The sequence below is a fragment of the Rhineura floridana genome, chromosome 8 (assembly GCF_030035675.1).
Source record: "Rhineura floridana isolate rRhiFlo1 chromosome 8, rRhiFlo1.hap2, whole genome shotgun sequence".
NCBI classification, from domain to species: domain Eukaryota; kingdom Metazoa; phylum Chordata; class Lepidosauria; order Squamata; family Rhineuridae; genus Rhineura; species Rhineura floridana.
The window spans coordinates 60,069,434-60,357,791 of record NC_084487.1 but is presented as its reverse complement, the minus strand read 5'-3'; the positions used below and the strand labels follow the sequence as shown (position 1 = coordinate 60,357,791).

Genomic DNA, 288,358 nt, shown 5'->3' with positions numbered 1-288,358 from the left:
TAACCTACGTGCCTGCTCAGTCTGTTGTCCAGCTGCTAACCACTGATGGGTAAATTCAAGGCCCCAGCTACTCTCTCTTCTTATACTTCTTTATCTAAAAAGTAGGCTTGGAATGGGCAGCTCTTCAAATTAAAGCCTGCCCTCTGTAAAGTAGGAAACAAGGCTGCCCAAAAGAAGTTTTACCCACTGGTTGCACATTTCACCTGCACACAATCAAACCTTCTCTGAAAATAAACTCTTCCTGACATTAGGTGTGAGTCTTAAGAAGTTGTTTCAAAGAATGTCACAGGATATGCTGAAGCCTTTCTGGAATATTATGTCTCAAGACACCTACGTTTTAAGTTTTAAATCAAAACCAGCAATTTCAAATGTGCCCAGAATATAACAAAGAACTTATGCAAGATGAAGCATTGGGCTCCTAATGACCTACCCTGACCAGTAATGGGAAGCTGCATTCTGCACTCTGAAGCTTATCAACAATTTTCAAGGGCTCACAAAGTGTTCATCTAAGCCATTCTGGTAAATTTGGTTGGAGTCTAACCTGTATCTTTCCATATTAATGAAAGAGGCAATTGATTGGAATAGTACTAGCCCTTAGTGTAAAGCAATGTTGGCATGATAAATAATAATTAATGCCAGTCACATGATCTTCCCTCCTCCCAACGTTACTAGAGGGTTGTGGAGTAGGCAGGCTGCAGCTGCTACCACACCACTGCTGATAATGTATGCATCAAGCCCAAATGACCATGTGTGTATTACATTACCCTAAGATGAAACAAATATTATTCAAGAGCCTCTTATTATCAGGGGCATTCCCGCTTTGATTTTTTCTCTCTCTCCAGTTTGAAGGATCAGGTAGCAGAATGATGTGGAAGGGCTCTTCCAGAAACTCTAGAGTCTACTGATTCTACTCTGCTCAGACCTACAATCATGTTTCCTTCGCAGATTTTAATTCATAACTGTAAAGTTTTCCCTTATAATGAGAACCCTCAGAACCCCAGAGCATGTTCTTGCTTCACAGTGCATCTGATGGATCCCGAAGCTTTTGAGAAAGGGCAGGGTCTCAACACAAGATATTTCTTGTTGGCTCTTCAAACAGCCCAGTTAATCCCAAGCTACACACAACACTTTCTGCCCAGCCCTCCTCCCCTTTTATACAACTCTCTCCATCTTTCTTTCTGTTCTTTAGCCTTATCTAAGATTTCCTCCCACTTCCCTTACACTTGCATTCCTTTTATCTGTCCTTATATCTGCAGTTCTGCTTCGATCCCAGCAACAATCATGCCGTTGCTCCTGACAGCTTTCTTTTATGTCAGCACAGTACATGCCAGAACATCTCCCTTGATTCACCTTTGCCTCAGCACTTCCCTTCTGGCCTGCCTGCACTTAAAATCAAGTCAGCTGCAAGAGGGATGCCAAGGCAATCAAAAGCAGCTGACCTTGCTTGCCTTCCTCCCTTCCTCTCAATTGTTTTTACTGATTCTGCTGTTTTTGTTGCTATTTTGTACACTGTTGGTTCTGGTCGTACTTAGTTTTTATAACACAACATTTATATTAAAAATGGTAGTTATTGTTATTTTATCATTTTATGTGAGCCTGTAGGAGTTTTTAAAACAACAAAACAAAACCTGAAGGGTAGCAAATAAATATCTGAAACAAATGCTAAATAAATAAAATAAGAATTTCAGGGTGTCCAGTTCATAATGAAAAACAAGCACTGTGGAAGTAAAATTAATGTCATTGGTCCATTTTTTCAGATGTCATCAGCATCACTGACTAGAAGAAAGCATAGTAGGAACTCTTTTATAATTTGTAACGCTCAGCACTGTCACCTGCCAGTTCCATGACTAACTTTCCAGTATTTGGAAGCCATGTTAAAATTCTTTATAGATTAGTTTGGAGTTGAATGTATTCAACTGCTTTGTGATATTCTCACTGTTTTCACCACATACATCATTCATAATTATTTTTGCCAGTTTTTGAACAAGCCACTGCAGTTCTGCCTTCAACAGCAGCTATATCTGCAGAAGGTGAAAAGAGGTTCACCTCCTGATTTATGCAGATTGCTGGTGGGCATAAAAGCAGGCCAGGCCATTTGACCATGCTATACATATACACTTCATAACTCATTTGTCCTCTGTTTATTAAAGGTCAAAATGCTTGTTTGCTTTCCATAAAAAAAACCCCCTACCTTGAGAACTTTTGGGGTGAACAGACCTATAGAAAAGCAGTCAAGCTCTGAACAGACATGGATAATAATCTTTCCTTTTTCATTCCACAGACTAAGCTTATTTGGCAATGTAAAGGGAATTCATTCTGCTCTTAACAGTGCCCAACCTTTACAATGATATGCCTCAGCTAGCAAGCCAACATTTTTATAATTAAAACCTTAATATTACACATTATCACAATGTAATATTTCTCGCACTGAATTACAAAGATGCTGAGAAGTTAGTAATTGCAAACCTCCACACTTCTGACTGAAAAAAAGCCCTGAGTACTGTCCTCCCCCCCCCCCATTTAACAAGAATTATGCACAAGACTTTTTGGAATTAAAAATTTAAATTGCTTTGGGCTGTCAAAGATGTGAAATATGGCTATATGGTTATGTGGCCTAGAAATTCAGATGTACAGCATCCAGTTAGGGAGGAGGGGAAAAACTATTTCAACAATGTACTGCTGTGTTTGAATGCAAAAATATGATCCCTTCCATTTTTCACATTTTGCTATAGGCTCAGAGCTGGCATAGATTTTGTGCCTCTTCTGTCTTTCCAGAGATTGGTATTCTTCATGCATACAGAACTGTTTGCATGACTTTGTGGGGGGAAGGTGGAAGTACAAAGCAAGTCAGAATGCATAGCTTTCAAAAGAATTCTGAAAAAGGATGAGAAGCAGAGATGCGTCTATATGAATGGGCTGATCTAAATACAAATGAAACAAGATAATGGGTTTAAGTTTCCAGGGACCTTTTAAGGCAGCAGAGAAGTAGAGACTAACACCACAATCCTTTCTATTCCTGACTTCCAGCTGCTGGGTGGAACAGGAGTAAATAATCCTAAACCCCCTTGTACTAGGCTTAGCACATTGCTATAATGGCAATTTCCTGATTGGCTTTTTGCAAATCCTGTTTCTTGTGTGTGCTCTCTCTCTCTCTCAGTAGAGCTTGAAATATGTTGATTGGTCTTGAACACAAGGTGTGGGTGGCTGCCACTTTGTCCAATTCTGGATTCCCTTATTAAAGGCCAGAACTCTGGTTTTCCAGGAGATTCAGTTAGACATTGTTGTGCTCTGTCACCATAGCCAGATGGAGCATGCGTCTGAAAACCAGTTGCTGGTAGCTGCAGGAGGGGAGAGTGCTCTTGCATTCAGGTCCTGCTTGTGGGCTTCCCATGGGCATCTGGTTGGCCACTGTGAAAACAGGATGCTGAACTAGAGGGCCACTGGCTTAATCCAGCAGGCTATTCTTATGGGGTAAATTTCTCTTGGAAATCATGATTCTATGGGAAATGAAGCCTACTGCCTGGATATGTCTAAGCTGAGTTCTTAGAACTCTGTAACATAAGCAAATACATACTCTACTACCATAGGTACACAGGGTTTTTACAAGAAATATCTTTGCTTTATTTTTTGAATTCCAAGTGATCAGAATTCCTAATGATAAATCTATTTTTATTACACTAACTTGCCTCTGGATTTGAACATTCTGCACCTTTCTATGCACTTAAATGCTCTGTTGTGCAATATGCTATGGCCATTTTGGATTTATAGGAGGGACCACCAGAGGCCTGGAGGGCAAAACAAAAGGTGTAAATTGTTTAGTATTAAGTGCCCATTTGGAGTGGTGATAGCTAGTTTGGTCATTTACATTAAAACAACAACAGGGAACCGCCTGAGGATGCTAGACTTAGAATTTGGTAAACTTACCTTCTTAATTTCCAAATTCTCATAATGACATCAGATCAGATCTTACTCTGGTTTTAATTTGCTATACTTTTAAAAAAATAGTTTTAATGTATAAACATATATGTTTGGAAAATAGCCCTGGAATCACATATATGATAAAGGGCAGAAGAGAAATCATAGACAGACAGATAGATAGACAGACACAGATGAGTGAACCCTGGTAGAACCAAACTGGCACATTATTTACCAATCAGAAGAAATAAAGTGGCAGGCAAAGGGAGGTTAAACTGGGTGCAACTTTGTCGCCATCTTTCTTTGTATGTAGGATTGCAGTCCTATTGTCTTGGAAAGGCCCCAAAGCAACAAAACCTTAAAAGCAAAAAGTGCAGTTCTGGAGAATAGCAGCTATTGTCAGGCCCAGGATGTGACTCAGGAACCAGACCAACAATTGTAGTTAATTCGTGTTTTATTAGGGTAATGTCCAAACAAAGACTGCGTTTTCTCATGAATCAATACAGGGATACAGGTCCTGCGGCATTGGGAGAAAGTTGACAGAGCAAGGGACTTCTTTCCGCCTGTTCTTTAAGAAGGGGCCAAACGGGCGCACAATCTTTCGCTCCTCCTTAACTGCCCCTCAGGTACTGCCCGCCTTACCCCCCTTCTCTCCTGTCTTTTCAGCTGTCTGCGTGTGCGCGGTGAGGGGGGAAGCATCGCCCCCTCCTCTTCTGAAGTTTCCGATTCCAGGATGGGGGATAGGGGAGGGGCTGATGGTAAACTGCCTCCCCGCTTTTCGGCTGTGAGCAGCCCTCCCTCTTCCCCCTCTTGCTCTGAGCCTGAAAGAGGGGGAGGCGTGAGAATGTCCAGGGAGGGCTCAGGCTCCCCGTTGCTAAGCGACCTTATCACTGGCAGTTCCTCTGTTTTGTCTTCGCTCCAAAGGGGGGAAGTTCCTCCCCCTTCCCTCTGCCATCCATCTGAATACTCTTCTCCCAACTCTCCGGGATCCAGCTCCCCGGGATTGGGACCCCAGCTCTGCCTTCCGACACCATCCCCCCTCCCAGGCTGTGCCCCCCTCCCCTTGTCTGGCTTGGGACGGTGGGGAAAACGTTGATGGAAAAGTTTTACCAATTCTGGAGCATGCACATCAGCTGCATCTTCCCATGATCTGTCAGCCACCCCATAGCCTTTCCAGTGAATCAAGTACTGCAGCTTGTGGCGTCTGATCCTGGAATCTAAGATCTCCTCAACTTCAAACTCAAGCTGCTCATTTCCCAGGAGTGGAGCTCCGGGAGGTTCCTCCGGCCGTAACTCACTGGGAGGGGCGGCTTTCGTTAAGAGGGATCGATGGAACACAGGATGTATTTTAAACGTGTCAGGCAGCTTCAGTCGGTACGCCACGGGATTGATTTGAGTTTCTATTTCGAAAGGACCCACCCTCTTGTCTTGTAATTTTCTACATTTGCCCGGCATCTGGAGGAAGCGGGTGGACAGCCATACCTGGTCTCCCGGTTGAAGGGGGGGCCCTCCTTCCTGTGCAGGTCAGCAACTCGCTTGTACTCCGTTTTGGCTTCGTTTAACTGCTGTTTCAGTGTCTGTTGCGCCGCTTGCAATTCCTTAAGGAAGTTCTCAGCTGCCGGTACCAGCATTCCTTCTGAGCTGCTTGGAAAGACTTTAGGATGGAATCCATAATTAGCGAAGAACGGGGTTTGTTGAGTGCTGGAGTGCAGAGAATTGTTGTAGGCGAACTCTGCAAAATGCAAATATGATACCCAGTCAGTCTGTTGATAGGACACATAACTTCGTAAATATCTTTCCAAAACGGCGTTCAAGCGTTCCGTCTGCCCATCTGTCTGGGGGTGATGGGTGGAGGAGAGTTTTAATTCCGTCTGCAACTGTTTCCACATTGCTCTCCAAAATTTGGCTGTGAACTGAGTTCCTCGGTCTGAGACTACGCTGTTTGGCAATCCATGCAGCCGGTAGACTTCTTTTATGAATAACTTGGCCGTTTCTTTAGCCTCTAAGGCCCCTGCACAAGGAAGAAAGTGTGCCATTTTGGTAAGTAGATCCACCACTACTAAGATGGCTGTCATTCCTTGGGACTTGGGTAGATCAGTTATAAAATCCATGGAGAGGTCCTTCCAGGGTTCGTGTGGGACAGGCAACGGTTGTAACAGTCCTGCTGGTGTCCCTGTTTGTGTTTTTGTCCGCAGACAGACAAAGCAGGACTTTACATAACTCTCAATATCCCGACGCATTTTAGGCCACCAGAAGTCCTTGGCCACGTTCTGAATGGTCTTGTAAATCCCAAAGTGTCCCACTGTGATGGAATCATGACACTGGCGTAGGATTCTGAGCCTTAATTCCCCTTCTGGCACATATCTGGCGGTTTTGAACCATAACAGTCCATTTCTCCAGTGAAAGGTTACTTCTGAGTCTTGACCTTGTCCCGTCTCCTGCTGATATTTTAGCATGTCTGCATCTTCTTCTTGTGCCTTTTTGAGTTCCTCTTCCCATGAAGGCTGGCATACTCCCAACGTTAATTTCTCTGGCGGGATTACGTACTGAGGCTGGTCCTCGGATTCACTTTCTTTGTATTGTGGCTGTCTGGATAAGGCATCCGCTCTCTGGTTTTTGGCTTGGGCATGGTAAGTAATCTGGAAGTTAAACCTGGTGAAGAACTGGGACCATCTTATCTGTCTCTGGTTCAGCTTTCTGGCTGTTTGGAGGCTTTCAAGATTCTTGTGGTCGGAGCGCACTTCAATTCAATGAGAGGTCCCCTCTAGGTATTGTCTCCAGTTTTCAAAAGAGTCCTTGATGGCCAGCAGCTCCTTCTCCCAAACTGTGTAGTTCTTCTCTGCAGGCTTTAACTTCCGAGAGAAGTATGCACAGGGGTGCAGCTCCTTCCCTTCTTGGTCTAATTGTAGCAGGACCCCCCCGATGGCAAAATCTGAAGCATCTGCTTCCACTACAAAAGGGCGGTTCGGATCAGCAAAGCGCAGAATGGGCTCAGTAGCAAACCTTCTCTTCAGCTCCTCAAAGGCCTCGGTGGCATTCTCTGTCCATTGAAACTTCTTCTTCCCCCTTAAACAGTCAGTCAGAGGAGCTGTTAATTTGGAAAACCCTGGAATGAACTTTCTGTAATAATTGGCAAACCCCAAAAACCGTTGTACATCCTTTTTGGTGACAGGTTGGCCCCTGTCCAATATGCAGCTTACTTTCCCTGGGTCCATCTCCACGCCTTCCGCTGAGATTCAGTATCCAAGGAAGTCTAGAGACTTGAGGTCAAATCCACATTTCTCTAATTTAGCATACAGGTGATTTTCTCTCAGTCTCTTCAACACCGTCTTCACATGCTGGTCGTGGTCTTCCTGGTTCTTTGAGAACACCAGGATATCATCTAAGTAACAGATTACATACGTGTCCAACAAGTCTCTAAACACGTCGTTCATGAATTTTTGAAAAATTCCTGGACTTCCACAAAGCCCGAACAGCATGACCAGGTATTCATACTGTCCGTAAGCGGTCAAGAATCCTGTTTTCCATTCATCTCCCTCCTTCATTCTGATCAGATTGTACGCTCCTCTCAAATCCAACTTCGTGAAGATTTTTGCAGAGCGCAGTCGGTCCAACAACTCTGAGATCAGGGGCAGCGGGTAGCTGTTGGGGATGGTGATCTGGTTCAATGCGCGATAGTCGTTACAGGGTCTGAGTTCCCCCCCTTCTTTTTCACAAACAATAGTGGCGCTCCAGCAGGGGATTGTGAGGGGCGTATGAATCCTCGCCTCAGGTTTTTATCCAAGAATTCCTTCAGGGCCTCCCTCTCATTCTCTGTGAGAGAGTAGATTCTCCCTGATGGGATGCTGGCTCCTGGCACTAGATCAATTGCACAGTCATAAGGGCGGTGGGGGGGTAAAGTCTCTGCCTCCTTTTCATCAAACACATCTTTGAATTCTTCATACTTTGGCGGCAGGGTCACTTGCTCGATCTCTTGCACTGCCCCCGCTAAGGTGTTCTTGATTCCTTCAGGTTGACAGTTCTCCTGGCAATACTGTGAGGTGAACCACACCACCGCCTCCTTCCAACTTATTTTGGGTTCATGCTTTGCTAGCCAGGGCATTCCCAGAATCACCTCAAAGTTCGAGAGATCTGATAGCGAAATGAACTCTTCGTGCCCAGGGATTTGAAGTTTCACTTCCTCCGTGGCTTGTGTCACCCCTCCTAACTTCAGGGGTCTCCCATCGATAGTCTCCACAGCTAGGGGAGCGTCCAGTTTCCACCGGGAAATTCCATGACGCTTGACTAACTTTGCATCAATAAAATTTGTGGAGGCTCCACTGTCAATTAAGGCAGTGGAATTAAACACCACTCCTCTGGAAGTTGTAATCCGAATAGGCAAGACCAACACCCCCTTTGAGGGAGGTTGGATCGTTGGGGGGCCTTTATACAACGCTGCCCCCAGTCCACCGGCCTGCACGTGGACTGGGTGTTCTAGTTTCCCGACGGCTCGGCTTTCCCCCCTTTCAGTCCACAGTCTCTGGCCACATGGCCCGGCTTTGAACAATAAAAGCATAAACGTTCCCGGCGTCGTCTTTCCTTTTCTTCTTCCGACAGTCTTGGCCTAGCCCCTCCCTGTCCCTCAGTTGCATTACCTGCCATCCCTGTAGTGGGAAGGGTCTTGTTGCGGGATGCCGAGGCTGAGTATCTCGGGACCTCCTGCTTCCTTTCCAGGCGCCTTCCTTCCATCCGGTGATCTATCTGTAGGCATAGCCGGATGAGCCCTGGTAGGTCAGCGGGGGGGGAGGTCCTGGCCAACTCATCCAGGATTTCAGCATTTAATCCACTCCGGTACATAAACATCAGGGCGGCGTCATTGTAACCAGTTTCCTGGGACAGAATTTTAAAAGCGTTAGTGTACTCGGAAACAGTCCCTTTAGCTTGCTTCAGAGCGCCTAGTTGCCGCACTACTGTTTCAGCCCTTTGCGGGTCTTGAAACATCTCGGTCATCTCCTGTATAAATCCTCTGTACCTTCCTAAGACAGTATCCTTTCTCACGAGATACGGAGTCACCCATTTTGCAGCTTCTCCCTCCAGGAGGCTAATCACGAAAGCTACTTTAGCCCCATCGTCTGGAAATTCCGTGTGCCTGACATCCAGATATAACTCACATTGAGCCACGAAGGTTGCCAACTGATCACTTTGTCCCACGTATTTTGGGGGCAATCCAATGGGAACCTTTACTACGGCAGCTGGAGGGGCTGTTCGCATCTGGTCTATCGTGGCCTTCAAGGTTTGATTATCCGTCTTCAGCGCCTTGACTGCTGCTAGCAGGGCTTGAACATCCGTCTGCAAATCAGCTACCTTAGTCCTCAGGAGTTCCACTTCTTCCGTCTCAGAAGTGGGGTTCGTCCCCCCCGCTGCTCCCTTTGACATCTTGTCCCAGTCAAGTGAAGAGAGCATTGAGGGTGATTTAGGTGGCTCTGTCAAGCTGTCAGGCCCAGGATGTGACTCAGGAACCAGACCAACAATTGTAGTTAATTCGTGTTTTATTAGGGTAATGTCCAAACAAAGACTGCGTTTTCTCATGAATCAATACAGGGATACAGGTCCTGCGGCATTGGGAGAAAGTTTACAGAGCAAGGGACTTCTTCCCGCCTGTTCTTTAAGAAGGGGCCAAACGGGTGCGCAATCTTTCGCTCCTCCTTAACTGCCCCTCAGGTACTGCCCGCCTTCCCCCCCTTCTCTCCTGTCTTTTCAGCTGTCTGCGTGTGCGCGGTGAGGGGGGAAGCATCACCCCCTCCTCTTCTGAAGTTTCCGATTCCAGGATGGGGGATAGGGGAGGGGCTGATGGTAAACTGCCTCCCCGCTTTTCGGCTGTGAGCAGCCCTCCCTCTTCCCCCTCTTGCTCTGAGCCTGAAAGAGGGGGAGGCGTGAGAATGTCCAGGGAGGGCTCAGGCTCCCCGTTGCTAAGCGACCTTATCACTGGCAGTTCCTCTGTTTCGTCTTCGCTCCAAAGGGGGGAAGTTCCTCCCCCTTCCCTCTGCCATCCATCTGAATACTCTTCTCCCAACTCTCCGGGATCCAGCTCCCTGAGATTGGGACCCCAGCTCTGCCTTCCGACAGCTATGAATGCAGAGGCAAAGAATAAGGAATAAGGTGCAGCACAACCATTCACAAAAATGCTGCCCGGGGCTCATGCTCGGAGGGAGGGATATAAATCAAACAATAAATAAATAAATAAATAAAAATTCATCCACATGCAAACTAGATTCATAAACAGCTTTTTAAAATTCCTATGCACACATTTTGTTTGATATATTTAAAGGCAATCAAACTCTGAATTAAGAAAAGTTAAGAGTTCATCGTTTTCAAGTTTCTCCTCTCTCTTGACTAAAGATCAGAAGAGCAAAATTTACTGAAGCTTAGTGGAAGTCCAACACAGGAATTGGACTCAGATACTTTAATGTTTATTCGTTAATTCATACATTCTTGCCCCAGTGGCAAATTTGGGTGGCATGACTACTAAGTAAAAATGACTGCATTAATAAAGAGTTGCACACTAACTCTTATAGAGCTTTAACTTAATCACAGAACCTTCCAATCCTCAGAATTTTAGCCACTTATGTCCATATTGTTCAGAAAATCATTGAATAAGCTTTGAGAGAATTAGACAGGTTGAATCATGGTCTCGCAGAACACAGAAAAGCAGCAGCTTGCGCAATCATTGATAAATCACAACACTGCCAGTATTTCAGCATTAGAGAAAAGGGGGAATCATGTGTCTTTCAAAATCTACCACATGATCAATACTATTAAAATCCTGCTGGCACCATATTCCAGGAGGTGGGGAAGGGTCTTCTAAACATCTGTTCTTTGGAGAGGCTAGACCAGATATTGACTATATGATACTGTTAAGTATCTGAAACAGTAAAGCTGTAAAACAATATTAAAACTTCAGTAGCAAAAGGACTCATTTAGACATATGTGCCTTGTTTACATATTTTAATACGTATGTTTTAGCAGCTCTGTACTTGCTGCTTTTTGTGTGTTAAATTTTGTCACCTTTGAATCTGCAGTTTAATTCCTTGCTAACCATATCATTTGGATTTTCTTTTTTTCCCCTCTTTTGATGGTAGGAATAGCAGAATTTCACTTCTTTTTTCACCCTCTCCTCTCCTTCAAATCTGCTTCCATTTTATCTGCTTCCATTTCTTCTGGGCTCTGAAATTAAGATACACATAGGTTTTAAAACATATGCACACAAAATGTAAAGAGTGTTCCACAAGAAAGAAGCTGTAAAGTAAATCAATGTCCTTGATAATATATAGAACCAGGACCAGAATTGCTAGTACATCACATACCTGAGAAGGGGCCTCAAGAAGATCAAGAATGGCAATAATCAATCTAACTAGGTTATCAGTGATTAACGGTCCCTCAGTCAGCATGCTAGGCAGCAAACCAATGCACACTAACTGTGCACACTATACTGTGGTCCTATGGTATGGCCTAAATGCACAGGAAGCCATCACCTTACCGAAGCTAAGCCAGATCAGGGGCTGCTCGGTGCTTGGATAGGTGATTGCACACGAACCACATGCATATTTTCTTGGGTTCCTTAAAGGAAGAAGGGCATAGAAAAATAAGAAAATAAATAAAATAGATAATACTTGGGAACAAACCTCACTGAAAAAGAACTTCAAAGTTCCTTGAACTAGAAGATATATTCCAGTGTGTGTCGGTATTTCAGCAGAAAACTATAATTCACGAAAAGAATCCTGCTGTATCAATATAGTCCATGCTTTTGTTCAAAATGCTTCTAGACGGTTCTTCATCTATTACTACTCCTGCTGCTCCTCTTGCTGCTGCTGAATAAATTTCTATCCTGCCCTTCCTCCCTAAGGACCCCAGGACAGCAAACAACAACCCAGCAAAACAATACAAAACAATACATTGGGACCAGAATACCTGATGGAACACCTCTTCCAACATGAACCCACCCATACACTATGCTCAACATCAAAGGCCCTCCTCCAGGTGCCTACGCTGAGGGAAGCTTGGAGAATGGCAACAAGGGAAAGGGTCTTCTCAGTGGTGGCCCCCAAATTATGGAATGATTTTTCTGACGAGGTGTGCTTGGCGCCAACACTGTTATCTTTTCGGTGCCAGCTCAAGACTTTCCTCTTCTCCCAGGCATTTTAGCATGTGTTTTAAAATTGCTTTTTAAAATGTGTTTTTAAATGTGTATATTTGTTTTTAATGTTTTTAATTGTTGTAAACCACCCAGCCCCCTTTAGGATGCACACCTTAATGTGGTGAGGGAGTTTGAGAGTGTTGAAGAAGCTCAGAGCAATGCCATCAGGAGTCTAGACAAAGAGGCTAGACTCCTAGCAGGGGCACCCAAGGTAGAATGGTCAAAACTGAGACACCAGACTAAGATGCAACCAAACTCAGAGGAAGGCAATGGTAAACCACCTCTGAATACCTCTTACCACAAAAAACCTATGAACAGAGTATCCAAAATGCAACACGAGATAGTGCAGGTCAGAAGGCACTCACCGACCTACTGGGGAAGAACAAAGGACAAGTACGAGTAGTGCTGTGACTAACGATGCAGCTGGGTCACAGTTGAAAGGAAGCTCAGAGGCTGATGTGCACAGATGCTAAAGGAGAGTCTGGAGTTGTACGACACACACAATAGGAACATGGAATGTGAGAAGCATGAACCAAGGAAAGTTAGAAATTGTCAAGCAAGAAATGGAGCATATCAACATTACAATACTTAGTGTGAGTGAATTAAAATGGACAGGAATGTGACATTTTCAATCAGGCAACTACAAAATATTTTATGCAGAAAATGAGAAATCAAGAAGAAATGGGGTTGCTTTATAAGTGAGAAGTGATGTAGCAAAAGCAATTAGGAGCTACAATGCAAGGTCTGAGCGAGTGATATCAATGAGATTAAACAGGAAATCTATTAACATAACCATCATCCAAGTCTACACTCCAACGTCAAATGCAGAAGAAGAAGAACTGGAGAGATATTACACAGAAGTACAGGAGGAAATTGATCACACACCGAAACAAGATATGATGATAATCATGGGGGACTGGAATGCAAAAGTAGGGAACAGAGAAGAACTAGGAATTGTGGGAAAATGGGGCTTAGGAGACAGAAATGAAGCAGGAGAAATTGAATTCTGTGAAGCCAATAATTTGTTTCTTGCCAACACATGTTTTCAGCAACCAAAAAGATGACTGTAGACGTGGACATCACCAGATGGTCAATATAGGAATCAAATTGATTATATAATTGGAAACAGAAGATGGAAAAGTTCCATACTTTCTGCAAAAACAAGACCAGGAGCAGACTACGGTACAGATCATGAACTGCTCGTATCGGAAATCAGAGTAAAGCTAGAGAACAACAATAAAGCAATGATAATGCCAAAATACAATTTAAATAACATCCCAGAAGAATATAAAGGTCAAACAAGAAACAGATTTGAGGCTTTAAACTTAGTTGACAAAGAACCAGAAGAATTATGGAGTGAAGTCAGAGACATTATCAGGGAAGAATGCAAAAAGACAATACCTCTAGTTAAAAAGAGAGAAAGACCTCAACGGATGACTGAAGAAACTCTTAAAATGTTTAGAGAGAGAAGGAAAGCAAAAGCAAAAGGAGATAGAAACATGGTTAGAACCCTAAATGCAACTATACAACGACTAGTACGTAGCGACAAAGAAAACTATTACAGTAGTTATTGTATAGAAATAGAAAAGGACAACAAAATGGGAAGAACAAGAGCCCTATTCCAAAAGATTAGAGAAATATAAGGGAAATTCACCAGGAACAGATGGCATACCAATAGAGTTGCTACAAGCTACTGAGACTGAATCTGTCCAGATTTTGACAATAAATTGTCAAGAAATATGGAAAACTAAACAATGGCCTACAGACTGGAAGCCTTCAATATATATCCCAATTCCAAAGAAAGGAGATCCCAGAGAATGCAGTAATTATCGAACTACTGCCTTAATATCCCATGCAAGTAAAGTAATGCTCCAGATTCTACAACAAAGGCTCTTACCATATATGGAGCGAGAAATGCCAGACCTCCAAGCTGGATTTAGAAAGGGAAGAGGCACCAGAGATCATACTGCAAACATACGTTGAAACGAATGCTGATAAAAGCTAAAGAGGAAAGCACAAAAGCAGGACTACAGCTGAACGTCAAAAAGACTAAAGTAATGACAACAGAAGATTTATGTAACTTTAAAGTTGACAATGGGAACATTGAACTTGTCAAGGATTATCAATACCTCGGCACAGTCATTAACCAAAATGGAGACAATAGTCAAGAAATTAGAAGAAGGCTAGGACTGGGGAGGGTAGCTATGAGAGAACTAGAAAAGGTCCTCAAATACAAAGATGTATCACTGAACACTAAAGTCAGGATCATTCAGACCATGGTATTCCCGATCTCTATGTATGGATGTGAAAGTTGGACAGTGAAAAAAGCAGATAAGAGAAAAATCAACTCATTTGAAATGTAGTGTTGGAGGAGAGTTTTGTGCATACCATGGACTGAAAAAAAGGCAAATAATTGGATGTTAGAACAAATCAAACCAGAACTGTCACTAGAAGCTAAAATGATGAAACTGAGGTTATCATACTTTGGACACATCATGAGAAGACAGGATTCACTAGAAAAGACCATAATGCTGGGAAAAACAGAAGGGAGTAGAAAAAGAGGAAGGCCAAAGAAGAGATGGATTGATTCCATAAAGGAAGCCACAGACCTGAAATTTCAAGATCTGACCAGGGTGGTTCATGACAGATGCTCTTGGAGGTCCCTGATTCATAGATTCACCATAAGTCGTAATCGACTTGAAGGCCCATAACAACAACAACAACAACAAACCGCCCAGAGAGCTTCAGCGATCGGGCGGTATATAAATGCAATAGATAACAATAATAACAATACAATTAAAAATAAAAAACAAAATTTAAACATGTAAATACAATAAGCACATCAAAAAACATTTAAAAACAGTCATATATCCTTCCAACTAATAATTTCAAGATTGGCAGGAACAGCACTTTTCAGCCATCAAATGGCTAGCTAAACAAACATTTTTAAAAATTCCTCCTAATGTTAAGAATTATACCAGGGAGGTATACAAAGACTATAATGTGACTGTAACATTGGTGCCACTCATATCCCTATAGGAAGAGAATTCCACAGACAGGGTAGCACCACAAAGAAAGTTGCCACATAACAGTTGCCACATTTAAATTTCACATAACCAAATTTCACCTGGCAAAAGCACACAAAGAAGAACCTTATCTTGAGATCTTAAGACATGAGCATTCAATTATCAGACATTCTTCTAGCTACAGCTGGAAGTGCCACCTTAGACCTATCCAGTGGTTGTGGATTCCAACTCCTATCCTATCCAACTCCAGCAAGGCCAGTGTCTGGAATGATGAGAGTTGTAGCCTACAACATTTGGAGGACACCATGTTGGTTTCCCTGAGCTAGTATTAAACAAAAAGTAGAGCATATCATCAAGTTATTATTTTGTGTTACATCTGACTATACAGCCATGAGAGTGGCTGTATACTCTAGTCAGCATGGATTTTTCGCATTCCGCAATGTTTAAATTGAAAATACCCCATGCCATTCTGACGCTTCCCATAAGCTCATTTCAAAACAAAACCTTATAAAAATTATAGTCCTGAACTCAGAAAAGCTTGCTTAGGAACCCTCTAAATTTTCATGGTGATACATAATACAGTCAGAGAGAATCAAGAGTTCAAAGTGTAAAAAGAGAGAGAAAAAAAACAGATCCCTTTTGAGTTCTCATAATTTGTTGAAATTAATTAAAAACTAGCCATGTTCATACAGTACCTGTAATCTTATTACTGGCCTTGCCCCATACTCTGATCTTCATCTTCTGCAGTTTAACAGTTAAACAAATGCCTGGCTGATTTTTAATTAATTTAAGAACCTTTGCATTGTACTCAGTGATAAGGCTGGGCATGCTCAGTAAGAACTAACTGTCATTGCTCTAAACGCCAGACTCACAGCTTCTGGGCTTGCCTAATCAGGGGGTCACACCCACAACAGACCTTTATTTCACTTTAGATGTTCCCTCAAAGAATCCTGGGAAGTGTAGTTTGTGAAGGGTGCTGCGAGGAGACTCCTATCCCCCTGACAGAGTGGTTTAACAGTCAGCCGCTGTGATTGAAGCTCTGTGAGGGAAACAGGGCATCTCCTAGCACCCTTCACTCACTACATTTCTTTCAGAGAAGCCATGACTGTCTAAAGTGAAATAAAGGTCTGGTGTGGATGTGGCCAGTGACAGCATTGGTTTAAATTTGGGTGGGAGGCTACATGTGCCTGCTGTAGAATAAAAAAGTGGGGAAACTCTGAAAAAGAGTGATACTGTCTGAGTATATGGTGAGTAGTGGCAACACTTGCAATCAACCCAAATAACAGAAACAAGCCATGTGCTGTGCTGATCTTGTTTTAGCAGGGAGGAAGCAACAATATTAAGATACAGTTGATATAGTTCAGATAGTCACTTTAAATATGTTTGATTTACTTTGCAATTTTAGTGAAGTTTCCTACAGTAAATCATTTTGTTTTGCTTCTGGGACTCCACTGGCTCCCAATTTGTTTCTGGGCCCAATTCATAGTGCTAGTTCTGACATTTAAAGCCCTAAACGGCCTTGGACCAATGTACCTGAGGGACCGCTTACACCCATATGTACCTCTGCCTCTGGTCTCCTCTGCGTGCCTGGAGTGAAAGATGTTAGATTGACAGGCACGCAGGAGAGAGCTTTTTCAGCTGTGGCCCCCAAGCTTTACAATACTCTACTCCAAGAAGTTCGCCCTGCTCCCTCCCTGTTGGTTTTCCGGAGACTTCTGAAAACGATTTTGTTCCGGAGTGACTTTGGGAGGGATTGAAGGTGTGTGTGTGTGTGTGTGTGTGTGTGTATACACAGAGAGAGAGAGAGAGAGAGACAGACAGACAGACAGACAGATAGAGAGTATTTTATGTATTTTAATTGTATTTTATGTATTTTAAATTTATTTTAATGTTTTTGTGATTTTAATGTTTACAATTTTATTATGTACATGTTTGATTTTATTTTTGTAAGCCGCCCTGAGTGCCCTATTATAGGGTAGAAGGGCAGGATAGAAATATTTTAAATAAATAAATGAATGAATATGCGAAGTACAACAACACTTTGCACTAAAAAATAAGTTCCAAAAACAATTGTGGAATAATGGCACTGACTGTTCTGCAGAATAGTTTCCAATGGACATCAGAAGTGTCTCAGTTTGCACAAGATAAAACAGTTGGAGGTGAAATATACTCTAGCAAAATTCTAGCTGTGCTCTATGTTTTTAATTGACCATGCCCACCTTTCGTTAAGTGGAGTAGTTTAAGTATAGCAGGCTGAAAACATGCATCTTGGGCAGGCCAAGCTTGCTTCTTCCAATGGCTAGAGCCATTGCTTAAGTAGCAACATATGGTAATCTGTCTGATTTTACATCAAACTGCACTTTCAGATCCAACTGTTAATGTGCCCAAAATAGAAATAGAGCATAACCTCCAGTTTGAAACACAAAAGGCTGTCTTCACCATCATATGACACTGACCAATAAAAAGGCTTTGAAATTAATAAATATAAATTTGACACAGATTTCTAGGCTGAATAATGTGAGAAATATAATTTTCTAGTTTAGATTCTCTGTAGAAACAGTAGTAACACAGAAAAGAAGCGAAGTAAGAACATCATCAACAAACATACAAAAATGTAATTTTTAAAAATATAATTCTCCATCTTTTGAGATGGCAGTTGTTGCCACCACTCACCATATGCTCTTCCAAGCTACACAGGAAGTGGACTGGACTGTGAAAAACCAACCCAAATAATGTTTGCATTTTTACAAATTTGTAGGGCAGTACAATATCTCAGACAGGAGGTCAGGTTTCCTGCTCCCCTGGTGCATTCACTATAGCTGCCCAATTTCCCTGCTTTTTAAAGTTTGATAGAAGTATCTATTGGCTATAGGTACGTTCTTAAACCACAAGTTTTTTTGCCGATTAGTGGAAATTATTACACTTTCTACCTCTTGAGGTTCTGATACATTGGTTCAACTTATCTCATTCCTTCCAAGCCAGACATCAGTCCTGCATATCTCATTATTATTTCCCTGTAGGTTGTATGCCAGACTGGGAACAAAGGGTTGAGGATGGCACAGTCAATGGAAATGTGTGCAAAACTCCAGCTAATATGAAGAGAAAACCGAAAAACCCAGGACATCATTCTAGAAGAAATAGGTGAAGCTTCCGAGGAGCCCAAACACGTGAGGGAAGGAGGCTACCCTGGGAAAGGGAGTCAGTGGAATAAAAAGGGCCTGCAAACTACAGTAGGAGGAGCTATGAATGGAATCTCTGTAAGCTCTTTCATAGAAAAATACTGTATAATCATGGTCTTTCAGAGTTCTGTATTATCTAGCCAAGGAGAAAAATGGGTCAGATCATGGAACCCATTCAGGCACCACTCAAATGGAGAGAAAGAATGGACATCTGTTTCCAAGCTCAGTTACTATAGGTGAACAACAACTGAGAAAAACAATAATGGATCTCCTTAGCTTAGCCAGTATGTTAAAATAATGGCAGTTTACAGAACAAAATCTCAGGTATGGATATTTTCCCTCCTTATCCAGCAGTCTCTGGAGCACAAATGCATATGCTCTAATACTAAACATGTTTTGTTAGTTCTCCCCTCCTATCCATTAGCAATAAACAAAAAAGTTATTTATATAAAAACTTTAGAAACATCCTCCATATTCTAATTTTCTTTCATTTTCAACACATTAAAATACTTTAGAGTCAGAACTATAAATACCTGAATGCATTTTGTCCGCTTTGGTATATACTTTAGTATGCAGGCTTCTTTTTCTCCAAGCTGGTATATTATATGCTGAACTGCACCTCTCTGTAAAGAAAAATACAGCTTTTACATTTTCAACAATAATTCCCATAATAGATTCTGCCATTCTAGTTACACACACACACACACACACACACACTGCTATTACCTGACATCACATCAAATACAAATCACTTTGAAAAAATGTAATAACTTCAAAGGAAAATGAATTCCATGTTCAACCTGAGGACATGGACAAGATCCTTGGAGAGATGAAGCCTACTACATATGCCCATGCTGGCTGGCTGCTTAGAATGACTAGATTAGGCCTGACTGACTGAATGGTAAGATTAAAGCCACATTCACACCATACATTTATTTCACTATTATTCCACTTTAAACAGTCATGACTTCCCCCAAAGAATCCTGGGAACTGTAGTTTGTGAAGGGTGCTCAGAGCTGTTAGCCCTGTTCCATTTACAGAGCTGTAGTTTCCATCCAGTCCCTCTTCTGAGAGAACTGTGGATATTGTAGTTCTGTGAGGAGAACAGGGGTCTCCTATCAACTTCTCCTAACTTGCAGCATCCTTAACAAACTACACTTCCCATGATTCTTTGGGTGAAGCCATGAGTTTAAAATGGAATAGTAGTGGAATAAATGTATGGTGTGAATGTGACCTAGTAAATACCTCCTTAAAATAAGGCATGATTCCATTTGCTCTTAAGGAAGTAACTAGTCTGTTTTGAAAAGGCTCACACTCCCCTTAAAAATCAAGTTTTTTGAGTGGGGACTCTCCTGGACCTAGGTGTAATCCTGAATGGCAAAGTAGCAGCAGTGGCAAAGAGTGACTTTTACCAGCTTCAGCACATGCTAGCTTAAGAACATAAGAACTCTGCTATATCAGGCCAACGTCCCATGTAGTCTGTTCTCACAGTGGCCAACCAGATGCCTATGGGAAACCTGAAAGCAGGACCTAAGTGCAACAATAACTTTTTCTTGAGAAGCCAGATTTTACCGCCTTTACCCCTACTCCCATCTGTGTTAGATTACTGTAAAACAACACTCTGCGTGGACCTGCTCAGAGCTTGGAAGTAACTAGTCACAAGTAATGAATTACTTGTAATTCATTACTTTTTTGAGTAATGAGTGGGTAATTCCTTTACATCTTGATTGTAATAGTACTAGAAGTAATTTTACTACTTTTGTGGAGTAATTGTAACGTTTCCAGAATTACTTTTGGGCATTACTTGGGGGGGAGCAGGGGAAGTCTTCTGTTCCTCTGATTTGTGGATGAAAATCATGTGCCTCAAACTGGGCTTCTGTGCAGTGTTGCTCTTTCCTTATGCTCTGTGAATGGGCAGGTGACGACGAGGGAGGAGGCGGAGAGTGAGACAGGGTGGAGTGGAGAAAACAATTATTTAAAAAAAGTGTAGTGGTGGTGAAGAATGGAGTGGAGGGGGAAAGGATCTGGAGGTCAAGAAGGATAAAGGAGGAGAAGGAGGCAGCAGTAGAATGGAGATAAAGAACTGTGGAGGTGAAAGATGACAACACGTGTGTGTGTGTGTGTGTGTGTGTGTGCGCGCGCGCGTGTGTGTGAATACTGTGTTTGCACTTGGCACACAAAGTGGCCTTCACCACCCTCTCTGGCTACTGTGCTGCATTTGCAGTATTTTAACTTTTTTGCATCTCAGGGGAAAATGTTTGCTTGGGTGAGTGTCCCTTAGTTGGTGGCAGGGCAGGAACTGGGAGGTTGTTAAGTGAGAGAAATTATGCTGGCTGGCTGAGTGGGGGGGGTTGCACTTGGTTTGACGTGCAAAGATCTGAATAGTGGCCTCAGCCTCCCTCCCCACCACCCTTACCAGCGGAGAGACCACCACTGCTATCTTATGAATAAAAATAATTACTCTACTACCTCTGTATGTGTTTATTTTTAATGTTGTTTTTGGCTATTTAGATGTGCAGCAGCCAAGGCCAGCACCTTGTAGGTGTTTTTTTTTTAAGTAACTGAAATGTAATTGTACTGATTACTTTGGAGGAAATGTAAAGTAATCAGTTACATTCAGAGCAATTGTAATTGTACCGGTAATTACTACTTTTGGGGGCCATGTAACTGTAACAGTAATTTATTACTATTTAAAAGTAATCTTCCAAGCTCTGGACCTGCTTTTCACAACAGTTCTGAGTAGCGTTGCCAAGTCAGAAGCAACCCAAAACCTGAGATTTGAGGGGTGGGCCCTAATGATGTCACGGGGCAGGCCCTAGTGATGTCATGGCGCGGGCCCAAGTGATGTCATTAAGCATGATACATTAAGCATCAATCACAGTTGCTTGGAGCATACAATTAAAAAAAATCTGATTGGAAATTAAGATAGAAATCTTAGCTAAAAGATGGAGCCTAGGTAGCGAACATTTAATCTAGCCTACTTGCTTTCAGCAAGAAGCGTTAAGTGCCTTCAAGCCAGGCCAGTCACCAGAAAGTCACTGTAGGGACAAAGGACCTTAGTGTTGTGGAGATGTTAGAGGGGAGTTTTGGGGAGTAAAGATGGATGCTCCTGAAGGCTGCAATTCTAAACACACTTACTAAGGGATTAAGCCCCATAGAACTCAACAAGACTGACTTCTAGTAGATATAGTTTGGATTGTGCTGTTGGTAAAGCTTGACTAGGGCTCCTCTACAAAGACATCCATATCCAAGCAGGGTTGGCAACCCCCTGCCTGGAATGCCCTGCCCTTATCATTTAACATGGCTGCTCCAAACTTCTTTACAGATTTGACCCTTCACTTCAGAAAGAGGTCTGAGAAATGAGTAAGAGTAAGAAGTATCTTTTAAAATTGTTCTTTTCAATTCACTCTTGAATGCACATCATACCTAGGGCAGATCCACACCATTCCTTTAAAGCACATTCAACACCCATTTGAAGCACATGAATCCCACCACAGAATCATGGGAACTGCAGTTTGTTAAGAGTGGTGAGAACTATAACTGTGAGGGGGAAACGACACTTCCCAGGATTCTTTAGGGGACGTCGTGTGCTTTAAATGCGAGTTGGATGTGCTTTAAACTTATTGTGTGAATCCACTTAATAAATTTTGCCTGCATGTAAATTGTTTTAATTAATTTTTCAAAATGGAAATGAGTTATAAACTGTAGTGGGTGACCATGGGCTACTCACCATCTCTCAGCCTATCTGCCCCTCAGGATGAAAACAATGGAGAACCATGACCACCCCAAGGCATACTTTAAATGTAAAGGAAGTATTGTACAACCATAGTGTGAAATCGGATACTTATTGGGACACAGTATGACAAAATATTTATATAAGCATGACTATCAAATATGTTTATTATTTATACAACCTGTAAAGACATTTATAGTGCAATCCTATGTTTGTTTACTCAGAAGCAAGTCCCAATGTATTCAATGGGGCTTACTTAACCAGGGAAAACTGTACCCTGAAGTGATAAGGAACTTGTTCTTTTAACAAGCCTTTTAAGTTGAGACCTTATCCCAGTCTGTGTCTGTGTTAGAATTGCTTTTTAATATGTTTTTAAACCTTTTCTTAAAATAATGTTTTTAAAGCTTTTAAAAATGTTTTTAAAGATGTTTTGTTTTAATATATTTTAAAGTCTGTTTTTATTATTTTTAAAGTGTTTTTAGTGCTTTTCTTTGCCCCCCTGAGCAACTACTGGGAGGAAGGGCGGGATATAAATCAAATAATAAATAAATAAAAATAAATAAATAAACTTCATTCACACAACCCAAAATTCAGAATCATGCCACTTTAAGCTGTTTTGCAACTGTTTATACTTGTTTTATGGTTATTGGTTTTTAAAGTGATTTATTTCTTATTGTGAGCTGCCTTGGTTTCCAATCACCAACCCTACCTCACAGGATTGTTGGAAAGGACACACACACAGAGAGAGAGGTGTAAAAATATACCCCATATAGTCCTAACCATGTCTACTCAAAAGCAGAGCTTGGAAAAGTTACTTTTTTGAACTACAACTCCCATCAGCCCAACCAAGTGGCCATGCTGGCTGGGGCTGATGGGAATTGTAGTTCAAAAAAGTAACTTTTCCAAGCTCTGCTCAAAAGTAAGTCCTAATGGAGTATTGGATTAAATACTTTCATATTTAATAGCCCAGGGTCTGACTCTTGCACAGAAGAGGAAAAAAAAACTTTAAGCCATGTTAGTTACACAAACTGCAATATCTGAAAACCTCAATTTTCTGACGTTGAAATTAAGCTTAGGCATGCCTGGATCAAGAAGTCACAACCTGGCTTCATTTATTGGCTACAATCCTGAAAGGACGGTGTTAGAGCCAGAGCTTGAACAAGTTACTTTTTTAAACTACAACTCCCATCAGCCCCAACCAGCATGACCACTGGATTGGGCTGATGGGAGTTGTAGTTAGAGCTAGGAGCTGTTATAAACATCTGTAAAACAGATTTAACAGTCATGTGGGGGGGCGGCTGACATTTTGGTGTATATCTCGGGAACCAGACCACCTAGAAACTTAATTTTTTTTTAATTGAAGCTGAGAGTCCGGAGATTAAGGGGTGCTAGCTGGAGAGCTGGAGGGGCCCCCAAAAAACCAGAGACTCCGGCCAAAAACCGGAGACCTGGTAACCCTAGTTCTGAGTCTTCATGTGCTTCAGAATGTGGTTGCCAAGAAGCTAACTGATAGATCAAGGCATATAAGTTTTATATCACAAAGTCTCACTGCAAATTATATTATACAGTATTACCTCAATTCAGTTCTTGACCTTTAAAGCCTTAAGTAGTCTGAGACTATTTAGAATCACCTCCACTCGTATGAAGCTACCAGATTCTTAAGGACATCTGCTGAGGCCTTGTTCCATGTCCCCATGCCCATCACAAGTATGATGTGTAGGCTTGACATCCTTTTCTATGGTGGTGTCAGTGCAATGTGGAGCATCCTACCTAACACAGCAATCCAACTGCTGGAAAGCCGGTGGGAGGGGCGGTGGAGGAGCTGGTGGAAAGCTCCACAGGAACCTCCTCGTTCTTGGGACCCACTGGCCCAGTTGAACACAGGCTCCATTGGGAGCCGCACACATGAACTGGCCAGGAAGCACTGGCTCCGGCAAACAGGCTTCTAGGGAGTAAGCACTCCCTGCAGGATGCAATGGGGCATATTTAAAATTATTTTACACCACTGGCCTTTTGGCAGGTGGAGTTTGAAGGGGGCTCAGGACCTGAGGGAAGGGTCTCCCAGGTCATAGTCTAACACTCTAACCACTACGCCACACTGGCTTTCTAGCAAAATTCTAGCAGTGTTATATTCTTGAGTAAAAATATGTTTTAAAATAATTAAAATGTCTAACACTTCTTTTTTAAAGGGCAGCTAGTAAACATACTTTCCAGATAGCATGTAATAATGGGAACAGCAATTGTTAAAATTCATATTATGCTCCCTAGAAATATTGCTATTTTCGTGGAAAGACACGGTTCACATATGTTTTCTTGTCCCTATGAAAAAGGCATGACTTTAAAAGGTGCACACTTTAGATTAGCCTTCCCCCCCCATTACATCTTTTGGGTATTGATTCTCTCTCACATTAAAAACAGAAGTTGTGATTTTGTTAATAGTCACAAAACATGAACATCTGAATGTGGGGGGAGGGTCAACATGGCATAATAAGGCAGAAGTGGCAAGGGCAAAAGGGTAACCCAGAGGGTTATTATTGAGGGTTTTCAATAATATTTTTGCCTCACAGTCACAGATGACAGCTAATAAAATATCCTTTGCTTCACCTACAAGAATTCAACTGGTCAACCCTCATCTCTGCCCTCTATATTCCATTCTATATTTCTCACTATTATTTATGGCCAATTCATTGACTATGGTTCTAACCTGAACTTCTTAAGCTTCCTCAGAAGTACCTATACCCCACTCTCCCTTCAGTTCTAATGCAGATTGGCACAGACTATGCACTTCTGCTTCTTGCCTATAGCCCCACATTTTTACTGTCACTCTGGATTTGACAGCTGGACCATACTTTTAAGTTTGATTTCCTCAGCCTTGCCTGATCCTTCATTATTGAGTTTTGTCTTGATCCTGAGTCTTGTTTGGCCCTGGGGACTTTCCCAAATTCTGGCCAGATATTCTATATACCTTCAGGTAGATTTGTACCTAATCCTGCAAGAAAAATACTGCACTTTGGAAAAATTGCCAACCATAATTACTCCCAACATATCCCAGCCTGGCCCAAAGATGATACAAGGGCATTCGCTGATGTGTGGCATGCTAACTAAGTATGGATAGAGATGGATTTCACTATAACCAGAAGTGGAATCAGAGTTGATTCCATAAGCTAAGACGGGACTTCAAGAAAATCACAAATGGCAACAACAAACCAAATCATAGTTGTCACCCAGAGCCTGTACTCATTACTAAACATATTCCAATGAGGTTGTGAACAACTTAAGCAGCAGAGGCTACCACAATAAGTTCTAAGTCATTTTTATAGAAAATTCACATATTCTATTTTTTTTAAAATGTTCATGTATATTTTTTGCTTTATTTGACCTGATAAGCTCCAGATATTAGGTGGGCTATAACTCCAAACAAATAAATATATTTTCCATACATAACAAGTTTTCATCATGGATAGAGCCACCCAAAGCCTTAATCTGCTGTGCTGGAGGGAGCTTGGATGGGATAGGGAGAGGACAGAACCAGCACAGATTCCGCTGGATACTTAAGTTGGCTCTTATGCTGTCATGTGGTCAAATGTAGGCAGCCTGGAGCAATGAAGGGCATTTTTTCCACCTTTCACCCTGACCAGTGCCAAGTGCTGTAGCTGTGGATGCACCAGTGGCTATGCTGCTCCTTCAAGCTCTACTACTGCCAGCTAGGAGTTTGGATTTCAGCCTTTACTACCAAACTACTAATCTTTGTAAGCCGCTATGGGAGACTTTTTGCCTAAAGAGCAGCATAAAAAAACCCTTCAAATAAATAAAATAATTACAGACAGAGACATTAGAAAGATCTTTCCAAGAATGTATTTGTTTATTTAAAACATTTTTATACTGCCCTTTATTTTAAAAAAACCACCTCCACAGAGTTTACAAGGTCAAAAAAATAAAATACTTATGCATAACTCCACAAATAAAAATTGAGACCAGTAGATAAAAGAACAGTCAACAATACTTTACAGTACATAAAGACATGTTAAATCTTGAGAAGATGAACAAAAACTTTTCCTCAATGCCTAAAAGAGACCAATGTTGGTAACCAGGGAGAGCATTCCATAACAGGAGCACATGGAGCACCACAGTTGAAAAAGCTCTCTCTGTAAGACAATCTTATGATGTTATTTTTATTTCAGTTTGGTCTAACACAAACTCACTAACAAAAGCAAACCTCAATGCCAGAAAGCAGGTCTACAACATGAGGTGCTCACCTGTAGGTAAATTCATCTTGGATTCTTTGGTTGCCCCAACTTTACCAAAGGTCAGATTTGGTGACCTTCCAGCCACTGGAGAACTCAAGGAAATGCTTCTCCCGTTGGCTCTCTGAGAAGGAACATAAGAAGTATTCTCAGCATTCTTGCTTTGATCATTTTGTTGGTAATTCCCTTTACCTTTAGGGTTTGAAGTATGAACTGCTGTAAGAAATAATACAATAATCAATATTTTCCCCAAACGTGTAAGAAGCTACTCATTGCTGCTCAACATACAGGGGAATGAATGGGACATTAGCAGGGCCGGATTATCCATTAGGCTTAGTAGGCTGAAGCCTAGGGGCCCGGAGCTCTTGGAGGCCTGCGGGGCACTGGCCAAGGGCCCCTGCAGCTACAGGGGGCCCTCCGCTCTCCTTCCGTGACCCACGGAAACATCCGCAGACCACCATCCCCCCACTATCCCCCCACTTTACCTACCTTTCTGTTTTTTGTGGCACACAGATTTGTCATCAATAAAGATGGTGGCCGAGGTTCCCTTAAGGGACTGAAGCCTCTGCCACCATCTTGGCTGATGGCACACATGCGTGCTACATGCGCGTGTTGCTGCCATCAACCAAGATGGCGGCAGAGGCTTCAGCTCCTTAGGGAAACTTCTGCCGCCATCTTGATTGATGGCAAACCTGCGCGCTCCGCAAAAAACAATGGAAAGGTAGGTGAAGCTAGGGGACAGGGGGCCCCAAACACCAATCAGCCTAGGGGCCCTCCTCAGCTTAATCCAGCCCTGGACATTAGATACAAATACAGAGCTCTTCCTTTTAATAGATTGCCTCTGATGTTGAAATATAACCAGGTGAATTGATTCCTAATGTGACTTTTTTAACCTACTAAAAATGGTTTCTCAAAATACCTTTTGCTGTCAATGGGATAGGAAGGTTTTTGGGTTCCTCTGATATCCATTTCTTTTTCTTCACTCCTTTAAAATGATGCTTCTTTATATTTTCAGCGTGGCTTGCAGCTTAAGAAAACAAAAATGAAAGGATTCTGCTGCTTCGTTCTAGGGCAATGAGAAGTAAGGAGGACTCATAGGATTCATGGAGAATCCAGTATAGGTGGCATGGTAACCACAACCCTTGCTGCATCAGTTAACTATTATGTGATCCAAGAACTACATGCAGATAGCCTTATATGCATAAGTATGGTTCTAAGAATCCTCTTCCCTGTCCCCTTCCATTTTTCTGCAGTGTAAATTGGCCATGTGTGAATAATACTCATTATCACCTGATTTACCTGGAATAGTCCATGTGAACCAGCCCACAGATGCAGTAATGCAATACATTATTACAGGAAGTGAATTGGTTGAAAAGAGTTGTTCTCCCAGACAGAGAGGGACATTGCAAAGAATAATTGCACAGTTGAAAATGAGATAGTGTGTCCTAAACTTTATGCAACTAGAAACCAGTTGTGCTGGCCAATGCCCAGTCACTTATGGTGTTCTTCCACAGGCACACAATAGCATCAGAGGCTGGCATCATGTGGGCATCTGAAGACCATGCCCCAACAGAGAGTGCAGTGTTGACTGTCTGATTCTGCAGCTGCCACTGTTTGGTGTTATTGGCTGTTTTGTTCTGCCCCCTCCAAGCGAGTGAGAAGTGACAGGGCAGACAAGAAGGAGCAGCACCTTCTACTCACCTAGTCCTCTCTCTCTCTCTAGACAGTGGTGAACATTGTGTTCAGAGGGACAGGGCAACTGAATAAGTAACATCAATGAAGAGGTGAGGCTGCTCAGAGAAGGGGATCCACTGATCTTGCCTAAGCCACTCCCCTTCCCCCAAAACAAATTGCTGACACCACTTGCAGGACTCCTCAAACTATTCTTGAATGATTGAACTTGAGGGAATATCATGCTGTCAAACATGGCTATATTTAGATTAACACAGAAGCCTCTTGGGTAGGTATGGTTATGATATATGGCACTATGCAAAAAGTCTAGCTGATGACTTCAGACATTTAAATATGCTATGAACCTGAGCCTGCTATGTAAAACAGAGCTCATCTGATGAACTTCTCAACACAATCCATTTTTAAATTCTTGGGAAGTTGAAATGGTTCAGTGCATCACAGGACAGTAAAAATTATCACAGACATTCACTGGTTGATCCTGCTGAACCCAGACTCAGTAGCAAGCTTATGTTGGCACCAGAGAGAATGGAATGAGCCATAGCTGGGAGTGGGGAAAGGAACTGAGTGCTAACTTTGATAAGAAAATGAAATTAACCACCAGTAAAGTTGAAGTCCCTGGCACAAATTATAGACAAATCACGCTGACAGCTTGCAAAAATGCATTTACAAATTGTTTATAAAGAAACAAATGTATATCTTTTCAACTTTTTTTTAAGAGGAGACATGAGCTCTAAATACCTTTAACGTTTGAACACTTCAGCATGGTAAATTCTTTTTCTCCACTGAATGCTTTGCTTTGTATCCCTGCAACAAATATACTTCTTTGTGGCAAATAACAATCACCTCCTATAAAAAGACCAATATATATATATATCAAAGAACACAAATCATAATCATTACATAAGAAAGAGGTAAACAGTGGGGTGCTTCAAAATCTATACAAAATATGTTCTTTTAAATATCTTTATTAAACTGGGTAAGGGAACAAACAACCAAATTACAAAATATGTAGGTGAAGCAATTATTCAAAATAGGAAAATAAAAAATGTCCCCATCTTTTGAACCTGTGCATCAAGACAGCAGCTGATAGGATCCACCATAAAGTCCAAATGCTAACGTACATAACTTTCATATGCCTGGTTGTGTTACTCTGCAGACACAGAGGCACAGTGTCTTTTTGTCCCCTTCTACAGCTTCTATTGCCCTATACATTGTCTGTGTGTGTGTGTGTGTGTGTGTGTGTGTGTGTGTGTGTATACACTCACATATAATGTCTGTGTGTCTGTGTGTTTACAAAACACATGCCAGTTCTAAGTGAAAGGAAGAAGGTGAAGATGTGTTGGCTCTAGCAAGGAGACAGAGTTCAGTGGATTGGTTGTTTTGTCTGGGATACAAACAAGTAGTTTCACAAGTCCATTGATTGAGCTGTCATTCAATTGATGTACTCTAGTAGAAAGCATGTGGGTAACAGAAACAGAAAAAAAGGGCTAGTGGTTTTTTTAGGCATTTAATAGGGAATTGAATGCCACTGATAGGGAATTGAATACCCAAAGCATTCTAGGTAAAGAAGCATTCTCTAACAGATCATTCAAAAAATGTATTATTCTTTAATAAATCATTTGAGAAAACCTTTGGTTTTTCCTTTTTTCCTATGGCCTTTGCTGTTTCATGGATGCCTTTTTTTCTTAGGTTCCCTTCCCGCTCCCATTACTGGTAACACTATGTGAGACCTTACAATACAACATTGTGCCAGTGCTAATTCTCAGGTTGGCTTGGGCCCAATTTTTGCTAGAACACTATTAATTTTGCTGCACTAGTGGAGACACATTTGTGTGTATCCAATCTTATATGAAGCTTCTTCTCTTAGAGTAGCTAAATTCTGTGCAATGGTAAAATTAGTCAAGAATTAATTTTAGCCATCCTATAATCTTCCCTTTTGAAGTTTGTGATATGAACAAAATTTCTGTAATATTTTTATGCAAATGCATATAACTTATTTTATTCTATGTCAAATTATCACACTTTATTTTACTTTATGTATTTGGTTAATATAATCCTATGCTATTTTTAATTTTTTTTATGCTGGTCACTGACTGTAATAAAGACCGACTGATATGTACAGTTAAGTGTGTTCAACATTTTCTGCAGTTTCACCATGCAAAAGTGGGATTGAGTATCGGGAACAACAGTTGGCATCCTGAAAAATCCTAATGCACATTTTCTTTACTTCAAGAAAGCAAGCTACCAAAATAAGACAGATGAGCAATGCTTGGTGAAATCTGAGAAGGCTAAACTGGACTTCCACAGGTGAGATGTTAATACCTAGGCCAGGTTTGGGGAGCCTTTGGCCCTTCAGATGCTGCTGAACAACATCTCCCATCACCTCTGGCCATGCTTGCTAGGGCTGATAGCTGATGTAGTTCAGCAACATCTGGAGGTCCAAAGGTTCTGCACACCTGACCTAAGCAAAACTGAGTATTGTATCATTTGAAAAATTGTGTGTGTGAGAAAGGTCACTGGATTACCATGGTGCAAAACTTGTATTTTTAAAAAACTCAGTGTTCTTGTTTATCAGCTTTCACTGTCATGTCTATCTAATCTAACTATATAATATTTTTGTGAGTGTCACACTGCAGCTCAGTTGGCCATAGACAGGTGGCACTGCAAAGTACAGCATGATGTCTATGTTGCAAGGCCTCCCTTCCCTCCAGTCGTGTGGTGGTGAGGGCAAGCGGGCGAGACCAGGTGGAGAGTGGGAGAGCAAGCAGGCAGTGGGGTGAGCCACAGAGCCAGTTCATGGCAGGCCTTGTCATTGCTACCATGAGTCCTCCCTTTCCTCCAGGTTGTGAGGGGGCACGTGGAGACCAGGACAGCGGGAGTGCAAGTGAGCACGTGGTGGTGGGTGGCAGGCAGCCTGTGGCTTGTGTGAACTGGACAGCCGGTTCATGGGAAGCCATGAGGGGAGGGGAAGGAAGGAGGACGAGCAAGAAATGGAGCAGCCAGTGGTGACGGGCTGTGGCCTGGGTGAGCTGTGGAGCAAAAAGCCAGGACAGATCCTCAGCAATCATCCTGCTTTGCTACTGCTGCTTCCTCCACCACCTACCTCACCAAAGAAAGGCGAGGAGGAGGGAAGGGGCAAGAGAGCAGGACAGCTGCTGCAGAACTGCCCAGGACTGTGCTGCATGTACTTCCTATGTGGCTCGCCTCCACTGTCTGCCTCCCCCCTCTGCTTCCCTTCTCTTCCACAGGTGAAGGTCTGGGGAGGAGGTGCCTTGATGACCTAGGGGAGGGGAGGGGAGGGGAAAGGTGCCTTGGTGACCTGAGGGAGGGGACCAATGTGAGGAGAGTTAGGCAGTGGCAGCCACACAGCAACACCTGGAGCCACTGGGCAGTTTGGCATATTGGGTGCCTGGGGTTCCCATTCCTGGCGTTAGGTTATGACGCTGGTGCACAAAGCTTGCAAGGGCAGAGCCCCTAAATTAAAATCATTTAGATATTCAAAGTAACTTTGAAGTAATTACCTCCATTTTCAAAGGCACTAAGTTCAGATCTAGAGCTACTGTCCAATGATGCCGTTATCTCTGTTTGCCTTTCTATGATATTAAATTTGGATGGAACTGCAACACCATCACCTGGAAAGATAAAAGATAGAATCAATGAACATTAAACTGTATTTAACAGAGGGAAATTTTCATAGCACAGGTATTACCATAGCATTAGTCACGCTGCTATTCTATTAGGTTCAGTTCCCCATCTGCAATAAGGGGATCAAATTTTATAGGACTCTCATCTTACAGATTATAAGCATTACTGAAATAATCTTTGTAAAGTGCTTTGAGTACTTGAAAGATGCTATAGACCATCCTTGTAAATAAGACACAAATGTTATTAACCTTATTATTACAGTCATCATTACCATCATCATCATTTTACTAAATTGTATTTCCCTGCTGGCCACAGAGGGGCTCCTCCTCTGTGACTAGTATGTATGAAAACACATATTCCTATTATTTAGCAGGCTTTTTAAAATGATCTTCTATCAAATGGATTTGTAGAAGATGGGCAAAGCAATCAATTTCCCCCTCCAGCAATCCATTCACTTTCCTGCATGGAATTTCTAGTCATCTATGGTAACCAGACCAAATGTAGCAGTGGCTTCAACTGACAATGATAAGCTGAAGCAGCATCAACATGGGTTGTTTCATTTCCTCTTTTTCTGCCTTTCTGTTTCACTGCAAACTCCTCCCTGCTCATCTCTTCCTTAGGAGCAGATGTCACACCGCACAATTATGCCTTCTTCCATTCTCAATCCCTCCTTATACTTTCTCTCCCTTTCCTGGGGAGCTATCACTAGTTAAAGATTTCATTGTTATTCTGTTATACTTTCCCAATAAAAACGTCATTTTTGGCAAACGTTCTGACATAGTCTCCATCGCTCAGTTCAGCACTTTACACTTTAGATGGACAGTCCGCTGCCTTGACTAAATAGTCCAAGTTATATGCTTGGCACCTAGTGCAAATCTGGGCCAGGCTTATCCAACAACAAGACCTTGTCCTCCGTAATACAGCAAATTGGGAAATTGTTCCCTTACCATCACATTTGAACTAAATTCCCCAGTCATTTGTGTTCCAGCAGGCTTATTACCTGAAAATGAAAATGTTGTTTACAGATGTGTTTAGAGACTTGTGTCGAGTAAACTTGGTAACAGATCTTTCCCTCTTCCACTTCCTTAGAAACCAAAGTTCACTGTGTAAGCACACCTCAGCCCCTCCTCCTCTGTCCTGCTCCCTCCCTAAGTGGGAAGTCTTCAATAGTTAGCCATGGGCAGCACAATCCAAATGACGGTGAGCTGGTGGGAGGGGGGGCTGCAGGGGTGGAGCTCACAGAAAGCTCACTGGCATCCACTCCATGTTCAGGAGTGGGTGGCCTGGCTAAGTGTTGGCTTAGTAGGGAACTGCACACAGGAGCTGGCAGGGAAGAGCCTGCTCCCATGAACAGGCCTAGTGGGGAGTAAGCAGTCCCCATAGGCTGCCATGGGAATATTTTTACTGTGCCAGCCTATTAGCCAGCAGAATTCTCATGGGGATTGGGACCTACAGGAGTGCTCCAAGGGGGACTTGGATGTCACGTAATTCCCCCCCCCCCGCAGCTCCTTCCCTGGCAAGGCCCCTAGAACACTCCATTTTCAGGGCTACCATTGGCTTCTGTCGGCTCTCCATTTGCCAGGCTGGCTGTCCCCGGAGGACCCCCGGTGGCACCAGCAGAGTCCTGGTGGTGGTGCAGCTCAGCTGGGACAGGGGGCTTCTGCTGGTGGAGCAGCTCAGCTATGAGGTCCACCACATCCAATTACCCCCAGCCCAGCACATATAGGACTTAGATTGCACCCTAAATTGATGTTTTGTTATACAATCCCTTGAACATGAAATAGTCTGAAGATGTGTTTAGCGGCATCTATCCAGTAAGTAAATACTGTCATCTCTATAGTATCTATTAAAAGGAAATAATCTAAAAAAATACATATTTCTAAATTACTAGCCAAAATACTTTTCTTCACTAGCATTGTCTACTTTTATTTAAACCATTTTTATATTATTCTTCATTAAAAATTCCAGGGCGGTTTACAATGTAATAAAAACAGACCATTAAGTTCCAGTACAGTAGGAACTGTAACAGCCAAAATAACTGGCCAATTCTCAGTAGCACTTGTATCAATTTCCAATGTTTATATATTTTTAAAGTTAATTCAGTTGATTTTGATATGATAGCAGCAGATTCTGATAGTTCACCTCCACAGTGACCAGGCTTCTCACTTTTAAAATAACAAGAACACTCCTTAATTATATTAGCATCCTGAAACATTCAGGACATAAATTACCCACCACTCGGACCTGAGAATTTGGTACACATAACACATCTGTCTTCAGCCTCAATTTACTAGCCCACACTCAGCCCATCACTACCTCCAAGCACCAGTCCAGCAGGTGAACTGCTTCTCTTGAGTCAGACTGTACAGAGCAACAAAGCTTGGTGTTAACCTCACATTGATGACACCTCACTCTAAATTCCCTGATGATAGCTCCCCAGGTTTCATATAGATGTTACAGAGTGTGGACAAGATGAATCCCTGCGGGGCGCCACATGATAACTCCAATGGCACCAAATAATACCCCCCTCCCCATGACTACTCTTTGGAAATGACCTGCAGACAGGAGTGGAACCACTATAATACAGTGCCGTCTATTTCCACCTCATGGAGCCACTTCAGCAAGGTACCATGGTCAGTAGTTTCAAAAGCCACAGAGAGGTCAAGGAGAATGAGCAGGGTTGCACTCCCTCATTTCTTTCCTGATAAGTGTCATCAACAGAGTGACACTGGCAGCTTTGGTGCTGTGCTCAGCCCTGAAGCCACACTAAAATGAGCCACCCCCACCCCCTTGAGTATTGCACCCAGAAAGGGGTTATTTGCTACTGAGCTATTGTTAAACACAGGATACACAGAGGTTCTGTTGAGGAGCAGGCACAGCACCAACTCATTAAAAGCAGGTGGCAGTAGTACATCCTCCAATAAGGCACTGACCACTCCCTGGACCCATCTAGTCATCATTTCCCTTCAGCTAGCTCTATTAAGTTAAGATAGGCAAGGGTGAAGAGGGCAAGAGGTCGGCCACACTCCTATAAGCAGTTTGTGCATATCCTCAGGCCAGAGCAATTGAAACTGATCCAGTACAGCTTGACCAGCCTGTCTGGATGTGTCCACTGGATTTGCTGTAACTGTGGCATCTATTTTTGGCTGGTTTCACACATATGGCTTATTGTGTCAAATTTGCAGATTAAAATGGTAGCTCTTCGGTTCCAATTTCTCAAATTCCTTTCATACTGCAGTACCTGCTGCATTAAGGAACTGTGGCTTTTTCAGCCCATACACCAGCATTTTGCATAAATGTCTTTCACACTGCTGCAATGAACCATGTCTTACTTTAATCCCTCACCCATTATACACATGCTCATTGTAGTTCCCCCATAATTCACTGCACTCCCAGATAACAAATTGTGGGCAACTGCCCTTTTGAACTTGAGTGTCATGCATTTTGTTACTGATCTGCAGTTATGAGCAGACCTGTTATGGTCCCTTTTTATCATTTCTCTTGAAATGTCTTCAAATGTATCAGTATTCTGTGACAGCTCCTTAACTGAAGCTGAAATTTTTCCTCACCCCATATGTGTAGAAGGTCTAAGATCTCATCTCATTGTCATGTGACTCCTCTCCCTTTAGCATCTGACATTATTTTTGCGGGGTGTCTGGATACAGGTGTGAGTGTGGGAAAGGAGGAAGGAGAAGTTGCTACCTAGTACAATTTTTGTCAGGCAAAACACAAAAAACAACAACCCAAAAACGCACACCTAAAGGTTGGGAATGTATTGCATGCCAGGATGCCTGTCACACAAAACTGCCATAATTTTCTGGGTTCCCAAGCTTGCACACCGATTATTTCTGGAATCAGTTATCACAGAAATGAGTGCTCAACTTCCACTATATTCCCAGAACTAGATTTCACGTCATGTGAAAGATCAAATAAAATGTGCAGATTACCAGGTAAGAAATTGTTGGAATAATGGAATAGAGTGCATTGTGAATCCAAGTGATTTTATCCCTAAAGTCCCTAGGAAATTGTTCCAGCAGCTTCCGAGGTTGTCAGAAAAGTGCCCTCTGACAGATGACAAAAGCCCATTCAAAATCAGCTACAATTCCCAGAAGTTTGGGGGGGGGGGAATGTGCTTTAAATATATGGGTATTATGAAACCTTATGCAACTTTAGACAGCTTTACTCCCCATTTGAGACTGTAGAAGTCTTTCTTCTAAATGAACTTAATTTTTTTATTTTACAACTACCATATATCCATCAAAATCGGCAGATGTGTTATCCCTTCTTTCTCTCCTACATGGCCTGTCTCATGGGCTGTCACTATCTCTGCTTGCTCAACTCCAGTCCATGTTTCTTGCGGCTGAGTGTGAGCAGGGGTCCTCTCAGGCAGCAGCGGGAGCTCCAGAAACCAGCCCTCTGAGGGTTCCTTTTCCAAAATAGAGAGTCCAGCCCAAGGAGTTGTTGAGGGCAGGTGGGTCAGTGTGACTTCTCTGCTTTTAGCCTATGTTAAATATGTTATCAGCATAATGTGCAGCACAATCCTGTGCATGTTTATGTAGAAGTAAGTCGCCTTGTGCTCAGTGAGACTTACTCACACCTAAATATGAATAAGATTTCATCCCAAAAGACAGAAGCTTGATACTGCCATTTTTCACATACACAAGAAGCTGCCTGATACCTAAAGTCCTAGGAGAAAAGGTTATTTGGTATGTTTAACCTAGAAAAGAGATGATATGACAGCCATCTGCAAATATTTGAAGGGCTGTCACACATATGACAAACCCAATGTGTTTTCTGTTGCTCCGCAGTGCAGGACTTGAACCAATTGGTTCAAAGCACAAGAAAGACTATTTTTTTAAAAAAGGAAGAACTTCCTGATGGTGTGAGCTACTCAGCTTTGAACAGATTGCCTTCGAAGGTGGTACACTCTCCTTCGTTAGAGGTTTTTAAACACAGGCTGGATGGTCACCTTGCAGGGATGCTGTAGCTGTGGATTTCCACACCGACAGGGGTTGAACTAGACCTTTGAGGTCCCTTCCAAATCTCTGTGATTCTAAAAGTTAGACTAATTATGCAAACTTTTCTGGCAGCAGCTCTCCAGGGTTTCAGGCAAAGGTCTTTCTTGTGTTCCTTTCAATTGGAGATGCCACAGATTGTCCCTAGGTCCTTCTACATGCAAAGCATGTGCTCTACCACTGAGCTATATGATAATCAAGATTTTTTGAATAAGCATTAGATTTTAAAAATCTCTTAAGTCTTTGAATTTAAATGTTATATTTCTCAAGTCCTTGCCTTCTTGTAAATCTCTGCGAGATTCCATGGTTTTCAAGAGCATGTTCTCCAGCACCAAAGGTATGTTTTTTGTTGAGTGGTTTTCCTGAGATGTCTGAATTCTGTAGTATTCTCCTGATTCATCCCAAGGAAGAGAAAAGGGGGGAAATTATCATAGTGATATTAGCGAAACAGAAAGAGAAAAGAATGAGAAATAAAATCCTTACCAGATTTATAACACATCTCCTTTATTGCCTTTTCTTCTTCTATGTCTTCTGGTGTCTTAGACAATAAATAAGATGCATCTATAAGAAACATTTTTAAAAAGAGCTTTCTAAGTAAAGACCTTTCCAGGGATCTACCTGTACCATGCAAAGGAAAGCAAACTGGACTGCAATTGCATTTATAGTACAAAATATAAGTTTCACTGGTGTAGTTCCTCAACAGGGCTGTTTTACTTGATTTCATTCATTTTCTGGACAATGCCAGGTCTCCATTTTTAATATTCTGACTGCAATAACATTTTTGCTGAACATTCTAGGCTTTTATTACTAAAAGTCTGGCTCCACAATCCATCTGTAATTTATTTTAGGGAATAATATAAACTCCAGAGGCCAACATCTTCTATTATCAAACAGGATTGCTAATTTATGCAGTTCTTATAACTCTACTTCTGGATGCGTATATGTAGGTGAGGACTAAAATATTTTTGTTTGTTTTTAACTGATAAATTCACAATGCTTTGGAGGGCAGCTTTAAAATACTAGTGCAGTGATCACAGGAAGGCTTAGAAAACAGCATGTAATGTTAGAAGAGATCCCTATGTTTAAGGCAACTTTTTCTTACTAGCAACATTGAGTAGGCAAATAAGAATGTCTGGCAAAGTATTTACATTTCTCCTCCTGTTCTTCCTCTTCTTCATCCTCAAGGTTGATGGTAATAATCAGTGGAGGATGAATGGGTCTTAATGTGTTTTCTTGACCTTTTGTGGAATCTTGATTTTGGGCAGGATGTAAAATCCTTTCCTGAACTTCCCTTTGCAATGTAGAATCTATAGAAAGGAACTTTATAAGTTCAGTATAAAGCTTTGAGTAAAACTTTGAAGTCCTCATCATATTTAACTCACTCATAAAAGGCAATACAGTGGTTTTGTTTTCAGACAAAGTTATATGTAGAAGAGCAACAGATATTACAACTAGTACCATCAACCAATTAAATAAATCATAGCTGATGAATTGTGTAAGTTTCACAGAGAAATCCTTTATCTGTCTACTAAGTAGTAAGTTCTGTTGTGCTCAGTGCGGCTTACTCCCAGGTAAGTGGACAGAGGATTGCAGCCTGTTAATTGATTAATTAAGATTGCAATCCTACACACATCTACCTGGGACCAAGCCCAATTGAACTCAATGGGGCTTACTTCTGATTAGAGATTTATTTATTATTTCAATTTCTAGACCACCCTTCATCACTCAAGATCCCATGGTGGGATACAACATAAAAACTCAATACCATCAAAACACCAACAAAAGCACACATCACAATTAAAACCTCAAATACAGATGTACAACTTTAGCAATACAGCAGGTGCACACTCTTAATTTCACAGCTGAACACATCAACTCACCCCTGTACAAAGGCCTGGGTGAAGAGTGCATCTTTAATAGGCAATGAAAGGTATACAACAACAGGGCCAACATACTCATGTTAACCTTTTCCTTTGCTACCCTTGCCAATCTAGATGATCCTATGCCATTATCACAGCTTTATGGGGGTGGGGGGTTAGCCACCTTTCCCCCTACTACTTTCCTCTCCAGTCAGAGTTAGTTCAGAGGAGATATATTTCTTCTAAGTAGGACTGCATGTGGAATCCGTGAAGCATGGGGTTGGGGGGGGGGAGAGGAATGCACATACATTTTGCCCGAAATATATATGGCAGTATTTCATCAGTGAATCTTTTCTGCAGTACCCAAGTTGATTTTTCGCCATTCTGACACAATACTTGCCACATGTATTATCCCATAAACTCAAAAGACATTCTATTGGAACCAAATTCTTGTTTTTTGAATATAAAACATAACATTCCTCTTTTGATTATATATGTACGTTTACACTTTTAAAAAATGTAAACGGAAGATCCCAAACTTTACTGTATATAAGTTAATCATATTGTTTCTCATTTCCTCTTTTCTGACTACAGAGTACAGACAGTCATGTCCCCAAATCAGTATCGGTATCTTGGAATCCTGAAAATTGTACTCTCCCCCCCTCTGCCCAATCCTTTTTACAACTCTGCCAGATGAAGCAAGCTTGATTTAAGTCCTGACCCTGGCTGATGAATGTTAATGGGAAGTGGAATGTGAAGACTTACATTCATTACTAAAAACATCTAATGAGAATTCCCAGCCATTTCAGTAATATTTAATACACATAAACGGGTTCAGGATTTGAATGTCAGGTGCAGAAGGTCATAAGCAAGTGTGTAGTCAATCACATGAAACAAAATCAAAGGGACTTAAGTTTGCTTCACTGAGTTCTGAATTGCAGTCTAAATCTGTATCATATTGGCTTGTATTGTAAAAATCCTAGTCTGAGGGCTTTTGAAGATGTAGCCCAGGCCACAATACCAAAAATCAGAATAATTGCACAGAGGACACAAGACAGAACCATGTTTGATGAGTGGCTTCCACATGGAGCAATGTTAAATGACTTAACAGTAATCTCATGAGTCCTGAGTCCTGACCACAGAATTTGTTCCCTGCTGGAAAGGTGGGGGATCATTTCCATTGAAAAGAACCATACTATTAGCCCACATCCAAGCCTAACATCAGCACATGGCATACTCAGCTCCATACACCCTGGCAGAACTCACACTTTAGCAGGGGCTCCTGCCGCCATCCCCTCAGCACTGCTGTCACTTTGTTCACCAACACTTCACCTCTTCAGTGGCATAGATGCTGCCCCTGGCACCGCTGCAACTGCCAGCCACCTCTCCCCCTCCTTCCGATCTTACCCCTGGTGATGCTGTAATGGGCTGGCTGGAAACTGAGTGGCTGCTCAGCTCTGATCGTCACCAAGTGATCACCATGGTTTCTCTCCCATAATGCAATGCCTGGCTGCCAAGTTCAGCACCTGTATCTATGTGATGATGGGAGGTGATGGTAGCAATGCCAGAGAGATGTCATGGGGGGCCAGCAGTTCTAATCAATGTTTGGAGGTGGCACTATGCTGAGAGTCCACTCAGCCTGGTGCCTGCCCTGTTCCACCTGTATAGTTCAGCCATTTAAATATTACCCCAACCACATGGGAGTCGCTTATGAAAAGTGAACTCCTACATGTCTATTCACCAATACCCTGGAACCTGGATTATGGGGAATCTTGGTTAATGTTAATAAACTGCTTAACAGTGTTTAAGAGATGGAAATGTGCAGATCATATATTCCTAAGCCTGGTTTTTAGCCTGTTAGCAGAATTAAACAGGAAGCCAGTGTTATCTATGCAGTGGCTCCATGATAATTAGCAATTATTTACTAATTTTGACCTCAAAACATATTTGCTACCATTTACATATGCTGCCTTTTTTCAATAACATTAATCTTAAAAACACTGATCTTATTCTAATCAGTTAGGTGACAGCCACATGTGTTTTGATCTGTAAAAGACAGCTTTCTTGTACAATGTTGTTCCTTAATGGAATCTGGAAAGTGTTTAAGCATTTCTATTTCAGTTCCCATGATATGGAGAAAATATTTATACTCACCACTACTAGGTGGCAAAAAAAGTCCATTTATGTTACGAGGTTTCCGGTGATGGAAGACACAACTGATCCTCACACAGCCTAAAGGCTGTGTTTCCCAGAAACACGAGATGCTGTTGTACTTTTGCTATGGAAGAAAACCACAGATTGTTCCATATTTAATTATTATAAATCACACAAGGTCCTGGCTGGAACACTGGAATCCATAAATCTAAACAATGAAGAGAAATAGCTGACAGAATTCAGAAGTCAGAGAAGGCTCTGTCTCTAATATTTTGCAATGGAAAACTGCAGATATATCAGTATAGATCAAAAAAATGTGGTCTTACTGAAAACATTTTAGCTGCCTTCCCCACTGATTTTGGCATAGACAGAGGTTCACCCATTAGGCTACAAACCTGCTATCGCAAAAGAACCAAACTTCTAGTTATTTATAGGTTACACATTTGCTGCACATAGTGGATTGGATCCAAAGGTGCCCTTCCAATCATGAAAGATGTTCTGTGAGAAAAGTAAAACTCAGTCCAAAGATGTTCTTGTGTGCATAGTGCAAGTTCTTGAGCATTTGCATTACAACGTAGTGTGACCTCTTCAGCATTTGCAAGACACTGCTAGTGGCAATTTTCCTTCTGCCCATGTTTCTTTGGATCCAACCCATATGCGGTATCTGGGGGAGGGGGATGCCACCCCAGTTCCCTTTTAATAATCTTGAAGCCCCAAACCATGTTGCAACTAAATTTAATAAGACTGAAGATTTGAATAAATATGCTCATTTTTCTCCGTTGTATTCACTGCAATATAAAAATGTTCTATTATCACAGTGCAAAGAAAAGGGTTAGGGAAACAAAGTTAAAATAAAGTACAGATAAAGGAATCCTTAAAATTCAGCGAATTCGTACAGCTTTTCAAACGTGGTAGAAGGTATAAACCAGTTTTGTCTTTAAGTGATAAAATGGTATGTGACTACTTTCAAAGCTGATACCTAGGTGCCACAAGGATATTGCGCTCCTTAAATGTGAAACTAAGAAGTCACATTTGCAGTAGCAGAAGTGAACAGCCAATAAATGCTTATAATTACTTCAAGAGAGGACACTTCAAAGAACTTGTCATTTCTACCTGTATTTCCATATGTCTAAATTTGCAAAGTTGATGGGAACATCTCCCCTCTCTCCATAATGAGCACACGGTGTCACTGCCAATGGCTTTTTCACAGTGACGGAATCGGCACTTTGATCCCTGAATAGGGAAGAAAGAGAGGTTTGAAAAATTTGACCAGGCAACATTTTAAACGCTCTTTAGGCTGCACTTGCATTTTCAAAATTCCCAGAATGGCTCACATTTAAAATTAAACAATTAAAAATACAATAAAACTGTAGTCAGCAACAGCAGAACTGGCAGAAACACAGCAGTGCAACTAATCAAATATTATTTTATTAGCAGAACTAATAAAATCAGGTTATATGACATGCTGGAACTCCTGGACAAATGAAAAGGTCTTTGGCACTAGAAACACATCAGTTGTGGTGTCAAGTGAGCCTCTATGGGGAGGGCATTCCAAAAACAAGGTGAAAGCCCACTCTCTGATCACATCCACCTCACTTCAGATGACAAGGGGCAATGGATGATGATTATAGAGTTTGAGCAGGATCATGCTAAAGAAGGCAGCCTTTTAGGTATTCATGTCCCAAACTATTAAGCATATATTAGTCCACTGCCTTTGCAATCTGGTATTTTTATTTTTAAAGTCTTAGGACTACATTTGCCCTTGAAGCACAATATTACTATGGTGGCTTATTCCAAGTATAAGGCTTGAAATCGTCATCACACTAATAAAATTCTAATAGAAATCCCAAGGAAGCTACAAATGTGCAATTGAGGAGAATCAACTTTAAATGAAACTTGGTTGTTAACAACAGTGGGAGCATACCACCAAGCATGGCAACTTTGCAATCTCCATTCAATTAAACTGGAAAACTTGTAATCTAGTGGATACAATGAACATTAGCTGGAGATGCCTTGTTGCCTGCTATGTATGTGGCTTTCCCAGCTCCAGGACTAGAAGATACATCCTGACACCCTCTCCTGCCACAAACATAGAGCTGCTGAGGGGAACAGGAGATTAGCCCTGACTGAAAAAAGGTGCAAGATCAGGGACCAGTGGATGGCCTGGGTCCATTTTTTTTTTTTACAGCTATTCTAAAAAGCACCACTCATCTCAAATGGGCTCCAGTCCAGTTTTTACTCCTGCTATACACATGAGCTGAACTGACTAAACAATTCCGGCAAGTTTCTGCAGGCTTTCCTCTCTCTATAATACTAGCATCTTCCCTTCACTACGGGTGGAATTCTAAGCTATCCCAGCTTTGCACTCAGCATTTAGACTACATCATATGCTGGGGCACTTCTAAGCATGGCGGTAGGGTATAGGTTCATGACACAAATTTGGTAAAATTTGAATATGCTAATTTATATGTATAGATGCAAATTTAGGTCTCTGAGCACATTAAAGCACTTGGTAGCTGGTGTCTCACTGGCACTGCCCTATGCAAGCATGCCTAGCAGCCCTGCCAGCAAAATAAAACAAACAAACAAAAAGGGGGAAGTGGTAGGAGAATTGTGGCCTAGTGCAAAAGATTAAGGGTTCTGCCCCCCTAGGCCACCCACAAACAATGTCCCATCTCATGTAGCTCAACAGTCATAAGAACATAAGAAGTAGAAGGTAAAGGTGTCCCCGCACTTACAGTGTGAGTCGTTTCCGACTCTTAGGGTGACATCTTGCGACGTTTACTAGGCAGACCATATATATGGGGTGGGATTGCCAGTTCCGTCCCTGGCCTTTCTTTACCCCCCAGCATATGCCGGGTACTCATTTTACCGACCACGGATGGATGGAAGGCTGAGTGGACCTCGACCCCTTTTACAGGAGATTTGACTTCCTCCTTCGGTTGGAATTGAACTCCGGCCGTGAGCAGAGCTTCGGCTGTGTTACCACCGCTTACCACTCTGCGCCACGGAGGATCTATAACATCAGAAGAGCTTACTAGATTAGACCAAAGGCCCATCTAGTTCTCACAGTGACCAACCAGACCAACATGGGAAACCTGCAAGAGGACCTGAGTGCAACAGCACTCTCCCCACCTGTAATGCCCAGCAACTTGTATGCAGGCTGGGAATAATGCTTCTGACAGTAGCCACTGGAAGGCACTTCCTCTGTAAAGAAGGAATACATAATTGCTAACACCTGCTAATAGCCATGGATGGTGAAATGATGTTTCATCAATGAAAACTGATGACAAGAGATAGTCTCTAGATGGCTGGGGATATCTCTCAAGTGTTTTGAGTGAGATACCCATCACAGCTTGGAAAAATGGCACTGCTCCAGCTGAGGACAAGGGGCAGAGAAACAGCAAAAAAACTGTTGACGTTTTTTGAAATAAAGATATAGATTGATAGCTCAGGGTTGCTATCTGGAGTTAGCTGGATCTGGAGTCCAGCTCTGGGGGAGGCTATGAGTTGTGCCCTGAGAATCTTCTGCCTGCTGTAGAAGTGCCTGTTTATTTCCTCTGTGCTTTGCTTGTATATTTGTAAAGAAAGCATATATTACAAAGATATCATAAATCTCCAGTGCTCTCTCATCTGAAGGAAATTAAACCCTGTGGTGATACCCTGAAACTTTGTAAGTTCTTATTGCTGGAAAGTAGGAACTGAGAGGCATGTAACACTGTTGTCAGATGTAGAATACTGTTTTCCTTGGGGAGGAACTGAGTTGGTGGACGAGCCAAGGTGAAGCAAATAATTGCACTCCTGCAATCGGAACATTGCTGCAGTGGTTTCAAAAGACTTCATAGCAAGCCTGAAGGAGTTCAGTGAGGACCCTAGAACAATCATAAGGGAAAATCTGGAGGTGGCACACGATAGTGTTAGGTCCAAAGTAGCCTTGCTGGAGCAGTAGCTACATAGGAGTCAAACCTGATGCACAAAGTCAGCTACAGAGCATCCAGTTAGGGGTGATTAAGGAGGTCTATGATGGACGAGGCAGGTTTGTGCTGTTGAGTATTGCACTCAGCAGATGATCAAAGGGCTGTGTATATCCAGGATCCTGTTAGCAGTGAAGGGGGTGAAAAGTTGGAGAAAAAGACACCTGGAATAGAAAAGATGTTGGGAAAAGAATCTGCAGGAGTAAAAGTATCCTGCACTGGATGTGGGCTAGAAGGATACCAGACACAACCTGTAGTCATGAATGAGAAATAACTTCTTATAGACTTCTTTACTCCATCTGTACCCCATGAAGAGCTTAGTGGATAGGATCAGCCCATTGCAGCTGGTGGGCTGCAGAGGCAGACCTCAACAGTGGGAGTAATCCAGCACTGAGTTATGGGAGTTTATCTGCCTTGGTTTGACATCCTGCCCAATATAAACATCTGGACTGATAGACAGAAAGGGTGGATTATTGGCAGCCAACTTCATTGGTTCAGCCCTGCTGGCCCAGCAACATTTCCCCTTAGGACAGTGGTGAGGAACCTCCAGTCTGTGGGCCTAGTTTTGCCCACCAGGCTTCCTCATTTGGCCCATGAGGTCTTTTTAGCCAAGCCATGACTTCCTACCCTACTCCTGACATCATATTTGATATCGGGGCAGGGCAGGTAAAAATGTGGCTGAGGCAAAAGGGGCTTTACAGGCACCATCAATCACCTGGTTGTGGTGCCTGCAAAGCCCTATGCAAATGGTTTCAGAAACACTATCAGCTGATCGACAGATCTTGTGAATTCCAGTGCATGGTGCTCTGCAAAACCTGACAATCAGGGGATTATCAGTGCTTTGCAGGCTGTGTTTCCCTGTGTGGACAAAAATGTGTCATCTGACAGATTGGCAGCCCTGCTCTGTCAAACCTAGCTCACTGCAGGTGAGGGAGAAAACTATCCAGCCTGCCAGCAGAATCCAGTACCTCATCCCTGCCATAGGACAAATACTTGTTGCAGGTTATGGTTCAGCAATTTGGATCCAGGCATGTTGCTTAGGCAATATGGGCCAGAAACAGTATAGGAGCAGAAGGAAGAGATACCCTTTCAACAACTTGCACAGATTCAAATGGTTGGTGTAGCATATTGAGATATCTGCAAGGCAAGATGGGCAACCCTGGCAAAGCACCATTTCACTTCTGTTTGATCTTCCTGGAAATGTGCCTACCATGAATCTCTATAGGCGTGGGAATCTCACTCAGTCCCAGGGATAAGGGAAGCAGAGCTCATCAGAGAAAATGTATATAGTTGTTGTTTTTAGGAGTTTCTGATCAGTTTCTTAAAGGAGGTGTCAGAATGATTTGGGTGGACTAGAATTTTATTTCTAGGATGCAGTTTTGATTGCATGGTGAAAAATCCCTTGTATCTTTGCCCTACCCATGCCAGTAAAACTTGTTCATCTTAGAAAACTGGTGATGTATAGGGTCTGGAGGGTGAGGAGAAGGGGTAGTCTCTAAGTTAAGGGACTTCCCACTAGTGTTTGCGAGTAGTGGGGAGGGAGAAAGTTGGGAGCCTGAATGTTGTCACCACTCTTTTAAGCCAATTTTCAACTGAAGGCAAGTCACTAGCAGAAGGCTGCAGGCACTCTTTAGTATTCTGAACAAAATACCCATTTGAACTGGGAGAAAGTGAACGCTTCTGCTGCTGAGGAAGGGGAGAGCAGATGAACAGCAAAAAGTAGTTTGCAGGGTTGTTGTTTTTTTAATGGAAAAGACAGGTGAACATTTCTTCAGCTGAGAACAGGGGGAAAGAAACACCAAATGTGGTTGGCATTTTTGAAATGGCAAAAACACAAAGAGGTGGATCAAGTGAGAGTTTCAAGGCAGCATTAATTGGAACAGGATATGTGTACTCTCTGGGGAACCTTCTGCCCATTGTAGGAATGCTTTTTTTTGCTTCTGCTATGCAATAAAACAACAATTACAAAGACACCATAAGCCTAAAGTGCTGTCTTTTACCCAAGGAAATATGACTGCAATTTTCTACACATACCTGGGATTAGGCTCCAGTGAACATAATGGGGCTTACTTCTATGTAAAATGCACAGGATAGCTCTCTAAATCCTTTCGCACTATCACTGAAATGCCTCACACTTTGGAGGGGGGCACATAATACTACAGCAGATGCAAGCCATTATAAATTGTGCAGTATTTACCTTTATACAGGTTGAATGAAAATAGAAATAGCAGTCATCCCCAACTTCTGCCATTGCCACCTCTTGTGCTTCTACTCCACTGCCTTTAGAAAGGTCTCAATACAAATGTAAGAACTATCAACGTGTAAGGAAAGAACATTCCCTTTGTTCTGAATACAGCTGTATTCAGGCTCTAAGTTCTATTTCCTCTTAAAGGGAGACCTCCTGTTGACACTTTTATTCAAAAGGTTACTTATACTAATTGTAAAACAGACGGTACCTTCTCCAGGTTTGTTGAAGTGCTCACAAATTGAAAGTGGTTGCTAGACAGTGCGCAAATTCAAACTTCCAGAATTTCTTTCATTGTTACCTTGGTTCTTATGACATCATCACAAAGGCCATCATACGACCCCTCAAACTGGGAGTGTTCGCTTATTTTCATTGCTCCTGTGTTTCAAATAAGAAGACAGCAATTTCCATGTAGTCTGTTCATTCCATTGTACCACTTATTAGCTTACCAAGTCATTAGAATTCAATTAAGAGAACGGCTGTAACTCATATGATTAACAGAAGTAAAGAGATAGGAGTAGGAGCAAGTGAGGACATCAGCTCCTGCCCACTCCAATAAACCAGGCCTTGATGTTTAAATATATTTGGATCCTTGATTGCTGCTGTGCTGACTGACATCTCTCTCCTACAGACTGCAGTTATCCAGGAACATGTACCTGGAAAAGGTCTGGGAATACCAATGGTGCTGCTGGTAGATGTTGCCAGAGGGGAATAACAAAAAGTGACAAATTTACAGGGATGCTTGCATTAGAACACTGCAAGGATATGCATTGCTGCTTGGTGTTGTTGTTTTTTGCTCTCTCCTAGTCAGTCTATTGTCGTTTATGGGTTGTATTCAACTAAGTCCTACTCAGAATAGATACACTGAAATTAATGAACTTAAGTTAGTTGCATATTAATTTCAATGGGTCTACTCTGAGTAGGACTAGCATTGAATATCACCCTTAGAATTGAATATCACCCTTAGAATTGATCCCAGTCCTTTTCTTGCTTGTTAGGCTGTGAGCACACTAGTCGCCTACAGCAAAGTGTTTCCGTGAGCCACACCTGGAGGGGGAACTGGTTGATCTGCTGATCAGTTGCAAAATGTATTTGAAGCTGATTTTTTATCCCACCAGGTTTTATAGCAAAAAGGGGCAGGGTTTGACTGGCATGTGCTCCTGTTTTCAGAAGAGAGAGGTGGAGAAACACTGGAACTGGCAGAACTGTGTGTGTGTGTCTACACAGTTTTGGAGGTTGTTTAACAAGAGGTCTTGAAAAGGTCATTGGTGAGGGATAGTGTGGGGTTAGGCTTCAGTGACAGGCTCTGAGAAAACAGTGTATATGTAGGATATGATCACAGCTTTTTGAGGGAGGTAGATGAGAGGGACACAAGTTTCTAAAGGCTAGGATTGCATTTGAGATGATGTGGTAAAGTAGAACTTGGAGTGAATTACTTCTGGGATTCATGTGCACATAACTGGGTGGGGAGAAGTGGGGATGCTAAAACTGGCACTTCATTGGGAAGATGGAGGTATGACAAGAATAGGTCAGGGAATGGGGGTCAGGCTGCTAATGACAGTCTCCTGTGCTGATTTCTGAGCCTATTACTAAACAACAGAGACAGGGATTTAATAACATTTGACACTTTTTCAGGTGCTGTGGATCATGTAAATGTCCAAGAAGACACTTATTCCAGGATTTAATCCTGGAGGAGGAAGCCAACCTGTCATGTGTTAAACTGACAGATGAGATAGCTGATCCTATTCTCTCCCAAATATGTCTAGCCAGTTTCTCTGTATAGCATCAGTAAAGAATAGAGGAGGATTATCATATTTTGTAAGAATTCTGTTTCTCTGTCCAGGTTCCCAATCCATCAGACTGCTTATCTTGAATGCATACACCTGGTATTATATCCAGGGACAAAATAGGTATTCTCCTAGTGGGCCACCTGGTTCCTGCTTAGAAGACCCCATTATTGACCTAACAGAAATGGTCCAGAGCCATGGAGACCCATTTGTACTTGGGGACTGAAATGTTCAAACTGAGGTCTTTTTACAGGGAGCAGCCCAGGACTTCATGGCTGCCATCATAATCATGAGCTGTGCCTGTATATAGCTGAGCTGACACATAGCTCAAGTTATTTTCTCAGGCTGGGGTTCTGCTTGGATTGGTTTAGGACTGGTGTGCTGAAGGAGGAATTTAAAAACTATTCTGTTGTCATGATCTGGCCACTACCTGGAGAAGTTCAGGATTCCCTATTGGATTTTTTATATATATCGCAGCAGAGTGCAATATAACTAGTCTGTTAAGGTTGGTAGATGAAAGAATAAAGAAACTTAAAATTTATTACTAGAAAGAAACAAAGTCATACATGCTGTTACTGCCATGAGGCTTGCATTCACAGGCACTATCTCTGACTAATTGGACAGGAACAGAAGGGAGGAAGGACAGGAGTACAGCCTGCAAAAACAGCAAACATTTTAGAAGAGGAATCAGTGGAGGGAATAATAGATTGTCTTTCTGTCTATTGTTCCTCACTGGTTCAGGTTACTTGTTACAGGTGTTGGTGCTTAGCTCCCAACATCCCTGTGATCCCTGCACGAGCAAAGTACCTGTTCAGATAATCAGAACTCAGTAACTGATGGATTCTCTTGATTTCCAGAATTCTCTTCGGGATTCTTTGGTTGGCATTTCTGGTGACTGTCACTAATGGGGAGTGCACATGGGTGATCAACACAGTCACTCAAAAGAACCCCCTCAAACCAGTTAAGAGTCTTTGGTACAAAGGAAAGCAGCAGACAGTGAAATGAGTAGCATGCCAGTTGGGGGAGAGAAAGCTCGAATACGACAGGTTAGAGCCTGTCCTGGATCCCAAACAGAAAAGCAGATGCAGGACACGGGAGACTGGGTTTTTCTGCATAGAGCTTTATTCCAGAAATCAGAACAGAGATCTAGCATCTCATGCCAGGCTTAAACCAGGATTCAAACAGGAATAGGCATAACTAGACATTGGAAGCAACAGCTTATCAATGAGACATGGTGTCTGCACACTACAGGTTAATTCAAGCACCTTCTGGCCTCTATCAGGCAAGGGCTTAATTCTAGAAGCAGAAAGAAAACTGCCTAAATAACAGCATCTCTTTTCCAGCCAGCAGCCTTGGCCAGAGTGTTATCACTTCCTCTGATAAAACATACTTTTGTTTTCAACTCTGAAAAAACTCCCTCCTGTCAGTTGTAGATAAGGGCGGAGTGTGTGGGCTTTGCTTGACAGAAGTACTATCAGGCTTTCTGAGCATGAAATCACCCAAGGCTTCTGAAAGCATAGTCCCCAGGATTACCCCAGCCCCTTTCCAACCATCTGTAATGAATGGGATTTCCCCAATCCTGCCAAAGGGTCTCCATGGGGCCCATGACAGAACCCTTCCTAGAGTCTACTCTGTGGCAATGACAACCATGAAGCACAACCACATTGCATCCACTCATTGTTTTACAGCAGAATTGATCCACATAGAATGCAGCTTCATTAGTTAGGTCTCCATCTGACTGTGCTGAATATTTGATTGTCTTCTGCAATGTGATTGCTCAACAACACTTTGCAAATAAAATGTCTATATTTAGTCTGATCTGGACTCCCTGTTGCTGAGAGTATTTATATTTGAGGAGTCATTGTCTCAGTTTCATTGCTTTTTATTGAATGAATTTCAGTCGTGGTGGCTTAAGGACAAATACTTTGGAGAGATTCAGCCAACCATCTGTCATTTGTATCCCAGTTGATGGGAAAGAGTGGCTGAAGCCATTAGGTTGGTTATACCTCTCTGAGGAAGGAGTGGATCCTGGTTGTCATAAGGATACTATAGCATGGAAATCCCTAAAAATAAGTCCCTGGATCTTCTGGATACAGAAAGTTACTCACCAATATACCTTTTGAGGGCAAAATGAAAGAGTGGGCAGTGGCAGATCAGCTCCAGGTTCTTTCTGGTAAAAATTATTTTCTGGTCTATTTCAGTTGGTGTCATGAGCCCCTTGGTGAACATGTGGCAGGATTGGGAGAATGAGGTCGCAGATGTCTGAGAAGGGTCTGGCGAGACCACAGAGGAAATGCTTCCCAAAACCCATCAGCCCTCCACCTAGTGGTCCTGTTAGTGTTTCTGCTGAAGAAGGTCTCAGCAGCTCCTCCCCACCTGTGGCAGAGAGTGAAGAATGTAATCTGCTTTTCAGCAGTCAGACCTGAATGAATCTGCTGGACAATTCCAGAGAGATAAGGAGGGAAAACTTCTCACAGAGTCAGAACTGACAGTTCCCCTAAGGTCACACAGATGTTACAACTTGAGAAATTATCTTCTTTTCTTAAGAGGAGCCCCCATCTTGTTTCAAAGGCTGGAAAGTGCTAGATTCAGCTCATGCAAGTGGACTGTCCACACCCCCTCTCTTTCATTTGAAGTGTCTTGGGGTGAGAACTTTGTTACAACAACTTTCCATTGCTTCCACAGTCTACTTTCACCTGCTGGTGTTCTGTATCCTGATTCATGCCTAGTATGTTTTGATGCTATGCTCCTGTGCTGACCTCTAGAATAAAGCTCTGTGTAAAACCCAGTCTTCGAGTCCCGAGTCTGCTTCTCTGGTTAGGAGCCAGGAGAGTTTGATATCAGGCCTGGTCTTGGGTCAGAAACTTCCTTGATCACACTGATGAATAACTCACTGGGAGACAGATAGGGGGAAAGTGTTCTTGTTGATTCTTCTGTTATCAGCAGTTTTTGATACCATCAACCATAGCATCCTTCTAGGTCACCTGACAAGGTTGCCAATGGGTGGCCATGTTTGGCAGTGATTTTGTACATTTTGGGGGAAATGCCTGTTCTGCCTCTTGGAAATTATCCTGGCAAACCCTACAGAGTTCTATTTTGTCATCAAATGAAGAGATTATCAGAGGATTTGGAGTTCAGTGTCATAAGTATGCAGGCAAGACAAATATATCTTTGCTTTTCTTCATACACTAGAGAGACAATGGAATCCCTGAATCATTACATAGAATCAGTAACAGGCTGGATCAGGACCAAAAATCCAGGACAGAGATTATGGTAGTTACTAAGAATCTGATTGTGTGATGAATGAATGGTCTACTCAATCAAGATAGGGTCCCACTCTTCCTGAAGGAACAAGTTTATGACTTCTTCTGGATCCAGCCTGATTACCGGAGTCTCAGGTGGTAGATGGAATCAGCAGTACCTTCTTCTAACTTAGCCTGGTACAATAGCTACACTTTCCCTTGATGATATCAGTATGCTTTGTAATGGCTATGTTGGATTACTATGGCTAATGTAATGCGCTCTACATTGTGCTGTTTTAAAGACAGTTCAGAACCTTCAATTGGTCCAAAATTCAGTGGCTAGAATTTTAACTGGTGTCAACCACAGGGACCATATAACATCAGTTTGAAAGGATCTACAGAAGCTACAAACATATTTCAGGGCTCAATTCAAATTTCAATCCTTCTTGTCTAGAGAAATATCTGCTCCCATTCCTATTACCATCACCACACACTGAGATGACAAAAGGAAGCTCTTCCATGATATGCCCTTTTATAGCAATGCTTCAGTTATGCATCTTCCTATTTAGGAAGACTTGCTTAGCATCCTCCGATTTGGACATTAGGAGCTTTTATTTCAGGAACTTTTAAAGATTGTTGGGAACTTTTCTGATAAATATTTTTATAGACCAGTAGAAGTTTAATAAACAAATATAATTCAAATTTTAAGCATTGAAAATTTTGGAAAAATGCCATAGTTATGCTATTCTATTAAGCAAAGTGACTTACTGCTATATTAGGGCTTTGTCTTTTACGGCACATTCTAAAAGGCCATTGAGCTACCCTGGAAAGTATAGCTGTGGGGACAGGGACAAGTCTGCATGGCAAAAATTATGCAAATTTGAGGTTGCATTTAGGGTGGGAATGGATATAGGCAAGTCTAATCTTAAGCTTTTTGGCAGAAAAATACATGCGTGGCACAAATAGGGGCCTAAATGTTGCTTACAAGGACCTTAGGATGGCCTTTGACTCAGTCCCAAGAGATCTACTTTGGGCAAAACTAAATGCGACCTCAATGGATAAAAGACTGCTACTCCTGATAAGACAACTATATAATTGTACTTCATTAAGGGTGAGATATGGAATAAACCGAAATCTAACTAAATCTATTCCTGTAAACATAGGGGTTCGCCAAGGCTGTGTTTTGGCTCCCTCTTTATTCAATCTCTTTCTCAATGATTTGTAATGAATGCCATAATGAAAACCTGCATTCTCCTAAAATAGCAGGAGTGAGTTGCCCCATGCTTCTCTATGCAGACAACACGGTACTGATGTCTTTTTCCGAAATCGGTCTCAAGCGCCTCCTTCGAATTTTTATAAATTATTGTGATAAAAATTATCTCTCTATTAACTTTAACAAATCTAAGGTAATGGTTTTCTCCAAAAAGAGACCGAATACACAATGGAAAATAAAGGACAAAATGTTTGAACAGGTCAAAAAGTATAAATACCTTGGAATTATATTTTGCTCTACACTTTCCTGGACCTCCCATATCCGGGCTGCAATACAAGCTGCTTATAACACCATTAGAGTTACAATCAGATTTTTTCATACCAAAGGTGGCCGTTTTATTCCCGCTGCACTAACAATTTTTAAAACCAAAATCCTCTCACAATTGTTATATGGTATCCCAATTTGGATTTTAAATTTCCACAATAAAATAGAAACATTACTCTCAAGCTTCCTCCGTTCTATTTTTGGACTTCCAAAATGTGCCTCTCCTGCTGGCCTTCGCCTAGAGGCCGGAATCTCCTCAATAGAATGTACAGCCTGGATACAGGCCTATAGGTTTTGGCTTAAAATAGCTTATTCTGAGCCCCATTTAGGGCTCTTGCACCTAATTTGGAAAGATCCCTTCGAAAGTACATGGACCAAAACCTTTACTGGGAAGCTAAAATACCTAGGCCTGTCTCTTGAACTATTATCATCTTGGAACCTAGCGATGGCTAAGTCTACCATCATCCAACGATTAAAGGATATTGACCAACAATATCTAATCTCAAAGGCCCACACATCGTGCTCCCCAATGCACTTTAATTTAAGTTTCCATTTTCCGTCTTCAGCAATATATCTGGAAGAGTTAACCTCCTCACACGATAGATTTCTGTTCTCTCGTGCCAGATTCAACTGTCTACCATCAGCTCTCTTAACGGGTCGTTATCAAGGTATCCCGCTAGAAAGACGCTACTGTATTTGTAATCAGAATTTACCAGAAACCCTGGAACATGTCCTACTTAACTGTGAGATATACAATGTTCCAAGAGTTAAATTAATTCTACCATCCATTTCTACCTTTTCTGATAGAACACCAGAATGGATTGTTCACTTTCTTTTGTCCGATAAAGACAAAACTCTAAGAGAACTAGTTGCCAAATTTCTCTATGTATCATAATCCATACGTAAGAACCAGGTTCGAATTATGCACTCTTGATTTAATGACTTATTTTAATTCTCTGTTCTTGACAAATTGCTAGACAAAGAATTTTGCCTGTTAGCTTAAAACTGAACTTTGGCTTATTTCTATCTTGTTTTACTTTTAATTCTATTACTGTTAAATGTACTTACCTGTATACTTAAATTGTATATAACCAGCTCGGGTCTATGACCGTAATAAATAAATAAATAAAATAGATATAGGCAAGCTTTCAGGCTGATATTTGGGGATGATGTTTCTTGAAAGCTATGACTACAGAGGTCACATGCAAAAGAGAGCAGACTTTTGCACCTTCAAGGGTTGTGTAGAACAGGGAATACCATCAAATATAGGCTGTATACCTGCTGAAATTCTGTCGTCCATGCAACTGTTAAAGGTATAAAAATCCAGCCATCTTTTGCATCTGGATATCCTATCTGTTAATTCTTATTTGTGAATGCTCTCTTGTATGCCCAAGTTATTCCTGCTCTACACTTTTGAATAAATAGAGCATCAGAAATACCCCATAAGAAATGGACCATATAAAAAGCTGGTCCTGAACTTCTTGCTATTAAAGGGAGAGCAAAGAACAGCACCAACTACAACTGTTCAGACTGCTTATGCAACCCTTTAAGGCGTGTTTACCCTAATGGCTCTTGTAGTTCAATGGCACCAGCTGTTCCTTCCATAAATGAAACCATGAAGATGTCACCTGAAAGAGAAAACAAATTGATTTAGCTTTATTTTAAAATCTACTAGTATTTGTGGCTGCTGTCATTTCTGCATATTTTAATAACCTAACACGGCTAATCCCATAATTCTATAGTCAGAAGTAAGTTCCACCGTTATCAATGGGGCTTCCTCCCACCTAAGTGCGTATAGGATTGCAACTAGCGATGGGTTAGAATTTTGATTCAGTTTGCATTTCAAGCAGAATTTATCAAACTAACACTTTCTGAAACAATTTAGACCCTTCGGAGGCCCACTGTAAATTGTTTGCTAGGCACTTGGAGGGTAAAGCTGCTCGCCTCCATAGCAGTCTTGATGCCCCATCCACATCTACTGTAGTCCCCAATGAGGTGTCCAGTGCAATGTCTGCTGAAACCTCCTGGGAACAGTTTTATTTAATGTGGCCTGATGATGTAGACAAGGTGCTTGCGATTATGCAGCCAGCAACATGTCCTCTTGACCCTTGCCCTTCTTGGCTTATTAAAGCTTGCTGAAGGGGTTTGACCGAGTGGATCCAGGATGTGATCAATGCATCATTGCGGGAGGGAGTGGTTCCAGTTGCCCTAAAAAAAGGCGGTGATCTGACCATTCCTGAAAAAGCCCACCCTGAACCCATTGGTCTGCAACAATTACTGACCAGTCACAAATACCCTCTTCGTAGGTAAGGTGATTGAGAGGGCTGTGGTGCAGCAACTGCAAGTACTCTTGAATGAAACAGACTATCTTGACCCATTCAAGTCTGGGTTCAGGCCTGGTTATGGGACTGAATTGGCCTTGGTCGCCCTGATGGATGACTTTTATTGGGAGAAGGACAGGGGGAGTGAGACCCTGTTACTCTTACTTGATCTCTCAGCGGCTTTTGATACCATTAACCATGGTATCCTTTTGGGTCGACTTGGTGAGATGGGTATCAGAGGCACTGTTTTACAGTGGTTCCAATCCTATCTCCAATGTCATTTTCAGAGCATTGGGTGATTGTCTTTCGGCCCCCTGCCAGTCATGCTGTGGGGTGCTCTGCAGGTGAGGGCCTCCTGCAGATACCATCTTATCAGGAGGTCCATTCCACACAACATAGGAAACGGACCTTTAGCATGGCGGCACCTACCCTGTGGAATTCCCTACCCTTAAATATTAGACAGGTGCCATCTCTGTTATCTTTTCGGCAGCTATTGAATACTTTTCTCTTTCAACAAGCCTTTTAAGTTAAAACCTTATCCCAGGCTGCGTCTGTGATGGAATTGCTTTTTACTATGTTTTTAACCTTTTTTAAAAAAAGATGTCTTGAAAGCTTTTTAAAAAAAATGTTTTTAAAGATGTTTTGTTTTAATGTATTTTAAAGTCTGTTTTTAGGATGTTTTAAAGTGTTTTTAGTGCTTTTGTTTGCCGCCCTGGGCTCCTGCTGAAAGGGAGGGATATAAATCAAATGATAAATAAATATAATAATAAACAATATGAGAACTGAAAAACAGCCATCCTTCAAAATTCGCATTTATTAGAATTTTGGGATGCAGTTCGTCAACTAAACAATATTTTTAAAAATGCATATATTAGGGGAAAGTGTGCATAAAAATGAATATATGAGTGAAGTTAACATGCAAAAAGGCATGATATGATGAGAAATGGCTTGTAAAAATGTGTACCTTTGTCAAAACTGCCTACAAAAATTTGGAGAAATTCGCAGTAAAATGGTGAATTTTCATGATTTTTTTTAAAAAAATTGCAGATTGCTGCAGAAATGTAAAGAACTGAATTTAACATTAGAAAAGTGAGAAACTGAGAGAACCAAAATTGACAGATCTTTCCATCCCTAATTGCAGCCTAAAAGTACTTTAGATAACATTGATATCATTTACTCTAATGCCTGACACAGGGAAAGGGGTCCGCTTATTTTTATGATAGGTCCTAGTATAGCAATAGACAAGAGGTAAATCACTTGTGTTGGGCAGAGTGTATATCCCATAGAATATTTATAACATTTGCTTGTAAACACTTATTTCTCTACAACCCTTACATTCAGATTTCAAAGACTAGCCATAATTTTTCCAAACAAGGGAAATAACCCGAAGACATGTTTATGCAACACAGAAACTTTGCAGTTACTGAAGATAACCAGTGATGTAGGCACAGGCTATATAAAAAATGAACTAAATTGCCAATCCAAAAGTAAACTACCTATTACCAGGCAGCTGCTGCGAGGATAAACATCCAGGGGGACATAAATTTAGCCTATGTAATAACATGAACACCTCTCTGGATTATGGGAATAGGGAGAATGAACAGAGAAATTTTTTTATTACTTCAAGGTATTATGGATGAGAACATATTTCTATGTAGATCAATGGATGATTCATGAACCAAGAGTCAACCTCTCCATGTTTATGATTCTCTTTAACATTATAGAAGCCACATAGGGGCTACCAAGATATCATTCTGCATGATGGGGATTCTCTGTAAGAAATGTAACTGGCTTACCATGCAGATAGAAACTCTCTGTAAAGTTTCCAAACCAGCATTACAAATGCTAGCACTGGTATAGAAACTCAAGTATCTACATGATAGGGCCAGGAATGCACTTTGAAATATTATGGTCTCTACATACATGCTGCCATGCAGAAGCATTTCTCAGCTGCTACCATGTGACTGTGCATAGTGCATGTTAGAAATTTCATATTTCAGATAGTACAACCCAACTATTATTTTGTTTTGTTCTTTTGTTTCTTAAACTCTGACATTTATCAATGAAATCCATTTACAAATAAACGTGACAAGTGACCTACTATATCTTTAATAGCAGCTTTATCTGCAGAAACCACCATGTCAAGCTTTCCCAATGCTATCAAAATAAGCATTACCACCTGCTAATGCTGCAGCCCAAGCTGTTACTTTCATCACTGGGTAAGAGGTTGCTAGAAAAGCTGGCAACCCTTTCACAAATCTAGAAAAAAAAATCCTACCTACACAAGATTTTGTGTGTGGCTGTCCATGTTGAATGAATGAACTATATCACACACACACAATTCTAAATCCTCTTCCTATGCACAACCCACATGCCTGTATTAGAAACAAATGAAAGTACTGGCATTATCACACATACAGAATGGGGGGGAAATACATGGGTGTGACCGTTTCTGCAATGTTTCAAATTACATGTGCCCTTGCAAACGAACATGGTGCAACATTTACAAAAAGAGAAGACAAGGAGAAAATTGTTCCTTAGGGTTCCTTTAAAAATTATTTTTTTACACACGCAGTACTCCTGAGCAAGAAGAGCATGCAAATTACAAGTAGATACCATGCTTGACTATCGACAAGAAAATTATATAGTAAAAAAAAAAGTTTGAATTTTGCACCTGGCAATGCTATTGCAGAAGGAATTAGGCTTAATTACATGTGCTTGAAAGAGACAGCCCTTGCATCTTCTTATCTCTCCGGTTTGGGTATATAATTGTATTTTAAACTTTCTCTCTTTGGACTTCTGAGAATTGTGGAGATATTGGGTGTTCCCAATACATATATTTTTAAAAGAAACTTCATGAGTTTTGTTTTTAGTTTGTATCAATACAACAAATGCAGCCATAACCAAAAAAATAAGGCAAACTAAACTGAAGCAAAAGACTGGTAGAGAGGGGAGAGGGGAAGGAATATGGATCAGCATTTAGAGGTTTTGCTCATTTTGTCATGAACAAAATCAACTTCAGTTAGGCAGAGTTTGGTAGATGCTTGTCGTATAGCTTAGTAAGCATCTATTTTCTGTAATTTACAACATGTAGCTAGTTCATATATGGTTGTGTGAGGATAGGTCTTTTTCCATTATTGGATTCTTGGACTACGTTTACTTTTTCTGTTTGGAGACCAACAGAGGATAGCTAACCCATGGGGATGAGATTCTACACAACAGGAAAGGTTTTTATCAATACTGTCTGTGGATCTTAAAACTGTTTCAAGGACCAAAAGGATAATTACTTTTGTCCATAATTCAGGAACATGAGGACACAATCACATAATACAGAGTCTTCTGTATTACTGCACTGCCAGCAACTGGAGGATAATGTATTGTTGTGAGTTTGGGGGTTGGAATGGATGATTCCTGTGGGTCCCCTTCCAGCCTCTGATTTGGAATCCTATGCCTTGGGGAAGGGGCTGGCTCTGCTGGCCAGATGAGTTTCTTTTGTTAAGCTAATAGAGTGGCCAAGTTGTTAATGAGTCTATTAGGTGCCCAGCAACTGATGAATGGGCCAAGAAGATCCTTTTGTCATTGAAACTCTTCAGGAGAGTGTTTCCCCCTCCTGGCAACTAGCAGAGGTTTGCGCTTTGAGTGTGTTTTAGAGTTGTCTAGAGAAAGGCTGGGAACTGGAGGCAGGCAGAGAGGCTGTCTCTCTGCACCATGGCTTTAGGATGCCTCCTGTAACACTGATGGGAAAGCTGGATATTGGACTGCTGATGCCTTGAACCCCTCCATCCTAAGCTCAGGTTGGAATGTGTGTAAATAAATAAACCATATTTCATAAAGACACCAGTCTCCGCTGACCTTCTTCCCAAAGGAAATCAAACCCTGGAGGAGCGCAGGGACCCCTGAAATCTCACCGCTCAGGGATTGAGGCAGCGCACAACAGTATATTGCTTAAAACAGGGGTTCCTAAACTCTGGGTCCATGGACTACCAGTGGTACATGAGCTTCATTCAGATGGTCTGTGGCGTGTTTGTGGATTTGTGGTTGAAGACGGGAGATGGCACATCCATCATACTATATATTCATATTGATTTCAATGGTAATTTAATGGCTTCTTTCATTTCTTATACTGTATTTTATTGTAATACAATTTGCATTCTATGGAATACAATAAAATATAATAACTAACAAATAAAAGAAGCAATTAAAATACCATTAAAAATCACACAGCCTCTAGCACAGTGCATTACATTTTTTACAACAGGCAGAAAAAAATCATTGAGTGGTCCACCAAGATCCTCTGCATTCTTGCTTTAAATTGGTGGAAGGCTGGTGTCTGGAGAATGACTAGCACTGAGTTCTTAACAATGTGTAATAGTGCTGGGCAGCAGCAATCCTTGGTTTGAGAATTGAGCTGTTACGTGCGTGTCCCTATTTTAATCTGTAGAATAATGGAAGATAAAATCATCAAATCCAGCACTCAAACAAATGCTTTCTGTTAGAAATACATGATAAAAAAGAACACCATTTGAGTGCATGTTTCTTTACAGTGCTGTCTTTTTTTCCTGAATAACCCTACCCCACTTAGAAACGTCAGTAACTAAGCTTAAATAGGTAAGCTGGCTACCTGTGCTACTTTGGAGGACAATATAGACCTCTATCTGAAGCACTAGTCCTCTGAGTTATCCGATCCAAAACCTGTTTAAAGTGGAAGAACCACAAGAGTCCATCAACAGGGAGCACCTGGGAAGCAGAGGGAACAAGCAGGTGGACTACCTGGTCATAATCTTCCCCGCAATGCGGAGATGTATTTCTTCTTAAAGTATAATTCTTCCTGAAATCTGCAGCTACATGGATACATCCACATATACACATTTTATGCAAAGCTATGCCTCTGTTTCGGTGATGCATTAGCGGCTACCCCTACATCACAGACTTTACGTCTCTGCTAAAATTATTGGGGGGGGGGAGAATGAACTCAGCACTGCCAGACAAGTGGAAGACCCTGCCTTTTCCTTTCCATTTCCTTTTTCTCTCCCTCTTCCCCTTTCCCGCTTCTTTGCAACTGTATCAACTGAAAGAGCACCAGCTGACCAGGCCTCTCTTGCTCAACTAGTTCCTGAACTACATTTCCAGCACTCCTTTCAGCCAGGCCTTGTTGCGGCTTCTGCTGCTGCCGGTGGAGGCAGCTTTGGGCCCAGGAGTTGTTGCTAATAACTGATGTCATTGGCTGACTGCTTCCTGCTTTGTGGCGGGCGGGGGTCGCCGCTTGAGGGCCATGAGTCGCCTAGGGATGGTGCAGCAGAAAATGCCCTGCCTGTTTGTGACTCAGGTGAAAGCGGAGCCTTCGGCCAAGTGGAAGCGCCAGGTACTGCGGGATGTGGTCTGGGCTGCCTGCGGGGAGGAGACAGTGAGCCCTGGGCCGGCCAGGAGGAATGGCGTTGAACAACTGGGGGTAGCCTGGGAAAGAGTAGAGCCAATCACGGGGCTTATGCTAGGACACAGAATGCTACTTTGAGACGAGCCTTTGGTGGGAGTGACAGGCTGTGGGAGAGGAAATCGCTTGTTACGCACGACGGTCTGTTGTTTCTTTCATTCCCTGCCTGGCTCGTTTTTTACCTCACAAGCGCGAGAGAACTATTTTAACCGAGGGTCGCAGCTTTTGTTTTGCACATAACCCTTGACCAGTATGCGCAGCAGATTCTCTCTTCTACTTGGCATGTGTGAAATGGGCCTGAATGTTTTGAGACCTGACAAGCTGTTTAGGCACCTTGTCAGTCTTCTGTTCCTTGGCAGGATATGCCATTGTTTTTGGAGGGAGAATTTTCCATCAAGGACTTGCTGCAGTTTAGGCACACACCCCATTCCCATTAGTTCAGAAATTACAGGGTTGTTAGATCCCCTTGCAACAGCCTCCTTTGAATATGCAAGTCTAACACAAGAGATGTATCTCACATTTATTTTTTGTACATGGTGATAACAGCAGTGCTCCGTTTGCCGTTTACATTTATCTATCCAAGAACAATCAGTATCTGGAGCGCGCTGAATACACATCTCCCCAGAGCTTGGAAGTAACTAGTTACAAGTAACGAATTACTTGTAATTTATTACTTTTTTGAGTAATGAGTGGGTAACTTCATTACATTTTGCTGGTAATAGAACAAGTAGTAACTTCATTACTTTTGAGGAGTAATTGTAATGTTTCCAGCATTACTTTTGTGCATTACTGGGGGGGGGAGCAGGGGAAGTCTTCTGCTCCTCTGATTTGTGAATAAAAATCATGTGCTTCAAATTGGGCTTCTGTGCAGCGTTGTTCTTCCTTCATGCTCTATGGGTGCTTAGGAAGCGACGAGGGAGGAGGTGGAGAGTGAGACGGGGTGGAGAAAACAATTGTTTGAAAATTGACAGGAGTGGAAGGAGAAAAGAGCTGGAGGCAATATATATACACAAAAATATGTGCATTGGGGTATCATCATTGCTGGGAGTAAGGTGAGGGGATGTGAGATTCTGTTATACCATTCTGTTAATCTTATGGATATTTTTTTTTATTCTACTACCCTTTCTCTGTGTGTGCTTATTTTTAATGTTTTAGGCTACTTAGATGTGCAGCAGCCAAGGCCAGCACATTGTAGGCAATTTTTTTAGAAAAGTAACTAAAATGTAATTGTAGCAATTACTTTTGAATAAAAGTAATCAGTTACTTTCAGAGCAATTGTAATTGTAGCAGTAATTACTACTTTTGGGGGCCATGTAACTGTAACTGTAATTTATTACTTTTTAAAAGTAATCTTCCAAGCTCTGCATCTCCCTTTCTTTCTCTGTTGGATGTATTTTCAAATTTAGCCTACTTCATTATAATCCACAGGGAGGGTTACTTGATAACTTTTTTATATTCAGGTGCTAAGAAACAACTTAACAGTAACTATAGACTATCAGTAGTAGTTACAATACTCTTTCTACCCTTATTTTTTAATCAAAGAAAAAGATTTAAATTAAGATTAGTATGCTTTTCACAGTGTAACTGTCTTTAACGAGATTATCCCTATGGTTTTGGAGTAATAAACATAGCTACTTACCATTTTTTGTTGGTGATGTGGCTTCTAATTTCAAACTGAAGCTTTGAGAGCAACTGTTGTTTCCTTGATAAATGATGCATGGAATCTTTGTTGTCATGGATATAGAACCTTTCAAGATTCTATAGCCCTGGGCTTGATTCCTTCAAAATGGAGAGCCACACTGCATTCTCATTGTAGCATCCTCTGAAATTGACTTTTTAAAATTCAAGAGGGAACAGGGTATCTTATTTTTCTTCATTTGTGAATGGAGAGCTGTACTGTGTTGTGAAATAACCTAGTTTATAGGTGGTATTAAGAACAAAGGTTGCTAGTTTTTGGGTGGGTGGGTGGAGAATGTTAAGTTCTGCGTTGAAGGAAAAAAACAACCCTATACTTCCAAAACAGTTTATAATGCCTGTTTTCTTCTTAGCCTTTTAAAGTGTTGGCCATGAAAACAATTAATCAAAAGGCATTAGATGCAAATATATACAATGCAATCCCAACTGAAAAGGTGGGTGGAACTTGCTGCTACATAACAACATACAAAGATGATGTGAAAGAGTTGGGTTAAGGCGTTTTGTTTTATAATAACGTGGTGCATATAATTAAAAATGGGGGCTTTATCTATTTTGTATACAGGGAATGGTGCACAGCAACTAATACAAGTATTGGGATGAGCTGTTGATGGTTTGTGGCCAAGAGATAGCTAGAACTGCCTCACTCATTTACCAAGGGTGATAGGAGTGGGGGGTGAGTAGGTCAGCCCCCCAGGTTCTTCAGTCATCAGAATAGTAATAGCTTGATGTCATCATAACCAGTTTCAGCAACCAGGCTTAACAACTGGCTTACTCACCTACTTCAATTTCTCTGTAGTTCTTTCCATTGAGTGAATGAGGTCTTCCTGCCCATATCTCAATCAGCATAAGGAACCAGCTGTGCTCCTCTCCCCCATGGATGTGACTATCACCTGCAGGCATGCAGACCGAATGTTTTCTTAGGTGTAATGTATAGGAATCCTCTCCTGTATGGTCAGCTTGGAAATGCAGGCTACCATTCTCTTAGGTTAGGATAATTTTCTGTAGGTTTGTAACTTTTATGGGTTTACTTACAAACCTGCTGTAACAGGATTATACAAGCAGCAGCTCTGTGTCTTGTTATGGAATACCAGCTGGCAGTGGCTGAAAGTAGCATGGTACCAACCCAGGATCTTTTATGTTGATGGAATGATGTAGCCATATGACTTGTATCAAGGTTTTTATGTGGGTACTTAAGACAATATACGTTTCAGCCCTGTATATGGCTAGCTTTAAGTGATCTAAGTAGTGTTCTGGTCCTAATCTCTATCTGCTTTTCCTATCACAAAACTTGATTGTAGAAGCTTAATATTGCTAAAGCAGGGCCAAGATGCCTTAGGATGGTGGGTAGGTGGTAGGTTAGGGATATTCATCACCACACATCTGCAAGTGCTTGGTGATTAAGGAGTTATGATGGGGATCTCCATAGTGTTATGCTGCAGATGAAGAAGATACCAGGAGCCTGCTCATGTTCCAGCTGGAATGCCCCCCCTACTATGTACAACCAGCTGCCTTGTCAGAAAGCTCCTTATAGTTTGCTATGTTACTGCACTCTCTGGATTTTAAATGTGTATTGTTGTTACGTGTAAGCCATCTTGGAAGGATTTGTATCCTGAAAGGTGAGATGTGTATAACAAATAAATACTTGTGATATTTCAGTGATCTACCATCACTGTGCACCAGTTTTTAGGAAATGGTGCAAGCTTTAGGATTATTGGGTGGTGCCTATTGAAAATGATAACCAAGTTCTTTGTCCATTCTGAGTTAGGGGTCGATACAAGAGAAATAGACTATGAGCTGTACATCTGGAAAATATATCCTAATGAAAGGAAATGCAGGTATATAATATTGGTTCCAGCTTGATAAACAGTAGTTCTTAAATAATCAAGATTGCATTAACGCAAAGTGCACAGTCCCGGCCAAGTTATGCACTGTAATCTTACATACACTTATTTAGGGATACTTTTGAAGTTGGTGGGACTATATTATTTTTATTTATTTGTCACCTAATACAAAATGTCTAGGAGACTTGCATATGTAATTAAAAAACCATAAAGTTTAACAATAAAACAATACCTTCCGAAACTATAACCAAGAAACAGCAATCGGCTGTATTTCCATAAAATCAAGATTTTTAAGTCTCATTGATTTTAATAAGGGCTAAGCACATGTAACTCTCTCAGTGAAATCACTGGAACTCAAAGGTGTTTAATTTTCACTGGATTGTGTCCTCATATTAAAATTTTCTACGGAGTATATGAGTGTATTATATATACACACACGTGTATGCACATAATTGCATTATATAATTGTGAAGTTCATGTCTCCTTTTGAGTTTTAAACTTTCCAGAGTTAAAAGTAGTATTCAGCACTTGTTGAAAGGATTTGTCTAGTAGTTTTTCAGTAGGATGTTCCACTGTACGTTTCAATCTCATTTTGTAACTGTAGGGCAACCATACCTATGGGCCCGGCTAGATAGAAAAACAAATAAGCAAGCTGAGAAAAGGTTTAAATGATCGGTGCACTCAGCAGACAACTCAAAAGGTTGGTGATGTTTCTGGTAATTATAAGATTATGTAAGGTATATGCTGTACCAGTAAGGAGGTAGCAAAGGCTATTGGGTCAAGTGACTCTCTTGAATTACCACAGGTGCACTTATCTTCTCTACCCAGTCACCTCCTGGATGTACTCTCTCCTTCTTATTGATTGGAATAACGTTTTTAAGAGGGTGGGAAGGATGAAAAAGCAAATGCTTCTACATATGTGTTACAGACATATACATGCAAAATCAGCATTTGTAATCCTCTTATATTTCTCAGTATAGCACAGGGGTCACTAAATGTTTTAGACTGGAGGGCACATTTCAATTTTGAGAGTGCTGGGGTCACTAGTAATAAAATTGATGTCATAGGGAGTGTGGCATAACACAAAACTAGAGAGTAGTCATGGGAAAACATTTCCCTTAATTGTATTTCTACCCTTGAAAAGTCTTGACCTGTTGAATTTCTACTTGCCATACAGGCACAAAAATCCTGTTTTTCCCCAATACCAACCCTAAACCAAAAGCCTATGCTGCCATCCTGTACCCACTTACCTAGATGTAAGTCCCATTAAACACAAGGACTTACTTCTGAGTAGATGTGTATGCATTGAACTGTAAGCTAACTATACAGTGAATTCTTAATGAGTCCCTGATCTTTAGCTTCTGCAAAACAGGAAACATGCCTCAGCCTTTTGGAGGGAGAGGATTCTTTAACATTCAGATGTACTTATTGTGTATTAGTATTTGCAGAAAATAACTTCTAGGCACCATCTAATCACTGGTGAACCCAGCACAAGAAATGTGTTATGGACTCCTCCCATTTCTTATGTATTGTTTACCCCCAAAGAGCCTTCATTAGCAAGATAAATACTATTCAATAGCAGGCAAAAAACCTTGCGGTTTAATAATAATAATAATAATAATAATAAATTTTATTTTTCAGTCGCCTATCTGTCCGGGTTAGGGACACTCTAGGCGACGAACAACAAGAATAAAAACAATACATATATATATCAACATAATCAAATTGTAAGCTAAAAAACCATCCTTTAGTTCATTATAACATAAAATTAATCTGTCCCAATCTTGTAGGCCTGCCTGAACAGACAGGTCTTCAAGGCTTGGCAGCTGGACAAGGAGGGAGCATGTCTGAGATCAAAAGGGAGGGAGTTCCAGAGGGTGGGGGCCACAATAGAGAATGCCCTCTCTCTGGTCCGTACCAGCCTAGCTGTTCTCACCGGTGGGACCGAGAGAAGGTCTTGCGAGGCTGATCTCGTCAGGCGGCACAATCGGTGATTCTGGAGGCGTTCCTTCAAATATACTGGGCCGAAACCGTATAGGGTTTTAAAGGTCAATACCAACACCTTGAATTGGGCCCGGTAGACAACTGGTAACCAGTGAAGATCTAATAACACTGGGGTGATATGATCCCAGCGACGGCTATGCGTAATCAAGCGTGCTGCCGCATTCTGTACCAGCTGTAATTTCCGGACCGTTTTCAAGGGTAACCCCACATAGAGCGCATCTATAGCCAACAGATATCTCTATCAAACTTTCAAAAGCAGGGAAATTGGACAGCTATAGTGAATGCACCAGGGGAGCAGGAAATCTGACCTCCTGTCTGAGTTATTGTACTGCCCTACAAATCTGTAATAAGGCAAACACAATTTGGGTTGGTCTTTCACAGTCCAATCCACTTCCTGTGTAGCTTGGAAGAATTTAGTAACATGGGCCTCTGAGCATATGGTGAGTGGTGGCAACACCTGCCATCTCCAAAGATGGAGAACTACATTTGTATGTTTGTTGGTGTTCTTCTTACTTTTGATACTTACTACTGTTTTAATTTGTGCAAACTGAGACACTCCTCATGTCCAGTGGAGACTATTCTGCAGAATAGTCAGTGCCATTATTCCACAATTGTTTTTTGAATTTTTTTAGTGTAAATTTTGCCAAGTATGGCTGTATTTCATATTCCCAGAAATAGAAGCAAATAATTTACCAAAGAAAGTTCACTAAAATTGCAAACTCAAACATATTTAAAGTGCATATCTGAACTATATCATCTGTCTTAATATTGTTGCTTCCACCCTGCTAGAACAAGATCAGCACAGCACAGGTGTTGTTTGTGTTATTTGGACAGATTGCAGTTGTTGCCACCACTTACTATATGCTCAGAGGCACGTTACCAAATTCTTCCAAGCTACACAGGAAGTGGATTGGACTGTGAAAGACCAACTCAAATTATGTTTGCATTTTGACAGATTTGTAGGGCAGTCCAATATCTCAGAGAGGAGGTCTCCTGCTCCCCTGGTGCATTCACTATAGCTGCCCAATTTCCCTGCTCTTTAAAGTTTGACAGAAATATCAGTTGCCTGTGCGTATGTTCATGAACTGCAAGGGTTTTTTCCCCTTCCCTAATAGTGAATAACAGTCTGAGTTGTGAAATAGGGTATAGCCTTGGACACTTATATAAAAATGAGGGCTGATTGAACAGTATTTTACCAGTGCTCTTGTAGCACTGATCAAAGCAGGAAGTCTGTATCCCATCCATTCATGTCATCAGATGGTGAGAGGTATTATATGTATTTCCAACTTTTTTATAACCCTGTATCTGTAAGACTGAGCTTGGACTCACTCTTTTGCAACAGTGTAACCTATATTAATTGTATACTACAATATACCTGCTTCTGATATGTATTTCTGATTCTGATATGATAGCCAAGGCTTCCTAGAGTGCATTTAATATCTAGTGTATAACATGAATAAATAGCATATTATAAGAATATTCTGCTGTCTGACTCCCCATTTATTTTCCTGATTACTCCCAAGACCCGAGAATTCTTGGGTGGGATCTCCAACCGTTAAATCTGCCTATTCAGACAACTGCTGTGGAAAACTTGCAAGCTTAGGTGAGTCAACATCTAGCATATAAGGACTCTGAATGGACACCAATTAAAGGGGAGAAAGTAGGAACCCTTGATCCTGTGCATTCACTAGAAAGACTGTCTTGCTAGTTTCAGATGCATTCTGGTTGTTAGGGAAAAAGTAACGGCAAATCTCCAAGGACTGGGGAAAAAGTAGAAAAACTGCACTAAAAGGTAGGGCAAAACAGCAGCTCCTTAGGACCCCCAGCAATTCCTACTGCCTGAGGTCCAAACAACTCACATCAGTCACAGCTCTAACTTCACTCACTGGCTATTAACACTGACAGGCAAGAGCAGCCAGGCTGGCTCATTTCAGAGAAATTGCTTAGAAAGGTGCCTGCACATTTTGCTCTAAAACTTTCTAAGAGGGTTATAGACTTTTATTTGAAAAAAAGTAAGCTCAGATTTTGGGCTACCTGCTGAGGGCACCACTGAAGAACTTCATGGGCTCCATGGTGTCCATGGGCAACAGGTTGGCAACCCCTGATATAGCAGTCCACACTTTTTAAACCTAATAAAAGCTGTATAATCTATTGCTATTGCCATTTTTGTTTGTCCCAGATTAAGTTGTATTAATACTTGTTCAAAAGGCACGCGGTGTTAAATGGTTAGACAAGCATATTTCACATTATTCCTTCCAGCATTTACTTGGATTATCGAAGAAGACGTCAAGTCTGTCCGTGAATGTTGGATTCCCGCAAAGCAAATAGAACACTGCAATGGGAAGCCTTTTCCTGATGAAAATAGACCATTGGTCTCACCTGAAGGGTGATTTTCATAGGAGGTATGCCATCAAGCGGGTAATAGCTCCACCTATTGTCTGAAGGCAAGAATGTTTCTGAAGTCAAGACTAGGGGCATCAGGCCCCTCCCACTCTCCAGTTCATTTGCAGCGAGTCCAAAGAGAGATATCTAAAAATGCAGGAGAAAAGGCCAACGGGCCTACCAGCAAGAACATAACATAATAGCAACATTTATAATAATATGACTCTAACATAGCGAGATAACAGTAATAGCAGTCTTGACTTCACTAAGAAATGTAATAAAATAGCGTAACAGGAATAAATAAAATTCCCAAAAAATATCTAGGTATCCTCCGACTGGGAGGGTCGTGATGGCATACCTCCTATGAAAATCACCCTTCAGGTGAGACCAATGGTCCATTTTCCATAGGAGGTATGCCATCAAGCGGGATGTACCAAAGCAGCCCATAACAGGGAGGGACCACCTACATCCTAATCCTCATTAAGAACCTGTTGAAACACTCGTCTGCCAAAAGAGGCATCGGCAGAGGCATCGGCAGAGGCATCGGCAGAGGCATCGGCAGAGGCATCGGCAGAGGCATCGGCAGAGGCATAACGGTCTATTTTATAATGCCTTATAAACGAATGTGGGGTAGACCAAACAGCAGCTCTGCAAATATCGGCAACAGGAGCGTTGGTAGCGAAAGCAGCCGTAGTGGCCACTGACCTGGTGGAATGAGCTGTTATACTACCTGGAACTGGAAGCTTGAGGGACTCATATGCTAAGGTAATACATGCGCGCAACCAGTGGGATAAGGTGGAATTAGCTACATTATGCCCCATAGACCTTGGATGAAAGGATACAAACAAAGACTCGGTCCGTCGTATATCCTGAGTCCTAGACAGGTAGGTCTTGAGATCCCTCTGAACGTCCAACAAATGCCAAGCCTTCTCGAGAGGATGGGTAGGATTCGGACAAAATGAAGAACAATGTCCTGGTTGCAGTGGAAAACTGAATTGACCTTGGGACGGAAGGATCAGTTTTCAGCACAACAGAGTCCTTGTGAAAGACACAGAGGTGGCGGGCCGAAGACAATGTGCCCAGTTCTGAAACTCGTCTCGCAGAAGTGATCGCGATCAGGAACAGGACCTTGAATGACAACAGATGTAAAGGCACAGTCCTGAGGGGCTCAAACAGAGGACGTTGTAAAGCCTGCAGCACCTCTGACAAACTTCATGAGGGAAAACGGTGGGCTACAGCCGGTGAGCGTAGAGCATTGCCTATGAGGAAGCATTTGATGAACGGATGTGAGGCAATAGGGGCACCAGTGGAGGACACTGAAAGAATGGACGACAGAGTGGACGCATGTCGATGCAATGTGTTGGGTCTGAGTCCCATCATGAGGCCCCTATGAAGATATTGCAGCACTTCTTGTATTGTAGCCTGTGAAGGATCGAGGTGCTGAGTCTGACACCACCTGGAAAATGCCACCCAAGTATGTTGATATATACGGGTGGTGGATGGTCGTCTCGAGGCTAAGATAATGTCAATAACAGCTTCAGACAGTCCAGCCAACCTCAAATGTCGCTGTTCAAAAGCCACGCTGTTAGGTTGAACCAGTTGGGGTCCTGATGCCATACTGGGCCCTGGGATAAGAGGTCTGGCCTGACTGGGAGTGTCCAAGGATCCGTCACCGACATTGCAAGGAGATCCGAGAACCATGGTCGACGGGGCCAATATGGTGCTATCAGAACCAGTTTGGCCCTCTCGCACCGCGCCTTCCTCAAGGTTCTGGCTAACAGTGGTATTGGAGGGAAGGCGTACAATAGGCCATCTGGCCACGGTAGCGACAGGGCATCCACCGCTTCCGCTGACATGTCCAGGTATCGAGCGAAGTACCTGGGTAGCTGGCAATTGCGACTGGAGGCAAATAGATCAACTGAGAAGACGCCAAACCGACACTGGAGAAAGTGGAAAATGGTCGGATGAAGTTTCCATTCTCCAGGGAACACCTGTTGCCTGCTGAGCTAGTCTGCCATCACATTCAGAATTCCTCTGAGATGTTCTGCTTTTAAGGATTGCAGATGTTGCTCTGCCCAGTCGAATATGAGGGAAGCTAGGTTCTGCAGAGGAAGGGACCTGGTCCCCCCTTGTCTGTTTAAATGAGATTTGGCACACGTGTTGTCCGTTTGAATGAGAACATGGTCCAAGTGGAACAGAGACTGAAAATGAAGCAGAGCTAAGTGGACAGCCTTTAGTTCCAGCCAATTGATGCTCTGAGTTTGCTCTGCTGTTTTCCGAGCCCCGAGTTGCAGTGGGCTCCCCAGCCGAGGAGACTGGCATCTGTGGTGATTACAGTCCTGTGGGGTTCTCTGAACGGAGTGCCCTGGGTGAGATGTTGGACCCTCGTCCACCAGCGGAATGACAAACGCAGTGTGGGGCTCAAGGGAATTGCTCGATGGTTTGAGCTGGCAATGTCGTGTTGGAACGGCAGCAAGGCCCACTGTAGCTGGCGAGTATGAGCTCGAGCCCATGGAACAATATGAATGGTGGACACCAACATTCCTAGAGCCCTGGCTAGAAGCATGACGTCTGCAGATGTTTTGTGCATCAGAGATCTTGCAATGTCTGTGATAGTAGTTATGCGATCTGGGAACAGGAACACCGTCGCTTGCAGGGTGTCCAACATCGCCCCTAGATGCTGTAGACGTTGGGTTGGTTGGAGATGGCTTTTGTCGAAGTTGACTAGCCAGCCATGGGCCTGTAAGACATGCAGCGTGAGCATTAGATGGCGATGAGCCAGCTCCCTAGAACTTGCCCGTATTAAAAGATCGTCCAGATAGGGGTAGATATGGACCCCTTGAAGCCGGAGGTAAGCCACTAGTATGAGTAGCACCTTGGTAAATACTCTTGGGGCAGACGAGAGACCGAACGGCATCGCTCGATATTGAAAATGCTGGGAGCCAAAGGCAAACCGAAGAAATTTTCTGTGGGCTATGCAAATAGGCACATGGAGATACGCTTCCCTTAGGTCGATAGAAGCCAGGAAGTCTCCTTCATGCAGGCATTCTGTAATGGAGTGGAGGGATTCCATTTTGAACCTGCGATACTTTACAACACGGTTAATGAACTTGAGGTCCAATACCGCCCTCCATGACAGATCTCGTTTGGGCACAGCAAATAGGAGGGAGTACACTCCTTCCGACCTCTCTGTTGTAGGGACTGGCTCTATCGCCACTATGTCCAAGAGGTGATGTATGGCAGTCTGCATGATGCAGTGCCTGGCTGGTGCCCTGGGACAGGGGGATGGATGAAACTTGTCTGGAGGTGTTGTCCAAAATTCAATTGCATATCCATAACAAAAAAGTTCTCTGATCCAGGAGACCTGAGTCAGATGCAGCCAATGTTTGCCGAACATAAGCAATCTGCCCCCAACCGGGATTGCGCTAGTACTGTCTGCGCTGGTGAGACCCTCCCCTGTATGAGAACGTTGATGAACCTCTGCGCCCCTGGTACTGACCTCTGCCCGGGAAACGTCTGTTCCAGCCTCCCCTGGAGAAGCGGAAATCATATGTTGGGAACTCGCGGCCTCGTCCCCAGGGCCGCGTTCCTCGGAAGGGCTGAGACGTGCGGTACGAGGCGAAATGTCTGAAAGGTCTGCGCTCGACGTTTCTGACAGTGGCCAAGACAGGTTTTCGAGAGTCCTTAGGGTCAACAAGCACTGCCTTTAGGGCTTCCTCGCCAAAAAGTAATGATCCGGCATAAGGTGCCTGTGATAGATTAACTCTGGCAGTAGAGTCAGCCTGCCAGTGACGAAGCCAGAGGGTCCGTCGGGCAACAACCTGAGCCGCCATAGCGCGTGCTCCTAGCTGATTTGCGTCCAAGGTGGCATCAGCCACAAAAGCAGCTGTCTTGCGCAATTTTATCAGTGATCTCCGCAGAGAAAGAGGATCTGGATTAGGGTCCTCTAAGAGGTCGTCCAACCACATCATCGCTGCCCTGGAGAAAATAGAGGCTGATGTAGAAGCACGCATAGAAAAGGCGGTGGCCTCATGAGTCTTGCGGAAGGCAAAGTCCAGTCTCCGCTCAGTGGCATCCTTTAAATGAGAATCTCCTTCCCTTGGCAAAAGGGATCTGGAAACTAAGCTGGAAATTGGCTCGTCTATGCCAAAGACGGCCAGTCTGGTAGTAAAGTCCAGAGCCAAAGGATAAAGTCTGTCCGCAAGGTTATTAAATCGGCGTGCTTGTAAAGGGTGAGACCATTCGTCCTTGCCCAGTTTAGCGATGGGATCTGGCACAGGAAGATAGTGCTCTGCTGGCATGGGGGATTTGAACACCCTGGCCCCCTTTATAGCGGGAGTGGCAGCTGCAGTTGGCGTGGATTGAAGGCCAAGGGTATTCAACACTCTGCGCGCAAGGGGCTGGTAGTCTGAGGCATCAAAGAGACGATAAGATGTATCCTGCTCATGTTCCGAATGGTCACTCCATTCGTCTCCTTCGTCTTGCAGAGCGAATGCGGACTCCTCCTCACAAGAGACGTCATCAACAAACCTGCCCCTGGCAATGTCAAACGGATTTGGAGAGCATGATGGGTTCATCTCATTGTGTACAAAGTGGTCCCCGCTGTGTTGAGGAATAGCAGGAACTTGTGATGGTGACTGCCTCTGAGCAAAGAACGACAGCATGCCCTGAAGTTGTGAAATGAATTCATGGGACAGCTGCAGTCCCGGGGATGTAGACGGTTGCTCTTGTATAGGTGGAATTGTGGACGGCCCCACAGGCAGTGAAGAGGAGTAAGCCCCGGGTTGGCTGACCGTTGGTTGTTCAGGAAAACCAGCAAAGTCCTCCTCATCAGAGGAAACAGCAGGAGAATGAAAGAGAGTCGTTAACTGTGCATGGGTTGACCCCTCTGGAACTGGAACAGAGACATAGCGAGGCCGCTTGGTTGTGCTGTGGCTGGAAAGATGTTTAGTTTTGGCAACCACTTTGGAATGCTTATGCTTGACCGCCTTAGATGGTTTCGGCTTGGTTGCCTGGTTTGTCTCTGGCTGTTGTTTCGGCTTGGTTGCCTGGATTGTCTCTGGCTGTTCTGCCATGATATATATTTAAAGGGTATTAGTACACGGCACACGAATGGGGCAGAATGCACTGGCAGATGGCTAAGTACACGGCCACGGATAGGGCAGAATGTACACTATGAACAGTCTTAGTACACGGCCACAGATGGGGCAGAATGCACAGTCCAGATAGCTTTGCACAGTATCAACAGGTTTGGTACACGGCCACAGATGGAGCAGAATGTAATATTTGCACAGCTTTGCACAGTATCAACAGCCTTGGTACACGGCCACGGATGGGGCAGAATGTACAGTTCAAGCAGCGGTGCACAATCCCACAGTCTTAGTACATGGCCACGAGTGGGACAGAATGTGCAATTCAGACAGCCTGGTTCACAACCACAGCCTTGAGACAGTCCTGAGAATGTGTGGATTCAAGAGTTGTAGCAGTCGAACAGTTGGAACAGGAGGAGATTCTGTGTACTATAGGATTCTATCTGCAGCACACACACACACAGGGAGGACGGCGTTGAGGCTTTAATAAAACTGCTAGCCCCAGCTCTTTCAAGTGAGGCCCGCTGTTAGGATGGGATAGACCAAACAGTAAGGGCGGGAAAAAAAGGGATCAAACAAAATGGCGCCCGTGAAAAGAGCGGGAAAATTTTTAAAAATGGCAGATACGTTGTACAATAACAACGGTTGAACGAGACAGGAGCAATGGAAATTTAACTGCACAAAAGGGTCAGCCGTAAAGCCGTTCTACAGCCGTGGGGCTGAGAACTTAGTCGCAGTTGTTAAATAAGGCAAGGGAGACACTGCAGGGAGGCAGGTTGGCCAGGGAAGACCCCGTAGTAACAGAGGCAGTATAAGGGATAAAGCCGCAGCTGCAGACTGCAGGGAAATGGTCGGGGAAGGCAGAGCAGTCCGACGACTACAAACCTCTACGAGGGAAGTGAGGAGAGCCGCAGCCGCAGGCTCCTGGCCAAAGCAGTCTCCTGGGGGGGATGTGAGGCATGAAACCAAAGGCGGGGTAAAGCAGGGAGCTGCAGCCACAAACTCCTGTTTAAAAACTGTGATCGCCGCCTGAGAAAGAGAGAACCGCAGCTGCGGTCTCTCAAAAAGCCGTTAGGCTAAAAGCTGGGCACGAAAAAAGCGGCGGGGTAAAGCAGGGAGCTGCTATCGCAAGCTCCTGTTCGATCGCAGCCTGAGAGAGAGAGAGCCGCAGCTGCAGTCTCTCTAAAAAGCCGTTAGGCTAAAAGCTGGGGAGAAAAACGGCCTGGGCAAGGGCGAAAAACTCCCCCCGAGGAAATTCCCCACAATAACTAGACACACAGTGATATAGAGAAGACAGAGGGAAGGGAACAGCGAGTAGACACACAAAGGAAGACCTTCACACCCTGTCACACAAGACAAAAAACTTATCTAGACGCTAAGCGATATATCTTGCACGGACGAAGGCAAGAATGAACTGGAGAGTGGGAGGGGCCTGACGCCCCTAGTCTTGACTTCAGAAACATTCTTGCCTTCGGACGATAGGTGGAGCTATTACCCGCTTGATGGCATACCTCCTATGGAAAATGGACATATTCCAGGTTGAAAAATACAGCCTGACACCAGAAATGTCTATTCTAAGCATTATCTTTAGTCATTTAGAGAACATGATGATGTCATGTAAATAAATGTACTTGTTCAATTATAATTAACAAGCCACCCAGAGAATTTTGTTATAGGGTAGCCTATAATGTAGATAAGTCAGCAATTGTATTAGAAGTAGTACATGAATGGTGAGTTAGCCCTTATGCAGTATATTTCTTGTTCAGAAAACGTTATGGTTTATCTCGTTTATTTGATTTATTTAACAACATTTATATACCACTTGATTGTAATAAAACTTCTAAGTCGTTTACAAGAAATATTACATTATCAGCAAAATTAGTTAAAACAAGTGATTAAAACATTTAAGATAATTTTAGTTAACAATAAACTAAAAAGAGATTTAAACACGTCTACATCTACGTGTTTGGAAAGGCTTGCTTTAAAAAAAAGGGTGGAAGCAGTGCTGAAAAGAATACAGCGAAGGTGCCTTCCTGATGTGAATAGGCAATGAGTAGTTCATCTTCACACTATTATTGAGGAACTAAGGTTTAGAAATCATGGCAAAGCTTATCCCAAAACCACTATCCCAAGTCTCAACTTGATACTTGGGTTCTTCAGTTCACACTCAAGTGTAATATTAGGACAGAATTGTGCAGAGTTCCCTCTCTAGCAAGTGAAACAAACTTGGACATGTGCAGGGCCCAAATGTCAGAACAGTGATTATTTTTGAACCAGATTTTTCATACACAGGTAATATTAATGTTTGCATCACTAATCCTTTTATACATAAAAAGGCCAATCCAGCTGGGGGGAAAAACTTGCTTTGTTTTCACAGGTTGGGTGTCAGTGGAAAAAAAACAGCAAACAATATTGTTGGCATACTTCTGTTGTTGACTATGAATTTGAGTTAGCTCTCATTATGAAGAATCACACTGAGGAACCTGGTTTTCTGGAAATCAGTCTAGTCCCCTTGTCTGATCTTTCAGAACAGACACTGGAGCTTATTGGAACAAACATTAATGCAAACCTGTATGGTAAGCATATTTTATATTCATAAACTTAGATATTTTTAAAAGCTTTATATCAGGCGGTATAATTAATGCAGTGTACCATAATTATAAACAACCTTTTAGCAAATATGATACACAACAAACCTTTTAGCAAATAAAGACATGAAGGGACAGCTTACATGAAGTTTTTACTTCTTGTTATGTGCCTTCAAGTCGATTATTTTGGTGACCCTATGAATCAGCGACCTCCAGTAGCATCTGTCATGAACCACCCTGTTCAGATCTTGCAAGTTCAGGTCTGTGACTTCCTTTATGGAATCAATCCATCTCTTGTTTGGTTTTCTACTCCCTTCTGTTTTCCCCAGCATCGTCTTTTCTAGTGAATCATGTCTTCTCATGATAACCTCAGTTTCAACATTTTAGCTTGTAGTGATAGTTCTGGTTTAATTTGTTCTGACACCCAATTATTTGTCTTTTTCACGGTGCATGGTATCCGCAAAGCTCTCCTCCAACACCACATTTCAAATGAGTTGATTTTTCTCTTATCCACTTTTTTCACTGTCCAACTTTCACATCCATACATAGAGATCGGGAATATCATGGTCTGAATGATCCTGACTTTAGTGTTTAGTGATACATCTTTTCATTTGAGGACCTTTTCTAGTTCTCTCATAGCTGCCCTCCCCAGTCCAAGCCTTCTTCTGATTTCTTGACTATTGTCTCCATTTTGGTTAATGACTGTGCCGAGGTATTAATAATCCTTGACAAGTTCAATGTCCTCATTAACACAAATATGTAACATACAAAAATATCAATGAAGCCTAACACTGATTGGTTGAACTGCAACAATATCACAGAAAGGCAAGACAAGCAGAAGTGTCCTTGGCTGAGTTGCTCATATTTTAGAAACAAGGTATTTCGAAAAGTCTAGGAAAGTCAAAGAGCAATCCGTGCCAGGAAGCTGGGGGGGGGAGGTGGCAGAATGCTCTGCAGGATCCTACTACTACTTGGGATCCACCGGCCCAGCTGAACACTGGCTCTGACAAACAGGCCTCCTGGGGAGTAAGAGTTTCCCGTAGGCCTCAATGGGACTTTTATTTTTATTTTTTTACTGCACTGGCCTTTTGGCTAGCAGAGTTTGAAGGGAGATTGGGACCTGGCAAAGGGGTCTGAACATGAGGATCTTGCATTAGCCCACCCCCGCAGTTATGCCTCCAGAACACGCTGTTTTCAGGGCTTCCGCCAGCCCTCTGTCCATTGGGCTGGCCATCCATGGCAGATCCAGCAGGCTTCTGGCAAAGCCACATCTCCACTGCAGCAGAGGGCTGCTGCCTACAAAGGCCAGCACAGCCAGCAGCCTCCTGGCGCTCCATAGCATCCAACTCACCCCAGCCCAGTGGAAAGATGAGATGGATTGCGCCCTGAGGCTCAAAGTAGAATGGGCCTATAAAACAGGAGCCTAACAGCTGAAAAGGTAGTGGAATATGAGGAGTGTGGATGTTGCTTAGGAAATAAAGGGGGAACTTGGGTAAGTGGGAAGCTTCTTTAATAAAATGCATTTTGTTGTATTTGTTTAACCTTTTGAATAGGCTTAGGCGACAAGAAATACCCTATACACTTTCTTGTCCCACATGGAATGTTTCAAATTAAAAACACTCCTGCACTGAATCACGACGACTTATTGTCTTGGTTTGATGGATGCAAAGAGGGGAAAATTGAAGGAATTGTGTGGCGCTGTATTGATGGAAATTTAATTAAGGTAATTCTGAAAGTTTTATTCAGTAGCTAACATACTGAGTTTCATGTGCAAAGGAAAGTCTGTCAGTGCAGTAGCCCTGGCATGCCAAGGAGTTTATTAAAAGTCTGTTGTGGGGGGGGGGGAACTGACTTTCAGCCTATATGAAGCATTAGCTAAATTGCTTGAATGATAAATGCCTATCTGTTATGTAGATTTGCTTTTTTGTTTGGTTGTTCTATACAACCTTTTCTTTCTTGTTGAAATTCATTCAAATATAACATGACAGTGCTTTTAAAGTGCAGACTGTGTGATCTGGTATTTAATGCTAATGTAATTGTTTTTCTTTTCTTTATAGCTCCATTGGCATCATCTTGGCTTGTGCTGGCCAATTGCAGACCTTTATTTAATTTCTCAACCAGTTATTGTCACCTTTAGTGGTGCCAAATATGACTATAACTTTGAGCCAAAGACACTTTTTCATTATGTTTCTAAGTTGGAGGGACAAAGACTTAATAGTCTCAGAGATATAATGGGTAAACTGTGACCAGATTTTTTTAAAATAGGCAGATATATGACTGTTCATTCCTTTTACGCGAATCTTGCATACAGTGTCAAAGGTTTTTTGCTGTTGAAATTCAATGTAAATAGTATATAATGTACACATGGCTAGATGCCTACATGTGTATATAAAACAAATGCTGTTTTTGTAGCAGAAGAGGCACAAACAAAAATCCAAACTTTTAAGCATGTTTATTATTTCAGTCCCTAAAGGTTTTAACTGTGAAACATACCTTCATTGAAAAGTGATGGCTAAGTACCTGGAATGCTAAACTTTTTGTTTTCTATTGGTTCAATTTCAGTCATGGTAATGATTCATTTGTACCGAGGAATTTATTCTAGCAACGTAACTAAAAATATTTAACGCTGGCAATAGGTGAGACTATATTGCAGAAGGAGAAGAAACTTTCAAAAGGTTGTTTTACCAGAATACTGTCAGAAGCTCAATAGAAGATTAAAGGAACTTATTAAAACCTTTGAAGATCAGAACATTATTCCTGACTGACTTTGGTGTCGAGTAGCTTCAGAGCACCTTTTTGTGTTATTTTGTACTCTGCTACAAATATTGTAGCACAAAATATTTATGTAATAAATCAGTTGTGAAGAGTGCATGTGTGTATATCATTGCTCTTTCCTTAAAAATACATAGAAACTTGATTCTTTGCTTCTATGTATTTTAAAGAGACTATACATATGTTATACATGGGTGCCTGTAATGACATTTGTTCTAAAATGTTTAAATTAACGAGATTCAAAACTTTTAGAAGAAATGCAGAATGTTACAATACTGCACTGTTTGCTTAAATAATTTTATAATTTCTTCAAGACAACTTTTTTCCTTGGTATAATGAAACTAAAATTCAGTCTTATTCATAAACATCAGAATAATAAGAAAACTTGTTTAATGAGTTTGTAGAATTTTTATTAGGCAAAGCCAATTTTATTTAACTGCTAGTTTTAGTTTTGTTAGGGTAAATAAACGTTAAACTGATGTTTGAGTAAAATGGTAAAAGTGAACAAATGTAGAAAAATAAATAATTGCTAGACTAGTGCAAACACACCAATGGAAGATCTACAAAAACATAATATTGAAAACTTAATAAATTACACAATATGAAAAAAACCTGTATAATCGTATAATCCCTTTATTCCTTACTTTTGCTTCTGTGTTTGTAGAAGTGAAACCAGCAGTTGCTCAATTAGGGAGATGCTTGCTTTGTCAAGAACTCCAAACACATTGTGTACTAGTGACACACCAAGCCTAAACTGCATGCTAATGACGTTTCAGAGAAAATTGCCCTCCCCAAAGATCTTGCTTGATCCCTGATATTAGAATGTTTTTGCTCCTTTTCCATGCAAAGACTTATGAACAGTGTTTGTAGCCTTCTTCAAAAAAATGATGTACCTTTTCATTTAATCAATAGAAACTCTGGCTGGAATATCTACTTGAACACCAAACTGTTGAGATAGCATTTTCAGTTTCTCTTCCAACAGAATATTTTTTTTAACTTCTTCATTATAGTTGTATTTTAGGTCCTCAATTTCTTCAAAAAAGGATGGATCAAAGTGATCCAGTTCATTTTTCAGCTTTCTGACTTCTTCCTAATGAGTAACAGCATACAATAAATCCTTACACATTAAATCTTAACAATTTAATCTGAGATGCCTGCCATTTTTTTCATTTTTCACTTGAGGTTTTGATGTAACATGTAGGCCATAAACATAATGGACACAATCCATCCCAAGTTAAGTACTTTTAAATCCCAGAGATTTCAAAAGGGATGTAAAAATATACCTACTAAGATCAATGGGAGACAGACATCTTTAAATCTAGCTAGCTCATGTTCTATGAGTTTAAGAACGTGAATGGAACTTGTCTTTTTCCTGCAGCGGAGGAGGGAATCTTTGGATAGGTTGCTCCTCCTCACTTTCTTACGCAGAGCTATCAAATCTATAGAAACATGCCTTGCCTCAGCTCCTATACCCAGAGCTCTGACTTTGCTCTGCCATTTTCTCTACTTACTGGAACTTTGCAGAATCTTCTTCTATCACGTCTATTTTCAAAGGCCAAAACCTTTGCATCTTAGACAGTTTTACCAAATTATTTAGCAGTTTGCACCAATCACTTCCACAGAATGAGGTTAAAAGTCCCTGTTACAAAACTTTAGGCGTAAACCAGATGTACTTCACTTTTGGAAAGCTACAATCTGATATGGGGAAATTTCACCTGTCTTCAAAAGGTTGACAACAGGAAAGAGGAAATCTATGAGTTGCAAGTGATATATCTAATAAGGAAAGACTGTAAACAGCCTGCCTCAAATTCTGGGTCATGAAAGTTGAAGCACAGTCTGCAGATCTTCTAAACAGATACCTATCTGGAAGTGACTGGAATATTTACAAAACTTACATGAAGTCGCTGCTGTTCCAAATCTGAGGTTTTCAACTGTGTTTTGAGGTCTGTTACTTCCATTAGTAGTTTGTAGTTTCCATCCTTCCCTAGGTATTCAAATGAAAGGTTTTAGGTATTTAAAAATATACATGAAGATTTAATGCAAGATTATAATTTAGAAAGTGTTAGAAAGTCAGTGTTCTCTACTGCTACACAGTTAATAATGTATTGCAAATTTATGTTTGCATATGGTTAAAGTAGGATTCACCAGAAATATAGTCTTAACTGCACAAGGCTGAATATGTATTCATACCAGTGTGTTCCAACAGGTTTGTACCATATGGCACATTCTGTAATAACTTTAGTTCTAAATATCAGAACTGTCTGACCTACTTTATTTCACACAATTAGATCATAGGTTCTGAATCACTAGTTTTAGAATATCCAGTTAATAGCCTTATCTGAAATAGCTGCATAACCACAGAGTAAACAGAATAAAAACTTCCATGACTTTCCAATGTTCGGTTCTTCTAATTTTCCTTGGAACAAAATATTCCACGGCTAATGCGATCAGCCTCAATAAAATGTAGAGCTACCAATATAAATGGAATATATGAAGCCATTTCATTGTTCCAGCCAGCTGAGTAACGAAACCCTTCAAGCATCAGTTCATGCCATCAGTTTTTTCATTAAATGAATTCAATCGACTGGAGTTCCAAGTTTCGGAGTACCTCACCTGGGTTACTTTGTGACAAAAAGTAGATAGTCTAGGAGAATGGTTCTACAAAGACTATTATTATAATTAATGCTGCATTTAAAAAAGTTATGATTCAAAAACATGGGTTTAGATCCAAACCTTCTCTTGCAGGAGTGGAAAGCACTTCTGTTCACAGAAAGTGGTCCCACTATCAATTCTCCCTCTTTAGCTCCCATATTTCATTCCAGAAGGGACTTCTGGTATTAACATTAAATGGACTTCCTACATGCATGGAAAGATAGATGAGTGTTACCCTCCATCCAGTGGTTGAAGGCAAAAAGGCACTGATCAATTTTTTTTTTAGCCTTCTAATCTTCCCTTGGCTCTGTCAATCAGTTCTCCAATGACAAGCCAAAAATAACCAGAGAAATAACCAGCATCTCTTAACTACATTCATTCTCTGCCAGATGATCTCTCTGCAATAAACATCAAGAAAAACAGGAAAGGAAAAACCCCAGCAACCCAGCTCACAGTAGGGAGTGGCCCTGAGATCATATTCACATGCACATAGAAGATTGTTTCACACTAAGACCAAATTTCCCTTCTCCCGTGCATGCAAAATGATCGCAGGTGGGACATACCAAAACTGGCCTGTGTAGAGCAGGAACAAAAAGGCTGGGCTGCCTACTGGTATGGAAGAATATGCTCTGGCACTGTTCTCCCAAACGCCACCTTTGCTGAGACATACAAGTCAATTTTATAATGCTTAATGAAGGAATTAGGAGTGGCCCACATAACTGTTCTGCATACCTCACTCAGAGGAGCATTAAGGACAAACACAGCTGAAGTTGCACTGATCCTGTTGGAGTGAGCCATAATCCTTGTCAGAGGGAGAAGGCTCATGGAAGTATATGCCAGCACTATACAGGCCTTAAGTCATTGTGACAGCATGGAGGAAGTAACTTTCTTCCCAACGAAGAGGGATGGAAAGAGATGAATAGGGCATCAATTTTACAGAAGGGCTTTGTCCTAACTATGTATACTTTTAGAGCCCTCCTCGCATCCAAGGAATACTAGGCTTTTTCAGTGGGATGAACAGGCGAAGGGCAGAAGGAAGGGAGAATAAGTTCTGCTGACAGTAAAGAGAATAGAATGTTAGGATGAAAGAAAGGAACAGTACGTAAGATTACCCTGTGGTTGTGAGAGGTACAGAAGCATCTTATCTATAGAGAGGAGATTGAGGGCCCACTTGGTCCACTTCTGTGGGCCAAAGTGTTAGTCACTAAAAAAAAAAGAAATGTAAAAGACAGTAAATGAAGGGAAACATATTTCAGGGCTTGAAAGGGGCTTTCTGAAGTGCCTTCAAAACCTTATGCAAGCCCCAGGACAGAAAATGATGTTGAACTGGTGGTGCTGCAATCGTTGCTACTCATAAGAAGTGCTTTAAGAATGGGTGTGAGACCAAGAGCTTTTCCAGTGATGGAGACATGACTGAGGATAAAGCAGAAGCTTGGCGACAAAGTGTATTGGGTCTAAGGCCCATGGATAGGGTGGCTTGCAAAAAGACCCAAGTCATCCTGAATGCCTGCTCTTTGGGGCTGGACAACGCTCTTTTCACACCAAGAAGAAAAAACTTTCCATGTGTCTTCATACAATCAAATGGTGGAAAGGTGATGAAATGCCATCATGATGTCAACCACTTGGTCTGACAATTCTGCATTGATGAGATGGCTCCATTCAATATCCAGACATGAAGGTTTAATCATACCGGATCTGGATGATGTAGTTGCCCCTAGAAGAATAGATCCTTCCTGAGAGGGAGATGCTACAGAGGAGAGGTTGTCAAAGACAGAATTTCAGAGAACCATACCAGTGTCACCAAGAAGACCCTCGCCTTCTCGTCTTGGACCTGCCTGAGCACTCTGGCAAGAAGTGGAAGTGGAGAGAACGTGTACAGTAGCCCTGGAGGCAATGGGGAGATGAGCATATCTATCACCTCTGCTGTGAGTTCTACATACTTGGAGAAGAATCTTTCTACTTGGTGAGTGAGGTGAGATGCTAACAGATCCCCAGAAACCTTCCCGAAGCATTCCTCAAGCTTTCTGAATACTTTTGGATGTAGCTGCCATTCCCTGTTGTGAAGCAGACTCAACTAATTGGCCTGCACATTTCCCACTCCCCTTAGGTGTTCTGCTACAAGGGGCTCCAGGTGATTTTCTTCCCAACTGAGAAGATCTAATACTTTGTTCTGTAGACCTGTTGATTGCATGCCCCCTTGGCGATACACATGAACCTTGATCATGTTGGAGATCCTTAGCAGAACCACTTGAAGAGGTCTGAAGGTGATGAAATACTGAAGAGTCAGGTGTATGGCACACAGCTCCAGTAAGCTGAGTGGCAGGATAGTCTATTTCTGGGAACCACACTCCCTGTACCCTATGTCCTTCACATATGGCTCCCCAACCTGTTAGGATCGCATCCATGGTTGCCATCATCAGTGGAGGGTCTTGAAGCGGGTCCTCTCTCTGGAGATTGGGCTAGTGTGTCCATAAAAGCAGACACCTGCACATCGGTTGGGGCAGGCACATTTGCAGATGTCAGGAGGCGCTGATGTTCTGAAAGGGCAGTTGTGCCCATTGAAGCAGGTGAGTGTGGTGTCATACCCAGGGAGTTATTTGTATCACCTTGACAATGAGGCCTAATACTCCTGCCAGCTACATGAAGTCCACCAAGGATTTTATAAGATTGGCACTGGTTGCCAGTTGAATTTTCGGGATCCTTTTTGGAGACAGCAACAAGATTCCACACTCAGTGTCTAAGACAGCTCCGAGATGTTGCAGTGACCGGGACAGACATAGGTGACTCTTTTCTTGGTTCATCAAGAATCCATGTTCCTTGAGACATCCTCCCATGCCTTCAGAGGATCTGGGGAGTGAATTAACATGTCATCCAAGTAAGAGTAGATGTGCACCCCTTGGGGTCTGAGATGGGCCACCAGGGCAACCACAATTTTGATGAATACCCTGGAGCAGACAACAGATTGAGGGCATGGTCTTGTATTGAAAGTTGACTGCAAACCTCAGGTAATATTTTTGTGGCTGGAAGATGGGGACATGTAGATAAGCCTCCTTGAGGTCTATTGAAGAGAGAAGATCCCTTGTTAGATCACTTCCTTGTTGGACATGAGGGTCTCAAACTGAAACTTGTATTACTTGATATATTTGTTCAAAAATTTCCAGTACTGCCCTGGAAGAACCATCTTTCTTGGGGATTGAATAGATACCTTGGAACTGACTCTATTGCAGAAATATGCAGCAGATGGTGAATGGCTTCCTGAATCCTGGACTATTTGTCCAGTTGAGTTTACAGAGGGGAAAGCACAAAACGTGTGTGTATGTGTGGGGAGAAATGAAGTCCAGCTGGAGCCCCAGGTTCAAAGTCTGGATGACCCAGTAGTCCATTGTAATGTTGGGCCATCTGTGAGAGAAATGCTTAAGGTGTCTACCCAGAAAGGGGCCCGTTGTAACTGTTGCTTGCCCCCTCATGATGCACTGGATCTGAAGCATCCTGATGCCTGTTGGCAGCCCCTATTGTTAATGCACTGATGGTACCAAAAGAAGCATATGGAATGGACATCCCTGGCCCTGCCTTTGTGTCTGGAGCCACAAAAGGACTGGACTAGAAAATATGGGTGAGATGATTTCCGAAAGATCGCCTATCCTCTTTCCTTTTGGATAAAGGCATCACCTTCTTGTCCCTGGACTCTACCAAAACCTTGTCCAATACAATACCCCCAAACAACTTACCTCAGATGCCAGGTTTGTGTGGGCCATTGTATCTGCCTCCCAGTGGTGTAGCCAAAGAGATCTTGTGAATACCCCGGCCGTCAGAGCTCTTGTGGCAAACTGCATAGTGTCCATGGAGGCATCCCTTGTAATTGCCACAGTCCTTGAAATCCTCAATAAAGACTACCTGAACCTAGCTTGATCCTGTTGAGGAGCATCTAATAAGTCATCCACAACAGCAAGGATGCTCTGGCAAAAAACTGAAGCAATTCCCACCACTCTAACTGATAATGCACTAGTCTAATAGAGATGCCAGAGCCCCACATCCATCTCCCAGTCCATGAAGTCCTTAAGCTGGCATCCACATCTTTAGGGTTCAAGGACTGGTTCAAAAGATCCACAATAGAGCATCCAGTAGGGGAGGGCAAAGATGGTCTATCCAATGTGCTCCAGCACATAATGTTTATTGACTATAGCCACAGACTTCTTATTTTGCAACTGAGTGTTAAATTCAGATTTTAGAACGTTGGTTAGTAGAGAAGGAAGCCTCACCACTCTTGACTTAGGCTGACAATTCAGACACAGAGTGGCAACTTGAGAAGAGGAGGGAGCTGGTGTAGCCTCTTTATCCTTCAGGTCCAAGGTCTCTAATATCTAACAAAGCAGAGGGAATCCTGAAATAAACAGTTGGAAACCACATTCTCAGACTCAGAGGTGCCACTCCATTTGTTTTCATCCAAAATCAACAAGTCCTAGTGGAAAATGGAATCAATACCAACAATGGAAGAATGGCTACTGAAATTAATGGACTTAGTAGAAATGGATAAATTGACGTGTTTACTTAGAGAAAAATCGACAGATACGTTCCTTAAGGATTGGAAGCCTCTCTTAGACTTTTTGTCGAAAGATCAAAATAAAATGATGATACTGGGATTTGATGATTAATTAAGACAGCTTATGGAGAAAAGGGATTCTGTATGTACATATTAAGGGACAGGTTTGATGTATATTATATACTTATAGCTGATCTGTGACAAATCGGAAGTCAACCATTTTATTTTTATTTTTTGTTGTAGTATTGTTATGTTTTTTCTTACTTTGTTTTGTTTGTTTTTTGGAAAAATTTGAATAAAAACTATATTAAAAAAAAAAAAAAAAAATCAACAAGTCCTGATCTGGATTTGCAGATGCATCCTGACAATATGTTGCCAACCCTTGATGTGCAGCATGGGGGTCAGGTAATGACAGAAGCAACACAGCTGGGCTAACTGGTGCAGCCATCCCAGGTCATGCCGGTAAGGTACCATGTTGATGCAACATTTGAGATTGGACAGGCAAGGGAGAAGTGGGCTAAGCCTCTGCTGGAAGAGCAGAATGTGGTGCTATATTAACTCTAGATGCCAATTCCCCAGAAAAATCTGCCCATAAAACTCCCCTGAGATGCTCTAGCTAGACAATGAAGGAAAAGGCATGTAGTCAGGCTGGATGACCTGGGCTTGCTGTACCGCAGCAGAATATTATCATACCTAAGGTTATCCGAACCTTGGGACTGCACCCTGACGTCCTGGCCTTGCCCAGTTCTGTGCATGCTGACATAAGCAATGGGATTGCACAGTGGCATTTTCTGGGAACCTGGCAAAGCCCTCAAGGAAGAACTGCATAGAAAAGACTGACTGAAGTGTTGATGAAGAAAGCCTCATCTGACCCTCTTCATCCTCAGTTAATTGTTCCTCAGCACAGGCCTAAGTATTCTCAGTGACATCTGTGACAGCTGATGATGCAAAGTTAACTCTCCCATCGCCTCCGCCATAGTGTTCCCATGCATTAGGGAGGGAAAAAGAGAGGCCCATGGGAACCCAGCCCCCTCTCCCACAGTCCCGCTGTGAAAAATTGCCTTAACTCTGGCTGTAGAGTCTCCCTGACCACAGCTGTCAATAGTGTTTATGTTTGGGGCAGACAGCATGAATGTCTAAGGTACATAAGTCCTGCTGCACTGAAGGCACTGACTGCACAGGTCGTGGCAGCGGTGGTGGCGGCTTGCTTCTTTTGCAAGTCACAATAAGAAGTCCAGCAGCGGGAGCACTGAGTGGCTGAGGTCCAATAAAGTGGCAGAGAACTTGTAAGAAGCACCAAAATGGTGAGCAGGAAAAAAGGATATTGCAGTAGAGATAAAATGGTGGGTGGAGCTGTCTTGCTGACAAGCAGGGGTTTTAAACAAAAATTTTAAGAACAGAGAACAAAGTATGGGGAAAGTCTGTAGAGAAAGTACAGAACCATAGCAGAAGGTCCAGTTAAAAAGACAGGGTTTCATAAGGAAACTTGACAAAGATGACTAGTTAAAAAAAAAAGGAACGACTAAGGAGTAGACTAAGGAACGACAACCTTACAGAACAAGGAATAAATAAGGCAAACCTACAAGCCTGAACCAGGTAAACAGGAGCAGAGAGCACACATCCAACCACTCTGGTGAATGCAGAAGGAGAACTGAGTGATAGAGCTAAGGGAAGATTAGAAGACTCCCCCCCCCAAAAAATAATAATAATTGATCAGCATCTTTCTGCCTTCAACCACAAGATGGAGCGCAACAACACTTGAGAACATCTTACATGCATGGGAGAACTCCTTGATTTTCAGAAGCAGCTTTTCAAGGGCTATCCTGTTGCATGACTGAAGTTTTGCTAATGCTTATTTATATCTCAGCCTTTGGAAGATTTGATCAGTTCCACAATGTAATTAAGTATTTCAAATGTTACCAGATGCAAAGCCTTCTCCTGCCTTAACTTCAGTCTGTTTTCGAGAAGCATCCACTTGGTAGGCTAGCTCTGCTTTTTCCTTTTCCAAACGGTCATTGGTTAATCTATAAAACAGGGCACAAAAATCTAGGTATTCAATATTTTAACACGTTCTGTAGAAGGAATAAAGTTTACTGTGCCTTACCTGAGAAGCTGTAGTTCTCTGACAAGCCCTTGCTCTGTTTTGGCACCCTCAGGAAAGGGTTTGAGAAGTTCAATCTTTACAGAGAGAAAAAGAGAAATACTTTTATTTTAACATGAGACATTTTCTAGTAGAAGAGCATCCTAAATAAAACAATGGAGGAGACATAACCACTAACTGCATACTGCATTGGGATACATTGCTTTCTTCCTTATTATCTCCCATCTCCAGGTCTTGTTTTAGCTGCACTCTCAAGCTTCTTGCTTCTAGCTAAAGAGTGGCCTGCACTAGCTGTAGCACATAAATCCCCACTTTCCAGCTCTTTGTCTAATTGGCTGTAGATGGGGCAAAGTAAATTAAAAATGGCACACCAAAAGATCCCAAAGTGCTTCAGCAGCCAGCTCCTGTGCTATTTTTTGGTGACATTTATTTTGGGGAGGAAATGGGGGACAAAAAACAAGTAAAAGGCCTCACAGGAAGGAGCCTTCAAGACTTCCTCACCCCCTTTCTTCTGTGTGTGCCTGACTCTAAGCCTTTACAATGGGAAGAATGAGGTTCCAAAGAATTAAAAGTAATAAAATGTCTGCTTATAAATTCCTGTTTCAGGTCCAACAGACATCCCCTCTGTGTGTGTGTGTGTGTGTGTGAGAGTGAGTGAGTGAAAGAGAGAGAGAGAGAGAGAGAGAGAATGAGAGAGAGAGAATGAGAGAGAGAGAATGAGAGAGAGAGAAGCTTCTCCCACTGGTAAAGTCAGAAGACTGACACAACCAGGAGATGGTGCTATTCCATATGTAAAAACCTCCCTGGATACACAGAAGAGGGAAAAAAATACAGCAAAAGGCTCATAGTGTATTAAAAGTCTGCCAATGAAATATAAATGATAGATGGTTAACAAATTCCATTCGGCATCAGTTTTACTTGTTCTTTTAAATCTTCAATATGTTTTTCATTTTTTTCTTCACACTCCGTGGCTTTCTGTAATAACTGTTTAAGGTCACTAATGGCTTGAGTTTTTTTGGCAATATCAGCTTCCATTTCTTTCATCTTATTTTCATACATTCTGAAAGTAAGAGAAAGTTAAGGACTATTTAAACCATTGTTTCCAGACAATAAAAGAAAACCTTAAGCTGCTACATTAAGTGCAGCAAAGATGGACCATTTAACAAAACACAGTACAGGATAGAAGCTTTATGTGATACAATCAAGTTAAAGCAAAATCAAAATTACTGATCTACAAATTATATTAAGGCACTACACATTACAAATTTGGTATTAATGAAATTGCACGTTTATTTCTCTGTTAATATGCATAGCAGAATCTTCCAGCTGATGAAATTCACAAGCAGGAGAAGATACAGATAACATATAGAACAGGGATAGTTTTACAACCACTTCTCTTGCAGTAATTATATAGCTGGTGCTATGCTAATCAAACAGGTGGAATAATCTGATTGTTTGAAAAAGGAGTGTTTCCTTGTCATTCTAATGTTATTGCTCAAAGTTCAAATAAAGAAGATGCAATAGGGGAAAGAATCTGTACGCTGGTGATAGGCAGCAGGTAGATTGCAATTTACTGGTGAGCAGACCATTTCCTATGGACCATTTGGTGCCTGCCAGTTGATAGGATTCTTGCAAAGAATCTTGGACTAGATAGAGCCTGGTTTGATGTAGTCAAGTTACTTCTTACATTCCTTAGCAAACATGCATACTAAGGACCATTTATTACAGATTAGAGACCCTGAATATTCCCTCTTTTAATAAATGTATAACATACCATTGGACCACATAGATTCTAGTAAAAATAAAAGAAACTTAAAGTCATCTCACACCTGTTGCATGCAATATTATTCACAGCACTCAATATTATTCACAGCCCCATACAATATTTTGTAGTTTCTTAAATGAACTCGTGATCATGTATAAATGACTAAATAAGACTTTATACATGACTCAATATCATATACTGGATATGCACAATATAAAAATGCTTTATTACATTTGAAAATGAACCTCTCATTTATTTGAGATATGGGGGGGGAAGCAAGGCTATTTTTCTACTGTTTTTCCATTCTTACCTTGTTACGACAATGGATTTCCAAGCCTTGCTGTCAGCTCCCTCAAGTTGTGGGTTTCTAGTTTCCACCAAGCTTAACTTCTTTATTGTTTCTTCCAGTTCTGCAGTCAATTTTTCATTTATTATCTCAAGATTATTCTTTGCAATTCGTAGCTTCTCTGAATTTTCTGCTTCCTATTGACCAACAAAAAACGAAAAAGAAATTGCACACATTGAATTGGTTCGGATGTAATTTTCATGGCTTGCTGAACTATGGTTAAGCAAGCTGGAAACAAGTGTCAAGCTTGGGTGTTATTCCCACCATCTCTTCTTCTGCCAACTTCATCCCTGGTTTCCTCAAACCAGAGTTGCCCATTACAACAGAAATGGAAAACTGTTTTTAATGTCTGTTTACAAATCTAGATCTTAAACCATTTTTCATTCCTGGTAGATTCTGGCTAGTATATAAACACTAAAACAGAAATTCTTGTTTCATATGTAATGGAGAACACTGATTTAAATAGAGCAGGATTGACGTGTCAAAGCTATTGTGCAAAGGGAAGAGCAAAATGGGAGTGTTAATTCCTAGTTTATTTATTTATTTCCCACCCTTCCTCTGAGGGAGTCCAGAGCGGCAAGCAAAAATACTAGAAACACTCAAAAGCATATTAAAAGAAAACATATTTTTTTAAAAAAGCTTTTATTTTTGAGCAGGTAGAGCTTGTCATGCAGAGGGCACTACTAGCTTCATTCTCTACCAGGGCACACCTCAAAAAGTCTTGTTAATGGTGTAATATGACTTAGGATTTTTTTATATATATATACAGAATCATAGTACAGTAGAGTTGGAAGGGGCCTATAAGGCCATCAGGTCCAACCCCCTGCTCAATGCAGGAATCCAAATCAAAGCATTCCCGACAGATGGCTGTCCAGCTGCCTCTTGAATGCCTCCAGTGTCGGAGAGCCCACTACCTCTCTAGGTAATTGGTTCCATTGTCATATGGCTCTAACGGTTAGCAAGTTTTTCCTGATGTCCAGTCGAAATCTGGCTTCCTGCAACTTGAGCCCATTATTCCATGTCCTGCACTCTGGGACGATCGGGAAGAGATCCCGGCCCTCCTCTGTGTGGCAACCTTTCATGTACTTGAAGAGTGCATTATTTATTTATTGGATCAAGGTATCTTCCAGGAGAGGAAATCTTATTTGAATTACACTGCTGCTTTTCCATTTTATGCTGAAGAATTCTGTTTTCTTGTAATATGATCTGTTTCAAAATATGTATTCTGTAATTTTTACATTTGTTAAATTGTGGTGGCCTATGGCTTTGAACAATAAAGATTTCTTCACTACTCTTCATTATTTATTTATTAACTTCATATCCCTCCCTTCCTCCTAGAAGGAGCCCAGGGCAACAAACAAAAACACTAAAAACACTCTAAAATATCTTCGAAACAGAAGACTTTAAAACATATTAAAGCAAAACATCTTTAAAAACATCTTTTTTAAAAAAAACTTTAAAAACATCTAAAAAAGCAATTCCAACACACAGACTGGTATGAGGTTTCTGCTTAAAAGGCTTGTTAAGAGGAAGGTATTCAGTAGGTGCCGAAAAAATAAAGGAGAAGGTGCCTGTCTAATATTTAGATGCCACAACACTAAAGGTCCGCTTCCTATGTTGTGTGGAATGGACCTCCTGATAAGATGGTATCTGCAGGAGGCCCTCACCTGCAGAGAGTAGTGATCAACTAGGTATATAAGGGATAAAATGATCTTTCAGTATCCTGGCCCAAAACCAGAACCTTGAACATAGTTGCTAATCTATGATTTGGCATGCCAGGATTATTACACCCAAAATGAGCTACTGTAACAAACCATGTATTAAAAAAGCTGTGTTATCTATTCCAAGCTGGAAGGCCTTTGTGTTTTGTGGGAAGAATTGTTTTATGAAATACTCTTATTATAATTCATCTGTGTGTTTTTTACAGATGTACCTTTTTCAGCTCCTTCCGTATTCTCTCGTTTTCAGCAATTATTTTTTCTGTGCCTTTAGTCTTCAGTTCATAGCGCATACTCAATTCACCTCCAATATGAAGTTTTAGTTTTTCCATTTCAGACTTAATATTTCACAAATAAAAAACAAAAAGGAATACTTGTTATATCTCAAATTGGTGATACAGTATTCCTTAAATCTGAAAAAAGCATAGTGCTCATTTAAGTACTGTACAGGGCAAAGCTCTCACAAATTTACAAAAAGCTGCATGTAATTCTTTAAAATCAGAAATAAAGTTTCCATGTGTACATTCAAATTGCTGGTATCAATTTGGACATTTAATTTTTATATTAACAAACTAAATCAAATGGCTTTAAAAAGAGAATATGTTACCTTTAAGTATTCATTTTCTTGTTCAAGGCTGGCCAGTTTTTCACTGGAGACTATTCCAGGTGCCTTTTTAAGCTCTTCATTTTCCCTCTGGACTCTCTCTACAACCTTTTTCATCAAACCAATTGTTTTCTCTAATTCTGGAATAGTTTTCCCACTTCTTCCAGACTATGCAACAAATAAAAAAAAGTTGTAATTTTCATGTTAAAAAGAAACTCATTTCCCCCACTCTCCAAAATAAAACTTAAAAAATCCTAATATGATAAATGCTTTCTAATTATGGATAGATTACATTGTTCCTTCCTCTGATTTGGGAGAGCTGGTTGCCAACAGTGTTGTTTAATTCGATGTCAGATCATACTTCTTAGCATACATTATGATGTTACAATGTGATAGCACTGTATAAAACAAAATGTTGCTGTCTTGTCATAAGAATGAATGAGAACTTCTTTTACTGGATCAGACCAAGGATCTATCTAGTCCTGCACTCTCACAGTGCTCAGTGTTACCACAGAGCATCAGCTTATTTCCATTTTGTCACCACATAATCATTTGCATAACATTCATGAGCACGGGCTGGCAAACAAGGACAGAGTGTTTTCGAGGGGCCATTCTCCACTATATCTACTGATATGGACAAGACAGCATACTCCCCTCTCTGCCTTTGACTAAGAAGCTCTTGGTCATACAAAAGTTGAAAATTCCCCATCATCTTAATGCAATCAGGACAATTCCTTACCACTTGGCTCTTAGCCACGTTCTTGCATTGAAATGCACCTATTCAGAGTCAAGTGCCCTTCGATTAAGAAAACTGTAGATAATTACACTCCCCCTTTATTCACCTGGAAATTTTCTTTTCAGTTGCCACACTGGGCTTCTGTTTTTCTAGGACTAGCTTTGGGCCTGATTCAGTGTTCTTTGAAACAGTGACTCCCAAAGTTAAACATTTCAGAATATTTTTATTGTGAATGGCAAATAGCTAAATAAGAATAATAATAAGCCTGATTTAGAAAAAAGAAAAAAAATTTGGTTTAGTCTTGTTCTTAAAACACAAGTTCCATAATGTGTAGTACATACCCCTCTGATATTGCCTAACTTTCGCTCAGCTTCTGCCTTCTCTCGCTTTAACAGCTCACACATTTCCTTTAAATCAGCTACTTGATCCTAAAGATAAAAAATTACATCCAGCTGAAAACCGTAGTCTAAAAGTGATGTACTTTACAATGACATTGAAAATAATCCATTGCATACAGAAGTAGGGCTGCCAGGTCTCCGATTTTCACCCAGAGATTCCAGATTTTGCCTAGAGACTCCACATTTTGGGGGTCCCAGGCCTCTGGGTGAGTCACCTCAATCTCCAGACTCTCAGCTTTCATTAAAAAGAATTAAGTTTCTATGTAGTCTGGTTCAAGATATATACCAAAACATAAGCCGCCCCCCTGCAACTTCTGTTAAATGAGCTCGTAGCTGGTTGCTCTAACTCCACCCTTTCAGGTTTGTAGCCAATAAGTGAAGTCAGGGTTGTGATTTACAAGGGATTTATAGACCTCCAGGCAAAAGCTAGAACCCATTGCAAGACCAGAAAACTGTTGTTTTTTCTTCCTTGTTCATAAACTGAGTAAGATTATAGCTTTCAGCAGTAGCAAAAGTCTCTTTCTTTCTTGTGTGCATGAGATCTAAATGCCATTAAATATGCTATACTTTTCTAGTTATGAGAAGTCAAACAAGTTTAAATTTTCCTGGGCTGTTGAAGAGGGCAGTGTTTTGAAAGATTTCCCAATATGAACCTTCAATCCTATAGTCACTTTTCTAGGAATAAAGCTGCAATGCTAATCCCACATACCTGGACTAAACCCCACTGAATTCAATAGGACTTAGTTTTGAGTAGACATGGTTAAGATTGAACTGTAAATTAATGGGACTTTTGAGTAAACATAGCAAAGGATTGTGTTTCTGTTGTAAATCTTTCTCTCCCCCTCCAATCCTACTTTTTAAAGCAATTAGGCAGGGCTTCCTTAGGTGTCACAGCTTTTATTAGGTAGACATAAAAATGTTCTGCCATGATCAACTGGTTTTGACAATAAACTATTATATGGGGTGCATGTATTTTACATCTCCAGTGTGTGTGTTTGTATGGAATCTTTCCAATACCCTGTGAGGTAGGGTTCCCGACTGGAAAACAAGGCAGTTCACAATAAGAAATAAATCTCTTTAAAATCCAATAACCATAAAAACAAGTATAAAACACTGGCAAAACAGCTTAAAGCGGCATGATTCTGAGTTGGTTGAGTGAAGTTCCTTTATCGCTTGAAGTTGCAGTTCTGTGCATGTTTCCCTGCTTCAGTAAGCCTCATTGAATACATTGGGACTTGCTTCTGAGTAAACATGTACAAGATAGCCTCATAAATATCTTTACAGATTGTATAAATAATAAACATCTTTGACACTCATGCTTATATATTTCTTTTCACTATGTCTCGATGAGTATGTAATTTCATACTACGTACATTATTATTATACAGCCATGGGAGTGGCTATAATACTATAGTCAGCATGGATTTTTTGAATTCCCCAATGTTAAATTGAAAATAACCCCCATGCCATTCTGATGCTTCCCATAAGCTCATTTCAAAACAAAACCTTATAAAACTTATAGTCCTGAACTCAGAAAAGCTTGCTTAACAACCCTCTAAATTTTAATGGTGATACACAAAACAGAGATAATTGAGAGTACAAAGTGTAAAAAGAGAGAAAAAACAGACCCTTTTTGAACTTTCTTCTGTCAGAGTTTGTTGAATTAGTTGAAATTCATTAAAAATCAGCCATGTTCATAGAGTACCTGTAATCCTATTATTGACCTTGCCCCATACTCTGACCTTCATCTTCTGCAGTTTAAAAGTTCTTTTAAAAATGCCTGGCTGATTTTTAATTAATTTAACAAATTTAGCATTGAACACAATGATAAGGCTGGGCATGCTAAGTAAGAACCAACACTCAGTGTTCTAAAAGCCAAACTCACAGCTGCTGGGCTTGTCTAATCAGGGGGAGACACCCACACCAGACCCTTATTTCACTACAGACAGTCATGGCTTCCCCCAAAGAACCCTGGGAAGTGTAGTTTGTGAAGGGTGCTGAGAGAAGACTTCTATTCCCTTGACAGAGCTCCAGTGGCCAGAGTGGTTTAACAGTCAGCCACTCTGATTGAAGGTCTGTGAGGAGAACAGGGCATCTCCTAGCAACTCTCAGCACCCTTCACTAACTACACTTCCCAGGACTCTTTGGGAGAAGCTGTGACTGTCTAAAGTGAAATAAAGGTCTGGGGTGGATGTGGTGAGGGACAGCTTTGGTTTAAATTTGGGTGGGAGACTACATGTGCCTCCTATAGAAAAAAAGATGGGGGAGACGCTGAAAAAAAGGATACTGTTCACAATGTTTTCCTTTTGAAAAGGAAATGGGCTTCCCGGTGCCCACCCATCCAATCTCCTCCCTCTTCCTTCCTCCCCCTCTCCTTCCTGCCCACCTCCTCCCCTCCCTCAGGTTAGTTTCACCTATCCTAAGCATGAATGCACAGGAGTAAATCACTCAAAAAGCAAACAAATGATCAAACCTCCTCCCTCCTATCCCCTCCCTCTTGCCCCTTCCCTCCCTCTCCCCCATGGTCAGTTTATCTATCCTAAGCATGATTGCATGAGAGTATATCCCATTGAACTCAATAAGCATGCAAATGATCAAACCTCCCCTTCCCTCTTCCGCCTCCCTCTTATCACCTCCCATTCACCCTTTTCCTCCCCTTCCTTCACCCCTACCCCCTCCTCTTTCCCCCTCCTCCTCCCCCATGGTCAGTTTTACCTATCCTAGCCATGAATGCATGGGAGTAAATCCCACTGAACTCGATAAGCATGCAAATGACCAGACCTGGCTTTCCCCTCCTTCCCCTTTCTTCTCCTCCCTTCCTCCTCCCCTCCCCTCCCCTCTTCCTTCTTCCTCCTCCCCTGCCCACTCCAGGCTTCCCTCCCCATGATCAGTTTTATCTATCCTAAGCATGATTGCAGGGGACTAAATCCCACTGACCTCAATAAACATGCAAATGATCAATCCATTTTCAGCAGACCTGCACAGGATCCCATTTCTTACCTCCCAGATTAAAAACTAGAGAAATTCAATAATAAGCAAAAATCCTTGCAGTTTAAGAACATACCTATAACCAACAGATATTTCTATCAAACTTGTAAAAGCAGGAAATTGGGCAGCTATAGTGAATGTATCAGGGGAGCAGGAGACCTGACATCCTGTCTGAATTATTGTACTGCCCTACAAATCTGTAAAAATGCAAACACAATTTGGGTTGGTCTTTCACAGTCCAATCCACTTCATGTGCAGCTTATAGTTTTTAACTGACCATGCCCACCTTTCCTTAAGTGCAGTAGATTAAGCCCATCGTGGTAAGGTCAAGGGAGAGGAACCAGAAAAAGCATGATCCAAGAATATCCTCAATGGCAGAACAGGCAGAGGATAACAATGAATATGGTACAACAGCCGTGAAGGTGGATGCTGTAGCAGATAAAAGACTTCCAATCGTCATGATATCCATGCCATTCGATCAAAGCCTTTTTCTGTCAAGATTGTGTGTTGATCGTTGTGTGCCGATCTTCCCACATAAAACAAATTCACACACAGGCGTCCTCCAATATTTTGGAGACAATGTTACTCGGTCACGAGTGATCGCCACTGACTGATGACACTGATCAATAAAAAGGCTTTGAAATAAATAAAAATAAATTTGACAGATTTCTAGAATCAATAATGAGAAATATAATTTTCTAGGTTAGATTCTCCGTAGGAATAATAGTAACACAGAAAAGAAGCAAAGTAAAAAGAACACCAACAAACATACAAAAATTTAATTCTCCATCTTCGGAGATAGCAGGTGTTGCTATCACTCACCATATGCTCAGAGACACATTACCAAATTCTTCCAAGCTACACAGCAAGTGGATTGGACTGTGAAAGACCAACTCAAATTGTGGTTGCATTTTTACAAATTTGTAGGGCAGTCCAGTATCTCAGAGAGGAGGTCAGATCTCCTGCTCCCCTGGTGCATTCACTATAGCTGTCCAATTTCCCTGCTTTTAAACGTTTGATAGAAATATTTGTTGGCTATAGGTACGTTCTTAAACCACAAGGTTTTTTGCTTATTAGTAAATTTCCTCTACATTTAAGTGTGCCCTTCTTCCTTGGGGTGGTCGTAGTCCTCTTCTGTTGTTTTCATCCTGAGGGGCAGATTAGGCTGAGAGATGGTGAGTAGTCTATGGTCACTCAGTAAACTTTATAGCTAGTTTCCACTTTAAAAAATTAATTAAAACGATTTACATACAGGCAAAGTTTATGAAGTAGATCCACACAATACATTTAAAGCACATCCAATTTGCATTTTTAGCACATGACTTCCCCCAAAGAATCCTAGGAAATATAGTTTCCCCCTCACAGTTATAGTTCCCAACACCCATAACAAACTACAGTTCCCATGATTCTGTGGTGGGATTCACGTGCTTCAAATATGTGTTGAATGTGCTTTAAATGAATGGTGTGGATCTGCCCTAGGTATGCTGTGCATTCATTAGTGAATTGAAAAGACCAATTTTAAAAGATATTTCTTTAAACAGGGGAAGAGCTGTAGCTCAGTGGTAAGGCATATGCTTTGCATGCAAAGGTCCAAAATTCAATTTCTGGAAAAGACTATTGTCTGGAATCCCAGAAAGTCAGTGCTAGTGCATGTCATCAGTACTGAGCTAGATGGTACCAAATGGCCTGAGTCGGTAAAAGGCAGATTCCTTTGTTTCTAAAAATGGAAAGAGACCCAAGGGCCACAGTGACTCCAAGGTTTATTTATGTGTTTTATTTACAATATTTATATCCCACTATATTGTGGAAAACCTCAAAGCAGTTTACAGAAGGAGTTAAAACAATAAAACTATTGGCAAAAACAGTTAAAGACAGGTATTGAAAAACATTTAAAGTAATAAAACCAACAATGAGTTAAAAACAGATCAAAACATAATAGCTTCTACATGCTTGCATAAGCTTGCCTAAACAAAAATGTTTTAAGCAGGTGCCAAAAAGAGTACAATGAGTTCCAAAGTGTAGATGCTACCAGGATCGATTTCTTACAAGAGGAGAACAAGTACTATGTGGCACCCATAACATGGAAAGCACACCTTGAACTTCACCTGGTAGCAAATCAGCAAGCAGTACAAATTTCAGAGCAGAGATATTATATGCTGATAGGGTCTCAATTATGTCAGTGTTCGTGCCCCAGCATTCTGCACTAACTGCAGCCCCTCGGCCAGGTTGTGCTGCATGAGGATTTCTGTGACCTTGGCTGAATGGCTGCCAGGATTTTTTTAGTTTTGGTTAGGAATCCTGACTGGCTGTGGGATGCTGAGTTTTCTGCCTTACTCATAGGAATCTTGTTGTGGTTGGTATGTTATTGCATTTCGGAAGTCATCACTGTCCTTCCTTTTTGTTCATTTACCTCATATCCATAGAAACAACAACAGTGACTTCATGTGCTCAGCTAACCCCGCTTAAACTCACTGATGATGAACCTTGTTGGTTGCATGGAAGTTTGTTTCTTGCCCAATATGCCCAATGGTAAAAATGAATTCACATACTGGGAAGTGTGGCTGCAATTGCTGCTGTTCCCAAGCTACTGCCTGGAAAGGTAGACCAAACCATTTATAGTAGGGCCCCACTCATACAGCGGGTTAGGTTTCAGACCCCTGCCGAAAAGTGAAAATCACCGCAAAGTGGATCACGGCGGTTCTGGGGGAAGGGTCCCACAGAGGGTTTTGTTTTGGGGGGGTGCAGCCAGGCTGTCAAAGCAGTAATGAGGGCGGTCTGGGGCATGCCAGCCACGGCCTCCCCGCTCTTCTTCAGGCTGTACAGGGACTGTAGCATCGCCAGGGAAGCTATTGGGCTCCTCCTCCCCCCTCAGGCTTCCCCAAGATGCCTGCCACATCTTGGTGCGCACAGCTTGGTGGGCAGGTTGTGGGGCAGCTGTGCAGCCAGGAGGCTCATCTCCAGCTCCACTAAGGGCATCTCGGTCCTGGCCGGCGAGCCGCAGCTGCTTTGCGGGGCCCGATGGAAGCTGAGGGTTCCGGTGCCTCCTTGCACCGCCACCTCTCCGGCCCAGCCCACTTCGCCCTCACCGTGGGCTAGAGAGAAGGAGGGAGGGAGGCTTGCACTGGGAGTCTCCAGCCGGCTGCTTCTTTCTCCTCCTCTGGCCAGCTCGGGATGTCCTGGTCCAGGGCCCAGGCAGACACCGCCGCTGCAGCCGGCACCAAGCGGTTTCCCCGTCACCGACTCTAGGGCAGGGCGCTCTTACTCCCTGCTGGGCTGCTGCCGTATTAGCAGAACGCCGAGAAGCGAGACAGCGAAAAGTGGGGCCCTACTGTATATTTTCTCTGTGTCAGTGATTAATCACTGGAATTGGGTTGGTCGTCAAAGTGAGTTTATAGCAGTCCACAGGGTAGGCAGAAAAGGGTAGAGAATCTTCTTAACTGTTAACTTATTTCTCAAACCTCTTTCTGAAGTGAAGGGTCAAGTCTGCAAAGAGGTTTGGAGCAGCCATGTTAAGAGGCAGGGGCAGGGAATGCCAGGCCGGGGGATTGCCAACCCTGCTTGGATATGGGTATCTTTGCAGAGGATCCCTAGTTAAGCTTTACCAACAGCACAATCCTAACCATATCTATTCAGAAGTAAGCTTTATTGAGTTCTATGGAGCTTAGTCCCTTAGAAAGTGTGTTTAGAATTGCAGCTTTCAGGGGCATCTATCTTTACTCCTGAGTGCTCCCATCTAATATCTCCACAACACTAGGCTCCTTTCTTCCTACAATGGCCTTCTGGTGACTGGCCTCACCTGAGGGCATTTAAACCCTTCTTACCAGAAGAATACATACTAGATTAAATGTTCCCTACCCAGCCTCCCTAAGCAGTCAAGAAGGAATGATGCCGTCACTTCAGCTAGACCAGGGAGCACCATGTTTTAGCTAAGATTTTTATCTTAATTTACAATCAGAGAAACGTTTTTGTTTGAATGGTATGCTCCAAGTGATTGTGGTATCATGCTTAGGATGATTCTGACCTGGCAACACTACACAGAAGAAACCATTGTTCTTATCTAAGGGTATTTTTTTCAAGTGGGAGTTGATTCCCTCTAGTGGTTGAAGACAGAAAACATTGAGGTTCAGAGAAAGTAGTCTGTCTCCTTCTGGGTAAATCAACTAAAGTGGTAGCACTCGTAGTGGGAGTGGCAGATGGAACTATTGGCTTGTCTGGTGACTGCGGCTTAAGTCAACAGACAAATCCCCCCAACGGGCCTCCTTGATCTGCTTCAGGATATCAGCATTAAGCTAAAAGGGCGATTAATCTCAGAATGGGGGAGGGAATGAGGGTCAGGGGAGTCTTGGAACCCCCCAAAATCCTCTTCAGAAAACTGAGGGGAATATGTACCTCAATTAACGATTGCTGTTCCTGCATTTCAGCATTGTCTGATAGCTGCTCCTCTATAAACCAATCCCCTAAGAGGCAGGAGGGAGATGCCTATGCCCTCTAATGGTCTGCTCTTTTTTCAGTTGTTTCTCCTCTGTAAAAAACTTGCTGTTGCTCTCCACTAATTGCACAGACGAGCACAGTCACCCACTGAGGGTCCAGGCTGTTGGGGCGCTAGTGCACAGCTACTGCTGCCTCAGACTGCCTACCATAGAGCATTTGTGGCATCTAGTACAGCAAACACGCCTTGCAGATGGGCATGGTGGACCTTTTGTGGGGGACATTCCCCATGTCACAGCACAGTCTCAAACTCAAAGTCTTAAAACTAGCTCCCAAACGTCACTGAGTTCCCCTCTGCCCTGGATGAAGCAAATGAAAGAAGTGAGAGAGGAGGAAGCAAAACACATAACGGGAAGGAAAACAAGTGACAGTTTAAAAAACAGAGAGGCTTCACTGAAAAGTCCTTTATAGAAGAAATTATAGGGCTGACAGAAAAAGTCTTGAATAAAATACCAGGGGGACTGTGAAGACATTTTGTATGGATTCACAAGCACTCCCATACAAACTCTGAAGTAAATTTTTTTCACAGAGGTAAATGTTGGGGGCGGGGGGGAAGAAAAAATCTGTTATACCACAAATACAAAGAGAGTAGACACTGCAGAACACCAATACTGGCCTGAGGAGGAGAGACAAATTTAGAGAGTTACAGACAAACAGATCTGCTTCTACTAAAGTACAGAAGGGGAGAGCCACTGTCTTCCTCTAAATCTCAGCATTTCCTGCCTTTAACCTCTAGAGGGAACCAAATCCCACTTGATAACCTTTGTTACCCAAGGGAGAATTAAAAAATCCAACTCTAATACTGGCCCCAATGTCAAGATGTTCAGATACAAGAGAGTTGTGCACTCTTGTTATTTGGAGCAGAGAGCCTTGTATACATGTGTCACCTCTAATAATTATTTACTCTCACAATATAGGAAGTCTGTAAGTAGTACAGTATTTCCACTCAAAGTGCCCTTGCTGGATTGCAATTATATTCTTTGTTGACTTCTAAGTCAGCCTGCATACACCAGTTGAGCCACTAACCCAACACTATATATTTTATCCAGAGATCTAAAAGTATATCATCATCTTCAGACACATTGCATGCAAAAGTATACCTTTAATCTTGGCAAGTCTTTATTGGCCTGTTCCAGCTGGAATCGCAGTTCCATATTTTCAGATGATAGCATTAGGTTCTCCTTGTGAAGATCTTGTTCTTTTTGATACTGGTCATCTGATCCTAATCCTGATGTCTTAGAAAGCAGAAAAGGAGAATAATAAAAATCAAAATGCTTAATATTGGCATTATTGCTTCACTTGATAAATAGCAATAGAATTGTTACATTCTGAGTAAGTACCTGATCAATTAATCCAGAACACTTTTGACTTTGGCTCCAGTCACTATGATGTGTGGCATCTGACATATTACTTCCAAAGAAAATCAACTCTTGATGTTGCCTACTGCTGTTATAGGACTTTACAGGAAAACCCTAGCACTATGAATTGTGCTGTGAAATGGACCAGAAGCCAGTGAGATTATTTCAATATAGGTGAGGTATGTTCCCACTGAACAGTCCCAGTCAACAGCGGGAAAATTATATTTTGAACTAACTGCAGTTGCCACAAGCTCTTCAAAAAGTAGTTCCACATACAATTAATTACAGTAGCGAATAGTGTATCCTGTTTGCTTGGACGATTTCCTGAGTATAGTTCTACTGAACTCAACAAGAATTTAACAACATTTTTTCTGTGTTCAATTAAATCACCTAACATAAATCATATAAGGAAAACATCTTCTACTTTATACTACTAGCCCCTGTGCATAGAACTGTATGCCAACATGCTACTCATGGGTGGCAAAAAATCTCTTGTAGTATTACATAGTCAAACAGAAAATAAAGATAAACTAAAGCCATATTTGGGCATTCATCCTTAACACATCCAGTGCATGGAAGGCAATGAGGTCAGGTAGCAGGGACATAGAAAAGAGGGCAAGAGTATATGCATGATCCTGTCCTTTTCAGCCCCCCCCCAATGTAATTATAATCACACAACTGTGAACATCCATATATGGCTTAAAAATCAACAGCTGCAAGATATAGTCACAATGAACCATAAACGGTACTAAGGACATATGCTTAGAGATGTGAGGGTCCAGGAAAAAATGGAAAAATTCAGGGAAAAAAACAACTTTCCCCCCCTTCTGTGAGGGTTTTTTTTCAAAATATTTCTGGGGGAAAACAACAACTTTTCTCCAAGCCTTCACATCTCTGTTTATGCTGGAATATTTGTTGTAGAAATACAAGCCTAAGTGTTTGTATTACACTGCAGCAACATTTTTTGTATTTTATTCATCATACTGAGTAATATCTCTGGAACAAGGTGTTGCACTACCTAAGCTATTAGCCTATTTCATCTTATGCACTTACATGATAGATCAAAATGCCTCAGGATTGGACCGTAAATATGGAGGTCTGGTTAGTTAAACTATACTTGGAAATGATGGGGTAACAAAGTAATCACTAGATCACTGGTCATGCTACATGACATCAGAATCACACAAAGGAACAATAAAGAGAAAAGCAGCAAGTTGTTTTGGCAAACCTGAGGAATTTCACAAAACTCTGGAATCAATTCAGTCCTCTCTTGCCCAGCATGATGGTTCTCACAGATATATTCTACCACCACCTTATCATTTTTTTTTTTACAATTTCTGCATCAGAATCACTGGGCTGATTGGTAGCTTCCACTGAGTTAGGCTGAATAGAGCTGTCTCTGCCAGGACCAGATTCATGCATAGTTCCTTTATCATCATCCCTATGAGAATGTTTGCATATTTTTTCTGTTTCTACTTTTATTTCACATTCTTCATCAAATTTCACCGCTTCAGCAGACAATTTTTTCTGTTCAGCATGCTCTCCAATGGAATTAGTTTTCAGAGAGCTGCTCTTTTTGTCTTCTAATGCTGCCTCTATATCCTTCTGTTTTTCCCCATTTTCACATTGCCGTTCTGGAATTCCATAGACAGCAACACCTTCAGCCACCTGCTCGGATTCATCTGTAATGTATCTCCCCTCACTGAGTCCATTTTCATCTGTATTAGTCATACCATCAAAAGCTTGATGTTTTGACTTGGTCTTACCTAACAGAGTTTCTTAGGTGGGTATTTCAAATGCTTGTTAGTAGTAAGAGGAGTGTTAGCCAATGCAGCTATCTTACATGGAAAACTCTGATACAGAAGAAATAGGTAACGTAGCATAGAAAGAAAAGTAGTAGATTGTGAAGGAAAGATGACCAAAAACACCTTTACACATTAAACTTCATTTGTATATGGTTTAACCATCACCACCACAATAATATAAATGAGGATTATGTGGGTTCACATCCTGCTCTTGTTGGGCACATGAATTCTTCCTGGTCTCAGTTCTCCAACATTTCATATTTCAACATTTCAGGCACCTGGTTGGCCACTGTGAGAACAGGATGCTGGACTAGATGGGCCACTGGCCTGATCCAGCAGGCTCTTCTTATGTTCTTATGTTCATTCATTCTCAATTCCCTCACCCATCTCTAAACTAAGCTGCCATATTCAAATCATATCATAATTTATTTTTTTCCATACTGTTAACAAATTTTATAAATCATTTTATAAATCATTATAAATCATTATAGTCATCATTTTTTTGGAACTAAGAAGCTCCAAACATTTTAACATTTTCTCTCAGAATAGTTCAGCCCCCTGATCATTTAGTGACCTCTTCCAGTTCAACAATACCTTTCTGAGATGGCAAGGTCGAAACTGTATAGAATGTGTCTGAGTCATTCCATAAAGGTATACTGATACTGATTTTCAATCCTTCTTCTAAAAATACTGAATACTGAATTTGCATTTTTCACCACCACTAAGTTAGTAACCATGTGGTAGTGGTATTCAGATATTACTAAAGTTCAGGTGTTTATATCTCTCTCTATTCAAGATGAAACTAAAAATACTACCCTGTCCAGACAATCATTCTTACCTTATTACAGGACCTTGTATATTTTTCCATCACCCCTCAAGACAGGCATTAATGCCTCAAGCACTTCACTTCAGTCCCTGCAATATAGAATCTGACGATTCCCTTAGTGATCAGCACAGTGCTGTCATTACAAACCATATATTTGTGTTCAGGGTTACAAAGCTTTACGTACCTGATTTCTACAGAACCTACACAGATAATAAAATACTGATATGAAAATTCTCATTAGCTCAGATAGAGAAAAAATAAAAACAAGAGCATTTACACAGTGTGATATATCATATATGGGAACACACACCCATTTTTGGTGAATAATAAGAATTGATTAACCTACTGAAGGTCTTGAAAAAGGGTCTCTGGATAGCTGTTTCTCCAATACAAGAAGCTTTTCTTGGAGGTATCTGTTCTTTAAATGTAAATCTTCTACAACAGAATCTCGAGGGGCAGCATACTGCATCCTGAATAAAAATAATATGTGTGCTATTACTGAAGTAGCACATGACTTGATTATAATTTGCGTATTATATAAATATATGATTTTCATTTTTATAATTATTTTTCTTAAACATAGTTAAGAATTAAGAGCATTACATATACACCATCTCTTCTCATATAACAAGGTTTGGGAACCTTTTTCAGCCCAAGGGCCACATTCTCCTCTAGACAACTTTCTGAAGGCCATATGCCAATGGTGGGTGGGGCCAAAGGCAAAGGTTGAAAGAGCAATGCACATAAATTTTACCTTTGTACAGTAGTCTAGCGTGTACATGCACTCCTACATCCCTCAATATCTATCCTCCATCCATCCAAGCAAGCAAGAGGCCTTATCCAAGTGCAAAGACACATTCTGGCCGGGCAAAAACACTCGGGGTGCAAAGAAGGGCCAGTAATAAGTATGGCCTGGGAAGAGTTCCAAGTGCCAAATATAAAGGCCCGAAGAGCTGCATTTGGCCCTGGGCCCAAGGTTCCCCACCAGTGTCATTAACATAATTATATAAAATATATTTTTCCACACACGTTGATCCAGTTCAGATTCAATGCTAAACAATGGCTCAAGTGTTACACACATAAGCCTCAAATTTGTTCATTACTCACTTCCCTCTTCTATTCCTCAAGGACATGTTGGAAGAGATCAGAAGCTTTCACATTCGTTTTCAATTAACAGTGGTTTATTGTTTTGTCCAAACTCGAAACTTATTTATGGGAAACAAGCCATGATTATAAAACATGGTTTAAAGCTGCCTTGTTTCCGTAAACCATAGTTAACACTAACTGCAGTTCATCCAGATTCAGACCTAATGGCCATATTCAGATGTCGCACCTAGGCAAGCCTTGGATTCACATGCTCTTTCCCTCTCCTCCTCCAGCACAGCTGCAAGGAGGTGTTTGGAAGTTTTCACTTCCATTTTTGCTTAACAGCACCTTGTTGTGTCATCTGAACTGAAAAACTGTCAGTAATGTTCAGCTTGAAGCTATAGTTAATATTTACTTTAAGCTATTCATATATTGCTAAATTAACAAAGATTCAAAGCGGTGTACTTAACAATTAAAAAGGATACCATGGATAAGATTAATTAGAATTAATCACAAACACAGAAAAGTTCCTTAAAATGTCTGCTGAACTACAAGGGTCTCTGTCAAGCACACTAATGTTCAACAGGGAAGGAGCCTGTCTAATCTCAGTCAGGAGGGAGTTTGACAGAATTGGGTTCACAATACTGAATTATACAAGAAGCTGTGGTTAAGCAAAAATGTCAGTAAAAGAGAACTTTGGTCTTTTTTCTTCATGTATGTAAAGATGCCCTCAGGTGGGACTTGAGCTCCACCTTGTGGTTGAAAGCAAAATAGCACTGTTCAATTTCTCTTGAATCCTCTAGCTTCCCCTTAGCCTCAGAAAGTCAGTTCGCACATGACAAGCAATACATAAGAAAAAGAACGAATGAACAGTGCATGCAAAGAACAGACAACAAATGGCACTTTCTGCTAAAAAGAGAAAGAATACAGGAATAACCTGAACATGTATAAGGTCCCAGAGATATGCAGCTCATGGAGGACCCTGAGAGCATCTTTACATGCACGTAGAAGACCATTTTACGGTAAGACCAAAGGTCTCTTCTATTGAAGATGCTCTCAGGTGGGCCATACCCAAGCTGACCCATAAAGGGTGGGAAAGAAAATATGGGCTGCCTATAATTTCTAAGAAAATGCTGCAGGACTTGTCTCCCAAAGGCTGCCTCAGTCAAGGCATAACTATAGACCTTGTAATGTTTAATGAATGTATTGCAAGAAGCCCATGTGGCTGCTCTACACACCTCGTGAAGGTGGAGTTGAGGAAAAAAGCTGTTGAAGTAGCTGCTGCCCTAGTGGAATGTGCTATGATTTCAGTTGGCGGCTGCAGATTCTGACTGGTGTAAGCCAAGGTGATACAATACTTGATCCAACAGGACAGGGTGGATGAGGACACCTTATTACCTAAAGTAGATGGGTAAAATGATACAAACAAGGAGTCCATCTTATGAAAAGGCTTGGTTCTGGTGATGTACACCTTTAAAGCCCAACTCACATCTAATGAATGCCAGGCCTTTTCCGTCGGATGGATAGAAGGGCAGAAAAATGATAAAATAAGATCCTGCTGACAATGAAAAGAGGAAAAGACTTTAAGACGGAAAAGAGGATTAGTATGTAGGATTACCTTATCTTTGAGGAAAATACAAAATGGTTTATCAACTGATAAAGCATTCATTTCTGATACCCTTCTGGCTGACATACTTGCCACCAGGAACAGGACTTTGAAGGATAAGATTTGTAAAGTCACAGAATTCAACGGTTCAAATGGTGGTTTCTGAAGGGCAGTCAACACTTTGTGTAAATCCCACACTGGGAAACAATGCTGTACTGGTGGAGATGAAATAGTGGCTCCCCTAAGAAAGCACCTCACAAAAGGATGTGATCCCAATGACTCTGCTGGTTATACTGTGCCTTTTCTGACACGAGGCAAAGCTTTTCCACATATTCTGCTATAATCATAAACAGCATCTGGATGCCAGCATGATGGTAAGCCTGTTTTCAAGAGTCTTTCCTGGTCAATCTCCATGCAAGAAGATTCAGCCAGGCTGGGTCAGGGTGAATCAGATGCCCCTGAGTCAGCAGGTCCTTCTGATGTGGCAATGGCCATGGTGGGGAGGTTGCCAGGGTGACTATCTCTGAGAACCACAGACACCAAGGCCAATGAGTAGCTACCAGTATCACTTGGGCTGATCCTTCTCTAATCCAACACAAGACCTGAGGTAGTAGAGGAATTGGCGGAAAGGCTTATAGAGGTCCAAGGGGCCATTCAGCCGTGAGTGCATCTGTAGCTTCTGCTGCTGGATCTGCATAACAAGAGAAGAACTAGGGAACCTGATGGTTCTGAGGCAATGCGAACAGGTCTAGATGGATCCTGCCAAACCTTTTGCATATCTGCCTGAAAACATTGGGATGTAGTTTCCATTCTCCCTGCTGTATCCACTGTCTGCTGAGCCAGTCTGCTTGCACATTGTCCTCTTCCTTGATGTGCTCTGCCACCAGGGAGTTCAGGTGTATTTCTGCCCATCTCATCAAGATGTCTGCCTCTTCCTGAAGAATCCGGGATCTCAACCTCCTTGCCAGTTCATAGGTGCTTTGGCCATGTTGTTGTCGGTGCGTACTAATACCGCCCCCAGGCATCTCCTCGTGGCAAAGTATTGCAGAGCTAGTCTGATGGCATGTAGCTCCAAGAAACTGATGGGAAGGCCAGCCTCCTCCAAAGTCCAGTTCCCCTGTACCATGTCGCCAGTGCACATAGCACCCCAGCCTGTTTGGCTGTCATCTGTCATTACTACTGTCCATCTGTTGGGGATCCCTGAAGGGTACCCCTTGCTACAGATTTGAGCCACCACAGCCACCAGTGAAGAGAGTACCGTACTGAAGCCAGCATCAGCACCTGGCGCTGGGATGCTATATCGCTCTGGAATAGAAACAATGCCCACTGAAGAGGTTGCAAATGATGTCTTGCACAAGGGGTAATCTGAATTGTTGAAATCATGAGACCCAGGATTTTGGCCAGCCTCATAAGATCTACTGTGTGGGTCAACTTGATGGAGTGCATCACCGATTGGATCTTAGCCACTCGCTCAGGTGACAGTGCAATAGTTCCTGCCTCCATATCTATTATGGCCCCCAGACGTAGAATACAATGGGATGGATGGAGGGGACTCTTCTGCTGGTTGATCAGGAAACCATGGTCTTTGATGCATGGCAGAGTGCAAGAAGGGTCCTCCTGAGCTTTTAACTTTGATGGTGATTGAAGGAGTAGCTTGTCTAGGTACAGACAGATGTGCACCCCTGTCAGTCTGAGGTATGCCACCAGGGTAACCATGATCTTCATGAACACAGGGTAACCATGATCTTCATGAACACCCTGGGGGCAGATGCCAAATGGAAAGGAATTGCCTTGTACTTAAAGTGCTGGCTGTTCACCATGAACCTGAGATAACGCCAACGTCCTTGATATACTGAAACATGCAGATAGGCTTCCTTGAGATCTATTGATGTCATCCAATCTCCCATCCATAGGTTCTCTTTGATAGACATCAGGGTTTCCATCCTGAACTTGTGATATCAGTTGTACCTATTGAGATACTTGAGATCAAGTACCACCCAGAATGAGCCATCTCTTTTGGCCACTGTAAAGAAAATGGAATAAATACCCCAGTAATGCTGCCCTGGGGGTATTGGTTCAATCACCACAATGTGCAGGAGATGGTAAATCACCTCCTGAATCCTGGCCCTACTGTCTGGATTCGATGGAAAGGGATGGGAGAAATCTGTGTGGAGGTGAATTCTAAGTGGAGGCTTGGAAACAAAATTGTTTGCATCACCCAGCAATCTGGAGTGATGTTGCCCCACTTGTCTGAAAAAAGTTGTAAATGGCCTCCTACTGGGGAAAGGGCGTAGTCAGAACTGATGTTTGTGTGCCCATGTTGACGATCCTGAACTGGGCTTTCCGGTGTACTGCTGTCATTGTCCTTTGTAGGAAAAATGCTGTCTGGCCAAGGATGAAAGGACCAAACATCCTACCCCTTCCAGACTGACCTGGGGTACAAAAGGACTGGGGGGGTTGCCCTGGATCATATGGATGGTAAGATTTTCTAAAGGTATGTTTGTCCTCCCTTTTCTTCTTAGATGGCAGTTTTCTTCTTGTTCCTAGACTCAACCAAAACTTTCTCCAAGGCTCCATCATCAAAGAGCTTTTCCCCCACGTAGGGCTCCGTAGCCAAATTCATGCGGGCTGTGGCATCAGCTTCCCAATGACATAGCCACAGGGTCCTTCTGGTAAACACACCAGCTGCCAATGCCCTAGCAAAAAACTGAAACGGATCCATTGAAGCATCCACCATAAAGACCACTGCTCTAGAAACCTTCAAAAGGGTTTTCCAAATCCAGGCAGGATCTTGCTGAGAGTTGTCAAACAGCTCCTCTAACCACAGAAGAGTAGCTCGTGCAAACACCAAAGTCGAAGCCGCCACCCTTATAGAGAGAGCACTTGGGTCATACACATGCCACAATTCCAAATCCAATTTCTTTTCAACCACATCCTTCAGTAGCACATCGAGTTCTTCAGGTTCAGAGAGAGATTCACTAAACCTTGCATGGGAACATCTATGAGCGGGAGTTTCATTTGATCCATAATGGTCTGGTCCAGAAGATCATACTTATTAGCCATGGGGACCAACTTCTTAAACTGCAAGGGAATCTCAAATTCCACTTTGATGACCTTAGGCTGTTTGGCCACTCTAGACTTAGACTTGGAATCTGGGCAAATCGCCCCTACTCTCAAGGTAGCAGAGTCCAGAGTGGAAGGCTCCTCTAAAGTGTTCAAGTTTAATGTTTCCATCACCTTGCGTAACAGTGGAAGATAATGTGGTTCCTGAAAAACTTGAAGACACCTCTTCCATCTCAGAAGTGCCACTCCATTCCTCCTCATCTAAAACAATTAACTCTTGTGTCCATATCATCTAACACCTCTGAATGGTGAGACGCCCTGCCTTTGTATACAGCATGACGGTCTGGGGAAGAACTCTCACGGTCTCTTTGAGGCTGATGTCTTACAAGAAACTGTGGAGCCCGAGGGATGTGCAGATTGAGACAGACTAGATTGAGGCTGATGGGCAGCTGATGGGGGTAAGGGCTGACCCGTCAGCTGTATTGGCCACCATCCCATTATTGGCCATATCCACATTAACATTAGGGAGGGAAGTCCTCAAGGGCTGCAAAGTAGCAGCCAGGTCTCTAGCCATGTCTGCCAACAAAATATCCTTTAATTGTAATAGCAAAGTGTAACTGAACTGGCTGAAGGATCTGTAAATTTCCTGAGCACGACAGATAGCTGAGAGGAGGGTTCATAAGGATCATAGTCTGTACTGGCTGTGTTTCAGTTGGTCTCATAGCCTGTGCTAGCTGTGTGACATTTGGTAAAGCAATGTACCCAAAGCCTACAAACGTCTCAGTCAATGAGCTTGAGGAAAAAACTGCTGCTAGCTCCCATGTTGTTCTCCTTCATCTTCTGACAACTGCTCCTGATCTCTCAGCAAGCAGTGCCTTCCCTGGAGTTCTATATTGCTTCCCACCAAAAAGCCTTCTCCCCCTCCTCCTTCCTTGCATCCCCCATTTTGAGCTGACTGTTGCTCCAAGGAAAACAACATGGGCATCTCACCCGGGTCTCCTTGACCCCATAGGGACATTGTTGGGAATGGCTGGAGCATTGGGGTGAGGGACACTGCATAGTTGGAGTGTCATCCCCTCCCCACTGATAAAGAAGATGGCGAAACACCCTGGAAGAGGGGATGGAGCTAGCTGCCTGGCTTCCTGCTGCAGCTCCTATCTCATTCAGAGGCGCTGGTCGGTAAGGTAAGGGTGGTAGCCGTCGGGACTTTCTAGATGATGAGGCTGATATTTTTTAGCTTTCACCATCACAGTAAGTGACTGTTACTGTTGCCAGGCGGGAGGCTAAATGCAGCTGTCTCTCAGTTTGGCCGATATAGCTGTATTGCAGCTCTGTGAGGCAGGAGGTAGGGACTGAATACTGCTGTATTGCAGCTTGAGCTGGGTCGGTCACAAACCCCTGTAGCCTGGCTTAATAGCAAGGATGGTTTAACAGGAAGGGGTTGAGGCAGAATGAAAGGGAAAGACGGTAACTGAGGGTTGGTTTTTTTTTATTAGCGACACACAAAAATACAAGACTAGCTAGCAAAACCTACACAAACACACAGAACACACACAGAATACAAGCCTGAAGAAGCAGGAACCAAGACAGGGATCAGAGAGCACGAAGTATGTGACCAGAAACTGTGAAGGCAAAATAGAACTGGGTTTCTGAGTCTAAGGGGAAGCTAGAGGTTTCAAGAGAAACCAAACAGTGCTATTTTGTCTTCAACCACAAGGTGGAGCTCAAGTCCCACCTCAGAGCATCTTACATGCACAGGAGAAGCTTCTAAACTATTCCTTTCAGCCACACCAGAGGGGAGCTCACAACCCTGAGTCTCATTCATTTAACACTGAGCCATAACTTCCTTTTTGTCCCATTTAAGCCACTATGTTCACACATAAGCTTGAAGGCAGTTTTGCAGATAGAAAAAGCCACCAAAATTTGATTATGTAAACCAGTGGTTCCCAACCTTTATAAGCATGGGACCCCTTTTATAAGCTGAAATTTTTTTGTGACCCCCTCCCCCCAGGGAGGCAGGCTGGCTGCCAGGAAGGAAGTGGGAAAGCAGCCTTTCTTTACAGCCTTGCTTCTGTTTGCTGCACAAAAAGCCCTCTCCTCTCATTCTAAGTAAGGGCGTTGCCAGTAGCGGCAGTGCAAGGAGACAGGAATAAGTGACAGTAATCCCCTCTTCTTCCTGGTAGCTCCACCCTCAGCCTCCTTTGGCATCTGCCATGTATTTTATAGGCAGATGCCTGCCCTTAGTGCGCCTGAAAGATGCTCTGGCGCTTCAGCAAAAGGCCTCCCCTCTTGTTTGGAGCAAGGGGGAGGTGTCATCTGCAGCGCCAGTGGAAAGCAGACAGTGTCGAGGGAGTGAAGACTTTTTTTAAAAAATAAACAATTCTTTTCTTTACTGTTCACAGCCCCCTCTGGATTACTTCGTGGCCCCCCTGGGGATCCTGGCCCCCAGGTTGGGAACCGCTGATGTAAACCAAAGGTGAGGAAGTGGTGGTTTGTTTGTTTTTTTGGCCTCAAGGGCTGCACTGGTGGCTGGCACACTTACATGTATATAAACTCTTTTCCCCACCTCTCTCTCTCTCTCTCTCTCTCACACACACACACACACACACACAGAAGTATGCAATGGGGCCTCAGTGATCCCATTATGTGCCCCAGCTGATTGTGATGTAGAGTAAGGCACATGTGGTGAGTCATCCTGGTGTGTCTTCTTCCCCATGTAAACTGTGATCCTTGCGCCCCTTGGAACTGTGAGTGAATTGGGAGGGCAGGATTGTGACAGCCATAGGGAAGTCCTGCATGGACAACCTGTGGCCCAGAGGCTGCAGGTTGTCCACCTTCAATGTAAACCAACAGAAAGGACTCATCTTCTACTGGTGCTGATTCATTGCATCATATGGTATAAAAAACAAAGAATCCTAAAAATGTATCTTTGTATACACTGAACTCCCTAATAAGAGAATGCCACAGAAAACTTTAATACTCTTAACATATTTGCTGAAAAGCAGCAGTCCTTTCTTTAGTCTAGTTTGGGGAGTCTTAGCTCCCCCAAACACCTAATTTTAACACTAAACCATGGTTGTTCAGTCAAACTATGGTATGTTTGAACATTGAACTCAACCTGACAGGCTAACCATGTTTTTTTCTGGCAACAAACCACAATGTGAAGCCATGATTAGTTGTTAGCTTATGATGGCTTGGCATTATGTCCCAACCCAACAACCTTGCTTACCCACGGTTTGTCTGGCCAGTCCAGACAGTCACAAGCTACAGACAGATGAAAAGCAAACCACACTTTAGAGAAATAAACTATGGCTTGTTTGTTTGCTGCAAGATGACTTGTGGTTTCTTGAACAAAATCATGGCTAAAACAATTATCTAGTGCTATGTGTGAATGCAACCTATATTAAAATGTAAGTTTAATGTAATTTTTTATGCCATGCTTCTATGCAGCCCTCAAAAAGGTCAAAATGTTCAATTTCCCAGGAAAACTCTCCCTCAAAATTTTACTAAGCATAAATCAAAATTGCCTATTTATGAAAAACCTCAAAACCAGAACACTCTTAATTTCAAGAGCTTTGTGTAGTATTTCTTACTTTAGGTGAACAATCTCATTCTCCAAATCTGTATTTCGTTTTCGTAGCTCTTCTAGCTCTCTCTCAGATTCTGAGGCTCGTACTCCCACAACATGATCAACAGTAACACCACAGCTCTTGAGTTTCTTCTGCAAAGCAATTTTTTCTTTATCAGCCCTGTAACATTTAATTAGCTTTCATTAACATAATAGTACATTTGCTTCCATATAGATTAAAATCTAAATATTAATTTGTCCACTTAACAATGCAATTGGATACATGTCTACTCAGAAGTAAACCCCACTGACATGAATGAGTCTTACTTTCAGTAAATGTAACTAGAGCTGCAATCCTATGCACATCTAATAAAATCACTGGCTATCTCTTGCCCTTCCACATAGTCATGCTTATGAGGGAAATTTTTCCAAGAGTACCTCAAATTGGGAACCTAGAAAACTGTGTCAGAAGACTACATTTAAGGAGGTGCTGTCTGCTGTCTTAGGGTGCTTCTTACCATTGGCCACTGAAAATCAATACATGAAGACCAGTTATTTTGCCCAGTATTTATTTTCATTCTATGGCTAATGATTTTCCTCACCAGTTATTGATGCTTTTTTTAATGTAGTGATGCATTTTGTCACGAATTTCTATCGATAACGAAGTAAAATGCTTTTCCATGTCTTGAAACAGCATCAATTCCTACCCCCTCAAAAGCTGATATGCCAAGTTGCTGTGAGTTTTTGTTAATTATTAGCAGGGCAGAGCCCCCTGCTTGCTTTGCTTGCCAACCCCCACCCCCAAATACATGCACCTGGCACCCCCCCACACACACACAGAGGGACTCTCTCTCTTACACACATACACACACACATGGGGACTCTCTCTCTCTCTCTCTGTGCGCGTGTGTGTGTGTGTCACACGCACACACACCAGGCACCCTCAAGCCACTTCTCTCCCCTGGACACTCACAAACCTTACCGGCCTCTCACCTACCCAAGCCACCACAACCACTGCTCTGCCTTGTCCACTTACCGGCCTTCCACAAAGCTGCGACTCTGCCTAAGCCATGCACAAGCTTCCTGCTGAGGCTGCCATTGCTGCCATGTAGGCCACTGCCACCATTGCCACCACTGTGTGAGCTGTTTACCAGCCTCCTTCCCCACCCCCAGTCTTGAGCCCAGCACAGCTTGACTTGGCTTCCTTCCCCTCACTTGCCACCTGCCTCCATGCCCTGAGCCCAGCTCGGCTGTAGTTCACCTCCCATCCCCCTTTGCCTGTAGTTTGCTTGCTTCAGCTGTCCGCCTCTCTTGCCTGCTTCACTTGCCATGAATGCTTTAGCAGCAGCTGCTGCGCTGAAGTGTTCACAGTGAACATGACACTTACAAAAAATATATACAGGAAGAAAATAAGCTTACTTGGAAAAAAGTTCTTTTACTGTGCTTAACTGCTTGGTTAAGGACTCCACTTCCTTTTCCTTTTCTTTTAATTTGTTCCTCATCCCTTCTGTTTTCAACTGCCACTTCTTACTTTCCTCCCATCTAATTAATTCTTCCTTAGAGCTCTGGAAAATAATAGAAAACTAAAATGCAAAATCCTCAGGATCTACTTCTTAAAAGTAAGAACACCTTTATTTGAGGCCTGCTTATTTTTCTTAAAATTTGTGTGTGTGGGGGGGGTTAACGATAAATACATAAACATAAATATGAGACGTGCTATTTTTCCCTATGCTTTTCGAAGAACCCATTTTGGTCTGTATGCTGCCTTTTGGGTCACAGCCCACCCAAGGCACCTATCAATATCAAAACAGAATTAAAAATTACATATACAAATACAAAAATTACATATACAAACTGTTGAGTTTAAGCAAACTTGCATGCCACCACCTTTGATAGGGAGATGTCCCCTCTAGCTAGAATTGGAAGACATCTCTATGCTTGTTTACCATAATGTAGCCTCCTAAAGGGTGGGATTATTTACCTTCTCTTCCTCCTTCTTTGTTAAGGGGATATTGATCCTTTTTACATATTCTCCATTAAGCTTGAGGGAGTGAAAAGCATACACATGCTTCTCTTCCAAGATGACCACTACCACAGACTAAGACTTCTATTTTTCTATCCAGGCTAGATCCTATGTTTTCTGAACATATGAAAGGTCGTGAGTAAACAGTCTTTATACTTTTTACCTAAGAAGACTGCCTGTATTATTTATTTTAAATTAACTAGTGTGCATGAGAGGAAGGTGGGATTGGTTATTCTCAATTCCGCTGTTGCGTATATACTTTGCTAAGAAATAGGACTACAAAATGTTCCTATTTCATCTAAACCAAACAGAAACGATCTGACAGTAAGAGAGGCAATAACATAAATAATTATATAAAACAAAGTTAAAAAAACCCACATTATTTAATTCATAACAAAGCTAAGACATAATTATAACACAAGGAAGAAAACATCACCATTGTTCAGAGAGAAATTATATCGGTTAAGATGATTTTTGCTGTGCACCTCCCATACCTTGTCTTCTCTTGGAGTTTTCATTTCTGACTCATCACTCTTCTTTCCTAACTCATTTTCCAGCTTCTTAATTTTTCTTTGAAGTTCAACTATCAGAGGTTGCTCATCAGTTGTGCCCTGAAATGAAGAATAGTTTAAACTAACTTTCCTTGCCATACATCATGACTGACACAGTGATTCGGTATGGGTACTCAGGGCATTCTAGCAGGCGTACCACCATGGCACGACAAGCTGTGCAGTGCAAACACCATTGAAATCAAAGGTGAATGCATAGCATCTACGCTTTCTAGATTATGCTTTTAATGGGACAAGCACAGGCTCCAACTGATCCTCAGTTTATGAATAAAGGCATCATTATATATGAGGCTATAACAAGCTTAAAAAAATTATATGTAATGGATCTTCAGGAAAAATACATGTGTCCTTGAAATGCAAATATTCTTCATTCAAAACAAAATATATGAAAGAGAAATACAAAATGGGTTATCAACGTATTTGTGCACACATATAAATAGATGGCTTGTAGTTCAGCACTGAATGATTTACTTCAGTGCAAAATCAACCAACCCCCAAGGAATGTGCAATTTATTTATATTACATTTGTATACTGCCCAAAGAATGCTATTTGGTTTCAGGTTTAAAATGTATTTACCTGAATTGTATTTGTTAGCCTTTTAATCCGCTTTTTCAGTTCTTCGTTTTCTTTTTCCATCTCATCTTTCTCCCTTAGAACTTTAGTATGGGCTTTAACCTTTTTCTGAAGCTCCTGATTTAAATCATCCATATCATCTAATAATGAATTCTCTTTATTTTTGCTTAGCTTAAGAGCATCTCTAAGTTTTGAAAGCTGGTCATTTAAATCTTCTATCTCAATCTATGAAAATATTTTTAAATGGCATATTACTCAGGACTGCCAACCAAATGAACAAAGAAACAAGTTAACATTAAACTGATGAGTGGTCATTTCAGACAATAAACATATTTGCTAATATTGGACAATATTCAAGGTTAGTTACACTCAAAAGAGATCCACTGAAAACAGAGAAGTCCATTTAATTCAATGGGCCTACTCTGAGTGTGACTAAGTTTAGATGTCACCCATTGGCCACAATTCTGAAGACCCAGACTACATAAATTTCTGACAAAAGGAATGGTAAAAGGTGGAATTCTTCCTTTTTTATACCACATAAAAACTCAGTTGTAAAAACTCTAGGCAGTTGGATTCAACAAGAGAAACTGTTTTTACCAACTTAGGCCATTGGTCCATCTAGCCATGTATTTTCTACTCTTATCAGTAGCCCTATCACCACACAGGAAATAAATAACTGCTGAACCACACACTTAAATTCAGCTAATTATTCTAAATATGATAAAATATTATGATGTGTCAATTTTTTACTTCTCTAGAAAAAACATTCAGAACAGACCATTGGTCTCACCTGTAAGGTGAGTTTTCCAGATATCATGCCATCACGTGGGTTATAGCACCATCTAGCGTCTGAAGGCAAGAATGCACAGGAGTCAAGACCCGGGGTGCTCCTTCTGCCCCCACTTCAGTTCATTCATGGTGAGGAAGTGAGACATATGGACAGCAGTCATACACAGAACAAGTAGACTCGCAAAGAAAAGGGCAACTGCCCAAACAAAGGAGCAGCAACAGCCAGAACACATAAAAACACATAAAAGGGTCTTGACTCATTCACACATTAGAAACTTATTAAAATGGTACCACTAAAAACATGTATGAAAAAATGATACAGTATAATACACCCAGGCAGCCTACATCAGGGAGGGCTGTACTGGCATGATACCTAGGAAAACCACCTTTCAGGTGAGATGAACAGTCCATTTTCCCCAGGTAGCATGTCATCATGTGGGATGTACCCAAGCAGCCCTAGTAGGGAGAAAATACCCACTGCCTCGATTTGAGAAACAACCTGTTATAGAACACGTCTCCCAAAAGAAGCATCAGCAGAGGCATACTGGTCTATCTTATAATGCCTGATGAATAAGTCTGGGGTAGACCATACCGCCGCCCTGCAAATATCTGCAAAAGTTGCATTTGTTGCAAACGCAGCTGTGGTAGGTGCAAATCTGGTTGAATATGCCGTGATATTGCAAGGCACCGAAAGCTTAAGTGACTCGTAGGACAGAGCAATGCAGGCGCACAACCAACAAGATAAGGCGGATTTCACCACTTTCTTCCCCAGAGTTCTCGGGTGAAAAGATACATACAAGGATTCCGTTAGCTGTATGTCTTGGGTACGGTGAAGGTAGACCTTGAGGGCTCTCCAGATGCTGAGAGAGTGACAGGCTTTCTCAAGCAAACAGGATTAGGACAAAAGGATGGAAGTACAATGTCCTGTTTACAATGAAACACAGAGCTTACTTTGGATCAGAAAGATGGGTCCAGATGTAAAACTACTGAGTCCTTATGAAAGGTGTAGAGATGTCAGGCCGATGAGAGAGCTCCCAACTCTGAGACCCATCTAGCCAAAGTGATAGTCACTAGAAAAAGGACTTTAAAGGAAAGCACCGCAAGGACTTGAGGGGCTTAAATGGAGGGCTCTGCAATGCTTGAAGCACGTTCTGTAAACTCCATGACAGAAAATGATGACACCCTGTCGGAGTGAGTGCTGCAGCTCCCTTCAAAAAATGTTTAATCAGAGGATGAGAACCCATGCGGATACTTGACAATGTGACAGCCAAGACTGAAGATATAGTAGAAGCTTGGTGCCGTAAAGTATTAGGCTTCAGTCCCATCTTCAAACCCTTGTGAAGGAACTGCAATACCTACTGGATTGTGGTTTTAGAAGGTTGTAAACCCCAAGAGAGACACCAGATGGAAAATGCTGACCATGTACTCTGGTAAGTTCAATTAGTTAATGGCCATCTAGAGACCAGAATGGTGTCAATAACCTTCTGTGACAAGCCGATGTGGATCAACTGAGTCTGCCCAAATGCCAAGATGTCAGACTCAGCCAGTAAGGATCCAGATGCCAGACCAGTCCCTTTGAGAGAAGATCCCGCCTCACTGGCAGCCTCCAAGGATCTGCTATTGACAAGGCGAGGAGATCGGACATATACGGGCAGTGTGGCCAGTACAGGACTAGGAGAACTAACTGAGCCCGTTTGCACCGAAGTTTCCTCAGTGTTCTACCTAGCAGGGGAACAGGTGGAAACACATATAGGAGGCCGTCAGGCCAAGGAGTCCAAAGAGTGTCTACAGACTATACCTTTGACTCTAGAAATCTCGAGAAGAACCGAGGAAGCTGAGAGCTATTGCTAAAGGAAAACATCCACAGTCAAAGCACCAAAGCATTGCTGGAGGAGACAGAACACCAACAGATATAACTTCCATTCCCTCAGAATCACTTGCTTAGCCAGCCAGTAGTGACATTCAAAACCCTGCTGAGATGTTCTGCTCTCAAGGACAGCACGTGTTTCTCGGCCCAATTGAATATCAGAGTGGTCTCTGCTTGCAAAATTCGAGATCTGGTGCCCTCTTGCCAGTTCAAGTGAGATTTCACAGATGTGTTGTCTGTACGAATCAGGATATGAGTAAGATGAAACATTGTCTGGAAGTGACAGAGGGCCAAATGGACTGCCCGCAGCTCCAGACAGTTTATGCTGTGATGCCTCTGACATGGTCCAGGTGTCTTGCATGAAGCAGGATCTGCACTGGTGTCTGTTGTAACCACAGTCCTGTCCGGCTCTCAGAATGGAGCCCTCTGTCGAAAATTCTGAGTTAAAGACCATCACCGGAAGGAAGACCACAGTGAGAGGGAAAGACAAATCTCTTCATGAGTGGAATTGGCAATGTCCAACTGTAACTGCAATAAACCCCATTGGAGCGGATGGGTATGATGTTAAGCCCACGGGACAATATTAATAGTTGATACCAGCATGCCCAGGACTTTTGCCAGTAACATTACATCTGCCGATGAATGGCACATCAGGAGCTGTGCCACGTCCTTGATCACTGAGATTCGATCCAGCGATAGAAAGACCATGGTTTGAGGTGTGTCTAGAATGGCGCTCAGGTGCTGATGTCTTTGAGTAGGAGATAATGACTTTTCTCAGATTGACTAGGAACCCGTGGTCCCTTAGGGCCACGAGAGTATGACAAACGTGAAGTAAAGCCTGTTCCCTGGATTCCGCTCGGACCATTTATACCGCCCAGATAAATGTGGACACCCTGGAGATGGAGGTGGGCAACCAGGGTGATCATCACCTTTGTGAACACTCTAAGAGCCAATGAGAGGCCGAACAGGAGGGCCCAATATTGGAAGTGATGATGGCTGAAAGCAAACCTCAGGAAGCATCTGTGGGCAGGACAGATTGGAACATGCAGATATGTCTCCTTCAAGTCGATAGATGCCAAGAACTCCCTTTCCTGTACTGCCTCTATGATCAAGGCTAGGCACTCCATCTTAAAGTGACAATATCTCACAAACCTTTTCAGAAACTTAGGCCTAGAACAGCTCTCCATGAAAGATCTTTATTGGGGACTGAAAACAGAATGGAGTAGACCCCTACATAGAGTTCATTCGGCAGCACTGGTTCTATGGCTGCTATGTTCTGAAGGTGCTGTATAGCTTCCTCCATCGCTAACCATTTCCCCAGAGAGAGAGACAGGGGTTAGGAGAAAAATCTGTTTGGCGGGGTTATCCAGAACTCTATTTTGTAGCCGTAAAAAATGAGATTGCTTACTCAGGAGTCCATTGTCATGTGTTGTCAATGTTCCTCAAAATGAAGTAATCTGCCTCCATCAGGGATGGCATCAGTAACGACTCTGTTGACAGCCTCCCCTTTCCATAGAAGAGGAAGAGGGACCAGACCTGCCCTGATATTGACTGTGGCCATGGAATTGCTGCTTGGACTGAAAATGTTTGGGGTTTTGAAGTCACGGCCTCTTCCCCCAGTTTGTGTTCCTCAAAATGGCTGAAAGGAGTGGTATGGGGTGAACCTTCTAAATGATCTCCGGTCCTCTTTTTTATTCGTAGCTAGGACTGGCTTCCACTTGTCCTTAGGATCCACCAAGACAGATCTGAGAACCACTTCCCCGAATAACATAGTGCCCGTATAGGGTGCCATAGAAAGATTGGCTCGGGCCGTAGTATCAGCATCCCAATGACAATGCCAAAGAGTTCTCCGTGCCACCACACTTGCCAACACGAGCCACAAATTGTGTCACATCCAGAGTAGCATCAGCCACAAAAGCTGCTGACTTGTGGAGCTTCATAACAGCCCTTCTGATCTTGGCAGGATCTGGATTGGGGTTGTCCAGGGATCATCCAACCACATCATAGATGCCCTGATGAATATAGACACTGTGCAAGAAGCCCTGATAGAATGGGCCGTTGCATCATGGTTCTTACGAAGGGCAAAATCCATTCTCTGTTTAGACGAATCCTTATACTGGGAGTCCCCTTCTTTGAGCAGAAGAGATTTGGTCACCAAACCTGAAATTGGCTCGTCCACTGCCAGAATCTTCAGAAAATCAGAGGCCAAGGAGTAGTGTTTATAAGCCAGGGCCGGAACCTGTATGGCGTGCAGAGGTCGAGCCCATTCCTCCTTTGCCAACTTATCAAGAGGATCTGGAACCAGAAGAGAGTGTAGGAGTTCTCAGAACCTTGGCACCCTTAACTAGTGGAGACATAGGTTCCAATGGAGCAGATTGTAGACCCAAGGTTTCCATTGTCCTGCAAAACAAAGGTAAGAAGTCGGCTGAATCGAAGAGACGATGAAAGGTATCCTCCTCTGCCTCTGATTCTCCACCTCAGTCATCCCCTTCAGCATCCAGTGGAATAGAAGGGTCCATTAGATCTGTCACATTGCCCATAGTTCTGCTTCTGGCAACATCAAAGGGATTAGGTGACATGTCTTGACCCTCATCTGAATGGCCGTGAGGAGCAGAGGAACTAGCATGAAGCTGCATATGCAAGAGGGCTCGAAAACCTGTGCCTTGGGCTTGCAGCTGCAGTGGTGGTTGAGCTTGTGACAAGGAGTCCAGCAATGCATCTTTCAACTGAATAACAAATTTAGGAGTCAACTGCAGCCCAAGCAAAGGCACTTGAGTGGTTGGTAGAAGAGAGGGCTCCATAGACCCTGATTGAGCTTGTTGCGATAGTGATGTGGGAGCCACAGGACTAGATGACTGAGCTCTAGCCTCAGAAATAATAGTAGAAGGTATAACCAGTGACTGACTGATGAACTGGCAGACCAGGTGCAGGATGCTGGTGGGCAGAAGGCTGAGCTGGAAACGGATCAAACTCCTCTTCTCATGATACAGTTGGAGAGTGAAAGAGGGCTATCAGTCTTTCTTGAACTGTAACAGCTGCCTCCTCTGACACCATGGTGGCTGTAGTGGAGGTCTCCACTGTGCTTGGAAAAGACACACACCATGCCCGTCTAGCTGCAGTCTGATTAGAGGAGTGCTTAGATTTTGCAACCGCTTTAGAATGTTGCTTAGAAGGCTTGCGCTTTGGTATTTTAGGCCTCATCTCTTGAGAAGTTGTGGCGGATATGGCAATCCACTTCACATCAACAGAATCTATAGCTGGCGTCTGACCTACCATGGTATGCATGCACACAGTAGAGGGCTATGGTACCAGGAGTCCAACACATGCACTGGAAGATGGGTGCAGTGATTAGAACGCTTAGACATGCCTATACACAAACCTAGGCAACCTCACGCAGTAGAAGTGTGCAGTAAATTTTGACACTTAGACACACACACATGGTAGAGAGGTGCAGTGAACTGACACTTAGACACATGCATACAGTAAAGGGGTGCAGTGAATTGACAGACACATGCACACAGTAGAGGTGTGCGGTGCGGTGAATTGATGCTTAGACACATGCACATAGTAGAGGGGTGCGGTGAATTGACACTTAAGACACATGCACATAGTAGAATAGACACTTAGACACACATACAGTAGAGGGGTGCACTGAACTGACACTTAAACACACACACACACAGTAAAGGGGTGTGGTGACTTGACAATTGGACACACGCACATCATGGAAGGGTGCAGTGAATTCGCACTTGACACTTAATTTCACCCTTAGACCTTGTGGTGGAATGCAGTAGAGGCTCAGACCCACACACACAGTAAAGGGGTGCAATACAGCCCCACTGTATGTAGTAAATAAGAGGATTGTGTATGTGTGTACGCCCTTATATGCCCTTTAGGGAGAGAGCGCACTTATCGCTAACAGGGATTAATTAGAATCAACCAAAACCCCTAAAAATCGTTTCAAGAAAAAAGGCAGGAAAATTAGAGAACAAAATGGCGGGCATGAGTGGCTGAGGAAAACAAGAAGCTACCAAAATAGCAGGCACTAGACAAAAGGGCGGAGAGGGCCAACTGCTGAGAGCCTCCGCCACCATGAGCTCCAAAGGCTCACCTGACCCTTAAAAATCAATGGGCGATTGGAAGGGAGCGCTGCCACCCCCCGCAATCTGCTGGAGCCGCAACCGCGAGCTCCAGATGGGATGCACTAAAAAGCGCTCCTGTAGCAGCAGTCTCCTGGAGCTGCAGCTGCACGCTCTGGTAAGCTATCTCTAGAGGAAGGGGAGAATTAAAGGTCCCACGGGGCCACAGGCATGAGCCCCGCAAGGTAAGCAGCCGGCTCTATCAGCCAGGAAAGTGGCTGGTTCTCCAAGGAGGTGTCCATGGGCTGCAGCTGCAAGCACCACAAAGGTGGAAACCTCTCACCCTCTAAGCAGCCGGTTCTGTCAGCCAGGAAAGGGGCTGGCTCTCCAAGGGGCGGTCTGTGGGCCACAGCTGCGAGCCCCACCAAGAAGGGAACTGGGAAAAAAGAGGGAAGGTGAAAAGAGCTGGGAGTTAGGGCTAGGAAGACCCAGAACGAAAGCAAACAACCAAACACCCTCACACTCCTCACACCAACTATCCCCACACACAAACTCACTACACAAAGGTAAGAACTACCTTGGACAAAGGCAAGAATGAACTGGAGTGGGGGGGAAGGAGCAGCCTGAGTCTTGATTCATGTTCATTCTTGCCTTCGGACACTAGATGGCACTATAAACCACATGATGGCATGCTACTTGGAGAAAATCATGGGTTGTATCCAATGTTCCGTGCACACAGCTCTATTGGCACAATGGGACTTCTGTTCTCTACCTGCACAGAATCTGTGCAATCTGCTTCAGAGGGTCCTCCAACCCTTTGAAGTAAGGGGGAGTGCAGAGGAGCAGTGGCACAGGGAGACTCACAACAGGCCAAAGTGGAAAATATGCTGAGGAAAAACTTTAAAACTAAATGCTTACAAACACTATAAAGACTATTGGCGAGGTCACAAGGCACAAATAAACACTCAAGCAGGGACACAGAGAGACAAAACAGGTCTCTCCCAGAGACTAAGGCAGACAGCGCACTCAACAACCACTCAGGTTGAAGGCAGGATAGAACTGAAACAGGAGTCCAGTGGAGATCCAGAAGCTTCTGCTAAATCAAACAGCAATTGCTGTCTTCAGTCACTAGGGGAAGTTTGAGTCCCACCTGAGGGCATCTTACATGCACGGGAGAAATAACTGCACTATATGTGCCCGTGTGTGTGTGTATGTACATATATACTCAAATGCACACACACTTTTTAAGGTATACAAAACCAGTCTACCCTGATCATGATATATGAAACACTGGTACTGTCAAAATTCCTTTCATTTACTTGAAGTTTGTACAGGATCCCCGCACACAGGGTAGTGACAAACAGAAACTGCTAAGCAGGAATGCCTGAGAAATTGCATCCTGGGACTTTTAACATTCAAAGGCACTATTTGAAGACTGCAAGATACAACATTACAATATTTGTGATGTTCAGTGATATCTATCCACTAATGTGTACTGCTTTCATATCAGGAAAAAATAAGTAAGTTAATATTAGTATGCCATTTTCTCCTCACCCTCAGTTCCTTTGTCTGTTTGTCAACGATCTGTTGAACATTCATGTGTGTCTCTTTTTGTGATGCTATAGAAATAATCTGCTGTTCTGCAGCAGCTGTCATTTCTGCTCGGAGTTCCAGGAGGGCTTTACTCAAAGCCTGCAAATATTGATATATATATTAAAAATAAGGAATATGATGAAAAGCAATAAACACAAATATCACCTACGTCCAAATTTCACATATATGCAATCAACTGAAACAAGCAAGCATTTCTTTTTAAAAATCAAATAGGTATAAAAGATAGGAATGAGATAAATGTTTATGACATAAAGCGATAAAAAAATTACCAATACATTTAGTTAATGTTAGTTCATGTCAAATATGTTGCTGCCATTTTTGGCGGCAGTTAAGTGTTTGGAGTAAGGTAAAGTAGAGACCATGATGTTTAAAAAGTTGTAGAGTTCAACCGAATGCTCTCTCATTAACAATTTTTAAATTATTATTATTATTATTTTTGAAAGAATGCCTAAAATATACTAGGCATTATACATAAATAAAATGAGTAGATCACTACAGAGAGCCTCACAGTGGCAAAAGAAAAGTGAAATAATTCTGGTTTGTTAGAGAAAATGGGTTGGTTTACAGCCCAGTTATTTGTTTCCGTACTTACTTTCTGCTGTTTCTCTTTTAAGGCTAGCTGATTCTTCAGCCGTTCCACTAGATTTTTCATTGTAGTTGTTGGAGCTCTATTATTTGCTTCTCTTTGGGCCTCTAGCTCTAATTTTACATTCAGTAATTCTTTCTCCATCTGTGACAACAAACTCCTTAATTCATCCACTTCATCTTTCAATTTTTTCACTTCAGCTGCATGCTTCTCCTCAAGCCTAGCATAGCAAAATAATAAATAATAATGACATCCACTGGCTAAATGGAGCAAGTTCCAGATGGACTAACAGGGCTGAAATATTGCATTATTTTGATTATAATTATAAATTATTTCCAACAGCGGCCTAGAGGAGCAAAACACTGCTAAAATTGTTTTTGTGATAAGCAAAGTCAGCTGCATTATCTAATTCATTTTTTCATAGCTCATTAATAAGCAAATTTCCTCAGTTTATTTCACCTCATGGCTCAAAGTCTAATGTTTAGAACATACGTTTGGGAGGAGGATCATCAGGCTAGCTCATGCTACCACCTCCTGCATAAAACCCCCACAAGCTCTGCCAAATGTCTGCATGTTAGACTTCATATTTGCACAGGGGTTATCTACAAAAGTTGAATGCAATGCACATAGGCCAGGAATGGGCAATCTGTGCTCCTGCAGATGTTGTTGGACTCTTTTTCCATTAGCCCCAATGGTCAGGGATGATGAGAACTGTTTTCTAGCAACATCTGTAGGAGCATAGGTTGCCCACCTCTGGCATTGGCACAAACAGCATGATTGTACACATTGGTTCTATGGTGTACAGACTGCACAGTTCAGATCTAGGGAGTTCAACCTATGCAAATATGAAATCCAGAAGTATATTAATGTATAGTTAGATACTGCCCAATGAGGTGTCGTTAAACATGTATTTAAAAAATAGTATTGATGAAAACAAAACAAAAACTATCCTTTTGTATAATGATAATGAGCTCCAAGTTTAAGCTGAATTCTTACCTCCATAACTATTTGAATTATATACTTTAGGCAACGTTTTCACAAAATTAATCTAACATTTGAATCTCAAGCTGCCAGCAGTTCATTTATAGAATGGTTACACTTACTGGCCTCTGATGTTATCAAACTGCTTGATTTTTACCAAGGTAATCTGCTTTTGCTTCTGCAAGTCAGAAGATGTTTTCTTTAATTTGCTGAAAAGGGAAGCAAGGGAGCTATCCTGTTCTGCTATAGTTTGCTCCATCTCCGCCAGACGAATTAAATGTTTATTTGCTGGGACAGCTAAAGATGGCTTTTTCACCAACTCCTGCAGAACAAACCAGGTTAGCCAGGGAATAAATATTCCATTGTGTATCTGATACTATCATTTAGAACACACACTTCAGTCAAAATTAGGCACTTTTAAGGTCCTATTAATGTGCATAGTACTTTCCCAACATGAGTGTCAGTGTAACATTATGGCTGTATGATCTAATTAAGCACTTATTGGAACGTGGTTTGAAAAAGCATCAGAAAAACTTGTAATGGCATTTGTTACCTCATTATATGAAACAAATGAAAAGCACCTGATATGATATACTGAAGGATTTTTGCTGGATATAGTGCATTAGCACTATAGTACCCTCCCATTAATTGAGGGATTAGCTGATTGTTGTCAGCGTGTATTACGGAGGTAGGCCTCCGTTTTGTATATTGTTTAGGGTGGGTGGCCTGTCCATTAAGCGGACAGGGTTAGGGGCATGTGTAGATCTGGGGGGGTTATGACAGAGAGGGGGGGGGCAAGCTATATCAAGATTGAGCGGCAGATGCTGGGTTGATGCTGGGGGCAGACCATGTCAGTCTAGAGGAACAAGAGATAGATGTATAATATCCATCCCTTGTTCCGGGTCTGCCCAAATCCAGAAGACAAATGGGAGACGCAGGATTCCTACCGACCTTCAACTGTTGTTGTGTAATGCCAGGTCTGTGTCACAAAAAACATCTATCATCCATGATATGATTTTGGATGAATGCGCAGACCTGGTGTGCGTTACGGAAACTTGGCTGGACGAGGCCTCAGCCCCCATTCTTGAGGCCATGTGTCCGCCGGGTTTCCGCTACGCCCAGCAACCGAGGGTGGGAAGGTGGGGAGGGGGAATGGCAGTCATCTATCGGGAATCTTTGGTTTTTACCAGACCTCCCCTCCCGAGGACCAAGTTTGTTGATTGTATGTATTGGAGGTTGGGCCCGAAGGGCAGTTTAGGGATTCTGCTTGTGTACCGCCCGCCCCGCAACACAGCAGACTCCCTGGCCGAGGTGCTCGAGGTGATCTCGGATGTACGAGTGTTGTCCCCAGAGCTATTAATTCTCGGGGACTTCAACGTGCATGCTGAGACCACTCTCGTTGGAACCCCTCGGGATTTCCTGGAAACCATGGCTTCCTGGGAACTGCACCTTAATAATACTGAGCCCACCCACGTAGCCGGTCATGCTCTGGACCTTGTATTTGTCCTGGGAGAGGAGGGAAGTGTTCTGAAAGTGGGGGCTATTTCTTATACCCCTGTGTCATGGTCAGATCACTATCTGGTGAATATAGATTTCTCGTTGCCACACGCCCTCCGCAGGGGCAAAGGACCTATTAGAATGGTCCGCCCCAGGCGCTTGATGGATCCTGATGGATTCCTGACTGCGCTTGGGGAATTGGAACCTGCTGAAGGTCGCTTGGTCGAAACCCTGGTGATGGAGTGGAATGAGGGGATCACCAGGGCATTGGACCGAGTTGCCCCGAAACGCCCTCTCTCCCTGAACAGAACTCAGATAGCGCCATGGTATACACCACGGTTGCGCAATCTGAGGCGGGAGGTGAGACGACTAGAACGCCGGTGGCGGAAATCTCGCTCCGAAGGTGCTCGGACACAGGTCAGAGCAGCAGCAGCTGCCTACCAGGTGGCAGTGAAGGCGGCAAAGAAGGATTTCTTTGCTGCCTCTATTGCATCCGCAGAGTGTTGTCCCAGGAGGTTGTTCCAGGTGGTCCGAAGCCTGGTCGGTCCAGTTGCTCAGGTACCCCTGGAACATTCTAAGACCTCCTGTGACAAATTGGCAAAACACTTTGCTGATAAAATCGAACACCTAAGGAGCTCGATTCCGTACGCCGTGGATGCAGTGAATGAACCAGAGTTGACCATTTGCAATCCGGTCCAGTGGGATCGGTTTCGGCCTCTCCCTTCTGAGGAAGTGGACAAGGTGCTTTCATCTGTGAAGCCTACCACTTGTCTGATTGATCCATGCCCATCATGGCTCCTTGTGAATTGCAAGGAGAAACTGGGCGAAGGGATTAGGGCGGTGGTAAACGCATCCTTAGTGGAGGGTGTGATGCCACTGGCCCTCAAGGAGGCAATTATAAAACCTATCTTAAAGAAGTCCTCCTTGGATCCCCAAGTTCTGAACAACTTCCGCCCTGTTTCGAATTTACCATTTTTGGGCAAGATCATTGAGCGAGTGGTGGCTAATCAATTGTCAGCACACTTGGATGAAACGGATTATCTGGATCCATACCAATCGGGTTTCAAGACTGGACATGGAACTGAAACAGCCTTGGTCGCTCTGGTGGATGATATGAGGAGGGCATTAGATAGGGGAGAATTCACCTTTCTTGTCCTCCTAGATCTTTCAGCGGCTTTTGATACCGTTGACCACGGTATCCTGATGGATCGCCTGGAAGGACTGGGAATTGGAGGCACTGTTTTACAGTGGTTCCGTTCCTTTCTCTCTGACAGGCACCAACAGGTAGCATTGGGAGATGAGGTATCAGACCCTTGGCCCCTCACTTGTGGAGTGCCACAGGGTTCTATCCTCTCTCCCATGCTATTTAACATCTACATGAAGCCGCTGGGATCTATCATCAGGAGATTTGGGCTGCGGTGTCACCAATATGCGGATGACACACAGCTCTATCTCTTGTTTAAGTCTTCACCAGAGTTGGCTGTGGAGACCATGTCCAAGTGCCTGGAATCCGTGAGTGGATGGATGGGAAGGAACAGGCTGAAGCTAAATCCTGACAAGACCAAGGTACTGCTTGTGGGAGACAGGGGTAGGCTGGGTTCTGTTGACCTGAGGTTTAATGGGGTACAATTGCCCCTGAAGGACCAGGTCCGCAGCCTGGGGGTTGTTCTTGATTCCAGGCTGTCCATGGAGGCTCAGATTTCGGCAGTGAGCCGGGCAGCCTGGTACCAACTACACCTCATACGCAGGCTGCAACCCTACCTCCCTGTTCATCAGCTCCCACTGGTAGTACATGCCCTGGTCACCTCTCGATTAGACTACTGCAATGTGCTCTACGTGGGGTTACCCTTGAAAACGGTCCAGAAACTTCAACTGGTACAGAATGCGGCGGCTCGTTTACTTACAAACAGCCATCGCCGTGATCATATTACACCAGTATTATTTAATCTACACTGGCTTCCAGTAGTTTTCCGGGCCCAATTCAAGGTGTTGGTGTTAACCTTTAAATCCCTATATGGTTTCGGCCCGGTTTATCTGAAGGAGCACCTCCAGCGTCACTAACTATGCCGCCTGACAAGATCCGCCATGCAGGGCCTTCTCTCAATCCCACCAACAAAAGTAGTTAGGCTGGTGGGGACTAGAGAGAAGGCTTTTTCGGTGGCGGCCCCCACTCTCTGGAATTCCCTCCCGTTCGATCTTCGACATGCCCCTTCCCTGGATACCTTCCGCCGAGCATTAAAAACTTGGCTGTTTGGTCAGGCCTTTGAGACTATCGGGATGGGCTAATTATATACTCAATCCCCGCTGCTATGTATTACAATTGCCGCTATTCTGTCACTGATGATTATTTGTATTTTATTGTATTTATTGTATTTACTGTATTTTGTATTTTATTGAATTTAATATGTACGCCGCCTAGAGTGGCTTCGGCCAGATAGGCGGCCTAAAAATTAAATTATTATTATTATTAGCTAAATAAGTTCTTATATAGTTTGTTTGCCCTTATTTTCTCACTTAACTGAGGAATTATTGCAGTTTAAGAATGATTTTTCATTCACATGGTGGGAGCCTCTATCAATAGCTAGTCCAAGAATAAAGTTTTACAACAATTCCTAAACATGGTTTCCAGAAGTCCTTGTTATTACTGGTATGGGTTTTTTAAAAATTATTTTTCAAATCATTGTCAAGAACGCATTGCGCTATTGTACTAATTAAATAATCAGAAAGGCACCTCTGTTGGCTTAAAAACTGGGTCAGGTTCATAGTAGATCAAGTTCTCTCTGCAAATTATGGTTCCAGCCCCTTAAGAGCATAAATGTCAACCATCACAAATGGTGCCCAAAAGGATGCAGAAAGTCAGTGGAAGCCTGATGAAAATCAGTGGTTGGATCCAAAGGGATCTCAGCATGAACAAAAATTGATTCCACTCACTGAAAGGATGGGTCTGTGACTTCTGTTGACTCCCTCCCCCTCCATGTGTGTCCCCCTTAAAAAAATTCAGTTCCTAAGGATGTCCTCAATCCTCAGGATCAGCTTTTTTCCAGGGCTGGGGGCTGTAAAGTATAGTTCCACAAAAAATGTTTCACCTGCAGTTTACCGGATCAAAGCCAAAACGATAATAAATCATCGTATATCAATTCTGTTCCCCACTTTTATGCCTTAAATACTCATTTATAAAGCAAAACCAACATCCCTTATACTTACTAATGCAGTTTGCTTGAACTTGTTAAAAGAAATGTCAGCATGTAAATCTAACTTTTGATGTAGCACTCTGAGGTCTTCTTCATGTTTCTTTGCAATTTCCTCTTGTTCCTAAATAGTGTAATATATATACATATATGTTTCTGTATCCACTGTATTCTACTAAAATACCAAATAAGATTAATAATCACTAAAGACAAAACAGATTAAAATACATATTCATAAAATAAGGTATTCATGGTTTTCCAACTTTTAACTTCAACATGGGACCTGCTTATAGTTTCTCTTCTCACTTCTCTCCAACCTTTTACTACTTCTTCCTTATCCCTATGCCTGTCCAAGACTTTTTCCATGAAAGGCACTCGAAGGAGTGCAGTCTCAAGTAATCAAAATCATGTTGGGCTCCCACCTGGAAGTGCCAGTTCACACATATCACATCTCCACATGAACACTGCCCAGTTCAAATGATCCTGTGTGAAATGCATTTTTAAAAAAAAAAAATCTAGGAAGACCTTCAATTCAATATTTCCTGGGCTGTTTAAAATAACAGTTTCATATTATAAATACCTCTCTTGCTTTGGCCAAAAGGTGCTGGTACTTTTTCAACACTTCCTCTTTTTGATTTAATCTTGCTTGCATATTTGCAATAGTCTGATGTGCAATTTTCAGAGCATGAGGAGTGGCAGCAGAGTCATCTTCTTTTTGGCCAAGTTCTGCTATTATCTTCTCTCTCTCCAATGATGCTGGCAATCGAAGTCTTAATTCATTTATCACCTTGTCTCTTGACAAGATATTTTGCTCTGCTCTCCACAAAACAGTTTCTTTTTCTTTCAATTTCTGGAATAAAATAAATTTCTATTACCAAAAACTACAAAAATAATTTCTGGTAATGTATGTATTTTATAGCAGTATTTCCATCATTACAACAATTAGATCATATTCAAGCACTGATATATAGCAATACATGACTGCAGAAATTTCTAAAGCATTTCAATGAATAGTTCCATTACTAAAGATTTAAATATAACATTTTCAGATATTTAGGCATCGAACTATGTTTCATAAGGAACACAGACGCCAGCTATTTTGGAGGCTATGCCCGAGCCTGCCTCCTGAAGTAGGCAGAGTGAAAGAGTGAGGAGGCTGCTCTCTCACAGGGGACTTACTGGTTGCCTGATTTAATAGCCTAAAGTGAGTGGAAGGAGCAACTGATCAGAGCATATCTTCTACTCTACCCTATAAATAAAAGCATATGATTCAAATAGCTGACCAATCCAATTACCTCTTCTAAGGATTTGCAGGTGGCCTGCATTTCCAGGATTGTTCGAACATGTTCTCGAATTTTCCTTAGAGCTTGCTCAAGCTGATGCGGAAGTGGCAGGCTAGGATCTGGAACTGATCCTGTAGCTTCATCAAACTGCAGAGGTGAAAATGGAAATAGTAACTTTCCTGCTGACTGCTATAGTCAATGAAAAGATCGATATTACGATATATTATGATATGAAATAAGCACAGGTACCTTTTCAACTGTTCTTAATATGTCCTTTTGCTGACGGTCATATATGTCTAGCTGATGTTCTAATTCTACTTCTCTTTGTTCCCAAGCCATCTGCCGCTCCTCATGGAACTACAAAGTTTAACAGATTTAATAAGACTTAACGGACTGTTTTTGGTAAACCACTTTGAGGTTTTATTACAATCAAGCAATATATAAATTTGGTTAAATAAATAAAAAACTGTACAAAGCATCTGAGAGCAACCTCCTCAACAAGATGCAGTATATGATACATACAAGTACATTTTTCATCTTACATGGAAAAAAAATTGTGCAGGACTTTTATCTACAGTATTTGTTTATTTATTTAAAAAAACCAATAGTGCACCTGTACCTTGCTCTGCTGTACCATTTCTTCTTCCAAGTTATTAATTGTATGTTCATATTCTGAAAGGATATTGTTCAAGTATTTAATCTCTTCCTTTCTCTTGGCTAATTCCCGGTTCAGCTTAAGCTCCTGAAGATGAAGCTCTTCAATTTTCATATGCCACTCAATTACCTGATGGACCAAAGGACCAAATTCAGTAGTAACTTAAAGATCAGGCTAATTTCAAGTATCAATATTATTATTAAATATATTACCCACCCCACCAGTAGGTCCCAAGGCAGGTCACAACAATATAAAAATCCATTATTAAAAACAGTTTAAAACAAATTACGTTCACAACTAGACAGGGTCTTAAAAATATATCTCTCAAGTGTCAAAAACCAGAGTGAAGAGGTGTCTTCAGCATATGATAAAAGCTGTATTGTGAAGGTGCCAGATGCACCTCTGTGGGGAGGAAATTCCACAACTTAGGGGATGGCACAAAGAATACTCTCTCCTGGGCCACTACCCCCTGAACTTTTAAGAGTGATGGAACTACCAAGAGAGCCCTTTCTGCTGATCTAACCATCTAAAAGAGTATGCAGGGAAGGAGGCTACCTTTAAAATATTTGGGGCCTAAGTTGTTTAGGCTTTAAACACAAGCATGAACACTTTGAGTTGGACCTAGAAACAAACTGGAAACCAATGCAGCTTTTTAAAAACAGGCGTTATATGAAATCTAAATGGAATCCCAGGCAGTAATCTGGCCACTGTATTTTGGACCAGTTGAAGTTTCCGAGTAGAGCACATTGCATAATCCAATCTGGAAATAACCAGAGTATGGTAACTTCCAGTCCAAACTTTGCTGTCCAAAAAGAGGCCGAACTGGCAAACCAGCTGGAGCTGGAAAAAGGCACTTCTTGCTACTAAGAGTAGTTAGTGCCAAACTGCTGCAGCACTTTAGAGATAAACTAACTCATTGTGAACTGAAACCATTGTGTATATTCACAGCAGTTGGGGGGCACTTAAGGATAAATGAAGGCTGAGATCAAGATGAATTGCACAATGCTTCCAAGTCTCATCTCCTTTTAAAAGCAGCCCCACATAAAAATCTTCTCTCAAAACTCAGGACAATTTGCTTGAAAGGAATTGTAATTTAAAAACAAACATAACAATGGGGAGTTGTTGGTACATGGGTGGAAACATGATCACACATCTCATGAGCTCTTCTGCATTCTGGTGCAGATTAATAAAGTAAGAAATGAGTGCACAAACAATTAAATATGACTACTAAAGAACATGATTGATGGAGCACTGATGGAATACAACATGTATTCAAGTAGGAGTGATTGATTGATTGTAGTGGAAATTGAAACCTTGTGACCTGCTAAGGGTAACAGTTACATTTGTTAATACATTTCAGTTCTATAAACTCAGCTCAGTCCTAATGCACTCTGCTACCCTTTTGACAAATCTGAAAAGACCAAATACAGCTCAGCTAGGGAGTCTAATCCTAAATTTGAAGATGATCAGACTAAACAAGAGAGAAGTATAGGACATAAAGGCTCATCTTTGAATTCATTCTTAATGAAAATAACAGAACCAGAAAAGCGAGAAGCTTGTGTAACCCTGTATTGTTAACCAAACAGAAAGGACAAATAAAGACAGGCACTTGCCTCCTGGCCTAACCAAGACAGTGAAAATGAAAAATCAAATCAACCCCAAAACTTTGTCTGAGTCAGGGGTCATCTAGAGCTGCATAAAAACAGCATTGTCAAAGCTATATTTAAAGTGTTACATCTCAAACCTTTTGGGCTCCTCTTTTATCTTTTAATGAGGCTGTTAGCTCTTCTAATCCTTTTAATTTCATCTCCAACTCCAGGGCTCTGTTCTCTGCATTTCGACGCTCTTGCTGAGCACACTGGACCTCATCCATAGTTTTAAGTTTGTCATTCTGAAGCTGAATCATAGTTTTGGAGAACTTCTCCTGTTGAGCCAGGGGCAATGCACCACTAAATTGCCTTCGTAGCGACTGAACAGTCTGACGTAGATGCTTGGCTCTATTCCTCCCCTCGAGTCGTGCATAATACAGTGATTGCTCCTTATCATCCAATTTTTGCTCTAGGCGCATATTAGTAACCTCCGTCTTCTGAAGTTTTGATGTAGTAGCTTCTAATTTGGCTACAGTAGTAGCCTCACTAACCTGAAGGGCCACAATATGGTGATGTAATTTTGCAATAAGTGTTTTTTCATCTGATTGTGCCTAAATGTCAAATAAGATAAAATAAAAATACATATAATCAAATAGGCTTGCAAAGCACATTTAAGGAATTGGACCTATTATCGTTGCCACTGAAGCCAATGGTTATGCATCTAAGCAGTGATGGCCCATACCTGATAGTCCAAAATTTGCATTCTAAGCGATTCTACCTCTTTCTCTCTGGATTGCTGGCGATTCTCCAAAGCATCAACTTGCATCCTGGCAATATCAGAAAGTTCCCTTAACCTAACAAAATAAGTGAAAAATATTGACAAAAATGGAAAAAATAGCTCTTTAATTAGTTATAATGCAAGGATAACAGCATTTATTAGGTCACAAGATTAAGGTCTCTTACAGATAACCTAGTTGAAATACATTTGCTGGAATAAACTGGGTGGAGGATACAAAACATTGTAGTACCCAAGAGATGCATTTTTCCCTCAAACTGGTTAAAAATCTTTCATGTTCCAGCAAGCATTTGTCTTCCAGACAGATTATTTTTATGTGATAGATCCTCTTTTATCTGTGAAGCTTGTTTCCATTTTTATGCTCATTATTTCTCTTGTGGAATTGTTTTGTTTTTAATTGTTGTAAGTAATGCAAATGTATTGGAACAGCAGGGTTTATCTATTTTCAACAAATATTAAAAACAGTATTTTAAGGATGTATCTTGAATTCAATTGCTGCATATTTAAGGCCCAGTGCAGAGAAAAAAAAATGTCTAGCAGTTGAAAAAGCAGTTTGCTTCTAGATGCCTGAAGACTTCTTACAGGTGGAGAACATGGTTAAAAGCTATAGCACTGCCACAAAAGCACTATTTTTAGGTCCACCCATAATGGCACATGACAGAGTTGTGTCACACTACACTAATTAAGTTTGATGCCAAAAAGGAACATGGTTTACATTAAGTTGTAGCCCATCACATACTGGCCATCTTCACATGCAACAAACCATGGTTTAAAGCTATGTGGACAAGCCTCAATGAGCCTGAGGAAAGCATCTGGCTTGCACATTCCCCCTCCATATCTTCCTATGGGTCTGGTGAGGAGAACCTCTGCTGAGTTAAGTTTCACTTTTAAAGACTCTTCATTTAGCATTACATTTGAACCAGGTCCAATTCATAACAAGCCAACTTCAAACTATGGATTATGACACTGGATTGTTACATTAACCATTGTTTAAACATTTGAATGTAACACTCGGCTAAGCAAAGATTCTTTAAAATTGAACTGTAGCTTGACAAAAGTCTTCTGGCTACATGGGACAAGAAGAGAGCATATGAGCCAGACACTTCACTTTGACTCCCTGAGGCTCATCCACATAGCACTAACCCATTATTTCACATTACATATAATCCAGACCAATATGTTTGACACAGGTGGTTATTTATTGCTGCTTCTACACATAGGTTTCATTCCAATAAATCGTATTGGTTTGTTTTCATTGCTGCTTTACCTATATTATTTTTGTAGTGTTTGTATATAATTATTCTTTCGACTATTTTATCATAAAGCTGTCTGAAGGGTGGCATACAAACGTCTAAATCAATAAAACTGAAGCCTGATTCCAGAGAGTAGCACGTGTACACGAATTGGACCATTGGTCTCACCTGAAGGGTGATTTTCATAGGAGGACTGCCATCAAGCAGGATATAGCTCCACCTATCGTCTGAAGGAAAGAATGTTCTGAAGTCAAGACTAGGGGCGTCAGGCCCCTCCCACTCTCCAGTTCATTCGCAGCGAGTCCAAGAAGAGATCTAAAAATGCAGGAAAAAAGGCCAACGGGCCTACCAGCAAGAACATAACACAATAGCAATATTTATAATAGTATGACTCTAACATAGCGAAATAACAGTAATAGCTGTCTTGACTTCACTAATAAATTAAGATATAATATAATAGCGTAACAGGAATATATGAAACAATCCCCAAAATATCTAGGCATCCAGGTATCCTCCAACTGGGAGGGTCGTGATGGCAGTCCTCCTATGAAAATCACCCTTCAGGTGAGACCAATGGTCCATTTTCCATAGGAGGACTGCCATCAAGCGGGATGTACCAAAGCAGCCCAGAACAGGGAGGGACCACCCACATCCTAATCATCATTAAGAACCTGTTGCAACACTCGTCTGCCAAAAGAGGCATCGGCAGAGGCATAACGATCTATTTTATAATGCCTTATAAATGAGTGTGGGGTAGACCAAACAGCAGCTCTGCAGATATCAGCAACAGGAGCATTGGTGGCAAAAGCAGCCGTAGTGGCCGCTGACCTAGTGGAATGAGCTGATATGCTAGCTGGAACTGGAAGCTTAAGGGCCTCATAAGCTAAGGCAATACATGCGCGCAACCAGCGGGATAAGGTGGAATTAGCTACTTTATGCCCCATAGAACGTGGATGAAAGGATACAAACAAAGACTCAGTTCGTCGTATATCCTGGGTCCTAGATAGGTAGGTCTTGAGAGCCCTCCGAACATCCAACAAATGCCAAGCCTTCTCGAGAGGATGGGTAGGATTCGGGCAAAATGAAGAACAATGTCCTGGTTGCAGTGGAAAACTGAATTGACCTTGGGACGGAAGGACGGATCAGTCTTCAGCACAACAGAGTCTTTGTGGAAGACACAGAGATGGCGGGCAGATGACAGTGCTCCCAGTTCCGAAACTAGTCTCGCAGAAGTGATCGCGATCAGGAACAAGACCTTGAACGACAACAGACGTAGAGTCACAGTTCTAAGGGGTTCGAACGGAGAGCGTTGTAAAGCCTGCAGGACCTTCGACAAACTCCATGAGGGAAAGCGATGGACTACAGCCAGTGAACGTAGAGCGGTTCCCCTCAGGAAACGTTTGATGAACGGGTGCGAGGCAATAGGGGCACCAGTGGAGGACACTGAGAGAATGGACAACAAAGTGGACGCACGTAAGGTGTTGGGTCTAAGCCCCATCATGAGGCCCCTATGAAGATATTGCAGCACCTGTTGTACTGTGGCCTGGGAAGGATCAAGGTGCTGGGACTGACACCACCTGGAGAATGCCACCCAAGTATGTTGATATATACGAGTGGTAGATGGTCTTCTCGAGGCCAAGATAATGTCAATAACAGCGTCAGACAGGCCAGCCGATTTCAAATGTCCCCGTTCAAAAGTCACGCTGTTAGGTAGAGCCAAGTGGGGTCCTGATGCCATACTGGGCCCTGAGATAGGAGGTCTGGCCTAACTGGGAGTGTCCAAGGGTCCGTCACCAACATTGCAAGGAGATCCGAGAACCACGGTCGACGGGGCCAATATGGTGCTATCAGAACCCGCTGTGCCCTCTCGCGCTGCACCTTCCTCAAGGTTCTGGCTAAGAGTGGTATGGGAGGGAAGGCGTACAAAAGGCCATCCGGCCACGGTAGTGACAGAGCATCCACCACTTCCACTGTCGTGTCCAGGTATCGTGCGAAGTACCTGGGTAGCTGGCAATTTCAACTGGAGGCGAACAAGTCGACTGAGAAGATGCCGAACCGACACTGGAGAAGATGGAAAATGGTCGGATGAAGTTTCCATTCTCCTGGAAAGACTTCTTGTCTGCTGAGCCAGTCTGCTGTCACATTCCAAATTCCTCTGAGATGTTCCGCTTTCAAGGATTGTAGATGTTGTTCTGCCCAGTCAAAGATGAGGTAAGCTAGGTTCTGCAAAGAACGGGACCTGGTTCCCCCCTGTCTGTTTAAATGTGATTTCGCACATGTGTTGTCCGTTCGAATGAGAACATGGTCCAAGGGAACAGAGACTGAAAATGAAGCAGAGCTAAGTGGACAGCCTTCAGCTCTAGCCAATTGATGGTCTGAGTCTGCTCTACTGCGGTCCAGACCCCCTGAACGAACTGGGAGTTGCAGTGGGCTCCCCAGCCGAGGAGACTGGCATCTGTGGTGATAACAGTCCTGCGGGGTTCTCTGAACGGAGTGCCGTGGGTGAGATGTTGAACCCTGGTCCACCAGCAGAATGAAAGATGTAGTGCGTGGCTCAAGGGAATAATTTGATGATTTGAGCTGGCAATGTTCTGCTGAAACGGCAACAGCGCCCACTGAAGGCTGCGAGTATGAGCTCGAGCCCATGGCACAATATAGATGGTGGATACCAACATTCCGAGATCCCTGGCTAAAAGCATGACATCTGCATTTGCGTGACTCATGAGAGATGTCGCGATGTCTATGATAGCAGTTATGCGGTCTGGAGACAGGAACACCGTCTCCTGCCAGGTGTCTAACATCGCCCCTAGATGTTGTAGGCATTGGGTTGGTTGTAGGTGGCTTTTCTCGAAATTGACAAGCCAGCCGTAGGTCTGAAAGACATGGAGCGTGAGCTTTATATGTCGATGAGCCAGCTCCCTTGAACTCGCATGTATTAAAAGATCGTCCAAGTAGGGGTAGATGTGCACCCCTTGAAGCCGGAGGTAAGCCACTAGTATGAGTAGCACCTTGTTAAATACTCTTGGGACAGACGAGAGACCGAACGGCATCACTCGATATTGATAATGCTGGGGGCCGAAGGCAAACCAAAGGAATTTCCTGTGGGCTATGCAAATGGGCACATGGAGATACGCTTCCTTTAGGTCGATAGAAGCCAGGAAGTCTCCTTCGTGAAGGCTTTCTGTAATGGAGTGAAGACGTTGAGGCACCTCTGCATCCCTGATACTGAGCTCTGCCTGGGAAGCGTCTGTTACAGACTCCCCTTGAGGAACGGAAATCATTGGATCGGAAAACACGGCCTCGTCCCCAGGGCCACGCTCCTCGAAAGGGCTGGGTCATACGGTATGAGGTGAAACGTCTGAATGGCCTGCGATCAACGTTCCTGACAGTGGCCAAAACAGGCTTCTGAGCCTCCTTGGGGTCAACAAGTACTGCCTTTAGGGCTTCCTCGCCAAAGAGTAGTGAGCCCGAATAAGGTGTCCTTGACAAGTTGACCCTAGCTGTAGAGTCCGCTTGCCAGTGCCTAAGCCACAGGGTCCGCCGACCTACTATCTGAGCTGCCATAGCTCTTGCTTCCAACTGATTTGCGTCCAAGGTGGCATCAGCCACAAACGCCGCCGTCTTGCGTAATTTGACCAGTGACCTCCTCAGAGAGACAGGATCAGGATTAGGATCATCTAAGAGGTCATCCAACCACATCATCGCTGCCCTGGAAAAGATGGAAGCCGATGCAGAAGCTCGCATGGAGAAAGCTGTGGCCTCATGGTTTTTGCGTAAGGCGAAGTCCAGCCTCCGCTCAGTGGTGTCCTTCAAATGTGAATCTCCTTCCCACGGCAAAAGGGAGCTAGAAACTAGACTGGAGATTGGCTCGTCTATGCCAGGGACGGCCAGTTTGCTAGTAAACTCCGGAGCCAAGGAGTAAAGCTTGTCAGCAAGGGAGTTGAAACGGCGTGTTTGTAAAGGGTGAGACCATTCGTCCTTGGCCAGCTTAGCAATAGGATCTGGCACAGGAAGGTAGTGCTCCACTGGTATGGGGGATTTCAGGACTCTGGCCCCTTTAATTATGGGAGTGGCAGCTACAGGTGGTGTAGATTGTAGGCCAAGGGTGTTCAATACTCTGCGATCAAGGGGCTGATAATCGGAGGTATCAAACAGACGATAGGATGTATCCTCCTCTTGCTCCGACTGGTCACTCCAGTCGTCACCTTCGGCTTGCATGGCATCCTCCCCACAAGAGCCGTCATCGACAAATCTGCCCCTGGCAATGTCAAAAGGGTTTGGAGAACATGATGGGCCTGCCTCATTGTGAACATAGCGGCCCAGATCATCAGGTTGTCTGCAAACACTCCACTGAGGCACGGTAGTGACTTGTGCATGTGTCTGTGTTTGAGAGAAGAACGACACCATGTCCTGTAGTTGTGATATGAACTCCTGAGACAGCTGCATGCCTGGTGTGGAAGATGATTGTGCTTGCAAAGGTACTGAGATGGACGGTTCAGTAGGCTGAGAAGAGGAATGAGCTCTCGGAGGCAATATGGGAGGAGGACAGCTGGCTGCTGGTTGGTCAGGAAACCCAGCAAAGTCCTCCTCGGAGGATGCGGTCGGAGAATTAAACAGATTTGTTAATGGTTCCTGGCCAGCCTCCTCAGAAACCGGTACAGAAATGTAGTGTGCCCGCTTGGCTGTGCTGTGGCTGGATATATGCTTAATCTTGGCAACCGCTTTGATGTGCTTGTGCTTGGTTGCCTTTGATTGTTTAGGCTTGGTTGACTGAGCTGTCGCTGGCTGTTCTGCCATCATATATTCTCGAGGGGTTCAGTACACAGCCACAGATGGGGCAGAATGTACAGACCCAATAGGCTCAGTACACGGCCACGGATGGGGCAGAATGCACCGGCTCAGATGGCGAAGTACACGGCCACGGATGGGGCAGAATGTACAGAATTAACAGCCTTGGTACACGGCCACGGATGGGGCAGAATGCACAGTTGAAACAGCTTTTGTACAGTAGCAACAGCCTTAGTACACGGCCACAAATGGGGCAGAATGTACAGTTCAAACAGCCTGGTACACGGCTACAGATGGGGCAGAATGTACAGTTAAAACAGCCTTGATGAGACAGCCACAGATGAGAATGCGCCAAGGACAAATAGTTGCAAGAGGCAGCAGCAGTAGCAGGTTTAGTAGAGGAACCTGTGTGGAACTATAGGATCCTATCTGCAACACATGTCGCGCTCTGGGAGCTGACTTGAAGCCTCTGGCTCTGCTATCCACAGCCCATGTAAGCTAAACCCCCTTTTTAGTGCTGCATAGGCTAAACAGAAAAGGTGGGAAAGGAGGGACAGACAAAATGGTGCCCGTGAAAAGAGCGGTAAAGAAATCCAATCAAAAATGGTGAAAAGACAGGGAAGGAGCAATGGCGGGCACTGAGGAGCAGCAGCGAGCTGAAAAGAGACTGACTAGACAAATAAATGTGATAGAACAGTCTCAAATGCGTTCAACAGCTGCGGGGCTGAGAAACGCAATCGCGGCTTTAAAAGCTAGGAAGGCGAGATTTTGTCAAGGAGGCAGGACGGCCAGTGAAATCTCCATAAACTGTGAATAAGCCGCAGCCTCAGACTCCTATAGATTGTCACGGCGAGTTTTTAAAAGCCGCGGAACGGATCGGGGGGGGCGCAGCAGCACAACTAATAAAAGCCGCTAAAAGGTAAGGACGGAGAGCCGCAGCCGCAGGCTCCTCCGTCTCGAAGGAAAATGTCGTGGCAGTAACAGGGAAGGTGGCAACCCAACAAACCAAGGGACTGAAAACTAAAAGAGTTGCAGCCGCAGGCTCCTGGGGTAGGTGGTAAGCCGCAAATGTACGAAAGAAGCGGCGGAGCAGAGCAGGAAGCTGCAGCCGCAAGCTCCTGGTATTAAAGCTGCGTCCGCCGGAGGCAAAGAGAGAACCGCAGCTGCGGTCTCCCTAAGAGCCGTTAGGGTAGCTGCTGGGGAAAAACACGGGCAAGGGAGAACCCCCCAAAGAAATTCCCCAGGAATAATAAATCAGACAGATTTAAACAATACAGTATGAGACAATACAGGGGGAAGGAAACGCACAGGACTACACACACAAAAACCTTCCACCCCGTCACACAAATACACAAAAAACTTATCTAGAAGCTACGCTATCAATAATCTCAAACTTGTTCGGTACGAAGGCAAGAATGAACTGGAGAGTGGGAGGGGCCTGACGCCCCTAGTCTTGACTTCAGAACATTCTTGCCTTCGGACGATAGGTGGAGCTATAACCCGCTTGATGGCAGTCCTCTTATGGAAAATTCAAAGTTTCCTTTATAGAATCTTCCCCAAAGTCCTCTCACTACTCCTTAAGCTTCCCCAGGTTCACAAAGCAGCTTGAAGATAAGGAATGGTTGGTTTTTAAAGTGAAAACATTATACCAGTGTAATTTTCCAAAATTTTCCCTTTAAAAGGCTCCCATGATCAGCGTGCACATGCATGTGTAGGGGTTCTATAGGACTAGCTTCTGAGACAGAAACACAAGAGACATTTGCAAGCATGCTCCCTTCCATTCCCTCCCACTTTGGGCTGAAACCAGAGTAACACAGACACTTTTGAACTTACTTTGATACTTCAATCTTGAGCTCTGTTTCACTTTTCTCCAGATCCATAATTCGACATCTATCTGCCTCACTAACTGCTTTACTCACACTGGTTGACAGTTCATCTCGCAAGGACTGTTCCACCTTCTGTGCTTCAAGGTTGATCTTTGTAAGCTAAGACATAGCAGTTTGGGTAAATATATTCAGAATTTGAACCCGATGTTTTTCAGCCAACACTAAGCAGCCTCTTTGTGCATGGGTGGCCAACCCGCATCATCAGAAGTTTATGGCACTCCTGGACAGGATTACAAAGGCTCAGGAAATACACACCTGACTATGGTGTAGGAGCCCAGCATGACTTTCCAGTCCTGAATTTCTGCCTGCTCTGACTTACGATTAGACTAAAGGCAAAACTCCTTCAAGATACAGGAGCCCTATATACACTAACTACAGTACACACAATCACATACCTTGGAACCACCAAAAAGATTGGACACCATTATATTAGTACAAGTGCCTCAAGAATTAATGTCAGTTTTCACTTCACAACACCACTTTTTCCATATAACAGCCTATTCAGCTAAGGATTATGTATGCAATAATCAACCTCACTGGATACACTGAATTAAGCTGCTAAAGGGTTTAGTAAAATACATGATACATGCAGGTGAGGGTCTCCTGCAGATGCCATCTTATCAGGAGGTTCGTTCTGCACAATATAGGAAATGGACCTTTAGCGTGGCAGCACAATTCAGTGCATTATCCAGATCCTAAGCACAAACTGTAACTTAATGTGAATGCCCTGGGTGCATGCTGAAGTTCCTGCTCTGCTGTCTCCTCTCCTTTCATGCCTGCCCCCACAACCACTGAAAAACAAGCCAGGGTTTGACTTGTTGTGACATCCAAACCCAGGCTTGTGATCTGCTTCTCTCCAAAGAAGCTACAAGCAGTAACCAAGAATTCTTAGCTTACTGCTCATGGTTTGTGGGAAACAAACAAGCCCAGATTCAGATGTCACAGTTTCCCGGCAGGAGCTAGGGAGATGAGAGGAAACAGTGCAAGAACTTGTCAGCGGCATAGACCAGTATGTCTGTGCATTCACATGAAACTGTAGTTTATTTCTAACTACAATTTAATGTGATGTGTGAGTTGGCCAGAAAGCTGCAATAGACAAAGTCAGTTAATGCTAGGAGTTAGGAATTTGTCAACCTTATACTTTCTGCTTTACTCAGCAATCTCTCTCAAGTACTGCAATATCTCTAAAAGCATCCAGCACTAGAAAATTAATTTTTAAAACAATACAGAAATAATTAAAGAGAACACTATTCTAATGCATTCTCATACACTTCAAGCAAATTATGTAATCATAGCTCAGCAGCCAACCTCAGCAAACTTTGTTTCCAGTTCAAAGTTACGTTCTTCCACTTGTTTTAATGTGTCCCGTAAGTGTTCGTACATTCGCTGAGAGTGTTCTGCCCTTTGCCTTTCATTTAGTTCTTTCATTTCCAGCATAGTAATTTTCTTAGAAATAGAAACAATCTCACTATTGGTTATGGCTTTGGTGGCCTTGTCTGTAGCACTGTCTCCCCCTACAGATCAACATAATACAACACAAAGTTTTAGTTACAGACCCCCACCTTTCAAAAAGAAATCAATATAAAAGCTGCATTATGGAACAAAGAGGTAAAAATATTGAATTTTTCCAAAATATTTAAAGCATCTTATTTTGCATAGTTAAGAAACTGGATTTTCATTTTTAATTGGCCTTTAACTGGTTCAGCTATTATCACCTCTCTTTTTCATCACAGGAACTAGATAGCCCTTTTCAGGCTTTGACAGAATCAGGACAGGAAATCTCACTGAGTCTATTTCTAATACACTAGACAAGTTCTCTTCGCAGGTAAGGCAATTTAATAAACAGGGGAAGTTGTTACAAATGATCACAGATGCCTTTTGGGATGTACTTAGATCAACATCCTTCTCCCTTTTAATTTTTTTTTTTTAAAATCTAGGCCAGCGTGTGGGTGCCATTTAACACTCTTACCAAGCTTTGAATTCAAGGCTTACTCTTGTTAATTTAAGTATTTTAAAAGGAAATTCAATTCTAGATTTTAAAATACTAGGTTTACAGAGAAACTATAAAAGGCATCAACCCATTGCCATAAAATAATCATACACAATGTGCTCACCCAGTTTTGCTGTTTGTTCCCAAGCTTGTTCAACTGTATGAAGTTTCTCTTTTGTAATTTCCAGTTCCTTGTTTAAAGACTCAATCTGTTCTTTCAGGGATGCATTTTCACGCTGTATGGCAAGATATGATGTTACAAAAACAATGTTAAAACAGTTCTTGAATGACTATATTGCTTTGCTCAAGCAGAGACAGAACATTTAAAAATCAACCACAAGAAAGGGATCTGTCCACATGGCACTGTCTTCTACGTTAAAGGGCCAATAGCTTTCATAAGGCTGTACTATGGAAATGACACCTACGTGTACCGACCTCTCTGTTTCTATTGTAAAAGTGCTAGTGGTCTGTAATAGTAATTGGGGAGGAAGGGAGAAAATGCTTCTCCTTCCAAATCTTGCAAACATATTAAGAAGCTGAATTTCCTGCTGAATCGTGACTGCCAATCTAAAAATGAGATTGAGAGATATAGATAATTAATCTAATCTCAAAGTAACACAGTACCACTAGTATTACCTCCAAGTGCTCCAAATCAGTTGTCCTTTGAACAAGCATATTATCCTTCTGTAGCATATCTCTGTATTTAGCGGTTAACTCGTTATATTGTTTATTAGCCACTTCTAGATCATTTAGTGGTACGCTGTCATCCAACACTTTTTGCAATGCTGTTATCTTGAAGGTTGCCATTTCCTAAATGGAGAAGGAAGAAATTGTTTATATGGCATTCTAAAAAGTATGAACACTCGAAGTGCATTCAAAAATATCATAGCAGATTACCAGGAATATTGAAGCTAAGCTGTACTGCGAGAATAGTTATGGTATAAGTTGAAAAGTGTAATTACAGCCTGGATTTTGCAAAGATTACATTTTAAATCCTGAGTAAAGACTATTATTATTATTATTATTATTTATATGCCGCCCTTTTTCCAAACTGGAACTCAAGGCGGCTTCCAGATAAAAATAAGTACGTATCATTAAGAACCTATAAAAATATAAAACATATAAACATATAAAATCAGCATTAAAACAGGATTAAACTATTAAGATGTTAAAACCAATTAGATATACACTTAAAATACTGCAACCCAGTTTAGGAGCATACAAGTAAAACAATAACATACAGCATCCTCTTCAGTCACTACCCTTAAAGCCTTCAGTTCCAAAGGCCTGCCGGAAGAAAAGTCTTTAGCTGTTGGTGGAAGGACTGCACAGAGAAGACCATTCTTGCCTCCCTAGGGAGGGAGTTCCAGAGCCTAGGGGCAGCCACCAAAAAGGCCCTATCTCATGTCCCCACCAGTCGCACTTGTGAAGGTGTTGAGATCGTGAGAAGAGTCTCTCCTGAAGATCTCAGGGCCCGGGCAGGTTCATATAAGGAGATACGGTCTGACAAACAGACTATGAATGTAGGGGCTCTACACAATCAGGATCTGAATGGAATATGAGTATGAATCACATGGGGCTCTTATAGTCAAGGAGCTAATAGCACATGGGGTTCCTTTTTAAATGTCGCAGAGGCAGCCGATGCTTCCTGGGAATGTGATGTTGGCCACAGTTCCAGCAATACAGCCCCCCTCCTGTTTCAAACACCCAAGTGTCTTGTACGCAAGTGTCATATGAGTAGGGCCAGCATGTTATATAAAACATACCTTGAACCTTTGCAAGCGGCCAATCTTTTCTCCAACTGCAGCCTCCATGGATATTAACTCAGCCTTCATTTTCTCGTTCTCTTTTCGAAGATGCCTCTCCATTTCAAGCAAAGTTGTGTACTGCCTCGTCATTGATCTTTCATTTACTCTCAGAACAGTTATCTTTCTACTATAGTCAGCAAACAGCCGTTTAGAGTCATCACTATTCTTTTCCAGTGCATCTAATAAATTCTGTTGGAAGTTTTCAAATGTTACTGGCAATGTAAGTATTACCATGTATTTTATTCAGAGTCTGTGACTTTGATCTAGCAGAAACAGAGTTCTATTCAAGCAATGGGCCTCTCTTACCTCCTCGTAGTCCTGTGCACTCCCTGAAAAGCACGAGATGTGACATGGGGGTGAAGGTCATCACTGCAAATCGGAGACCAAACCCTTGCTTTTCCATTGATTTCCCCTCTCCCCTTAAAATGCCTGCCACATCCTACACAATTCTTAAAGTTCGTCTAACCTTTAGAAACATGTATTCAGGAGGTGAAAGGGACTACGCTAGGGAGGAGGTGGGAAAGCCTTGTTGTGGAAATAGAACTTGCCATTCTTAGTACTTAAGCCAATGAACACCTACAGTTTCACTTTATGAGCAACTGAAACAGAAAAATGGATCAGCTCAAACTACAATTTCTTAAGATTCATTTAAGAACAAATAGAGACTTCCCCTTATTTAACGAAGAAGAAAAATGTCTCTCTTCTATGATTTTCTTTTTCAGACATCACCAGAACTATGGTTTGATTAAAAGCAGAAGTGTTCAGTCTCCTCCTCTGGCAATGCAGGTTTCTCATTATGTCTGAACCAGGCCATTATTTACAGTATATCCAGAAACAAAGTACAACCTAAGTAGATTTCTAATAGTGGAGAGAGAGACCACTACTGGATTGAACAATGAATGGCATTCATTCATTCTGAGCTAGGACACTCTGCTTTCCTGCCACTGACAGGTTTTCCAAAATTAAGGACACACAAGAAGAATCTTTTGCCATAAACATTCTCCAGTATGGCATAAAATTAAATTCTTTACAAGTTATTCTCACCTTCTTAACCCTTTAAATGTCTTACTTCTTACAGGCATGCTGTTTTGATATGCACTAAAGCCACTACATCTGTGAGTGAAAACGGAAGCAATACTTACATGATATTCCTTTATTTTTACATCGTCTTGCTCCCTTTGATATTCCAACTTTCTCTTTTCTTCTTGTATTTTTTCACCAGCAGCTTGCCAGTGTTCCTGTTCACTAAAACAAAAAGTACATATTTAGAGCCTTATTTGCAATGGTTTGTAAAACACATTACTGCAACATTTGTATCATATTGTGCTAGGTGGAAACCTAACAGTGAAAGTTGAGGTCAAAAGACTTACATGCTGTTTGTCAAAAAACGATTAACTGATGAGGGAAAAGATTTTGGATAGAGCACCTTAGCACTGTTGACAAGGCAGAGAACAGCTGAATATAGGCATTATATGATACTAGTGAAATTGGTAGAACAATAATCTTTAATTAATAAAAGTATTTTTTAAATAAATGTTTGTTTATTAACATTTGCATAACAAAGTTTTCTGGCCAGCTTAAAATCTCATTTTCTATAGATTCCTAAATTCAGCAGCTTCATAAAGCACATGTACATCTAGTGAAGAGCACTATTCATGGAACACCTAACATGTTAAATCTATCCTAACAGTCCACCTCATCAGGACTAGGAAAAGAGCCTTCCCAGTAGCTGCACAGAGGCTCTCAAACTCCTTCCTTAGGGAGGCTCATCTCACCCTCTCCCTTATGGCCTTCAGGCATATGGCAGGAAGCATTTTTAGAAAGGCATCTGGATAAGACCACATACTCAGCCTGGTTTCAGTCTCACTATTAATTTTGTTGGGACTCATGCTATTTTTGGTGCCATTTTATGAAATGTTATCTTTACGTTATCTGTGTTTTAAACATATTCTGTACTTTTAACTCGCATTTTAGAACATTTTAAAACAAACAAAATGGACAAATCCCAAACCCCTATTCAACCTTTCTGGTCAGAGGTAGGGTTCAAAGAGTTTAAGACAGACACCACAGAAGGAAATCAATGAAGCAACTATGCCCTCCAAGAGACTTCTGGAGGAAAGAAGCACCACTCTCTGCTCCTCAGGATGGGAGGTCTACTCTATCATATGATTCTGATGACTGATCCCTAGATCCACCTTCACACGACTTTCCTCCATCACTGCATCAAGATGAAGACAGCAAGAGGCCCACCAGAATACATGCTTGCATAATGCTTTGTTATTTATGTAGGGTTTGATTTTATGGTTTCATGCCTTATTTTGTGTTTACGTTATTTTCTTATTTATTGTAATTCACATAGAGAACTTTATGTGGTGGCATACAAATGCCATCCCAAATAAATGAAGTGGTCTCTAACTCTTGAACAGGCTTCTTTCATGGAGGTAGCCTTCTCATTGAGTACTTGGTCCAGGCTTCCTTAATACACTCAGTTGGTTTCAGACCTGTGCTGGGGAAACACTCTGTTCCCGCTTGTTAGAGAGTCTGATATCTGACCTGCTCTTTACAGCCCACAGCGAGCTATAAGTGGTCTTGCTCATTTACCACCAGACATATGCTTCTTACATGCCTGGATAGAATACTCCTGGCTCAGTTCCTGCCTTTGGACTCTAGGTGGCAATGATGATCCTCTTGATGGATTATCTTCCAGGGAGAAAAGGTTCTCAGGAGCAATAATTATACCTTTGATATTCTTTATACAGCAAACCTTGCTGGTGGCGGATAACTGCAACTTTTCTTTTATATTCTTCTAATGCTTCTTCTAATTTCTTCAGCAGCTGCTCTTTATTTTCCAGTGCCTAATTATAAACTTCATATTAAATGCATGACACATCTCAACCACAGTTCCAATTTTAACGTTACAGAACATCATATGCCTTCTTAAAGCTATGGGCTTATAGAAAAAGTTTCCCAGCTAAAGTACATGTAGACCATTATATATGCAAAATGTAATATAATTTTTCACCATAAATATAAACTTCACGATTACATGATATAAGCAAACAGGATTTTCCCCTTTATTTATTTACTTTTTGTTTTTCCTTACATGTTTTTAAGTGAAACCATCCTTTAAATTTTGGTTTCTTGTAACTAGTTTTTAAAAATTAAATCTGAATTTAAAAACCATTGATCAGGTCAATGTTGCATGGCTTTTTATCCACCATGTTCTATACAGTGATATAGATAAAACAGAATTGACAGAGATAAACAAATGTTAAGATACATCCACTACTCAGTAAAAGTATTTACCTGCAAAAGGTACACTAAATATTCATTCTGCGAATTAATTATGTTCACACTAGATGGAGCCATCCCATCTGGAAGATTTACTGCTTTGAATACTATACTGGCATCTTCTGATTGTTGCAGCAAATGAATCTCATTTTCTAAACTGACAACCTGTAAAATATAAGTAAGCTCTAATAAGGACAAATAATCACATCATTGAAAAACTTTAAAAGTGCTAACCACCTATATCATTATTACGGTCCAGTTGGAAAGACCTTTCAGACAGCCTACTACACCAAAATTATTTTGAAGCTCCACACATTTTTAAAAGCAGCTTGCAGAGAAGTTCTAAAGAGCAGCTATGGGGGGGGGGTGCAGAGCTTACAGCATTATTATCTGGGTCAGCCATGATCCCACACACCCACACAGCACTCTTCCAGTGGGTCCAGCTGTGCATATGGAGCTCCATCGACCACAGTTTACATCATAAGTAGGAGCAGCTCTGGACAGAAACCTATATGTACTTTGTTTTGTGCGATCAAGGCTACTTCTGTTTGCCAAAGTAACCTATATACCTTCGCATTTGCTTTAGTGAGCTGATTAGAAAAATGCACTGCCTCTTTCCGAGCTTCTCTCAGTTCTTTCCGTAATTCTTCATTTCGTCCTGTCAGTTGGTCAACTTGAGTCTTTAAGTGTAAGCTGGCATCAAAGGTTCCTTCCGCACTCTTTAATTCAATCGCCTACCAACAGGTGATTCACCATAAAAGAAAATTAATACTTTCCACAGAGATACAGTATCCTATATCCCTATGACTTTTCAGGCTTTGAATATACCTTTTACAATATTAGGCCATAATGACTGGCAGTAGTTCTCCATGGTTTCCAACTAGAGTCTTCCCTGGCCCTACATGTAGACACCATGGATTGAGCCTGGAACTTTTTGCATGCACAACGTGTGTTCTACCAATTGTCTAGACTTCTCCACTAACAAATATATGGTAAGCTCAGTTAAAATTGTATGAAGCTGAGTAATAAATCTGGCAATATCAAAAGTGAAATACATTGCATGATGAAGAAAATTGCTGTTGAAAGGAATATTGCAGAAGCATGACCCTTATGGGAATTGTATGGCAAAAATATTTTGCAACTGTTAATTCTACTACCACATAATTTATAAAGTGCTTTAGAGCATGGAAAAGGAAATATTCAAAACAGGGAGTGTCCAATTCACAGCTCAGTTTCTTAGCCACTGTGTTACAGCAGATTGATTACTTTGCACAGTATGGTCAGCTCAGATTTCCACAGGGCAGACTGCAGCAGGGCCAGGCTCAAACTCAGCAACTATTTACTCTGTCTGCATTTTCTTTCTTCCATCTTGCCTGACAAGGGGAGGGGGAAAGCCAGCCAGGATTGGCTCTTCAGACAATGTCACTGAAGAGGGACAAGAAACGCTGGCTCAAGAGAGGCGTCCCTGGGATATGCTTACTAGTGCAGACCATATTCTTTAAAACAACCTGCCTCGTAATTAGAGACAACCCCACTAAACGGCAATTAAATAGGAAGGAAGCAAAATTCTTCTTAAGATTTCAGTAAGAGTTTGTGAGCACCTGCAGAATTGTATTATTGATATCCTTACTTTTAAAAACATTCTTCAGAGTATTTAGGAAGGATACAGTTTTTTTCTCCAAAATACCATTTCATTTATATTTTCACACCTATGTCATTTGGTACATAAGGCAAGCAAGCGTTCAACATGAAATACCACTAAAGTTGGATTAACAGATTCAACCAAGCCAAGCCAGTCATGAAAAAAGGACTTACATTTACTAATCGTTCTAGACTAGGAATGATTAGAGCAGTTTCTCCACCTTTCACACCTGGATCTTTCTGCATATCCTTTATGGCTTGCAGAATTTCTGTCATGCCTTGTTCCAAGTGTTTGTTTTCTTGTACCAATTCTTTTACTGCAATTACATTATTTTTAGTTCACTTCTGGGCACTTTTCAATGGACAACTGCACAGTTCATAGACATGAAGTTCATAGACGTTTCTTACAGCAAGGTTTCAAGTTATAATATCCATACTCTAACACGAAATATTAATGAATTTTAGCAAGTTTTCACTCAAAATATTCATTCAGAAAATATTTTCAAATATGGATTCTTTAAAGCCAATGCATTTAACTAATTGAATCAAGTGTAGATTTTACAAGGTTTGCAAAATTTAAAAATTAAAAAAGATTATGTGATTTTGTCTGAATTATCAATCATTGCTTTATTAACCTTATCATAGACTTAAATTATATTTCAGCTTACATTTGGACTGAAACTTAGCTATTACAACCCGGTTTTGTTCCAAGTCTCTCTCTCGTTCCTTTAATTCTTTGGTAAGGTAGTTATTCTGCCAACAAAAAAGGAATTAACATAAAAATGGATTTCTATATTTTAAAAGGTTCATTTTTATTAGAATACAGAGGAAGAGGAATTCAAAAAATGTTAAATGATATAAAACATATATAACATGCATTTCCAACAATGTATGGCAGCATACTGCATTCATATATTTCAAACAAAGCAGAGGTATTTTTTAAAAAATAAGGGTAGAGGCAAACACTAGATTTATTGTCATGTAGCTTGCAAAGATTACTACATTCTTGGAGAATGGTCCCTTGGACCCACCTGAAGGGTGATTTTCACAGGTACGCCTGCCATCAGATTGGATAGTACTGCCATCTAGCGTCCGAAGGCAAGAATGCACTAGAGTTAAAACCTGGGGCTCGAGCCCCTCCCACTCCAGTCTTCATGATGACGAGTCCGAAGTGGTAAATCTGAAAGTAACCAAAGGGCAAAAGCCCCAGCAGCAAAGAAAATACACATAGCAAATATCATAGAACTTGCAACATGAGAATAGGTTTTAACTAAAGAAAATCAGACAGAGCACGAAACATATAGGTTGAACTATATACAAAATACTGAACGAATTTCCCCAGAAATCCCCCACAAGGGAGGGACGTGATGGCAGGCGTACCTGTGAAAATCACCCTTCAGGTGGGTCCAAGGGACCATTTTCCACAGGTAGCCTGCCATCAGATTGGGATGTACCAACGTAGCCCCCTAATAGAAAGGGATTCCTAGGGAGTTACAAATCAGAAATAACGTGTTGCAGGACACGTCTCCCGAAAGAGGCGTCAGCTGAAGCATAGCGATCAATCTTATAATGCTTCACAAAGGAGTTAGGGGTAGCCCATACCGCCGCCCTGCATATGTCTGTAAGAGGAGCATTAGTTAGGAAAGCCGCCGTAGTGGCAGCAGACCTGGTCGAATGAGCCGTGATATTAGATGGCACTGGCAAATTAAGTGACTGATATGCAAGAGAAATACAGGCTCGAAGCCAACAGGACAAAGTGGATTTGGACACCTTTTTTCCCAAAGATCTCGGATGGAAGGATACAAATAATGCGTCTGTCTGTCGAATGTCCTGGGTGCGAGAGAGGTAAACTTTGAGCGTTCTCCTAACATCCAGCGAATGCCAGGCCTTTTCGAGGGGATGGACCGGCTTTGGACAAAAGGATGGAAGTACAATGTCCTGGCTACTGTGGAAGATTGAGTTGACCTTAGGACAGAACGATGGATCCAGCCTCAGGACTACAGAGTCCTTATGGAATACGCAGAGATGACGGGCCGATGACAAGGCCTGTAACTCTGAAATCCGCCTCGCGGAAGTGATAGCCACGAGGAAAAGGACTTTAAAAGACAACAGTCTTAGAGGCACTGAGGCAAGAGGCTCAAATGGAGGTCGCTGTAATGCCTGCAAAACTTTGGAGAGGTTCCAGGATGGAAAATGGTGACGTACAGCTGGAGAGAGGTGGGTAGCTCCTCTTAAGAAGCGTTTGATGAGCGGGTGAGTGCCCAGGGGTGCTGCCGATGAAGAAACAGACAGAATTGACGAGATGGTGGAGGGCTGTCTACGCAGGGTGTTCGGTCTGAGTCCCAATGTCATGCCTCTGTATAGGAACTGTAGAACGTGCTGTACAGTGGCTTGGGGTGCTGAAAAACCTTTAGAAGTGCACCAGCTAGAAAAGGCACGCCAAGTACTCTGATAGATTCGAGTAGTTGACGGTCGCCTTGACGCTAAAATGGTGTTTATGACCCCTTGAGAAAGACCAGCAGTATTCAACTGTTTCCGCTCAAAAGCCAGGCTGTCAGGCTGAGCCAGTTCGGGTCCGGATGCCAAACTGGACCTTGGGAGAGAACATCCGGCCTGATTGGGAGGGTCCAAGGATCCGCCATTGACATCGAGAGGAGGTCCGAGAACCAGGGTCTGCGAGGCCAATAAGGTGCTATGAGTAAAATCCGTGTCCGTTCGAGTTGGAGTTTTGTCAATGTCCTGCCTATGAGGGATATAGGCGGGAAGGCATACAGGAGCCCGTCTGGCCATGGTGTCGTCAGAGCATCCGCTGCTTCCGCCATTGGCTCTAGGTACCTTGAGAAGTAACGAGGCAGTTGGCAGTTGTGGCTGGAGGCGAAGAGATCCAGCGAGAGAGGGCCGAACTGCCGATGAAGGAGAGAGAACACAGCCGGATGAAGCTTCCATTCTCCCGGATGGACCTTTTGCCTGCTGAGCCAATCGGCCGTAACATTTAGAGTTCCGCTGAGGTGTTCTGCTCGTAATGACAGGAGGTGGAACTCGGCCCAGTCGAAGATTCGTGTCGTTTCCTCCTGCAGAGCCCTGGACCTTGTGCCCCCCTGTCTGTTGATGTGAGATTTCACTCAAACATTGTCCGTCCGAATGAGGACATGTTGTAGAGCGAATAGTGGCTGGAAGTGTCTCAGAGCCAGATGAGCAGCTCTGAGCTCCAGCCAGTTGATGTTGTGACTTAGGTCCTGGGTTGACCACACGCCTTGGACAAAGGTGGAGTTGCAATGGGCTCCCCAGCCGGACAGACTGGCATCCGTGGTGATTAGGACTCTGGTTGGGTCCCGAAATGGTGTCCCCTTGGTGAGGGAAGTTGTGGATACCCACCAGCGGAATGATTGCTTCAGAGATTGGCCCAGCGGAATTACGCGATGGTTGGACCTGGAGATGTCCGCTTGAAAACGTAGGAGAGCCCATTGTAAAGGTCTGGAATGATGTCGGGCCCACGGAACGATGTGGATGGAGGAGATCATTGCCCCGAGAAACTGGGCCAGAAACATGACATCTGCTGTGGGGCGATGTAGAAGTAAGGTTGCCATGGCTGTGATGGAAGCAATACCGTCTGGGGACAGAAAGAACATGGCTAGGGATGTGTCCAGTATTGCTCCTAAGTGCTGGAGGCGCTGAGTTGGTTGTAGATGACTTTTTTCGGCATTGATCAGCCAGCCGTGAGAGTGTAGTGCCTCTAGGGTGAACTGGATCTGCCTGTTGGCCAAGTCCCGGGAGCCTGCTCGGAGGAGGAGGTCGTCGAGATAAGCATAAATATGGACCCCCTGGAGGCGGAGATACGCCAGCATGGTGGCCATCACTTTGGTGAAGACTCGGGGGGCCGAGGAGAGGCTGAATGGAAGGTCCCGGTATTGAAAATGGAGGTGGCCTAGTGCAAATCTCAGGAACCGTCTGTGACCCGGGCAAATTGGGATGTGTAAGTAAGCGTCCTTCAGGTCGATGGATGCGATAAAGTCCCCTTGTTGTAGAGCCTCTACAATAGACGCCAGAGATTCCATCTTGAAGTGGCGGTACTTGACGAAGCGGTTGAGGCCCTTGAGGTCTAAGACCGCCCTCCATGAGGAGTCTCGCTTGGGAACCATAAAGAGGACGGAGTACACGCCTTGTAGCCGTTCGGATGGAGGAACAGGCTCTATAGCGGCTATCTCTAGTAGATGTCGTAGAGCGTCCTGCATGACCTTTTTGCGTGCCCTGGAGATGGGGGAGATGCAAAATTTGTCCGGTGGTGTCCGCCAAAATTCTATATTGTAGCCCTGGGTGAAGAGAAGTCTGACCCAGGAGATGTTTGTCAAGTTTAGCCAGATGCTGGAGAAGAAGGAGAGTCTGCCTCCACTGGGGATGGGGTCAGAACTGCCTGCACTGACGGGTTCCTCTGCCATATGCCTGCCTGCTCTGGTATTGGCCCCTGTATTGTGAGCGTTGTCTGGGCCAGGGTGCCTTGGAGGGACGGAAATTTGTAAGCCTGGTATCCCGTCCTCGTCCACCAGGTCGTCCTCTCCGAAAGGGTTGGAAGGAACGGTAAGGAGTAAACCGTCGCACGGGTCTGCTGTCGTCTCTTTTGGCCGTAGCTAGTGCAGGTTTACGATTGTCCTTGGGGTCGACAAGGACTGCTTTGAGTGCGTCCTCGCCGAAGAGCATAGATCCCGAGTATGGAGCTAAGGATAAGTTGGTTCTGGCAGTCAAATCGGCATCCCAATGTTGGAGCCATAGGGTACAACGAGCTACAATTTCGGCCGCAAGGGCGCGTGCACCGTGATGGGAAGCGTCTAACGTGGCGTCGGCCACAAAGGCAGCAGCCTTGTGTATCTTGAGGATATATTTCCTTAGTTTGGCGGGATCCGGGTTGGGGTCGTCAAGGAGATCCTCTAACCACATCATGGAAGCCCGTGAGAAGATAGAGGCGGTAGAAGAGGCCCGGATGGAGTGAGTGGAAGCCTCATGGATCTTACGGAAGACAAAGTCAAGCCTCCTCTCATAGGGGTCCTTGAACAGTGATTCGCCTTCCTTTGGGAGGAGAGACCGGGATACAAGATTGGAAGTAGGTTGGTCCACCCCCGGGACGTTCAGAAAGGACATGAATTCCGGGTCAAGGGTATAGAGCTTGTTGGCCAAGGATGAGGAACGACGTGGACGAAGGGGACGGGCCCATTCTTCTCTGGTCAGTTTTTTAATGGGGTCTGGTACGGGAATGAAGTGCTGCACTGATCTGGGGGACTTGAGAACTCTGGCACCCTTGACAGGAGGGACAACCGGTTGTACAAGTTCTGGTTGAATGCCAAGAGTGTCCATGACTCTACGTGACAGATGAGAGAAATCCGCTGGGTCAAATAGGCGATAGGAGATCTCCTCCTCCTGGTCAGATTCCCCACTCCATTCATCCAGGTCAGTCTGAAAAACGTTCATGTAGTCATCAGTCTGAGATTGCTCTACGTCCAGTCTACCCCTGACCACCTCATATGGGTTAGGAGAGGGTAGCGGAGCATCAGTATTGTCACCAGGGTGTCTCGCAGAGCTGGGCTGTCGCGAGGTTCCGGGCTGAGAAGACAAATGTAGAGAAGGCTGGGGTTGGGATAGGCACCCCAGCAGCTCTCGTAGTTGTTGCAGGAAGACAGGGGTCAACTGTATCCCTGGAAGAGTGGAAGATGGTAGCGCCTGTTCCTGAAGAGGAATTTGAGGCTGCCCAGGCGGAGTTTGAGGAGCTTGACTGGGGAATCCTTCAAACTCTTCCTCTGATGACTCAGAAGGAGACTGGAAAAGTGCAGGAACGGCTGCATGGTGAGGTTTCTCCAGAAGCGAGGGTGATATGTAGCGTGCCTTCTTGGGCGCCCGGCGACCAGACAGGTGTTTAGTCTTTGCTTTTGCCTTGGCGTGTTTATGTTTAGCTGGCTGGCGTGGTGATGGATGGCCTGCTTCAGGGGATATTGTCACCTCAGGGTTCAAATCCGCCATGTCAATCTCTGAATGAACGCCCACAATGGGGAAGGAGCAGTAACAGAGCTAAGGTAGAAATAGTATAGGACAGACTAGAGACAGTATGACAGGAGTAAGTACGCCCAGCACGAGGAAAATAACGACTCGGGTAAGGTTGGCGCCAAGCTAAGTACACGCACACAATGGGGAAGGTGCGAGACCGCTAGTTACGCTGCCACTTTGGCCACGAGCAAAGTCCACACACACAATGGGGAAGGTGCGAGACCGCTAGTTACACTGCCAACTTGGCCATGAGCTAAGTACACGCACACAATGGGGAAGGTGCGAGACAGCTAGTTACAGTGCCAGAAAAGATAAGCCTTATTTAACAATCGCAGTGTGGCCAGGGCTAGATACACGCACTCAATGGGGAAGGTGCGGTACCGCCAAGGTGCACAGACTAATAATGCGCCGCCGAAGGTGGAGCATAAGTCAATTGGATGTGCACCTACAAATATACACACACACAATGGGGAAGGTGTGGTATAACGGGGCTACTGGAGGTGCACCTACAAATATACACACACACAATGGGGAAGGTGTGGTATAACAGGGCTACTGGAGGTGCACCTACAAATATACACACACACAATGGGGAAGGTGTGGTATAACAGGGCTACTGGAGGTGCACCTACAAATATACACACACACAATGGGGAAGGTGTGGTATAACGGGGCTACTGGAGGTGCACCTACAAATATACACACACACAATGGGGAAGGTGTGGTATAACAGGGCTACTTGATGTATCTGAAGGAAATACTGATTAGGTGAATATAAGTTTGTTAACAGGAGACTACACAAGTCCCACAACAGGGCTACTTGATGTGTCTGAGGGAAATACTGATTAGGTGAATATATTAGGAAAAGAAAAAAGCGGCAAAAAATGAAACAAAATGGCGGCCGCGATATCGGAGCCTCTCACTAAGGCCCTAGAAGGGTTTGAAAACGGCCGGGAGCCAGCTGGAAGGATATGCCACCGGAGGGTGCCAAAAAACAGGCGAGAGAGGCGATATCAGTAAGCCTAATTAAGCCCAAGCCGGGCTGAATGAACAGCCGGGCTGAGGGGCCTCTGTAAAAGAATTGAATAAATAAGTAACAATGGCGGCCGCAATATCGGGGTTGGCGGGAAAACGGGAGTGCTACAAGATGCTTCAGTAATCCCTGAGGGAGACTTCCGGGAAGGGTGACTTAGCCTGTGCCTGCTTTTGAGACGGGCTCCTGCCTCAAAAGAAGCTTATTCAGATATATCAGTCAGTTTTTTCTTTTTTTTTTGACTGATTAAACTTCTCCCGGGTAGGGAGAAACGAAGAGATTAACCTCAAAGCCTATTTTTGTTGGGACGACCAGATCTCATTAATTTATGGGACGAGGTCCAGCCGACGAAGGTGGGACGGATTTTCAACAGCAAGCTCTATCTGTTAAAGCGAACGTTCATCTTATCTTCTAAGAGAGAACGCACTAACAGGCAAGCACCCTTCTTTCTATATTTTTCTTTTACTTGACTTAAATTGTTGCTGTTTAAAAGAGATTTGCCAGATTGATCGGTTTTTGACATCTCACTGGGGAGCCATAACTTCTCTCTGCTACGCACTAATTAATAGCTTATCTCTGTTTTTGTTGCAAAAAGCTGTCCTGGATTTGCATTCTAAAGATATACACAGAAGAGGGATTTCTATTCCAGATTTTTATTTTGAAAAATATTATACTGTTTTGAGACTACTCTCTTTTTGGTCTATTTTATTTTGACGAATCTGTTTCTTGACGATTGCCATTAATTGTTTCGATCCTGGGAACTGCATTTTGTTTACTTAACTATTGGAGAGATAAGGCTGTCTGCTCTGTTTATACTGTGATGTCACCAAGTTTGGAGTATTAACCCAATTGTTGCTGAAATAAGAAGTGGTTTTCCTATATTTTTCTTTTAAAATGGCAATTAAGAAAGTGGCTGAAAATCTGGAAATAACTATGTTTCAGAAAATAATGGATGAGATTGAGATAACGAAAATTGAATTGAGTAAAATGAAGCAGGAGATTAAAGATATAAGGGTCCCTGTGAGAGAGGTGACCCTGGAAGGGGTCCCTGTGAGAGAGGAGACCCCGGAGATTGGAACAGGGGTCCCTGTGAGAGAGGAGACCCTGGAGACTGGAATAGGGGTCCCTGTGAGAGAGGAGATCCCGGAGATTGGAACCAACGTGGAACAGGAACAAGATTTGGAGTCTATGGACTTTAGAAATAAAATCTATTGTTTGGAACTCAATGTTATCTCTGAAGAAATTAATGAAGATTCTAGAGATAAAGTTATCAATGGCATGGATAATCTTCTGGACTGGAATGATGTGATGGAGCCCAATATAGAGAAAATCTATGGAATTAACTGCAGCCATGTGACAATGGAAAAACTTTTAAGAGATGACCCAGTGTATTTTGAAAAAAAGAACAGAGATATGATTTTACAGCAGTATTTCAGCAACCTATTCAGAATGGATGGCAAGAAAATATTTGGGATAGAGGTAATTCCCATCAGACTCTTACTATATGACTATGGCTTTGACAGCAAGATTATTATGGAATACTGATAATGGAAGATTGGATATTGAAATTACTGGACTTAACAAGACTACTGAAGATGGAAGATGGAAAATGGAACTAATAGAGATAATAGAACAATGGCTACTGAAATTACTGAACCTAACAGATTCTGATGTGATGGATTAATTGAAATGTTTATTTTGACTATGGTTATGACAATAAGATTATCATAATTAGTAATGAGATGGATTAATCGATATGCTTATCTGGAAAAAAAAATTGATAGATATATTTCTTAAAGAATTGAAACCTCTCTTTGACTTTTTGTGGAAAGAATTAAGTAATGTTTATGAGATTTGATGATTAAGTAAGATAACTACTGGAGGAAAGTGATTTTATAATATGACTTAAGAGACAGGATTGTTATATATTATAGACTTATAACTGATTTGATCTTTGACAAATGGGAAGTCAATATTTTACTCTTTATTTTTTATTTTTGTTTTTTTTTTTCTTTTTTTCTTTTTGTTTAACTATTTTTGATTTTGTTTTTTGTCTTTGAATGTTTTATGATTTTGTCTTGTATGTTTTATGAAAATCTGAATAAAAATTATTGAAAAAAAAAAAAAAAAAAAAAGTAATCCCTGAGGGAGAAAACAGGCTGGGTGTCTACGAGGGAGCTACCGCCGCAAGCTTCCCTATGTAGAGGCTGAATTACAGACGGAAATAAGGAGGGGGGAGACCGCAGTCGCGGAGCCCCCGCTAGACGATAAAACAGCAACCGCTGCTGTTGGAACCTCAGAAGACTGAATTACAAACGGAAAAAATGAGGGAGGGGACCGCAGCCGCGGAGCCCCCGCAAAAACGAGAGAGCAGCAGCCGCTGCTGATGGAGCCTCAGAAGGCTGAATAACAAACGGAAAAAGGGAGGGGGGGGACCGCAGCCGCGGAGCCCCCGCTAAATGGGAAAGCAGCAGCTGCTGCTGGTGGAGCCTCAGGGGAAACCCCGAAGAAATAAAGAGGTAAAGCGATAAGGAGGAGAGTTGAAAATAAAGACTTAGCTACGCTCTGTCTAAATTCCGATCTGCCTTGGACGAAGGCAAGAATGAAGACTGGAGTGGGAGGGGCTCGAGCCCCAGGTTTTAACTCTAGTGCATTCTTGCCTTCGGACGCTAGATGGCAGTACTACCCAATCTGATGGCAGGCTACCTGTGGAAAAATACTTATCAGGTTCTTAATATGGTCTATTGCAATGTTATCATGGGGGAAAAAACCCTTGAACTACCTCAGATTCCTGGCTCCTGCATCTGTCAAGTTCTAGCTCTGCATTTTTATTCAGTGTATTCTTGGCGAACAAGTCTCTCAATATCTGTTCATTCTAGAGAACAAGTAATAATTAATGCATTTCTATTTTTAACTTCTAAAGGCTTCAACATTACATATTCCTCAGAATCCAACTATTTGTAGTTGCATATCTTAACCAGTCACAATAAGTTATCTACCAATAACAGTTTGCATCACTGCAACTCTACTGCAACGTGTGTGTTTTTTAAAGATGCCATGACATAGCTAGCTGTTGGCACCATCATTCCTAAGCACTTTTATGGGCCAGAACAACCAAACTTAAAATTAGACAATGACAATTAATTTGTTCAGGTTTCTGAAATCCTTATATGCAAAGTTCCAGTCTTTATGCCTTTAATCCAGAAAATGTATATGTATTGGTTACCTGTTCACAAATGTGATACACATATCTGTATCTGCATTGGAACTTATTTGTTTTATATATGAAGTAGTTTTAATTGTTGATATTATTATTGCTAATCACTGGAAGATGTTTCATAGGAAGTGACTCATAAATGAAATGAATAATGAGGATACTAATTTAAGCACATATAATGAAGGTACCTCACCTCTGACCTAAGGAAATTTAGTTCACTCCTCAGCTGCCTTATGAGACTCTCAACTCGATCTATCTGATATGCATTTGCTGGCTGGCCATAATCAAGTCCTTCATCCAAGTGTTTTACTGGCCATGATTCTGAAAAATGTATCTCATCTTTGCACTCGTCTCTCAAATCCAATAATTTTACTTCAGAATTGTCTTCCTCATCTTTCAACAGGATCTCCTGCACTATATAGGAGGACACTGGCTTTCCAAGAATAGAAATAGGTAGCCCTTCTTGGAAATTCAGGGACAGCATCTGCACAGGGTGTACTGGCATTTGGACATGAGGATCTTCCGTTCTCTTCATCTGCCTTTCCTGTTTTTGTTGTCTTTTATTAGCCCTTTGATTCCTTAGAATAGCAGAAAATGATACTGGACAGTCTGCTCTTAGTTCTTTTGATTCATTACAACTGACTGCACATAAAGCTGTCACTAGCATTTCTGTGGATTGCTGCACTTGGGAACTGTAAAGTTCATCTATTGTGAAAGACTTGGAGCCATCATCATTATAATTCACTTGTATCTGTGAATCAAGCTGAGAAAGCTGAAAAGAAAAGAAATGCTTTCATTTTTTCAAAGAAGTAAAGTTTAAAATATTCTAGCTGCTCTCTATCTACTCCGTAGAGTCTTGTTTTTGTCTCCCAACTTTCAGGGAAAAGAGCAATGATATTTTAGCAGAAATGTTATTTTCCTTTTTTTTGTACACTAACTACTATTCACAAAACAAATAAGGCTTAGGATTCTATTTATACATACAAGCAATTGACAAGATGGCCATACATTGAAGAACAGAATGCTTCATAAAAAGATACTTCAATGCTATTCCAATTTAAGAAGTCAAAGTCAAAATGGAATTGACAATGAATACAATTTGGGCCTGTACCTTTTCTTTAACTTCATCAATAGTAGCCGTTCTCATAAAGTCAGATTTCCCCCTTCTCATCTTCAGATCTTCAGTTAAGATATCAGTCAGGAGCAGGTCATCTGTATCCAATCCTAAGTTTACAAGCAGTACATTAAAATTTAGAACAATTCAAAGTTGACCTCAGCAGTAATTGATAATAACAAGTTGCAAAAGCAAGGGGTGTGAACAACATATTTACATAACTTAAAGGGAAAATCTTCCATTAACTAGGAGGGTCCTGCATAAGACAAACATGGGCCTTCGCACTTCCAATGTGGTATGGAAAGGGATGAAAGGGTCTAGAAAGAGCCCAGGTAGGAATGGCCAGCCCTTGATCACAGAAGATAGATATGATACAGTATTGTTTATTTATATACCACTTTTTCAGCCCAAAGGCTCCTAAAGCAGCGCACAACATTAATACATATTGAAAAAAGAAATACACAGTAGATTATGCAATACATACAAAAGATCAATCAAAATAATACTGTATTAAAAAAATTGTATGAAAATTCAGGCCAGAACACCAATAAGGTATTAAGATCTAGTTATCACTAGATGTGGCACACTGCTTAAAGTGGAAGAGCAATTCAGCAGATCAGATTACTTAGTGAGGTTTAGCATCAGATTGCCTTGTGAAGTTTAGCATCTCCATCTGCTGCAATTGTCTGTCCAGAACTTCCATGGAAGCAAAAGACCACATTAAATATATAAAAAGAGCTCAATAAATTTAAGAAGGTTTGTTTAAATCAATTCCTAGCTAGTACCAAAAGGTCTTAGGATTGTTCCTTCTTCAGAGCAATCCAAGACATACACATGTTCTGGAATTTTCTGTTGTTTTTACTGTAAGCCACTAAGTAACTTCAAGTACGATAAGAGCCAACCTACCTAAAGTTGCAGCTCTTTTGCCTTTCTCCTGGGCCAGTTTACGAATCTGTTGTTTCAGGGCAACTCTTTCTTCTTCTAGTCTTTCAATCTGCAATATATTCAAATGCCTATTACTTTTTTATTTCCATTTTTATTGAGATGGATTCAGACTTATAAAGTTAGAGGAAACCCATTAAAATCATGATTATGTCTGGATCAACCCATAGAGTCAAATATATTACTTGCCTCTTTCAGTAGGATCTGGTTTTCTGCCTTGTACTGCTGCTGTTTTAGTGCTTTACTGTTTCTAAATTCAGTTAAATCAATCATTGTCTTTGGATCAAGACCTGGAATGTAATATACATAATATATGTTACAGAACACTTGTATGTTTAATTAGGAAAATGCCAGTCAGGAAAATGGCCTGAAGAATGCAAAAGAGGGAAGGAGAATTTATTTTTATTTTATTTTTTGCAATAGTCCTGATTTAATCATCCATACAGGGAACAATAAGTACTGCAATATGTTCAAGAATTATGTAATTGCATTCTAGTACACACTTATGAGTTAGCACTAGGTAGCAACTCCAGACTTTTCCTAACTCTAGCAAATAAACCAGCTCCAAAATCCTAGTGAAATGCTTTCCATGCTGTCCTTGAAGTGGCAGTAAGGGAATACTTCACTTTTGGAGCAGGGGAAAGAGAAAGGTACTATCTTTTCCTCTACATTTGATTATTTGCTAGCTTACAGCACAATCCTAGCAATATCTACTCATAAGTAAATCCCACTGAATTTAAAGAGGGTTATGAAATAAAGACCACTACCCAAAAGAGTTGTTCGGTTAGACTCAAAGGCTCATGGTCATTTGTCATTCCACTACCAGTTTTTCATGTTATGTTGGCAGCCACTTAAAGTTCTACCAGTGTCCCTGATAGCAGGACTAGGGGATGTTCCAGAAGTTTGTGCATGCAGCCAATTCACTACTTTTAATAGTGCCTTTTTTTAGCCTTTTTAATCCAGGCTAAAACTGAAAATATGCTCTGCTAAACCAATTTTTTTCTGCAGACAAGACCAGGAACACCAGATTGGTCAATTCTTCCTCAGTTACTCTAAGGCAACTAAAAAGCAATCAACTGCAATTTGATTTAGAGAATAAAATCAGACATGTTATTTTCATAGAATCGTAGAATAGAAGAGTTGGAAGGGGCCTATAAGGCCATCAAGTCCAACCCCCTGCTCAATGCAGTGAATTTTGCAATCCACTCGCCCTGATGAGTCCCCTCCCACAGCAGAACTGTAGCCAGGGGGGGCTGTCCCCCTAAAATACCCTCCATTTTTATTTTACAAATAAAACAAATAATTGTTTTACAAATAATTAAATATATTACAGGGTTTTTTTCTGGCTCCCCCTACTGTTTTGGGTACCCTCCCTGAATTTATAGGTTGGCTATGGGCCTGCCCCCAGGGGGCATAATAAGCACTGGATCTCCGTCTCTGAGGGCAGAGAGACAGAGCCACTCTCCGGATTATCTAACATCAGATTGGCCCTTCCCACTGCCAGAGAAATCTCTGTAGCCCTTGCCCTATCAATGAAACCCAACAGAGCTGAAAAGACAGGTGGGTGGGGCATACAAGGGTAATAGTTTCTAAGCATCTGGCACCTTCCCAAAGCCCCAACATGCCCCTAAACTGGACTGTAAACTATGGCAGCCCTAGAGCAGGGGTAGTTCCACCCCATTTATTTTCCTCCCATAATTTCCAACTACAGGAAAATAGTTAGACAAGGGAAGAAAATGAAAAGGATGTAAGATCACAAGAGGATGAACCACCTTTGGTTCTCCCTCACCCCAGCCTTAAGAACATTATTTTAGTGCCACTGTACAATTAAATATCTGCAAGGTTTAACATGATATATACCTAGTCGCTCTCGAAGATCTTCATTTTCATCAAGAAAGTCATTTATTTTAAGTTCAAGTTTGTTAACTTCTTTAATTAATGTTTCTATCTCATGATCTCTTATTTTAATTTGCTTTTTTAAATCCTTTATTTCAGCAACAGCATCTTCCAGACCATAAATTCCCTTAGAAAAGAAAAAACAGATTAACCAAGAAACAAAATTAATTAAACTGAATCCATTTCCACCTTTCCCGTGGGTCTGCAGTCATGACCACAAGACACCATCCTCTGTCCTATTAATTATCTTACCACCTAGGCTTTTTAAAATATACCCATCAACAAACAGATATGATATCGAAGGAAACTAAGAATTAAAAAAAAGTAGCTCCACGATAGTCAAAGATTCGCCTACACCTCAGCTCATGGCATATTAACAAACATTTAACAAATTTGAGGTTTCCTGAAGCCTTAAGGGATATCGTGTGAAATCAAAACTACATACTGTTTCATAATCTTTCATTCGTTTCAGAGTGTCAATAAGTTCTTTGTCCTTCTCCCTTGCATCAGCTTCTGCAAGTTCTGCTACCCTTTCAGCTTCTTTGGTTTTCTGTTCCAGCATCTGTAATTTTGCTAGCATTTCCCCAATATGACCTTGCTGAACAAAAGATGGCAGACCTAAAAAGTACAACAAATGTCCATAAGAAGTTTGTGATAAATTAATCAAAAGACATACTAAATTGATCCATGAATGAAAATTAAGAGAGAAATTAACAGTGATTAAAAATCAATCAAATTCCCATCATAAATATCTAATCCAGAAAGGGAAGGACAAAAAGTATTCATCCTTGCAGACAGAAGAAGTAGCTCCAGAAAAAGGAGCTCCAGCAGGCAGGATCAGAATTGGGTGATGTTTTCTCCAGTGGAAGGTTAAAAGCCTACAATTAAAAATACAGACCTGCCTGAGAACAAGTGGCAAAGTAATCCAGCTCAGGGAGAATATAATCACGGAGGCTTATATTCATAAATGTACCATAAAGCACACAACAGGAAGTGAACTTGGGAAGTGAACTTAGGGCAACCTTTGACCCACTGGCTTAACTAGGCCCACCTGACAATATTTGGCAAGCCATGTGCACCTTTCCAATAGCTGATGTCATATGATATCAGATGTGGAGAAATTTTAAACTGCTTAGAAAGCAAGAATCTTCTGTTACAGTCATGGCTTGAACTTTCAGTCACCTGACTTAGCCACTTTGGGATCCAGTCCCTCCCCCCTCCTTCCGGTTTAGGCATCATTGCAGGATCATGCAAGCATAATCCTCCCACTCTGTAGTGGTCTACAGAAATGTATGCTTTCTTGTCCAGTATTATGATAAAGGGTTACAACAACACAGACACAAACATTGGTTAACGCTAACCAAACTTCAGTCTTAATGAGGTTTTAAAATCAGTTTCAAAGCATAATTTCAAATCCAATTATACATATTGTTGAAGTTACATGAAATACACATTAAAAAGTTACTTTTTTCTCTTTGGAGTTCTCTTTTCAGGTCCTCAATAATAAATGCATTCTTTTCCATCTCTTTTGTATACTGTTCTACCTGCTCCGTGAGCAGTTTGATCTGACTGTCTCTTTCTTGCACACCCTGCAGGAGTATAATTTGGGTACCTTATGAATAGCACTGATAGTAATAAACAAAAGATCAAAGTAACAGAAAAAACAGAAGTACTTACAACATAGAATTCAGATATTATCTAGAAGAACGATAAGCAAAGGCAAAACCAGAGAAAATGTGTAGCTTGCACTGTCATGGGGAAAAATTGTTTTAAAGGCTAAATTCTGCTTTTCATTTGAACTTTGTTCCAAATAGATATTAACTACCTTAGATGCAATCAGGAGAATGAGCTGCATGATAACAACTTATTATCATCTCAACTGAATTGATTATGAACTAATAAATTGTGTGTGCAGTCTTCACAGAGCCCAGTCTTCACAAGGACATTTTGCACAAGAAGAGAACTGGACAATCGGGGTATAAAACACCCATTAAAACCACAGAACGTGGAAAGGCCCTCAGTTTCATGCTCCAAATGAAGCTTAAATTTTATGCTTTACAGGATATTGAAGACCGTAAAGATTACAACAGGACATTGTATATTGAAAGCACAATAAAAAACATATGATATTGATGATAAAGTATTAAAGATTACATATAAAGATTATATATATCCATCCATATGCTCTCTAAAACAGGGGCATACAGAGTACGTTTCTTCTATTCATTGCATTGTGCTCGATAGCCATGCATAGGATTTCTACTATTAATTTAACACAAATATTTTATATATGTTTGTTTAGTTTCTTCTTATTGGACAGAAAAATGTACCTGTTGGAGGGCCATAACATTGCTCTTGTCAGCATCAAGCTGGGCCATTTTCAGCTTCTCTCTTAGAGTTAATAACATTTGCTGATACTCAGTGATTTCCTCATCTTTGGAAGCCAAAATTCCCTGTAAAATAGAAAAAGGTAAGGGGACACCTTACACAAAACACATTTTCCTAGCTAAAATTAGACATAAAATACCTTCCATTCTTCCACTTTTTCATTTACAGCTGTCATGAGAGGATCATCTTCTTCATTCTTTGCTTTAAGTTGCTCCATTAACTCCTGCACCTATAATATGACACTGAGATTAAAAACTGGATATCTAGTTTGCTCTCAGTTTTCTTACAGAATCAAATGTTGTATTCCCTCAGCTGTCAGTAGACGATGGACATTCAATACGTAAATCTAATACTCAATTTGTCATTACCTCTGGATATGTCATCTTTCTGATTTGGTCCTTTGCACTCTAATTTTAAGGCCTTTATATCCGTGCAATACCTTTACTAATCTAATTCTGGTAACATTGTAGGCTACAAACTACTTCTTACCTGTAGCTTAAGTTGTTCCTTTTCCTTTCTTAGTTGGTCCATAACAATGTCAGATTGCTGCACAATAAGTTTCATTTTATTGTACTCATCAGTCATCTTTTCCATTTCTTGCACCGATTCTTCTAGATTCTTCCTCATTTCCAGATTCTGAGCCTCTAATTTTTCATTACCTTCAGTCAAACCCTACCAATTTAAAAGGGAAACACATTTTAAAATTAATCAAATCCAGCTCTGGTAAAGTGTGAGAAGGATTAATAGAGGGCAATACTGTAATGTTAAATTGGATTATCAACCCAATTCTAACTGTATAAACATTGTTTCAAAATACAAGATATTACAACTAGCCCACTAACAGTGCTATCCAATTCCATCCACGTTATTCACAATACTAGAAAAAAGAACCCTCATCTATTGCTGGTATTCTCCTACCACAATATCATCTGGAAAACTCTGCCATCAGCATTCACTTCATTTTATGGAGATGACAGAAGAAAACCTGGAGTACTTTCCTGGAGTAGGGAAAAGAAATATGCACAGCCTAACAGCTGCACCAGGTTTTCTGACTAAAATCCATCATTCCTTTAAGTAAAGTGGATCCTCAATGTGAAGCCTTCCTGGGAGTTCAAATGCTGGGAAAGGCAAGATAGGAGTGGCTTTCTACTGAATGTAGTGACACCCCCCCACAACCTTTTAGACAAATATTGGAAGAGATGGAGCAAAATTACCTACCTCTTCTATAGAGTCCAAAACCCAGAAAGGGCTATGGGATGCACATTTGTGCTGTTGCTATATTGTCTTAGTCCACTGGCAACAAACAGGAGCATGTTAGTATGATCCCTCATTCAGCAGGGGCTGGGAATTAGGCCACAGATGAAGCAAGAGTTCACTGCTCGCTTCCCTTCAGACAAGAGCTTGGGTCAGATGCACTCTCTCAGAACCCAACCCCTCGCAATACAATGCTTTAAACTGTGAAGGGAACTGCCTCTTCACAGTTTAAAGGACTGCTAGGATAAAATGGAGGGGGGGTGAGAAGAGAATCAAAATTGGATTCACCTGAAAGCAATTCCCATCCACATCTCCCACCTCATTTTTTCCCCTGGGTCTCCCTTTCAATTCTTTATCTTAAAATACATCCTCTGTTTTATTTCAGCTCAGAGTTGGTGGGGCACTTTATGATTAAAGCAAATGTACTAGATAATATTGATTAATTATAAGAGAAAATACAAGCTATGTTTCCAGCTATTAACACAAATCTCTATACTAATCAACATAGTACAAGAGAATAAAAGTAATTTAAGAGTCAAACAAATTCATCCTGCCCAAGATTGGAGAAATGTAACAGCTGGTGACTGATGGTACTTGCTGCCTTTAAAGAGGGGGGGGAGCTATTAACTACGAGTAAGCGAGGGCCAGTTGCCAGTGCATTATATCCAAGATTTTCAAGGATCAGCAGAATCTTTCCATTGGGATGCTTTTATACAAGTCAACTTCTCCATGAAAAGCAGGAACAGTGCAGCTGAAAACACAAACACACTTTAAGATTTTAAGCCTGAATCAGAGGGTACTAGGATTGTTACTACAAGATCCAGCAACTGACTATCAACAGTATCATTGGATATTGAGTAATCAGTACATATTAGGGATTCTACTGGTTTATTCCCTGCCTGAGCTGACAGAGATGGTCTCAGAGGCAGTGTTGAAGTCTCCCAGACTGTGGCTTCTGGGAGATTTCAACATCCATGATTAGGTCATTAATTCTGGCTCAGGACTTCATGGCCGTCATGACAACCATGGGGCTTGTCCCAATATGTCATCAGCTCAATACATGTAGCAGGCCACACTCTGGATCTGTTTTTCTCAAATAGAAGGAAGAAGGTGATGTAAAAGTAGGGGTATTAACATCAGTCCCATGTCATAACCAGATCACTTCCTGCTGAGTTATAGGCTTTCAGCACCTTTTCCTCTCTGCAGGGGCAGGGGACCTATTGGGAAGGTCCACCCTTGGAGGCTGCTGGATCCAACTGGCTTCCAGACAGCTCTGGGGGATTTTCCGGCTGATATGACTCGTGCTGCTGTCAAAGCAGAGGCGGTGAAGAAGACATACTTTGCTACTTCCAATGCGTCCTCACTGTTTCCTCCAGCAGAACTTTTCCGGGTAGTGCAGGGCCTTTTACAGTCTGGCCCAAAGGAGATGGTGGGACTAACAGTGGCTCACTGTGACTTGTTTGTAAAGTACTTTAAGGATAAAACCATTTGCCATCCACCAGGACCTTGACTCCATCAGCAGATGAATCCCAAGAGGTATCCAGAACACTGTCTAGCCCTGTTGCGTTGGATGCATTTCAGTTAGTAGGTCTCGATGACATAGACAAGACGGTTGGTCTGGGCAACCACTTGTGCTCTTGATCCTTGCGCCTCATGGCTGATAATAACTAGCAAAGAGGGGTCAGCCAGCTGGGCCACAGAGATGATTAATGCCTCCTTGAGAGAGGGGGTGGTCCCTGCCTATTTAAAGGAAGCAATGGTAAGACCACTCCTTAAGAAACCCTTCCTGGATTCAGGAAATCTAAATAATTACCGACTGGTTGCTCATTTCCCCTTTGGGGGCAAGGTCCTTGAGTGTGTGGTCGCAGGCCAGATCCAGGCTCTTTTGGATGAAACCGATTTTCTAGATTCATTTCACCCCTATCTGTTCACAGTCAGCCTAACTTCAATTGTCTACACTCTGATAGCCTCTAGGTTGGATTACTGCAATGTGTTACACAAGGGGCTATCTTTGAAGACAGTTTGGAAACTGCAGCTGGTGCATAACTGGGCATAGGGCAGTCAGAACATGTAACACCTATTCCAGCACAACTGCACTGGCTACCAATTAGTTTCTCGGCTCAATTCAAAGTGCTAGTTTTGATCTATAAAGCCTTATGTGGCTCAGGACCCCAAAAGGACAATTTCTCCTCACATGAACTAACCCAGACTCTGCATTCTTCATCTGAGGCCCTTCTCCGTGTGCCCCTCTGAGGAAGGTGTGAAGGGTGGCAACATGAGTACTGGTCTTTTCAGTGGTGGCTCCCCACTTGTGGAATGCTCTCCCATGGAGGTCTCCCTGGTGCCATCATTATCTATTTTTAGGCACAAGGCAAAAACCTTCTTTTACCTGGGCTTTTGGCCCTTAATTTGAAGGACTCTTTTAATATGGCAGGTCTTGCAAGACTTGTCATTATTTGTACTGATCTATTTTTAGGAAGTAGTGTGTTGTTTTAATGGGTTTGTTATCATTGGCTTTAATCTTGTTGTTGTAAGTCACTTTGGGTTGCTTTGAAAGGAAAGTGACTAAATAATAATAATGATAATGATAATGATAGCCCACTCCTGCCAAAATAGAAAGCCCACTACATTATTTATTATTATTATTTATTTAATTATTTAATTTGTATCCCACCCTTCCTCCCAGCAGGAGCCCAGGGTGACAAACAAAGCGCTAAAATACTTTAAAACATCATAAAAACAGATCTTAAAATACATTAAAACAAAACAGCAATAAAAACATTTTAAAAAACCTTTAAAAAGGGTCAAAAACATTATTAAAAAACATATTAAACAATTCTGACACAGATGCAGACTGGGATAGGTCTCAACTTAAAAGGCTTGTTGAAAGAGGAAAGTCTTCAAAAGGAGCTGAAAAGATAGCAGAGATAGTGCCTGCCTAATATTCAAAGGGAGGGAATTCCACAGGGTAGGTACCACCACAGTAAAGGTCCGTTTAGAATCATAAGAGTTTGAAAAGTTATACCAGGTTCCAATTCTGAAAATAAACACCTCTTGAAGGGTAACCTCTTGAAATTTACCTGAATTTCATCTAGATACTGGACAAGCTCAAAGTTCTTTTTTGATAACTGTGACCTATAATCCGATTCTTCTCCTCTTCGTGAAACAAGCGTTTCTTTTTGTGAGTCTATTTGTCTTTGATAGTCAATCACATCCTGGCGAAGCTGCTCATTCTACATAAAACAAACAGGAGGAATTGTGACAATTCTGCAGGTAAAATATTGAACTTCTGCCAATGAATGCCATGAGACAATATTTGATCTAGAGACTCTGAAACAAGCTATCATATCACACACCAATATTATCAGTAATCCTACAATCTACTAAACTGAATTCTCACCTTTTTCTTTATTTGTTTTTTCTTCAGAGAAAACAGAGCAGAATAAAAAAGAAAATCAGGAAAAATTAAAAGTAAAAACATTCCAAATAATTCTAAATTAATGGGCCTTAAGAACATAAGAACATAAGAAGAGCCTCCTGGATCAGGCCAGTGGCCCATCTAGTCCAGCATCCTGTTCTCACAGTGGCCAACCAGGTGCCTGGGGGAAGCCCGCAAGCAGGACCCGAGTGCAAGAACACTCTCCCCTCCTGAGGCTTCCAGCAACTGGTTTTCAGAAGCATGCTGCCTCTGACTAGGGTGGCAGAGCACAGCCATCACAGCTAGTAGCCATTGATAGCCCTGTCCTCCATGAATTTGTCTAATCTTCTTTTAAAGCCATCCAAGCTGGTGGCCTTACTTCTAATAAAAGATACTTAGGACTTGCATGCAAGCCACAGATAAGGTATTATAGAGAGATGACAAGGTGGAAGCAAGATATAACAGTAGCAGCAGTAAACAAAGAAAGCATGCAAGTTATGGGGGAATACCTACAAAACAAAAAGCGCTCATTACTGACACTGAAAGAAAGCGGAAAGCAGTGTCCCAGCAAACAAAAACAGCCATTTGCCAGAAATAAAAAAAGTTCAAAATATTTAATGTTCAAGTCTTAGCCACTCTCCAGAAAAATTCACTGTAAAACATTTAAAAATAATTTTAAGCACACACACAGATGTATGGATCTGAGGCTAGGGCAATCAAAATATTACATAGGCATTGATTCTAAAGTTCTTTACTAACCTCTCTTCTCAACTTGCTGTTTTCATTTTCTGCATCCTCATTTCGAAGAGCAAGCTAAAACGACAAATTTAGCTAGCTGGGAAAATGTATCAAGTTCACAAAGAAGAGCACATTCACATTTTTCATTCTTTTCCGAAAGTACCAATACTCCTGGAGTACACAAATAGTAACTATTATATATAAAAATATGTACTGAAAATGCAAATAGAAGAAAGCACCAGATCTCATTACACAAAGTTTTGCTTATGCATTTCTCAGAAAGTGGAAGAGCGATGCAACCAAACTTGTGTTATTGCGTACACTGCAAGGGACACAAAGAGGAGACACGTTCAGTGCTAAATAATTGAGCAATAGCAAAACCACACACAATAACTAAGGCTGCAATTCTATTCACACTTACCTGGGAGTAAATCCCATTGAACTCAGTGGGGTTTACCTCTGAGTAGACATGCACAGGATTGCACTGTAATGCACTATGAAAGACCTCCACTACATGCATCACAAAGGAGTAAAATTATAGTGCACACAGACACCTGGAAACTAGTTAAATCAAAAGCCTATCTTTCACTTTACTGTACATTGCTAGTTTTAAAATTGTACGAGAAGCATGGAAAAACACTGTACAAAACTTCATTCTCGTGTTGCTGGTGAAATCAGCTTGGGTTCTATCTCCACCTTGTGGCCGCAGCTAGGAAATACAAGTTGAGGGAAGTATGTCACTCACAGCATTCCTCAGTTTGCTTTCCTGCCTCCATCGAACTGGTCACATTCTGTCTTTGTTCCCCTTTTTACCCAAGGCTTTCTTATTATTATTTATCATTGTCCCTTTAAAGCCCTCTCTCTCCAGCTATACTGCTCTGGTGACTGTTTCTTCCTTTAAAAAAAAGTTCTCTGTTTTTCCCACCCTTTTTTTCCCCTTTCTCTCGTTTCTAATCCTGTCTCGGACCTTTTCAGCGAGGAGGGGGGGAGAATGAAGCCATCATATCTCCCCTTCATTTACAACAAATTATTTTGGCCTGAGTCCAATTCTTTCCACTTGAGTCCACCACGCCTTTGTGTCAGGCGTGGGTGTTGCACTCCACTTGCCTCCTTTACCTCAGCGGGACCACTGAAATAGTGTCCAACAGCCTTTTAGCAGGGAATCTACAGGTCCCACGCTCCCTGCAGCCCACAGGTCAAACAGAACTGCAGACATCTGGAGGTCCCCTGTGGCCAAAATGAAGCCCTGGAGCCAAAAAAGCAGCACACCAGGGAGCCGCCAGCCTCACCCCATGAACAACAAGTATTTTCCTGTGCCTCACAACCGCAAAGCAACAAAAAGGAGGGGTGCCTTCCCACTGCCATGGTGATACAGAGGATCAACTTTATCAGCCATGGGCTCCATCTCCTCATACCTTGGGAGAGGAAGAGTTTCTGTGGTTTCCAGAGTCTCCTCCACTAGCCCAACTCCTCTCCCCCAGCCTTATTCCCAGTCAGCCTCCGTCCCATACTGAGGGTGCTGATGATGCTGGCCAAGAATTCCTCCTTAATGCCAACATACTGAGGCAAATTAAAGAGCCCTTAATGGGAGAATTATCAGCAGAGTTAAGGGCCACTCCTCCCCCTCCTACTGCTTGCGAACCACAGGACTATGTGCATCTTCCTTCTGCAGACCCTGGTGCGCCTTCCTCATTGCAGTCCAGGCCTCCTAGACAGTTGCTGGCACATGCTAATTGCTCTAACCATAGGCAAGCCCATACTTCCACAGAACATGCCTCTACCTCTAATTCTCTCAACCCCTTTATTTTAGATAGGGGTACATCCAGGGTCACCTCCCTCAGAGATTACCAGGCTACTCTTTCTATGAATCCAGATCCTCTTGACCCTTTTATAGATCCCGGGTCAGAGGGTGGGGAATGGAGTAAGGGCTCCATGGGGAAAGAACACGTGCCCCATTGCCTGTTCCATGACTCATACTTTGTTCCACTGCTGCACAGAGTACTGAACTTACTCTGGAACTTAATTCTTCTCCTACTGTCAGGCCCAGGATGCGACTCAGGAACCAGACCAGAGGTTGTAGTTAATTCGTGTTTTATTAGAGTAATGTCCAACAAAGACTGCGCTTTCTCATGAAGCAATACAGGGATACAGGTCCTGCGACATTGGGAGAAAGTTGACAGAGCAAGGGGCTGCTTCCCGCCTGTTCTTTAAGAAGGGGCTAAACGGGCGCGCAACCTTTCGCTCCTCCTTAACTGCCCCTCAGGTACTGCCCGCCTTCCCCCCCTTCTCTCCTGTCTTTTCAACCGTCTGCGTGTGCGTGGTGAGGGGGGAGGGATCACCTCCTCCTCTTCTGAAGTGTCCGATTCCCCTATGGGTGATAAAGGAGGAGCTGAGGGTAAACCATCTCTCCGCCTTTCTGCTGTGATCAGCCCTCCCTCTTGCTCTGAGCTGCGGAGAAGGGAGGGCCTGGGAATGTCTGGGGGGGAATCTAAAACTTCAAGGCTCTCAGGCTCCCCGTTGCTAGGCGACCCTATCTCTGGCATGTCCTCTGTTTCGGCTTCGCTCCACAGAGGGTAAGTTCCTCCCTCCTCCCTCTGCCAGCCATTTGAATACTCTTCTGACAACCCCCCAGGAGCCCAGCTCATCCTCCCAACACCATCCCCCTTCTCAAGCTGTGCCCCCCTCCCCCTGTCTGGCTTGGGGCGGTGAGGAAAACGTTGATGGAAAAGTTTTACTAACTCTGGAGCATGCACATCATCTGCATTTTCCCATGATCTGTCAGCCACTCCATAGCCCTTCCAGTGAATCAAATACTGCAGCTTGTGGCGTCTGATCCTGGAATCCAAGATTTCCTCAACTTCAAACTCAAGCTGCTCATTTATCAGGAGTGGGGACCCAGGAGGCTCCTCCGGCCGCAGCTCACTGGGAGCGGCAGCTTTCGTCAAGAGGGATCGATGGAACACAGGATGTATTTTAAACGTGTCAGGTAGCTTCAGCCGGTACGCCACGGGATTAATTTGAGTTTCTATTTCAAAAGGACCCACCCTTTTGTCTTGTAATTTTCTACATTTGCCCGGCATCTGGAGGAAACGGGTTGACAGCCATACCTGGTCTCCTGGTTGAAGGGGGGGGGCTCCTTCCTGTGCAGGTCAGCAACTCGCTTGTACTCTGTTTTGGCTTCGTTTAACTGCTGTTTCAGTGTTTGTTGCGCCGCTTGCAATTCTTTTAGGAAGTCCTCAGCTGCCGGTACCAGCATTCCTTCTGAGCTGCTTGGAAAGACTTTAGGATGGAATCCATAATTCGCAAAGAATGGGGTTTGTTGAGTGCTGGAGTGTAGAGAATTGTTGTAGGCGAACTCTGCAAAATGCAAATATGATACCCAGTCAGTCTGTTGATAGGACACATAACTTCTTAAATATCTTTCCAAAACGGCGTTCAAGCGTTCCGTTTGCCCATCTGTCTGGGGGTGATGGGCGGAGGTGAGTTTTAATTCCGTCTGCAACTGTTTCCACATTGCTCTCCAAAATTTGGCTGTGAACTGAGTTCCTCGGTCTGAGACTACACTGTTTGGCAATCCATGCAGTCGGTAGACTTCTTTGATGAATAACTTGGCCGTTTCCTTAGCCTCTAAGGCCCCTGCACAAGGGAGGAAATGCGCCATTTTGGTGAGTAGATCTACCACGACTAAAACGGCTGTCATTCCTTGGGATTTGGGTAGATCAGTTATAAAATCCATGGAGAGATCCTTCCAGGGTTCATGTGGGACAGGTAGCGGTTGTAACAGTCCTGCTGGTTTTCCTGTTTGTGTTTTTGTCCGCAGACAGACAGAACAGGACTTTACATAGCTTTCAATATCCCTACGCATTTTAGGCCACCAGAAGTCCTTGGCCACGTTCTGAATGGTCTTGTAAATCCCAAAGTGTCCCGCTGTGATGGAATCATGGCACTGGCGTAGGATTCTGAGCCTTAATTCTCCTTCTGGCACATATCTGGCTGTTTTGAACCATAATAGTCCATTCCTCCAGTGAAAGGTTACTTCTGAGTCTTGACTTTGTCCCGTCTCCTGCCCATATTTTAGTACGTCTGCATCTTCTTGTTGTGCCTTTTTGAGTTCCTCTTCCCACGAAGACTGGCATGATCCCAACATTAATTTCTCTGGCGGGATCACGTACTGAGGCTGGTCCTGGGATTCACTTTCTTTGTACTGTGGCTGTCTGGATAAGGCATCAGCTCTCTGGTTTTTGGCTTGGGTTTGGTAAGTGATCTTGAAGTTAAACCTGGTGAAGAACTGGGACCATCTTATTTGTCTCTGGTTCAGCTTTCTGGCAGTTTGGAGGCTTTCCAGGTTCTTGTGGTCGGAGCGCACTTCGATCTGATGAGGGGCCCCCTCTAGGTATTGTCTCCAGTTTTCAAAAGAGTCCTTGATGGCCAGCAGCTCCTTCTCCCAAACTGTGTAGTTCTTCTCTGCAGGCTTTAACTTCCGAGAGAAGTACGCACAGGGGTGCAGCTCCTTTCCTTCTTGGTCTAATTGCAGAAGGACCCCCACTGATAGCAAAATCTGAAGCATCTGCTTCCACGATGAAAGGGCGGGTCGGGTCAGCAAAGTGCAGAATGGGCTCGGAAGCAAACCTTCTCTTCAGCTCCTCAAAGGCCTGGGTGGCATTCTCTGTCCATTGAAACTTCTTCTTTCCCCTTAAACAGTCAGTCAGAGGAGCTGTCAATTTGGAAAACCCTGGAATGAACTTTCTGTAATAATTGGCAAACCCCAAAAACTGTTGTACATCCTTTTTGGTGACAGGTTGGCCCCAGTCCAATATACAGCTTACTTTCCCTGGGTCCATCTCCACGCCTTCCGCTGAGATTCGATATCCAAGGAAGTCTAGAGACTTGAGGTCAAATCCACATTTCTCTAATTTAGCATACAGGTGATTTTCTCTCAGTCTCTGCAACACCGTCTTCACATGCTGGTCGTGGTCTTCCTGGTTCTTTGAGAACACCAGGATATCATCTAAGTAACAGATTACATCTGTGTCCAACAAGTCTCTAAACACGTCGTTCATGAATTTTTGAAAAATTCCTGGACTTCCACAAAGCCCGAATGGCATGACCAGGTATTCATACTGTCCGTAAGCGGTCAAGAATCCTGTTTTCCATTCATCTCCCTGCTTCATCCTGATCAGATTGTACGCTCCTCTCAAATCCAACTTCGTGAAGATTTTTGCAGAGCGCAGTCGGTCCAACAACTCTGAGATCAGGGGCAGCGGGTAGCTGTTGGGGATGGTGATCTGGTTCAATGCGCGATAGTCGTTACAGGGTCTGAGTTCCCCCCCCTTCTTTTTCACAAACAATAGTGGCGCTCCAGCAGGGGATTGTGAGGGGCGTATGAATCCTCGTCTCAGGTTTTTATCCAGGAATTCCTTCAGGGCCTCCCTCTCAATCTCTGTGAGAGAGTAGATTCTCCCTGATGGAATGCTGGCTCCTGGCACTAGATCAATCGCACAGTCGTAAGGGCGGTGGGGGGGTAAAGTCTCTGCCTCCTTTTCATCAAACACATCTTTGAATTCTTCATACTTTGGCGGCAGGGTCACTTGCTCGATCTCTTGCACTGCCCCCGCTAAGGTGTTCTTGATTCCTTCAGGTTGACAGTTCTCCTGGCAATACTGTGAGGTGAACCACACCACTGCCTCCTTCCAACTTATTGTGGGTTCATGCTTTGCTAGCCAGGGCATTCCCAGAATCACCTCAAAGTTCGAGAGATCTGACACGTATAGCAAAATGAACTCTTCGTGCCCGGGGATTTGAAGTTTCACTTCCTCTGTGGCTTGTGTCACCCCTCCTGACTTCAGGGGTCTCCCATCGATAGTCTCCACAGCTAGGGGAGCGTTCAGTTTCCACCGGGAAATTCCGTGACGCTTGACTAACTTTACATCAATAAAATTTGTGGAGGCTCCACTGTCAATTAAGGCAGTGGAATTAAACACCACTCCTCTGGAAGTTGTAATCCGAATAGGCAAGACCAACATCCCCTTTGAGGGAGGTTGGATCGTTGGGGGGCCTTTATACAACGCTGCCCCCAGTCCACCGGCCTGCACGTGGACTGGGTGTTCTAGTTTCCCGACGGCTCGGCTTTCCCCCCTTTTAGTCTACAGTCTCTGGCCACGTGGCCCGGCTTTGAACAATAAAAGCATAAACGTTCTCGGTGGCGTCTTTCCTTCTCTTCTTCCGACAGTCTTGGCCTAGCCCCTCCCTGTCCCTCAGCTGCATTACCTGCCATTCCTGCAGAGGGAAGGGTCTTGCTGCGAGATGCCGAGGCTGAGTATCTCAGGACCTCCTGCTTCCTTTCCAGGCGCCTTCCTTCCATCCGGTGATCTATCTGTAGGCATAGCCGGATGAGCCCTGGTAGGTCAGTGGGGGGGGAGGTCCTGGCCAACTCATCCAGGATTTCAGCATTTAATCCACTCCGGTACATAAACATCAGGGCGGCGTCATTGTAACCAGTTTCCTGGGACAGAATTTTAAAAGCGTTAGTGTACTCGGAAACAGTCCCTTTAGCTTGCTTCAGAGCGCCTAGTTGCCGCACTACTGTTTCAGCTCTTTGCGGGTCTTGGAACATCTCGGTCATCTCCTGTATAAATCCTCTGTACCTTCTTAAGACAGTATCTTTCCTCACGAGATACGGAGTCACCCATTTTGCAGCTTCTCCCTCCAGGAGACTAATCACGAAAGCTACTTTAGCCCCATCGTCTGGAAACTCCATGTGCCTGACATCCAGATATAACTCACATTGAGCCACGGAAGTTGCCAACTGATCACTTTGTCCCGCGTATTTTGGGGGCAATCCAATGGGAACCTTTACTGCGGCAGCTGGAGGGGCTGTTTGCATCTGGTCTATCGTGGCCTTCAAGGTTTGATTATCCGTCTTCAGCACCTTGACTGCTGCTAGCAGGGCTTGGACATCCGTCTGCAATTCAGCTACCTTAGTCCTCAAGAGTTTCACTTCTTCCGTCTCAGAAGTGGGGTTCGTCCCCCCCGCTGCTCCCTTTGACATCTTGTCCCAGTCAAGTGAAGAGAGCGTTGAGGGTGATTTAGGTGGCTCTGTCAAGCTGTCAGGCCCAGGATGCGACTCAGAAACCAGACCAGAGGTTGTAGTTAATTCGTGTTTTATTAGAGTAATGTCCAACAAAGACTGCGCTTTCTCATGAAGCAATACAGGGATACAGGTCCTGCGACATTGGGAGAGAGTTGACAGAGCAAGGGGCTGCTTCCCGCCTGTTCTTTAAGAAGGGGCTAAACGGGCGCGCAACCTTTCGCTCCTCCTTAACTCCCCCTCAGGTACTGCCCGCCTTCCCCCCCTTCTCTCCTGTCTTTTCAACCGTCTGCATGTGCGTGGTGAGGGGGGAGGCATCACCTCCTCCTCTGCTGAAGTGTCCGATTCCCCTATGGGTGATAAAGGAGGAGCTGAGGGTAAACCATCTCTCCGCCTTTCTGCTGTGATCAGCCCTCCCTCTTGCTCTGAGCTGCAGAGAAGGGAGGGCCTGGGAATGTCTGGGGGGGATTCTAAAACTTCAAGGCTCTCAGGCTCCCCATTGCTAGGCGACCCTATCTCTGGCATGTCCTCTGTTTCGGCTTCGCTCCACAGAGGGTAAGTTCCTCCCTCCTCCCTCTGCCAGCCATTTGAATCCTCTTCTGACAAATCCCCAGGAGCCCAGCTCATCCTCCCGACACCTACTGACCCACCTCCAGTCCAGTCTAAAGGCAAGGTGATGCTACCTCAACCAAAAGCCTTGCGCAAATGTATTCCAGTACCAAACTCCTTTAGGGCTATTACTAAAGCTGAATGGGATACTCCCCTTCAGTATAAAAAAGCTGCTTTAGCTAATAAGCTTTATAATTTGGAAGCTGAGTTTACTGACTTACTTAAAAATCCAGCCATTGACTACCCTATTTTAGCTCTTGTGGCCAAAAATGTCTTGCCGAAAGATGAGGATGTGCAGCTCAAAGATCCTAATGAGAGGCATTTAGATTATTCCATACGTAGAGTGCATGACGCCGCAGCTTTGATCCTGTGCTGCTTCTGTTTTCACTCATGCAGCCTTAGTTTGGCTTGACGATTTAATTGTAAACCCAACCAGGATCCAGATCATACGCAAGATGCCACTGAAAATTTATCGAGTGGCGGCATATGTAGTAGATGCTACTCTAGATGCCACCCAGTTTGCAGCCCGGTCCCTTGCAGCAGATGTGGTCACCAGGAGGACCTTACGGCTGATGTACTGGGACACAGACACCACCTCAAAAGTCAACCTTTCCACAGCTCCTTATACAGGAAGAAAGCTCTTTGGGGAAGAGGTGATGAAAGACATTCTGGTGGAATCACGGGGTAAGAGGAAGGTTTTGGTCTCCTCACACAGAGATGATGGGCATTTTCCTCACAAGTACTCTTCATACCAGTAGAGTAATTCCTTTTGTGGCTCTTGTCCACCATCAAGGTATAAGGACACCAGACCAAGCAGAGGTAACTGGAACAGACTCCACTTCTCTCCATGGTTCCAGCAAAATTCTAAGCCTTCCCCCTCCAATAAGGGTGGACAGAATCAGGAATCACAATGACATCACAGTTCCAGAAGTCAGGGGCAGACTACAGCATTTTTTCCCAGTTTTGGAGTATTCAACCACCGACAAATGGGTTCTAAACACTATTCTTCAGGGCTACAAACTGGATCTCTGTGCCCAGCAGATCTCCCGATTTCTTTCTTCTCCAGAAAGAAGAGGGACATCATTCAGAAGGCTATCCTTCATTTGCTATCCATGGCGGCCATCAAGCCGGTGTCTCTAGACTAGTCCTTCTTTGGTGTCTACTCGATACAGTAGGGTCCCGCTTCTCGGCGCTTCGCTAATGTGGCGGTTTTGAATTGTATCCATGTTCCATATGTTCGGCACTTGTTCCATTTTTGCGGCGATTTTGCAATTTTGCAGCATGATGCGAGGACCTTGGAAAAGAGACTCCGAGTGCACAAATTGATAGCACCTGACGCCCTGAGCGTGTCGTCAGAGCTTGGAAAAGTTCCTTTTTTAAACTACAGTTGGGCTTATGGGAGTTGTAGTTGAAACAAGGAACGTTTCCAAGCTCTGACGACACGCTCAGCAGCTGAGTCTGAGAAGAGTGTTGGGTGCCATTTTACAGTATTGTTGGTGATTCAGTCTGATTGCAGCCAACACTCTACGATTTCAAGGTAAGCAACGTGTGTGCATGGAGTGAGCGAGCGAGCGGTGGGGCGGTGGGAGGGCGAGCGGGCGGGGGGACGAGCGAGGAAGCCGGCAGGGGGGAGGGCGAGCGGTATGACAAGCCAGGGAGCTGGCGGTAGCAAGCAAGCGAGCAGGCAGGGGGGAGGGCGAGCGGGATGATGAGCCAGGGAGCCGGCGGTAGCAAGCAAGCGAGCAGGCAGGGGGGAGGGCGAGCGGGATGACGAGCCAGGGAGCCGGCAGTAGCAAGCAAGTGAGCAGGCAGGGGGGAGGGCGAGCGGGCAAGGGAGGGACGAGCGAAGGAGCCGGCAGAGGGCGAGCGAGCCAATGGGCAAGGGGGGTTGAGCCAGGGAGGCGGTGAAGGGCAAGCAAATAGGTGCAGGTGGACGGGCAGCTCCCTCCCTGCAATCAACGGCAGGGAGCCTGCCACGGAAGGGGAGCACTACTCCCTCACCATAATGAGGGGAAGTGAGCAAGCGGGGGGGGAGAGGGTGATACACAGAAAAGTGGATCAGCTATCAGCTGTTGTGCAGCAAGCTTCAGGGGCCAAGCGCTGTCAGCTAGAGCTCCCCGCGCTACAGCTGATCGATATTCGCCAAAAAGCGAAAAACGCCAAAAAGCAGGAGGTCTGGACCCTAACCTGCTGTATAAGTGGGGCCCTATTGTATTCTTTGTGGTCCTGAAGAAGGACCAAAATGCCTGGAGGGCTGTCCTCGACCTCAAATTCCTGAACCAATAGGTCGTGTACAGGATGGAAACATTGGCTCCATCAGAGAGGCACTACATCCTCAAGATTTCCTCACATCAACAGACCTGAGGGAGACTTATCTTCATATACCCATTTATCCAGAGCATCAGATTTTTCTCCGTTTTTTCTACAAGGGCCAACACTTTCAATTCTGGACCTTCCCTTTCAGATTGGCATCAGCCCCAAGGTCATTTACAAATATCATGGTTGCCCTGGTGGCACATCTCCGCCTCCACATCCATATATACCCTTACCTGGATGATTTACTAATTCACTCTCCATTCAGAAGGAAAGCCCTTCAAGATCTACAAATTACACTGAATTGCCTATAAGACCGTGGCTTCCTCATGAATTTTCAAAAAAGTCACTTACGTCCAACTTAAACTCTGACTCATCTGGGGGCCTATCTGGACACCACCCAAGAGCACAATTTTGCTGTTCCATGACAGAATTCAAAGCATCAGAGTGGAAGCCCAACTCCTATCATGCTCCAAACATGCGGATCTCATGTTTCTGGCAAGAGTGTTGGGCCTCCTGGTGTCAGCTTCACAAGTGACACCAAGGGCCAAGCACCATTCTCACAAGTTACAATGGGCTCTCCTACCCTTTCAGGATGCCATTGCTGCCAAACGACATATCCACATTCGTATTTCCCAAGACCACCAGAAAGCAATGACCTGGTGGACCAGCCTTCAACATCTACAGAAAGACCGTTCTTTCAGAAATCCAACTCAGGTTTCCATCACCACAGACACCAGTCTTCTGGGATGGGGTGCCCATTGCCAAGGACACTTCGTCCAAGGTCACTAGTCTCTGGCCAAAACAAGGAAGAGTATCAACTTTCTCGAGCTCAGGGCAGCACGTCTGACCCTGCAGTTCTTTGTAATTCGTCTCCACCTCTCCCATGTTCTTATCAGAACCAACAACAATACTGTGAAAGCACACATCAATAAGGACGGGGAGAAGAGGTCGGGGGAGCTGCAGGCGGAGACTTGTCTCCTCCTGAACTGGGCAGAACACCATCTATCTTCCCTAGCTACCAAATACATCAGCAGCTCCTCAAACATCCAAGCCGACTGGTTGAGTCGCAAAACGATAGACCTAGGAGAATGGATGCTGAATCACACGGTATTTCAGCAAATCAGATCTTGCCTAGGGCAACCACTAGTCAACCTCTTTGCCTCCCAGGAGAATCATCAACTCAAAAGGTTCTTCTCCAGGTTCAACTCTCCCAAAGCGGAACCAATGGATGCCCTATCAACTACTTGGCCCCCAGGACTGCTATACGCCTTCCCTCCAATCCCAATTCTGCCTCGAGTGCTTTGCAAGATCAAGGAGGAAAAGGCCACAGTGATTCTTATAGCACCATTTTGGCCTCAGCACCCTTGGATTTCGGACATTCTGGACATAGCGATGTCCCCTCTGTGAAGGCTGCCACAATGTTGGGACATGATATTACAAGGTCCTCTACATCATCCATATCTCAGTTGGCTCCAGCTGACAGCCTGGCTCTTGAACGGAGACTTCTAACAACACTTGGCCTCAAAGCGGATGTGACTGACACCATCTTGGCATCCAGGCATGCCTCTACAAGCCGCATTTACTCTTCTACATGGAAGACCTTCACATCCAGGCGCTCTTCTGAGGGTTTTGCTGCACGCAACCCCAAGATTTCCACCATTCTAACCTTTCTCCAAGCTGATCTTACAAAGGGCCTCCAGGCAAACACCCTAAAGAGGCAGCCTACAGATATAGCCACTCTAGCTTCCCCATCCTCAATATCTCCTATATCCCATCACCACCTATTGAGGAGATTCATTAAGGTGGGGTGACCCTTAAGTGTCGTCCTACAGTGCATAGATACCCATCTTGGGATCTTCATAAGGTGCTCGGGGCATTACAGAAACCTCCTTTGAGCCCCTCAGTAAGGTTTGCCTTAGACTTTTATCACTGAAAGTCCTTTTCCTCGTGGCAATAACATCCTCCTGTAGGATTTCAGAATTAAATGCTCTATCAGTGACTAAGCACCTCTGTATATTCCATTCAGACAGAGTGATTCTCTGCACGGACCCCTATTTCCTCCCTAAAGTACTTTCTAGATTCCATATACAGCAAGAACTAATCCTTCCTACCTTTTGCCCAAATCTGTCCCACACCCTTGAAAGACCGTGGCATTCATTTGATGTTAAGAGGGCCCTTAAAGTGTACATTAATAGAACAAAAGCCCTTAGAGACAAGCGTACTCTCTTTTTATCTCCTTCCACCTGGCCTCCGTGAGGAACAGGGTCACCTTCCCTACTCTCTCAAGGTGGATTAGGGCATGTATAGGCATTCTACAAGGGGTGCTGCCACCTCTACAGCGCTGTCAGCCAATGCTCCTTTGGAGATCTGTAGAGCGGCCACTTGGACATCACCCAGTTCATTCACTGAACACTATAAAATTGACAGGTACACTTTGGCAGAGGCGGCCTTTGGCTGAAGGGTTCTACAGCAGGTTCTATCTGCTTGATGGACAGCCTTTTACATATGGCCCTCCCTACATGGGAAGCTTTAGAACATCCCAAGCTGATGAGTTTCACCACCAACACGATAAAGAACTATTGGTTCCCAACCTGAAGGGTAGTTCTGTGTTGCTGGTGAGAAACTCATCAGCCCCACCCTTGTGGCTGTCCTTCTCCTGCTTTGCTTGTTTATCTGGGGTTTTCATGTAATCCTCATTTAAGGGAAGTAGGTTTTTGTCTTCCACTATTGCATGGTTGTTTATTCCTTTGACTTATTCAAGCTTGGCGAGGATGCAAACTAAAGAACACTGGGAGAGACCTACTTCCCTCAATTCGTCTTTCCTGCCTGTGACCACAAGGTGGAGCTGAAACCCAAGCTTCTGACCGGCAACACAGAACTACCCTCCAGGTAGGGAACCAATGATTCTTTTTCACATGACTCTTTATACAGTAATATGCATCTTTGATGATCAGAGGAAAAATATTATGAGCCCAGCAGAACAGGGTGGAGCAGCAAGATGACAGAGGAGGAGGCAGACTTTGAATGAACTGATGCTTCCCTTGTTGAGCTGTCAGGCGAGCAAAACTCTGAGAACTCTCTCGCTCTGGACAGTGACAGTTTCGCCCCTGAAGCTCTGGTTACCCACGAGGAGGTTCAGCTCGGTCAGGTAGTTGCCACCCCACCTGAAACGCCTCCTCTACCCATGTCCGCTCTGCTGCCTCCCCAGTGCATCACATCTCCCTCTGACGAGGGTCCTGCTGATGCAGAGCGACCACCCTCACCTCGCTCATGGAGGTGCCTGTGCCAGTAAGAACAACACGTGCCAATGGCTCCCCTGAGGCAGAGCTCTCAGGTACGCATGCGCTCCCAGCAGTGACACTCATTTCACGCAAGTAGGGTGCCCACCCAACCATACTTAAGCTGGCTGAGGGGGCAAGACTAGTTGCTGCAACAACCTCTTATTGCAGTGTAGTCGTATCTTATCAAGCCTAGTAATGATGCTGAATCCTGTGTAACCTGTAAGCTGATTTATGAAACGCTCTGACCTGACATCTCTCAAAAATCCTATTAAAGAAAAACACAGCTCCTTGTTCGTGACTGACTTCAGGGTGTTCAGGCAGGACAGAAAACATTCCTATTATGCAATTTCTCAACAACACAAAGCTAACATAAGAATTTCAGGCTGAAATGCTATACATTTATCTGGGAGTAAGTCCCATTGAACTCAAGGGGGCTTACTTCCAAGAAAAACTGTATAGGGTTACACTGCATTATATTCCTAAATTCTCCCACCTCCTAGCTCATAAAATTTTCCTTATTAAATATAAATACCTGCATCATTAGTTTTTTTCTTCATTTCAGTTGCTACTCTCAATTTCTGTTGTTCAATACAAATCTTTTTTTTACAGTTTTACACGCCTACTTAAAAAGCTGCTTACCTGTTCATTGACCTTCTTCTCTTTCTCCAGCTCCTTTTCCATATCTGCCAATTCTCTGTCTTTTTGTTCCATCTGTCTTTCCAGTTGACGGATTTCATCACGCAAAAAGCGAGTATCACGGCCACCTGTAGATCGCTGTGCTGCCTTACAACGTCATTAAAATAAAGCAGGTCATGAATATGTTTCGAATTAAGATAAATAGGACAAACACAGAACTGTTTCAGTCAAAATTACAATGCATACAAAACTCAAGATGATTTTTAAAAAGCTTTGTGCAAGTTTCTCTATGTACAATACAGGAAGATCGTGCAAGATCTAACTTTCAATTTAATCGATAATCTGTGCTGCAACATGTTCCAACCTCAAATCAACAAAGGTTTTAAAATAAATGTATACCTTAATGGAGTAACCTACACATTTTCCACAGGTCCATATTTCCACTTTGTTTAAGACATGTAGGAAAATTTATGACAAGTTTCTCTGTCAATAACTAATCTCTGTGAATTCCTTCAAGGGTGCAGTAAGGACCACCCTGTGCTGCATTCTCAAAGTACCATGCTATAGATGAAGTCTGTGTCCAATAGAGCCACAATGACAAACAAAAAGGGATGATCTTCCTAACCTTAAGTCCTACCGATTTTATTTGCCCATTAAAATGGCAGGATTTAAAAGTACCTAACCAAGGCTGGATCCCACAATTCCTTGTATAGTTGTCCCCAAATTCTCAATTCATATTTAATCAATTTATGTAAAAACCAAAGACAAGGATTGCAATCCTACCTCCCCCTCCAATGTTTATGACTGGGAGGAAATTAGGATTGTGCATAGTCTCCTCTGCCAGTTTCCACTGGGAGGACTCCATTGCAGGGAGGCCCCAGCTTCGCTCAGGCAGGTGGAAAGCTATCATCAGAAAGAAGCTTGGGGCACCAGCAGCTTTGGATCTGCTGGAACAAAGCCACGAGGTTCTCCTGAGGGTCTCAATTCTTGGGTCTATCAACTATGCCTCAAGCTGGCATACTGGAAACAACACACCCTGCCACTCCTCCTGCCACTCCTCCTGCCCTGGCCAGGACAAGCCAGTAGAACTTAGAATGCAGCGGTGGACCCGCTCTTCCACACCACTGTTCCCCAGCCCCTCGGTATGATTGCTTTGTCAAAGCTCAAGAAAGAATAATTTCAGAGATATAAATCAACTAGTACCATAAGTACATGGAAATCATAACGAATATAAAAGATCACCCTTTTTTATATTTAAACATACCTCTAATTCCTTTTCCAATTTCATCACCTTAGTTTTTAACTGATTTTCTGTTTGAATAAACAAGACATACAAAATTACCAGAATGTATTTTCATAAGCCTTGAATTAAGAGCTAGAATCAACCTGGTAGCAACCTCTGCTAATGTTACAAAGAGGTACTTATTTAAATCGAATGGTAGTAAACACAAAATTGAATTTATGTTAAGACACCTTTAAAGGGGCCATTTGCTTTATAAATAGCATGTGGACAAACCAATGTAGCATAAGTTGGACAATCCAAAGTTCTACACTTTTAAGTCCCAATGCTTTTAATTAAAGTCGGAAGGAGATGCTAAACTATCCCCCATTAAAATTGTCGGAACTTAAAATCGTTTAACTAAACTGGATCTTGGCCTTTGCCATGTTCTGAAGCAGGGGGGCAAGGGGATCAATGAACAGTGCTTCCCTCCTCATTCTACTGATTGGAGCCTTACTGTCAGCTGAATAACACTGTCCGACACCTGAAACATTTTTTCTCATTTTATAAAAGTGAAGGTGTGGTTCAGTGACAGTGATATGGCCAGCTGTGACAAAGGACACCAATGGGCTGTTTTAGGAAGTTATATTTTCCAAACAAACAATTTCAGGGGAGATTCCCTGGATTGCAACATCAAGCTTTTCAAAAGCAACTATATTAGTTTAGAGCTTGGACTTCATTGGTATTTGCAGAGAGTATTTCCCCCAATGCTGCAACAGCTGGAATCAACTGGGAATAACCATGCTTGTCTTACCTTATTTTCATATGCCTCTATTGAAATTGAATAAAACAATGAAGCTCTCCAGGAAAGATCTTAGGGTAAAAATCTATTATTACTGAAAATGTGGGAAGGAGCCATGATTGAAAAAAGTCCAAGACTCAGAACTCAGAAATTCAAATCTGTTTTATCCTCTACTGAACTGGATTTTTTCTATCATCGTCTATTGGACTACCAGACATACTATCTTGTTTTATTGTTCAGAATTGACAATACATATGTAAGCATGTGAGAGTGTGTTACTCATCCACAGAAGTGCCAATACCAAATTTGGCTTGCTCCTCTCCAGCTTTCTCAACTTCTTCCAATGCCAGCTCTACTTCTTGATTTTTCATCTACAACAAAAATACAAGTCAGACAAGTGCCTGGAACAAAAAGTATTACACATGAAACTATAAGGCTACATAATCTAAAATGAGATGGAAGTGGTTACACACAGGTAATATTCATCATATAACAGAAGAGAGGTTTGGGTTTGAAGAAATATATGTCATGAATTTGAGCAGGTCACACAAAGCAAGCTCAACAGCAGGGGTGAGCTATTTATCCCTGCCCTTATGCATGCTCTGGGATCTGCCACGCCAAGGTGGCTAACCTTCAGCCATCCCCCCAAGAGTTTTTTTGTGAACCCTTGAAGAACCCCCTCCATTTTCCCATTTTATGAAAAAGAATTACAGATTGCTCCGACAGATCCTCCTTTGTGATGACAAAGGTTTTATGGCCCTCAAGCCCCGCCCCAACCCCAATGTGTTGATTTATTTATTTATTTATTTTTAAACTTTCTTTTACTGACTACTCCCACAGGTCCTCTGCTGTGATGCTAAAAGGTTTTTGTGACCCCAAGACTTACCAAAATGTGTCCTTTTAAAAAATGGCCACACCCATTTTTACACTGTGGTCCATGGATAGTTGACCTGGACTAGAAAAAGGTTAGCTACCCCATGCTGTGAAATAGAAGCCAAGAAAGCTTATCTTTTCCACACGACACAGGAATCAACAAGAGAACTTTAAGACCCCGAAGAAAATCTCCATGGCAGTTAGTGTTTCCCAAGAGTGTTATTCAAATTAAGGACTAGGAATTTTTCAACAGGGGTACACATACCTGTACACCAGGGGACACAACTCAAAAGTACTCAGGGCGTTGTTATTATAACTCAAGAGGGCTGCACCACTACATTAACTATGAAATAGAATTTTTATCACATTTTTAACCCAACTTCATACAAACTCCTTGTATGTGGGTAGGCCACACTGATAAAACTTCCACCTCAAAGTTCTAATTTGAATTAAAAGCACAATGCTGTGATACAAACATCAGAACTTTCATCATGGGCTAAAGTCAAATATTCTACAACAAGACTTGCATTTACCAAGCCCCTAGCAGGAACTGCACTTATTGCTTTGGGGGTGCCTGCTGACTTAGCTGGATGGGAAAGGGTACAGTCAGAGAGTTTGCCCTAGACAGAGGAAAGAGGCTCTGCGTTGTCGCCTGGCTTGGAATGGAAAACTTGCAAGTTTTCTCTCTTTTCATTATCATTTCCCCTTTTCTGGGCATGCCCCTTCCTAGATACTGTTCTTCTCACCTCATCCCCAGCCCATTGCATGCTGTACTATCTAACAGCAAGTGAGCACAACAGGGGATAGAAAACAATGCCCAATTTATATCATCTGCTGTTCATAGAGTACCTAGTTAATTGCAAGAAGCAGTTTTGCAAACTGCTCCAACACCTTTTGTCTTGCATCTAGAAAAAAAGAAGAAACCTGGTAGCTTCCGGGAGTATCGATCAACTAATACAACTAACACATCACTTTCAGTGTTTGAGCACAGGATTATGATATAGGCATTGCTACCAAAGTTGCCATTTGAAAAATTGCTTCTTAGAAGTGCAGCTTGTTGAAATTAAGAAACACCAATACTGACCTTCATTAGTGACTGTGAAATTTTAAAAAGTTGAATTAAGCGTTCAGGGTTCTCTTCCTTCAGATCATTTCCCTCAACCTAAACACACACAAGCAAAATATTCCATTGATATTAAACATTTGGATGATGCAAATATTACAATATCCAGTCAGCTTCTTTACACAGTACATTCAATTTCATTATGCAAAATACCTTGGCCACCATCTCCAGCAATTTATCTGCTAGCTCCTCTTGACGAGGCAAAGCATCAGGATCTACTCTCATAATCTTCTTCCATTCTAAACTGGGTGCCATCTTGAATGTTCATTTATCTTTATACAAGAAAAAAGTAGTTTTTTGAAAAGCCATCAAAATACACACAAAGATAATTATTTACTTTTTGAACCACTTTCAGAGGAAGTGAAAGTTTACTAGATATTATATTCAAGACCTAAACAGAATGCAGAGGTAGAAATTATGTTATTAAAAGTAGAATCTAATGATTTTTGCTTGTGTACAAAAGTGCGGCAGAAACCCTTACTTTTTAACACCTCTATCAGAGGTAGTTCTGGAGGGCCTCCTTACTTTTGGGAGTGCCATATAGAGGAGGATAGGCAGAGCTGTAACAGTATATGCGAGGGAACATTGTGAGTGAACCTATAAATCAGGGTGGAGAACCTTTTTTTCTGCTGAGGGCCACATTACCTTGGGATAATCTGTTGAGGGCCATATACCAGTGGTGAGCAGAGCTAAAAATGGGGTCACACCTTCTCTCACTTTCTGCCATCCTTTTCTACCTAGTGGGATGCCAGAAGACAGAAACGTCACTCTTGCCAGAACTCTGAACTTATTGCTTGTTAGAGAAGTTCTGGATGGTGTTTAAAGCACATGGCCCACCCATGCTTTAAACACCATCCAAAGGTTCGGAAACTGTGACCATTCTTTCTGGGGGGTTTTAACCATCTATTTCTCCATCACACATTTATATCAGTATCCTGAAGACTTGGCTATTGTGCAAAAGATAATCTCACGTACTAATTGGCAGCTTCAGACAGATTGCTGCACTGTAGAATTGTGGCATCATTCTAATACAGTGGAGGGAACCTCTAGCCCACAGCCCTAATTAGCCCATTTGCCCTACAGGCCATTTAAATCAAGCCCCAGCCACCTGCACTACACAGCTATGGGGCAAGTAAAGACATGAGTGGGCCAAAAAAAAGGGGGTTGGAGGCAGGGCTTGCACTGAACCTTGTGCTGACCTTTGAAACCCTAACAATCATCTGAACAGCAGTGCAATAACCTGTGACACTGGGCCCACAGGGAGCAGGAGAGATAAGGGTCTGGCCAAGTGGCCAGATAAGAGCTCCCCAACCCTGTCCTAACTGAGCAAAATACATTTATTCTTAATAAAATGGGGTTCCCTAGCTGGAAGTGATCAGACTACTTGTCCACCAAGTCACCATTCCCCATTTCCAAAGACATAGGTTGAGTATGGCTGTGCCTATCAGAGAAAATTAAAGCAGCTTGATTTCTAATATGAACTAGGAAATATATGGCAAGAGTGTGATGCGTCCTTCCCTGGCTCTCCCTGTCAGGTTCCTACCTGCTCGTGGTTACTGCCTGTCTCTAGGCACCACCAGGGACTCCACCAGTCCGGACCGCACTCTCTTATGGTTTAGCTATCCGCTCTAGCACAGATCTCAACAGATCCCCCTGCTAGGCAACCACCAGTAACGTCCCAATACTAGTATTCCCAGAGACTCTGAATACTGGTATTGTTATTCTCTTCACCGCTGCCACCATTTGTTACAGTTCCCCTTCAGCCTTGGTCATTACCTTACCCTCCCTTCTGGTCTGTGAAACTCCAGCCAAGGATCAGGCCTTTGGTAAACCAAATTAAGTATTTATTAAAGATAACAAAGCTAACAAGATTAACAAGATTTCTTCTTAAGGCACATAAGCATATGGTTTTACTCAATACTAATCCGAACTCCACCACCCTCCTGGTAAACAACTCTCTAAACCCCACCAAGCAATCCACTCTTTCTCTTCTCCCCCCCCATTCCACTCTCACTCTTCCTTTTATACATTCAGCCATTTTAAACACTCAGCCAATCATCTCACATTCTACTGCCCATTCACTCCCCCTCTTTCACTCCACTTACCATGTATCTTCTAAAACAACACTTACCATATATACATTAATATAGGAACATCACAAAGAGCTCTTCAGCAAGCACAGCATGATCCCATGCATATTTATTAAGAAGTATATCCCAATGAGTTTAATAAGACTTACTGGGCCAGTGTCTGAATAGAATTGTACGCATATAATACAATCCTATGCACATTTCAGAGGAACCAAGTACTCCTCAGTTTGATGGGTCATACCCAAGTTAATTGTTCATAGGACTGCAGCGTACAAGCCAATTGCAGGGAGAGTTACATATGACTGAGCCCACTAAAACCAATGGTCTTATGTATACCAACACTGCATAGGATTAGGTGGTTGGGTTACCATTTTCTAAGTTTCCATTCTTGAGCAAGGTACTGGAACATGTGGTGGATGGGCAATTCCAGGTAAATTTGGACAAAGCTGTTCATTTGAATCCATTTCAATCTGGTTTAAGGACAGTGTCAGGATTAAAAAAGCCCTCCTGGTGGATGACTTATGCCGACTGGTGTCAACTTTAGGCTGGATACAAGCTAAAACTTAATCCACCAAAAATTATCCAGGTATCAAGCAGAGAAGCCAACTGCTCTAAATACAAGTTTACAGCTGGTCTTAAATGAGGTTGTGCTTCCCTTGAAGGAACACATTTGCAGATTGGGAGCTCCCTTGGACTCAATGCTTGGGTGGCAGCGGCAGCCAGGAATGCTTTCTACCAACTTAGATTGCTACACCAACTGTAACCCTGTCTGGAGAGAATGGGTGCCTTGCTTCAGTTATCCATACACTGGAAATATCTAGGCTTGACTACTGTAACACACTCTGTTTGGGGCTGCCTTTAAAGACGGTCCAGAAACTTTAACTGGTGAAAATTGCAGCCACAGTAGTGTCAGGTAGAACATATTACACCTATATTGTTCCAGTTACACTAGCTACCAGTGTGTTTCTGGGCCCACTTTAGCACAACTTTGAAAGCTCTAAACTGTTTGGGACCAGGCTATCACTGTCTTCACTCATAGCACTTCTGCCCATACCTTGGGATATGCTTCTGAGGCCCTGTTTCTACACATGTCTGAGAGAGCAGTTCAATCAGCAGGCAGACAGGAAAGGACTTTATAAATAACAGCTCTATATTTGTGGGACTCTTTTCCAAGGGACATCACACAGGGCTTACAATTAAGCAGATCTTGTAGACATTTGTTTTCTGCTGCTTTTAATGATTTTAAGTAGGCTGCTGAACTTTGTAGTGATATTTTTATTCTCCATCTTCCAGTGTTTCTATGGTTGTATGGTTAGAACTTATGTTTTAATGTGCTGGCTATTTTAACACGACTGGTAGTTTTAAAACTATGTATTTATATATTGTTGTGTGCTTATAGGGGTAGCTAACATCATGCCCTCCACAAATTACTGGACTTCAACTCCCATCAGCTCCAAACCACATAGCCAATGGCTAAGGATGATGGGAGGTGTAGTCCAGCAACATCTTGAGGGCACCACATTGGCTACCCTAGCTTAGTTTATATAGTTAGCATTCCTTGGTCCTCATTGGATTGTTTGGGGCACCCTTTTAGGTTTCCCCCCTTTTTGGTACTTGTACATACATTGGGGTTTCCTGCAACCTACCAGTACCTTGATTTCATACTCCAAGAATTAATTTGATGTTAGTATAACAAACTGTGTGAACAGCTAAACACTGTGCAGTAATTATATTTAAAAGGAAGAAACCCTTTCTGCAGGCTCAGTCTTAAACTGGTTTGGGGCCCAGTTATCTGAGCAAGCACCTCTCCCCATAACTTCCTGCTTTGGCTGATGCTGGGAAGGCCCAGTTGGTAGTTCCAGATTTAACAGAAGCCCAGGGGCCTGTGACCCACTGAAGGGCCTTCTCAGTAATAGTGCCCAGTTGAGGAACACATACCCCACCCCAAGCATGATTTAGCTGGCATGAACATTGTTTAGCTTTAGCCACCAGCTGAAGATCTGCTTTTTCTGTCAAGTTGCTTAATTCAGAATGGTACCTAGAACCTGGGAAATTGATATCTTATTTGACTGTATTGCTGATTTTAAATATTTCATTTAATGTATTTCCTTTTATATATTTATTCTTGTAACTCACCCTGGGCAGGATATAAGTTTTTTAAAAAATAAGGAAAGCTGAAGGAGTAGGTATTAGAAATCCAAGGCTCACGAGAAGAACTACCTATTCTCTTGCCAGGTGGTCCCGTGAACTAAAGAACTATGGAAAATGGAAATGGAAACTGCCTTCAAGTCGATCCCGACTTATGGAGACCCTATGAATAGGGTGTTCATGGTAAGCGGTATTCAGAGGAGGTTTACCATTGCCTCCCTCTGAGGCTAGTCCTCCCCAGCTGGCTAGGGCCTGCTCAGCTTGCCACAGCTGCACAAGCCAGCCCCTTCCTTGTCCGCAACTGCCAGCTGGGGGGCAACCAGTCTCCTTGGAACTATGCAGCTTGCCCACGGCTGCACAGTTGGCAGGGCACGTAACCCCTGAGCCACTCACTGTGAGGTGATCTTTAGCTGGCCCTTGACACCCAGGAGACACGAGCGGAAATTTGAACTCACAGACTCTGGACTCCCAGCCAGGCTCTCCTCCCCACTGTGCTATAGCTAAAGAGATTATCTGTTATTGGATGCATTCAAGATGTTTTAGTAGAAAGCTCTTGAGTTTTCCACAAAAGGGCTCTTCATTAACCAAACAGTATTCACACCAAAATAAAGCAGATGGATATGGGTTGTATCCAGACTAACCTAGTCATGCTTTAGTCCCAAAGCATCATTAACTTAGTCTGAATCCAACCCTATCATTTTATATTAAAGACTGGGTTGTATTCAACTCAGTCCTCCTCAAAACAGACATGCTGAAATGAATGAATCCAAGTTAGTAATGTCTATTCACTTAAATGGGCCTACTCAGAGTATGACGAGCATTAAATACCATTCTGTTTTACCAAACCTCTGCTTCTCGACTACTTTGTGGCTGTTTAAAAAATATTTTGCACACTACGTGCTATTCTCTAGAGTGCTGCAATTTACCTATTGGTCCTGGAAAGTGGCACCCAAATTGCTGATGGGGGAGGCAGGGAAGGAGCCAATTTCTCCTGTTAATAGGATTGCTGTTGTGGGAGAGACCTGGTCACTTCCCTAAGTGAAGAAAGAGCCCAAGTCAGGGACTATGATTTCCATGTAGGCCTGAGCCCTGGCACTTTTCAGTTAAATATTACCTGAAAAGAGACTAGATCACCTTAACAAAGACAGGTTCTCTCTTGTCACTAATGCACTCTGTCAAATGTCCTTTACTCCACTCTTCCAAGCTAGCTCATAGGAAATTAAACTTCAAAAAGAGTTTACTCCCCCAGGCTACACTACAAAATACTAGTACGAAAAGGGGTTTGGGGGCTTAAGAGGCTAACAGATTTACTGTAGCCCAAGTCTCTGTAGACTATAGATGACTTCATCAAATTATAAATACCTATGTGTGTGATATTACCCCATGAATCTACCTACTCAAAGCTTAAATGTATGTAACATTTGTCCATTCAAGAGAAATATGCATCTTGCACATGTTTGAGGTTCACCTAGAACAGTGGTCCCCAATCTGGGGGCCATGAAGTAATCCAAGGGGGCTGCAAACAGTAAAGAAATGAATTATTTATTAATTTTTAAAAAGGTCTTCACTCCCTGAACACTGTCTGCTCCCCACGGCTACTGCAGACAACATCTCCCCCTTGCTCCAAATGAGAGGAAGAACTTTTGCTGAAGTGGCAGAGCATCTTTCAGGCATGCAGAGGGCAGGCATCTGCCTATAAAACACATGGCAGACGCGAAAGCAGACTGAGGATGGAGCTACCAGGAAGAAGAGGGGATTACTATCGCCAGCTCCTGTCTCCTCATACTACCGCTGTTGACGCCCTTACTCAGAATGAGAGGACAGGCTTTTTTTTTTTACAAAAAGAAGCACGGCTACAAGGAAAAGCTACTTTCCCCCTTCCTTCCTGGCAGCCAGCATGCCTGCCATTCTTGACTCCTGCTTCACTGCCACCTCCTTTTAAAAATTATTCTTATTTGCGAGGCTGCCCAGATCTCGCTTTCAGCCTAGATGGAGCCAAGGAGCAGTGAGAAAGCCCAGGACTTGCTCACCCCATCTCTGAGGCTAAGTGTGTGTGCCAGCATCCCCCTTTCTTCCACCTACACTAGACCCCCCAATCTCTCTCCAAAATGCTGTGGTAGTTTCCCCCCCCCCTCTCACATGCCTGAATGCATGCATGCCTGCAGATGGTTGCAGGAGGGGCAGATGTGTTTGTGTATGCATGCACTGATCTGTCTTCTGCTCTCCTGTCATTCCCCAAATGCAAGCTAACAAAGTCATCAGTTCTGATTATCATTCCAAGGCCTAAAAGCACTAACCACCCAACTTAATCCATCCACCCTGTTGTCTGCAGTGCACAATTTAGCATCCCTATCACGACCACACTGCTGCTTCTTGTTTTTGTTTGGAAAAAAAAGCTTAGCAGCTCAACAGTCACCCACTGGTGTTGGGAGACAGGACTGTAATAATAATAATAATAATAAAATTTAATTTGTGTGTCGCCTATCTGGCCAATGGCCACTCTAGGCGACGTACATATAGTAAATACAGCGAAATACAATACACTAAAATACACTATAACAATATAAATTATAAATTATAATAACAGGAGAATACAGAGTAGGAGGCATTTCAAACATAAGAACATTAAGCCTCCTCAGAAGTCCCAAAAGCCTGTTGAAAAAGCCAGGTTTTTATGGCCTTGCGGAACATATTCAGGGAAGAGACGTGCCGAAGATCTTGTGGGAGGGAGTTCCAGAGGGTGGGGGCCGCCACTGAAAAGGCCCTCTCTCTAGTTCCCACCAACTTAGCTGATTTGGTTGGCGGGACTGAGAGAAGGCCTTGTGTGGCCGATCTTGTTGGGCGGCATAATTGGTGGCGTTGTAGGCGCTCCTTTAGATAAACTGGGCCGAGACCGTATAGGGATTTAAAGGTTAATACCAACACCTTGAATTGGGCCCGGAAAACAACTGGAAGCCAGTGTAGATCGAACAACACTGGCGTGATGTGGTCCCAGCGATGACTGTTTGTAAGTAGTCGAGCCGCCGCATTTTGAACAAGTTGTAGTTTCCAGACCGTCTTCAAGGGTAGCCCCACGTAGAGCGCATTACAGTAATCTAATCGAGAGGTGACCAGGGCATGTACTACCAGTACTTCAAAGTGGGTGGGTGGGTGGGGAGGGGGATACCAATTTGCTTGGACCTTTGCATTAAATAAAGCAAGCAACACCTCCCTGCAGACAGAAGATTAGCACATCAGGGAGTTTCTAATGCAATTCATGATTCTGGGTTTCGGTCTGCAGGGAGCTTTTAATGGAAAAAGACATTTGGAGATATGATTTTGCCACACACCATCTGAAGGAGTTCACTCCATTTCTACCACTTCAGAACTGAACATAAGAACAAAAGCACAGGAGAAAACATATGAAAGAAAAAAGGAGGCTCAGTGAATGTAGGATGAATCAGGAAAAGGCAAAACAGGAAATCAAAAGTGCTAGGTTCTTACCATATATGGAGCAAGAAATACCAGATGTCCAAGTTGAATTTAGAAAGGGAAGAGGCACCAGAGATCATATTGCAGACATACGTTGGATAATGGAACGGACCAAGCAATTTCAGAAGAAGATCACCCTGTGTTTTATAGATTACTGCAAAGCCTTTTTGATTGTGTAGATTATGAAAAACTATGGAATGCTTTAAAAGAAATAGGGGTGCCACAGCATCTGATTGTCCTGATGCGCAACCTATACTCTGCACAAGAGGCTACTGTAAGGACAGAATATGGAGAAACTGATTGATTCCCAATCGGAAAGGGAGTGAGACAGGGGTGTATTTTATCACCCTATTTGTTTAATCTATATGCAGAATATATCATATGGAAAGCGGGATTGGACCAAGATGAAGGAGGGGTAAAAATTGGAGGGAGAAATATCAATAATTTTAGATATGCAGACAATACCAGACAATACTACTAGCAGAAACCAGTAACAATTTGAAATGAATGCTGATGAAAGTTAGAGAGGAAAGCACAAAAGCAGGACTACAGCTGAACATAAAGAAGACTAAAGTAATGACAACAGAAGGTTTATGTAACTATAAAGTTGACAATGAGGACATTGAACTTGTCAAGGATTATCAATACCTCAGCACAGTCATTAACCAAAATGAAGACAATAGTCAAGAAATCAGAAGAAGGCTAGGACTGGAGAGGGCAGCTATGAGAGAACTAGAAAAGGTCCTCAAATGCAAAGATGTATCACTGAACACCAAAGTCAGGATCATTCAGATCATGGTATTCCCAATCTCTATGTATGGATGTGAAAGCTGGATAGTGAAAAAAATTGGGTAAGAGAAAAATCCACTCATTTGAAATGTGAAATGTGGAGGAGAGGTTTGCAGATACCATGGACTGCAAAAAAGACAAATAAATAGGTGTCAGAACAAATTAAACCAGAACTGTCACTAGAAGCTAAAATGATGAAAGTGAGGTTATCGTACTTTGGACACATCATGAGAAGACATGATTCACTTGAAAAGACAATAACGCTGGGAAAAACAGAAGGGAGTAGAAAAAGAGGAAGGTCAAACAAGAGATGGATTGATTCCATAAAGGAAGCCACAGACCTGAACTTACAAGATCTGAAGAGGGTGGTTCCTAATAGATGCTCTTGGAGGTCCCTGATTCATAGGGTCGCCATAAGTTGTAATCGACTTGAAGGCACATAACAACAAAAGGAAGTCATAAAGAGGGAAGATAGTCAGGTACAGAGGTGAAAGCACTGACCCCCCTTCCTCAATCTATCCACTCTTTTATCTTCACAATTTAGCATCCCCATCACTATCACATTGCTGCTTCTTGATTATTATTGTTATTTTTTAAAAGCTCAGCAGGTTGGCTGAGGCTGGGGTCCACATACTGCAGCTGAAATGTATTCATTTATTTAATTATTGCATTTATATCCCACCTTTCCTCCACGTTGCTCAAGATGGTACATATGGTCCCCCCCCCTTTCCATTTTATCCTTACACCAACCCTGTGAGAAAGGTCAGGCTAAGTAAGAGACTGTGTCTGGTCCAAGGCCACCCAGTGAGCTCCATGGCTGGGAGGAGATTTGAACCTGGATCTTAGTCCAACACTGTCACCCACTGGTGTTGGGAGACAGGACTGTACATCTTCAGACTGTGAGGAGGGGAGGGGGATACCAATTTAATTGGATCTTTGCATTAAGAAAAGAAAGCAACACCTTCCTGTCAGCAGGGAACTTTTTATGGAAAGATTTACTTGGAGATGTGATTTTGCCACACACCATTTTTTCCATTAACAGAGACGAAAATTAAAATTAGCGTGGGGGGAGTGACAAATTTTTTTGAGCTTACAAAGAAGGTCCTGTAATCATAAAGGTTGGGAACCACTGATCTAGTATTTTATCAAAAATATTGTAATATCCCAATTTTTAAAAATCATTTGTCACAGAGCAGCTTTACAGATTTACACATCAAAATACAACCAATAAAATTTAAAACATCTACTTAACGCTATTAAAAGCCAGGACAAAAACACACAGCCAGACTTAACTTAAACATACATAAACAGAGCACAACACTTTTTCTACATTTCAATTTACAGTTAGCTTTAAGGTCATAACAATAAGGATGGTCTTCCAGGTTCACAGTTTTCCTTGTGTCACAAATGACTGAATTCCAAAACTGTGGGCTACCACTTAGAAGGCCCTAAAACCAGAGGTTGCATCTTTTACACTGCATACACTGATTGTTGTGTTCTGCTGCCCCCTCCTTACTCCACCAGACCTACCTATCTGTCCATCCAGGCTGGATTACCATAATTTTGGGCTGTCCTTGATCCTTGATCCAGAAGCTGCAGCTGCTACAAAATGTGGTGGCATGATTGCTCATTGGGGCAGGGTATTGCCAACATGTCACCCACTGCTGAAAGAACTGCACTGGCTGCCCATTAGCTATGGAGCATTTTCAAGGTTATAGATTTAGTGTACAAAGCCCTATATAGTTTGGGACCAGGATACCTGAAAGACCGTCTTACCCCTTACCACTCGATCACTGCGTTCTGCAGGTAGAGCCTCCTGCAGATACAATCTTATCAGGAGGTTCATTCCACACAACATAGGAAGTGGACCTTTAATGTTGTGGCACATACCCTTTGGAACTCCCTCCCCTTAAATATTAGACAGGCACCATCTGTGTTATGTCTTTGGCACCTACTGAAGACCTTCCTCTTTCACCAAGCCTTTTAAATAGTAGGGATGGGATTCACTGCCTAGTTCCAATCCACTTGTATTCCAATAGTCTGTCATTTAATCTCGATCCACCCTTTTTTTGTTTCCGCTGGCTTTTGCACTTATCAGTTCGATCCACTGTCTTTTTGGGGGGCAGCAAAAAAAATATGTAATTTTTAACATAAATGCTTATGAAAATCCATGGAAGTTAATGGATAATAGTGATTGTAATTACGAAGCCAATTATGTAAAATCGGGATAAAAAAGCCATGTCGATTACAGCCACAGCCTGCCACAAGAAATCAGTGCTGGTCTGAAAAGACAGCAGTGCTGGTCAGCGGACTGTCAGATTCAGTCAAAATCTGGTACTAAATCCAATGTAGTGGATATTCTTCCTCATCCCTATTAAGTAGAGACCTTATCTCAGTCTGCACTTGTATTGAAATTGCTTGTTAAGATGTTTCTAGAGTGGTTTTTTTTTTAATGTTTCTAAAGATGTTTTGTTTTAATGTATTTTAAAGTCTGTTTTTAAGATGTTAAGAGTGTTGGACTATGACCTGGGAGACCAGGATTCAACTCTCCACACAGCCATGAAGCTCACTGGGTGACCTTGGGCCAGTCACTGCCTCTCAGCCTCAGAGGAAGACAATGGTAAACCCCCTCTGAATACTGCTTACCATGAAACCCTATTCATAGGGTCACCATAAGTCAGAATCAACTTGAAGGCCATATATTACACAGTGCTTCAGTCTTTTTGTTTGCCACCCTGGGCTCCTACTGGGAGGAAGAGTGGGATATAAACAATGGCTAATAACTGATAACATTTCATCAGCCTGATGCTGCAAGCTCACGTCCACCCATATTTACACCAAAACAAAATCCAACAGGCAACAAACCTAAACATGCAAAAGCTTATGCCACAATGATAAATTTGTTAGGCTGAAATCCAATACCTGGGAGTAAATCCTACTGAACCCAATGGAGCTTACTTCTGAGGAGGCATGTATTGGATTGCAGCCTTAGTTTTTAGATCTACAAGACTCTTTACGAGTTAAACGTGCACCGGCTTGCGCCATGAGCCTCCAGATCCTACGAAGTGGCAAGTAATAAATAAGACAACCCGGCCTCCCCAGTGTCAGCAACGCCAACCGAAAAGAAGCAAATTATAAGCCTTGTACCCCGATGTCTAGAATGCTGAGGGTCCGAGAGCCACAAAAGCCCTTCTGCTTGACAGTGGCTTCAGAAGAAGTCGTTACTTTAGAGAAAGCGGCTTGAGGGTTACAGCCATAATCCGCTTGCCTTGCCGAACATTACAAATGCCGCCCCCTCCCCTCTTTAGCCAAAACGGCCAGAAACGAGAGCAGCTCGGCGGGTAATCTCCTTAGCCCGTTAGCAGCCCATCTCTTCCACACGGCTCGCCAACCTCACCCGCAAGCAAAATTAATCCAGTCACGAAAACCTCCCTCCCTCTTTTCCTCCTCACTACTCACTGGTTTCCGGAATCGTTAACCGAGTCAGTAGGCGGAGGAGATGACCGCTGCTAAGCGACGCCATCAAACAGTTCTCACCCAAAGCCAGAAGAACCCGGATATTCTTAAACTGACCGAGCGCCGAGTCAAAACTCGCGCGGGACTACAATCCCCAGAATGCTCAGGAAAGTTCTTCCCGAAGACAACAAATCCCGGCATGCTTTGAGGGAGCGAGCCGCCTACAATACGGAGTAGTAAAGCTACATTTTTATATGCCTGGACTTACTTGGAAGTTATTATTATTTGCATTTATTTACATAGCTCTATCAAATGCACATGGCACTGTACATAAAATAAAACCCAGTCCTGCTAAAAGGCGTACAATCTAAAATAAGCCCCATTGATCAAAGAGAATCTGCTTAATTTCTCACTAAACATACATGGGAGTGAGAGCCGCGTGCCGTTAACTGAATATTACAGCCTTAACTCTACACTGAGAAGAATGGAAAGGGACGACTACATATCCCAAACCGCTCTACGTCGCCCAAGCGTGAGACAATCCTAAATACTTTTGGTCTGGAACGCTGGGATAGGGAGTCACGCAGGGTGATTTCCCAGCATTCTTTGTCGAGCTCCATGGGTGACCGGAAAAGTGTTTACGCCTGCGCATTGTCAGAGGGAGGCGCCCGACTACTAACTCCAGGTTTGGGCTGCATAGACAGGTACGGCCGAAGCTGCAACGGAATGAGACATGGCGGAGAGCGTGCTCGTTCTAGGCGGACCCAGGTAGAGGATCGTGTGTAGTAAGAAACGCGGGGAGAGTCTGAGATCAGAGTCTGGAGGGAAGAGGGGTGGTTCATGCCAGTGATTTCCTTACGAAAGCGACGTGAGAGGGACGGAGATGGGGATAGAAGTACTGTAGGTTCTTGACTTTGCCGGTGCGGTTTCTTTCCCAACTGTTGAGAAGGGAGCTGGAGCTTGTCGCCGAATACAGGATTTAACCCAGGATAAAGACGGACTCTGCTGTCGAAATTGCACGGTGATGTTTGCGTGCAGTTCAGTAGTTCGCGATCGATGTTAAGGTGGGAGCTCCTATATGTGCTCTTAAGGTGATATGGCCGCCTCCAGGGAAGGCTTGGTTTCTCCTGTAAGTTTTCACATGTGACACTAGTGAAGACCCGAGTTAAGTCATGGGTTCTTTGTGCTTAATATCCGGGGGGGGCGAGGAAAGTACTCTTTGTAATATAGGGATTACAAGAAAATAGTTACACATGTTCCATGAGAAATCCAAGTGATATTCAGCTGCATACTACACCAGGCCCGGCACACTTGCATCACAATCCTTTGCATGTTTATTCGGAAGTAAGCCCTGATGTGTGATAAAGAATTTACTTTGGAAGTAAACGTGTTTGGAAGAACAGCCTAAAGCCCCACTGAAGTTATGGAGCCATAAATTAGTTGTAACTGACTCGTACCATTTACCGTTTGTTTCACGGGGCTTAAACACTACTGACAAATAATGTTAAAGCCTAAGAAATCATGTGCGAAATTTCTTGTTCCAGCATTGTTCTATGAAGTGATACTAACAGTACAGATTAAAGTGTGTGATATCTGTGTTGTTGCTATTCCACATGTTACAGCTTTTTTTTTTTCAAGGAATACTTGAGTCATGCAATATACATAATGTAGATACACAGGTATCACATTAGCTTTGCAGTGATAATTTATGAGTAAGGCTTAGTGTTTGTTGGTGACTAGGTTTAATTGCCATTTATGGACTGTGAGCTTTACTAGGCCCAAGTCTGAAACTTTTAATAATCTGACTGATTATTATCCACTCTCCACCCTTTGAAGTAAGGAGCCCCAGGTAGGCAATCTGGAATGTTGCTTTATTTGCCCTTGAGGTGCCTTGAGCAGTTTGGTTAAAAGACAGCCCTGCAATTGGGCTGAAACATCAGCCTCTTTATAATGGTCTGTTTTCAGTCATTCATGTGACCTTTTCTGGGGAAGGGAGAAGGGTTAGTATAAGCTGTCTGAGAAACAATCTGCTACATGTAAATATTCTTGATATCATCAGCCTATCACTTCCCAGACTATCTTGAAGTACCAATAAAAACATAATAGCTCTCGTAAGTGTGTTATTGTTCTTTTTTATGCTCAGACAGGAGTTTTGCATGGCTTACGAACAAACATTTTAAAGCAATCAATGCAATCCAGAATGCCAGACAGTCATTGCAAAAGTAGTAATTGACTCCAATTCTGGTTCTGCAAAGCTGTTTTTAATATACTGTATAACTGCATCTGGTGTTTCAAGCCTCAGTCCAAGCCCAAACTCTCTACTTGTTCAGTGGGGCTTCTGACTTTTTTTCCCTCGGAACAGTCTCATGCCATAGCACAAACTCCTTTTGAAACGAGTGGGGAAGGTCCATAGCTCAGTGGTGGAGCACCTGCTTTGCATGTAGAAGATTCCAGGTTCAATCTCTGGCATCTCCAAGTAGGGCTGGGAAAGCTGTATGCCTGAAACCCTAGAGAGCTGCTGCCAGTTAGTGCAGAGAGTACTGAGCAAGATGGACCCAGATGAGTTGGCATAAGGCAGCTTCATATGTTCCTTGTTTGAATTTTAAAAGGGGAAACACTAGTTCAAACTCGCACTGAATATGCTCCAAGGTGTGTGATCCTCTGGATTTTGGTAACTATGTGCATTTGGGGTGGATTCATATTACAATTCCACATTTCATCTTCCCATATATGTCTGATGTATGTCTTTCTGGAACATACTGTTCTTGAGGTAGCAAAGTTCAAGGCTGTTCAGGTCTTCGAAGGCTGAGACAAACACTTTAAATGAACCTGGAAACAAGTAATCAGTGCATCTGAAACAGGCTTGGAGTTGTGTGTCCCAGTTGTTGGGCTTCAGAAAAAAATCTGGCTACCACGCTGTCAACAAGAGGTTCACTAATGTTGACATTCACATGTTAACAGGGTAAATACATGATAGGCTTCTTCCTCAGAGTAGCTTGTAGTACAAATCTTCCTGCTCACAGTAATGTCAGGGAGATTTACATCATCAGCTTGTCCTATGTTTAAACTTAGGTTTTTATATGTAGTTCTGTGGAACAGTATGTCCAGGCACTCCAGTTTCCCCATGGTGCATTGGTGCTCAGCTTTATGTCACTTGAAATCTGATTTGTGATTCATGAACTGTTTAGTGAATCTGCATAGGGAAGAGCCAGATCCATGAGTCAATTCTTCTCAGCCCAATTCTTTTTTTCTTAGCCAAGATCCCTTCCCTTTGAGAAGAACCGTATTTAAAATGTTAGATGGGAATGAAACACAGCCATCTCTGTAACATCCAAAGGGTCTGTGCAAGTCTAGCTATGCTTATCCTACTGACCTTCTCAATGTGGTTAGCTTGATACACCTGTTCGGCTACATGTACGACCTGCAGACACTACAAAGACAAATTCCAGCTCAGGTCTTTATAAGCAGCTCTAAGTGATCACAAGTTTTAGTTCTGTATAATGGTGGGCAGACTCTTTACTGAGGAAGCGGCTGCTGAAAATCCTTCATCTTTGCAGGCAAAGAAACATTCCGGCAGTGAAGATTATCCCTGAGGTCTAAAAAGAGCAAGACTGTTGGTATAATTCCGGTTGCCTGTTCACGTCCCACTCCTGTTTATCGGAGAGGGATTGTGAAACCATTTGCAGCTGAGTTAGCAAGATGGGAAGATGCTGAATAGGTACCCAAAAGATTCGTTAGTTTCCTTAATGCACTCATGGGAAATGTTTGTCTCCTCTGTGTCATCTACAGTAGGCTAAAGGTAATATAATGGGGGGGGCGGTCTAGATGTTTGTGTTTCCAAAGATCTCATGAGGTCTTCCTTTATATGTGTAGTATTTTATTTATTTATTACATGTATAGCCCACCTTTCCTCTAGGAAGCTCAGAGTGGTGTATGTGGTTCTTCCCTCTCCATTTCATCCTCACAGCAACCCTGTGAGGTAGGTTACGCTGAGAGATGGTCACTGGCCCAGGGTCACCCAGTGAGCTTCATGGCTCAGTGGGGAGTTGAACCCTGGTCTCCCAGGTTATAGTTCAATATGCTAACCCAGGAGTGAGGAACCTCCATCCTCCAGGCCAATCACGGTCCTTCAGGGTTTCCCATTTGGCTCCCAACACCATTTCCCCCAAATCACGCCTATCCACCCAGCCAGCGATTTGGTCAGATTTGCCCTGTGAGACAGATCCTAATAAAGATATGGCCCATGGAGCCAAAAAGATTACCCACCTTGCTCTAACCATTACATCACACAGTACATAGTTAGTGTATCAGTATAGGGATGAAGCAAGTAAGTACATTTCCACTTGTAAACATAAACCACCTACCTGTCTGGGCTATTGTGGGCCAGCTGCAGATTGAGTAGCCTGCCCAGTCTCTAGGGCAGGGATAGGGAACCTGTGGTCCTCCCAATGTTATCTGACTCTGACTCCCACCATTCCCATCAAGCATGGCCAGCGGTCAGGTATGATGGGAGTTGTAGTCCAACAGCATCAGCAGGGCCACAGACTTTAGTGAGTGCTTGGTTTCTGAGGGCAGATCAGACAGTAATCTTCACAAAAGTAGTCTATGTTGCTTCTCTGGTTCAGGATACTGAATGGTTTTCTCTCATGGGCTAAATAGTGTCAGAGGGGAAAACAGCATGAGAAGAAAATGTTTAATCCACCTCCTCTCATTAGATTTTTGCTGTTGTTGTTTTAAAAAATGGGGAAGCCTAATCACATTGTATCTAGTTTGGCCCTTTTAGAAAGATTCTTTTCAGTGAGGATTTTGACCCCCAATACATACTTATTCACTAATGGACAAAAAACCCTTGCAGTTTAAGAACGTACCTACAGCCAACAGATATTTGTATCAAACTTTAAAAATCAGGGAAATTGAGCAGCTATAGTGAATGCACCAGGGTAGCAGGAGACCTGACCTCCTCTCTGAAATATTATACTGCCCTACAAATTTGTCAAACTGGAAACACAGTTTGGGTTAGTCTTTCACAGTCCAATCCACTGACAGAAAAATGCCCAACAGGGGTCTGGATTTTTTTACTTGTGTTTCAGACTTTAAACTCTGGATTCTCTCTGAGTGTTCTGTGTATCACCGGGAAAACTTAGAGTTGTTAAGCAAGTGCTTCTGAGTTTAGGACTATAAGTTTTGTAAGATTTTGTTTTGAAATGAGCTTATGATAAGCCGCAGAATGGCATGGGGGGTATTTTCAATTTAACATGGTGGAATGTGAAAAATCCATGCTGGCTATAGTGTACAGCCACTCTTATGGATGTATAATTAGTTTGCATTAGAAACCTACGCCATTTTCGATTCTAGCAACGTCTTCCCTGACAGAAAAATTACACTATTTCTGTATGCATCATGCCAGGTAGGTCTTTATTTAATTGCTCTCTAAATAGCAGTAGGAAGAAAAAGAGATGGAAAATCTCTTTGCTGTTTTCAATATATTTTATTTATTTAGATTATATTTATATCCCACCCTTTCTCCCAGTAGGAGCCCAGGGCAACACTACTATTTTCTGTAGTGTCTCTCTAGAGCAGCCTTTCCCAACCAGTGTGCCTCCAGATGTTGTTGGACCACAATTCCCATCTTTCCTGACCATTGGCAATGCTGGCTGAGGCTGATGGAAGTTGTGGTCCAACAACATCTGGAGGCACACTAGTTGGGAAAGGCTGCTCTAGAGATCTTAACTGACAGCTTGCAAACTTGTTGTTTTTCTTTCCTAATTCCCAGAATCTGAAATACATTTGCGGTCTTCTGGTTTCTTATTTCTGCACCACGCTCAGTGTGCGTGTACATGCATGCATGGGGATACATTTATTGTTTCCATTTTCAGCCATACAGTGATGCGGATTGTCTGAAAAATTGTGAACGGAAAACTTTCCTATGCAAACGAGGGTAATTTGATTCAGAATGATTTGTTTGTGTAAAAAAAAAATTCTAATGCTCTAAAAAATAACCTAATTTAGCATGTTAGCTAAACAGCTGAAAATGTTGAAGCTGCCAAGTTTGCTTAACATTGCATTTGCAATTGACATCCATAATGAATTTATGAACTAAAAAAAATTCACCAGAAAAATAAGCACTAGAAAACATTCCACCATGCTTCACAGCTGATTGATTTATTATTAATTATTCCATACCATAAATGCATACTGAAAATAAGTACTTAATCTGAAGTCCTGAAGGATCCAAATATGCGAGCAAAGCACTTACGTACGCAGAGACCTTCCTATTTGCATTGGTGTTTTGGATGGCCCTGTGCACATGCATACTGATTGTGAGCAATGAGGTGGATGACAAACAGTTCTTGCACAGATATATTTATGTATACTGTGTGTATTTGTCATTTTTTTAAAAAAGCACCAAGAAAAGTAGGATTCTCCGGTTCATTTTAAATGTGCAAATTAAGTCAGTGTAGATATATTGTCTGCTATTGTAAAATTTACCCTGTTTCTCCTAGTCATAGAGGAAAAAACATTAATTTATTTTAGCCTTGTATTTAACAATTCACCTGGTAGCCATAGGTGACTTTGAATTCCATACAGGTGAGAGACCAAGCTGAAAGATGATGTGTTTGGTTTCTATGATGGCCACAGAGGAAAAAAAAGTCTCTTCCCTGGATCAAAGCAACCTTTTTTTAATTAACCTAAACGATTAGTAGCCTACATTTTTGCAGGCCAAAGAGGAGGGTACCACAAAGGAACTTCTTAGTAGGCAAAATATTGGCAGGCTAATAAATGTTGGGGTCTGTAATATTTTATCAGCTGTGTATGCTAAGTGATTTTTGTCTCTTTGAAAAAAGAAAATGAAAACATACTTTATTGTATTATATATTTATTAAATTAGTCACTTTTCTGCATAAATATGTGCATTCAAAGCAACTTACAGTTAATAAAAAATTAAAATTAAAAAGCTAAAGATTGAAAAATATATAAAAAGTTAAAAACAAAACAGTACATAGGCAGTGGAGCAACCCTTCTTAGGAGGGCAGCACAACAGAAGCACTTCAAAAGCTTTCCAAAGTTAAAAACCAAATGCCTCAGAGAAGAGAAATGTTTTTGCCTGGTGTCTGAAGATGGATAACAATGGCCCCAGGCATAACTCCCTGGGGAGAGTAGTCCACAAACGGGCCGCCACTGAGAAGGCCTGTCCTCCTGTTGCCACTCTCCACACCTCCTTTGGAGGAAGCACACAAAGAAGGGCCTCTGATGCCAAGTGCAGAGTCCAGGTTGGTACATACAGGTTAGTCAAGCCAGTCCTTGACTGGCAGCAGTTCTGTAAGTTCTCAAGCAGAGATCTTTCACATAATTGGCTACCTGATCCCTTTTCAATAGAGATGCCAGAGATTGAACCTGGCAACCTTCTGCATGCAAAGCATGTGCTAAACCTCTGAGCTATGATCCCCATTTCTCAATATTCTCCATACACTTTCAAGACTTTGTTTACAGTTATCACATTTTACCCAGTTGTGTCGCGTAAGCTGATGGTAAGGCTTCCATAAGCAGAATGGGGAGGGAAGCAACTTTCATTGATCCACCCCCCTGCACACAAAGACACATACCCTAAATCTGCTCTGGACGGTCCTCCAACCCAGACCAAGGGGTGTGTGGAGGGCTGCAATTGAAAGAGGAAATTACCGAAAATTGTTTCCTCATTCCACTGACGGAATTCTTACCATCAACTGGAGCAATAGCTAGATACAATCTATAGTGTTGTTCACTTGCTTTAAAAAAGAAAAAAAAATATCTCGAAGTACTTAACTGTAAATAATGATAGGTCCATATAGCCATGCTGCGTTACTTAACAGAATATCAGTTCTCATGTAGTAGAGTCCAAGTTTATTAAAAAGAGAACCTTCAAATGTTGCACGTGTTTGTTGCACTTGTTGAATTATATGAACATTCTAATTACATCTCTCATTCTATGAATACCTATGTGGTTCTTTTTTTAAGAAAAAAACCTTATAAAACTCCAAAACTGGCTTTAAAAAACAACCAAAGTGAGATCATTCTCTGCCATACTAGCTTTTCATGGGAAAAGACCACCTTTTTTTCACCACAGCTGATCATACAATCACATCACATGGGAGATAATTGCTGACTCTGCCCACAACATCCCTGCATTCAGCGGAAGATGTGAAGGGGATTTGTAAGCTGAACTTGCTTAGAAAGCTCTCTTCCATCAGGAACTCTCAGTGTTGGAAGCTTGGGAGTAGAGGGAACAGGTATTTTGAAGGTGGGGGAGGCACTTCCATCCCCTACAGACTTTATGCTCTCCTATACTCTTTCAGTGCCTGAAAAGACCTTTGAGTCAGCGGACTTCTGCCCATATCTTAACATACGTTTTTGACTTGAAAGTTAAACTGTTCACACAAGCAGGCTACACTGTCTGGCAGTAATGTGTGAACTCTTTTAAAGAGTAACTGGTTCCTCAGAGTATTTTCTGTGGGGAGAAATTTGCATGTGATGTTTATTATACTTTGTGCTATTTTAAAAAGCCCTCTTGTTCACTTTGAACAGTTTTTGTGTAAGAGCTTTGTAATGCTATAGGGAATCACAGTTGTTCTAGTGAAATAAGCAGTATGCTTCCTAAAGGTGATGTCTGTTTCTCTCTTTCTAGTAAAGATCCATAATAGTTAGTAACGTCAATCCAGATGAAAAACAGATTCTAAAAACATGACTTCCTGAGGGGAATGTATAAATGAAGAAATAGTGTGCTTGAGTGGTAAGTCAAACATTTGATTAAAGATCAGACACTGGACAGCAAGTTCAAATTGCTTTTAAATGATTAGGCCACAAAAGCTTTTCTAGATAACTCTTTCATTCTAATATAAAGAACATTACTGAAACATTCTCAGCACTAAGCGTTCTTGGCAGGGCTGTCCTCAGGCATGCCGGGGCCCTTGGGCACCAGCTTGACCCGGGCACCAGCATATGTGCGCACATGTGCACACAGACATGCATGCGCAGCCGGCTGCACATGCCACCTACCTGTCTCCTGTTTTTTGCAGTTACGTGGGCTGCGCATGCAGCACTGCCATTAACCAAGATGGCAGCCAAGGTTTCCCTAAGAGGCTGAAGCCTCTGCCGCCATCTTGGTTGATGGCACTCATGCATCTTATGCGCACACATCTCTGCTGTCAACCAAGATGGTGGCAGGGGCATCAGCACCTTAGGGAAACCTTGGCCGCCATCGTGGTTAATGGCAGCCGCAAAAGAAGTCAGCAGAGAATGGTAGGTGAAGCGAGGGAATGGCAGGCTGCTCAGAAGCTCCACAGATCTCGGAAGGGGAGCAGAAGGGCCCCACCTAGCCGCCCTTTGGAGGCGGCCTTGGTTCTTGGTGTTATCTAGGGGCATATGTTCTTGTTCATCACATCAAAATGTGAGTCCTGGGTTGTTCACAGAAGTCAGTATCTGCACCTCCAATATTGTGAGCTAGGAACGATAGATTCATTTTATCAGCTCAATCCTGTGTGTGACTTCTCATCTGTGTTCAGTGGGGTTTACTTCCGAGTAAGTTTTTATAGGGTCACATCCTAAACATAGTTTTCTCCCCCACTCCAGCCAAAGCAGTGATGAAACGGAGATGGCTGTCATATGCAAGTTGAACACTGCTCACCTAGTTATCTCAGGATTTGATTTTGGTAGGTTGCTCCTTTGTGCCTCTTGTATGACAACACTGGCAAAATAGCGGTGAGATGTAAAGACAAGCGAGCGAGAACGTTGAATTGTATGGCTTGGGTATAAACTCTCTGGGGGAGCAACAGGTTGGCAAAAGATGCTCTAGGTCAATAAGTAATTTTGACAGCAAATGCCTTTTTTCATGAAAACAGCTTTTTAAAACATGCTTGAATTTGTTTTACAGATTTAGTTCACGAGAGCTCTGGAGAAGATGGCTTATGTTAACCTAAAGGAAACTGCACTAATTGTCGGAGTGGTGGTGGCTTGCTATTGGAACAGTCTTTTTTGTGGTTTTGTTTTTGATGACGTTTCAGCCATTTTGGACAACAAAGACTTGCAACCTTCTACTCCTTTAAAAAATCTCTTTCTGAATGACTTCTGGGGGACTCCTATGTCTGAGGTAACTGATTATCTGTTCTGTAGAAATGCAAAGCACAAGTCTAAACTTAGCTGCTAAACTAATAGACTGGCTGCTTTTGCACAATCCTATCTTGGTTTAAGCTGAGATATGAATGAGTTTTTTGCTTGCGCCTTCACCCCCTTTGTACAGGCTGCAATTAGATCAGGAAATCTCTATTCATAATCTTCCATTTCATCCAAACTGGGAAAGTATGGTCACTAGACTTGGAACAAACCAAGATGTTTCACAGGCTGAGCTAGTTTAACATCTTGGTTTGTTCAGAAGCTATGCACACTGGTTCATTAGAGATTTTCTGGTTTAAATGTTGCTCATGCAAAAGTGAAGGGGCTTTGTGCGGAGACAAAAGGCTTATTCATATCCAGCTATTTTGGGGCGGGGAGATGAGGTGCTGGAACTCATATATTGATAAAACTGCTGTAGCTACAAGCACAAACTGGCTGCCAGAGGCAGCAAAAAAAAAGGTACTGGTGCTTCGTACCAGTGAGAACTGTCACAAAAAACAAGCCCTGTTCATGTCTTGGCTGAAATATGATCATCTGAAGGAGGCCAATGCCTCACAACATAACACTTAAAAGCTGTTGAGATTTTATAAGAGGCTGAACAGTTAGTATTATGCCTTCCAGTAACTTTATAATGTATGTGATGTCCGCTCACAGTCTTGATCATCCCGATGCTAAAGTGTGCAGGAAAGCTGAATGCAATTCAAACTGTAGTACCAGGAGCGGAGTGGCATCCTTCCCTTCATGTGCTTGTGCAAATGTTGCTAAAATGGCACAACCTACAAAAAAGAGAGGAGGCATTCAAGGTAGCCCTGAGGCTTGCAGGAATACAAAAAAAATGTTTAAGAAAAAAACAGCCCAATGAGGACTCTGTGGCCATGGAAAGCTGACTGGTTAGGTTGCAGGGACGGGGCAGACTATAAACCTGGTGGGAGGTGGGATGGGATTGCTAGAAAAGGAAGACAAACAAAGATACAGTATAAGAAGGTAGAGAAAGCTGTCTAATTGTTTGGATAGGTCATCTGCTGGTTCACACTGAAGCTATTTTTACATATTCCCAAGAGATGGAATAGAATGTCTATGGAAATAAATGGAGAGCCATAAAATTGTAATGTATCTGTGACTGACCACCATGCACAATCCCACCTCCCACTCACCCCCCCAAAAAAGTAACAGTCTAGTGAGGACTCAGCATGCTCAATGGTAAGGGAATATTCATTGACTGTTGGAGAGGGAGGGAGAATGGAGTGGTTAGAACCTTAAACAGAAGCACTCCATGTTGCACCATTTTGTTGCAGGGCCCTACTTGTAAGATCTGTGCACTAAGCCCCATCTGTAAGATTTGTAATAAATAAATCAAGGCATGTGCCTTCTGGCATGCACAGAGGACTTGTGGGGGATTGGGAGGGTTTTTATATGCTGCTGAGCTTTCTGCGTAGGCAGAAAATGCATCCAAAGCTTAGAAGTGTGTAAAAGAGCCTCCCAGGCCTCCTGCAAATCACTGCATGCCAGCAGATTTAGGAGAGTCTCATGTTGTGCTGAGCTTTCTTAAAGTGTGATATGACAGTCCTCCTTTGAATTCTCTGCAGTGCCCAGAGAACTCAGGGAAGAGGATCTATATACTGATCATAGTAGAAGTTTTTGCCACTAGTGACTAGATCTGCAAAGGCTGGATCTGAATAATATCTTTCTGGATGTTGGGAGTTTTCCTTTTATGGTGTCGGCCTTCTCAGGAAGACGCAACAATTTATAACCGGATTTGCTTTTAGGCTTCTGCTTTTACAGTGTTTCAGTTGAGTTGTTCAGTGAAAATCACTGATACCTTCCCCAACCCCTTCTCAGTCTACATCTAGGTTTGTTTGTTTTTGTTTTTAGGAGAGAAGTCATAAATCATATAGGCCGCTTACTGTCCTCACGTTCCGTTTGAACTACCTGTTCGGCGAGTTAAATGCTATTTCTTACCACTTCCTGAATGTCATCTTTCATGCAGTTGTGTGTATAGTCTTCCTCAAGGTCTGCAAGCTCTTCTTGGACAACAGGAGCAGTTTGGTTGCATCCTTATTATTTGCAGTACATCCAATACATACTGAAGCGGTAAGTAAGCATGAAAGAGCTCTGTTGAGTTACTGTTAAAGGAAAGTTACTTGAAACACACAGTGTAGGGAAAAGGCGTGAGTATTTTGAGGTTTGGAAGTGGGCTGAATTCCAGTCATGCCAGGTCAATCAGCTGGTCTGTCTAGCTCAGTATTATCTATGCTGGTGGGTAGTGGCTCTCCAGGATTTTAGACAGGAGGTATTCCCGGCCTTGTCTGGAGATGCTGAGGATTGAATCTGGGACCTTCTGCATGCAGAGCAGAACGTAAGGAGAACCTGCTAGATCAGGCCAATGGCCCATGTAGTCTAGCATCCTGTTGTCACAGCAGCCAACCAGATGCCTGTGGGAAGTCCACAGTCAGGACCTAAGCGCAGCAGCACTCCCGGTTTCCAGCAACTAGTATTCAGAAGCATACTGCCCCCGATAGTTGAGGCAGAGCATAGCCATCGTGGTTAGTAGCCATAGTTAGTAGATGTTCTACTTCTGAGCTATGGTCCTTGCCACACATGGTGTAGACTGAGGCAAGGACTAGGGAGCGGGGCTGCATCCAGTCCAAGAAACCATTAATTTTATGCATTTTTGTTGAATGAAACCTGTGGTTTAAATCTAACCATTTACCTAGGTAAAGGTAAAGGTGTCCCCGCACTTATAGTGCGAGTCGTTTCCAACTCTTAGGGTGATGTCTTGCGACGTTTACTAGGCAGACCGTATATATGGGGTGGGATTGCCAGTTCCTTCCCCGGCCTTTCTTTACCCCCCAACATATGCCGGGTACTCATTTTACCGACCACGGATAGATGGAAGGCTGAGTGGACCTCGACCCCTTTTACCGGAGATTCGACTTCCTCCTTCCGTTGGAATCGAACTCCGGCCATGAGCAGAGCTTCGGCTGCATTACCGCCGCTTACCACTCTGCGCCACGGAGGATCTTAACCATTTACCTGGAGCCACAAAAATGTTACAGTCTACAAGAAACTATATTTTCAAAACAGTTTGCAGCAGAAACAGCTATAGAGCAATAAAACATTAAAATGCACAAATAGAACCATAGCACACCAAAGCAATAGCCATAGGCACATCAAGCTGGAAACGTAAAAAAGCATGCAGCAAATCAAGATCACTCAGTTAAGCCTAATTAACCTGCCAGGTTTTAGCTTGGCATCTGAAGATATACAACCGGCAACCAGTGATCTGCAACCAGCGCAAACTATAAAATACCAGGTTGATACGCTCCAACAAAAAACTTGATAGTGAGCATTTTGCAGTTTCTGAACACTTTTTCAAGGGCAGCCCCACACACAGCATGTTGCGGTAGTCATCTGGATGTTACCAAAGCACAATGATTAAGGAGAAATCTGACTTTTCAAGGAAAGGCATTGTTGTCACACCAACTATCACCTGATCCTCTAAAGCAGTGCTTCCAAAGCTACGACCCCTGCTATTCTGTATAGCTTTTCTTGAGTTAATATTGCCAACCAGCAAACTAGATATGATATTGAATAAATCTGTGCATTTAACATTTTGGGGGGAAATGCAAAGAGCAGCTTTTCTGCTTATCAGTTGGAGTTTAACCCTTTCCTCTTGTGCTGCAGACCTGATGAAAAACCTTTTATTTGAGGCTGCTGTTTGCTTTGGCACCCTTCCCCACCCCGCGTCAGTCAAGTTTATGCAGAGCTCACAGGTGTTCATTCCCTTGTTAGAACAATCTGAAAAGTGCTCAGTGCAAGTTTTCTGCGTACACATCAAAAGCATCTGCTATGCCATTTGGGGGCCATGTGCCAGTGGCAGGTCCAAAGCCATATACCATTCCACACACACACACATCCATCCATTACGCATTTATACCCTGCTTGCCATCTCTCCCCCCCCCCCATTGTGGCAATTAGGTTTAGAAAAAATATTTTAAAAGTCAAATGGGACTTTTCCACTCTAAGCCTAAATGTTGCATAGGGGGTGGGGACAGGAAAGGAGTCCATGGACAGGAGGCCCATAGCTGCCACTTTCACATCCATATGCTAGCCAGATCAAAGCCACAATCTCAAGGAAGCTCATGTTTAAAATAAAAATCCAAGAATACTGCTGGAGCTATATTGTAGGCTTCTCTGTGATCATTTTCAATGACAGCCATTGAAGTAAACTGTCACTTGGTTTTAAAATAAGCTTACCTTGTTGGCTGTGGGAATTGCCACAAGGTTAACTACTGTCCTGCCTGAAGTCGAGGGATTCAGACTCGGACTCAGCTGTAGGTTTTTCTCTTTTTATTAAATAGATACATCCCAGAGCTTGGAAAAGTTACTTTTTTGAACTACAACTCCCATCAGCCCAATCCTGTGGCCATGCTGGCTGGGGCTGATGGGAGTTGTAGTTCAAAAAAGTAACTTTTCCAAGCTCTCCAAAGCAGTTTGCCTCATTAACCTAGCTACTCTTTCTAGGAACTCAGCTCTGTGCTAGCACTGACTAAGCATGACTTTGCGACTCTAAGACATTGACTCAGCAACCGGGTCCCCTCCCCTCCGAGTCAGCTTAAGTAGGCTTGGATCGCGTGTGCAAACAAAGACTCTGCCTCAGCTCTGACTGTTGAACTTCCCTCCTCAAGCGCCTCTGAGCGTGGGGCAAAGGTGGTTTGATCTCAGCTTCCCCTTCTAACAGTCAGTTCAGGCATGGGAAGCTGGGCCGCCCTCGGCTGGGAAACGTCTGACGTGCAAGGCTGAGTCTCTGGCGCAGGTGGCGGGGGCATGTCTAACTGGAGATGATCCAGATGGTGTTTCCACAGGGGGGTCAAGCTATCAAAGACAAGGCTGGGGCGCCCTGTGAGTCCACCCCATTGCCTGCCCCCTCCCCGGGTTCCCAGTCCTCATCTGTTTCACCCTCGTCGCTCTGCCCCCTCCCTGCATGGCTCTCAATAACTACAAAGAAAATTCAGTTAGCTACATAGTTCATTTACATGAACAAGTCCTTTGAAGGATGGGCTAGAATAATATGTTAATCTTTTCTTGGTTTCTTTGCATCCCTGTTAGGGCGTGGGCTGGTGCTCAGTGGTATAGCTCACGTTTTACATGCAGAAAGTCTCAGGTTCAACCTCTGGCTTCTGCAGGTTGGATTGGGAATAACCCTTGGCTGAAATTCCGGAGAGTCACTGCCAGTCAGTGTAGATAATACTGAGCTATATATGGACCAGTGGTCTGACTGTCTACAAAGCAGTTTCCTATGTTCCTGTTGCACTGTTGAATTTGGCATTTTCTTAAGCCTCTCTGCTTCTTGGGCCTTCAAGAGAGAGAGAGAGAGTGTTGTCCATTAACGTAAACAATGCCCTCAATATCCTAGATTTTGCATTATACGTATGGAAAAAAAGATGCTGGGGGGGGGTTTCTGTTTTTGTGTCTGACTCTTGTTTGTCCCAAGGTTGACAATAAGTTACTTGTGTGGGAAAGGAAGTGTAGTTCTCTCTGTCCCAGTCTCAGGAATTAAAATTGCCAGATTAAAATAAAAATCCAGTATATCCCTTCTGTATGCACCAGATCACAGAAAGTAACGGATTTGCAGAATGTGATCTAGCCTGAGCCTTTGGGTAGAACTCTCTACAAATATCAAGCAGTTTGGAACAAAACAAATCTTCAAGGCCCATTTAAAAGTCATCAGCATAGGGGACATAGCTGCTTAACTGGGGGGGGAGTTCCATAGGCATGGGGCCACCACTGAAAAGGCTCTGTCCCTTGTGTCTGCTAATCCCATGCTTCTTGATATCAGGCCGGCGAGCATGGTCTCAGAGGTCAGTCTTAGTCTTATGTGGATGCAAACTGTTCTTCATATAACATATTTATTATTCACTTGGTCCCAAGATGTTTTGGAATACAGCTGTCATCAGTGCCAACCAGCCTGACCAGTGATCAGGGATGATGGCAGTTGTAGTTAAGTAACACCTGGAGGCATCTTGGGGAAAACTGGCATCATTGTTCATCTGACCCATGCAGTGTAATCCTCAGTTAGCTAGCAGGCACCTAATAGAAGGGACTATAGACAAAAGTGTATGCTATAATAAATTTGTTAGTCTTTAAGGTGCCCCACGACTTTTTCTGCAACAGAATGAGTAATGTTACCCCTACGGAAATTTGTACAAGTATGTCTTTTGAAGCAAACTCTTGTCTCCCTTGCATGTCTCACCACGTGCAACACGTGCATCTGCCAAAAATGTAATTGGCCTTGAATGATCTGGCAGCATGCTTTCTTGCTGAATTATCTACATAAATGTAGATAAATTATCTACAGTGTAATCCCAATCAGAATACAAGTCCTTCCATGTGTCAGCCACATGAGGGCACAATAATGCTGTACTTGACTCGCTTCCTCAAAATAGTGGAAGCTAGATGCCCGTAAGGAATGCATTTGTCCTTTATTCGTTGTTCACTACTTGCATAGCTGGTTTATCTTTTGTCTTCACATCCTGGTTTTGTTGACCTAATTAGCACATTCTTTCTCCCCTCCTCTGTTTAGGTAACTGGCGTAGTGGGCAGAGCAGAGCTTCTCTCATCAATCTTTTTCCTAGCTGCTTTTTTGTCATATACCAGGTCCAGAGGGCCTGAAAATACTATAGGTAAATACCTACTGATCAATCATGTAGCTTTTTTCTCCATCTTTTATTTAAGCAGCACACAACCTATAATGGTATATAGTCCACAAAAGAAAGATATGACGCTTTTGCTATTCATATATTGGCCCATGATGCTCCTTTTTCTTTTGGAGGATATGGAATCCTAACAGTGCAGTCCTGCAGCCTATGAGTGAAATGGTACTAGTACGAGTTCTCACTCCTGCTAGTATACTAGTAGTATTTCTCTAGTAAGAGGTACTCTTCTTAAATCAATGTTTCCCCATCCTTCCTACTCGTAATGCAAATCCTGTTCAGCCTGGTGCTTTGTTAGGAACATAGGAAGCCGCCTTATACTGAGTCAATCTATTGGTCCATCTAGCTCAGTATTGTCTACACTAACTGGCAGTGGCTCTCCAGGGTTCCAAGCAGGTGGCTCTCCCAGCCCTACCTAGAGATGCCATCGGGGATTGAGCCTGACTCCTGCATGCAAAGCAGAAGCTCTGCCCCTGAACAATGTGCTCTCCCCCAATTATTCAGAAACTGCCTTCATGGACAATACTGATTTTAAGATGCAGATATATTTGTGTGTAAAAAATGTACGTAGCATAATTTTGTGGGGTGAGGGACACTTTTAGGAGGTAGTTCCTGGGATGCTTTATTTTTATATGAATGTGTTTGTTAAAATAACAGCTTTGAGCCTTTTTTAAAAATATATATATATATTTATTTATTATTAATTACATTTCTAAACCGCCCTATAGCAACAGCTCTCAGGGCGGTGTACAACAAGATAAAACCACATATTTAAAATACAAGCAGATGTGGATTGCGCCATACAATAAAAAACATATTTAAAACAAACTAAAATAAAAATTACAAATTACATTTAAATTAAAATTAAAATAGCTTAAAATGCCTGGGCAAAGAGGTGGGTTTTTACCTGGCGCCGAAAGGATGACAAAGAAGGCGCCAGGCGTATCTCATCTGGGAGGGCATTCCATAGTTCGGGGGCCACCACTGAAAAGGCCCTAGATCTAATTACTGTTCTCCGGGCCTCCCTATGAGTTGGGACCCGGAGAAGGGCCCTAGACGTCGAGCGGAGTGAACGGGTAGGTACATAGCGAGAGAGGCGTTCCATCAGATATTGCGGTCCAATGCCGTTAAGGGCTTTATAGGTAAGAACCAACACTGATTACTGCCTCTAAAAACTTCAAAAGTGGACGGCATACAAGATGACTGCTTTTTAAGTCTGTGTTAGTAGGTGAGAAGGTTATATTATTCTGAGCGTGTGGGACTAACAATTTGATTGACCTTAATTGATCCAGCTTGATTGGCTTGTCCATCTCATTCCCTCTGCTAAAGGATGAGTAAATTGATGGCAGCTCCCAATTCATAAAGTATTTCCAGTCTTGCTCTCAGCAATTAGAAATGGCACATGTGCTTTCCTCTGGTTTTTTTCAGGCTTAACAGTTTGTCTCTCTTGCATTGCAGTGTGGACTCCTATTGCAGTGACTGTTTTTCTGGTGGCTGTTGCTACATTATGTAAGGAACAAGGAATAACAGTGGTGGGAATTTGTTGTACCTATGAAGTATTTATAGCTCAAGGGGTAAGGAACTTGTGCAATCTAATTTTAAGCCTGTGGTTATCCCATGAATTTGGAAGGCAACACATCTGTGGTGCAGTTTGAATAGCTTTTTCTTGTGCACATTTGCTAAACTTGTTACAGTACACCATGCTTGTGTGACCCCCTATTTTATGTTGTCAATATACTTGGATGTATGGCTTGTCCCCAAGGTATTTATTTTATTTATTATGACATTTATATCCCACCTTTCTTCTAAGGAGCTCAAGGGGGCGTAATGGTTCTCCTCCCTCTCCATTTTATCCTTACAACAACCCGGTGAGATAGGTTAGGCTGAGAGACTGTGACTGGCCCAAGGTCACCCAGCAAACTTCATGGCTGAATGGAGATTTGAAGCTTGCTCTCCCTGGTCCTAGTCGATCACACTAACTACTACACCACACATGCTGTTCATGGGAGCATAGAACTAAAAGTGACCTAATCTAGTCAGACTGGCTGAAAACATTCCAGGACAGTTGGCTTACTGTACAGCTTGACAAGTGCAGAGGTGTGTATCATTGCATCACACCAACGATGCCTGTGGTGCTGTGATTCTTTCTCATGGACCATGGAGGTTCACTTGCAGGTCACCCCAAGAATAATAAGAGTGTCGAGTGCCAAATTAAAACATGTTTCCTAGAACTGCTTGACTGACAAATGTCTTAGTGACATAAGCCCTCATCTCTCAAGGAGGCAAGTGCTTTGAGTGGGGCTACATTGTACCTCCTCCTGCCATCATGATGTTGGGGTATAATGTCTCCGGCAGACAGCCTGCTCTCATTTCCCCATCCAGTTTAGAACCCGGGACGATCAGGGTTCTGTCTCTTGCAAGAAGCCTATACATGAAGAGCATGCATTGGTAATCACATGAGTGAAAGCACCTGAAGGCTGCAGAGTATTCAAAAACTTACCACTTGCTACATATTATCACTGCTTCCCTTTTTCACTACACTTCTAGTACAACCACACTGGAGTATAGAAGAAATTCAGTGTTGATTTAAAAGTCCTTCCCAATGGCCTCTTGCACGGTAGCCAAGCCTATTTAGATGATGGTGCAGTCAGCAAAGAAGTAGTACACTACAATAGTAGCCTGCACTACAGTGCAACTAAATCTTATGCATCACTGATAAAGATAACTTGTATGAAACCAATCCACATTGCAAAGAGCAACACTGAAGCATTTGCTATAAGGGGGCCACCTGGAGAAGGTTTGAAAACATCCCTCCCATTTCGCCACTTCAGCAGAACTTCCTTAGCATCATTCCGCTCTGTTCCAAAATCCTGACTGAACGTGTGCCTCCTTCTCTAAGAAGGGTGGGGGGGTCACAGACTCTTGCATCCTCCTAGAGAGCCCCTTCTGAGGCAATAGGCAATAAGTAATCAATCAAACACCCAAGCAAAATACCAATAGAACTGTTTTCAGTTAAAAGTTGGTAGCTTTCTCAATTGCTATACTTTGAGACTTTTTAATCAAGGCTTACAAGCTGTAATTGTAGCAGTTAGAGTGGGACATACAAAATAATTTTCCTTTTTTAACGCTTTAAAATTAGATTGGAAAACATGCCATCTTTGCATTTTTCCTGCTCTTTGCAGCTCTTTCGTTTTACTGAAAAAGATTCCTTGAAGTTCCCTTTGCACACTTAGTAATTTTACAGCTTTAGGTAATAAACATAGTGGGATGGTGTACAGCTACAAATTGGATTTTGGGATGTGTGTGGTGTTCTCCTGGCTTGCATGGAGAGCCATAGGTTATGCATGCAGCATCATTTGTCTGAGATCCAACAAACAGAAAAATATCCTTAACAATCTAGGGAGGTGAGAAAGTATGTGGTCCATAGTTGCTGCTGTACCGCACTGTCATGATGTGACTCTCCAGTAAAAGCAATCCAACCTGTCAAACTTCAGAAGTATGTGCAATCAAGGATACTGCATGGCCCAGCAGCCATGGAATCTATGCTAAGGCTGCTTTGAATGGTTAGAGCAGCCACAATAACTTCTAGCATCCGGAATCCATTTTTTAAAAAGCAACAAACCATTAATGACATCCACTGAGACTTTTTACTTTTGTAAGACTCATTAACAATACTTATGAATGTGCTTACTTTATGCTGCCTCTTGTTGGTTTAATGTGATATTGTCTCTTTCATTGTATGCTGTATCAGGGACTTCAGAACTGAAAAATGTTCTGTAAACTTATCACCATCTACAACAAATATAGTTATGTGACAATGAATGGTGCTGAAAGGTGTGCTTTGCTTGAAAACTATAAACCTTCTTTACTTTTTCAGTATACCTTGCCTACTCTTTGGGACACAGTGTTACAGATCCTCCGAGGGAAAAGCAGCATTCCTTATTGTATGCTTCAAATGCTATTGAAGCTAATAGTTCTGATGTTCAGTACTCTACTCCTTGTTGTGATCAGAGTCCAGGTTATTCAGTCACAGTTGCCAGTGTTTACAAGGTAAAATCCAGTATTTATTATATCCTTATGAAATGTTGCACCTTGGTGATGAGTAACATTTTCTACAAGATATTGACTTCTTGGATTTATTTTAGAGCTAATATTCCACTATGTTTTGTTCCTCTGAAACTAAATATCTCTCACTAATTCATGTACGTAAGAACAGTACTCTCACCTCACTTGTGATTCCTATCAATTGGCATTTAGGGTCATACTGCTTCTGACTGTGGAGGTAGAACATAGCATCATGTTCTGAGACTTGCTTTTAATTATATTAACTATTTATTAACTATAATTTGGGGGCTGGTTTGGAAGTAACACTAAACCATAATTTAGTATTACAGAATGAGCTTAGGCAATGTTTCCCTTCCTCTGGAAGAGCTATGAGGAAGGATCTAGAAACTTCCGCTTCCATTTTAGATTAACCACAACTTGCCACGTCATTCAGACTTAGACAAACCAGTTAATCTTAGCTTGTCCTCATTAACCATAGTTATTTTTGTAATAAGAAGATAGCTTGTTCTCACTGGCCACAGTAAACATGATTAACTACAGTTTAGGGTTCAGGCAGCATGCTTGTTAATTGTAGCTAATCTGGTAGAAGTGTCCAGATTCCTTGTGGCTGCACTAGGGAAGGGGGAAGCATGCAAAACTAGCGGTCGTTGCCACTCCTAACACAACACTAAGCCATGGTCAATTCTGTAAGTGCAGATGGAATTTTTAAAACTTTTTTATTTAAAGAATGTTTTCAGTATGCGAGCAATACTTTTGGAGATCATATTGTGTAATATTTCAGCCTTGTTCTTGATGTCAAGCGTATGGCCAGGCTGCATAGCTGACGTGTCTTTCTAACAGATTCTTAAAATTAAGTCCTCTATTACTAGCTCATACTATTGATACAGTATGTACAAGGCAGATTGATGATATTTTAGAATAGTTCATCAGGGTAAGAATGCAGTCAGACAGTGACTGGGCCATCTCTGTTCTTCAGTGGTTTCCATTCTAAGTTGGGGCTCCCTAAAGAAAGCAGTCATTGTCTCTCCCCCACAGGCCAAACCATTATTGCATTATTCACTTACAGTCCTCCACTCTTTTAGACTACCTGACCACAGAGCAGGGGTGGGAGTACATCCTGTCATATTGATTATGGGCCATGGCTTATATTTGCTAACCTTGGCACAGCTTGAGCAGGGTTTTCCTTGATTTACTTGGGCAGAATTTGAGATAACCTATTCAACTTTCTTGTGGCAAATTATTGTGACTTAAGATCAGAAAGAATCTGTTCTGTACTGTTGATTGGGATTCCCTGTAAATCAGAAGAGTTTAAAACTCAAACTATATTGTTGTTTTTAATTAGGTTTGATAACCCAGCTGCTGTGAGTCCATCTCCTGCAAGACAGCTAACTTTCAACTACCTCCTTCCTGTAAATGCCTGGTTGCTTCTAAATCCCTCAGAACTGTGTTGCGATTGGACAATGGGTACCATACCATTGGTAGAGTCTCTTCTAGACATCAGAAATATTGCCACGATCACCTTCTTTTGCTTTTTGGGAACTTTGCTTGTCTTCAGTCTCTGGTATCCTGGGGATTCTTCCAAGATTGTATTGATGGTAAGTTGATGTCTCACTTTGATTTAGAGCTGAAATAGAAGAATACTCCATGCCCAAATTTTACGGGAGGAAATAATCTGATTCTTGCAAATAAGTGCTTTTGATATAGTCACCCCCTGCTTCAGCCTTCCGTTGCCTGTCTCCATCCTACCACTGTACCTGAAAAGACTCATATCTGGCTTCTAATGGAACCTTTTTGCGTGAATCTGATTCTGAAAAGCTCTTTAGATATAATGCCAGATGCATCAAAGTGCCTTGAGTGCCAGAAAATGAAGATGCATTATTGTCTGTTAAAATAATTCCTTGAAGTGCTGCTTAAATTGGTTAAAAGGAGGAAATCCAATTCCCTCCTCTTACTGTCTTTGTGAATGAACTGTGTACATACAACTTTTCAGAGCTGTGCACCAGAGAACTTGCCCTGCCTGATTTCATTGCTTTATAATAATTTATCCTTCATGCATATGTGACTGCTCATCTCAGCAGCTTTGCTTCCTTGAAGTCCTTTGTTAGAGAACATATGAAGCTACCTTGTACTAGGTCACATCCAGCCCAGTATTAACTACTCTGATGGTCAGCGTCTCAGACAGCGGCCCCTTTCATATCACCTGCCTCCTGGTCCTTTTATTAACTGAAGATGTTGGGGTTGAATCTGGGACCTTCTGCATGCAAAGCACCTGTTTTACCACTGAGCTTTTATTCCAGCAGCTTCTGTGTCCCAGCTCAGTATATGTGGAGGCAGAATCATTGAGTGGCTTCTGCTGTGTGTGGTAATGAGAGTCCCATTTATTACTCAGTTTGGCTGCATCAGACAAAATTCAGGTGCATAGGCCATCATGTGGTACCTGTGTGTGCACATGTAAACTGAATTTTTCTGTGTGTTTTTAAAATCACCTAGTAGGTCCTAACATTGCTTTGTTTTCTTCAGCAAGGCAGCACACTGGGCTGAGTTAGATCCATGCTCAGAAAAATGGTGGTGGTAGCCATCAAATTGCTACATTGGATAGCTGTAATTTCAATATAGGAGCAGTCTCTGGGGTGATTTGGAATTCTGAGTAGGCATGTCTAGCAGTCTGGATTATCTGAACAAGATTTTTCTTGTGTTCATTTTGCTGCTCACTTGTTCAACAGATTTGATATAGTGTGCTGTTGGTCATGGTTTCAATAGAACTCAAGAAATGTAGTTTGTATTTCAAATTGATTCAGTCCATTCACATTGCATGGTAACCGTACAGGACACTTGAACAATTTGGTTGAATGTTATGACGTCATTAGAAAATCCTGTATTTTTCTATGTGACCAGCCTTCATGCTGAGAATATATAAAAACCCAAATTTGGCATCAAGGAAACAAGCATGTTGAATTCAGAATGCATTACCCAATGCAGCTTGCAAGACTAAGAACTGGCAAACCTTTAGGAATTGGGGATGGGTATAGGAAATGGGACATATGCCCCTCCTTAGTGCAAGACCCTTCCTTTTTTTTCTTTCGCAGATCTTGCCCACTGTGTCCTTGTGATTAAAAAAAAGTTAGAAACTTACATACCTTCCTTCTTTTCTTTCTTTCTTTATTTAAACACTTTTTATATAACTAAGTAGCTTAAGGATGGCTAGTGATAATGGCTTGTTAGGAGAAACAAACCATAATCCTTGGTTTGGCTATAATGGAAAGTCGAGGCTTCCTGCTTTGATTTGCCCACCCATGCCAGAGCCTGAGGAGTAAAACAGAAGCAATCAGACAGCATGCATTAGAATGCTGCTGATATTGTTATTATTGTTATTATTATTCCTCACCCTTCCTCTCGTGAGAGCCCCGGGCATCCAACAACAGAAATACAGCATGAAAAGCAAAAGTAGAACCACAGTACAAAATATAACAAATAATAATCAACATTATACCAGGGATTGCTAACATGGTGCCCTCTAGATGTTGTTGGACCACAACTTCCATCAGTCCCACCATATGGAACCGGTAGTCAGGAATAATGGCAGTTGTCCAACACTATCCGGAGGGCGCCACGCTGACGACACCTGCACTAGTGGAAGCTGCTGCCTCCGCTGTGAGTGGGGCAGTGAATTCACTCCAGGTTTTAGTCCAAGCTTTCAAGGAGCTATCCAAGAAGCAAAGCACCTTGGACAGCTTCTTGAATGTTTGGACTAAACCCTGGAGTGCATTCATAGCCCCACTGACAGCGGAGCCAACAGCCTCCACTGCCCTGCACTATACAAATTATGTCACTCCTGATATGTTCTTAAAGGCATGTCAGAAAAAATATGTTTTAAGCTGCCACCTGAATGAATGTAGTGTGGGGAACAGTCTGGTCATAGTTCATGGTAAACAATGATGAACCAGGAACCCTGCCTGATCATTACCTGTGAATTCAGCCACGGTCTTGAAGCACATTACACATTAGCGTTGCTGAATCTAATCAGATCAGGGCCTGTTAAGCATCTGGCTGGCAGACCACTTGGATCTCATAAATGTTGTCTGAGCTCTACAGAAGAAAGGTTGGATATAAATGTAGTACATAATGTATTATATAAACATGTGCACACTTTGGAATTCTTCCTAATGATTGTTTAAGCACACTCTGCCTTGGGTTATTAGTTAGTGTTTGTGAGTCTTTTTTTTCCTTTTCTTTTTTTTTAGGCACTTTGTTTAATAGTGTTGCCATTCATCCCAGCATCCAACCTTTTTTTTCCTGTTGGCTTCGTAGTAGCAGAGCGAGTGTTATATGTTCCCAGCATGGGATTCTGCATGCTAGTAGCCCATGGGTGGAAAAAGCTCTCAAACAACAGGTAGGTTAAAAGGTTACTGCTTGGGGGTGGAAATGGGGTTTGGATTGCAATTTAATGTTGTGAAGTTGCATGCATGGCAGTTGTCTCCGTGGCTTAATCTCTTAACTTGCTTTACCATCTTTTTCCATTAATGTGATCATCAAGGCCTAGGTACTGCCTCTGTATGTGTAATTCCATTTGGCCGGGAGGCCATTTTTATTGCTATCCCATGGAAAATGTAGCAACTGCCCTATCCTTCAATATGAGGATAGCGTTTCAACAATATGATGATGATGGTATTTATACCCTGCCTTCCTACAAAAGTTTACAACGCAGCTTAAACAAAATGAGCATAGTATATAAAATAAAGACTTTTATGTATTTTGCAAAATGTGCTGCACATTTATTTTATTTATTAGATTTATATCCCACCCTTCCTCCCAGTAGGAGCCCAGGGCAACGAATAAAAGCACTAAAAACACTCTAAAACATCATAAAAACAGACTTTAAAATATATTACAAACAAAGCATCCTTAAAAACATATTAAAACAAAACAGTGTTAAAAACATCTTTTTTTGAAAAAGCTCAAAAAACATCTTTAAAAAAAAAAAAAGCTTTAAAAGCATTAAAAAGCAATTCCAACTCAGACACAGTCTGGGATAAGGTCTCTACTTTAAAGTCTTGTTGAAAGAGGAAGGTTTTCAGTAGGTGTCAAAAAGATAACAGAGATGGCAGCTGTCTAATATTGAAGGGTAGGGAATTCCAAAGGGTAGGTGTCACTACACTAAAGGTCCACTTTACGGACCTACTGATAAGATGGTATCTGCAGGAAGCCCTCATCTGCAGAGTTTAGTGATCAACTGGGTATATATAGGGTAAGACGGTCTTTCTTTTGTCTGAAATAGCCTTGATTTACATAGGTAGAAAAAGTGGGCAGCATCCAACTATTTCTACCAGCAAAAGGATTTCTGCTTGTGGAACAGAACCTCTCCCCTCTTCTCCTTGTTTATACCCCATGTACATATTTCAGGGGTGCATGGGGGAGTCGGGGTAAGTTCATTTCTGCAAGCGCAAATCCTTGCTCTGGTGGAATACTACCCAATCTATTTTTAAAGCTGTTTCCCTCTATGGTCATGACTCGAAGCAAAAGCCAGTGTATGCCTGCTCACCACTAAGTTCAATAAGGCTTACTCCCAGGTAAGTGTGTGCAGGATTGCAGCAATCCTACACACTTTGCTAGAAGTTAAGTCCAATTGAACTCCAGGGAGCTGAGGATTGCCCTGTGAAATCAACCTTGTAAACAAGCCCACAGAAGTTACTAGCTTGCAGAAAAATGTTTACTAGCCTGCTCTGGTTTGGTAGAGGAAGGACAGAGAGCTCCATCCCTCTTGCAGCAGCCCACTGCTTTATGTCCAGCATGTGGGTTCTCACAAAGTCCCGTAGTGAAGTTAATCCCATTATGTTATCTAATAAGTATTTTATAAAAACAATCTGATTGTGCCCTCTTCAGAGGATGAGTTTCCTGACTTGTTTTCTCTTTTCCTCAGTTCCTCTTGCTGTTGCATCTTTACGTTCATTTCATAGAATGATTTTCTATTCAGTGTGAGAAATAAGTTTGTATTGGGGGGGCTTGATTGAGCATATTTTATGATGGATTATAATTGAAGCATCATATGTCTGTTATAAAATGGTTTAGATTTTCCTTTTTTAAAATAGACCTGCTTTACTGAATACGAAATCATATGATGTATTTGTTGGAACAGGCAAGCAAAAGCAAATGAGTTGTCTCAATTGTAAATGTAATTTTACAGCTTCGTATGGCATTATATAAAACCGCTCCTTGTATGAAAGGGTAATTTACTATTAGTATTTCATAAGTCTGGCCACTAGACATTAGAGGGAGTCTCTACCACCATCAAGCCCTGCTCTTTTTATACCTTTTATACCTATTTTCTGGAACTCATAAAAGTGTGGGAGCTCCACTGTGCATAGAGGTTCAATTCAGATGAAGCTCCAAACCATGCTTTTGAGGATCACAAGTAGACCACAGACTCACACGCTCCAGATTCAGTCTCAGTAGCTTGTAGCAACTCTATTGGTATGCCATCTGTTCCTGGTGAATTGTTTCTTCCAAGTATTTTAAGAGCAGCTTTCACCTCACATTCTAAAATTTCTTGTTCTTCATCATATGGTTCCTCTGTGAATGAATCTGTCATCCTGGAATCTCTTTTATAGAGTTCTTCAGTGTATTGCTTCCATCTTCCTTTTATTTCATCTTGGTCAGTCAGTGTGTTTCCCTGTTAATTATTCAACATCCCTACTCTTGGTTTAAATTTCCCTTTCATTTTATCTTTTGGAATCTTGTTCGTCCCTTTTTGTTGTTCTCTTCTGTACAATAACTATTGTAATAGTTTTATTTGTCCCTACGTACTAGTCGTTGTATAGTTGCATTTAGGGTTCTAACCGTGTTTCTATCTCCTTTTGCTTTGCTTTCCTTCTCTGTTTAACCGTTTTAAGAGTTTCTTCAGTCATCCATTGAGGTCTTTCTCTCTTTTTAACTAGAGGTATTGTATTTTTGCATTCTTCCCTGATAATGTCTCTGACTTCACTCCATAGTTCTTCTGGTTCTCTGTCAACTAAGTTTAAAGCCTCAAATATGTTTCTTATTTGATCTTTAAATTCTTTTGGGATGTTATTTAAATTGTATTTTGGCATCATGATTGCTTTGTTCTTCTTCTTTAGCTTTACTCTGATTTTTGATATGACCAGTTCATGATCTGTACCGCAGTCTGCTCCTGGTCTTGTTTTCGCAGAAAGTATGGAACTTCTCCATCTTTTGTTTCCAGTTATATAATCAATTTGATTCCTATATTGACCATCTGGTGATGTCCACATGGACAGTTGTCTTTTTGGTTGCTCAAAAAATGTGTTTGCAAGAAACAAATTATTGGCTTCACGGAATTCAGAATTCCTAAGCCCCATTTCCCCACAATTCCTAGTTCTTCTCTGTTCCCTATTTTTGCATTCCAGTCCCCCATGATTATCAGCATATCTTGCTTTGGTGTGTGATCAATTTCCTCCTGTACATCTGCATAAAATCTCTCCAATTCTTCTTCTTCTGCATTTGACGTTGGAGCGTAGACTTGGATGATGGTTATGTTAATAGGTTTCCCTTTTAATCTCATTGATATCACTCGCTCAGACCTTGCATTGTAGCTCCTAATTGCTTTTGCTGCATCACTTCTCACTATTAAAGCAACCCCGTTTCTTCTTGATTTCTCATTTCCTGCATAAAATATTTTGTAGTTGCCTGATTGGAAATGTCCCATTCCTGTTCATTTTAATTAATTCACACCAAGTATTGTAATGCTGATACGTTCCATTTCTTGCTTGACAATTTCTAACTTTCCCTGGTTCATGCTTCTCACATTCCATGTTCCTATTGTGTGCATCGTACAACTCTGGACTCTCCTTTTGCATCTGTGCACATCAGCCTCTGGGCTTCCATTTGGCGTTGACAAAGCTGCGTCATTAGTCACAGCACTACTCGTACTTGTCCTTTGTTCTTCCCCAGTAGCTCGATGAGTGCCTTCTGACCTGGGGGTCTCATCTTCCAGCACTATCTCGTGTTACATTTTGGATACTCTGTTCATAGGTTTTTTGTGGTAAGAGGTATTCAGAGGTGGTTTACCATTGCCTTCCTTTGAGTTTGAATGCATCTTAGTCTGGTGTCTCAGCTTTGACCATTCCACCTTGGGTGCCCCTGCTTAGGAGTCTAGCCTCTAGGTCTAGAGAATCAATTCCATAATCTCTCGTGGGAAACAGATGCTATTTGCATAACTTCTATTGGGGATTGTGGCAGTAAAGTCCCATCCCTTGTGAGGAAACAAGGTCCACCAGAATGCCCATTACCATCTGTCACATTCTGCTGCCTCAAGAGTAAGTAACTGAACACAAGGGAAGGGGTATTTAGTAGAAACAGCACACTGGGATTTTAGGTGAGCAGGACTTTGGCTGCACCATGCCACAAACAAGACATTACTTGCTTCACCCCTACTTCCAATGATTCAACCAAGTAATGAACCCTACTTAAATCCTTGCAACATCCCTATTCTGAACTGAGCCACGTGGTCACTCTCCCTGCCTTCCTGAAATATACTTTCCCTTATATATTAATGGAGCAACCTTATCTGCATACTCAACTTAATGCGTGTAGACACAGTACCTCTATTGACACAAATGGGAAAGCATGAATAGAAGATAAATATCTAGATGTCAAATGCATGCACAGATCTCTAGATCAGGGTGTGTTACTTCGCATTCTCAAATGAAGAGCCAGATTTGTTTTCAACATCTCTTTGAAACAGCCGTAATTGCTTTCCAACACTGTATTTGGTGTGAAGATATTTGTTAAGCTTATTAATTACACTTTTAGCCACTCTAATCCTAATAATTAGTCGCATCTCTTTTTGTATCAAAGAAACAAATGATTAATTTTGTTTCTCTTTGCATTGCTATTTTTTTTAAGAATGAGAACAAAGAAAATGTAAATTAGGTAATCTAAGGAGAATAGCTCCTATCAATTGCTGATTTTTCCCCCAACAATTGTTTTTATTAAATGAGTTGCAAGATAATTAATGATAATTTTTAAAGTATACTTTTATGATATCAGGGGCTATATATAGACATAGAGTAATGTCTGTAAATGCCAAATATGCTCTTTACTTCATCATTTCTATCAGCCTTTAAGAGCCTAGTAAGATTTAAAATTGCACATTGTTTTGGCAAGTTATTTCTTTTTTTCCCCATGAGTCCACTAGATACCAGGGGATGTCTTCATCTAAGTTCCACTCAGAGTACAGCCATTGAAATTAATGGACCTAAGTTAGCCATGTCAATTAACTTCAGTGAGTCTACTCTGAGTAGGACTAGTGTGGAGTACCACCCCATAATTCCATCAGCAGCATTGGCATGTGTATGAACCCAGGTATGTGACTTGCAATTCATTCTTTTAATGGGAACACATCCCAGAACAGGCTGTCTCACAACCACAAGGAAATCAATTCATGGCAAGAATCCTGAATCTGTGGAAGAGTAAACTAGTGTGGTTAACACCACAGGTTACTCTGATTCCAACCCCATGTTGATAACAGTCAAAATGTGTTTCTTTACCAGTGATTGTCTCCGCCTGCAAAAGCCTAGTAGATGGTTGAATCTGACAGTTTTGATCTGCCTTTGAAACTCAACTCTCTTCATGTTGTGCTTCTACATCAGTATAGAGTATTATCCAGTGTTGCCTAAATATTTTTCAAGCTCCTTCTCCTTTGATATTAAAAGTAAGTTGAGTCAGTGTATATGAAGTCTGGGAAAGCTGACCACACTTCCCTCTGCTGTGACACTGAATGGATGACAGATCAGATAATACTTTCATACCTGTGCTAAAGACATGTCAGAAGCACAACATCTTGACTGCATGTGATCATTATGCATCTGTGGGAGTCAGTCTAGCAATTTCTGTACTTAGGGTAACATCGATGTCAGACAAGCAGTTGCCTTTTTCCACCCCATGCCCTTCCTAAATATGTTCCAGTGGGTCCCCTAAACTCTCTGGAGCAGATTTTGGGGTTGCCAGGGGAAAGGAGCAGAAGGAGAAGTGTCACTTTAAAATTAAGGGAGGCCACTATTAGATAGCACTCTTTAATTTTAAGTGGTATTTGTATTACCAGTCATCTGATTTATATATCACCTATTCTCACCCTCTTCTGATTCCCTCCATCAACTGAATGCTGTATATGGTCTGTTTCCTTCCACCATCTTTCTCTCTTTATTCCTTTTCATCCCACCATGCTTCTCATTTTGCCTGAAACGTTCTTTCCAATTCACGTTTATCATCTGGATAAGGACGATCAAGTAATAGAATTTCTAAATTAATATGAACAGCAAAATTGTTGGGATTGGTCTTTGAAACACTTGTTGATAGAGTCACAGTATTCTGTTTTTTTTTAATCTGGAAAAATCAATAAGAAACTAGGTGAAGGATAATTGTACAAAAGCAGCAAAAATGTCTTACTGGAATAAAATGTCCAAACATATTCATATAAGCAGTAAACAGGATAGACTTCCGGGAAGGGTGACTTAGCCTGTGCCTGCTTTTGAGACGGGCTCCTGCCTCAAAAGAAGCTTATTCAGATATATCAGTCAGATTTTTTTTTTTTTTGACTGATTAAACTTCTCCCGGGTAGGGAGAAACGAAGAGATTAACCTCAAAGCCTATTTTTGTTGGGACGACCAGATCTCATTAATTTATGGGACGAGGTCCAGCCGACGAAGGTGGGACGGATTTTCAACAACAAGCTCTATCTGTTAAAGCGAACGTTCATCTTATCTTCTAAGAGAGAACGCACTAACAGGCAAGCACCCTTCTTTCTATATTTTTCTTTTACTTGACTTAAATTGTTGCTGTTTAAAAGAGATTTGCCAGATTGATCGGTTTTTGACATCTCACTGGGGAGCCATAACTTCTCTCTGCTACTCACTAATTAATAGCTTATCTCTGTTTTTGTTGCAAAAAGCTGTCCTGGATTTGCATTCTAAAGATATACACAGAAGAGGGATTTCTATTCCAGATTTTTATTTTGAAGAATATTATATTGTCTGAGACTACTCTCTTTTTGGTCTATTTTATTTTGACGAATCTGTTTCCTGACGACCGCCATTAATTGTTTCGATCCTGGGAACTGCATTTTGTTTACTTAGCATGGAGAGATAAGGCTGTCTGCTCTGTTTATACTGTGATGTCACTAAGTTTGGAGTATTAACCCAATTGTTGCTGAAATAAGAAGTGGTTTTCCTATATTTTTCTTTTAAAATGGCAATTAAGAAAGTGGCTGAGAATCTGGAAATAACTATGTTTCAGAAAATAATGGATGAGATTGAGATAACGAAACAAAACCTGCGACAGGGTTGTAAGGAGCTGAAAATTGAATTGAGTAAAATGAAGCAGGAGATTAAAGATATAGGGGTCCCTGTGAGAGAGGAGACCCCGGAGATTGGAACAAACGTGGAACAGGAACAAGATTTGGAGTCTATGGACTTTAGAAACAAAATCTATTGTTTGGAGACACAGGAGATTAAAGACATAGGGGTCCTTGTGAGAGAGGAGACCCTGGAGACTGGAACAGGGGTCCCTGTGAGAGAGGAGACCCTGGAGACTGGAACAGGGGTCCCTGTGAGAGAGGAGATCCCGGAGATTGGAACAAACGTGGAACAGGAACAAGATTTGGAGTCTATGGACTTTAGAAATAAAATCTATTGTTTGGAACTCAATGTTATCTCTGAAGAAATTAATGAAGATTCTAGAGATAAAGTTATCAATGGCATGGATAATCTTCTGGACTGGATTGATGTGATGGAGCCCAATATAGAGAAAATCTATGGAATTAACTGCAGCCATGTGACAATGGAAAAACTTTCAAGAGATGACCCAGTGTATTTTGAAAAAAAGAACAGAGATATGATTTTACAGCAGTATTTCAGCAACCTATTCAGAATGGATGGCAAGAAAATATTTGGGATAGAGGTAATTCCCATCAGACTCTTACTATATGACTATGGCTTTGACAGCAAGATTATTATGGAATACTGATAATGGAAGATTGGATACTGAAATTACTGGACTTAACAAGACTACTGAAGATGGAAGATGGAAAATGGAACTAATAGGGATAATAGAACAATGGCTACTGAAATTACTGAACCTAACAGATTCTGATGTGATGGATTAATTGAAATGTTTATTTTGACTATGGTTTTGACAATAAGATTATCATAATTAGTAATGAGATGGATTAATCGATATGCTTATCTGGAAAAAAAAATTGATAGATATATTTCTTAAAGAATTGAAACCTCTCTTTGACTTTTTGTGGAAAGAATAAAGTAATGTTTATGAGATTTGATGATTAAGTAAGATAACTACTGGAGGAAAGTGATTTTATAATATTAAGAGACAGGATTGTTATATATTATAGACTTATAACTGATTTGATCTTTGACAAATGGGAAGTCAATATTTTACTCTTTATTTTTTATTTTTGTTTTTTTTTTCTTTTTTTTCTTTTTTTTAACTATTTTTGATTTTGTTTTTTGTCTTTGAATGTTTCATGATTTCGTCTTGTATGTTTTATGAAAATCTGAATAAAAATTATTGAAAAAAAAAAAAATAAGCAGTAAACAGGATAGAAGTCTGGTCAAATGTTTCTTATTGCTGTTTACTGTCAAGTAGGTAGACGTCTTTCGTTAATTTGGCCATTAAAGCTAGATACCAAATCTTTGAAAGCTGCTATCTGACAGCTGGAGAATTAGATTTATGCCATTTAGTGGGAGTTAAGATTGTAGTTACAGTTCATAGACTTCAAACCAGTTCCCAATGCAGAGAGCGCCTTTCAATAATCCAGCAAAATACTTAGTGAATTGAACGAAAGGATATAACCAATTACAGCATTAATAGTAAAAATCACTTCCTTCCAAAAAGTCTTAATCCCCAGTTTCAAGCATGGATAAAATCATCCATAGGTTGAGAGCTTTTCCAGCACCTATTTTTACTGGTTTTATCCTCTCTCACACACGCCCAATCTATAAGGCGGCTTTAATAGCTTGTTGAAACTATGTAAGCAACTCCATGTGGCAGCCATTTAATGTGGCACTACCTGTGAAAAAAGTAGAGGAAATTCATGAATCAGATTGGCGGGGGGAGACGGTTAAGAAAGTAAGCTGGGTTCACATGGGTGAAAACTGGTATTGGTTTACAGGTTTGGGGTGGAATGCTAGCATCCAGTAATGGGACTGGAAGTTCTGAAATGGAATTAAATGTATTTTTCACTTGTTCTTTTTTCTTCTGAAACAGTGTCCTAAGAAAACTATCATGGGTTTCTCTCTCTCTGGTGCTGTTTGTTCATGCCTTAAAAACATTGCACAGGAACTGGGACTGGGAATCGGAATATACATTGTTTATGTCTGCTTTGAAGGTACAGCATTTTGATTCAAATATTCTACTCCTTCTCATCATACAGCATTCTAGAGAAGAACTTCATATCAACAGAATCTTGTTTTCCATACAGTATGTTCCATACAATTGTGGCAATGATGACCAGATTCTCATGATGACCTTTTCTTTCCGTATGAGTTTCACATCTAAAATCATACATAGAAACATAACATTGTATTGTGGCTTGTTACAGGTGCTACATTTAAAACCAGCAAGGGGGTCATTAAGATGAATGAAGCCTTGAATATAAAATTGAATTGAAATCTGAACTTTTAAAGGGATTTGTGTTGGATATATCTGCCATTTGATATATAAGAAATACAAGTTTCAAGTTACACTGAAAGACAGAATCATTAGAAAGAACAGAGATGAAGAGTCAATTTCCAGATGCACGTTGATAAACAGGATGCCATAGCTGGAGATTACAGGAGAACTTTTATGTGCCACCTTCTTAATTTTAATGGATTGGTACAGGGTGCTGACTTCAAGAGTTTTCTGCACAGACTCTGAGGGAGATATGTGAGTTAGTCACTGGAATCCACCATGAGTTTAAAATTCATTTTTTTGTTATGAGTTCTGTAGATTTGTTTCTGAATTGACAAACTCATGGAACTCCCATGTACAAAAGAAGGCCCTACACAGACAGGAGAGTTGTATCCAACTAAGTAATTGTGTGCATGGAATAACTTCCATGAGTGCAACTTAACTATACCTTCCTCTCCTCTCCCTATGTGTCGCCAACCTCATATCTGCTCCAGAGGGCTAAGGGGAACCCTGAAGCAAATTTGAGGTGTGTGTGCAAGGGAGGGGGGGAGAGAAGAGGAAGGGAAAGTTTTGTTGTGCTCATAGAAGTCGTTCTGCATGGGCAGTAATATAGTTGGATACAACCCTTTATGTGTACATAGGAGTTATTAGTGCCCTCACCACCACCACTGCAATCCGACAGGTTGAGGGGGAAAGTTTTATATAGCACAAGTTTGTGTTTGATGTGTCTATGTTTGTTATGTCTGTTCAGGTAAATAAGAACAATGCTAAACTCTGGAATAACGTGGGTCATGCTTTAGAAAATGAAAAGAACTTTGAAAGAGCTTTGAGATTCTTCATACAAGCCACCCAAGTGCAGCCAGGTGGGTTGGAAACAGTTGTCTGGAGGGACTGGCCAGCATACGAAGATGGAACTCAAACTCTGTCCTCACATAACAAACTTAAACAAATACACACAATACTTAATATTGTGAAGTCATAGAGGCTTGTATTACTTATGAATATGTATGGATGGTTAGGATATTTTATATACTCATTACAACCATAGTAATATTCCAAAAAATAAATTGAAATGGATTTGCTGTGTTTCATCTAGCTATTGCTAAACTAGTTACTAAATCCTTCAGTGGTGACAATAGCTCAGTGGCAAAGTACATGCTTTGCATGCAGTAGGTCCAGGTTCAGTTCCTGGCATTTCCATTTAAACGCATGAGTAGCAGGTGGTGGGAAGGACCTCTGCCTGAGATCTTGGAGAATTGCTGACAATAGTCAGAGTAGATAGTGCTGGGCTAGATGGACAGGTAGTCTGAATTGGTATAAGACAGTGCCCTAAGTTTCCGGGAGGGTGGTGCTTATATTAATTTATTAAACATTCTTAAGTTCCTAACCCTTAAGTTCAGTTTAGAATTAAGCTTTTAGCCATTACCCTGCAAAATGTATGTGGTTGCTCTCTCAATAGCAAATGAACTTCTCTGGAAGTTTATTTAACAAATCCATTATGACAGATGCTAGCCTGATTCACATGTAATGCTAGGCCATGATTTGTTTAAGAAGCCATGAGTTAACCATGAGTTGTCCCACAGACAATCAAACAAACCATGGCTTGTTTCTGCCAAAGTTTAGTATGTTTTCCAGCTGTTCTTGCCTTTTTACCTTGATGAGTATCTGGAGTGGGGTAGTCAAACAAACCATGGTTAAGGAAGGATGCCAGAGTTGTACATATCCCAAGTCATAGTTAAACCAAGTTTTGTAAGCCAATAGCAATCCATGTCTTCAGATTATAGTTTGTTTGGTAGCAAGCAAACCATAGTTAAGCAACTGGGCAGGGTTCAGGCAATCGAAGCCATGGTTTAATAAACTATAGCTTAGTGTTGTGTGTGAACCCGGCCATTGTATTAGCATTCAACCATATCTGGAATCTGTATCGTAAACTAGATAAAATTTGTGCCTGTTGAGCATATCTTTGGCTGCCATTTAGCATTATTCCTGAGGCAAAACGTTTTAGAGGAAAAGAAATATAAATGTTTGTTTCTTTAAATTTGAAGATGATATTGGTGCCCACATGAACGTAGGAAGAACATACAAAAATTTAAACAGAACCAAAGAAGCTGAAGAATCTTATTTGGTTGCAAAATCATTGATGCCACAAGTAAGTAGGAGGACAGTTCTTCAAATCCATGGTCAGCAGGGTTTAGGGGCTTTTCTTCTTTGTATTAATAATTTGAGACAGTTGCAACATCCTGACTTAACAATAACTGAAAGATCTTTCGTTATCTTGGAAGGACATATAAAATTGTAGTCAAAAGAAGTTGTGCATTTATTTTCAGGAGGTAGAATTTCAATGAATCTAACTTTTTTTTACAATCTGGAGCAGTGAGCCTTGGAAAGTCTGAGCAGTAGCTATGGTGCTTAACTCTGCTTTGCTTCCTAAAATTTACCTTTTAAAAAATAAATCACAATAATGAGATCCAGATATTGCCCACAGGTGTTTCACTGCATACCTCTGCAATAAAAATTTTGGTGCAAATGGAGGTAGTACTTTCTTCTAAAATTAAACTATTTTTTAATTTTGTCTAACTTAAAAGAGTGTATTTTTAAAACTACATAAACAATCTGCTGCTTTTACTACATCGACCTGGCAAATGCATGGGCTGAAGATTGTGATCCATGCTGCTGAATGAAAGCTTAACAATGATTTGGCATAGTATGAAATCTGAATTCAGGCTTGTGGTTTGTTTCTCTCTAAACACACCACAAGCTATAAGCAAGGTTCTTGGCTTACCGTTCATGGTTTGTATGGAGGAAACAAACCACAAGCTCAGATTCTGATGTAATGCTAAGCCAAATCATGGCTTAGGTCCTGGCAGAGCAGTAGTGGCAGGACCTGGGAACAAGGAAGGGAGAAGCTGTGCATCAGCATGATGTGCATTCACCGTTAAATCAAAAATAAGCTTAACTGTGTTTTAATGAGATGTATGAATGCTGCCACTGTGTTTCTGAACTTGCTATTAACCTCTACTTACTGCCCTCCAGGCCTGATAACCATTTCTTCTGCTATCAGATTATTCCAGGTAAAAAATATGCTGCCCGCGTCGCTCCTAACCACCTGAATGTTTATATCAATCTTGCAAACCTGATTCGAACAAATGAGTCTCGCCTTGAAGAAGCAGACCAGTTGTATCGCCAAGCCATTAGCATGAGGCCAGACTTCAAACAAGCATACATAAGCAGGTATTCCTTCTCTGTGCATTCATGGATGTAAGCAAGATAATGTGTTGTACATAAGGGAGGTCAGCCATACTGTTCTAAGACATCTCTAAGGGGGGAGGCAGTTATAACATTTGGCTTTGATCAGAAGGAAACTCTTCTTAGCCTTCATTGTTGCCTTCACCAACGTAGTTTTGGACAACTTCCACCAGACCCAGCCAGTAACGTCTGCCTTACTATATAATAACAATGTCCTTCGGACAGTTGCCAGTTCCATCAACTTCAAAAGAACCTGGTCCTCATTTCAGTTGGCTGTCTCCTGTAACAAACAGGTTCAGCAAGATGCATAGGCATTAACGGTTCAGGTTCAAAGATAACAGAGCTGGAAAATTTCCCACATTTCCCTGCGTTTTATAGGAAATAATTAAATTACAATCATCTACATAGGTAATTAAAACAAAAGTCTGACCCTACGATCAAGTATCTACAATGAGGCATAGTTAAAATTCCCTACAGCTATTTTAGCTTTTCTACAGTTGTACATGGCCAGAGCAGTACACCATTATCCCTCCGTATTTAGTGTTAGATTTTGGACAGAGACATGTTTAAATTTTCTTTCCGTAGGCTTGTCATAACATCACAACATTCTTTTTGAGGTGCTCTGGACATATATTCTTTCCCAGCCTCACGGGCTTCCTTTTCCCTGTAACAGACATTGTAATTTGGGTCTAACTCCAGTCCTGTGACTGCTTGGATAACAAAAACAATCTATCTGGAATGAGTAAGGAATGTGCTGCTATAAGCAGCCAAGCTCGATGAGTCCTTTTGCATCTGGTGGTAGCTGTTTGTCCTGTGCGCGCTTTAGATGATGATAAAAAAGGAGTTCATGGGCTTGGAATGCACTGTTGAAAAGAACAGGCTGGTCATTCCTCCTTCTTCAAGAGAACTATTGAGAAATAAAAACAAAATCCTAGACAAGGGGTGGGGAATCCGTAGCCCTTCAGATGTTGTGGACTCCCATTAGTCCCAGCCAGCATGGCTAACAATCAGGGATGATGGAGTCCAGCAATATCTGGAGGGCCACATGTTCTTCACTCCCAAAATAGAATCTTGCAGGGTGCATCAGCAAGAGTGGACAAGCCCATAGATCTACCATCTCCAACCTGGTTCCCTCTAGTGTTCTTGTTGGACTACAGCTACCATCATTCCTGACCATTGGCCATTCTGGCTGGAGCTGAGGGGTGTACAGATTGGCACCAGGTTGGGAAAAGGTGCCATATATGTCAAGTAGGGCCAGCCAAAGCTTTAGCCTTGCAAGCCGGTGCTCATGTTGTTCCATTTCTTCGGTTGTTACTTTGTTTTTTGTTTTGTTTTTTAAAGGGCATTTAAATGGCTTTGGCAAAATCTTTTCTATAATCAGGCTGGGTGTTTCCTTAACAAATTAATCTTAAGGAAGGTACATTTTAAAACTTTGAAGTGTCTTCTCCTTCCAAAGGGCCTGAAGAAATGGGGCCTCCCAACTAGGGACTCTTAGCTCAGGGGCTCTGCATCTTCGTTGCTTGATGATGAGGTCCAAAACCTCAGATAACTCCAAAAAACAAGCATGCTCAAGCCGGAGGTAGCAAAACAAAAAGTTACATATAATGCTCAAATGCATTCAGAGTCAGTGCTGGCCCTGGGCCAAATGGTACCTCAGGCAAGGAGTCTCCTTCACTTTCCATAGGAGTTAGGTGAAGATGTGCAGGTGCTTAACCAGTGTCTGGAGACACTAATGGCCTGGATGACTGCCAGAAAACTAAAGCTGAACCTTGGCAAGACAGAGAGGTACTGTGAATTGCTGGTTCCTGGGTCTAGAAACTAGGTGAACGGCCTATTCTGGATCGGATTGTATTCTTCCTCAGGGTTGGGTATGGAGTCTGGGGGAAACCTCTTGATTTGATCTTGTCACTGGAGGCCCAAGCTGCCACAGTAGTGCTGAGTGATTACTTCCAGCTATGGCTAGTTTGCCAGCTGTGACCCCTCCACAGAAATCCATGCCCTAGTGACCTGATTAGACTATTGTAATGTGTTCTTATGTGGTGCTGCCGTTGAAGACAGTTCTGAGATTGCAGCTTGAGCAGACTGAAGCTGCAAGGATTTTGACTTGTACAGCTGTGCAAGGCCATATAACACTGGCCCTTAAAGACTTACACTGGCTTCCTGTTTGCTATAGAGCCCAATTCAGGGTGTTGGTTTTGACCTACAAAGCCTTAAATGGCTCAGGACCCAACAATCTGAAGCAATGCCTCTCCGTGTACTGTGCTGCCGTGATATGAGATCCACCAGGAAGGCCTTCTTGTTTATTCTGTTGCCATAGTTCAGGCTGCCGAGCCACATAATACGGTCTTCTCATCAGCAGGTTGTGGAACAGTCTCCCCAGCCACTACAGATGCTAGGCTAATGCCAAGATTAAAACATTTCATTACTGCCAGGCCTTTTGAACTTAGTGTTGACCTATCTATTGGAATATGACAGATGGAGGGATGGTTTGTTGAATTTTTGTGTGGTTTGGATTTTGTAAACATATTGTTGATTTTACATACGGTAGTTGTAGCCTACCCTGACAGCGTTTTTACAATGAAGAGCAAGATAGATGTTTAATAAATGGTGTTCCATTGTCTTGTAGCCACCACAGAAAAGGCCCTTTCTGTCATAGCCATCCACCATACATCAGGCAGCAGGGAAATACTATAGCAGGGGTGGGAAACCTCCACTGTGGGCCTAGGTAGGCATGCCAGGCCTCCTCATTTGGCCTGCCAGGCCATTTCAACAAAACCACGCACACCTGCCCTGCGCATCACATCATATGACATCAGGTGCTAAACAGGGAAAAAACTGGCTGAACTGAAAGGGTGTTTGCATACACAGCTGAACTGTGGTGCCTGCAAAACCATTTCAAAGTGCTGGGCAAAATAGTGCTTTGAGAGAGGCTTCTGAAGATCCCTGTGGGCAACAAAGCTCACCCAACATTGTGCTTTGCCCACCTGTCACACTTGGCCTGCGAGGGATGGGGGAGATAGCAACATAGCCCACTGGGCTTAGTAAGTACCCCACCCCTGCACTATGGCATGGCCACAACCCTTCATGTTTGCTTGTAAGGGCAATACTATAAAATGACCTTTAAGCATGGCAGCTCTGCAGGCATACCCAGAGTGTGCACAAGCAAGGAACATGTGACAATATCAGCACTCACCCTTGTTTATTTATTTGCCTTGCTGCTGCATGTCCTTCCTTTTCTGGCCATCCAGTGCTGCTGTTGCTGTCATTCTTCATTGTATGCTCCAGTGGTTCGTACTCTCCCTACTCTTGGAATAGGACATCATATTACGTGTGCCGCATTCCCAAGATGCACTTTGGTGCCTGTGACTATCTCTGCCACCCCTGTCATCTACAAGCCCTAGTTAGATTTCACTACCATCTTGGAATGTTGCTTGATGGGAATGTACATCAGAGAGAAAGGAACGTCTTGCCAGGAGGAAAACTCTGGGTGTCTCTGAGATATATTTGGCTTGAGTGGTATGCCCCTTCAACTGCTTCACATGCAAAGGGTGTCAGGTTTAATCCCCAATCTCAGGTTCAGTCCCTGGCATCCAGGTAGGACTAGGAGGGAATCCTGTCTGAAATCCTGGGGAGCCACTGCCAGTCAGTGTAGATAGTACTAAGCTAGATGGACCAATGGACTTGGCATAAGGCAGCTTGCTCTGTTCCTATCCTGGCAGGATAGACAGAGGAAAGATTTCCTTTTCCCAAGGTGTGCCTGGTCTAAATGTCACTCCAAGCCAGCCCTGCTGTAGAAGCCCACCAGAGGGGCAAGGCTGTTGGTTCTAGCAGGCAAGCACAGACAGCAGATTTGTCACTTTCCTCTCTTGCTTAGCTCCCTCCTCTCCTGCTAGACCACCAGCCACAACTCTGATCCCATCCCAGATATGAGCACCATTTCCATATACTGTTGGTGTCATAAATGATTCGGAAATGAAGCTTGAACTTTGATTCCTCCACAGGGGTGAATTGCTTCTAAAAATGAACAAACCTCTGCAAGCCAAGGAAGCTTACCTTCGAGCCCTCGAACTGGATAGGACCAATGCAGACCTGTGGTATAACTTGGCAATTGTTTACATTGAACTGAAGGATCCAATAGAAGCTCTGAAGAACTTCAACAGGGCATTAGAACTGAATCCCAATCATAAACTAGCACTGTTCAATTCGGCATTGCTGATGCAAGAATCTGGTACGCAGGTTTGCTTAAAACTCACAAGCATGGCAAATGTTCTGTAACTCACACACATACTTTGAGGACTACTTCTTACTTATTGATACAGAACACATGAGTACAAACTGCACACCTAGGGAGTGCATTTGAAGAAATAGCCACTAAACTCCTTTAAAATATGCATGGGCGGGAAAGCAATGGTTCAGCAGCAAATGGTGCATTTCATAAAATAGATGGTCTCCACTTATTGAAGGCATCTGTCAATGGAGCAGGGAGCGAGACAATTTTCAGTGATTCTTCACCCCCCCTGCCCTTCAGCCCCCCCATCTCTCCCTAAATCTTCTCCCAAGGGTTCTGGGACCCTCCAGAGTAGGTTGGGCTTGGGTGCAAGAGTTAGCAGTAGGGTGTGGGGGTGGCTAAAAATTGCTTTCTATCAATGGAGAGGTCAACAATGGATACCACCCTTTGTTTTCACCGGCAATGGCCTTGTATAGTGTATTAAATCTTGAATATTATTCCAGTTTTCATTTAATACTAACAAAAGTACTTGCTGACTTCCCTTCAGTATAAAATTTTTGTTTAGGCTCACCATGCCCTCTGAGTCCCAAGACTCTTCTCATCATAAGACACCCACATGTATCGTTATGTTTGTCCCTTTTTAGTTACAGAACCCATCACAATACTGTCCTTTATATATGGCATTAACTTCACTCCTCTTGGCAGTAACCTTTCCACTTATCTTGTAATCACTTCTCCCCTTCCAGATTCATTTTATGGGTTTGGCATGATACAGCATCCTCCTACCTTTTGCCTTTAAAGTTGGTTGCTCTCAGTCATGCATTGAACCTCTGCCTCTCCTTCCCCCCCCCCAATATATTGGCAGTGGGGGACAGAGCATACACATGCCACGGCCAGAATCTCCAAACAACCAATCTACGTAATGATAGTTTTAGTTTAGAACATATTGATACTCTGTATATTGTCATATCTATGCATCTCTTATGTTTTTCCATTGGTTTAGGTGATGCTAGGCTTCGGCCTGAAGCTAAGAAAAGACTCCTGAATTATGTGAAGGAAGAGCCTCAAGATGCAAATGGCTATTTTAACTTGGGCATGCTGGCAATGGATGACAAAAAAGATGCTGAAGCAGAAACCTGGATGAAAAAAGCCATAAAGCTCCAACCAGGCTTCCGAAGTGCTTTGTTCAATTTGGCACTTCTTTATTCTCAGACTGCGAAGGAGTTGAATGCTTTGCCAGTTTTAGAAGAGCTGCTAAGATACTACCCTGATCACACCAAAGGTTTGATCCTGAAGGGTGACATTTTGATGAACCAAAAGAAAGACATACAGGGAGCCAAAGAGTGTTTTGAGAAAATTCTGAAAATGGATCCTAACAACGTACAAGGGAAGCACAACCTTTGTGTGGTTTATTTTGAGGAGCGAGACTTAATAAAAGCAGAGAAATGTTTGGTGGAGACACTGGCCTTAGCCCCACACGAGGAGTACATTCAACGTCACTTAAGCATAGTCCGAAGTAAAATTGCTTTGCTCAGTACTGGGGAAGCAGCTGTTGTTCCCACAGAAAAGACTGCCCCTGTGGACAGGGGGGAATCTCCATTTGGAAACTTGAAAGGGACAAAAAATGAAAACTTGAAAGGGGCAACAAATGAACAGAGAAGCGCTCGGACCACAAATAGTAATGGCAACAAAGGGCAGGCAAAGCCCAAGAAACAAGTGGAGAAAAATTCCACAGACAAAGAGACAAAAAAGAAATCGGCAAAAGAAATAAAAGACATTGAGAAAAAAAGGGTTGCTGCTCTGAAAAGACTGGAAGAGATTGAGCGTATATTAAATGGTGAATAGTTTCTTGGGACACCTCCAGTGCTGAAGGTTATTGACACACCAACTTCCAAGGTTCTGTGTGTGCATGTGTTCAGTCAAAGTGACTACTAGGCAGCTTTTGAATTTGGAAAGAATGTTGAAAGCATATCATCTTTTCAAAAGAGAAAAGCAGGAGAAGGCTGTTGCTGCTGCACAAAGAAATAATATGTTACAAAAATAATGGATTTTAATCTAATATTTTGGTTTAGGGTTTTAAGTGACCCTTGGGGATTTTCCAGCAACAGCAGTTGAGTTCTAATACTGCTGTTTAGAATGACAGCCTGTTTCCCAGGAAGCTAGCCCTTCTGAACTGCAGTGGTGCTTGCTTCAGAGTCAACCTATTTTGGTCCAGGCTGCAAATTACTAGCAATCAGGTATCTTCAGTTCTTACCATTCTCAAAAGAATTGTCAAGAGCTAGAAGGCAAATTTTTAAAAGGTACCTCGGATATGATGACTCCTAGGCTGACTAAGGGAAATTCACTGGTGCAAGTGGTGTAGGAACACAACTTTAATTTGGATAACTTTTTTATTTCCGTTTTCTCATCAAGTCATCCATTTTTCTAGGTATATGTTATACATCACACAACCCACTTCTGCATACACCCTGAAATCATAAGTTTATCAAAATATGTTGAGTGTTAACTAGCAAATACCATTAATATTATGTACATGCATGCATTTGGTAGTTTTTCAGTCTTATGAAAGTGCAGTGGTTCCCTATACCATGGATTGGTGGGGACCCCCCCCCCAAAAAAAACTAAGGGTTGTATCCAACAGTGTGAATCAGCTAATAGTAAGGCTTTTGTCTGCAAAACAAGGAAAGAAGCAATTTCCAGTAATTTCCCTGTCCCCTACAACCCCCATGCCATTCATATATACTCGAAGCATTTTCTAATCCTGCAGAGCTGATTTAGGGAGGGTGCCAGAGTCTGTAGGGTGAAAGTGGACTCACTGAAAATTACTTGCCTTCCTATTCTGTTGACAAAAGCCATACCCTAGCTGAGCGACACTGTTGAATGCAACCCTAAGCTTATTGAGATTCCCTGCCCAGTTATGTCATTTATTACAATCTTATGGTGCTTTTGTGTTTTAGAAACAAATGTGATTGTTTCTCAGCATTCACCCACCCTGCTGTAAGGAATCACTTGATGCGAAACCTCATTTATTTCTAACTCCCAGTGTGTGTGTGTGTGTGTGTTAGAATTTTTGGTGGTGGTTGCGGTTTTTTTCCTTTTTCAATTAAGCATTCTATGTGAGATATCCCATGCATTTAAGTTTCTCACTTATGAATTGACTCTCTAAGGAATGGCAAACCACCACTGCTTTATTTGCAATCACTGTAAAAAAAAAATTGAACAGATGAGATGACACCAGCGATTGTCTGTTGTTCAAGGTAGTTCTTCCAGGATTAAAGTTGCATTCCTGTGCACCCTTTCTGGACTGTAATCCCGACTGAACTTCTTTCAGAAGATCCATAGCTCAGTGGTAGAGCACATGCTTTGCATGCAGCAGGTTTCAATCGGTCCCTAGCAGCTCTAGGGAGTGCTGGGGAAAACCATTGCCTGAGACCCTGGAAAGCGACTAGACCAGCCTTCCCCAACCTAATGCCCTACAGATGGTTTTGTTCTACAATTCCCATTATCCCTGACAATTGCCATGCTGTCTGAGACAGATGGAACCTGTAGTCCAAAACATTTGGAAGTTCCGGGTTAGGGAAGGTTGTGCACCGAAAACACTTCCAAGTATCCAACATGTGTAGATCATCATGTGTACTCATAGCAAGTAGTCTGTGATGATCACACATGCATGCCATCTGTATTCACATTGGAAATAATGTGTAATCTGCTCACAGGCTCTACATGGCTTCTGGTTTAATTACTAACACTAAATGATTCACTTTTTATCACAAAAGTTGTGGGGCTTTTAGTTATTTATTCTGTCTACTAAGTTTTCATATGGTTTCCACTAACATTATTGCTAAAATGAGTTGCCCCCAATTCCTTACGTGAAACATGGATTCATTACTTCTATATTTTATATCTGTGGCTATGCATTTTTTTCTCCTAAATATATTGTCGGATTGCCTAAAACTGCTTCATTTTGTTTTGATTTACTGCAAGCTCTCTAAAGTGTATGAAATGCTGGAAACTGAAAAGTAGTTTACACAAGCAAGCATTTTTAAGCTTGTATTTTTAAAATTTACATAAAATAATGACAAGTTGCGCTTACTTTAAGCTCTTAAACAATCAGAATTTTTTAAAAAATTAAAAGGGCAAGCACAAGACCAGACATCCCAACAAAGATTTCAGCTCTTACCATATCATAATCTGCTTTTGAAGGTCCTGCAAGTTTAAGTAAAAAAATTCGATATGCTTTGGAAGGGACTGCTGTAGGAGAAAAATCAAGTACAAAGGCTACCAGACGTGCAGATTTAGTTTTGTGACTCTCTGGAGTATGGCCACAAAACATCACAGTAATATTTCTTATTCCCTGGTTAAGAATACCAGAATATCAGGTGACACCTCATTAAAAGCAAACAAAAGCCATTTTAGACTTTATTTATTTATTATCTTTATTTTTACCCTGCCCTTTTTCCAAAATTGGAACTCAGGGTAGCTTACAGATAAAAGTGGATACATATAATAAAAACATACAAAAATCTACATTAAACTAAACTTAAACTATTTGCAACATTAAAACATTAACATACACTCAAAATACTTAAAAACAATTTAAAAATAGTGCAATTAAAACCGTGAGCAATACAGCATACCTCTTAAAGCCCTGTCCTAAGCACCTTCTGTTCCAAAAACCCATTGGAATAAAAAAGTCTTCACCTGCCCACGAAAAGACAGCAAGGAGGGAGCCATTCTTACCAGACATATACTGGTTCAGCTTTCTTTTATTCAATATACAGTGTATATATATATTATTCAGAAAGCCATGGTTACAGTAGTGCATATTCCATACGAAGAGTTCATCCTTAGGAGCAGAGCTTACTGTAGTGAGGCTTTATGGTGTCAAGTGACCACTTCTTGGATTCAATATTTGGAGCATATATATTTAACATTTTCTGTCTTCTCTGGCTGTGCAAGCAATCTGGACAGGATTTGTTTCATTTATTAAATTTATATCTGATCAAGGGATGGGGATGGGGAACCTGTGGCCTCTCCAATGTTGTTGAACTACACCTCCCATCATCCTTGGCCATGCTGGCTGGGAGTCATAATCCATAGATTTCCCATCCCTGGTTTAGGCAAATCCTGGGTCAGTTATTGCAGGGTGAGCCTTTGGTGCTCTACAAAGTCAATGTAGAAGCACATGTCCTAGAATCTGAGTTGGAGGGGACCTCCAAAAGGGGAATGGGAGACTTCCCTCAAACCCAATGTGTACTGGAACAAAAAAAAAGTCAGTTCCCCCTAGTGGAAGCTCCAGGGCTATGCTACAAAGAATACCTAACCCTTGAACCCTGCTGAAGCTAGAGCCTTGAATATATGCCTTATGCATGAGCTCCCCTATGCTACCTCTCTCTCTCACACACACACACACCCTTCCCTCTGCCCCCAGGATCAAAAATGGTTGCAAATGCAGGCAGAATTCTCACTTGGCACCAAAGGCTTTAGTTTACTAAGCTCTTGTCCTGGGAATAAAAGCCTGACTTAGGTCTCAATGGTGGAGGTTGGAAAGACTACTATTTTTTTAAAAAGCCTTATCAATTGCCTAGTTTAGGCTGCTGTAATATTTATCCTACCAAGTTCCGTGGCTTGGTTGTAGACACGTCCCTTGCTAGTCCTGGATCCAGTGCTGGTCTTCCTGTTCAGACAGTTTATGTGTCAATGTACCCTTCGTAATATAAACTTTGGCAAACTGATCTTTATAAACTAATTTATTATCTTGTTTATAATGATGAATTAACCAGTTGCAGACATTGCAGTATCTTCTTATGGCCAACTCATGCCATCCATAACTAGTTCGAGTAGGATGCTAGCTCAAAGTGGCATTCATGGTTCTTGCCCCCCCCCCATGAGGTAGGTTAGGTTGAGAGACTGTGACAGGACCAAGATCACCCAGCAAGCTTCATGGCTGCATAGGAATTTGCCCTGGTCTCTCAGGTCCTAGTCCACATGGAACTTTTCCCCTGGTGTGTCAAGTCCTAGTCCAACATTCTAACCAGAACATCACATAAGATTCAACTATTTATTTGAATCTTATTTCAACACTGATGATGGGACAACATCCTCCACTGTACCTCAGGGTAGCAGGTTAGCTTACTGCAGGGAAGGCACTCACAGATCTGTCTTCCAACACCTTACTGTCCCTCCCCACCTCTCAGCATCTGCCACCTAAGACAGATGCCTCACTGCATCTAATGGTAGGGCTGACCCTGCTGTTTTCTTCCTATAAGGTTAAATCTTTTGCTTTACATTCTGTAATGATAGGTCTGTTTTTGAATGTTCAACAAAGCTTTCCTTGGAACAAAAGACTATATTGGAAGAGGAAAGGATCAAGGCAGGATAGCAGCAAAGCTCTTCAAACTGCTTAAATTCATTATAACTTATCAGTAGCCACCACTTTGTAATTATAGTTGTTGCTATGTCAGGAAAATCTAATTCCAGTTTTGTTCATGGAATCTTTTCACTGTTTTTGTGGACTTCCATTGTATGCTTTTATATACCCTGTGTGCTTTAAAAGCCTTGTATGCCTGTAACAACTTGGATCTTGAGATATGCGATTAGAAGGCAGTTAACAGAAGGAGACTTTTCTATTGTGACCTGTGCTGCCCTTCTAGTAAAGATAGGAGGGAGATTCAATTCAGTTCGCATTTAAAGGTGAACTTTCAGAATTCACATTTTCCGAAAAACCATCCTTTGAAATTCATACAGTCCAAATTTTGAATCCTTTGAACCAAAACTCTTATCATCCTTTGAAATTCATACTTCTCCAAATTTCGCAATGCAATTCCCCAGCCAAGTAAGGCATATAAAAATGTATATGCTAGGGTAAAGTTTGCATATAAATGTGTATGCAGTAACATGCAAAAACATATTAGGGAAAAATGATTTGCAAAAATGTCTATATTAAGAAAAAATTGCACTAAAATGCTGATGAATTTTCATGAACTTTTTTTAAAAAAATGGCAAACTGATGTGGAAATGTGAAGAACTGAACTTTAAGGTTTGAAGAATGAGAAACAGTGAAACCAAAATTGACACATTACCCATCCCTACTCTCCAGATGACTGGGAGATCCTTTGAATGATGCTATGATGGCATGGGGGAACCACCTAAAATGAAGCATATGCATTTTGAGCAAGTAGGAGCATCATCAGTCTGATTTGGTATGGTTTTCTCTTCCCATTGTACCATCCCATAACATTCAGGGGTTCCCCTCTGGTGGCACAGGGAATTACAGAGAGGAAGGAAATTCTCCTCCCATTAATTAGTTTATTGTTCACGGATATCAGGAATCAAGCAAAGATGAGCAAGTATTTTTGTGCCTTTAAAGCAATTATGCTCTTCTGCACAGCAAGGTGTCTGGTACACAGTTGGAATGGGATGTGGTGAGATTTTATTTTTTAGAGGAAGAGAGAATTGTAAAACAGGAAGAGAACCATGCAAAACATGGTTCAAGCCATGTTTAAGTAAATTTACTTTTGGCAAATATTGCCACTCATTTGGCATCGAGAATATGTTTCCTCAAGTCCTGGTCAGTGCCTCAGCTATTTTAATTAGTAGGAAAAACTCTGGGGGATCCGCAGACCCGTTAGATGATGATCTAAGGAACTGACTAATTTTGCTCAAGGAGGCCTTGAAATTGAAATTCTCAAACAGCAGTCATCTATGCCACATTGCAACTTTGAAAGAGTTTGTAATATAGCATTTGGGAGAGGGGGTATGGACCTTGAATTGTAAGCCACCTTGACTCTGTGTGCCCCATTCTTGCATTCAATACCGTATAGCACCCAGCGCTATAGCATCTTGTTCATGGATTTGGGGAGTCAAGCCAAGATGAACATGTATTTTTGCCTTTAAAACAGTTATACTTTCTTTGAATGCTTTGGATGTTTTTAAAGATGTTTTGTTTCAGTATGTTTTAAAGTCTTTTGTTTTTAAGATGTTTTTGAGTGTTTTTAGTTTGTTTGCTGAGCCCAGGGCAGTCTTTCAATGGTGGGATATAAATGTAATAAATAAATAAACTGAACAAAGGACATGTTAGGTATTAAAGAGATTGTCTATAAATTAAATGAACAATGTAGAGTGGGTGGCACAGCATTAGAAGCTAAGAAATTCCCAACATATGTGCTATATTTATTTCTAGGACGGACTTTGTATTGGGGCTTACTACAGAACCTATTCGCAACACTAAGTTTGCAATCCTGTATACCAGCAGTAGCCAATATGATGCCCTCTAGATGCAGCTGGACTCCAATTCCCATCAGCTCCAGGCAGCACAGCCAATGATCAGGGATTATGGTAGTTGTAGTCCAACAACATCCAGAGAGCACCACATTGGCTACCCTGATGCACATCCCAATGTAAGTCCAATTGAATTCAGGGATGAGCTTACTTCAGAGTAGATATGCATATGTTTGTATGGTCAGCCTAATCTTTCCTGCATTATCTGAAGTTTTATTCCGCTGCATTCTGACTGGAGAGTGATCCAGAGAGCATCTTCCTAGCTGCATGCTTCAGACATCTGTAGGATTATGTCTGTCCAGGCAGCTGGAAAGTGGAGGTATTTTAAGCTGTGATGACCAAGGTACCTATATTTGTAACTTATTCATGTGTGCAACAGGGGAGATGTGGGGAGGAAAGGATAACAATTCTAGGAAGTAGCATATTGTATGAGTAATTTTTGGCTTCCAAATATTTTAAGAGCATTCTCACCTTTGTTTTGATTTTTGAATTATTGATAACACCATTGTAGTTTTGGGCTGCCAAAGACAATAACTTTTGTCAAGGCTGCTATGCTCAGTTCTTAGCAGTGATATTTACAGCTAGAAATCAAGCATTTTTTCCCCTCAGAAGTGGCCTGAGAGAGAGAGAGAGAGAGTATTCTGTAATAATTGAAGCTAGCTGTTCTGTGTCAGCATGCAGTGTAGCAACTTCTGGTGTGTGGGTGTATTCCTGTGTATCAGCTAAAAAAAAGCCACCGCTTTGTGCCAATTCTAGAAGCATTTAATGACTTCCCTACAATTGTTTAAAAGTGTATACCCTCTCATTAGCAGTCAGCAGAGGTGAATACAATATGTGCATAACTGCAGGGTTGTGAGCTATTGGAGGAAGTGGGAATTTATGAAGAAAACTGCCAAGCAATATTCTCTAAAAGGCACAGAATTAATGGGGGCGGGGGGGGGGAGAGAAGGTGTTAGTGTGTATCATTAACAATTAACAAAAGCAGGTAGAAGAACCTCTAGATAAAAATGATTTTAGGATTGTTTTGTTCTTGGCCTCAACAACAATGCAACATTTAGTGCAATGCAATTAAGGTAATAATTTCTCTGTGCAATTAAGGTAATAATTTTCTCTTTCTCTCTCTCAGCTAGTTTGTTCTTTGTCTCAATTCGGTCTGAAGCTGGTTTTCGGGAAAATGCATCAGAATGCATTTCATTAAAAATGACAGGATTCATGCAGGATAGATATAGATTGTAGCTGACGTGTGTTCACCACTTGCCAAACCCATGGTAGGGGCACACTGGATGCAGCCTGAAAGACCAGAACAGATTCTGTAGCTGTTTCTATGACACGTGTAAAGGGCTATCTCCCTAACACACACACACACACACACACACACACACACACACACATATAGCTAGAGGTATAACCTGGAACTGAGAAGGGGCACCAAGGAGAGTATAGCAGCCTTCGCCAATCTGGTGCCCTCCAGATAGTTTGGACTACCACTCCCATCAGCCCCAGCCACGATGGCCAAGGCTCAGGGAAAATGAGAGTTGTAGTCCAAAACTTCTCCAGAGCAACACATTTGCTGGAGTATAGAACATTTTAAAAAAGGCAAAGTCTGGATTCCTGTATACACACACTTAGCTAGGAGTAAGCCCCACAGAACTTAATGGGGCTTCCTTCTAAGTAGACATGTATAGGATTGCTCTTTAAGATTTCTAATCATTGGCAGCCAAAAGGCAGGCACCACCCCCTACCTTTCCTCTAAAAAGAAATTTCAAGTGCTGTGATGTACAATCCATTTTCTTAAGCCTGTTGACTCCAGAGAAGCTGTCAGCTAGGGATGGGTATCTGATGGTCCACTGTATGTATGTTTGTTATTGCTGTGTTTATAGTAAGCAGTGAATGATGGGAGGGGGAAGTGAGTGAGATATGTTGGTGAGTACTGTGTGTGACTGGCTGAGAGACTTGGCAATGACGGTTCATATTTGAGAGACAGTTTGTCAGTTGGATAGGGATTTGTTTCTAAAGGGTTAGGGTTTGTTTATAAGTGGTGGGGTTTGATGGGGATTTAGTGCTTACTGTTAGTGATAGTGAGGGACTGGGTGTTTTTAGTTAGACAGTGGACTGTAGAATTATAGCTTCTATAATATTATTCATTTACAGTATTAATAAATGGTTGTTTCTTCTTTTTCATCCCATACCTGAGACTTGATTATTTATTTATTATTATTATTTATTAATAATATTTATTAGTCACTTTTTTCCAAAAAGGAACTCAAAGTGACTTACCAAAAAAAACTGTACTTAAAGTGGCTTACAACAAAAGCAAACAATTACAAAAACAAGTTCATAATAAAATAATACAACAGCAGTAATAAACAACAAATGTCACAGCAACACAAACCATTTCAATACTATAAATATAACATTACAATCTTAAATAGGTCACATTACACCACTTGGCAATATGGCAAAAATAATAGAAAATTAAGGAGTATAAAGTCACACAACAGTGGTATTCACACATATATCCTCACACATCTAAGGTGGATTTAGACCTAAGATAAAGGTCCTAGAGGCAGTGAAACTGGTGGTGGTTAGAAGGCATAGCATATGGGGAGGGCAAAGGACTGGAAACTCAGGATTGCCCTTTCAGTGGATTTCTATTCCATCTGAATTTCACAGTTTCAAAATGTCATGCATGAAAATTGCATCTCCCTCACCAAAAGACCAATCTGCAGTGTAGTTGGGTTCGAGGGTTTGTTTGTGGTGTTGGACCAGAGAGAAAGAATGGGAATGTTGTTAGTGTACTGTCCACCCTGCTGTGTTACCACCTCCCCAGCCGAGCTGGCAGAGGTTATCTTCTATTTGCTCTTGGAGAACTCTTTCACTGTGGTGTTGGGGGACTTCAGTATCCATGCTGAGGCTGCCTCAAATGGGCCACCTCAGGACTTCATGGCCTCCATGACAACTATGGGGCTGTCTCAGTACATCAGTGGCCTTACGGAATCTGTTGGATTCCTGAATGATCTGGGGGATTTTCCAGCTGACTCTGCTGCTACTCCTGTCAAGGCTCTTGCCTCTATGCGGAATGGTGAGATGTGTAGAGCCATCAACACAATCGATCCTTAGTACTCTAGCCATTGCTTGCCACCACTCACCATATGCTCAGAGACACATTACCAAATTCTTCCAAGCTACACAGGAAGTGGATTGGACTGTGAAAGACCAACCCAAATGGTGTTTGCAGTTTTACAAATTTATAGGGCAGTCCAATATCTCAGAGAGGAGGTCAGGTCTCCTGCTCCCCTGGTGCATTCACTATAGCTGCCCAATTTCCCTGCTTTTTAAAGTTTGATAGAAATAGCTGTTGGCTATAGGTGCCTTACTGCAAACTTATTCAAATTGTCCTTTCAAGTGGCCTTGTATCAAATAACTGGAGAGTTAAATTGCAGCTATGAACTGATTTGCAAGTAACCTAGGCATCTGTATACCTTCACAATAATCCTGGGACACAGATCGCTATATCTCCTAGCTGACAGCTGAAGTAACTGTGACTAAATAAAGGTGTTTCCAGATTTCCTATTTGCTGAGCATTCATTCTGATTTGTTTGTGGTGAGGTTAGATGGCATTGCATCAAAGCAAGTGTTATTCTACACTTTCCAGTGTATTTTCAAATCACTTTCCTTATTGCAAAAAGTCTAATCTTTGGGGAAAGTGTGTTAGAGCAAGAGCACCCAATGATTTGTAATTTGCCTGTATGTGATTGAATCCTACCCAAAAATAATGACAGTCTGGAAATGCTTGTCATCTGAAGTCAGAGACAGAACAGCCAACAATCCCAGTTGTCCACTGTGTCAAAGAGCAGCTGAGTATGATGGAAAAATCACAAGCCCCAACTTTCATATAAAGTGTAGTATGAGTGGTCCACAAAGATCCCCAGCAATTTTCATAGGGTCCACCAGGGGATTGGGTTGGCTGAGAGACCTAAGCAAGCTCCTTCTTCATGCGTTCACATCATTTTTACAAGAGATGAAATAAAATTTTCTATAAACAAAAGGGTTGTCTGCCTTAAGAAAAGATATTTGGATCTTTCACCTAACAATCGACAATTAGGTGCCTTAGATTCCATTGCTGGAACAGAACGTGCAGGATATAAATAAGTAAATATAATGTTGCTCTAACATCAAAGCAATTAGAAACAATACAGACATAGTGAAAACAACACCACCACAATAAAATGATGTAAAAGCAGCATAACAAGTAACAATGTCAGGAAGCAATGACATAATTCAGCCACGTTAAACCAGTTCTAGTTCATTATGTGACCACACTCTTAGGATCCGTTTATGTAATCTCTATGCTGAAAATCATTGGGCACATGCATGCACTCATTCTGTGCATATGTGTGATATGAGTTTACATACTTATGTACACCCAGTTGCTGAAATCTTTCCAATTTTATCCCCCCTTTTTTCCACCACTCAAAAGGATCCTGGAGACGGTGGAAGCCTCACATAAATTCAGGACATCATATATGTGAACGGATTCTGTACAACAGCACCCACTATTTCTCCACAGCATCAGGGAAGTATCTTGAGGGAAGGGACTTTCTTCATGAATATAACATGCAATGCTCCTCCTAATTCAGTGGAATGGTTACTATCAGTCATTTTCTCTGATTTATTTTGTTCTTTCTGAGTAAAATTGAATTTGTTCAGACTATCCATTGTCATGTCTACCTGATCTTAAAAAGACAGTCTGGGGCAATATAATTTGCTACCATTACAAATCCACTTAAATGGAAGCACTTTGACCAGCTAATTTAGTATCATTTACTTCAGTGGAGCAAAGTATCATGGCTGGTTGACTTGGGAGTAAAATGCAGGAGGCTGTTCATTGAAATTTGGTTACATTTTCTCAACAAAACATTTTCTTAAGAAAATAAGGCTGCAGCCCTTGAATTCTGTGGGACTTTTGAGTAGGCATGCTTTGGATTATGTTGTAAATTTCTATTCTGCATGGATTACAGAGCATTAAAACCTTTGGCTCAGATCCTTTATATACTTTTACACAACTGAAATAGCTGGATCAGAAATTCAAATAATTAATTTTTGACATAAATTCTTATTAGTCCTTTAAGCAAAACCTATTGAGATATTCTACTCTGCTGACTAGATTTGCTATTTTCTGGTCTTGTTAAAGTAAGAGCTTCTGCCTTATATCAGTGGGTTTAACTAGAGATGGACAAATCTGTCAAATCTGTTCTCCAACTTTGTCATTTTTCCAATCTTAAATTCAGTTCTCCACATTTTTGCAACAATTTGCATTTTTTTAAAAAAGTCCTCATGAAAGTTCATCAGCATTGTAGTGAAAATTTCTCCTAATAAACATAGTTTGTATGTAGTTTTAACAGCTGCAGCACTAGGGGACTGGAGAAGACCTGCCCTGGGACTGAGTACCTGAGCATCTGGGTGTTTGCTGCTCTCTCCTCTGGGTTGCTGTCTCTTGAGACAGCTGAGGTCCCTGGTAAGTGCTGCAAGGACTGGGACCCCCTGCCTGACCCTGCCACCAGAGAGAGGCTGCAGTCAATCTTGCAACCTCTTGCATCAGCTCCTGACTGGGTCAGGGGGCATAAAAGCCCGGCTGTCCTTGGGTGATAGGTCTGCTGCCAGCGGGGTCCCTAGGTTGAGGGTGCTACCCCTTCTACTTTTTTAAAACCAATCTAGAGGAGATTAGTAGTAGGGAGGGAGTATGGTGCACGTGTAGTTCCTGCACAGGGTGAGAGCCTGTGCAGTGAACTGAACAACAGGAGAAAGTCACCAGATACCTTCAGAGTGAGAGTCTGCAACTGACACAAAGCTGGCCCTCCCTGGGTGTGAGACGGGGGAGTAGATGTGCCCTGTTTGAAAGATATTGAGTGGGTCTGACAGTTCCCAATTCTCTCAGAGGCTTACTCGGATAACTGGTTCAGGTAGGGTTTGTTGGTGAGCTCTTGTGTCCATATCAGGTCTTAGTAAGGAGGAGTAAGAAGTAAGGCACTTTGAGGGTAAAGTTGCTCACCTCCATAGCAATCTTGATTCCCCTTCCACATTTTCTGTAGTCCCCAGTGAAGGGTCCAGTGCAATATCTGCTGCAACTTCTTGGGATTGATTTCAGTTGATGTAGCCTGACAACATGGACAAAGAGCTTGCAATGATGTGGCCAGCAATGTGTCCTCTCAACCCTTGCCCTTCTTGGCTTATTAAAGCTTACTGAGGGGGGGTTGACCAAGTGTATCCAGGGTGTGGTGAAGGAATCATTGCAGGAGGAAGTGGTTCCAGGTGCCCTGAAAGAGGTGGTGATCTGACTGCTCCTGAAAAAGCCCACCCTGGATCCATCGGTTGGTGACTACTACCACCTGATCGCAAATTCCCCCTTCTTAGGGAAGGTGACTGGGAGGGTTGTGGCATAGCAATTGCAAGTACTTTTGGATGAAAAATATTATCTTGACCCATTTCAGTCTGGGTTCAGACCTGGTTATGGGACTGAATTGCCCTTGATTGCCCTGATGGATGACCTTTATCGGGAGAAGGACAGGGAGAGTATGACCCTGTTATTCTTTCTTGATCTCTTGGTGGCTTTATATACCATTGAGCACGGTATCCTTCTGGGCCGACTTGATGAGATGGGTATTGGAGGCACTGTTTTACAGTGGTTCCGATCCTATCTCCAGGATTGTTTTCAGAGCATTGGGTGATTGCCTTTCAGCCCCTTGGCAGTTGTGCTGTGGGGTGCAGCAGGGTACCAGCTTGTCCTTCATGCTGTTTAACATCTATATGAAGCCCTTGGGAGCGGTCATCAGGAGATATGGGGCAAGGTGTCAGCAGCATGCTGACGATAACCAGCTCTGTTTCTCTGTAACATCTGAATTGGGAGAGGCCATGTAAACTATTGACTGCTGCCTGGACTTGGTGGTGGGCTGTTTTAAGGCCAGTAAACTGAGTCTGAATCCAAGCAAGACAGAGGTGCTGTCGGTTGGTGGTTCCTAAGTTCAGATAATTGGTCAGTTGCCTACTTTGTATGGAGTCATACATTTATTTATTTATTACATTTATATACCACACCATAGCCGAAGCTCTCTGGTGGTTTACAGCAATTAAAAACAATAAAAACAAATATACAAATTTTAAAACACAAAAAAGAATTTAAAAACACAATTTAAAAAAAAATTAAAAAGAATTTTAAAATACATGCTAAAATGCCTGGGAGAAGAGGGAAGTCTTGACCTGGCGCCGAAAAGATAATGGTGTTGGCACCAGGCACACCTTGTCAAACAGATCATTCCATAATTTGGGAACCACCACTGAGAAGGCCCTTTCCCTTGTGGCCAGCCTCCCAGCTTCCCTCGCAGTAGGCACCCAGAGGAAGACCTTAGATGTTGAGCATAGTGTACACGTGAGTTCATGTCAGGAGAGACATTCCATCAGGTACTGTGGTCCTAAGCCTTGTAAGGCTTTATAGGTTAAAACCAGCACCTTGAATTGAGCTCGGAAACATACAGGGAGCCAATGCAAGTGGGCCAGAATCGGTTTTATATGTTTGAACCGTCTGGTCCCTGTTACCAATCTGGCCGCTGCATTTTGCACAAGCTGCAGCTTCCGAACCGTCTTCAAAGGCAGCCCCACGTAGAGCACATTACAGTAATCTAGCTTGGAGGTTACCAGAGCATGGACAACTGAAGCCAGGTTATCCCTGTCCAGAGAGGGATGTAGCTGGGCCACCAACCAAAGTTGGTAGAAGGCACTCCATGCCACCGAGGCTACCAGAGCCTCAAGTGACAGAGATGGTTCTAGGAGAACCCCCAAGCTACAAACCTGCTCCTTCAGGGGGAGTGCAACCCCATCCAGGACAGGTTGAACAACCACCATCTAGTCAGAAGAATAACCCACTAGCAGCATCTCAGTCTTGTCTGGATTGAGCCTCAGTTTATTAGTCCTCATCCAGTCCATTGTCACAGCCAGGCACTGGTTCATCACATTGACAGCCTCACCTGAAGAAGATGAAAAGGAGAAATCGAGCTGCATGTCGTCAGCATACTGATGGTAGCACACTCCAAAGCTCTGGATAACTGCACCCAATGATTTCATGTAGATGTTGAACAGCATGGGGGACAGAACTGACCCCTGCAGAACCCCATACTGAAGAGTCCAGGGTGCTGAGCAATGTTCCCCAAGCACCACCTCCTGGAGCCGACCCACCAAGTTGGAGCGAAACCACCGCCATGCAGTCCCTCCCACTCCCAACTCAGCCAGTCTCCCCAGATGGATACCATGGTTGATGGTATTGAAAGCCGCTGAGAGATCAAGGAGAATCAACAGAGTCACACTCCCCGTCTCTCTCCCAACAAAGGTCATCATACAGGGCGACCAAGGCTGTTTCCGTGCCAAAACTAGGCCTGAAACCCGACTGAAATGGATCCAGATAATCGGTCTCATCCAAGAGTGTCTGGAGCTGGCCTGCCACCACTTGTTCAAGGACCTTGCCCAGGAATGGAACATTTGCTACCGGCCTGCAGTTATTAAGATTTTCTGGGTCCAGGGAGGGTCTCTTCAGGAGTGGTCTCACTACTGCCTCTTTCAGGCAGCCAGGGACCACCCCCTCTCGCAGAGAGGCATTGATCACTTCCCTGGCCCAGCTGGCTGTTCCATCCCTGCTAGCTTTTATTAGTCAAGAAGGGCAAGGATCCAGCACAGAAGTGGTTGCACGTACCTGACCAAGCACCTTGTCAATGTCCTCAAGCTATACCAACTGAAACTCATCCAAGAAATCAGGACAAGGCTGTGTTCTGGATACCCCGCTTGATTCACCTACTATAACACTGGAGTCTAAGTCCTGGTGGATGCTAAAGATTTTATCCTGAAACTGCCTAGCAAATTCATTACAGTGGGCCTCAGATGGTTCTACCATGTCCTTGGGGCCATCATATAATAGCCCCTGGACAATTCTGAAGAGTTCCGCTGGGCAGCAGGTTGATGATTTGATAGTGGCAGCAAAATGTTTTTTTGCTGTCCTCACTGCCCCTAAATACAGCTTACCATAGGCACTTACTAGTGGGTAATTGCATCCACCAGGAGTTCGTCTCCATCTGCACTCAAGCTGTCTCCTATATTGTTTCATCGCTCTCAGCTCTGGGGTATACCATGGAGCCGTATGAGCTCTACACAGGAGAGGGCGCTCAGGAGCAATCATGTCAACCACCCGGGTCATTTCTGTATTCCACAGTTCAACCAGGATTTTGACAAGAGCGCCAGCCCTATCGGCCAGAAAACTCCCCAGAGCCCTTTGGAAACCACCTGGATCCATTAGTCTCTGGGGGTGGACCAACTTAATAGATCCCCCACCCTTGCAGAGGGGAAAAGCCGCTGTAAGTCTAAACTTCAGCAAGCAGTAATATGTCCATGACAGGGGGACTGATGTAAGCCCCCCCACATTCAGATCACCATCTCCGTGTCCAGTTGCAAAAACCAAGTCTAGAGTATGCCCTGCTACATGTGTTGGGCCAATGGCATATTGGGACAGTCCCATGGTTGTCATGGAAACCATGAAATCCTGAGCCGGCATGAATAATGTGGCCTCAGCATGGATGTTGACATCCCCCAGAACCAACAGTCTGGGGGATCTCAACAGTACACCCGAGACCACCTCTGTCAGTTCAGCTAGGGAGTCTGTTGGGCAGCAGGGTGGGCAGTACACCAACAGAATCCCCAGTCTGTCCCACTGACCCAACTCAAGGTGCAAACTCTCCAGACCAGTAGTCACATGGGCAGGGTGCTTGCAGAGGGAAATGGAGCTCCTATAGACCACAGCAACCCACCTTCCCCAACCCTCAGGTCTACCCTGATGCTGAACCAGCTACCCTGGCAGACATAGCTGGGAGAGACTGACTCCTCCCTGCTCACCCACCTAGGTCTCGGTTATACATGCCAGATCAGCTGCTTCATCCACAATTAAATCATGAATGAGGGAGATCTTATTATGTACCGATCTGGCATTTAGGAGCAGCATCCGGAGGTCTGAGAGCTAGCTGATAGGGCAATCAACAAAACTGCGGGTGTGGGGAGGACTGGAACAAGGCACAGTCATTAACTGCCTGGGCCGCGTTCCCCTTACCTGGCAAGTACTCCTCACAAAGCCATATCTCCCTCTACCCTCTGAAAGAGCAGGTCCATAGTCTGGGGGTGCTCCTGAATCCATCTTTGTTGCTAGAAGCCCATGTGACCTCAGTATCTAGGAGTGCCTTTTACCAGCTTTGGTTGGTAACACAGCTGCAGCCATTTCTGGACTGGGATAGCCTGACCACTGTTGTCCATGCATCTGTAATCCCCAGCTAGTTTACTGTAATGCACTCTATGTGGGGCTGCCCTTGAGGTTGGTCCAGAAGCTACAGCTGGTGCAAAATGCAGTGGCAAGACTGCTCACTGGGGCAGGGCGCTGCCAGTATTTCACCCTGCTGCTGAAAGAATTGCATTGGCTACCTATTAGCGACCAGGCTAAGTTCAAGGTTCTAGTTTTAGTGTACAAAGCCCTATACAGCTTGGGACCAGCATACCTGAAAGATCGTCTTACTTCTTATATACCCAGTCAATCACTATGCTTTGCAAGTGAGGGCCTCCTGCAGATACCATCTTATCAGGAGGTCTGTTCCTCACAACATAGGAATCGGACCTTTAGTGTTGGTGCACTTACCCTTTGGAATTCCCTCCCCTTAAATATTAGACAGGAGCCATCTCTGTTATCTTTTTGGTGCCTGCTGAAGACCTCCCTCTTTCAACAAGCCTTTTAAGTAGAGACCTTATCCCAGCCTATGTCTGTGTTGGAATTGCTTTTTAAGTTGTTTTTAAAACTTTTTAAAAAAAAATGTTTGAAGGCTTTTGTAAAGTTGTTTTTAAAGATGTTTTGTTTAAATATGTTTTTAAGGATGTTTTGTTGTAATATATTTTAAAGTCTGTTTTTATTACGTTTTAGAGTGTTTTTAGTGCTTTTGTTTGCCACTCTGGGCTCCTACTGTGAGGATGGGTGGGATGTTGTTGTTGTTGTTAATGATAATATACACAGGTTTGCAAGCTATTTTCCCTAATATAAAGCATTTTGTATTTTATTTTCACTAACATATGCATTTTTATGCACACTTTATCCTAGTACATGCATTTTTTATACTCATTACTTGGCTGCAGAATTGCATTGCAAAATTCAGACAAGCATGAGTTTTGAAGGATGGCTGTGTTTTGGTTCACATATTTTTTCAAAAAGGGCAGATTTGGCAGGTTAACCTTTTGATGACTACTGAATCAATTTTCCCCCTTATTCCTAGTTGTAACCAACAAAGTCATCTTGTTCATGCAATACTTCCACTTGCACAATGGATCTTCCTCTCCTCTCCCTCCGTGCCTTCCAAATCTGCTCTGGAGAGTTGGGGTTACCCCCAGAACAGATTTTTATTTTTATTTATTTATTATTTGATTTATATCCCACCCTTCCTCCCAGCAGGAGCCCAAGGTAAAACAGATATGGACACACAGGGTCAGTGGGAGAGGGGAAGTTCTGTTTTCCAAGCAGAAGTCCTTGCACAAATGGGATAACTTTGTTGGGAATATATATATGTGATTCCATCAGCTTGGACCAGGACAGAGTCAGACCCACTGGTTTTTTTCTTTCTCCAGGATGCTTAATGAAAAACTCCAGTTTAATGCAGTTCATGGATTAGAGTAACAGCCGCACAAGATTCTGCAAGTCTACATGGCATAACTAGGCATGACTACTCAAAGTGAAGACATTGTCACAACAGTTAGACACATCCCCTTACAACCCTTAAGTGGGTTCAGGTGGGCTCTTTCTACTTGCATCAAATAGAAGGTGTCACAGAACGGGAGAGTGCATGCACGAGAGCCCTCCTTCGAGGTGGGAGAGTGGGGACCAGCTGTGTCTGCCGTCTCAGTTGTCTGCGTGTCCAGGGTGAGATCCTTGACATACTCCTCCCCTAGTGGAGGTGTGCACAGCAATAGTGCCATGAGAGGTGGGGGGTGTAGGGGAGAAGAAGGGAGGGACTCCTGATCAGCCGACATTCCTTCTGTTGTAACTGGAGTTGAGGAGGAGGAGCTGTCACTGTCAAAAGTACTGAAGCCTACTGCCTCAGCACTTTCTGACTGAAGTTACTCGGACCCTTTCCAGGTCCCACTTTGTCTCTTCTTCTTTTGTGGGGGAGCAGAAGTGGGAAATGATTGTAATAACTAGAGATGGATGAATCCTGCCCATTTAGATTTTCCTCAGTTCTTCATTTTTCTAGTTCACCCCATTTCTGCACCAGTTTGCATTTTTTAAGTCCTCACAAAAATTTATCAGCTTTTTGGTGTGCATAGTATACACATTTTTGTATCTATTTTTTACTAATATAATGCATTTTGTATGTTTTCATGAGTATATGCATATTCATACACAGTTTCCTGGAATATATACATTTCTGTACACATTGTTTGGTTGGGGAACTGCATCACAAACATCAGTGCATATTTCAAAGGATATGTCATGGCCCCGTCAGAGGACTCATCAGACGAGGATGACTCGGGAGTAACAGCAGCAGACCCAGAAGCAGCAGACCCAGAAGGAGAAATGGAGGAAACTCCTGAGAACCCAGCTCCTTCTCCTCAGCTGCAGAGCACCCCAGACACAGCTGAAGCCCTTCAGCCAGACGCAGAGAGTGAACAGGATACTCCCCCCTCACCTGCAGAACGTAGACAACAGAAGGTCAGGCAGAAGAGGGGCAGGCCTGTCCACTTAAGGCCAAAACGCTGATGGCTCACACCTGCAGACAAACCTGCTCCTTAAAAGTCAAACCTTGGCTTCAGCTTGTTGTTGACTACAATGTACCACTGTGTGTCTTCCTATCCCCTGGACCCTGACTTAGACTGATCTCTCGGCAAACTAGACCCGGACCTTCACTGACGTTTCTTCTGGATTTCTGGCTTGGCACGTAAGCTTTGAACGGCCTCTGCCCTTATCTTGCTTCCTCCTTGCTAGCCTGGTAGATTTATAGCCAAGCTGCCAGCTGAGGACTTACGCCCTGGCAATTACCAAGGAATCTCCAGCCCTGCCTGCACCCCCACCGACACTGCTGTCTCAGTGAAGAGAGGACAGGATAGTTGCAATTCAGTTCATATATTGTTTCAGGAAGTGCAAATGAGAGATGTTCACATTAATATGTGAAATGAAACAAATGTCTCCCAGTCCCTAAGAACAACTCAGTAAACCTGGTTCTGCTTGAGAGGCTTGTAACAAGCTTCAGAGGTAGCTTGTGCCTCCATATGCTTCACTATGAATGACAAGTAAACTTTAAGTAAATGTACTTTTATAAAGCACTGACTATAGTGTGACTTTCCCCCTAGCTATTAATTTCTTTTGTCTAGAAGCACTGGTGACAGATTTTCTAATATGGCTAGGTGCTGCCTGTGTTCAGCACCTGTTGCTTAGGGATGTCTGTAGGACAATGAAAGTGTATCTGCATAAAATTCCTAAAAGAGCCTGTGGCCCTAACTGAGATTATTGTCCATGACAGTAGCCATGAGACTAAACCTTTTCACATAATTTATATTTGTTACAACTGAAAATTGCAATAATAATAGGACACATGATTTAGGCTCATAAATATAGCCATAAACCAATTGGGAGTGATTTTCTTTCCTGAAGCACAGTTACAACAAAGTTCATGCTCAGCATAAGCCAATTAGTTCAGGAAATATATTGCTACTACTTTTATTTAGTGCAATTACATTTTACAACTAGCAATGAACACAGTTTTTATATTCTGATTTTAACCCTCTAAGGGTGGATTCTCACCCAATCCCACATAAGCAGTGACTTGGGTCATCATCAGTAAGTGAGAACCAAATAGAATTAAGGTGTCTTAAGGTGTTCAGTGAGCAACAGGCTCCACAGAATCTTGGCCCAGCAAGATTCTTCCCTATGTTGACTGAGCTGCAGCTGCAGAGTCCATTGTGTCAAGTCTTTCCAGACAGGCAATAATGAAGGTGATCAGAAATGGACAGGTATAGAATATTAGCAAAACATGACAGAGTATCAGCAGAATCCATTTTAATCTCTACCCCAACCTTATTAAAGGACAACTTGTAATAATGTGCTGCTTCAGCTCAATGTGAGAGACATAACTATTATTGCACACATGTAACAACACATGGCTGAAGTCCCTGCTCAAAGAGCAGCTCTTTGGTTTTAGTGACAACAATTTCAATTTATGGCTTGGGCAGACATAAGACATGATGTAATTGTGATATCTCTCACATGTGACGCCAGTGTTCAGCTGAAATCAGGAGAGCTGATGAACTTAGATTTGACCTCTCTGATGAAAAGGTATAGACTGCCTGCTGAAATAATATAAAAAGAGCAGCTAGAGTCCTGGAGGCTACTAAAGAAAATGAATCATGGGCATAATGTTTCCACCGCCAGGTCCTGCACTGCTAATTTTAGCAAAATATTGAATTGTCTGTGGCAAAAGAAACATCAAACATTTAGGACACTGAGCATTTAAGAACTTCTTATTTCTTTAATTTTTTAAACATTTGTCACAAGCTTTTCTGGAATGAAGAAACATCAAAAGCTGCTCATGAAACTTCGACAGATACACAAAAAGTTTATTGCTGTTGCATTGTTCCCAAATCAGCACTGCATTTTCTCAATTTAGTATTTTTGAACCTGTAAATTTATGTAGAGAAAAAGTCAGTAAGTGACATCATGAGACCTTTATTTGGTATTTGGTATTGGATTTGTAATTTGCTCAATTCCGAGGAGGAGAAGATCCCTATGCATGCAAAACTGACCGGAAAAAACTATGCTAGAATATTAGTGGTAGTTTTGTATGTGTAGGGAAGGTTCACAAGGGAAGGAGATTTGGAGGGAGGACAGCAGTGGGGAATAATTTAAACACTCAATCCCTCACCTCAAATCTAACATGGTAAGAAATAAGCAACAGCCATATCACATTGGGGTTGCTGATTGTGTAGCCGACTGCAGTTTTCCCCTTCACAGCTCAGGACCCCAATATCTTTTGGAATGCCTCTCGCAGTATGAATCTACTTGGACCATTAGATCTTCCTCTGAGGCCCTTCTCCAGGTCCCACCTTTGAGGGAAGCTCAGAGGGTGGTGACAAGGGAAAGGGCCTTTTCAGTTAGCCCCCCCCAATGTGTGGAATATGCTCCTCAGTGAGGTCTGCATGACAAGATCATTGACATCTTTTCAGCACCCAGTAATGACACACCTTTTCACCTAGGCATTTGATAGATTGGGATGATGTTTCATTTTTAATATGCTGCCACACCTTCCTGTAGCTGTGTGGGGGTTGTCTTGCTATTGTTTCACTGTTGTTTATTGTTATGTTTTTATAGTATGATTTGTTTTGTTTTAACATTGTGTAAGTTGCTTGGGGACCTTCAGGTATCAAGTGACAAATAAATATGACTGCTACTATTACGAAATCATAATAATAACAATAACAGAAACAACTCAATAGGGAGAGGGAAAACTTTTCCCTCATAGGTGTAAAATTCAGGGAGGGGCTGTGGGGCTAAAGCCCCCTTGGATTTTCAGGGGTGCTCAACCCCTTCCCCAGACAGCCACTGACAGGCAGTATTAACAGGTTCACTCAATGGACTCAGTTACAACAGCAGCTGAAGCAAAGGACTGTCCCATCTGTCTGTTGTGTCATACTACAATTTTCATGATTCTTTGGATCTTTGTTCCTGTTTGCCAGTATTTGTTTGTGTGTTTGTTTAACAATTTATGCCCCGCCTTAAAGAGACTATGGCGTCTTGTGAAGAACCTCCATAATACTAAACTAGGCTTGCCAGTTCTCCAGTTTTTTACCAGAGACTCCAGATATTTTGCATCCTCCCCAGTGAGTCATCCCAATCTCCAGACTCTCAGCTTTCATTTTTTTAAAAAAACTAGTTCCTAGGTGGTGTGGCTCAAGAGATATACACCAAAACATCAGCTGCTGCCCCGCAACTTCTGTTAAATGAGCTTGTAGCTGGCTGCTCTAACCCTGCCTTTTCAAGTTTGTAGCCAATAAGTGAAGTGAGGGTTGTGATTGACAAGGGATTTGTTGAACTCCAGGCAATAGCTAGAACCCATTGCAAGTCTAGAAAACTGTTGCCTTTTCCTGCTTGTCTGAAAATCTCATGAATTTGGTAAGTTTTTACCTTTCAGCATTAGCAAAAGTCCCTTTCTGTCTGTGTTCAAGAGATGTAGAACAAAGATCACAGCAGGATCTTAGTAGGCATGCACAGTAAACAATTTCAGTAATGATTATAATAAAAGTGTACCTGCAGGGGTTTTTTTAATTACTTGAAAAAATAGCATATTATACATTCTATCTTTCAAATAATTGTTGAACAGAATTTTTTAAAGGTGTACACACAGCTTATGATGCCATTACAATGTGTTATACTTTTCTAATTATGAGGAGTCAAACAAGTTTAAATTTTCCTGGGCTGTTGAAGAGGGCAGTTTATTTGATTCATAGCCTGTTTTGAAAACCTTCCCAATATGAAGCTTTAATCCTATAGTCGCTTTTCTGGGAGTAAAGCTGCAATGCTAATCCCACATACCCAGAGTAAATCCCACTGAATTCAATAGGACTTCCTTTTGAGTAGACATGGTTAGGATTGTGCTGTAAATTAGTGGGAATTTGGGTTAACATAGCAAAGGATTGTGTTGTAAATCTTTCTGTAATCCTCGAATCCTATTTTTATAGCAATTAGGCAGGGTTTACTTAGGTGTCGTTGCTTTTATTTTGTAGAAAACTGATATATATTTTAAAATAGTTTTGCAATGACCAGCTGGTTTTGACAATAAACTATTATATTGGGTGTATGTATTTTTACATCTCCAGTGTATATGTAAATGGAGTCTTTCCAACAACCCTGTGAAGTAGGGTTGCCGACTAGAAACCAACACAGCTCACAACAAGAAATAAATCCACTAAAAATCCTATTACCATAAAAAAGTATAAAAAGTTGCAAAACAGCTTAAAGTGGCATGATTCTGAATTCTGGATTGGGTGAGTGAAGTTCCTTATACTTGAGGTCGCAGTCCTGTGCATGCTTCCCTGTTTGAGTAAGCCCCATTGAATACATTGGTACTTGCTTCTGAGTAAACATGCATAGGATTGTACTATAAATATCTTTACAGACTGTATAAATAATAAACATATTTGACAGTCATGCTTATATAAATATTTCTTCATACTATGTCCTGATAAGTATCTGATTTCACACTATGGTTGTATATTATCATCTCCTTTACATTTTAAGTGTGCCCTTCTTCCTTGGGGTGACCATAGTCCCCCTCTGTAGTTTTTACCCTGAGGGGCAGATTAGGCTGAGAAATGGTGAGTAGCCCATGGTCACCCAGTAAAGTTTGTAGCTAATTTCCATTAAAAAAATTAATTAAAATGATTTACATGCAGGCAAAGTTTATGAAATAGATCCACACAATACATTTGAAGCACATCCAACTCACATTTCAAGCTCATGACTTCCCCCAAAGAATCCTGGGAAGTGTCATTTCCCCCTCAGTTATAGTTCACACCACCCTTAACAAACTACAGTTCCCATGATTCTGTGGTGGGATTCATGTGCTTCAAATGCGTGTTGAATGTGCTTTAAATGAATGGTGTGGACCTAGATATGCTGTGCATTCATTAGTGAATTAAAAGAAACAATTTTAAAGTATACTTTTTTAACTAGGGAAGGGCTGCAGCTCAGTGGTAAGGCATATGCTTTGCATGCAAAGGTCCAAAATTCAATCTCTCAAAAAGACTATTGTCTGGAATCCTGGAGAGCCAATGCTAGTTCATATCATCAGTACTGAACTAGATCATACCAAATGACCTAAGTCACAAGACAGATTCCTGTGTTCCTAAAAGAGGAAAGAGACACAAGGGTCACAGTGACTCTGAAATTTATTTATGTATTTTATTTGCAGCATTCCTATATCACTTTATTGTAAAAACCTCAAAGTGGTTTACAGAAGAAATTAAAACAATATAATTATTAGCAAAAATAGTTAAAGACAAGTATTTTAAACATTCAAAATAATAAAACCAACAATGAGTTAAAAACAGATAAACATAATAGTTTCTACATGTCTGGGTAGGCTTGCCTAAACAAAAATATTTTTAGCAGGTGCCAAAAAGAGTACAATGAAGGTGTCTGCCTAATATCAACAGGCAGGGAATTCCAAAGCATAGGTGCTACAACACTAAAGGATCAATTTCCTACAAGAGCAAAACAAGTACTATGTAGCACCCGTAACATGGAAAGCACACCTTGAACTTGGCCTGATAGCAAATCAGCAACCAGTGCAGATTTCAGACCAGAGGTATTATTCAGAGGAGAGGGGAACAGCTGCAGCACTAGGGGACTGAAGAAGACCTGCCCTGGGAGTGAGTATCTGAGCATCTGGGTGCTTGCTGCTCACTCCTTTGGGTTGCTGTCCCTCGAGACAGCTGAAGTCCCTGGTAAGTGCTGCAAGGACTAGGACCCCCTGCCTGACCCTTGCTCCAGAGAGAGGCTGCAGTTAATCTTGCAGCCTCTTGCATCAGCTCCTGACTGGGTCAGGAGACATAAAAGCCCAGCTGCCCTTGGGCAGCGGGTCTGCCGCCGGGGTTACCACCAAAGAGGCGACACCAAAGGGGTTGCCCCTTGGGGAGTCCTGAGGGCGAGGGCGCTACCCCCTTCTATTATCTTTTTGTTTTTGTTTTTTTAATTTGTTTTCTGTTAAACCAATTCTGAGGAGATTGGTGGTGGGGAGTGCGTGTGGTGCATGTGTAGTCCTTGCACAGGGTTAGAGTCTGTGCAGTGAACTGAATGATAGGAGAAAGTCACCAGATGCCTTCAGAGTGAGAGTCTGTAACTGGCACAAAGCTGGCCCTCCCTGGGTGTGAGACAGGAGGGGGAGTAGAATGTGTGAAAAAGTTTGAATGGGTATGACTGTTCCCAATTCTTGCAGAGGCCTACTGAGATCATTGGCTCAGGCAGGTTTTGTTGGTGGACTTGTGTTGGGTGAATATCAGGTATTTAGGAGGAGTCTTAGCCCCAATTTCAGTGATCAAGGATATAGAGAAATATAGCCATGCGGATGTGGTCAATTACCATAGAAGACGAGGGCAAGGCTATCTGCGCCTTGTTCCTTGCTGCCACTCCTCTCATGGAGGGGTTCCTCATTGGTCATCTGCTGTGCCCATTGCCCTGTGTGTGTTGTTGTTTAATGCCAGATTTGTACACAATAAGACCACTCTCATCCATGATTTGATTGTGGATAAAGTGCCAATCTGGTGTGCATTACCGAGACCTGGGTGGGTGAGCTTGGAGGAGTTGATCTGACCCAGTTTTGCCCACCTGGATACTTGGTGCAACACCAGCACAGGCTGCAGGGACGGGGGGGGGGCGGAGGAGTTGCTGTGGTCTACAGAACTTCCATCTCTGTCACCAGCAAACCACTCTGTCTTGGGGCTGCCTGTGACGGCCTGCACCTGGTGTCGGGCCAAGGAGACAGTAAACTAGGGTTGCTGCTGGTGTACCATCCACCCTGTTGCCTGGCAGCTTCTCTGACCGAGCTGGCGCAGGTCGTCTTGGCTGTGGTGGAGCAGCCCAGAATGATAGTACTGGGTGATTTCAATGTCCATGCTGAAGCTACCTTTAGTGTTCCGGGTCAGGACTTCATGGCTTCCATGATGACCATGGGGCTGTCTCATCACTGACCTGACGCATAGGGCAGGGGACACCCTTGACTTGGTTTTTGCTCCATATGGAGGAAGGGGTGGTCTGGAGATAGGGGGGATGTCACCCCATTGTCATGGTCAGATCACTTCCTGGTGAAGTTTAGACTTATGGCTCTGATCCTTCCCTGCAGGGGTGGTGGACAGATGAAGATGGTCCACCCCAAAGACTAATGGAATCCATAGGATTTGCCATGGATAGATTTGTTCTTAGAAAGCAGAAAGCCCATTCTGAGGTTGATGCTTCCCCTAGTGAAAGTACAGCTACAACATCCTACAGTGGAGAACTGAAATGCAGGGCCCAGAGGCAGGCCCGCCCTTAGCATGTGCAGGGCCCGGGGCAAAAGCATAGTTGCCCCCCCCCACATTCTTTCTCTCTATATATATATATTTAGAGAGAGAGAGGGAGATTTTATTTATTTTATATGCACATTTTTCTTCATTATTTTCTCTGTGTTTATTGATTAAGTTTGTATTATGTGAAGAACATGATGCTTCACAGATTTCATGTGATTCAGTTGAAGTCGATATATTACGAGAATATGTTTCATTTTCAGTGGAATTTAACATGTCCATAAACTGTAAGTGACTCCACAGAATTCTGATCACCCTCATTTTTTGCAGTCTTTAAAAATTTAAGCAGCCCATCTCTTTGAAGATTTTCTATTTCTTTTTTCTGCTCAGCCTTTTTTCTCTTATGAGCACCACTTTCGTATTTTCTGTTTTTATCTCGATCTCGACTTGCATTCATTATAAATTTTATTGTATTACAATTTGCATTCCAAAGAATTCAATTTGTAACACTATAAACCAAACTAAACTGTTGTAGGGAACATTTTAATCTTCCTAACCATTCAGTTGCAGGAGTCTTGTTTCTCCTTTATTGAGAATGGTGACTTAGCAATATGAAATTGCCCAGGGTGGCAAACAAGAAGTGATAAAACATGAAAAATATATTTAAAAATGAAACATTTTTTAAAACCATTCCAATACAGTTACAGACTGGAATGAAAATCAATTATTTCATGTAGATATGCTGCAAACCAACTGAATGAAACTTGTGCACCACAATTTGAGAACCCCTGCCCTATAGGCTTTTCTGTGTTACCTTTCTTAATGTCACATTTTGTCCATTTATTCTCCTGCACAGAGACTGTCCAGTTAGTCCTATGTATATGTATCTGAAAATGACCATCCTAAAAGTGATTTTCAAAGAAAGGACACAGCAGGAGACTGCTGAGATGCCACTATAACCACTACCCACACCCACCTTTTCCTAAGTATGGCCCAGCTTCACCCTTGGGAAATTGGAAGGTCTATACTCCTGTTTTTCCCAGTCACCAAAATGTTTTAAGGGAAATCTTTTTTTTGCACTTTGTACACTTATTTATTTATTTATTACATTTTTATACTGCCCCATAGCCGAAGCTAACTAAATGTTTAGCTTACTTCTTCCAACATTTCATTACATTACATTGGACTGCCTTCAAGTCAGTCCCGACTTATGGAGGCCCTATGAATAGGGTTTTCATGGCAAGCAGTATTCAGAGGTGATTTACTATTGCTTTCCTCTGAGGCTGAGAGGCAGTGACTGGCGCAAAGTCACCCAGTGAGCTTCATAGTTGTGTGGGGATTTGAATCCTGGTCTCCCAGGTTGTAGTCCAACACTCTAACCACTACACTACACTGGCTTCCAAAATATTGATAAAATCGGGTCCCTTATTACAGTTTTTTTTAAAAAGGTAGGTGTGAATTCTACACATGTATACCATAGACAGGAGGGATGTTAGGGACAGAAATCTAGGCTTCTACTCACAAGAATCAGAGGGGTGGGGCTGCCAAACAGGAATGGCTTATCACATTTTGAAGTGGCGGCTAAGACCATTAAGTCCGGAGTCTAACATTACATATGTGCACCATAATGTATTGAGAATTCTGGTTGCAACTCAGATGGAAAGGAGATGTCATCAGTATAGTGTTGGCACTAAAGTCAAGATCTTTGGGTGACAACATTTAGTAACTTTGTACTCAAACCGAAGGCAAGTGGGGCCAAGGAGGAACTTGGCAAGACTGGTAAGGGGAACTGGGGTCTTATTATGATGACAAGAGTTGGCAGACTATCAACAGAATTTAGTCTGGAGCAAACAGTATGATTCTAAGAACATCTATCAACTGACCAAAGTCATGCTTCATTTATTAAATTCAGGTGGCTTCTCAGATGTGTTTCAATTGAAGAAGAAATAAAATTCCATTGAAAAGAACTCAGCTGAGCCAGCTGGCTTCTGTATTTGTGTTGGTTAAAGACATGCATATAATATGGCCAACAAAGAGAGAGGAAGTTGGAGAAAAATGCCACCCCTTATGTCAGACAGAACAAAAACAATATGACAGTAGCACCAGAAAGGAAACTTTGAAACTGAAAGGCATGTTGTTCTCCATTAAAAATATTAATTAAAGAGGTCACACAGAGAATATATGGATGTGGTATATAGACATTCTGTAGGGGTGCCCTCTGTTTCCACATGTATGATTCTCCATTTTACATTGTTGCTCTCTTTTGCTATCCTAAAACCACATCCTCTAAACTTCACTTGGATTATTTTGGATGAAGAGATTTCTGGATTATGATTTTTAGGGGGGAAATTGCTTGTAACTCTGCCCATTCCCAATATGCAAAAGTATATCTGGGAATGGGCATAACATAGTAGTAGAGCACTTGTTTTGCATACAGAAGAGCCCAGGCTCAATCCCTGACATCTACAGGTAGGTCTGGGAATATTTACTGCTTGAACCCGTAGAGAGCCACTGCCAGTCAGTGTAGACAATACTGAGCTAGATGGACCAATGATCTGATTCAGTATAAGACAGCTTATATGTTCCTCTTTATACCAGCTGTGGTGAACGTTTGGCCCTCCAGATATTCCTGAACTATAACCAATCATCCCTGCCCATTGGCCATGCTTGCTAGAGCTGATGGGTGTTGTAGTTCAACAACTTCTGGAGGGCCAAAGGTTCCCCACGTTCCATTTTATACACATCTCTAGGTGGCATTACTCCTGTATGTAGTTAGCTGATGGTAGATAATATTTAAATGTTCTTATCTGTAAACTTGGGGAATATAACATTTTTTTTTAAAAAAAAGCAAGTCAATCTTAATACTGGAGAGCTGCATTTCAAATTCCCTGGAAGAGGGCAGGCTACACAGATCACTCATGAGTTCTGAGGTCATGGGAAAGGGCTATCCAATGCGGCAACAAGTCTGATAGGGAAACAGCCCCTATCTTTAAGCTTGGACTCATCCATACATCTATATAATCTGAAATGTATGCCCCCTGTGCCTCCATTAATTCACTCTCATCCATATGATGGTCTCATCCAATCACTGTCTTCCCACACTTTCTCTTCTCTTGATCCAGTGTTTCCAATACCAACTATACACCGAAAAAGGGTGAAACAGCTATTACAAAAGGATGCTGAGGAGGGATACTGGTTCCTTTGAGTTGCATTTTCACCTCCTTTCACTCTCCTGCTTCTGTTGGGTTCCCAATGACTCCCTTGCCCTTCTAATCTGAGCCAATCAGCAATACAACAAAATAAGAAGGAAGGAGAGGGAGTTTGTAAACAACAAAAGGTACACTTACAAGTATGGATGAGGAAAAAGTTTGATTTGAGTACAAAGAAAGTGCAAAGCAATCAGGTTTGGACTACTAGCAGACTATTCTAATAAGGAAAACATGGTATGAATGAGCCCCCTTCTGCTCAAGAGAGGGCGGCTGGCAGGGGTACGAATCCTCCACCAGGTGAGATTAGCAATCCTTAATGATGGGTGTTATGTTATACTTGAGACATGGGTTCCAACATGTAGCACGTACAAAGAAGGAGACAAGCCAATTAATGCCTTTTCAGCCCAGGAAGGCAGAAGTTAAAAGGTGATAACTGGGGGGAACTTAGTAGTTTTGCTTGTCTGTGAGATGTGATACAGCCTTCCTCCAATGGAGATTCAAAGTAATTAAGCCAGGGAGAGGGATTTTCAAAAAGACAGGCATTAGATTCTCAAATCCTTCACAAACCAGCCTGCTTGGTTCTCAAGTGCTTTCATAGTTAATTTATCATGCTAGGAACTGGGTGTCTAAGATGTGAGTATAGCAGTAGCTTTTAGAACATATGTTTATTGCTACAACAATGGATAATTGTAGGATTCCATGCAAGACTCAGAAGCTTGGTTGATAAGTTGGCATATTATTTGAAAGTTTTCTTTAAAATCTTGGCAGGCTTTTTACTAACTACTGCATTATGTTTCAAAAATGGACTAGACATGATAAACTTCCTAGAATTGTCTGAAGTTTCTTTAAACAATACTTGTCCATGCAGTTATATTATTATTATTTAAAACACACACACAAAACACTGCTTTACAACTTCAGTGTCCTTATAAAATCTGTGCCCTTTATGTTATTTCATGTTGGGTAAATGGAACTAAATTTCATTAGTGCATAGCCTTTTGGTTCATGGAGTTTCAGTTTGCTCCCCTTTCCCAGGGCATGTCAATGTGGTGCCCTCCAGATGTTGTGGACTACAACTCTCCTCAGCCCCTGACACCATGGCCAATAGGCAGGGATGATGACAGTTGTAGACCAAAACATTTGAAGGGCACCACTGCTTCAGCTACTGTATTTTAACAGAGGCTGAACCTGAACCTCCATCTCCAGCTGTATAGATTTAACAGAGAATAAAGCGAGAGGAAAAGCAACACAATATATCTCTGACATCTGGAAAGGTGTCATCATATGGATGCATGTGGTGGTGTTGCTCAATAAGTAGTAAGCACTGAAAGGTGGGACAGAGATGAAAGGAAGAGGCAGGGCAACCAGTGGGAGAACTTATCTCTTTAATCTCCTATGCCATTGAATGGTACAGGGGCAAAATTAATTCAACCACAGAGTAAACATGACATTTCTCACAGGGTGAAAAGTAATACCTGGTCATTGTTTTTTCAAATGCCAATCATAGTCAAAGTGGTATTTGTTGTGATTAATATAAATCAGCAGCAGCAGTATACAAATCACGTTACTTGTGAATTTCACATGGGATTTTCAAAGTGATTTGTAACCCTATTTGTTATTATTTTAGTTTATAAGTTTAAAGAAATGCACAGTGTTCTATTTTGACAGCAATACTGTTACTACTGTTAGAAAATATTAGTTAATGTTTTGACATCTTTAGGCTATTATCGATTAAACCAAAGTCCCAAGGGTTACACCTACCACAAAAAATGCACACATGATTGTCCACACTCTCTTTTTCGGTGGCAGCCCCCACTCTCTGGAATTCCCTCCCGTCTAATCTTCGGCATGCCCCTTCCCTAGACACCTTCCGCCGAGCCTTAAAAACTTGGCTGTTTGGACAGGCCTTTGGGACCACCAGGATGGGCTAATTAATTACATACTGAATGCCCGTTGTTTTGTACTGTATATGCTGTTGTTTTATTACTGCTGACTATATTGTATTTTATTGTATTTTATTGAAATTTGATATGTACGTCGCCTAGAGTGGCTTCGGCCAGATAGGCGACCTAAAAATTAAATTTACATTTACATTTACACACTTGTTCAATGTGGTTATGAAGTATTTGCCATACCATAATCCTCATCAATCTTTGCTTGCTTGCCAGCAAGCTTTAAAAAGAGTGGGGGGTTTGCACTTAGAAATGCTAATAAAAATGGAAGAGCATATCATTTTTACACTAAATTAAAACAGATTGAAGATTAGGGTTCAATGCTATGTGAACCAGGTTGGATACTTGAACAGAATGGCATTAATTCTTTTGACAGCCATCTATTGATTGTGATTTTGGATGTGCATCCCTATCTGGGGCTACTGTGTGTCTAACCAAGTATAATAGGAAATATGATACAACTGGATGCCTTTCCCTTTTCCTTGCCCCTTTGCCTGGCATTGGATGTTTTAGCTACACCAGCACAGACTTCTGCACCAAAGAAGTTGAAAGTGGCCTCGTGGAATTTATGGCTATCCAAGTTGTTAGGATAGGGAATACATGGAATCAATGAGCTGGAACGTTGTATGGTGTCTAAGCAAACTCCTTGCTCAGTAAAGGAAATCCAGAGCTACCACATCTCCAACAGATGACTGTTTATCTGAAGAACTTCAGCAAGAGATAGCCTCCCCACCCCCGGGTAACCGATTCCATTGTCAAGCTGCTATTACGATTAAAACATTTATTCTAATATTCAGGAGTAGCGGGAGTAACTATGACTCTCTTAGTTGCTGGGGAGATATAGATAATTGGATCCATCACCTCCATGTGGCCCCGCCGGGCAAAGGACCTACAGATTGTTTTCCAGAGGGCTCTGGGAGTTTTTCCGGCTGATAGCACTGGCGCGCCTGTCGAGGCCCTGGTCGACCTGTGGAATACGGAGATGACTTGGGCCATTGACATGATCGCTCCCGCGCGCCCCCTTCGGTGCAGAACTCATACAGCTCCGTGGTATACCCCGGAGCTGAGAGTGATGAAGCAAGAGAGAAGGAGGCTAGAGTGCAGGTGGAGGCGAACTCCTGACGGATGTAATCATTCTTTGGTAAGTGCTTCCACTAAGTTGTACGTAAAAGCAGTTAGGGCGGCGAAAAAATCTTATTTTGCTGCCACCGTTAGATCATCTCTTTGCCGCCCAGCGGAGCTTTTTAAGGTGGTACGAGGGCTTTTACATTCTGGCCCTCATGAGACTAAGGAAACATCGGAAGCCCGCTGCAATGAATTTGCGGAGCACTTCCGGGATAAGATTGTATGCATCCGTCAGGACTTAGACTCTGACATTATGACAGATGAATCCATTGAAGTGTCCAGAACACGGCCTAGTCCTGTATTATTGGATGAATTTCAGTTGGTGCAGCTTGAGGAAGTGGACAAGGTGCTTGGAATGGTGCGGGCGACCACGTCTGCTCTGGACCCTTGCCCATCTTGGCTGGTGAAGGCTGGCAGGGCAGTAACCACTGGCTGGGCCAAAGAGGTGATAAATGCCTCCTTGAGAGAGGGAGTAGTCCCTGGTAGTCTCAAGGAGGCAGTAATAAGACCTCTTTTAAAGAAACCTTCTTTGGACCCAGATGTTTTGAACAACTACAGACCGGTGGCGAATGTCCCTTTTTTGGGCAAGGTTTTGGAGCGGGTGGTCGCTGGCCAGCTCCAGGCGCTTTTGGATGAAACGGATTATCTGGATCCGTTTCAATCCGGTTTTAGGTCCGGTTTTGGCACTGAAACAGCCTTGGTCGCCCTGTATGATGACCTTTGTCGGGAGAGGGACAGGGGGAGTGTGACCCTGTTGGTTCTCCTTGATCTCTCAGCGGCGTTTGATACCATCGACCATGGTATCCTTCTGGGGAGGCTCGCGGAGTTAGGAGTTGGGGGCACTGCTTGGCAGTGGCTCTGCTCCTACTTAGCGGGTCGTCGCCAGAAGGTAGTGGTTGGGGAACATTGCTCGATTCCCTGGACTCTCCATTGTGGAGTCCCTCAGGAATCGGTTCTGTCCCCCATGCTTTTTAACATCTACATGCAGCCTCTGGGTGCGGTCATCAGGAGTTTTGGAGTGCATTGCCATCAGTACGCTGATGACACGCAACTCTACTTCTCCTTTTCACCTTCTTCAGGTGAGGCTGTTGATGTGCTGAACCGTTGCCTGACCGCGATAATGGACTGGATGAGAGCTAATAAACTGAAACTCAATCCAGACAAGACTGAGACTCTGTTGGTGAGCTCTCTCTCTGCCCAGATGGTGGATGCTCATCCTGTTCTAGATGGGGTTACACTCCCCTTAAAGGAACAGGTTCAGAGTTTGGGTGTCCTTTTTGATCTTTCCTTGTCGCTAGAGGCTCAAGTGGCCTCGGTGGCACGGAACGCGTTTTGCCATCTTCACTTAGTAGCCCAACTACGCCCCTTTCTGGACAGTGACGATCTCGCCTCAGTTGTTCACGCTCTGGTAACTTCTAGATTGGATTACTGTAATGCGCTCTACGTAGGGCTGCCCTTGAAGACAGTTCGGAAACTTCAGCTAGTGCAAAACGCGGCAGCCAGGTTGCTGACGAGGACCAATCGGTCCGCGCATATAACACCTGTCCTGGCCCGCTTGCACTGGCTACCTATTTGTTTCTGAGCCAGATTCAAGGTGTTGGTTTTGACCTATAAAGCCTTACATGGTGTGGGACCGCAATACCTTGTAGAACGCCTCTCCCGCTATGAACCTACCCGTCCACTTCATTCAGTATCTAAGGCCCTGCTCCGGGTACCAAATCATCAAGATGCCCGGAGGATTATTACTAGATCCAGGGCCTTTTCTGTAGTGGCCCCCGAATTGTGGAACAGCTTACCAGAGGGATACACCTGGCGCCTACGGTACTTTCTTTCAGGCACCAGGTTAAGACCTGGCTATACTCCCAGGCATTTTAATGTTTAATGTTAACGTTTAATGTTTCATGTTTAATGTTCTAGTTTTAAAATCTTGCTGCTATTTGTTATTGATTTTATTGTAATATTGTATTTTAACCTTGTACACCGCCCAGAGAGCTATTAGCTTCGGGCGGTTTATAAATTAAATGAAATAAATAAATAAAAATGAAATTGTAGGTTCAGCTAAGTGCTGGATCATATCACCCCCTCAGTTATTTTAAATATTTTAACGGATGACCAAAGATGGCACAGGCATCACTGTGTAGTCTTTATTGCCCCTACTATCTGATGAAGGTAGCAGATGGTGTTACTGGTTCCCTCACCTTTGAGAGCCAGAACAGGAACTGTACAAGTTATTTGAAATGTCTGTCCAGGGCAAGACGGTCAATTGCTACACAGACCGGTGGTGATGCTGAGGAGATACTGGCAGACGATGACAATGAACCGAAGCACAGCGGTGAGGTAACATCACACCAGGCTGTGAGACTTTCTAGTGATGGGATCCCTATGGCCATGGGAGGTGAGGAGGTGACCACAGTCGTGAGCCCAGATACTAATCAGGAGGACAAATGGAATTGCCAAGAAAGATTGGATTGGGAACCAAAATTTACCTGAGGAAACATTTCGTGAGAAAGTAACAATGGAGATCGAGGACGATTCCTGTATGACGGTGTGGCTGCCTGAAGAATATCCAATTTGCCCAATTTGTAAGCTAGCTGTGGGTCATCCAACGGCACTTGGTGAACACGTACTATGTCAACATCAAACATGTAGAGTTTATTTTGGGTGTAAGATCTGCAGAATGTTGAACGAAAAAGTGCACTCCACATTGGTACATATAGCTAAGTGCCCTGGAGTGCAGCAGCAGCTTCAAGAAAATAAGAATCATTTTTGTTGCGATGAGTGTGGAGTGAGATGGGCAACAAGCGCGGGGCTGTCCCAACATAAACGGCATAAGCACCCGGAGGTAAGGAATCGTGAGTGAATACAAAAAGTGGAAAGAAATAAGGAGACAAAAAGAGGCAGACATCTGAGTTGTTGGAGCCCAGAGGAAGTTGTGGCTCTCCAGGAACTGTGTATTAAATATAGAGGTAGTACAAAGATAAATGCAGTTATCGCAAAAGAACTAAAAACCAAGACAGCAAAGCAAGTATTGGACAAGAGGAGATTAATTGAAGGATCTAAAAGCAAGAAGTCCAAGCTGAACCAAATGGGAACAGGCCATAGGGTAGAAGAGAAGAAAGAGGACACCAAGAAAATCGTAACTGGGGCAGGAGACACATTAAAAGAATTGTTACGAAAGGAAATTGAACAAGGAAGGGTTGATAATGACCTATTGCACATGTTGTATAATAAAGTAGTAAATGTGTCAAGTGAGCAAGATAAAAGAAATCTGGTGGAAGTTGCAACTGATTTGATCTTGGAGCCCCTGAAAAAGATAGTGGAAATAAGGAAAGACAAGATAAATAAAAAGGGATCTAAATATGAAATGAATGGTGAACGGACAGGGAAGAAAAATAGGAAAACCTGGAAAAGACACATTAATAAAGAGATAAGGCAAAGAAGGAACCAGAAATTTAAGTATTAAACAGATTCAACATCTTTGGAGTACTAAACAACATGATGCGGCTAAACTTATTTTGGATGGGACGAGAGAGGAACAGTGTAAAATCAATAAAGATGAGATATGAGGTCTTTAAAAATAAATGGAGTGTAGAAGCCAAGTAATCTACGGTTATGGATAGATAGGGTCAATGCAGTTAAATTGAAACCTACTCAGAAGATAGACTTGAAGTTAAAATTTGTGATTCCCAGGATTTATTACTGCCTAGAGCAGGCTGAAGCTTCTCAAGCTCAGTTGAAGAAGATTGATAATAAGATTAGACTTTATTTAAAAAAATGGTTACATCTTCCACATAATGTTTGTTCTAATATGTTCTATACGAAGGCAAGTGACGGTGGGTTAAACGTCCCTAGGTTGGAAAAAGAGGTGCCGATAAGAAGGATAAACCAACTATACTCTATCAGTAAATCAGCAGATGAGGTTTTCAGTATGATAGCTAAAGAAGTGGATCTGATAAATGAACTCAAACTTAGATGGATGAAGATTGGTGGGAAATTGGAAGATATGAAGTTAGAAAATGTTGAGGATCAAGATAGTGATAGTAGGGGCATTAAAGCACACAGATGTCTTGAACCAGGTTACTATCGGAAGGAAGAATTGGAAGCATGGAGTGGCTTTGCAATTCAAGGGAAAGCAGTGGAGTGCTTTGTGAAGGATCCTATTAGTAAGCTGGATAGGAAAGAAGGGTAACATGTCGCAACGTGAATTTATCACCTCCCTTAAATTAAGGACTAATGTTTATCCCAATTGAGAATTTTTAGGGAAAGGGCGGTCCGGTGTTAATAAAACATATAGGAAATGTGGGGCACAGTTTGAATCTAGTTCCCATATATTAGGACAATGTCATTATGTTAAAGATATGCGTATAAAGAGTCACAATTTAATATGCAAAAAGTTAGTTAGCGAGGCCCAGAGGGGTCAATGGCTATGTTTGGTAGAGCCTCAGTTTAGGAATAGGAAACTAGATTTGAGGAAACCAGATCTGATATTTGTGAAAAATGGAGTGGCTCTAGTAATAGATGTGACAATAAGGTGGGAATTCGATAAATACACTATCAAAAGCAGCCTCTGAAAAGATAAGATATTATCATGATTTGGAACAACAAATAAGGGATAGGGCAGGTGCAAGAGAAGTCAAGTGTTTTGGAGCCCGTGGCAAATGGCTCTTGACTAATAATAACTTTTTGCAGGAATTAGGTCTTACCAAAAATAGACAAAAGACATTGGTGGTGAGTCTATGCACGTTAGCGCTTAAGATGTCTAGCCAAATACTATTAGTATTTTCAGATAGGTGAGTACCTTGTGAGATTTGTTTTATTCTTTGGCCATCCTTTTAAATTGGATTATTTTGGGGGGGGGGATAAAAGGGCAGTATTTAGATAAATAAATGGGTAGTGTAGTGTAGGTGTGTGTTATTTTTATTTCCTTTCTCTACTTTTTTATTCTTTTTATTATACAGTGGAAAAATAATCTTGTAATGATTACCGTCCCCAACTAATGGCTAATTACAACATGGCCGTAGTATGGGAGTAATGCGATGTCAGTTGCAGTGACAATATTGACCCTAAATTATGGATGGACGAGCCATTGGGGGGAGTGGTCACCCCCTAGAAAACTCGAAAATGAGGTAGGCTACCCACCTACCCACCACTTAATAGCCAAATGCTGCTTACCACCCTCCGTGGTGCAGAGTGGTAAGCGGCGGTAATGCAGCCAAAGCTCTGCTCACGGCAGGAGTTCGATTCCAACGGAAGGAGGAAGTCGAATCTCCGGTAAAAGGGGTCGGGGTCCACTCAGCTTTCCATCCATCCGTGGTCGGTAAAATGAGTACCCGGCATATGCTGGGGGGTAAAGAAAGGCAGGGGAAGGAACTGGCAATCCCACCACATATAAAACAGTCTGCCTAGTAAAACATCGCAAGGCGTCACCCTAAGAGTCGGAAACAACTCAGACTATAAGTGCGGGGACACCTTTACCTTTTATTGTTAGTATGTGATCACTAATACTTTCATTTTTAATACCTTGTTTTCTAAAAAAAAAAATTTTATGATAAAAAATCATTAATTTTCATTTTTAATTTGAATACACTTTAAATTAAATAAGGCCTTTGTGTGTGACCAAAAGCAAACGAGGGATGATGCTTAGTGAGTCTCCGGGGGGGGGGGATTCCAAAGACAGGGCACTGTAACTGAGATAGGTACTGTTTTTGGTCATCACCCTCCTTACTTCTGAGG

General features: G+C 42.3%; 4 protein-coding genes across 20 annotated transcripts; 2 read left to right on the top strand and 2 right to left on the bottom strand.

Moving 5' to 3' along the window:
• Positions 1-11,004: 11,004 nt before the first annotated feature.
• Positions 11,005-55,033, bottom strand: C8H12orf50 (chromosome 8 C12orf50 homolog). Its single transcript, XM_061637789.1, has 13 exons — positions 54,982-55,033; positions 47,156-47,232; positions 41,749-41,868; positions 40,636-40,759; positions 37,771-37,929; positions 37,106-37,183; positions 36,900-37,013; positions 31,484-31,594; positions 28,701-28,808; positions 27,190-27,297; positions 26,283-26,486; positions 18,827-18,916; positions 11,005-11,118 (listed from the first exon to the last, which is right to left on the bottom strand). Exons 2-13 carry the CDS (start codon positions 47,225-47,227, stop codon positions 11,093-11,095), a joined length of 1,314 nt encoding a protein of 437 aa, XP_061493773.1. The 5' UTR covers positions 47,228-47,232; positions 54,982-55,033; the 3' UTR covers positions 11,005-11,092.
• Positions 55,034-61,013: 5,980 nt separating this feature from the next.
• RLIG1 (RNA 5'-phosphate and 3'-OH ligase 1) lies at positions 61,014-79,070 on the top strand. The gene is given in 8 exon segments (XM_061637788.1): positions 61,014-61,103; positions 63,221-63,356; positions 65,313-65,408; positions 68,972-69,084; positions 73,868-73,888; positions 76,574-76,760; positions 78,326-78,495; positions 78,830-79,070. Coding segments are annotated over 8 exon segments (1,002 nt in total). The 3' UTR covers positions 79,019-79,070.
• Positions 79,071-79,987: 917 nt separating this feature from the next.
• On the bottom strand, positions 79,988-206,375 carry CEP290 (centrosomal protein 290). 8 transcript variants are annotated; one of them, XM_061639608.1, is made up of 55 exons: positions 206,292-206,375; positions 194,069-194,187; positions 193,877-193,954; positions 192,221-192,290; positions 191,163-191,209; positions 189,902-190,045; positions 175,991-176,044; positions 174,894-175,046; positions 171,049-171,231; positions 170,699-170,788; positions 170,502-170,624; positions 169,637-169,760; positions 168,617-168,789; positions 168,136-168,298; positions 166,465-166,565; positions 166,240-166,327; positions 165,331-165,443; positions 164,413-164,991; positions 163,785-163,877; positions 154,608-154,692; positions 154,114-154,256; positions 152,868-153,032; positions 152,314-152,463; positions 151,747-151,862; positions 150,150-150,252; positions 148,966-149,196; positions 147,836-148,009; positions 147,324-147,435; positions 146,518-146,723; positions 145,157-145,308; positions 137,229-137,340; positions 136,642-137,097; positions 134,862-135,026; positions 134,492-134,599; positions 134,255-134,389; positions 133,540-133,809; positions 132,976-133,083; positions 128,397-128,596; positions 127,300-127,513; positions 126,648-126,785; positions 118,362-118,583; positions 117,710-117,826; positions 116,612-116,757; positions 115,218-115,373; positions 106,216-106,339; positions 102,981-103,115; positions 94,348-94,434; positions 93,274-93,438; positions 92,882-93,004; positions 90,913-91,085; positions 89,756-89,897; positions 88,841-88,914; positions 88,657-88,760; positions 81,440-81,528; positions 79,988-80,634 (listed from the first exon to the last, which is right to left on the bottom strand). In XM_061639608.1, the coding sequence occupies exons 2-55, from the start codon at positions 194,168-194,170 to the stop codon at positions 80,446-80,448; spliced, it is 8,067 nt and encodes a 2,688-aa protein (XP_061495592.1). In that variant the 5' UTR covers positions 194,171-194,187; positions 206,292-206,375; the 3' UTR covers positions 79,988-80,445. The 8 variants fall into 8 exon arrangements, with proteins under 8 accessions (XP_061495592.1, XP_061495590.1, XP_061495594.1 ...); XM_061639606.1 differs by lacking the exon at positions 206,292-206,375 and adding an exon at positions 205,873-206,099; XM_061639610.1 differs by lacking the exon at positions 206,292-206,375 and adding an exon at positions 205,873-206,099 and having other exon boundaries at positions 137,265-137,340.
• A 17-nt stretch (positions 206,376-206,392) lies between these two features.
• TMTC3 (transmembrane O-mannosyltransferase targeting cadherins 3) lies at positions 206,393-251,246 on the top strand. Of its 10 annotated transcripts, none has more exons than XM_061639620.1 (17): positions 206,394-206,573; positions 209,427-209,587; positions 214,532-214,636; positions 215,476-215,555; positions 215,777-215,992; positions 217,888-218,106; positions 222,599-222,698; positions 224,187-224,302; positions 226,606-226,778; positions 228,136-228,388; positions 231,035-231,183; positions 240,069-240,189; positions 241,225-241,336; positions 242,519-242,622; positions 243,535-243,704; positions 247,721-247,947; positions 248,951-251,246. In XM_061639620.1, exons 5-17 carry the CDS (start codon positions 215,804-215,806, stop codon positions 249,790-249,792), a joined length of 2,775 nt encoding a protein of 924 aa, XP_061495604.1. In that variant the 5' UTR covers positions 206,394-206,573; positions 209,427-209,587; positions 214,532-214,636; positions 215,476-215,555; positions 215,777-215,803; the 3' UTR covers positions 249,793-251,246. The 10 variants fall into 10 exon arrangements, with proteins under 10 accessions (XP_061495607.1, XP_061495606.1, XP_061495604.1 ...); XM_061639617.1 differs by having other exon boundaries at positions 206,394-206,637; XM_061639618.1 differs by lacking the exon at positions 209,427-209,587.
• The last annotated feature ends 37,112 nt before the right edge of the window (positions 251,247-288,358 follow it).

What these genes read in the sequence shown, in the direction of transcription:
- TMTC3 (XM_061639623.1), top strand. Translation starts at nt 215,804, where the DNA reads ATGGCTTATGTTAACCTAAAGGAAACTGCACTAATTGTCGGAGTGGTG. An exon ending in CAGTTGCCAGTGTTTACAAG is followed by an intron (nt 226,779 to 228,135) that starts GTAAAATCCAGT and finishes GTTTTTAATTAG; the next exon opens with GTTTGATAACCCAGCTGCTG. An exon ending in CTTCCAAGATTGTATTGATG is followed by an intron (nt 228,389 to 231,034) that starts GTAAGTTGATGT and finishes CTTTTTTTTTAG; the next exon opens with GCACTTTGTTTAATAGTGTT.
- CEP290 (XM_061639608.1), bottom strand. Translation starts at nt 194,170, where the DNA reads ATGGCACCCAGTTTAGAATGGAAGAAGATTATGAGAGTAGATCCTGAT. An exon ending in CTCAAGATTGAAGTATCAAA is followed by an intron (nt 137,341 to 145,156) that starts GTAAGTTCAAAA and finishes TTATTTTGTTAG; the next exon opens with GTTAAGGGAACTTTCTGATA. An exon ending in AGAGAACTACAGCTTCTCAG is followed by an intron (nt 88,761 to 88,840) that starts GTAAGGCACAGT and finishes CCTGTTTTATAG; the next exon opens with ATTAACCAATGACCGTTTGG.
- C8H12orf50 (XM_061637789.1), bottom strand. Translation starts at nt 47,227, where the DNA reads ATGAAAATAAGCGAACACTCCCAGTTTGAGGGGTCGTATGATGGCCTT. An exon ending in ATGATGTCATAAGAACCAAG is followed by an intron (nt 41,869 to 47,155) that starts GTAACAATGAAA and finishes TTCCCTATTCAG; the next exon opens with GGATCAAAGTGCCGATTCCG. An exon ending in AGCGGACAAAATGCATTCAG is followed by an intron (nt 11,119 to 18,826) that starts GTATTTATAGTT and finishes TCTTAATTTCAG; the next exon opens with AGCCCAGAAGAAATGGAAGC.